Source organism: Nomascus leucogenys, chromosome 15 (assembly GCF_006542625.1).
Source record: "Nomascus leucogenys isolate Asia chromosome 15, Asia_NLE_v1, whole genome shotgun sequence".
Taxonomy (NCBI): Eukaryota; Metazoa; Chordata; class Mammalia; order Primates; family Hylobatidae; genus Nomascus; species Nomascus leucogenys.
Genome location: NC_044395.1, coordinates 4,947,344 through 5,235,701, shown reverse-complemented (window position 1 = coordinate 5,235,701; position 288,358 = coordinate 4,947,344). Strand labels below are relative to the sequence as shown.

Genomic DNA, 288,358 nt, shown 5'->3' with positions numbered 1-288,358 from the left:
GGCCCTCTGACACAACACCCCTCCTGGTCTCCAGTTCTCTGAGTGCCTCTGGGCCACCTCTGGCCGGAAGCAACAAAACCAGTTCTCCTATGGGAGAAGAACACTCACCTCCTCCCAATTCAAGGATCTGAGTGGCAAACTTGCTCTGCCACTATTTTGAGTGGAAACAGCTGGGCTGCAAAAAATCAACAGATCACAGAAGAAAGTGTATCTTAAATGGAGTTAGAGACTTCCACCACCATTCCCTGGTAATAGACACCATCACATTACTCCAGGTCCCTGGTTACAGCCAACTGGATTTCATCTTTCTTCAATGAGGCTGAAAGTGCCAGAGGATTTTAGTCGTGAAGCACACAGGACCCCTGAGGAGGGGCGGTCGGTCTGTAGGTTACCTATCCACACAGGTACAGCAGTCGGATTCGGTGGAGGAGGAAGTTCCAGTGGAAACAAGTATCTCTCCACATTATCTGTATTGCTTGAGGGGAACACATTATTCATTTTGCTCATTTCTCAGGGAAGTCACAGGTTTGCAAACCCAGAGTCTGACTGGCACCCAATCATCTCTCAGTTCCCTCCGACTGTCTCCACACCATTTCAGTCCATTTCAGTCCACATCGTCTCGCACCTGGAAGATTACGACCACCCCTAACAGCTGTCCCAGCCTACAGTCACGTTCCCTCGCAATCCATTCACCACTCCAGCTGAAAGAGCTTCTCCAGGTCCCTTCCCTAAAACCTTTCAGGGGTTTCTATGGAGACTGAACTTCCATGAGGAGTTCCATCTCCTTAAGATGATCCAACCCCTCCCAACCACTTTAGCCTTGTTTCTTACCTCCATCTCTCACTCAACAAAAGAGCCAGACTCAACTTCTCCCCATCTCCCAAGATGCCACGCCTCCATCCCCTCCAGGTCCCCCAGCACAGCGACACCCCACTCATGCCTCCTCCTCTTTCCCTCCCTGCTGCCTTCAACTCTCTTCACTAACCTCTATGCACCCTTCTAGGCGGCTGCCTTCAGAGGGCATCTCTGGCTGCTAGACTACATATACTCATCTGTCTGAAAGTAGCTGGCCATGCCCCTCATCCCACCCTATGGCAACATCCTTGGCCATGGCTGGTTTCGCGTGTGGCTGAGGACCCACCGCGGTCTGTCTTGTTTGTTTCACCAACACCCAACACATTCCTAGATCAATAAATGTTTGCTGAACGAAAACATAAACTCATTTTCGGGACAGCTATGAATCTCCACCTTTCCACCCTCTCCCCAAAACTCTTCCCTAAGATTAGCCTTAGAACTAAAGACTACGTGAGCCTAGAACTAAGGGTCTCACTAGATTAGTTTAGCTATTCTACTCTTTCCCCTGTGGAATGTCTGCTGTGGCCACTTTTCCTGATCTCTGCATTAGCTCCACCTCTGACTGGTTCCCTAGACAGAAAATTCCATTCCCATTCTGGGAACTCAGATTCCCAGAAACATTGGAAATGCTGAAGAATGGGCTACATAACTTTTCAGGACTGCGGGGAGGCCTCGCACACCCCCTAAAGGTGGCATTTAATACCTTCATAAAATCATCTGGGCCTCTTCCTGGTGCCAGCCCTCAATCGCCAGACTTCCTGGAATTCAGTGCCAGTGCATCTGGAAGAAGTGTTAGGCATCCCCTAGCCCGGGGGCCTGCATTTACAGATGAAAAACTGAGACCCAAAGATGTCATGTGACCTGACAATGGTTGCATGGAGCATGTCTGAACTCAATTCGACACTCTAGTTCTGCTGGGAAACATGAATGGCCTTTCAAAATCCCATGGGCTTTCCATAAAACCAGTATCTCCCTCATGCTTTCTGACGGAGGACCCATAGTGAGAACAGGTCTAGGGCCCTCCAATGTCCATAAGATCCCGAAGAGAAGAGGTGGTGGGAATACTAGTCTGCTGTTGTGCCCTGTCCTTCCCAGCCACCCCTGGTGTTCTAAATCCACTCCACCATAAATTCAAAGAGGGTTGGCCAGGTCACACCTCTGGGGCGTGGACCCACATCTGCTGTCTTTCTTCTCTAACAGAGGTGAAGAATTGTGATTGTCCTCGATGAGTTTGTTTTACGGCCAAGGAAACAGAGGCCTAAGGTGATCTCTGTTTTATGGCAACATTCAGGAACTCTATTCCTCAATCTCTTTCGCAGAATTATGCAAGATGAAGTAGTGTTGCAAAACGTTGTTTTTACCAGGCGTTAATCACCTACATAATAAAACACCCAGTACATTCTGCTTGCATTTAGTAATCATATGAAAAGTAGTTATTTATAGACATTTTTGTGGCATTGTACATAATAAAATGGGTGATATTTTGAGTATTTTTCAGAAATCAAACGCAGCTCTACCCCACTTCTGCTGAGTCTGAAATGAGATGAACCTATTTCATCATCAATAACCTGGAGAAATATTAGGGCTTGAGAAAGATAAAGGGAAACTGTGAATTTAATATACATTAATGTGTAGCAAAATGGTTATTCATACCATGAGAAGTGTGGAGATGATTATTCATGGGCAAGAGACTTTCCCACATGCCAAATTTGTAAGATTGTTTTCCCTAAAACAATACAACTGTTTAGTCAAGACTTAATATTTATGGATTTTGAGCACTCAGTAGTCTAAGTCAGTGTTTCTCAAAGTGTGATCCACAGACCACTAAGGAATCTCTGAAATTCTTTTAGGGATCTGCAAGGTCAACTCTGTTTTCAAAATAACGCAAAGACATTATTTGTCTTTTTCACTGTGTTCATGTTTATACTGATGAGGCAAAAGCAATGATGAGTAAAACTGCTGGCGCCTTAACACAAATCAAGGCTGTAGCACCAAACTTGATGATGGTTTGGATACTTGTCCCACTCAAATCTCATGTTGAATTATATTGCTGGAGGTGGGGACTGGTGGGAAGTGTTTTGATCATGGAGACAGATCTCTCATGGTTTGGTGCTGTCTTCATGATAGTGAGTTTTTGCAAGATCTGGTCATTTAAAAGCGTGGGGCACCTCCCCCCACACTCTCTCTCACTTGCTCCTGCTTCTGCCATGAGACATGCTTGCTCCCACTTCATGAGTATAAGCTTCCTGAGGCCTCCCCAGAAGCAGATGCCAGCACTAAGTTTCCCATACGGCCTGCAGAACCGATTAAACCTCTTTTCCTATAAATTACCCAGTCTCAGATATTTCTTTATAGCAATGCAAGAACGGCCTAAAACACTTTACTAGTAGTCATTGTGTTCTTCCTCTATATGCACTCATAACTAAAATACAAAAGTATCCGTTTCACTTAAGAATGTTCTCCACGAAACAGTAAAAAATATTAATTCTATTAAATCTCAGTCCTTGGTACATACTTTTTAAAAATGTTACACACTGCATGCAAAACACTTTGCTGTGTACTGAAGTACAACAGCTGTCTAGAGGATAAAATGATCGTGTGATTATTTGAATTGCCAGCTAAACTAGCCACTTTTTCATGGAATCCTATTATTACTTGAGGGACTGACAAGCAAACTATGTTTACTTAGATATGGATATTTAGAGACATTTTCACAAAAACAAATAAAATGAGCCTACCACTTCAATGAAAACAATTGGCAATATTTGTCACCAATGATAAAATTTGATCTTTCAAGCAAAAATTATAATCTTGGAAAACTTGTTTCCATCACTGAAAACTTGACAGCTCCCCAACCCTTAAAGACTTTCCAGTGAGATCAGTGCTGTTACCAACAAATGTGATTATTTTTCTCTTGCATAATGATATTTGTCAGCATTTGGAGGATCTGCATAATTTAGCGGGTCATTATTTTCCAAATGACCAATGCATGATGTTATAAGATCATACATGAGTAAAAGATCCATTCAAATGCAAGATTGGTCAATGGATTTTAATGTAAGTAAGTATGGAGTGCATTGATGTGGTTTCAGAATCCATACTGAAATTCATCTTTAAGAAACTACTACTTGTCAATTTTTCATGTAGAAAAATATCCACGTTTATGTACTAAGCACCTCTCCCCTTTACAACTACATCTCTGTATGAAGCCAGATTTTCTTCATATATTTTAGCTAAAATAACACATCACATTTTATCCAGAAGCAAACATGAGAATTCAACTATCTTCTTTTAAGCCAAACATTAGCAAGAGTTGCAAAAAGGTAAAGTGATGCTACTTTTCTCACTAAAACTTCTTTGCTTTGGAAAATATTTTTCATAAAAAATCGTGTTATTTATGTTAACATATAATGGGTTTATCGATGTTATTTTTAATTAATTAACAATTTCTTAAATTTCTCTCTAATTTTTAATATATAAATGAAAGTATACTTATTTCTCTGCAGCCATGGTAATATAAATCAAACTATATTGCTCTCCTGCTTAAAAATTCATCAGCGAATTCCCATTACAATTAGAATAAAATCTCAATCATTTTCTGCAGCCACCAGGGCACTAACCATGGCCGCTGCCCCTCTGCACCGTCCTGTGCTCCCAGCAAACTCCAGGGCAGCCCATGGCTGTCTACGCCTGAGCACACCCAGCCTGCCTTATTTCCGGCTTTTGCATTGCCTGCAATTCCCAGTGTGCAGAATGACTGAAGGCAAGTAATAAGATCTCAGTAAATACTTTTGAATAACTCTTTCCTGTGCTAGCAGAGACTGTGGAAAGGGAGGAAGAATGAAAAATTGAGTGAAAGGAGTTCAGACTGACACTTCAGGCAATGATCAAAAGTCAGTTGGTAACGGTGGTGGAAGCGCCTCATAAATTGTTCTGCCTTCAGTAAACAAACATCTTAAAGGGGAACTCAAGGGAAATCTCCTTTGACACACGAGCATGCAATCTCCCTTTATCATGCACAAACTCACATGCCCTCCATTCCACAAATATGCACATTCACACATAAACACACATGCACATTCGTAACGTCTCCTTTTTAAAATTCTTCCCTCTTCCGTTTTTTGAAACCTGTCATCCCTTCTTCCTGCTCCTTCCAGATTTACAAGTTTAAAAAAATTCTTTTCAATTAAGGATTTTAAAAAATCCCTTGGCTATTCCAGGTGTCAGGTTCATGACCGAATGAACTCTCAGGGTCTCAGGCAATTTTTCACTTCTCTTCTGTCAGCATTCCAGTGAAGCAACCTTGTGTCCACAAAAAGATGTCTTCCCTCCAAGAACAATAATAATTGGCCTGATTCTATAAAGCATTTTATATACCAATGCAACCTGTCACTGAATACCTTTCGAAGTTAACAAAAGGTGGAAAATTAAAGTAAAAATAACTGAAACACCAACCTGCATTCTCTGTTTCCGCCATCCTTGTATAGGAGAGGCCCCCACAATAAATTGCTGCAGTGTGTGATCATTCATTGATACTGAGGCTCGGATTTAGGAAGTCACCAAAAACTAAAGGCATTGGTCCAAAATAGATTGCAATTCTTTACCCAAAACGTTTTAAGTAATTTGCTTCTGTTCTGCTTATAACTGTAGACAAAGAGTCAGGAAGGTCACATAAACGAGAAAATCTGCACCAGGATCAGGCCAGAGACATACCTTGTATGAGTTGAGGGTCTCTACCGAGTTGGAGACCCCTCAGAGACAGCCACTACTCAGGGTCAACTGATTATTCTACGACAGAATGCCAGCTCTGTGTGTCTAGATCTGACTATTTTTCAAGAGAAGCTAGATAACCAGATTTGTATGCAAAATTCCCAATTAGTTCATTCTTTAAAAGCACTGTGTTTAAAAATATGTCTGCAGGTCACACTCAACCTGATGGTCACCAGTTTGTGACTTTTGTTCTAGACATTCGGAGAACAAAGGAAGAGTACAAAAACCACGGGCAGTAGTGGAAGAACAATATTTTTTAAAAAGAAGAAATTAAGCTTTCAGCAAAGGTTTGAAATTTCGGGAGTGCAGGGCTGCCCTGGGCTCGGGAGCCATGCGCTGTCCCTGACTTAATTCCAATCCGATCAAGCCCAACTAGGTCTTTTCCAGGTCGCATGGGAAAAAGAGACATGAAGAACTTGAGGCTAGAAAATGAGGCTTATGTGGACTCATAGGAACTTGAATTGGTCAGTCCTACACGGCAGGGGAGAAAAAAGCTGAACGATAATTTAATGATGAACTTCCCAAAGCTAGAATATAGAAAGAATAGCCATGGAACGTTGTAGAACATGGAAGGAGACACCTTGATTCCCAAGACTTTGTGGATGGTGAGGAGCAGGAGGGGGTTTGTCCAGACCATTAGAAAGCTGACTTTCCACTGTGGCTCTCACACAGCATTATCTCTGACTCTTCAGGGCAAGGGAGAGGCCAGGCATCTTTTGGCAACACCACATGCACATTGGAGCTGCTTAGAAGGCAGGGAGGCCCCTGGGATGGAATTGAGCCTCAGCAGGCTCGCCATTCCATCACACGAGGCTGGCTAAGAAGGGTGTCCCAGCCCTATCACCTGTGGCAACTGGAGATTGAATGGCAGCTGAAAATGACTAGGGTTTTGGTGGTGAGTATAGTCTCCACTATTATTTTTTCCTTCTTGTTTTTCTTCCCCAGAGGAGCCTTTCCTTACTCAGTGATCTGATAACTTTTCTATCCTTCTTGGATTTTTTTCTAGGAAAAATGAATAAGGAGTCAGGGGGAGGTGATAACTTCAAGAGCAAACACTCAGGAAGGTGAGAGCACCTGCTCCTTGCTTCTCTTAAACAATCAGCATAAGGCCCAAAGAATTGAAGACAGGTGTTCAACGAGAGCCTGGGCACGAATGTTCACAGCGGCACTATCTTGCCGAAAGGTGGACAAAATCCAAGTGTGCAGCGGGATGAGTAGATACACAAAATGTAGCAAATCCACACAATGGAATATAATCCAGCTGTTTTAAAAAAAAAGTGAGGTATTGACTCATGCTACAACATGGATGAACCTCAAAAACATCGTGCTGGGTGAAAGAAGCCAGAGCCAAAAGGTCACATATTGTGTGGCTCCATTTGTATGAAATTTCCAGAAGAGGAAAATCTATAGCATCAGTGAGTATAGTAGACATTGCCAGGGGCTGGGGGAAGGGAGAATGAGGAATGACTGCTAATGGGTATAGGATTTCCCTTGGTGATGATGAAAATGTTTTGGAACTTGATAGAAGTAATGGTTGCGCAACATTTGAATGTACTAAATGCTACTGAATTGTACATTTTAAAACAAGCAATTTCATGTTATGTGAATATTGCCTCAATTTTTTAAAAAGCCAGCATAGTGTTTTGGTGAAATATTGACTGCCTAGTTTTGAATCCCGACCTGCCATATGCCAGCTGTGTGACACTGGGCAAGTTGCTTAACCTCTCTGTGCCTCAGTTTCCCATTTTAAATTGATGATACCGAAACTAGTTTCCTCACACATTGTTATGAGAAGAAGTAAATGAGTTGATATTTGCAAAGCACTAAGCCAGTACTTCCATATTCTAAGTGCCACATAAATGTTTTCTAAATAGATCAATCAGCCCCATAGCCCACTCCAAGCAGGCTGCTCTGACCCTGGGCTATTTTTTTCAGATTTAGCTTCTTGGTCTGAAAGAACGGCCTCTGTGGGAGCCAGGACAGAATGGGGGCTGAAAACTCAGCCATGGTCACGCTCCTGACTTTGGAGCTACCTGCAGATAAAGTCCTTTTACATATTCCCATGCAATGGAAATACGCAATCACTTCTGACTGGGTCCCAAATTCTCAAATGTCCCGACTACAGGACTCTGGGGACACAGCCTCCTCCTTAAGGATTTGTGAGATGCCTGTAAAGAAAAGGAAAATTCGTGAACCTGCTCAGAAGAAGCCACACAAGAATACTTAGAGGCAAAAAATTACTCAGGCTGACATTTGAGAGGCTCTGGTTCACTGCTTCAGGCCCCCTTCCCAGGCTGACTGGGGTGAGAGGCTCTGGAAGGACGGAGTCCACGGGAGCTGTGCTCTTCTGCTAATTCCATCCAGCCATATTCCTCCCCACCTGAGAAGTGGTGGAGAATGTTCTCTGCTTCACTCCACCCACACTTGGGCATTGGAACAATGACTTCCTCATTGGGTTTTGGTAGTTTTTCCATTATGTTTTAATTTTGCCCTTTATATGAAGTGCTTTATTTTGTTTTAGAATAGGCATGACGTTGGCTCAAAAATCAATTCACACACAAAAGTATACAGTGAAGTCTTACTTCCACCCCAGTTACAATCTCCTCCACATATGTGCACAGCTAATTCATTTTACTAGTATCTAGGGTACCCTTTCCCAGAGTGTCTTTAAGATACTGCAAGCAAACATAGACTTTTTTTTTCTCATCACAGGAAGGATAGCATATTGTATACACTCTACTACACCTTGACTTTTTTTCATATAATATACCTTGGAAATCAGTTCCTAGAAACTTTCCTCATTCTTTTTTATAGCCATATAGTATTCCACCATAGGAAAGTACCATAATTTATGAAATCATTTCCCACTTGATGAATAAGTGAGTGGGATTCCAATCTTTTGCTATTAAAAAACCAGTGGTAACTAATAAATTGTGCACGTCATTATTCAGGTATGCAATATTCTATAAGGTAAATCCCCAAAGGTGTCATTGCTGGGTCAAAGGTTACATGCCTTTGTAATTTTGACAGATAATGCCAAATTGCTCTCCATTTTACCTGCCAACAACATCAGAAAGTTCCGTTTCCTCACAGATACACCAACACAGTGTGTTGTCAAACTAGGATTTTTTCCAATCTGACAGGTGAAAAATGGTATCTTGGAGTAGCTTTAACTTGCATTGCTCTTATGATGAGTGACGTTGAACATCACTTTTACATATTTAGTGGACATGTCTTTTTTTTTTTTTTTTGAGAGAAGTCTCGCTCTTATCCCCCAGGTTTGAGTGCAATGGTTCGATCTCGGCTCACTGCAACCTCCGCCTCCCAGGTTCAAACGATTCTCCTGCCTCTGCCTCCCAAGTAGCTGGGATTAAGTTGCCTGCCAGCACACCCAGCTAATTTTTGTATATTTTAGTAGAGACGGGGTTTCACCATGAAAAACCAGGCTGGTTTTGAACTCCTGACCTCAAGTGATCTGCCTTCACGGACATTTCTATTTTCTATCCTATGAGCTGTCTGTTTATATCCTTTATCCATTTTTATTTTAGGTTTTAGTCTTTCGTTGGTTGGCATCTCTGAGTTCCTTATAAAGAATGTAGCCATTTTCTCTTTTTTTTTTTTTTTTTTTTTTTGAGACGGAGTGTTGCTCTGTCACCCCGCCAGGAATGCAGTGGTGTGATCTCAGCTCACTGCAACCTCTGCCTCCCGGGTTCAAGTGATTCTTCTGCCTCAGCCTCTCAAATAGCTGGGACTACAGGCACGTGCCACCACGCCCAGCTTTTTGTTTGTTTGATTTTGTTGTTTTGTTTTTAGTAGAGATGAGGTTTCACCATATTGGCCAGGCTGGTCTCGAACTCCTGACCTCATGATCCACCCGCCTCGACCTCCCAAAGTGCTGGGATTACAGGCGTGAACCACCGCGCCCAACCAGAATTTAGACATTTTCTATGATAAGAGTTGCAAGCACTCTACCCAGTTTATGATATTTGCAAATGGTATTTTTGCCATGGAGAATATTGTTTAATTTACCAGTCTTCTCCAGCTTTTGTAATTTCTGAATTTTGAATCATAGTGAAAAACACATCACCCATCCCGAGGTTGTAAAGGTTTTAATGTGGAAATTCTTCTAAGTTTTCATCTAGTACTTACAGATTTTTTTTTTTTTATATTTAATCCTTTCATTCATTTGGAGCTTTTTCTTCTTCTTCTTTCAACTTTTTCTCACTCAGGGAAGGGAATTCCTCATGTCCTCTCTCTTTATCCAGCCACCCTCTCACCTCCTCTTTTATCCTAACCTGACCTTGGTCCTGGCCCTTCACTTAGACATTACAACAGCTGCCAGCAACGTAGACTTGAGGAAAAGGCAGCAACCCTCAGGCACCTCCCAGGGCGATCAGAATCTCTGCATGAATCTGAGCTGTCTAGGATGAAGCAAGGTTTGGAGGAATTGAAGGAGGCAACTGAAAGGAACCCAATGGCAGGGACCCCAAAGACGTTGCTTCAGCCACTTAAAATTCTTGCCAGCGCTGCACCGAGTCGCTTGGAAAGGGAGAGAAACGAACTTAAAAAGCAATTCCAGGGCTCCAACATGTGTTGTTCGTTGGTAGGATTGGGGATGAGGATTTGGAGGACCCTGTGGGAGTATTCTTTCACTACTCTCCCCTAATCCTCTCCAAATCGCCTGGGCTCTACAGCTGTTGGTTAGCCAGATAAACTATTTGTTCAATTACTCTTGGCCTGGATGGGGCGGCTGGCCTCAAAGGCTTCAGGCTTCATAATTCGGGCTACTTCAATCAGCCAAGGCCCTCCCAGGGCTGCCTCCAGGAGACGGGGCCTGTTTGAAGACAGCAGCACCCTAGCAAGTCTTGCCTTTCCACTCGCTTTTCATCTCCACCCAGACAGGGCTGCGGCGGCCGACACCTCCCCACGGACCCCGTGTCGGGGAGCAGAGTTAGCTGCGGCGAACGATGCCAAGGCGGAGAACCAAGGCGATAAAATAATTACAAATGAAAGGGAGATTAGCAGGCACTGTCGGGACAAATGCTTCCAAAATGGTTCCTGAAATCTCGGGCGGCGCGGTCTCAAAGGAGACGTCTTTGCAGCTGGGGTCTCCATGGCAATGGGGCAACAGACGCCCAGCTGGGGGCACTCTCTGCACATGTCAGCGCCAACAAAACACCAGCCACGGCGAGGAGATGACAGACCGGATCACCTTCGCTTCATGGAAATGGACTGGTCATTAACACAATTCTATTTTCCCCATTTGTCTGCTCTCCTTCGCCATTCCCTTGGCTTCAGTGGAGTCTTACTAATAAATGGTCGACAGCTGTTGAGAGATGGGTCCAGGCTACCAGTTGCTCTGAGAAATACACTGTTTGGGGTTGGATGCCCTAGGCTGCCAGGAAGCCCTGAGCAGCCTTGTGATGTTCTCTCTTCAGCTGCGTTCTCATCCTGGCTCCTCTGCCCCAGCCACTTCCACTGGTTGCCTTTTCCCAAAATTTTACTTCAGTTTCTCATGAGATCCTGAGGCACCTCTAAGAGGTGGCTTGATGCCAGGTGTGGTGGCTCACGCCTGTAATCCCAGCACTTTGGGAGGCCGGGGTGGGAGGATCACTTGAGGTCAGGAGTTCAAGACCATCCTGGCCAACATGGTGAAACCGTCTCTACTAATAATACAAAAACTAGCCGGGCACAGTGGCTCACACCTGTAATCCCGCACTTTGGGAGGCCAGGGTGAGGGGATCACCGGAGGTCAGGAGTTCAAGACCAGCCTGGCCAACATGGTGAAACCCCGTCTCTAATAACACAAAAACTAGCTGGGCATGGTGGCACACGCCTGTAATCCCAGCTACTAAGGAGGCTGAGGCAAGAGAATCGCTTGAACCCAGGAAGTGGAGGTTGCAGTGAGCTGAGATCGTGCCATTGCACTCCAGCCTGGGTGACAGAGGGAGACTCCATCTCAAAAAGAAAGAAAGAAAGAAAGAAATGTACCCCATTTCTACCCCATAGTCTCCATCATGTCCCTAAGACCACAGCAAATCAACAAAATCTAAGTAATCGTGGTGGGTTGCTGTGCAAGAGTGCATTCAACCTCAGTCTCAAGCTTTGTCCTTCTAATGAAAGTGCCGCTCTTAAGCAGCTTCTGTGTAAGAATTCCAGAACTACTGCTACTAGCGTCTCTACCGAAGGATGGTAAGATCAGTGACCCTGTCTTCACATTTCATACCAAGTGGGAGCATATTCTATGGGATGGTTTTCCCAGAGGCAGTGGCTTCCTAAATATGCAACACAGGACCCACCTTGGAAGAATTAACTCATCATCTAGTTACCGACTTGGAGTCAAAAAAGCCAGACTCAAATCTCAGCTCCTCCACTCAAAACAAAACACCTACTATGTGCAAGATTAAACTGTAAGTTCCCTGAGAGTAGAAACTACATCTTTTTTTTATATCTTCAATACCTGGCAAAATGCCCAGCGTGAGTGTCAAATTCTGTAAAGCAGAGTACTCCAAGCTTTCTGAATCATGTTATCCTCATCAGTGAGTTTTTAACATGGCACTTTCAAAATATGTATGTTTATTTAAATAATATGAACTATTCAGCCCTGGCGCAGTGGCTCATGCCTATAATCCCAACACTTTGGGAGGCCGAGGCAGGCGGATCACGTGGTCATGAGATCGAGACCATCCTGGCCAACATGGTGAAACCCTGTCTCTACTAAAAATACAAAAATTAGCCGGGCGTGCTGGCGCATGCCTGTAATCCCAGCCACTCGGGAGGCTGAGGCAGGAGAATCACTTGAACCCGGGAGGCGGAGGTTGCAGTGAGCCAAGATGGCACCACAGCGCTCCAGCCTGACAACAGAGACCCTGTCTCAAAATAAGAAGGAGGAGGAAGAGGAGGAGAAGGAAAAGATGAAGGACTATTCTAATACAAGGAGCATTCTAGAAATATAGAAAAACAGAAACTGAAAAGGGATAAGATTAAAAACAAGTAGAAGTTCCAAAACTTCCTTCTTATGCTGCAACGGATCATCTTGTCCTCCCCGTGTTAGAGCGCCATTGTAGAGGACACAGTTTCTACGCTCAAGAGGCTTGCAGTCTAGTCTAGTTGAGGCTCGAAGCAAAGAATAACCGTGGTACCGCATTAAATAAACAGATAACAATTGAGAGAGGGGTGTGATCACCAAGGGTACAGATGGGCTTCACAGAGCCCATAACCCCCACCAAAATCGAATGCCAATGTGTATAGGTGTGTGCCTAGGTGCATCTTCCTCAGGAAAGGTCCAAAGCTGTCATAGGATTCTCAAATGGATCTAGATCACAGAAAAATTACAGAAGAACTGGCTAAAAGGGAGAAAATAACACGAGGAACAAAAGGGCCTGTGCACAAGCATTCTGTCCAGTCGTCCTGCTCTTGCAGACAAAACAATCTAGACCTACTAGAACAGCACTCCGCCAGTCACCCAAGGAGATGAAGGTATTTCCAAAGACTGAGACACTGCTTCTAGGTTAATGATTTCTTTTTAACTTCTTTTAGCAGTGGCCAGTTTTCAAATGACATCCTACATGGAACCCATGTATATAAAAATAGATCAAAGTGAAGGTGTTCTGGGTGAAGAAGGTTGGTCCCAGGTCACCACCCTTCGTGGTCTCCAGCCTCAGCTTCCCTGTGTTGATGGCTCCAAGGCTGAGTTCTTCTTCAAATGGGGCTGTAAATCCCTGCTCCGGGCCTTCTTGAGACTATGATGTAATAAATGATTTGCCTTAATTTGTGTCCTCGTCATTCAGTTCATAAACCATTGAAAATCACTCCCCCTGCTTCAGCTTCCACCTTTTTTCCTTCCTTTGCCTCCTTTGACAAAGTCGCCAATAGCTCCAGCTAACTGTTCTCCACCACGTCTGGTCCAAGATCACCCTCGCCAGAATCCCCTGGCTCGCGTGTTAAAGACACAGTTCCCTGGGCATCATCCCAGACCGACGGACTCAGAACCGCTGAGCACGGACCCCACCATCTGCAACTTCCACGGGCTCCTCAGATGATTCTCATGAGCCCTTAACTACACACGGCTCTGCACAAAGCCCCGCTCCGCCAGCCAGCTTCCCATGTGTGGGGTCTTAACCTACAGAGTGTCATCAAAATTGCCTCCACTTTCTTGAGCCCACCCAAAAGCTAAAGATAGAGCCAGGAGGGGATGAACATTCCAGGCCTGTGTGTCCATGGCTTCAAGGTGAACAATGACCGTGTTTGCGGAGGTGACAATCCTCTTTCTCCGGTCTGGACGCTCAGAGGCAGGCATTTTTCTTTTAGGCTGGAGTTAAATATAGTGCTTAATGCTTTGCAGACTTCTGGAGGGAAACAGGAGCAGCTCAGAGGAGTGGAATGTACTGGGCTGGAAGTCAGTCATCTACAGCCACAGTGCAGGCAAACATCGAAGCCTGGGGGAAGCTCAACCCCAGAGTCGGGCCACTTGCTTCAGGGGTATTTATTCAGAGGAATGGGGCAGCCCTTGAACGTTTTGCATTTTTCCTACAGTTTCAAAGGCAGCAGTGGCCTAAGCCTGTGTATAACCTGCCAGGTAAACTGGCATCATGAGAATTTCCCTGAGCTGAGCGGTGACAATTGTTTTTGCCATCTTGATTTAGAAGCCAGAACAATTCAGAGAGCTGTAGATAGTGGGGTGGAAAGTCATAAAATCCGTTCTCCATATTCTGCCCCCTTTCGGGCCAAAATCCAGCTTGGCTTCTTTCATGAAGCCACTCACATCCCACTGTCTCCCTCTTTTCAACTCCTATGACACTTATATATTAGTGGCATATATTTTAACAAAGTTGCTTTTTTTTTTTTTTGAGACAGAGTCTCGCTCTGTCACCCAGGCTGGAGTGCAGTGGCACGGTCTTGGCTCACTGCAAGCTCCACCTCCCAGGTTCACGGCATTCTCCTGCCTCAGCCTCCGGAGTAGCTGGGACTACAGGCATCCGCCACCTCGCCCAGCTAATTTTTTGTATTTTTAGTAGAAATGGGGTTTCACCACGTTAGCCAGGATGGTCTCGATCTCCTGACCTCGTGATCCGCCCACCTCGGCCTCCCAAAGTGCTGGGATTACAGGCATGAGCCATCGCGCCCGGCTGCTCTTTTTCTTTTTTATATTTTTTATTATTTTTGAGATACAGTCTTGCTCTGTCACCCAGGCTGGAGTGCAGTGGTGTGATCTTGGCTGACTGCAACCTGCACCTCCCTAGTTCAAGTGATTCTTGTGCCTCAGCCTCCTGAGCAGCTGGGATTACAGGCGTGCGCCACCACATGTAAATTTAGTATTTTTAGTAGAGACAGGGTTCCACCATGTTGGCCAGGCTGGTCTCAAACTCCTGGCCTCAAGTGATCTACCCACCCTTGCCTCCCAAAGTGCTAGGATTAGAGGTGGGAGCCACTGCACCCAGCCTCTATTTTTATTTTAGGTTCAAGAGGTACATGTGTGGGTTTGTTCCATGAGTATATTCATGATACTGAAGTTTGGACTTCTAACGATCCTTTCACCCAAGTAGTGAACACAGTACCCAATAGGAAATTTTTCAATACTTTCCCCACTCCCTCCCCACTGTTTTTTATTTTTATTACTTTGCTTTTGTCTCCATGTCCCCATATCATAAGCCTCTTGAGAATGGAAACCACATCTAAGCTTCCTTGTATCCCCCTCAGTGCCTGTCATGGTGTTGGGTACAGGGGCACCAATGAGTACCTGTTGAGATGAACAGGGACCACCTTGAAGGGAGAGGGCTGGGGAAAGGAGAAGGCAGGCGCAGTAAGAGCTGATGTTCTCTGCAAACTGCTTACATTGATGCTATTGTCAGCATTTAACAGGTGCTCATCTGCTTAATTTTCACAGCTGCCTTATGAGGTGAACCCACCTTACAGAACAGGTGATTTAGGTACAGAGATGTTACCTGAATGGCTCCAAGTCACACAGCTACTAAGAGGCAAAGCCAGGATCTGAACCCAGAGAGTCCAGCTCCAGAGTCCATGCTCTTCTGTGTCTCCCACTACTGCAGGACAGCTATCCCCTGGGGGCACGTGGGCAGTAATCAGGCCAGAGAAACGGAGGAAGTATATACTTTCCAGAAAAAAATAAACCAGACCTAGAATCCTTACCCCAACTCAACTTGCAATGACCACTAAAAAAGGGTCTCTTCAGCATAAAGACAAGGGGTCTGTCCCCAGGGCCTCAGCTCTGCTTCTAGCTGTCGACATGTCCAGAGGACACTGACTGTGGCCTCTGCTCTCTCCTACCTCCCAGAGTTCCTTCCTACCTCTCCATAAATGAGGGGAGAGATGATGGGAGGCAGAGGGTGGCATTTGCCAATGGAGAGTAGTCCCAGGTCAGAGAGCCTGGGCTGGCACTTAGGAGTTGCCTGCTGGGAGCGACCCCCAGCCGAGCTGCATGCACCGAACTGCACCCAGCAAGAGAATTCTCACTGCCCTAGAAAACAACTCCCCAAATTTAAACAATCCTGACCCCACCTTCTGCCTCCTGCACATACTTTCTTTGACATCTTCCAATGCTGAGTAATGGAAAGATTATTTGATGTCTCTGAGTCTCACCTCTACAATGCCAATCCTGGATGGCCACGTCCAAAGCTACCAGAGGTAACCCCAGTTCTGCTCCAGGGGAGGGGATAAGGCAGCATTGACTGCCTTGCAAGGAAGCACCTTGCAACACGCAGCCCGAGAAGAACATTTCAAGGAGGACAGGGGAAGTCTTAAAGTAGTGACTGTTTGAAGGATCTACCTTATGAAGTGAAAGTGAACTCCTTGCTCCAGTAAGTAATTTTAAAGGACAAACACGTTCACAGACATACACAGCAACAATGAAGAAATCATCACACCAGTTGTCCAAGGCATCAACTGTCAGTGTGGTTCCAAGAGGCACTGGCTTGGTTTGGTTTTGATGGAAATCTCTGTATTATCTATTTTTTTCCTAAATGCAGAGTGAAGAGTGTTTTTATTCCTTCCTTCATTCACTCAATGAACACCTACTAAGTGCGAGCTCCAGTCCTCAGGCTGCATGCTGGAGATTCAAAGGTGAATATGAACTCAATGAGATGACAGCCCAGAAGACAGAGACGGATAAGTAAATAATCAAGTGCAGTGAAAATTTTGGATTTCTGGGATGGGAGCTATTGATTCTATAAAGGGGATAAACCATGAAGGAGTCAAGGAGGGAAGTTAGACCAACCCAAAGGCCATCACAGAGGAGGCAGTGCTTCTGCAAAATTGCGAGGAACTGCAAGTAGTACAAAAAAGCAAAAGCAGGCGTTGGGGAAAATAGTGAGAATGAACACTGGACATGGATGTGGTGGCACACTTGTGGTCCCAGCCACTCAGGAGGCTGAGGTGGGAGGATTGCTTGAGCGCAGGTCAAGGCTGCAGTGAGCAGCGATTGTGCCACTGCACTCCAGCCTGGGCGATGGAGAGAGACTCTGACTCTAAAACAAATTAATAAAATAAAATATTGAAGACTTAGGAGTCAGATCATGGAGTTAAAGAATTATTCCATTAATTCAGCTCTTGTAAGCACTTCCATCTGACGTAGCCGAGGACTTGATTCAAAATCCTTTCTTTGACCTGAATTGCCTAGAATTCTCCAAGAGAAAACAAGCTTTGCAGACTCTCAAAGGGAATGTCTGGCCATGGTGGAACGCGGGCCCTTGGAGGACTGGCCGGGGCTATGACTCAGGAAGCAGCAAGGGAGACAAGTGCCCAAGCCTCACCGAAAGGGAAGACCAGGCTGCTCCACACACCGGCGTGGGCCTAAAGTTCAAGGAGCTTCTTTCTCCATTTCTCCCCACAGTGCTTCACGTCTCAGGCCACGGGCTGCCAGCACTCACCTTCTGCCGAGGCCGCCCTGCAGCCTCCCTGCTCTGAGGCCCCTGCCTGTCCCTGATGAAACTTCCTCTGTGCTAACTTGGCAAGAAACAGGCAAACGCCGCTGTGCTTCCCTTTGCCCTTGAAAAGAATGGGGTTTGGGGGAGGCTCTGCACAGTCCTGTGCTGTCCTAGATAGCTGAGCAGAAGCTGTTGAAGCCGGCCTCCTGGACTGGGCTTGGTCCAGCAGCCTATCCACGTGAGAGCCCTGGCTGTCTGGAGGCACAGGGAGCGGCTGGGCCTGCAGCGTCCCACCTGGAGGGAAAGAACGCACCGCGACGGAGGCGTGGGCCCCTGCAGCCGGCGCGGGGCAGGCGGCGGCCGCGATCCCGGTAGCCACGCTTCTCCGGCGGAACGCGGCGCCCCCTGGCGGCAGAACGCTTGTGGCCGCCGTTACACTCGTGTGGAAACAGCGCCATCTGCCGAACGCTCTGTCACATTGCTGATTGGCCCACACAGATTTTGTAAGGATTTTTCCTTCTGCTTGCTTAAATCAGGCCGGACTGAGCCTATTCAAAGTGTACTTCTGAGATGAAAAAAGAAAGTGACTGTACAAGATGTTTTGCTCGCTGGAAAAACGAGGATGAAAGGAAAATGGGTAGCGATTATCTGAATAATATGTGCTTCCTGTCTGTAGTGAGGTGTGAACATGGTGGGGCCGCACATTGCAGAGGAAAATGCATGCATTTTGGAGTCAGGCAACTGCGATCAAATTCTCACTAGCTTTGTGAGCTCGGAAAGTTACTTAGCATTTCTGAGCCTCATTTGTTCTTATCTGTAAAGTAGAAGTATATTCACCTTGCAGCATTTTAGCAAAAGTTAAATAAAACAATGTGCATAAAATGAAAATTAAATGTGTATGAGGTAAATCAGGTAATATGTATAATAGGTAGGCTTTAAAGTATAACATAAAAATATCACACAGCCATTTTTTTCTAATTGTTAGAATTGTGAGATATTCCTGAAATGGATTTATCAAAAGAGAAGATGGAATCTCTCTGGGGTATTTTTAAATTTTCTCTACAACGGTTGATTCTGACCTTTCTGCAAAAGACGATCTATTTCTGGGCACGGATCCTAGAAACAGAATTCTGCCCAAGTGAGACTCCACTAACATTTACTGAACGTCTGCCACATGCTAGACACTTTCAAAGATGCTCTTTCATTATCGCCAGTAAAATCTGAAGCTTCGGGATCTATTTCCTCTTCCCAGCAGAAACTTTTGCCAGGAATATTAGAACCTCTTTTTTATAGCCTCTCAAGTACTTTCAAGATTACTCAGAAAATCCCAAAACTTTGAACAACCCAAATGCCAATTAACAGGAGAATCAACGATAGTACATCCATACAATGAAATATTACTGGGCAATGAAAAAGACAAACAACCAGATAAACACTGTAGGAGGGACTCTCAAATCTGAGGCAAAAACAAAAAGTCAGGCCAAAAATATACTGTATTTGCATGAAGTTCTAGAATATGAAAACCTAATTGATGACGGTAGAAATCAGAATCGTTGTCCGCACAGGATAGGGGTGGGGACTGACTGCGGAGGGGCACTAGGGAACTTGTGGGGTGATGGGCATGCCCTGAATGGTGATCTGGGTGCTGGTTGCACAGTTATGTACAGGCAATGGTGTGCTGAAGCCTGCTGGCACCATCAAGAGAGTGGACTGTTAATTTTTTAGGATGTTTGCAAGCCAGTCAACATCACATTGATAGCTTGGAATCCACCGTGGTGGAAATGTTTATACTCCAGAAATTGGCAAACACTACAAAGCAGGGCTTTTTTATCCCACCAGAGAGCCAGTTGTAAAACATGTATGAACACACCACTGTATACATTTGCCAAAGCTCATTGAATTATGTATTTCGGATCTATGCATTATACTGTATGGAAATTATATTTCAAAAATGGGGGGTGAATAAAAGCTCTCTGCTATCAGAGTGTGCAGAGCACAGCTGGAGGCCCATGCTGAGCAGCTGGGGAGAAAGTCATTTCTGGGATGGAAAAGCAAAATTTAAGAAGCCTTTTTCAGTCATAATGGATCTAAATCAAGAAAGCAGATCAAAATACATAAGCCTCAGGATAGAGGTGCAAGACTGGGTCAGCATTTTGATAATGGCTGCACAGATGAGAGATCATCAGCCTCACCTTAGCAAGGAGGAACTGGAGGCCCCTATCAGAATCCAATGTTCATCATCTATAATTTTATTAATTTTATTCTTTAAATCATCAGACATGCCAGGCACAGTGGCTCACGCACTTTGGAGGCCAAGACAGGTGGATCGCTTGAGCCCACGAGTTTGAGACCAGCTTAGGCAACATGGCGAAACCCCATCTCTACAAAATACAAAAAATTAGCCAGGTGTGGTGGCACATGCCTGTAGTCCCAGTTACTCAGGAGGCTGAGGTGGGAGAATCACCTGAGCCCAAGAGTTCGAGGCTGCAGGGAGCCATGATTGTGCCACTGCACTCCAGCTTGGATAACAGAATGATAGGGATCTTAAAAAAAAAATATATATATATATACACAAAAAGATTTTTTTTGGTGTACAGTTCTATAATTTTAACATACGTATAGATTCACATAAGCACTGCCACAATCAGGATTCAAAATAGTGCCATCACACCCCCAAAAACTCCCTCATGTTTTCCCTTTATAATCACAGCCTCTCCCATTCGTAACTCCTGGCAACCACAGATCTATCCTCCATCAGTATTTTATCTTCTCAAAAATGAGAAATACAGTACGTAAACTTCTGAGACTACTTCCTTCCCCTATCCCCCAGCATCATGCCTTGGAAAGTGCTCAGTTGCTGCATGTGTAAACAGTTCATTCCTTTCTACTGCTGAGTAGTATTTCATTGTATGGATATACCACAACTTCTTTATGCGTTAACCTGTTCATTCACCTGTTGAAGGACATTTGCTTGGAGCAATTATGAATAGAACATCAGATAATCACAGAATTATCAATAGAACATTTATATACAGGTTTTTATGTAAGCATAAGTTTTCATTTCTCTAGGAAGTGGGGCTTCTGGGTTACAAGACAAATACATGTTAACTTTATAAGAAACTGCCAAACTTTTCCAGACTGGTTATACGATTTTTTATTCCCACCCACAATGTATAAGAATTGAAACAGAGCTTTGGGAGGCCGAGGCGGGTGGATCACGAGATCAGGAGATTGAGACCATCCTGGCTAACATGATGAAACCCCGTCTCTACTAAAAATACAAAAAATTGGCCAGGCACGGTGGTGGGCACCTGTAGTCCCAACTACTCAGGAGGCTGAGGCAGGAGAATGGCATGAACCTGGGAGGCGGAGCTTGCAGTGAGCCAAGGTCACACCACTGCACTCCAGCCTGGGGAACAGAGCGAGACTCAGTCTCAAAAAGAAAAAAAAAAAAAAAAAAAAAAAAAAAGAATTGCAATAGAGAGAAGAATCAAATAGATGGAATAAAAAATGATATAGGGTTGGCTGGGTGCAGTGGCTCAAGCCTGTAATCCCAGCACTTTGGGAGGCCGAGGCAGGTGGATCACAAGGTCAAGAGATCGAGACTACCCTGGCTAACATGGTGAAACCCCATCTCTACTAAAAATACAAAAAATTAGCCAGGCGTGGTGGCGGGCGCCGGTAGTCCCAGCTACTCGGGAGGCTAAGGCAGGAGAATGGCATGAACCCAGAGGCAGAGCTTGCAGTGAGCTGAGACTGCGCCACTGCACTCCAGGCTGGGCAACAGAGCGAGACTCCGTCTCAAAAAAAAAAAAGATATAGGGGATATCACCACTGATCCCACAGAAATACAAACTACCAACAGAGAATACTATAAACACTTCTATGCAAATAAACTCGGAAATCTAGAAGAAATGGATAAATTCCTGGACACATACACCCTCCCAAGTCTAAACCAGGAAGAAGCCGAATCCCTGAATAGACCAATAACAAGTTCTGAAATTGAGGCAGTAATTAATAGCTCACCAACCAAAAAGAGTCCAGGACCACACGGATTCACAGCTGAATTCTACCAGAGGTACAAAGAGGAGCTGGTACCATTCTTTCTGAAACTCTTCCAAACAACAGAAAAAGAGAGAATCCTCCCTAACTCATTTTATGAGGCCAGCGTCATCCCAATGCCAAAACCCGGCAGGGACACAACAAAAAAAGAAAATTTCAGGCCAATATCCCTGATGAACATCCATGAGAAAATCCTCAACAAAATACTGGCAAACTGAAACCAGCAGCATCAAAAACCTTATCACCATGATCAAGTTGGCTTCATCCCTGGGATGCAAGGCTGGTTCAACATATGCAAATCAACAAACGTAATCCATCACATAAACAGAACCAATGACAAAACCACATGATTATCTCAATAGATGCAGAAAAGGCCTTCGACAAAATTCAACACCCCTTCAGGCTAAAAACTCTCAATAAACTAGGTATTGATGGAATGTGTCTCAAAATAATAAGAGCTATTTATGACAAACCCATAGCCACTATTATACTGAATTGGCAAAAACTGGAAGCATTCCCTTTGAAAATCAGCACAAGACATGGATGCCCTCTCTCACCACTCCTATTCAACATAGTGTTGGAAGTTCTGGCCAGGGCAATCATGCAAGAGAAAGAAATAAAGGATATTCAAATAAGAACAGAGGAAATCAAATCGTCTGTATTTGCAGATGACATGATTTTATATTTAGAAAACCCCTTCATCTCAGCCTAAAATCTCCTTAATCTGATAAGCAACTTCAGCAAAGTATCAGGATACAAAATCAATGTGCAAAAATCACAAGCATTCCTATACACCAATAATAGACAAACAGAGAGCCAAATCATGAGTGAACTCCCATTCACAATTACTACAAATAAAATAAAATACCTAGGAATACAACTTACAAGGGATGTGAAGGACCTTTTCAAGGAGAACTACAAACCACTGCTCAAGGAAATAAGAGAGGACACTAGCAAATGGAAAAACATTCCATGCTCATGGATAGGAAGAATCAATATTGTGAAAGTGGCCATACTGCCCAAAGTAATTTATAGATTCAATCTATCCCCATCAAGCTACCACTGACTTTCTTCACAGAATTGGAAAAAACTACTTTAAACTTCATATGGAACCAAAAGACAGCCTGCATAGCCAAGACAATCCTGGGCAAGAAGAACAAAGCTGGAGGCATCATGCTGCTTGACTTCAGACTATATTACAAGGCTACAGTAACCAAAACAACATGGTACTGGTACCAAAACAGATATATGGACCAATGGAACAGAACCGAGGCCTCAGAAATAACACCACACATCTACAACCATCTGATCTTTGACAAACCTGACACAAACAAGCAATGGGGAAAAGATTCCTTATTTAATAAATGGTGTTGAGAAAACTGGGTAGCCATATGCAGAAAACTGAAACTGGACCCCTTCCTTATACAAAAAACAACTCAAGATGGATCAAAGACTTAAACATAAGACCTACGACCATAAAAATCCTAGAAGAAAAACCTGGGCAATACCATTCAGGACATAGGCATGGGCAAAGACTTCATGACTAAAACACCAAAAGCAATGGCAACAAAAGCCAAAATTGACAAATGGGACAAATGACAAAATTGACAAATTAAACTAAATAGCTTCTGCACAGCAAAAGAAACTATCATCAGAGTGAACAGGCAACCTATAGAATGGGAGAAAATTTTTGTAATCTATCCATCTGACAAAGGAGTAATATCCAGAATCTACAAAGAACTTAAACAAATTTACAAGAAAAAAAACCTCATCAAAAAGTGGGCAAAGGATATGAACAGGCACTTCTCAAAAGAAGACATTTATACAGCCAACAGACATATGGAAAAATGCTCATCATCACTGGTCATTAGAGAGATGCAAATCAAAACCACAATGAGACACCATCTCACGCCAGTTAGAAGGGCAATCATTAAAAAGCCAGGAAACAACAAATGCTAAAGAGGATGTGGAGAAACAGGAATGTTTTTACACTGTTGGTGGGAGTGTAAATTAGTTCAACCATTGTGGAAGACAGTGTGGCAATTCCTCAAGGATCTAGAACTAGAATTACCATTTGACCCAGCAATCCCATTTCTGGGTATATACCCAAAGGATTAAACATCATTCTACTATAAAGACACATGTACACATGTTTATTGTGGCACTATTCACAAGAGCAAAGACTTGGAACCAACTCAAATGTCCATCAATAACAGACTGGATAAAGAAAATGTGGCACATATACACCATGGAATACTATGCAGCCATAAAAAAGGATGAGTTCATGTCCTTTGCAGGGACATGGATGAAGCTGGAAACCATCATTCTCAGCAAACTATCACAAGGACAGAAAATCAAACACCGCATGTTCTCACTCATAAGTGGGAGTTGAGCAATGAGAACACATGGACATAGGAAGGGGTACATCACACACCAGGGCCTGTCAGGGGGTGGGGGGCTAGGGGAGGGATAACATCAGGATAAATACCTAATGTAAGTGATGGGTTGATTGGTGCAGTAAACCACCATGGCACATGTATCCCTATGTAACAAAACTGCACGTTCTGCACTTGTACGCCAAAACTTAAAGTACAATAATAATTTTAAAAAAAGAATTGCAATTGCTCTCAACAGCTCTTGGTATTACCAAAGGTTTTCCTTTTTTCAGCAATTCTAATAGGTGTGTTTGGTTTTAGTTTAAAGTCTCCAATGCTTAATGATATTGAACATCTTTGTTTTATTTGTCATTTATATATTCTGCAAAGTCTTGTGACAGATGTGACTTGCAAATTTTTTCTCCCGGGCTATAGTGTTTTCATTCTCTTAATAGCATCTTAAGTCTTTTTAATTTCGATAAGGACCAATTTATCAACTTTTTCTTTTATGGATCATGCTTATGGTACCATGTCTAAGAATTCTCTTCCTTAATCCCAGGAAGAGATTTTCTACTATGTTCTTCTCTAAACTTTTTAGAGCTTCACTTTTACATTTACATCTCTTATCGAGTTCATTTGTATACAAGCTGTAAGGTTTCAGTTTTCTTTTGTCTGTTTTGTTTATATGAATGTTCAGCTGTTCTAACATCATTTGTTGAAAATATGATCCTTTATTGAATTACCTTTGCACCCTTGTCAAAAATCACATGGCCATATTTAAGCAGCTATCTTTCTGGACTCGATTCTGTTTCATTGATCTCTATGTTCCCATGCAATACCATACTGTCCTGATTACTGTAACTTTGTAGTATGTCTTAAAACTGGGTAGCATGTTTCCTACACCATTATTCTTATTTTTCAAAGTTGTTTTAGCTATTCTAGTCCTTGGCCTTTCCATGTAAACATTAGAATCAGCTTGTCTATAACAACAAAATGTCCTGGTGAGATTTTGACTGGAATTGTTTTAAATCTCTGTATCAGTTTTGGCAGAACTGGCAACTTTCTGAAGTCTTCCAATCTTCAAATATGGTGTTTCTTGTTATTTGTTTATATCTTCTTTGAGTATTTTCACTGGTATTTTGTAGCTTTCAGTAAGATGTTTATCTATTTCATTTTTTGGTGTTCTATGTGGTACTGGTTTTCAATTTTCCTATCCAATTACGCATTTCTGGTTGTGATGGTTAATTTTTTTTTTTTTTTTGAGACAGAGTCTCGCTCTGTCGCCCAGGCTGGAGTGCAGTGGTGCGATCTCACTCACTGCAAGCTCCGCTTCACGGGTCCACACCATTCTCCTGCCTCAGCCTCCTGAGTAGCTGGGACTACAGGCACCCGCCACCACTCCTGGCTAATTTTTTTTGTATTTTTAGTAGAGATGGGGTTTCACCATCTTAGCCAGGATGGTCTCAATCTGACCTCGTGATCCGCCCGCCTCAGCCTCCCAAAGTGCTGGGATTACAGGCGTGAGCCACCACGCCTGGACTTGATGGTTAATTTTATGTGTCAACTTGGCCAAGCCATGGTAGACAGTTTGGGTTCAAACACCAGTCTAGATGATGCTGTGAAGAAACGTTTTAGGTGTGATTAACACTTAAATCAATCAACTTTGAGTAAAGCAGATGACCCTCCATAATGTAAGTGGGCCTCATCCAATCAGTTGTAGGCCTTGAGAAAAGAGACTGAGGTTCCTTGGAAAAGAGGGAATTCTACCAGCAGACGGCCTCCAGACAAGAGCTGCAACATCAGCTCTTCCCTGGGTCTCCAGCCTGACAGCCTGTTCTGCAGAATTCAAATTTGCCAGCCCCTACAATCACACAAGCAAATTCCTTAAAATTAACCAATCTCTCTCTGTCTCGCTCTCCCTTTTTAAACACATGAACACACACACACGTGTGTGTATCTCTCACATATATACGTGTATAAATGTGTGTGTATATATACATGTGTGTGTGTATCCTATTGGTTCTGTTTCCCTAGAGAACCCTAATATGCTGCTGTATAGAAATACAATTGATTTGTTTGTATATGTGTGTTAACCTTATATCCTGCAAACTTGTTAAACTCACTTATTAGTTCTAAGAGGTTTTTGCAATCTCCTTGGGTCTTTGACATAGACAATCGTGTACCCTATGAACAAGAACTGTCCTCTCCAGGGTGGGGTGGGCACCAGGTTAAGAGTTGGGCACCTCCTTGAGATGTCCTTATTTGCTTAGGTCCTGCATGAAAGCACATAGTGCCCTGGCTCTTTTGAAAAGCAGGAAAATCCTGAGAGAAAGCAACACAGCTTTCTCCGTTGTGAGGTGATGAGGAGGGGATTAGGACACTAGATGAGAAAGGACAGGCCTAGACAATGCAGCAAGGGACCAGTGGGCAGACGGGTAAAACCATCTGCTCCTCAAAATGGCCAGGCTCTGAGATGAAGCAGGAATCTTCACTTAAACCGAGACTGGATCCATCCCAGGAATTTAAGTGAGTCTGGCATATTAACAGGAATCCCAGTGGAAGTCTTTTTGTGGAGTGAAGGGCGGGGGTGAGTTGCAAAATTTTCTGGACCAGAACTTATTGTAGGAAAAGAAGAATTGAAGCTGGGCATGGGCTCCTGCTTATGGTCCCAGCTACTCAGTAGGCTGAAGCAGGGGGATTGCTTGAGCCCAGGAGGCTGCAGTGTGCTATGATCACACCTGTGAATAGCTGCTACACTCCAGCCTGGGTGAGAGAGCAAGACCCCGTGTCTAAGAAAAGAAAGGAAAGAATTCAGGCACTGTGAGGTGACCTAGGAACAAAGCTTCAAAATATTCTGAGTACAACAGAAAAAAAAGTTTTACTTAAAGTCCATAAAATCCTGGGACATTAGCATCCTTTTTGGGAGACCCCTCTCTTAAACTGTAACTCTAGGGAGACAGAGGTTCCCGTAGACCAACAGAGCACATGGCCCCAGTGCCCAGCAGAGCGACGTGGAGCTGCAGAGTCCTGTGGGGGCTAATTTGTACACAAGCACATGAAACACCCCTACATGAGCCCAGACTTTTCCTCTGTCTTGCTGCAGACTTTGAAAGAGCTAGAGACCCTGTCAAATCATGGGGGTGCAAAAACCGATGCAACTGAGGGGTTTTAACTCATGGTATGCTGTTTCTGCAGGCCTGTGATGTCAAGAGAAAACAGAAAAGAGAAGGGAATTCCACCTTTGCCCACTGAGAACACATCTACCCAACTCCCCTGTCACAACCCCTGTGAGATGGTTCTGCCATCTCCCAGCCCTGAAGACTGTAAGGTCATCTGACCACCTATTCCATTGCTAAATATGGCAGGATGTCACCTGACTCAACATTAGGCTGCCTGTCAATCATCACACCCCCTTTCTCCCACTTACTTTTCTATCACTCCGTAGAAAGTTCCCAACAGCTGTCCTTAAGTCCTCCAGGCTATAGAAACCACTCTTGAAACAATATGTCAGCGTACCATTAGTGTCCTTCAACTCACACCCTCACTTCCCAGCCCCTCCTCTGTGAACCAGGTCTCTCCTTACCTCTTCCGCCAGCACTAATCAACCTAATGTTCCTTCACTCTTTTCTGCCCTCCCTGCTTCCCTCCAACCTGCACCCGATCCCCGCCCCCATCCTTTCTCCTCTTTCTTTCCAATTCTCCACACCAAGACTGAACACTTGTCAGGAACGGTGCTCCCCCCTGGGCCCCTCTGCACCTCCTGAAGCCCAATCCCTGTCACTTCTTACCACCCCCAGCTCCCTGATGGCCCTGGGCCTCCCTCCCGACAGCTGAGGCCCTTCCTGGATCTCTACACATCACCAAGCTAAGCCAGTGTTCCAAAATAGTCTCCTGAACAATGATGACAACTGCACAGTTATTTTGGAAGGTAAGTGTGGCCAGAGTCCCACAACAATGCAGGAAAGACAATGGGATGGCGGGCAGCAGGTAGCCTGGCCAGCTCTGTTTGTGCAGATGAATTCAGGAGCCTGGTATTTCTTTGAAGGATGACCAGAGAATGGATGAGCTCTCAGGATCACACTGAGACCAGGTCCCTAATGCTCCTAATCCCTTAGGACACAAGGACCTGAAAGACATAGAAACTGCTTCTCTGAAAATTGGCTTGATTATTCTCTCAAAGTTGACCAGAATCCACAGCTTAGATTGCAGGAGGTCAGGGCATATGCTGAGGCCTAGCTGTCTTCAAGCTGCAGTTTCCAAGATAGCCCAAAATAGAGTCCAATCAATATATGGCAATATACTTCTTCTTTGTTTTCTGTAAGTTTTATAAAAACACACATACAGAAATGTACATAGGTCATAAGTTTACAGCTCAGTGTATTTTCACAAAGTGAACACACCCTCAAAACCAGCACCCAGGTAAAGAGAATACAACAAAAACAGCAGAGGGCCTCCTCATCCCTGCTTCCAGCCAATACTCCATCCCCTACCCCAGGATAAATGCAATCCCAGCTTCTAACATTGTGCATTGGTTTTGCCTGTTCTTTGAACTTTCTGTAGCAGAGTTATAGAATATGTACACTTCTGCGATTGGCTCATTTCAGCCAGCATAATGCCTGTGAGATTCATCCTTCTTGGATATAGTTCCAGTTAATTCATTATCATTATTGTATCGTATTCAATAAGTATTACTACAATTCATTCATCCATTCTACTCTCTGGTATTTGGGTAGTTTCCAGTTTGAGGGCATAAGTAGTAGAAGTATTGTGAATATTCTAGGACATGTTTTCGTTAAACATACATGCAGCTCTGTGGGGTACGGTATAGGCCTTGGAGTGGAATTACAGTTCTCAGAAACAAAAGAAAATAAATTCAAGTTTGATAAAGACTTGATTGTTGCAAGACATAGATTCCCTGGTTGTAGTGAACCCAAGTTGGCCATGAGCAGTGGAAGGAGTGTGCTTGTTAAAAGGACAAATGTGATGCTGGGAGACATGTACAAATCTCAAGAGATTATGCAGGGAAGCACCAGATTAATTTTAAACGATGGGAAGAGGTGTCAAATAAAAGTTATAAAAACATTCCAGTAAATAAGGCCAATGGTGGGTTGATAGTATCTTCAGAGAACATGTTTAGGATCATACGGTTCTTCTTCATTCTTCTCTGCAGAACTTCCTGGCAGTGATGGCAGTGGAACATTGGAAACGGAGATGAACAGGAGGTGGGAAGAGGAGGCTAAGTACTTGTGGGCCTAAAAGTCCCTGCTTTGGGAGTTTTTTAACAGTCCTGGATGGAGGTAAGGAGGCAGGCGTGATTCTAAGATCTCAAGGAAAGGAGATTCTATGTCACTCTTCTCTTCCCTTGGCCCTTAGACTGTTCACAAATGAAATAATTTCATCAATGCTAGCAGATCCCCTCACTGAGACTTCCAAAGATTTTTATCAACAATTTTATGTCACTCCCACTAACTCTTTGAAGGTAAATGGCAGAATTAATTTTCCCGTTTGAAAAACAGAAACACAAAGACCCAGTGGAGTCTGCATTTTCTAGTTTTAGTCAGCCATTCTGGAAGCTATGTCCTGGTAACCACAGTGTCCCAGCTGTGAACCACAGGCAAGTGTACAGCATCATCTTCCATTCACCAAGTGGTTACTGCACTTCTCACACAAACTACCTGCGTTACTCAGTTATCCAATATCAAGGACTACACCACACTCCGTAGAGCAGATGCAGGGCACTTAGAGATTAACAAAACAGGTCGGGCACAGTAGCTCAGGCCTGTAACCTCAGCACTTTGGGAGGCTGAGATAGAAGAACTGCCTGAGCCCAGGAGTTCAAGACCAGCCTCGGCAACACAGTGAGAGCCCCATCTCTACTAAAAAATAAAAAATTAGCCTGGCGTGGTGGCACCTTCCTGTGGTCCGAGCTACTTGGGAGGCTGAGATGGGAGGATCCCTTGAGCTCAGGAGGTAGAGGCTGCAGTGAGTTGTGACTGCACCACTGCACACCAGCCTGGGCAACACAGCAAGACCCTGTCTCAAAAAAGTAAGTTAATTAAATAGCATTAAAAATAAAACCCTTTTAGAGTTCAAGTCTTAATCGCCATATGGCTTTGGGCAACTTATTTTATCTCACTGTACCTCTATTTCCTAGACCTGGAAACAAAAACAAGAGAATGAAATTTATACAGCTTCTCAGAAGAGTGTGTAAGTTAAGCCACATAAAGTATATAAATATCTGTCACTTAGCAGCCACTCAGCACATGGTAATTACAAAGCATGGTGCCATAAGAAGTTGCTGGGGAGGCAGACATGTAAATGAATGCAGAAAATATATGAGGAATACTAAAATAGAAATTAAAGGGTCCTGTGGCTTTTTCGTCCACATAGACGAGTGTCAAAGCTAATATCTCTGTGGAAGGATCATGGCAGACAGGAGGCAGGCCTAGATTGCAGCTCCCACTCAGATGGACAGAGCAGCATGTGGAGTATTGCATCATGAACTTTTGCTCCAGAATGACTGCAGGAAGAAATCAGGAAAGCCAAGAGAACCCACAGACCCTCTGACGGAAGTGAATTGCTCCTGCAGGACCTGGGAGACACCCCAAATACCATGAGTGCCCAAACTATGGAAGTGGGAAAGGGGCATCATTCACTCCCAAACACACAACCTCACTGGGGAACCTCAAGATCTAGATCACTGGAGAAGATTCTGACATTACCTGGTGCTGAGTCAATTTAGAGAGCCGAGTGAAATGCAGTGGTACAGGAAGCAGTGGGAAATCCCTGTGGGCTCTCTGGGTGCCCTAGCAAGCCATTTCTGCCTTGCCTCCCAGGGGTCACTGGAGAGGGCTACCAGAGGCACTGGGAAAAGACCACAGGGAGAAGGAAGCCTCCAGCTGAACTTTGTAACAATTCCAACTGAACAAGAAGTCTCCTGGCCAGAACTACAGGGAGGGCGTGAATCCTGTGTGCAGACCACAGGCGGGGAAGCATGAAGGGTTCACAGCTTTCACAGCTGGGAGGCTGGTAGCCTGGGGCAAGCTCTCAGCCCCACTTGCCCACTGCTTGGACACAGACTTGGTGCTGTTGAGCGGGGAATGGTGAGAGTGAGACTGGCCCTTTGGGTTGTGTGGGAGCTGGGTGAGGCCTGTGATTGCCGGCTTTCCCTCACTTCCCCGACAACTGCATGACACAGCAGAGGCAGCATAATCCTCCTAGGACCATAACTCCATTGACCTGGGAACCACACCTCCATCCCCCACAAGCAAGATCTGCTCAAGGAGAGGCTGAACTCAGACATGCCTAGCGCTGCCCCCACTTAATGATCCTTCCCTACCCACCCTGGTAGCTGAAGACAAACAGCATATACTCTTGGGAATTCTAGGGCCCCACCCACCGCCTGATCCCTCCCATACTACCACAGCTGATGCTCTCTGGAAAGTGCCACGTCCCACCAGGAAGCCAACCAGCTCAAAAATAGTGCATTAAACCACCAAAACGAAGGACCCTCACAGAGTCCATTTCACCCCCCACCACCTCCACCAGAGCAGGCGTTGGTATCCACAGCTGAGAGACTCACAGATGGTTCATATCACAAGACTCTGTTCAGACAACTCCTGGGGCCAGCCCCGAGCCTGGTAGACCTGTTGGGTGACTAAATTCAGAAGAGAGATAATAATCACTACAGCTCAGATCTCACGAAGCCACATCCTAGGAAAAGGGGGAGAGTACTACATCAAGGGAACACCCTGTGGGACAAAAGAATCTGAACAACAGCCTTGAGCCCTAGACCTTCCCTCCGACAGAGCCTATCCAAATGTGAAGGAACTAGGAAACCAACTCTGGTAATGACAAAACAAGGCTCTTTAATACCCTCCAAAAAATCACACTAGCTCACCAGCAATGGATCCAACCAAAAAAAAATCCCTGATTTACCTGAAAAAGAATTCATAAGGTCAGTTATTAAGCCAGTCAAAGAGGTGCCAGAAAAAGGCAAAGCCCAATTTAAGGAAATAAAAAAAAAAATACAAAAAGTAAGGGGAGAAATTTTCAGTGAAATAGGTAGCATATAATAAAAAGCAATCAAAACTTCAGGAACCAATGGATGCAGTTATAGAAATTCAAAATGCTCTGGAAAGTCTCAGCAACAGAAGCGAATGAGCAGGAGAAAGAACCTCAGAGCTCACAGACAAGGTTTTCAAAATAATCCAACAAAGACAAAGAATAAAAAAATATGAACAAAGCCTCCAAGAAGTCTGGGATTATGTTAAATGACCAAACCAAAGAAAAATCGGCATTCCTAAGAAGAGAAATCTAAAAGTTTGGAAAACATATTAGGGTATCCACTACTGGGTATCTACCCAGAGGAAAAGAAGTCATTACACGAAAAGGATACTTGCACACATATGTTTATAGTGCACAATTCTCAGTTGTAAAAATGTGGAACCAACCCATATGCCCATCAGTCAGTGAGTGGATAAAGAAACTGCTGTATACATATACGATGGAATACTACTCAGCCATAAACAGGAATGAATTAATGGCATTCACAGCAACCTGGATGAGACTGGAGACTATTATTCTAAGTGAAGTAACTCAGGAATGGAAAACCAAACATTGTATGTTCTCAATCATATGTGGGAGCTAAGCTATGGATACAGAGACATAAGAATGACACAGTGGACTTTGGGGACTCAGGGAGAAAGGGTAGGAAGGGAGTGATGGATAAAAGACTACAATTTGGGTGCAGTGTATACTGCTCGGGCAATGTGTCCACCAAAATCTCACAAATCACCACTAAAGATCTTATGTGGCCGAATGCAGTGGCTCACGCCTGTAATCCCAACACTTTGGGAGGCCGAGGCAGGTGGATCACAAGGTCAGGAGATCAAGACCATCCTGGCTAATATGGTGAAACCCCGTCTCTACAAAAAATACAAAAAATTAGCCGGGCGTGGTGGTGGGCCCCTGTAGTCCCAACTACTCAGAAGGCTGAGGCAGGAGAGTGGCTGAACCCAGGAGGCAGAGCTTGCAGTGAGTCGAGATAGCGCCACTGCACTCCAGCCTGGGCGACAGAGCGAGACTCCGTCTCAAAAAAAAAAAAAAGAAAAGAAAAGAAAAAGAAACCAATAGGGAAAAAAAGCCAGTATCACTCTTACATGAGATCTTTAGGCATTATACAGTAAGACTGTCTCAATCTCAGTAAGAACTAAGTAAATAAATAAAATGACAATAAAGGACTTTTGTGCATCCAAAACTTTCAGGCAAAGATTGTAAGTTCTCTAGCATCATTACATGCCCAGGTTATATTTCTCAAGCCTTACTTATTCCTTCCCACACATTAACATTTCAGAATTATATTTCATTTATAACAGGTATTCTCTAGGCTCACTAACCTGACAGGGTTAATATCAAAAAATAAAAACAAAAATAATGGCATTTAAATAAAAATAGCCTCGGGCTTGAGCCCATCCTAGCAACCACAGTGAAATTCCGGCTTCCCCCCAATCTTCTCAGAGTTCTTGGATGGCCTGAGAATGATCCCCACAGCCTCTAGATGCTACCAGCAACGTTCTTTGCAAGGAGCTCCCCTCCTCCTTTCAACTGGTTCCACCTCTGTCTGCAAAGGCTGCTTTCCTTTCTCTCTTATGGCTCACTTTACTGATACTGAACTCCTCGCTTCCCAATACTGAGATCTGCTGTGTCCTGGGGCTGGGGCTGTACCTCTCCCGTATCACTCCCCTGCTCTTGTCACCATCACTGCTCCTGTCCTGAGTTACAAGCCCTCAGCTAAGCCACAGCAATGCAAGTGCGTGTTTCAGTCCACAGGCAGAGTCGGAGGCCGCTTCTCTCCCAGAAGAGAACATCCACTTTACTTTCTTACCTTGCTGCATCCACAAGAGGGAACCTGGTGCCGCTTCTCCAGCCAGAATGGTAGCCCTCAAGGCTCTTCCTCTTCCATCCACCTTTAGGTGCAGCATCCAACAAGGTCAAAATCACAATGTCTTGCATCTAATAAAAAATTACCAGGCATGCAAAAAAAAACAGGAAAATATGACCCTTAATATAGAGAAAACAAACATGAAAAACAACCCAGAAATGACACAGACTATAGAATTAGTGGAAATAGTTATTATAATTGTATCCTATATGCTCAAAAATTTAGAAGACTGAACATGTTGGTAGATATATAGAAGATATTTTTTAAACACCCAAATTGAACTTGTGAAGTTAAAACTACAATGTCTAACATGAAAATACATTGGATGAGATTAACAGCAGATTAGACACTAAGAAGATTTCCTTCCTTCCTTCCTTCCTTCTTTCCTTTTCTTTCCTTTTCTTTTCTTTCTTTTATTCCCTCTGTGGCCCAGGCTGGAATCTAGTCGGCGCGCTGCACACTCCCTGCCTCCGGTTCCCGTGATTCTCCTGCCCCGGCCTGCGGGCTGCCTGGGATTGCCGGCGCGCATCACCACCGCTGCCTGCTTTTCTCCTTTGGCTGGAGGCGCGGTTTCGCCATGTTGGCCAGGCTGGTCTCCAGCTCCTGACCCCGAGTGCTCTGCCCGCCTCAGCCTCCTGAGGTGCTGGGACTGCAGACGGAGTCTCGCTCACTCGGTGCTCGGTGTTGCCCGGGCTGGAGTGCGGTGGCATGGTCTTGGCTCGCTGCAGCCTCCGCCTCCCAGCCGCCTGCCTTGGCCTCCCAGGGTGCTGGGATTGCAGCCCCTGCCCGGCTGCCGCCCCGTCTGGGACGTGAGGAGCGCCTCTGCCCAGCCCCCCCGTCTGGGAAGTGAGGAGCGCTTCTGCCCAGCCACCCATCGTCTGGGAAGTGAGGAGCGCCTCTGCCTGGGCACCCATCGTCTAGGAAATGAGGAGCGCCTCTGCCCGGCCACCCATCGTCTGGGAAATGAGGAGCGCCTCTGCCCGGCCGTCCCATCTGGGAAGTGAGGAGCACTTCTGCCCAGCCACCCATCGTCTGGGAAGTGAGGAGCGCCTCTGCCCGGGCACCCATCGTCTAGGAAATGAGGAGCGCCTCTGCCCGGCCACCCATCGTCTGGGAAATGAGGAGCGCCTCTGCCCGGCCGTCCCATCTGGGAAGTGAGGAGCGCCTCTGCCCGGCCGCCCCATCTGAGAAGTGAGGAGCGAGTCTGCCCGACTGCCCCGTCTGGGAGGTCTACCACGGAGGCCAGAAGCAATGTGGGGGCTGGACATGGTGGCTCACACCTGTAGTCCCAGCCCTCTGGGAGGCCGAGGCGGGTTGATCACTTCAGGCTAGGAGTTTGAAACCAGCCTGGCCAACAGGGCGAAACATATGAAAAATACAACAGACAAACCAACCAACCAACCCAGCGACAACAAAACAGGTCTACCCTGGAATCATACTCTAATTTTTTCTATTTTCCTCCCTTTCTGATCCTTTATCCCACTTTCTTTTTCTTCCTCTTCCTTCTCCTTCTTCTTTGTCAAATAGAGGATTGAGTTATTATCATTGATCCATACAAAGTCCCTCTCTCATTTATTTTCTTTAATTCCCACTCCCCATTTCTTTTTTTTTTTTTTTTTTTTTTTTTGAGACGGAGTCTTGCTCTGTCACCCAGGCTGGAGTGCAGTGGCGCGATCTCGGCTCACTGCAAGCTCCGCCTCCCAGGTTCACGCCATTCTCCTGCCTCAGCCTCTCCGAGTAGCTGGGACTACAGGCGCCCGCCACCATGCCCGGCTAATTTTTTTTTTTGTATTTTTAGTAGAGACGGGGTTTCACCATGGTCTTGATCTCCTGACCTCGTGATCCGCCCGCCTCGGCCTCCGAAAGTGCTGGGATTACAAGCGGGAGCCACCGCGCCCGGCCCCCGCTCCCCATTTCTATTCCCCGTCTTCCCATGTGCAACCTTCCTAATATGTTTGATATGCATCTTTTTGTTTGTATGTAATTTTAGAAAATGTTTGTTTTGTGTGCAAAAAAAATTAATAAAAAAAAGAGATCAAAAAAAGATTTGTGAACTTGAAGACAATAAAAGCCATCCAAATTGAAATACAAAGAGAAAAAAAACAATGAAAAGAAATGAGAAGAGCATCAGGGCATTGTGGGACATTCAATCAGTCTAAAAAATGAAAAGATGCTTCCAAATGTAAAAAAGAATCTTATAAATTGTCAAAGAGCCCATCAGAATTTTTAATAGTTCTATTAGAAAAAAAATTCGTTTTGCTGCTTAAGTTCCAGCAGGCCAATCTTTGTGATGAATCCCTTGGGATGTTGCCAATCCAGACAGGCAGCTCTTAAGGTGACACACCAGTCATCCAGGGACTTACCATCACGTCAGTCATTTTGTTACTGTTTTTAATAATGTAAAATACTTGACCAATGAGGATTCCTTCCAGAAATGCAAAACTTATTCAACAATAGGAATCCTATCTACATAAATTAAGAAGAAAGCCCACATGATTTTATGAATTAATGTAAAAAGGTGTTTCTCTAGTATTTAACAGCATTCTAATAAAAACATTAACTAACATAGGAATAGAGAGAAGCTACCTAAACAAGATGAAAACTGTTTACCAAAACAGAATTCTATTTTTAATCATGATGGAATAACAGAGACTAGATGTACCTTCCCTCCTTGCACAACTAAAAGCTGAACAAAATATATGAAGCGAAAGTTTTCAGACACTGGACGACAGGCAGTGCATGACTGTGATCCCTGAGAGAAAGACAAGTGAGATCAGCCCTGCAAGTCCCCCCAGCTCACTGCCAGGAGAATTTCCAGGCTGATCCCAGAAAAAAGAAACCAAAACAGAGTCCAACAGTCTCACTGATTAAGGAGACAAAGTTCAGAGTTCCAGCAGGGCAAAACGAGAAAAATTTGTGAGGCAAAGTGTCAAAGAAAAAGAACTGCAGAGAGTGAGGGTTCCAGAGATCTGCAGAGCAGTCCCTCAAGACTTTGGCGGAGTACTGCTATGCGCTTGTGTAAGGAGACTACTAGGCTGGGGAAAGAATCGCAGAGAGGAGTATGCAGAACAATTCCAGGAGTTCACACAGGACCAGAAACAGTGCTTTCCCTAGCCAGTTTGGGACGATCTCCCAATACGGTGGGGCATTGGGTACAGTTCTCAAAAGCATATTGCCTCGCTGGGGCCAAATTAGCCCCCAGTGTAAAAGTAAAGTATCTAAAGGAATGTTTAGAAATCCAGCACCCAGTAACATAAAGTGTACAATGTCTGGCATTCAATAAAATATTACCTAGTATGCAAATAAGCAGAAGCATAAGACCCAGGACCAGAAAAAAAAATCATTCTATAAACATAGACCTATATATGACTCAGATGTTAGAATTTGTAGGCAAGGACATCAAAACAAGAATTACAAATTCACTCCATGTGTTCAAGAAGTACAAGAAAGCATGAGTATAGTCAGGAGAAAAATGAAATGCCTAACTAAACTTCTAGAAATGAAAAATAAAATTAACTAAACTGAAAAATATATTGGCAGGATTAACAGCAGATTAAATGCTATAGGAGAAAAGATTTGTGAATTTGAAGATATAGCAATAGGAACTATCCAAATTAAACACTGAGAGAAAATATAAGCCAGAAGAAAACTAAACAAAGCATCAATAAGTTGTGGGACAATATGAAGTGTGTATATATATATATATATATATATATATAGTATTTATATTAGTATTATACTATATATATTTTATATATATAAAATATATTGCAGGTGTGAGCCACCATACCCAGTATATGTATTATTTATATATGTAAATATGTAGTATTTTACTAATATAAATATATTGATAACATATAACTATATTTACATATATAAACATATTAAAGGGAGAGAGATTTATATGAAGAATTGGCTCACACAGTTATGAAGGTCAAGAAGTGCCATGATCTGCTATCTGCAAGTCAGAGACCCAGGAAGGCCTGTGCTGTAATTCAGCCAGTGGTTGAGTCCATCCAGAAGCACTCTCATGGACACACCAAAAATTATGTTTAACCTGCACACCCCATGGCCCAGTCATGTTGACACATAAAATTTATTACCACAAGTCTACCCTTTGTCAACTTGGCACCCATACACATCTTCTCGAACCAAACTTATTCTCCAAATAAAAATAATAGGTCATAATTCCACCTACCTTAATACTACCCTGGATACAATAAAAAACACACAGTAACTTATTTCCCAGATGAGGAAGTAAAATCCTTAAAAGATGTTTACTCTTTGCTATCCTATAAACACTTGGCTGGGTGCAGTGGCTCACACCTGCAATCCCGCACTTTGGGAGGCCAAGGCAGGGAGATCGCTTGAGCTCAGGAGTTCAAGACCAGCCTGGGCAACATGGTGAAACATCAACTCTACAAAAAAATACAAAAATTAGCCAGGCATGGTGGTGTGTGCCTGTAGTCCCAGCTACTTGGAATGCTGAGGTGGGAGGATGGCTTGAGCCCAGGAAGCGGAGGTTGCAGTGAGCCAAGATCGTGCCACTGCACTACAGCCTGGGTAACAGAGCCTGACCCTGTCTCAAAAAAAAATAAATTAAATTAACAATACTTAAATAGTATGATATAAAATATTATAAATACACCTTATGTTACATGATAAGGGAATAAGAGCAGAAGGATAACAAAGATACACACACAAATGTGTTTATAGCAAAGTAAGGAGAAAATAGACATGGCAATTACCATCTTGTTTCTATAATTGTCCACATGGTCATGGCTGGTATTTACAACTACCTTTTCCCACTACCCATTCTGTATTCCCGTTGCCTTCAGCAAGCACCTCAGCTTTATCTGGTAGGGCGACTTCAACTTTTATTCCTGAAGGGTTTGAGCCATTTGTAGCCCTGCCTGGTCGGGTTGTAGTTTTCTATTGACATAAAACCCAGGGCATGGTAATACTAAAAGATACCCTAAGGAATCTCCTGTATTCTGGATATACTTACTCCTCCTTAACTCCATTGTGGAATAGTAGTCCAATTTCCCCCTTGGTAGTCAGGACCAATCATCCCAGCCAACACTGTAACTCCCTTCTTTACCTATTGAGAAATATGAGGACCCCAAATTGGCCAGGTGGAAGTCTTAACTTCCAGTTCTCAGGATCACTATTGTGTCTCCTGGTGGAAATATCCCTTCCTCTAGAACTAAGACCTCTAGGTCAGCAAAGCATAAAGTCAGGAACAGGAAGCAAAAATTTTGCTAGTGGGTCACTCGGGGTAATAGGGAGTGGTGCCACTCCCACTTTTGTCCTTTGATCTCTTGACCTGTGAATGCTACTTGCTATAAGAGAAACAAGATCTTATATTGGACACTGATTCACAGCATATACAGCCTTCTGGGGAATTTCACTCCACCCCTGCAAGAAATTGCCACCTAGCTGTGTCATAACTGAGACTTCAAAATGCTCTTCCACTGTTTTATCAAGCCAATTGCTTCAGCATGATGGGGAACATAATCAGACCAGCAAATTCCACGAGCATGGGTCCATTGCTCCATTTCTTTTGCTGTAAAGTGAGTTCCTTGATCAGAAACAATGCAACGTGGAATACTACAATGATGAATAAAGCATTCTATAAGCCTACAGATGGTAGTTTTGGCAGAAGCATTGTGTGCAGGGAAGACAATATCCAGAGTATTACATTAAGAACAAACACTGTCCCTTCTATGATGAAAATGTCCCCATATAATCAACTTACCACCAGGTGGCTGTGTGATCACCCTAGGGACTCGATGTTGGTCTCTGCTCAATGTTGGCCATATCAGGGACTCAATGTTGCTCTCTGCTGTTGGCAAATTGGACCTTCAGTAGTGGCTGTAAGCCAGATTGGCCTTGTTGAGTGGAAGTCTATGTTACTTCACCAAGCATAACCTCCATCACTGCCATCATGGTCACTTTGTTCATGAGACCATTAGGCAATGACAGAGGTAGTTGGGAGAAAAGGGTGACCAGTATCCACAGAATGGGTCATCTTGTCCACTTGATTATTAAAATTCCCTTTGGTGAGTATTCACATAGGACACAAACATCACCATGTGTTTTGCGCACTCAGAGAAGTCTGTCCATATACCTCTTCCTTAAATTTGTCACCAATTTTCCAGTCATGTTCTTCTCAATTCCCTGAACATCCAGCCAAACCACTGGCCACAGCCTGAACTGATATATATAATCACAGGTCTGGCCATTTCTCCTTCCAAGAAAAGTGCACAATCAGATGCACTGCTCAAAGTTCTGGCCAGTAAGAGGATTTCCCTTCGCAGCTGTCTTTCAGGGATATTCCAGTAAGAGGTTCTAGTACTGCAGCTGTCCACTTTTGGGTGGCGTCTGCATATTGTGCAGAACCATCTGCAAACCAGGCCTGAGTTTTCTCCTATCGATTGATCATAGGGAACTCCTGGTAACACCATAGGTGCAGGCAGTGGGAGAGAAAACAGTGTTGCAAGAGTAGATACCATGAGCATTTGGGTCACTTTTTCATGTAACTTACATGTGCCTTCAGGGCCTATTCCAACCAGATCATGTATGCACTACTTCCATTTGATGATGGAGTGCTGTGTATGCCAAATTTTATGACTTGGTGGATCAGATAACAGCCAGTTCATGATGGGCAGCTCAGGTTGCATGGTAACTTGGCAGCCCACGGTCAAACATTCAGTCTCTGCTAAGGCCCAGAAGCAGACAAAGAATTGTCTTCCAAAAGAAAAGTAGTCATCTTTGGAAGATGGTAGGCTTTTTTCCAAAATTCTAAATGCTTGCACTGTGATTCTTCCATTCATCCCTATCTGCCACTGACATCTCAAGCAGCACGGATCCACTGGATCACATAACTCAAGCAGCGGGGCAGCTTGCACAGCAGCCTGGGCCCGTTGCGGAGCCTTCTCTTGTGGGCCCCACTCAAATCCAGCAACTTCTTGGGTCACTGGGTAAATGGGCCAGAGTAACACTGCCAAATGAGGAATGTTGACTCTAAAATCTTAAGAAGCCCACTTTCTTGACTGTAGGAGGGGCCAGACCCAACAATATACCCTTCACTTTAAAAGGGTTGTCTAGCCATGCCCCACACCACTTGACGAATAGAAATTTTGCTGAGGTACAAGCAAAATTTGCCTGAATTTTAGGCAAGTCACAAAAATGTCTTACCAATAAGTCTAGAGTAGTTGTTATTTCTTACTCACCAGGTCTAATCAGCATTTAAAATGCTGGGGGGAAAAATCTAAAAAAAGCATCACTAAGATTAGGACATCATCGAGTTGCCTAACACACGTATAACTGAAGTTCCCAGGAAAAAGGAGGAAAAAAAAACTTGAAAAAAGTGGCCATTTTTTCCAAATTTAATGAAAATTGTTAATCTAAATATTCGAAAATAGGATGGGCATAGCGGCTCATGCCTATAATCCCAGCACTTTGGGAGGCCAAGTCGGGCAGATTACCTGAGGTCGGGAGTTTCAAGACCAGACTGCCATCATAATGAAACCCTGTCTCTACTAAAAATACAAAAATTAGCCAGGCATGGTGGTGGGTGCCTGAAATCCCAGCTACTCAGGAGGCTGAGGCAGGAGAATCGCTTGAACCCAGGAGGCAGAGGTTGCAGTGAGCTGAGATTGCACCATTGCACTCCAGCCTGGGCAACAAGAGTGAAACTCTGTCCCCCGCAAACAAACAAAAAAAGAAAAGACATACCAAAGGCAAAAAACACAACTTGAAAAAATGGAGCAAACATCAGAATGAGACTCAGACATGTCAGGGATGTTGGAATTATCAGACCAGTAATTTAAAACAACCATGATACATGTGTGAAGGGCTCTAGCAAATAGCATGCAAGAACTAATGGACGGGCCAGGTGCGGTGGCTCATGACTGTAATCCCAGCACTTTGGGAAGCCGAGGTGGGTGGATCTCCTGAGATCAGGCGCTCCAGCCTGACTAACATGGTGAAAACCCGTCTCTACTAAAAATACAAAAATTAGCCAGGCGGAGTTGCAGGCACATGTAATCCGAGCTACTCTGAGACTGAGGCAGGAGAATCGCTTGAACCCGGGAGGTGGAGGTTGCAGTGAGCCGAAATCATGCCATTGCACTCCAGCCTGGGCAACAGAGCGAGACTCCACCTCAAAAAAAAAAAAGGGGGGTGGGGGGCGGGGGCCAGGCGTTCTGGCTCATGCTTGTAATCCCAGCACTTCGGGAGGCTGAGGCAGGCAGATCATGAGATCAAGAGATGGAGACCATCCTGGCTAACACAGTGAAACCGTCTCTACTAAAAATACAAAAATTAGCTGGGCGTGGTGGCCTGTGCCTGTAATCCCAACTACTCGGGAGGCTGAGGCAGAAGAATCACTTGAACCCAGGAGGCAGAAGTTGCGGTGAGCTGAGATCATGGCGCCATTGCACTCCAGCCTGGCGACAGAGCGAGACTCCGTCTCAAACAAACAAACAAACAAAAAACTGATGGACGATAGAAGCAGAGAGATGGAAATCCTAGGAAAGAACCAGAAAGAAATGCTAGAGGTCAAAAACGCGGTAATGGAAGTAAAGGACGGTTCTGATAGGCTGATTGGACATGACTTAGGAAAGAATCTCTGAGCCTGAAAATATCTCAGTAAAAATCTCTATAACTGAATGGCAAACAGAAAAAAATGGGGGACAAAAAAGAACAAAATATCCAAGAACTGCAGGACAACTACAAAAGGCATACATATTTGTGCTAGAAATACCAGGAAAAAGAAAAAAAAGAAAGAAAGGAACAGAAAATATATTTGAAATAATTATGACAGAGACTCCAAATTAATGTCAGACATCAACCCATAGATTCAGGAATCTAAGAGAACACCAAACAGGATAAATGCCCCCAAAAACAATACCTAGGCATAAAATTTGTAAACTAAAGAAGTCAAAGACAAACAAAAACATCCTTACATATTTTGGATATTAATCCCTTAAAGATACATGGTTTGAAAATATTTTCTCCCATTCCACAGGATTGCCTTTTCACTCTGTTGATGGTTTCCTTTGCCATGCCAAAGCATTTTAGTTTAATGCAATCCCAATTTTCTATTTTTGCTTTTTTGCTTGCATTTTTGGTGTCATGGTCAAAACATAATTGCCCAGACGACTGTCAAGAAGATTTTCCTGTTTTTTTTTCTTTTTTTTTTTTTTTTTTTTTTTTTCAGATGGAAACTTGCGCTATCACCCAGGCTGGAGTGGAGTGGAGTGGAGTGGCACGATCTCGGCTTACTGCAACCTCCGCCTCCTGGGTTCAAGTGATCTCCTGCCTCAGTCTCACGAGTAGCTGGGATTACAGGCGCACATCACCACGCCCGGCTAATTTTTGTATTTTTAGTAGAGACAGGGTTTCTCCACGTTGGCCAGGCCGATCTTGAACTCCTGACCTCAGGCGATCCACCTGCCTTGGTCTCCAAAGTGCTGAGATTACAGTCATTAGCCACCACACCCAGTCCTCTGTCTTCTTCTAGTAGTGTTATGGCTTAAGGCCTTACAGTTAAGTCTTTTGAATTTAATCCGTTTTGAATTGCTTCTTGTATACAGTAAGAGGGTCTAATTTCAATTCTTCTGCATGTGAATATCCAGTTTTTTCATCACTATTTACAGAAGAGATTATCAGTAATTAAATAGTAAGGGATAGCCTCCCAAAACAAAAAGCACCAGGCCAGATTGGTTCACGGGCGAATTCTACCTAACATTTAAGAAACAAATTATACTCATTTCAGAAGATAGACACAGAAGGAACAACTACTAGCTCGTTCTACAAGGCCCGCATCATCCTAACACCAAAATCAGACAAAGACTTTACAAGAAAACTGTCTACCAATATCTCTGATGAACATAGATGCAAAAATCTCCCCCAAAATATCAGCAAATCAAACTCAACAATGTATAAAAACAATTATCCACCAAAACAACATATTTATCCTCACTATGCAAGCCTGGTTCAACATACAAAATCAATTAGATAATCACCACAACAAAGGGCTGAGGAACAAATATCACGTGATCGTTTCAATAGGTGCAGAAAAAGCATTTGACAAAATCCTACACCCATTCATTTTTAAAAAAACTCTCAGTAAACAAGGAATAGAGGGGATCTTCCTCTACTTCACAAAGAATATCTATTAAAAACCTACAGCTAACATCATACTTAATGGTGAGAATCATGAAGTTTTCCCACTAAGATCAGGAACAAGGCAAGGCTGTTCTCTCTCATCACTGTCTTTCAACATTGTAATGGGAATCCTAATAAAATAAAAACAAAAGGAAATAAAATATATACAGACTGAGAAGGGAAAAAATAAAACCATGTTTGTTTGCAGATGTCATGATTACCTATGCAGACAATATAAAATAACCAAAAAATAACTTCTAGAATAAGTGATTATAGCAAGGGTGCAGGATTCAAGTTTAACATACAAAAGTCGGTCATTTTTCCTTTGTTTTTTTTTTGAGATGGAGTCTCACTCTGTTGCCCAGGCTGCAGTGAAGTGGTGCAATCTCAGCTCACTGCAACCTCCACCTCCTGGGTTCAAGCAATTCTGCTTCAGCCTCCTGAGTAGCTGGGACTACAGGTGCACCACCACACCTGGCTAATTTTTGTATTTTTAGTAGAGACGGGGTTTCACCATATTGGCCAGGCTGGTCTCGAACTCCTGACCTTGTGATCTGCCCGCCTTGGCCTCCCAAAGTGCTGGGATTACAGGCATGGGCCACTGCGCCCAGCCAATCACTTTTCGTTATCTCATCAATGAACAAGTGAAAACTGAAAAACGTAATACCATTTATGTGCTCACTTTGGCAGCATGTATTCTAAAACACATAGTATCATTTACATTAGCACCTGGTAAAATAAAATACTTAGTTATGAATTTAACAAAATATGCACAAGACCTATGTAAGGCAAACTATAAAACCCTGATGAAAGAAATCAAAGAAAAACTAAATAAATGGATAGACAGTTGATGTTCATGAATAGGAGGACTCAATATTTTTAGGATGTCTGTTCTTCCCAACTTGATCTATAGATTCCAATGCAATCCCTGTCAAAATCCCAGCAAGTTTATTTCACAGATAACAGAGTATTCTAAATTTTATACGCAGAGCCAAAGCACACTTAATAGCCAATTCAATACTGAAAAAGAAGAACAAAGTTGGAGGACTGACATACCTGACTCCAAGACTTACTGTAAATCTATGATAATTAAGCCAGAGTGGTATTTGCAAAAGAATAAATCAATAGATCAATGGAACAGAGTAGAGAGTCCAGAAATTGACCCACATAAATATAGTCAACTGATCTTTGTCAAAGAACAAAGGCAATACATTGAAGAAAAACAGAATGTTGTTGTAACAAATAGACATCCACATTTAAAAAAAAAGAATCCAGACACAGACCTTACACCCTTCACAAAATTAACTCAAAATGAATCGCAGACCTAAATATAAAATACAGACCTATAACGCTCCTAGAAGGTAACAGGACAAAATCTAGGTGAGCTTGGGTTTAGCAATAACTTTTTAGTTTTAACACCAAAGTCATGATCTATGAAAGAAAGAATTGATAAGTTGGACTTCATTAAAAGTAACAACTTCTGCTCTGCAAAGGACACTGTCAAGAGAATGAGAAGACAAGCCTTTGGGAGAAAATATTTGCAAAAGACACAACTGATAAAGGACTGTTATCCCCAATATACAAAGAATTCTTTAAAACTCAAAAATAAGGTAACAAGAAACCCAATTTTTTAAATGGGCCAGCGAGCTTAACAGAACCTCACCAAAGAACATACACAGATAGCAAACAAACATATGAAAAGATATTCTACATCCTGTGTTACCATGGAAATGCAAATTAAAACGATGATGAGACACTATTAACACCAATTAGAATGTCCAAAATTCAGAATACTGTCAACACCAAACACTGGTGAGGATCTGTAGCAACAAGAACTCTCATTGCTGGTGGGAATGCAAAATGGTACAGCTACTTTGGAAGACACTTTGGAGGCTTCTTACAAAATTAAACATACCCTTACCAAACAATCCAACCAGCACACTCCTTGGTATTTACCCAAAGGACTTGAAAACTTATGTCCACACAATTACCTACACATGGATACTTACAGAACCTAACTTTATTCCTAACTGGGAAATATTAGAAGAAACCAAGATGACCTCTAGTAGTTAAATGCATAAATAAACCATGATACATTCAGACAAAAGGGTATCATTCAGCACTAAAATGAAATGAACTATCAAGCCATGAAGCGACATGAAAGAAATTTAAATGCAAATTACTAAGTGAAAGAAGTCAGTCTGAAAAGGCTACATACTGTATGATTCCAACTATATGACATTCCGTAAAGGCAAAACTATTAAGACAGGAAAAAGATCAATGGTTGCCAATGATTGGAGTGGAGGGAAGGATGAAGGTGGAACACAGGATTTTTAGGGCAGTGAAACTACTCTGTATGACACTGAAACAGGGGACGCATGTCATTATATATGTGTTCAACCCCATAGAATGTACAGCACCAACAGTGAACCCTAATGTCAACTATGTCAATGTAGGTTCATCAGTTGCAACAAATAGGCCATTTTGGTAGGGGATGCTGGTCGTGGGGAGGCCATGCATGTGTGGGTGCAGGGGAATATAGGAAATCACTGTGCTTTCTGCTAAGGGGATTTTGTTTAGAAGAGAACGGAACCCAACCTAGTATGTTCCATTAATAACAATTATTCTCATGGGGGCTGAAGACATTAAAAACAGGTGGGTGGGGTCAGAAGCTTACCTGAGAGAAAATGGAAAGGAGATAAAAACAAAAAGGACCAAGGGACAAATGCAATGAATAGAAAACAAATATCATGATGATGCATTGTAACCAAAGCATACTGGTAATCTTGATATTAGTTATAAATGTACTAAACAATTATATGCTATACACAAGAAACCCATTTTTGCTCATATTTAGTTTTTATTTTTTTTTAATGCTGCACAAGACCATATCTATTTTATTATTTCTTTTATTTATAGGCTGCTATTTACTGAAAGTGAGAGGGAACTTATGTGGCCTTTTTCTTTTTCTGTAGGCCGCCTAGAGCTTTCTAAATTTGGAATACTTGATCAAGCTAAAAGAAAAAGGGAGTTTCACAAAATCACTGGGGGTGGGGAGGGGAAGTTTGCTTCATTGATTATGCCCTGTGGTGGTTGATTAACTGCTTGTACAATTATGTTTCACTTTTAATAAATTACGCTTAGAGTGCTCCTGCTGATGAAGGCACCTGAGCTGAATACAGTTACATCCAGGGCACAGGTGAAGGGACAGTGGCATTAGTGGCAGTTATGTCCACTAGCAGGGCCGATTCTCAGAAAAGTCGCAGCCATGTGGGCCCTCTGAGGCTTGGGAGTAGCATCCTCAGGAGTAGGCGATGAGCAAATTCTGGAAAGTGGTCCCAGAAGTCAGGCCTTGGCAGCAGAGCAGGTCTCAGCTGCTTGGCATGCAGTCAGTCTGCTGGCTGACATGATCTTGCCTGGGAAGCACGGGACACAGTTCATGGGCTGGTACTGGTGGGAGCCAGGGTAATGGGGTGCACACCCACCCTCCTGAAACAGGTCAGGGTCACTGGTCTCATTGTCTAAGATATTGTCCGAGCTTGTGGTCTCAAAACCAATAAAATTAAAGAGCATGGACACAAAGGGTGAGGTTGGAGCAAAAATTTAATAAGTGAAAGAAGAAAGCTCTCCACAGAGGAGAGGGGTCCCAGACGGTGGCCAGGTTACAGTTGAATTCAAAAGCTTTTGTAAGAAACTGCTCTCATCTCTGTAACCATTTGAGTAACTTTTCTCATCGATAAAACTGTCTGCATAACTCCCCTTATCTATATAGTTATGGGTATGTCTCTAGGTAAGCACAAAGTACAGCTTTTTGTCTGTATAAGTGTGGGTTTAAGTAAGCCCCCTTCCTCCCTGGGCAAGTTCCCTTGGAGCCCCCCATGTACATGTCTGAAAAGGGGAGAAACTTTTTCCTGGGAGCTTGCTAATCATACAAAGAACAAACAGCTCTGTGCTGGACTTTGCCTGCCTTACCTGTTTATCTGTGGCTTATCTGTACAGCTGCAGTCTGAATTTTTTCCAGGCTGCTCTATTTTTGCCTGTAGCTGTGATTTGTCAGGCAGGCAGCTTCTCCAAGGACTAGTCTGTTAGTTGTTTACCCAACTAATTTTTCCATTCCTTCTCCCTCATCCCCACCTTGAGGAGTGGAAACCTTAACTGCTGCTAGGGAGACTGGGTGTTGATTTTTCTAGCTACTTCCCACTGGAGAGGGGCATTGTGTGGCTAACAGCAGCTAGGGTTTTCCCAGGGCTGGTTTAAGGGTCCTCAGAAGAAAGATGCATTTATGCATGGCTCCATTTGCATTACCATTTGGAGCTTGATAGCCTCTAGGCAAAAAGAAAAAATTTGGGTTATTAGAGGACATATATTAAAACAAGACAAGGTGGGTAAGGACAGCTTTAAAAAATCCCGAGGCTGCTGACATGCTGTGATAACTGGTGGCTACAGTTATGCCTGTTAAGATCTGGGTGCTTGAGCTTGGCTTTGGTTACCTTTCTTGGTCATACTCTCCCAAAAAGGAAACCTCTGGGTTACAGGTACTCTATTTATTCTTATTACCTGGCATGTTTGTAGTATAATTGCCCAGAACTGGAATATTGTTCCAGATTTTTACATTGCCCATCCCTTTCTGTCTCCTCTGAGCTGCAGCTGGAGATTGCTCATTGGTTTACAGGAATAAGCAAAGTTAGTTTAAAATATAGGCAAGAACTTAAAAACAACTAATGAGACTAGAAATTAATGACAGCTGTGTGATAAGTTTTGAAACATAATTTCTCTCTCTCCAGTCCTCATTTTTATTAAAACAGATTGTGATAGGACTGAGTTGTTGGCAAAATAAACTTCATCGTCTTATACCTAGTCTGATTTTTTACATAAAATACAGCAAGAATAATTATTTTTACTTAGGCCTTTCAGATTGGCTCTGAATGTGTGTTAATATTATTCCTAAAATATAACTTGAAGAAGATTAGACTTCGTTTTGGCAATTCCATGTACCTAAACATGTCAAATAATGTTCTTTACCTCTCTTCTGGGTGCTCCAGGGGCCCTCTGTAGCACCAAAAAGCTAGGGGTCAGGAAAGAAAACCTTGAGACTGAAGTTTGATTTGGGGAGGCCTGTTAAATATGTTAGCATTTCAAAGCACTTAATATTATGAGATAGAATTTTAGATTATCATAAGTTATTTGTTTTGCCAAAATGATGGGGCAAAGTTTTGAAAAAGCAAAAAACATTCATTAGCTTTTACTATTACATGAAAATCCTATTCAAGAGAGAAAGTTCAATTTTACCCTTGCATTAGTCTACTATTAATGTTAACCCCAATTTTTATTTTTATTTTTTTTGAGATGGAGTCTTGCTCTGTCACCCAGGCGAGAGTGCAATGGCACAATCTTGTCTCACTGCAACCGCCACCTCCTGGGTTCAAGCAATTCTCTTGCCTCAGCCTCCCAAGTAGCTGGGATTACAGGCACAAGGCATCACACCCAGCTAACTTTTGTATTTTTAGTAGACGGGGTTTCATCATGTTGGCCAGGCTGGTCTCGAACTCCTGACCTCAGATGATCTACCCGCCTCGGCCTCCCAAAGTGAGCCACTGCGCCTGGCCTAACCCCAATTTTTAATGAAACCTTATAGATGATTCTATCCAACCTTAACCAGTTTGACCATGAGGTGACATTTTCACAAACCTTTTATAACCATTTACAAATTTTGCTAAAGAACAGATTAGTGTCTTAAAAAACCTTGTTGTACTTTTACTTCAATGCTCAATTTACAGAAAAATCGGTTTTACAATTTTTCCCCAATTTGCTTAAACCTTCAGCTTTATTTTATCTAATTTAAGACAGTTCTTTATCCCTAGGCAAAATGTACACTTCCGTGCCTTCTTATAATCTTTTACTAAAAACACATTTTACTGTTTTTACACACCTTGCATGTAAATATATTCTCAGTAGTTTCAATTACATGTCATAATGGTGATGCTTAGCAATTTTTAACTTGAATGTAAAACCTGGTAAGTTGTTTCAATTATGTGCTAGGTGCAGACTAAGTTTGACTCCTCCCAACACAGTTAGGGGCATAATGACTTCCATATGTTCCCAGGCCTTACGAATTGTGAAGCAAGCAAGTTGACAGCTTTTAAAGGCCACAGAAACAGTTCACAACCTTAAAACATTTAGCAAACCTAGTATTTGACCTACATAATTTAGACTACGTCTTTACACCTTGAAGACATTTGTATTTTACCAACAATCCCTAAGTCTGTTCTTATTTTTAAAGATTAAAGTTATGTGAAATAAGAGTCATTACAGCTCTTACTTTTCCTTTAAAAGTATCTTATCCAAGAGCTTATCCTTTTTTAAGTTAATTAGAGCTCTTTTTATAGACATCACATACACATCACACATATGACTACGCAGACAGAAGGAGATCCAGCAGCTCAGGTTGGAGGCCTTTAAGAATAGGGCCAGGAATCAGAGAAATGCAAATCAAAACCACAATGAGACACCATCTCACACCAGTTAGAATGGCCATCATTAAAAAGTCAGGAAACAACAGGTGCTGGAGAGGATGTGGAGAAATAGGAACACTTTTACACTGTTGGTGAGACTACAAACTAGTTCAACCATTGTGGAAGACAGTGTGGCGATTCCTCAAGGATCTAGAACTAGAAATGCCATTTGACCCAGCCATGACATTACTGGGTATATAACCAAAGCATTATAAATCATGCTGCTATAAAGACACATGCACACGTACATTTATTGTGGCACTATTCACAATAGCAAAGATTTGGAACCAACCCAAATGTCCAACAATGATAGATTGGATTAAGAAAATGTGCCACATACACACCATGGAATACTATGCAGCCATAAAAAAGGATGAGTTCATGTCCTTTGTAGGACATAGATGAAGCTGGAAAGCATCATTCTCAGCAAACTATCACAAGGACAGAAAACCAAACACCACATGTTCTCACTCATAGGTGGGAATTGAACAGTGACAACACTTGCACACAGGAAGGGGAACATCACACACCAGGGCCTGTCATGGGGTGGGGGGAGGGGGGAGGGATAGCATTAGGAGATATGCCTAATGTAAATGATGAGTTAATGGGTGCAGCACACCAACATGGCACATGTATACATATGTAACAAACCTGCACGCTGTGCACATGTACCCTAGAACTTAAAGTATAATAATAATTTTAAAAAAAGAAAATGTAAAAAAAAAAAAAAAAAAAGAATAGGGCCAGGAAAGCATGTAGTTTCTAGAAGCTAACAGACAGGCATGAATGTAAGACAAAAACAGATTTTGAGAGGGATTTATTCACCTTTAATTCCAGGGGTTCCATGATGAAAACAGAGATTTCTCCCAAAATGGGATCTGTGGTGCCTTTTCTGTTTTCCCAAGGAGTTCTATGCCACCAGAACTCATCTTAGGGCCTTTCATGCATGTGCCAAGAGTGTTGAAACAGTAAAGAAAAGTAATTCAGTCAACTGAGAAAAACCTTTTCCAGAAAAAACAAGATATAAGAGGGGGAAAAAAAGGCCTTTTAATATACCTATAACTTGGATATCCACTTTTAATTAAGCTGAGCACTCTTTAAGAAAATGCTTTTTATTAATTAAAACTTTACAGAGAATGTAAACAGTGATCCTTATTATTCCTTTTACCGGTTTGCACCACTACCCATTCACAATCAGGTTCAGGTTCTCCAGTTTCTTCTGGGAGAAAGCGGCTGGGTTCAGGGAAGGGAAGGTTCTCAACTGGACTGTAGATCCCTCTAGCAGCAAAGCTTGATATTTGAGGGGGCGATCGTCTGTTAGCCAGAGACTCCCTTAGAGGACAGCAGTTCTGCTATACTGTGTGGAGTGCAAACAGTTAAAGTTATTCCCCATAGTTAACCTGGTAGCCTCTGGCACCAGCAAAGCCACCACTGCAACTGCTCAAAGGCAAGCTGGCCATCCTCTAGCCACCAAGTTAAGTTCCTTACTTAAGTAACCCACTGGCTGTTTAGCTGACCTTGAGCCTTAGTTAAAACTCCCAGGGCCATTTCATTCCTTTCTAACACAGACACTGAATGCTTTCCCTGTGGGAAGATTGAGGGTGGATGCTTGAAGCAAGGCTTGTGGCTGAAATCAAGGCTGGTTAAAGGCTTTTGAGTTTTGGGTTCCCAAGTTAGGGAGCAAGTTTCAGTGCCTGTGTTTATGAGGTGGCATAAAGAGCGAGCTATTTCACTGTACCCAGGTACCCACAGTCTGCAAAACCCTGCAATGCATAAGAATCCCAACTGTTAAAGGAAATGGGCTTAATCCTTTCCTCACCTGGTGCTCTGGTCCCTTTTGATAAGACTAGGCCTAGATACTTTACTGAAGTCTGACAGAACTGAGTTTTAGATTTTGAGACCCTATATCCCCTTTTTAGCTAAGAAATTGAGGAGAGCCTCAGTGCCTCCCTGAGACTTCCTCAGCTGGGACACAGAGGAGAGTGTCATTTACATACTGTAAAGTTTCAACTTGAGGGTGAGAAAAAATTAGAACTTGGACAGGGCCTGTTTCAGCAACTTCCTTTCAGTATCAGGAGCTGCCTGAGTAATAAACCTGTTCTTTATTGAATAAAAAGGTTGAGGCCAGGCACGGTGGCTCATGTCTGTAATCCCAACACTTTGGGAGGCTGAGGCAGGTGGATCACTTGAGGTCAGGAGTTCAAGACCATCCTGGCCAGCATGGTGAAACCCCATCTCTACTAAAAATACAAACATTAGCCGGGCATGGTGTCAAGTGCCTGTAATCTCAGCTACTTGGAAGGCTGAGGCAGGATAATCACTTGAACCCAGGAGGCAGAAGTTGCAGTGAGCCAAGATCACACCATTGCACTCCAGCCTGGGTGACAGAGGAAGACCCCATCTCAAAAAAAAAAAAAAAAATGGTTGAGGGATTTTCATCTAGTTTTTCATGTATCATGGAAAGCTTGGAATAGTTAATAGGTTTGGCTTTAGCCCTTTCAAGCCCTCCAATATACGCATCTGAAAGGGTTTCCTTCTCCATTTTCTGATGCTATCATCATAGTCCTATTTAGGGTCCTCCAAGGGCACTGCTACTTTCCTCACTGGATTCCCTTTCCCTGGTACATTCTTCCAGGACAGTTTAAATACTTGGGTTAAATCCTGGAAGGCCTCTGTGAGTGAAGTTGAGGCTTGCCCAGAGCAAACTTCAGGGCCTGAGGGTTAAAGGAGATCCAGGTTGTACCCAAGGGGAATGCAGGCTTTAAGATGGGATGTTACCATCTAGAAAAAAGGGAAGAGGCGACCCAGGGTGGAGGGAAAGGCCAAAAGGGCATCCCCCTTCACCCATTTTCTCCCATCATCTGGGTCCCAGTGACCATCATAGCCACTGCCCCACGGATGCAAGCACGACCTTCATCCGTGGATATAGAGGAGCTAGTCAGCAGGATTAGTCATGTTGGCCTGCACGAGGCCCCAACACTTTGCCCTGCTGGTTTCCTAGACCCACTTGGCCCATAAGGCTCCCAGGGTACCCTAGGTGTCCAGGGGAGGTTGTATTTGGGTGAAACCCTTTAAAGGAGGAGGTATTTCAATACTGTCTCTGGCTTCCCTTTCTATGCCCCTAGCAAAACATTGAAATCCCAGAGAATGGGACCAATTGACTTCCAAACATAAAATCGCCGAATTGAATAGCTGTCCTCTCAACTGTTAAAGGTGGAGCTTTGCTGTTTACAGATGGGGCATGGAGCCTGGTCCCTAATAGAGAGACATAGGAAAGAGATCAATTGGGGAACTAGAGGTTTTGGATGAAGGGCCCATAGGGCCCCCATGGAGGAAAAAAAAAAAAAATCCCATCCCAATAGGTGGCACTGTAGGATCTGAAATATTAGGTAAGGCCTCTGACTCCAAATTCTTCCCAGGCAGAAGTTAGAAAAAGAGGTTTGAGGCTTAATAGGCTGTCCCCATGGTATGCCTTCCAGCAGAAGAAAATTAACTTGTCTCATAAAGGAACTGTTTAAATACGTTGGGCAGTGCTGAGCTTTTACACTGAGGGAAGAAACAACCCAGATGGAGAGGCAAGATACTCACTTGGTGTATTAATCTGTTCTCATGCTGCTAATAAAGACATACATGAGAATTTATAAAGGAAAGAGGCTTAATGGACTCACAGTTCCACACAGCTGGGGAGGCCTCATAATCGCGGTGGACAGGAGAGCATGTGCAGGGGAACTCCCCTTCTAAAACCATCAGATCTTGTGAGACTTATTCACTATCACGAGAACATCATGGCGAAAAACCCACCCTCATGGTTCAATTAACCCCCACTGGGTCCCTCCCATAACACGTGGGAAGCATGGGAGCTACAATTCAAAATGAGATTTGGCTGAGGACACAGTCCAAAATCTCATCTGAGACAAGGCAAGTACCTTCCACCTATGAGCCTGTAAAATCAAAAGCAAGTTAGTTACTTCCTAAATACAATAGAGGTACAGGCATTGGGTAAATACATCCATTCCAAATGGGAGAAATTGGTCAAAACGAAGGGGCTACAGGCCCCATGCAAGTCTGAAATCCAGCAAGGCAGTCAAATCTTCAAGCTCCAAAATGATGACCTTTGGCTCCATGTTTCACAACCAGGGTGTGCTGATGCAAGAGGTGGGGTCCCAGTGCCTTGGGCAGCTCCACCCCTGTGGCTTTGCAGGGTACAGCTTCCCTCCTTTCTGCTTTCACAGGCTGTGATAAACATGTAAGTGCTTTTCTGTATTTGTTTTTGACATCACTGTATTGTTTAACACACACACACATACCAAGGATTGACTGAAATTGCATCAATTCTATAGATCAATTTGGAAAGGATTAACATTATTACTATAGTGAGTCTTTCAAGACATGATCATAATATATGCCTTCTTTACATAGGTCTTCTTTAAGTTCTCTCAATATTTTTTTACAGATTTCAGTGTAGACGTCTTGCACATCTTTTGTTAGATTTATTTAATAATCATTGCCTGTATCAATTGTTTTATTAGGAGTTGCCAAATGGTGATTTTCTAATTCTATCATTTATTATGCATTCATTAGTTAGAATTATCCTATAAATAGAAACTATTTAATTTTCCTGATACAACATTCATACCAAAAAGGTAAGGCAAATGCTTATTTCCTTTTAATTACTATTTTTTTAACAAATAATTTGGTGCCTTAGCAATCTCCAAAACTGTCTAGTTTTATCTTTCTCTTTTGAATTACAAATTAATGATTTTCATATATTCAATGTTTTTATAAGTTGTTGGCATTATGTTGGGTTTTCAAATTATCCCATCGTTAGACAGAATGTCCCTTCAAGCTAGCTCCTGTTTTCTCTTGACAAACTCCTTTTTTTTTAACCTAGGTTTTCCCAAGTTAGAGCCCAAGAAAAGCACTTCTGTGTGAGCCAAGATGGCCGAATAGGAACAGCTCTGGTCTACAGCTCCCAGCGTGAGCCACGCAGAAGACGGGTGATTTCTGCATTTCCATCTGAGGTACCGGGTTCATCTCACTAGGGAGTGCCAAACAGCGGGTACAGGACAGTCGGTGCAGTGCACCATGCATGAGCCAAAGCAGGGCAAGGCATTGCCTCACTCAGGAAGCGCAAGGGGTCAGGGAGTTCCCTTTCCTAGTCAAAGAAAGGGGTGACAGACAGCACCTAGAAAATCAGGTCACTCTCACCCTAACAATGTGCTTTTCCAATGGGCTTGGAAAACGGCACACCAGGAGTTTGTGTCCCGCACCTGGCTCGGAGGGTCCTATGCCCACGGAGTCTCCCTGATTGCTAGCACAGCAGTCTGAGACCAAACTGCAAGGGGGCAGCAAGGCTGGGGGAGGGGTGCCCGCCATTACCCAGGCTTGCTTAAGTAAACAAAGCAGCCAGGAGGCTGGAACTGGGTGGAGCCCACCACAGCTCAAGGAGGCCTGCCTGCCTCTGTAGACTCCACCTCCGGGGGCAGGGCACTGACAAACAAAAAGTCAGCAGTAACCTCTGCAGACTTAAATGTCCCTATCTGACAGCTTTGAAGAGAGTAGTGGTTCTCCCAGTACGCAGCTGGAGATCTGAGAACAGGCAGGCTGACTCCTAAAGTGGGACCCTGACCCCCGAGAAGCCTAACTGGGAGGCATCCCCCACTAGGGACAGACTGACACCTCACTCGGCCGGGTACTCCTCTGAGACAAAACTTCCAGAGGAACGATCAGACAGCTGAATTTGCGGTTCACGAAAATCCGCTGTTCTGCTGATACTCAGCCAAACAGGGTCTGGAGTGGACCTCTAGCAAACTCCAACAGACCTGCAGCTGAGGCTCCTGTCTGTTAGAAGGAAAACTAACAGAAAGGACACTCACACCAAAAACCCATCTGTACATCACAATCATCAAAGACCAAAAGTAGAAAAAATTACAAAGATGGGGAGAAAACAGAGCAGAAAAACTGGAAACTCTAAAAAGCGGAGCACCTCTCCTCCTCCAAAGGAACACAGTTCCTCACCAGCAACGGAACAAAGCTGGATGGAGAATGACTTTGATGAGTTGAGAGAAGAAGGCTTCAGACGATCAAACTACTCCTAGCTACGGGAGGAAATTCAAAACAATGGCAAAGAAGTTAAAAACTTTGAAAAAAAATTAGATGAATGTTTAACTAAAATAACCAAGGCAGAGAAGTGCTTAAAGGAGCTGATGGAGCTGAAAGCCAAGTTTCAAGAACTATGTGAAGACTGCAGAAGCCTCAGGAACTGATGTGATCAACTGGAAGAAAGGGTATCAGTGATGGAAAATGAAATGAAGCGAGAAGGGAAGTTTAGAGAAAAAAGAATAAAAAGAAACGAACAAAGCCTCCAAGAAATATGGGACTATGTGAAAAGACCAAACCTACGTCTGATTGGTGTACCTGAAAGTGACGGGGAGAATGGAACCAAGTTGGAAAACACTCTGCAAGATATTATCCAGGAGAACTTCCCCAATCTAGCAAGGCAGGCCAACATTCAGATTCAGGAAATACAGAGAATGCCACAAAGATACTCCTCGAGAAGAGAAACTCCAAGACACATTATTGTCAGATTCACCAAAGTTGAAATGAAGGAAAAAATGTTAAGGGCGGCCAGAGAGAAAGGTCGGGTTACCCACAAAGGGAAGCCCATCAGACTAACAGCTGATCTCTCGGCAGAAACTCTACAAGCCAGAAGAGAGTGGGGGCCGATATTCAACATTCTTAAAGAAAAGAATTTTCAACCCAGAATTTCATATCCAGCCAAACTAAGCTTCATAAGTGAAGGAGAAATAAAATACTTTACAGACAAGCAAATGCTGAGTGATTTTGTCACCACCAGGCCTGCCCTAAAAGAGCTCCTGAAGGAAGCACTAAACATGGAAAGGAACAACCGGTACCAGCCACTGCAAAAACATACCAAATTGTAAAGACCACTGAGGCTAGGAAGAAACTGCATCAACTAACGAGCAAAATAACCAACTAACATCATAATGACAGGATCAAATTCACACATAACAATATTAACTTTAAATGTAAATGGGCTAAATGCTCCAATTAAAAGACACAGACTGGCAAATCGGATAAGGAGTCAAGACTCATCAGTGTGCTGTATTCAGGAAACCCATCTCACGTGCAGAGACACACATAGACTCAAAATAAAGGGATGGAGGAAGATCTACCAAGCAAATGGAAAACAAAAAAAGGCAGGGGTTGCAATCCTAGTCTCTGATAAAATAGACTTTAAGCCAACAAAGATCAAAAGAGACAAAGAAGGCCATTACATAATGGTAAAGGGATCAATTCAACAAGAAGAGCTAACTATCCTAAATATATATGCACCCAATACAGGAGCACCCAGATTCATAAAGCAAGTCCTGAGTGACCTACAAAGAGACTTAGACTCCCACACAATAATAATGGGAGATTTTAACACCCCACTGTCAACATTAGACAGATCAACGAGACAGAAAGTTAACAAGGATATCCAGGAATTGAACTCAGCTCTGCACCAAACAGACCTAATAGACATCTACAGAACTCTCCACCCCAAATCAACAGAATATACATTTTGTTCAGCACCACACCACACCTATTCCAAAATTGACCACATAGTTGGAAGTAAAGCTCTCCTCAGCAAATGTAAAAGAACAGAAATTATAACAAACTGTCTCTCAGACCACAGTGCAATCAAACTAGAACTCAGGATTAAGAAAATCACTCAAAACCGCTCAACTACATGGAAACTGAACACGCTGCTCCTGAATGACTACTGGGTACATAACGAAATGAAGGCAGAAATAAAGATGTGCTTTGAAACCAACGAGAACAAAGACACAACATACCACAATCTCTGGGACACATTCAAAGCAGTGTGTAGAGGGAAATTTATAGCACTCAATGCCCACAAGAGAAAGCAGGAAAGATCCAAAATTGACACCCTAACATCACAATTAAAAGAACTAGAAAAGCAAGAGCAAACACATTCAAAAGCTAGCAGAAGGCAAGAAATAACTAAAATCAGAGCAGAACTGAAGGAAATAGAGACACAAAAAACCCTTCAAAAAATTAATGAATCCAGGAGCTGGTTTTTTGAAAAGATCAACAAAATTGATAGACCTCTAGCAAGACTAATAAAGAAGAAAAGAGAGAAGAATCAAATAGATGCAATAAAAAATGATAAAGGGGATATCACCACCAATCCCACAGAAATACAATCTACCATCAGAGAATACTATAAACACCTCTATGCAAATAAACTAGAAAATCTAGAAGAAATGGATAAATTCCTCGACAAATACACCCTCCCAAGACTAAACCAGGAAGAAGTTGAATCTCTGAATAGACCAATAACAGGCTCTGAAATTGTGGCAATAATCAATAGCTTACCAACCAAAAAGAGTCCAGGACCTGATGGATTCACAGCCGAATTCTACCAAAGGTACAAGGAGGAACTGGTACCATTCCTTCTGAAACTATTCCAATCAATAGAAAAAGAGGGAATCCTCCCTAACACATTTTATGAGGCCAGCATCATCCTGATACCAAAGCCTGGCAGAGACACAACCAAAAAAGAGAGTTTCAGACCAATATCCTTGATGAACATTGATGCAAAAATCCTCAATAAAATACTGGCAAACCGAATCCAGCAGCACATCAAAAAGTTTATCCACCATGATCAAGTAGGCTTCATCCCTGGGATGCAAGGCTGGTTCAACATACACAAATCAATAAATATAATCCAACATATAAACAGAACCAAAGACAAAAAGCACATGATTATCTCAATAGATGCAGAAAAGGCCTTTGACAAAATTCAACAACTCTTCAAGCTAAAAACTCTCAATAAATTAGGTATTGATGGGACGTATCTCAAAATAATAACAGCTATCTATGACAAACCCACAGCCAATATCATACTGAATGGGCAAAAACTGGAAGCATTCCCTTTGAAAACTGGCACAAGACAGGGATGCTCTCTCTCACCACTCCTATTCAACATAGTGTTGGAAGTTCTGGCCAGGGCAATCAGGCAGGAGAAGGAAATAAAAGGTATTCAATTAGGAAAAGAGGAAGTCAAACTGTCCCTGTTTGCAGATGACATGATTGTATACCTAGAAAACCCCACTGTCTCAGCCCAAAATCTCCTCAAGCTGGTAAGCAACTTCAGCAAAGTCTCAGGATACAAAATCAATGTACAAAAATCACAAGCATTCTTATACACCAATCACAGACAAACAGAGAGCCAAATCATGAGTGAACTCCCATTCACAATTGCTTCAAAGAGAATAAAATACCTAGGAATCCAACTTACAAGGGACATGAAGGACCTCTTCAAGGAGAACTACAAACCACTGCTCAATGAAATAAAAGAGGATACAAACAAATGGAAGAAAGTTCCATGCTCATGGGTTGGAAGAATCAATATCGTGAAAATGACCATACTGCCCAAGGTAATTTATAGATTCAATGCCATCCCCATCAAGCTACCAATGACTTTCTTCACAGAATTGGAAAAAACTACTTTAAAGTTCATATGGAACCAAAAAAGAGCCCGCATCGCCAAGTCAATCCTAAGCCAAAAGAACAAAGCTGGAAGCATCACGCTACCTGACTTCCAACTATACTACAAGGCTACAGTAACCAAAACAGCATGGTACTGGTACCAAAACAGAGACATAGATCAATGGAACAGAACAGAGCCCTCAGAAATAATGCCACATATCTACAACTATCTGATCTTTGACAAACCTGACAAAAACAAGCAATGGGGAAAGGATTCCCTATTTAATAAATGGTGCTAGGAAAACTGGCTAGCCATACGTAGAAAGCTGAAACTGGATCCCTTTCTTACACCTTATACAAAAATTAATTCAAGATGGATTAAAGACTTACATGTTAGACCTACAACCATAAAAACCCTAGAAGAGAACCTGGGCATTACTATTCAGGACATAGGCATGGGCAAGGACTTCATGTCTAAAACACCAAAAGCAATGGCAACAAAAGCCAAAATTGACAAATGGGATCTAATTAAACTAAAGAGCTTCTGCACAGCAAAAGAAACTATCATCAGAGTGAACAGGCAACTTACAAAATGGGAGAAAATTTTTGCAACCTACTCATCTGACAAAGGGCTAATATCAAGAATCTACAATGAACTCAAACAAATTTACAAGAAAAAAACAAGCAACCCTATCAAAAAGTGGGCGAAGGACATGAACAGACACTTCTCAAAAGAAGACATTTATGCAGCCAAAAAACACATGAAAAAATGCTCATCATCACTGGCCATCAGAGAAATGCAAATCAAAACCACCGTGAGATACCATCTCACACCAGTTAGAATGGTCATCATTAAAAAGTCAGGAAACAACAGGTGCTGGAGAGGATGTGGAGAAATAGGAACACTTTTACACTGTTGGTGGGACTGTAAACTAGTTCAACCATTGTGGAAGTCAGTGTGGCGATTCCTCAGGGATCTAGAACTAGAAATACCATTTGACCCAGCCATCCCATTACTGGGTATATACCCAAAGGACTATAAATCATGCTGCTATAAAGACACATGCACATGTATGTTTATTGCGGCACTATTCACAATAGCAAAGACTTGGAACCAACCGAAAAGTCCAACAATTATAGACTGGATTAAGAAAATGTGGCACATATACACCATGGAATACTATGCAGCCATAAAAAATGATGAGTTCATGTCCTTTGTAGGGACATGGATGAAACTGGAAACCAACATTCTCAGTAAACTATCGCAAGGACAAAAAACCAAACACCGCATCTTCTCACTCATAGGTGGGAACTGAACAGTGAGAACACATGGACACAGGAAGGGGAACATCACACTCTGGGGACTGTTGTGGGGTGGAGGGAGGGGAGAGGGATAGCATTAGGAGATATACCTAATGTAAATGACGAGTTAATGGGTGCAGCACACCAACATGGCACATGGATACATATGTAACAAACCTGCACATTGTGCACATGTACCCTAAAACTTAAAGTATAATAATAATAAAAATAAAAATAAAAAATGAAAGAAAAAAAGAAAAGGACTTCTGTGTAAGTAGTGCATTTGGGAAGGTGATTCCACAGAGCAGGAGTGAATGCCATGGGGAATGCTAGGAAGCAGGGACATGTTGGCCACTGGGAACCTCTTTTTCTCTAACTAGTACTTTTTGAGGAGCATTTAAAACATGTCTCAGAATTGTCCACCTAATGGCAAAGAGGTGAAGCATTTATATGCTGGCTATTACTCCTCACTGATCAAGAGTAGCCTCCTGGGTACTTATTCCACCCAAATTCCCAGTTGCACATGCATGACCATTAGGTGGGTTCCTACTAAGTTTCTACACCTTACACAGAGTCAGATACGCCCAGGGTGGAAAACAAGTGATCAGTAGCACAACCAGACAGGAAGCATTATCTGTTTATCCCTATACAAAACCTGTCAAAGCTTGCATGAACAACTGACCACAGCAATGACCGAAATAAGAGGTGAGGCTGGGAGGACATTGAATGTCGCACAAGAGGTGTCCGGTGTTGTTCACTCTGAGCTATTCATGTAAGTGGATAAGTTGAACAAATTACAGTTCCCACTGCTCAGCAGGTCCAAAGGCCATGATTGGGATAGTCATCACATGCCACCTTCATCCTCACTTCAGCCTGCAGCATACTTCTGAAAAGAAGTTAATCTCTTCTGAGGTTTTTTTTTTTTTTTAACCTTTGAGTATACGTGTGATTGCTATACTGTAAATGCAGGTTCCTGAAAGACTGTTTCTGTAAGCAGAATGATGCCGCACAAAGTGAAAAGGTTTTCCTCTTATTCCAGCAGTATCTTGTCTTCAAAGAGTAGTCCATTACATCTTGCTTTGAGTTTTACGGTTGTGTTCTTGGATGGAAAGCTTAACTGGGTAGTAATTTCCAAGTGTTCTTTATAACCACTCTGTATATTATAAGCAAAATTGTTTCATATTTTGTTGTATCTTTTTCTGTTTAGCACTTTATGCTTTTTAGTCTATTGCATTTGAGAATGTAGTTTAGAAATTCTTTCACTGTTAAAGCCATGTGAAAACTAATAGAGGATAATGAAAGTGATTGTACATTATTTTGTATTTAACTTACTGTTTTGTGGTGTGTGTAAACAAAACATTAGAAATATATTGTCTTTTTATAATAATACTCTTTGACCTCATTTAAAGTGATCTGCCATGAGGTCTCAATGATCAAGCTTATGTTTATTCTAGTGTGTTTTATTCTAATACCTATGGAATTCAACCAACTTTGTTTCTATCATCGGATAGTCTCAGAAAATAATGTGCTTTATCTATATTACTGCCTCTTTTCAATATTTAAGAGAATAATTGTCTTCTAGTTTCTACTGAGCCTGGTAATAATCACTAAAGACCTAAAAAAAAATGAGTAATTTTTTCCTTCCATTAGAGTATAGCCCATTCAAGATAATGGTGGTGTGAAAATGAATCATCCAAGCTTTTCTGCCATATCTAAATTTTGATTAATACCCACTTCCAAAAAGTTCAAATGTTGTCTTAAAGCAGTCACTACTATTTGCATTAATCCTGTATATTCAGTGGATGTGAAGTCATAACTTGGTATTGTATCAGAAGTAGTGTTAGTCACTGGTCTTGCTCTTTGAACATTATTTTCATTTGTAAAATGAGGGAATTGGTTTGTTATGATAGGAAATAAGTTAATTTTAAGGGTCCTGAGAAAGTTGTTTCATTTATGGCAGTGTTTGAGATAACTAAAGTAACTTTTTTTCAGGTATTTGGTGTCATGTTTTGGAGTTAATGTTTAGTGCTTACATAATTTTTAATTATCAGATAATTTTTATTGGTATATGTTTTAGGTACTCTCACCAAACCAGTAGAATGATATTCTCTCTTAATATGTTATTGCCTGTAATGGCCAAGTAGATATGCCTTAAAGTAATATGAAAGGTTTTATATGTATATTAAAATGTGTGTGTGTACTTTTAAATCTGTAAATGTTGTCTGGAATTTTTATTGTGTTAATTCCAGAAGTATATGGGCATTATGACTTTTTCAGTGTACAAAAAACATTATTATATTCATAAACATTGGAATACAGATGTTTCTTGACTTACAATAGGGCTACGTTCCAATAGACCCATTGTAAACTGAAAACACCGTAAGTTGAAAATGCATTTAATACACCAAACCTACTGAACATCCTAGCTTAGCTTAGCCTACCTTAAATGTGATCAGAACACTTAATGTTGGCCTGTAGCTGGGCAAAATCATCTAATACAAAACTTTTTTGTAATAAAGTGTTTAATGTCTCAAAAAAAAAGAAGTTAATCTCTTCCCCTGCCTTGCTCCTGACCAGTGATGTTCCTATGAAAACTAAGGGGCTGGGCATAGTTGTTCACACCTGTTAATCCCAGCACTTTGGGAGGCTGTGGCGGGTGGATCACTTGAGGCCAGCAGTTCCACATCAGCCTGGCCAACATGGTAAAATCCTTTCTCTAAAAATACAAAAGTTCGCCAGACGTGGTGGTGCACACCTGTAATCCCAGCTACTTGGGAAGCTGAGGCATAAGAATTGCATGAACCCAGGAGGTGGAGGTTGCAGTGAGCTGAGATCATGGCTACTGCACTCCAGCCTGGGTGGCAAAGTGAGACTCTGTCTTAAAAAAATAGTAATAAAATAAGTAACCAAGGTAGCTTTCCATATCTTCCTGTTATGCTCATACATGTAACACACACGTAAACATTTTTTTAAACAACAATGTATATGTGTGTAATATAATCTCATTAATGTGAATCAAATGAACAAAAAGAAAAAACTACCAACTCGATCTAACATACATATCCAGAACACTCTATCCAACAATAACAGAACACATATGCTTCTCAAGTGCACATGGAACATTCTTCAGGAAGACCATACGTTAAGCCACAAATGAAATTTCAGTAGATGTTAAGAAATAAAAGTCACACAAAGTATCCTCTCTAACCACAGAAACATGAAGTTAGAGACCAGTAACAGAAGGAAAACTTGAAAAATTACAAATTTGTGGATATTAAGCAACACATTCTTAAGAAAACAATAGGTCAAAGAAGAAATCACAAAGGAAATTAGAAAATACTTAGAGATGAATAAAATGAGAACACAACATACCAAAACTTGTGGAATACAACAAAAGCAGTGCTGGGGGAGAAAATTATGGCTGAAAATGCTTACATTTTAAAAAGAGTGATGATCTCAAATCAACAGCTTTACAACTCAAGGAATTAGAAAAATGAGAACAAACTAAACCAAAATCTAGCCAAGGGAAGGGAGTAATAATGATTAGAGGAGAAATACATAAAATAAAGAGCAGAAAAACAACAGAGGAAATTAACAAAACTCAAAATTCGTTCTTTGAAAAAAAATTAATTAAACTGACAAACCTTTAGCTAGACTGACTAGGAAAAAAAGAGAGAAGTCTCAAATTACTAAAACCAGAAATGAAAGTGAGGATATTACTACTAATTCTGCAGAAATAAAAAAGATTATAAGAGAGTATTATAGACAGTTGGATTCCAACAAATTGGATAACTGGTATAGTTTGAATGTTTCTGTTCCCTCTAAAATTCATGCTGAAATTTAATCCAAATGCAACAGTATTAAGAGGTGTGACTCTTGGGAAGCAGAGCCCTCATGAATGGAATTAGGGGCCCAAGGGGTTTAACTGAGGGAGTTCACCCCTTTTCCCCTTCCATGCCTTCCACCAAGTAAGGACATAGAATTCTTCTTTTCCAAAGGATGCAGCAAACAAAGTTTCACTTCAGAAGAGGAAGCTGGCTTCTCACCAGATCCTGCTGGCACCTTGATTGTGAACTCCCCAGCCTCCAAAACTGTGAGAAATATATTTCTGGTCCTTATAAATTACTCAGTATTAGATACTTTGTTATAGCAGCACAAACAGACTAAGACAATAATGAAGATAATTCATAGAACCCACACAACCCATTAAAACTGAGTCATGGCAAGCCAAATCCAACAGCACATCAAAAAGGTAATTCACAATACCTAAAATATGAAAACAATCTGAATGTCCATCATGTGAATAGATAAACAAAATATATATGTACACACACACAATGGAATATTATTCTGCCTTCAAAAGGAATGAAATTCTGATACATAACACAACATGGATGAACTTGAAGGCATTATGCTAAGTAAAATAAGTCAGACACAAAAAGACAAATATTGGATGATTCCATTTACATGAGGTACCTATAGTAGTCAAATTCATAGAGACAGAAAGAACAGTGGTTACCAAGGCTAGGGGGAGGGAGGAATGTGGAGTTACTGTTTAATGGGTGCAGAGTTTCAGTGTGAGGCGATGAAAAAGTTCTGGAGATGGATAGTGATGACAATTGCACAACCTGTGTAAATATACTTAATGTCACTGAACTTTGCAATTAAAAATAGATAAAATGGTAAAGTTTATATTTATTTTAACACATTTTAGAAAGAAAGAAAGGCACTCTATAGTTCAGTGTGGACCCTGCTCAGCCACCCTCAACTTGTCCTTGTTACCTGCCTGGGTCTGTATTGAATTTTTTTTTTTTTTTTTTGAGACAGGGTCTCACTCTGTCTCCTAGACTGGAGCGCAGTGGCACCATCATAGCTCACTGCAGCCTCAAACTCCTTGGCTCAAAAGATCCTCCTGCCTCAGCCTCTCAAGTAGCTAGGATTACAAGTGTGTGCCACAATGCCTCGCTAATTTTTAAAATTTTTATAGAGATGGGGTCTGCCGTGTTGTCCAGGCTGGTCTCAAACTCCTGGCCTCAAGCAGTCCTCCCACCTTGACCTCCCAAAATGCTAGGATTACAGGTGTGAGCCACTGTATGGCCTATATCTTGAATTTTCACCTCCTACATGCTTGCCCCTGTATCTTCAATTTTCAGTCATTTCTGGATAGTCTCAGGTTCTGATGGAGGATAAACCACCAGCCCCACAACAGTAACTGCCATGTACTGCTGAGACCCTAGAAGCTGAGACTCAAAAGAGATTAACTGACTTATCCCAGGTCACATAATCAAGCAGAAACAGGATCAAACATCTGCACCTGCCAGGACCCAGTGTGCACCCCCAAACCCTGATGCAACCATCAGAACTTCATCACAAAAATCCCTTTGTACCAACCTGCCAAGCTCCTGCTGCTGGAGACACTGGACTCTGAAACCACACAGAGAGAGAGATTGGGCTTAAAGTGTCATCCTTACAGGACAAAGCTAGCACTTTCCCATCATTTCATCAAGATTGGGCAAAAGGCCTGGTCTCTCTGAAACTGAGACTCAGGGTGTGACGATAGACCTTCTGCCTCTAGAAGAATAGACTTAGTAGAAGATGGGCTTTCCCAAGAGACTTAGAGTTTTGGAAGACTGTTATGGAATAGAAAGAAGGGAGGAACTGTTCTAGATCAGCAAGAAAGATTTACCAAACAAAGGTTGGCACGAAGGACAGCTTGGGAAAAAAGTAATCTGGTGTGACAGGAAAGGTGAGAATGGAAGGAGAGAGGCAGAGATGGCTCAGTTTGATGAGTGAGAACAGGATCCAGTGAGAAGAGCAGAGAGAAAGTCAAGGAGGATATGGGCTTCCGGAGGAGACTTGCATTTAGGAAAGAGTGGAGGGCATGAAGGTAGGAGGGGGCCCAGTGAAGGGTAGGAGTCTCAGAGCAGGTAGGAAGGAGGCTCTGAAATAGGAGTCAGGGATGCCCCATAAATGACCTAGTTACCATTTACTCAGATGGGCCCAAATACCATCTAGCTTCTGCAGTGCTCCAGGCCCTCTCATCCTTGGATCTCCCAGTCATGACCCCTCCCCAAGCAGGTTCTTCTAACTACAGGTCTGTGGGCAATGCAAGCACAAAGGTAGCAAGGCCAGCCAGCTGCAACTTTTTAACTTTAGCAATGCATCATAACTATTTTCCTGGTCAATAAATATAAATCTAATTCATCGTTTTTCAATGTAACACATCACAGAAATACAATAAAAGGCATGCTGTATTTAACTACTCCCATGTTGACAGACATTTGCTATCTTGCACAATCCTGCAATAAGGATCTTTAAGATTATTCTTTTTTTTTTTTTTTTTTTTGCTTAAAATAGATGCAGTTTATTGTAGGTAAGTTATACACAAATGAAGGTTATAAGACAAAAGCATTTCTATTCATTTACACTCTGGGTTTTGGAATTTGTTGTGAAATCCTTTCAAAAGAGCTCCAGAGTACAGTGGAGTTCCTAAACTGATTATTGGGCAAATTGAATGGTATATTGAGATTTTTATTTAACCCATCTTTAATGTTTAATGTTTGTTTGTTTATCATGTAACGCAGAAGGGCAGATGTTCTGCTTTGGTTAGGATATGGAATTAGCTATATATAACAAAAACCTCAAGTAACTGTGACTTACATGGATATAATTTTATTTATCTTTCACCTAACAGTCTGGAGGTGGTCATTCCAGGTGGGCACTAGTGGACACTAGTTTAGTAGTCTACACTAGTAGGAGACCACTGTGTGAAACTATCCAAGAATCTAGCTTCCTCTTGCCCTAACATTGGTCTAAGATGACCCGTTAGCATCTTCCAGGCAGCAGGAGAGGGGAAAGGGAGAAGATGCACACACTCTCTTCTTTTCAGGACACCCCTCCGGAAGTTGCCTATATCACTTCCACTCACAACCCATTGGCTTGAACTTAGTCATATAATTCCACCTACCTAAAAGCAAGGCTGGTGTGTTAGTCCATTCTCAAACTGCTATAAAAAACTACCTGAGGCTGGGTGATTTATAAAGAAAAGAGGTTTAATCAACTCACAGTTCCACAGACTATATGGGAGGCATGACTGGGGAGGCCTCATGAAACTTACAATAATGGAGGAAGGGCAAGAGGGAAGCAACCACATCTTCACATGATGGCAGGTGAGAGAGAGCAAAGCGGGAAGTGCTACACACTTTTAAACAACCAAGCCTCATGAGAGCTCATTCACTGTCACAAGAACAGCAAGGGAGAAATTTGCCACCATGATCCAATCACCCCCCACCAGGCCCCTCCTGCAACACTGGGGATTACAATTCAACATGAGATTTGGGTGGGAACACAGAGCCAAACCATATTTTTCCACCCTAACCCCTCCCAAATCTCATGACCTCGTCACATTTCAAAATCAATCATGCCTTCCCATCAGTCCCCACAAGTCCAAAGTCTTATCTGAGACAAGGCAAGTCCCTTCCACCTATGAGCCTGTAAAATCGAGTTAGTTACTTCCAAGATACAATGGGGATACACAGACATTGGGTAAGTGCTCCTGCTCCAAAAGATAGAAATTGGCCAAAACAAAGGAGCTACAGGTCCCACGTGAGCCCAAAACCCAGCAGAGAAGTCATTAAATCTTAGAGCTCCAAAATAATCACCTTTGACTCCATGTCTCACATCCAGGGCACACTAACGCAAGGGGTGGGCTCCCAAGGCCTTAGGCAGCTATGCTCATTTAACTCGGCAGGGCTCAGCTCCCATAGCTGCTCTCAAGAGCTGGCATTGAGTAGGCCTGTGGCTGTTCCAGGCACACAGTGTAAGCTGTTGGTGGATCTACCATTCTGGGATCTGGAGGACGGTGGCTGTCTTCTCACAGCTCCACTAAGCAGTGCCCCAGTGGGGACACAGTGTGGGAGCTCCAACTCCACATTTTCCCTCTGCACTGCCCTAGTAGAGGTTCTCCATGAAGACTCTGCCCCTGCAGCAGACTTCTGCCTAGACATCCAGGCATTTCTATACATCCTCTGAAATCTAGGCAGAGGCTCTCAAACCTCAACTCTTGCCTTCTGTGCACCTGGAAGCCCAATGCCACCTGGAAGCCACCAAGGCTTGGGGGCTTGCACCCTATGAAGCAATGGCCCAAGCTATACTTTGGCCCCTTTAGCCAAGGCTGGAGCTGGAGCTAGAGTGGCTGGGACACAGGGCATCATGTCCCAAGGCTGCACAGAGCAGTGGAACCCTGGGCCTGGTGCGCAAAACCATTTTTCTCTCCTAGGCCTCCAGGCCTGTGATGGGAGGGGCTGCCATGAAGGTCTCTGAAGTGCCCTGGAGGCACTTTCCCTGTTGTCTTGGCTGTTAACATTTGGCTCCTCTTTACTTATGGACATTTCTGCAGCAGGCTTGAATTTCTCCCAAGAAAATGGGTTTTTCTTTCCTACAACATGGTCAGGCTGAAAATTTTCCAAACTTTTATGCTCTGCTTCTCTTTTAAATATAAGTTCTCTTTGCTTATGCAAATGAACACAGGCTTTTAGAAGCAGCCAGACCACCTCTTGAATGCTTTGATGCTTAGAAATTTCTTTCACCAGATACCCTAAATCATCTCAAGTTCACAGTTCCACAGATCCTTAAAGCAAGGGCACAATGCTGCCAGTCTCTTTCTAAAGCACAGCAACAGTGACCTTTGCTTCAGTTCCCAATAAGTCCCTCATCTCCATCTGAGACAACCTCAGCCTGGACTTCATTGTCCATATAACTATCAGGATTTTGGTCAAAACCAATCAACAAGTCTCTTAAGATGTTCCAGACTTTCCCTCATCTTCCTGTCTTCTATCTGAGCCCTCCAAAGTGTTCCAACCTCTGTCACCCACTTTCAAAGTTGCTTCCACATTTTCAGGTATCTTTATAACAATGCCCCACTTCTCCTGGTATGAGTTTTCCATGTTAGTCAGTTCTCACACAGCTATAAAGAACTACCTCAGACTAGGTAATTTATAAAGAAAAGAGTTTTAATAGACTCACAGTTCCACAGGCTGTATAGAAGGCATGGTTGGGGAGGCCTCAGGAAGCTTACAATCATGGCAGAAGGGTGGAGGGTAAATGAGCACGCCTTCACATGGTGGCAGGAGAGAGAGCAAAGGGAGAAGTGCTGCACACTTTTAAACAACCAGATTTCGTGGGAACTCACTCATGATCATGAGAACAGCAGTGGGAAATCTGCCTCATGTGCCAATCACCTCCCACCAGGTCCCTCCCCCAACACTGAGGATTACAGTTCAACATGAGATTTGGCTGGGGACACAGAGCCAAACCATATTAGCTGGAAAAAATAGTAATACTTATTCTGGATGGTTAGCACCAGGATGGCCAAGGGGAGATTAGATAATGAGAAACTCTATGATAAGATCTTCCAAAATAATAGTCAATTATACTAGCAACACATAAACTACTTCCCATTGAATTAAAATGCCATCCTTGCCTTTGCTAAGTTCCACATATAACTGCATTCATTTAAGAACACTAATTTTTCTTGCAATATTGGTCATTGCAAGGAAAATTTGTGTGTTTTTGCTTTGTAAGATTTGTGTGTTTTTGCTTTGCAAGCCCAGCACTAGGTTTTGGGAAATGACTGTATTGTGAAAGGAAATCAGAATTCTTTCTGAGCCTCTGTCATTGTCCCTAATATAATAACTTCCAGAAAATTGTGTATCTGGAATCAAAGAGATTTAACAGCAAGACTCCAGGTTTTTAAAATATAATCGTTTTTTAAATGCTCGTGTTTGTAAAGCACCTTCAGTTCTTTGGATGAAAGGTGCTATATTCCCTTGGTGTAAATGAATAAAAAGATTATAAAAAGAAACCCACTAATTTGTCCCACTATTATATTAAAATAGCTTGGTAATAATTAACTGGTATTATTGTATTATTCTATAATTGATTATTAGTAATTTACCTTTTAACTACTTGATTGAAGTTGTTTGATTAGGTTCGTTTACAGGTCAAGTTAAACAGTCAGACTTACTTTTTAAAAACTGGTTTGTCACCCAGGTGCAGTGGCTCACACCTATAATGCCAGCACTTAAGGAGGCCAAGGCAGAAGGATCAATTCAGTTCAGGAGTTTGAGACCATCCTGGGCAACATAGGGAGACCTCATCTCTATTTAAAAAAAAAAAATTAAAATCAGGGAAAATGGCAGACAGGAGACAGAGCTAATGTGCAACTCCCACAGCATATGGAGACTCACACCATGATCTTTTGCTCTAAGAACATACCAGGAAAAGCAAAAGAATTCACAGAGCCTTTGAAAGAAGCAGCACGCCAATGCAAATTTCATGAAGCAGGCAAAAAAAACTGTGAGTTCCCAAAGTGTGAGAAAGGGAAAACTTACCTCTGAATACACATCCCCACTGGGGAATCTGAAAATCCAGATCATAGGAGAAGAATTTAACCTTACCTAGAGATTAAAAGGATTTAGGGATTCCCACGAAGTATAAAAGTAGAAGTAGCATTGGGAAGTGCCTTGAATGCACTCCCAGTCTCCAGCTCAAGCCCAGGGAAGCCATCCCTGAGTATATCTTACAGAGGACTTCATGGAAGGCAGCCAGTGGAATTGGGGAAGGGCCACAGGGTGAAGAAACCTCCCAACTGAAATTGGTAGGGGTTTCAACTGGGCACAAATTTTCTTGAGCAGAGTCCAGGGGATGAGTGGGAGCTGTTGTGGATACAAGCTGCTGCCGATGAAGTAGGCAGATGGAGAGAGGTGAGGTCTGAAAGCCGTGCTTGCTTTCTCAGTGAGGTAGCTCACAGCCTGGGGCAAGATCTGAATGGTCCACTGCGGAAGAGAATCTGGCCTGACCAATGGTGTGGGAGCTGGGTCAGGCCTCTTGCTACCAGCTATCTCCTACTACCCTGGAAAACTATATGATACAGTGGAGGTAGCCAAAATCCCCTCGGGAACATAACCCCATTGGCCTGAGAACTATCCTCCATCTCTCACAGTGGCTGCAGCAAGCCCTACCCAAGGAGAATCTGAGCCTAGACCCTCTTAACTCTGCCCCAACCTGATAGTATTTTCTACTTGCCCTGGTAGCCGAACACAAAACTCAAACTCTTGGGAGCTTTATGGCCCTGCTGATCACCTGAGTATCCAAAATACTTACCCTGACCATCTTAGGGCAAGCTTAGAGCCCCCTACAACTACTGCAGCTTGTGCTCTCTTGAAAGCACCATCTCCTGGCTAGAGGCCAACCAACTCAGGCCACTACAGTAACTCATGACCGAATAACCCTGATCCCAGGAAGGAAAAGACAACACCTAATTCCACTTCCTGCAACATCCTGGCTAACCAAAGGTCCTGTGTGTGTTCATGTGACAACTTTACTGCTAGCGTAACCAGCATTACAGAAAGCCAGCACACTAAACATATCTACAACCAAGGACTTTCAGAGTCTACCTCACTCCCCTGCCACCTCCACCAGAGAAGGTGCTGGGATCCAAGGCTGGGAGACCTGAAGAAAGATCACATCACAGAACTCTTTGCAGACATTCCCCAGCACCAGCCCATAGCCTGGTAGCTCCACTGGGTGGCTAGGCCTAGAAGAGCAATAAGAATCACTACAGTCCAGCTCTTAGGAAGCCCCAGCCCTAGGGGAAAGGGAAGAGCACCACATCTAGGGATCACGCCATGGGATAAGAGAATCTGAACAGCAGGCCTTGAGTTTCAGATTTCTTCACTGAAATAGTCTATCCAAATGAGAAAAAACCAGAAAAGCAACTCTGGTAATATGATAAAACAGGGCTCTACAATACCCCTCAATGATCACACCAGCTCCCCAGCAATGGATGCAAGCCAAGAAGAAATCTCTGAATTGCCAGATAAAGAACTCAGAAGGGTGATTATTAAGCTACTCAATGAAATGCCGGAGAAAAGTGAAAACCAACTTAAAGAAATTTAAAAAGCAATACAGGATATGAATGAAAAATTCTCCAGAGAAATGATGTCACAGTGAAAAACATCACTTCTGGAAATGAAAGATACACTTAGAGAAACACAAAATGCATTGGAAAGGTCAACAACAGACTAGAATAAGTAGAAGAAAGAACTTCAGACCTCAAACACAAGGTTTCTGAATTAACCCAATCGGACAAAGACAAAGAAAAAAAGACTTTAAAAATGAACAAACCCTCCAAACAGCTAAACCTAAGAATAATTGATGTTCCTGAGGAAGAAGTGAAATCTAAACATCTGGAAAACTTATTTGAGGGAATAATTGAGGAAAACTTCCCTGGTCTTGCTAGAGATCTAGGCATCCAAATACAAGAAGCTCAAAGAACACCTGGGAAATTCATCACAAAAAGATCATCACCTAAGCACATCATCATCAGGTTGTCTAAAGTCAAGAATCTTAAGGAAAGGATCTTAAGAGCTGTGAGGCAAAAGTATTAGGTAACCTATATAGGAAAACTTTTCAGACTTCTCAGCAGAAACCTGATAAGCCAGAAGGTATTGGGGACCCATCTTTAGCCTCCTGAAACAAAATAATTTTCAGCCAAGAATTTTGTATTCAGCAAAACTAAACTTCATAAATGAAGGAAGGATAAAGTCTTTTTTCAGACAAACAAATGCTGACAGAATTTGTCACCACTAAACCAGCACTACAAGAAATGCTTAAATGAGTTCTAAATCTTGAAACAAAAGCTCAAAATACACCAAAATATTAATAGAACCTCCTTAAATCATAAATCTCACAGGGCCTATAAAACAATACAGTGGGGGAAAAAACAAGGTACTAAGGCAACAACTAATACGATGAATAGAACATCAGTACCTCACATCTCAATACCAACATTGAATGCAAATGGCCCAATGCTCCACTTAAAAGATACAGAATGGCAGAATGGATAAAAATACACCAACCATCTGCTGCCTTCAAGAGACTCACCTAACACATAAGAACTCACATAAACTTAAGGTAAAGGGATGGAAAAAGACGTTTTACATCAATGGAACCCAAAAGGGAGCAGGAGTAGCTATCCTTATATCAGACAAAGCAGACTTTAAAGTAACAACAGTTTAAAAAGACAAAGAAGGACATTATATAATGATAAAAGGCCTTGTCCAACAGGAAAATATCACAATTCTAACTATATATGCACCTAACACTGGAGCTCCCAAATTTATAAAGCAATTACTACTAGACCTAAAAAACAAGACAGACAACAACACAATAATAGTGGGGGACTTCAGTACTCCACGGACAACACTAGACAGGTCATCAAGACAGAAAGTCAACAAAGAAACAATGGACTTAAGTCCATTTGTACCAGGGTATAGTTTAACAGATGTTTACAGACCATTCTATCCAACGACTGCAGAATATACATTCTTTTCTTCAGCACATGGAACATTCTCCAAGATATACCATGTAATAGGTCACAAAACAAGTCTCAGTAAATTTAAAAAAATCAAAATTATACCAAGTATCCTCTCAGACCACAGTGGAATAAAACTGAAAACTCCAAAAAGAACCCTCAAAAGTATAAAAAATACACGGAAATTAAATAATCTGCTCTTGAATTATCTTTGGGTCAACAGTAAAATCAAGATGGAAATTTAAAAATTATTTGAGCTGAATAATAGTGAGACAACTTTTCAAAACCTCTGGGATACAGCAAAAGTGTTGCTAAGAGAAAAGTTTAGAGCATTAAACACCTACATCAAAAATGAAAGAATGCAAACAGACAATCTAAGGTCACACTTCAGGGAACTAGAGAAACAAGAACAAACAAACAAACAAAAAACCCAGCAGAAGAAAAGAAATAACAAAGATCAGAAAAGAACTAAATGAAATTTAAACTAGAAAAAAAATGGAACAAAAACCTGGTTCTTTGAAAAGTGAAACAAAACTGCTAGAACATTAGCAAGATTAACCAAGAACAGAAGAGAGAAAATCCAAACAAGCTCAATTAGAAATGAAATGAGAGATATTACAACTGATACCACAGAAATATGAAAGATCATTTAAGGCTACTACGAACACCTTTACACACACAAACTAGAAAATGTAGTGGAGATGGATAAACTCCTGGAAATATACCACCCTCCTAGGTTAAATCAGGAAGAAATAGAAACTCTGAACAGGCCAATTACAAGTAGCAAGATTGAAACAGTAATTTTAAAATTGCCAACCAGGCATGGTGGCTCACAAGTGTAATCTCAGCACTTTGGGAGGCCAAGGCAGGTGGATCACCTGAGGTCAGGAGTTCGAGACCAGCCTGACCAAAATGGTGAAACCCCATCTCTACTAAAAATACAAAAAATTAGCCTCGTATGGTGGCAAGCACCTGTAATCCCAGTTACTCAGTAGGCTGTGGCAGGAGAATCCCTTGAACCCAGGAGGCAGACACTGCAGTGAGCCAAGATCACACCATCGCACTCCAGCCTAGGCAACAAGAGCAAAACTCCGTCTCAAAAAAAAAAAAAAAAATTGCCAACAAAGTCAGGTGTGGTGGCTCACAGTAGTCCCAACACTTTGGGAGGCTGAGGTGGGCGGATCACTAGGTCAAGAGTTTGAGACCAGCCTGGCCAACATGATGAAACACCGTCTCTACTAAAAATACAAAAAAATTAGCTGGGTGTGGTGGCACGCACCTATAATCCCAAGTACTTGGGAGGCCGAGGCAGGAGAATTGCTTGAATCCAGGAGGCAGAGATTGCAGTGAGCCAAGATCGTGCCACATTGTGTCCAGAATTGGTTCTTTCCAGTGGGTTCTTGGTCTCGCTGACTTCAAGAATGAAGCCGCGGACCCTCATGGTGAGTGTTACAGTTCTTAAAGATGGTGTGTCCGGAGTTTGTTCCTTCAGATGTTCAGATGTGTCTGGAGTTTCTTCCTTCCAGTGGGTTAGTGGTCTTGCCAACTTCAGGAGTGAAGCCGCAGACCTTCGCACTGAGTGTTACAGCTCTTAAAGGTGGTGCATCTGGAGTTGTTTGTTCCTCCCGGTGGGTTCATGGTCTCGCTGACTTCAGGAGTGAAGCCGCAGACTTTCACAGTGAGTGTTACAGCTCATAAAGGTGGCGCATCCGGAGTTATTTGTTCCTCCCGGTGGGTTCATGGTCTTGCTGATTTCAGGAGTGAAGCACAGACCTTCGCAGTGAGTGTTACAGCTCGTAAAGGTAGTGTGGCCCCAAACAGTGAGCAGCAGCAAGATTTATTGTGAAGAGCGAAAGAACAAAGCTTCCACAGCATGGAAGGGGACCTGAGTGGGTTGCTGCTGCTGGCATGGGTGGCCAGCTTTTATTCCCTTATTTGGCCCCACTCACGTCCTGCTGATTGCTCCATTTTACAGAGCACTGATTGGTCCGTTTTACAGAGCGCTGATTGGTGCGTTTACAAACCTTTAGCTAGACACAGAGCACTGATTGGTGCATTTACAAATCTTTAGCTAGGCAGAAAAGTTCTCCAAGTCCCCACCCAACCCAGAAGCCCAGACGGCTTCACCACTCAACAGCACTCCAGCCTGGGTGACAGAGCAAGACTCCATCTCAAAAAAAAAAAATTGCCAATGAAAAAAGTCCAGGATCAGATGGATTCACAGTTGAATTCTATCAGACATTCAAAGCAGAATTGGTATCAATCTTACTACAAATATTCCAAAAGATAGAGAAAGAGGGAATGCTCCATAAATCATTCTATGAAGTCAGTATCACCCTAATTCCAAAACCAGTTAAGGATGTAACAAACAAAAAAAAAAAGAAAAGAAAACTACAAACCAATATCCCTGATGAACATAGATGCAAAAATCCTCAACAAAATAGTAGCTAACCGAATCCAACAGCATATCAAAAAGATAATACAGGGGGATTTGGGGATCATGGCGGATGGGAGGCAGGACTAGATTGCAGCTCCAAACAAGGCAGCATGCAGAGGTTTGCATTGTGAATATTAGCCCTGATTGACTGCAAGAAAAAACCAGCAATCCTGAGAGGACCCAAAGACCCTCTGAAGGAAGCAGACTGCTCCTGCAGGACCCAGGAGACACCCTAAATACTGAGTACCCCAACTGCAGAAGTGGGAAGGGAGATTCTCCTTTCCCAAACACACACCCCCACTAGAGAAGATGAAGGTCTGTTTGCAGGAGAAGTTTCCAACTTTACCTGGAGCTGAGTCAAGTTAGAGAGCTGAGCGAAATACAGGGGTACAGGAAGCACCAGAAAGGCGCTAGCTCACTGGGTCCCCAGGCAGCCCATTCCTGCCTGACACCACAGGGATCCATCGGGAGGGTGGCCAGAGGTGCAGGGGGTAAAACTCCACAGGGAGAAGGAATTCTCTAGCTGAACTTTGTAACAATTTGAAAGGGGAGAGAAGCCTCCTGGCCGGAACTTGGGGGAGGGCATGAATCTGGTGCACAGACTTCACAGGCAAGGGGAAGAACTAAAGCCCTTTTCTTTCACAGCTGGGAAACAGAAAGCCTCCAGTAAGTTTTCTTTTTTTTTTTTTTTTTTGAGATGGAGTCTCGCTCTGTCGCCCAGGCTGGAGTGCAGTGGCACAATCTCGGCTCACTGCAAGCTCCGCCTCCCGGGTTCACGCCATTCTCCTGCCTCAGCCTCTCCGAGTAGCTGGGACTACAGGCGCCCGCCACCACGCCCGGCTAATTTTTTGTATTTTTAGTAGAGACGGGGTTTCACCGTGGTCTCAATCTCCTGACCTCGTGATCCGCCCGCCTCAGCCTCCCAAAGTGCTGGGATTACAAGCGTGAGCCACTGCGCCCGGCCACCTCCAGTAAGTTTTCAAGTCGATCTCACCCTCTGCCTAGAAACAGACTCAGAGCTGTTGTGGGAGGCACAGTAGGAATGAGAGTGGCCCTTCAGTTTATATGGGAGCTAGGTGAGACCTGTGACTGCTGGCTTTCGCCCACTTCCCTGACAACCTGCATGACTCAGCAGAGGCAGCCATAATCCTCCTAGGTACACAGCTCCAATGACCTGGGAATCTCACTCCCATCCCCCACAGCAGCCACAGCAAGACCCGCCCAAGGAGAGTCTCAGCTCATCACACCAAGCAGGTCCTTCCCAATCCGCCCTAGCAGCAGAAGACAAAGGGAATTTAATCTTGGGACTTCTAGGGTCCCGCCCACCACCAGTCCCTCTCCACACTACCACAGCTGATGCTTTCTGGAAAATGCCACCTCCTGGCCGGAGGCCAACCAGGACAAAAATAGAACATTAAACCATCAAAGCTAAGCACGCTAACAGAGTCCACTGCATCCTCCACCACCTCCACCGGAACAGGCGCTGGTATCTGCAGCTGAGAGACCTACAGACGGTTCACATCACAGGACTGTGTGCAGACAACACCCAGTACCAGCCTGGAACCGGGCAGACTCGCTGGGTGGCTAGACCCAGAAGAGAGACAACAATTACTGCAGTTTGGCTCACAGGAAGCCACATCCACAGGAAAAGAGGGTGAGCACTACATCAAGGGAACACCCCATGGGACAAAAAAATCTGAACAACAGCCTTCAGCCCTAGACCTTCCCTCTGACAGAGCCTACCCAAATGAGAAGGAACCAGAAAACCAACCCTGGTAATATGACAAAACAAGGTGCTTTGACACCCCCCAAATATCACACTAGTTCACCAGTAATGGATCCAAACCAAGAAGAAACCCCTGATTACCTGAAAAAGAACTCAGGAGGTTAGTTATTAAGCTAATCAGAGAGGGACCAGAGAAAGGCAAATCCCAGTACAAGGATATCCAAAATATGACACAAGAAGTGAAGGGGGAAATATTCAAGGAAATAGATAAAGAAAAAACAGTCAAAAATTCAGGAAATTTTGGACACTTTTAGAAATGTGAAATGCTCTGGAAAGTCTCAGCAATAGAATTGAACAAGTAGAAGAAAGAAATTCAGAGCTCAAAGGCAGGTCTTTGAATTAACCCAATCCATCAAAGTCAAAGAAAAAAGAATAAGAAAATATAAACAAAGCCTCCAAGAAAATATAAACAAAGCCTCCAAGAAGTCTGAGATTATGTTAAACAACCAAACCTAAGAATAATCGGTGCTCCTGAGGAAGAAGACAATTCTAAAAGCTTGGAAAACTTATTCAGGGGAATAATCAAGGAAAACTTCCCCAGCCTTGCTAAAGACCTAGACGTGCAAATAGAAGCAGCACAAAAAACACCAGGGAAATTCATTGCAAAAACATCTTTATCTAGGCATACTGTCATCAGGTTATCCAAAGTTAAGACAAAGGAAAGAATCTTAAGAGCTGTGAGACAGATGCACCAGGTAACCTATTAAGGAAAACCTATCAGATTAACAGCAGATTTCTCAGAAGAAACCCTACAAGCTAGAAGGGATTGGGACCCTATCTTTGGCCTCCTCAAACAAAATGATTACCAAGAATTTCGTAGCCAGCAAAACTAATCATCATATATGAAGAAAAGATACAGTCATTTTCAAACAAACAAATGCTGAGAGAATTCGCCATTACCAAACCACCACTACATGAACTGCTAAAAGAAGCTCTAAATCTCTAAACAAATCCTGGAAACACATCAAAACAGAACCTCTTTAAAGCATAAATCATGCAGGACCTAAAAAACAAAAATACAAACTAAAAAGCAAAAACAAACAAAAAAAGTACTATGGCAACAAAGAGCATGATGAATGCAATGGTACCTCACATTTCAATACTAACATTGAATATAAATAGCCTATGTACTCCACTTAAAAAATGCAGAACCACAGAATGGATAAGAACTGACCAACCATCTGCTGCCTTCAGGAGACTCACCTAAAGGTTAAACATAAGGACTCACATAAACTTAAAATAAAGGGGTGGGAAAAGGCATTTCACGCAAAGTAAATGGACACCAAAAACAAGCAAAACAAACTTTAAAGCAACAGCAGTTAAGAAAGACATTATATAATGGTAAAAGGCCTTGTCCAACAGAAAAATATCACAATCTTAAACATATATGCACCTAACACTGGAGCTCCCAAATTTATAAAACAATTACTACTAGACCTAAGAAATGAGATAGACAGCAACACAATAATAGTGGGGGACTTCAGTACTCCACTGACAGCACTAAACAGGTCATCAAGACAGAAAATCAACAAACAATGGATTGAAACTATACCTTGGAACAAATGGACTTAACAGATATATACAGAACATTTCATCCAACAACCGTAGAATACACATTCTGTTCAACAACACATGGAACTTTCTCCAAAACAAACCATGTGATAGGCCATAAAACAAACCTCAATAAATTTAAGAAAACTGAAATTACATCAAGCACTCTCTCAGACCACAGTGGAATAAAACTGGAAATCAACTCCAAAAGGAACATTCAAAACCAAGCAAATACATGGAAATTAAATAACCTGCTCCTGAATGAGAATTGGGTCAAAAACAAAATCAAGATGGAAACTAAAAAATTCTTTGAACTGAATGACAATAATGACACAACCTATCAAAACCTCTAGGATACAGCTAAGGTGGTGCTAAGAGGAAAGTTCACAGCCCTGAACGCCTACATCAAAAAGTCTGAAAGAGCACAAACGGACAACCTAAGGTCATACCTCAAGGAACTAGTGAAACAAGAACAAACCAAACTGGGCCGGGCGTGGTGGCTCACACCTGTAATCCCAGCACTTTGGGAGGCCAAGGTGGGCGGATCACGAGGTCAGGAGATCGAGACCATCCTGGCTAACACAGTGAAACCCCATCTCTACTAAAAATACAAAAAATTAGCCGGGAAAGGTGGCAGGCGCCTGTAGTCCCAGCTGCTCGGGAGGCTGAGGCAGGAGAATGGCGTGAACCCTGGGGGGGCGGAGCCTGCAGTGAGCTGAGATCACGCCATTGCACTCCAGCCTGGGCGACTCTGTCTCAAAAAAAAAAAAAAAAAAAAAAAACCAAACTGAAATCCAGCAGAAAAAAGGAAATAACCAAGATCAGAGCAGAACTAAATGAAATTTCAACAAAAAAATACAAAAGATAAAAGAAACAAGAAGCTGGTTTGTTGAAAAGATAAATAAAATTGATAGACCATTAGCAAGATTAACCAAGAAAAGAAGAAAGAAAATCCAAATAACCTCACTAAGAAACAAAACAGGATATACTACAACTGAAATACAACAACCACTGAAATACAAAAGATCATTCAAGGCCACTATCAACACCTCTACACACATAAACTAGAAAACCTGGAAGAAATGGATAAATTCTGGAAAAATACAACTCTCCTAGCTTAAATCAGGAAGAATTATATACCCTGAACAGACCAATGCACACAGTGAGATTAAAATGGTAATTTTAAAATTATCAAGAAAAAAAAGTCCAGGACCAGGTGGATTCACAGCAGAATTCTACCAGATATTCAAAGAATTGGTACCAATCCTTTTGACACAATTCCACAAGATAGAGAAAAAAGGAACCCTCCCTAATTCATTTTGTGAAGCCAGCATTACCCTAATGCCAAAACCAGGAAATGACACAACCAAAAAAGAAAAGTACAGATCGATAGCCTTGATGAACATAGATGCTAAAATCCTTAACAAAATACTAGCTAACTGAATCCAACAACATATCAAAAAGATAACCCACAATAATCAAGTGGGTTTCATACCAGGGATGCAGGGACCATTTAACATATACAGGTCAATAAATGTGATACACTACATAAACAGAATTAAAAACAAAAATCACACAATCATCTCAATAAATGCAGAAAAAAGTGATTCAACAAAATCCAGCATCCCTTTATGACTAAAACTCTCAGCAACATCAGCATACAAGGGACATACCTCAAAGTAATAAAAGCCATCTATGACAAACCCACAGCCAATATAATACTGAATGGGGAAAAGTTGAAAGCATTCACTCTGAGAATGGGAACAAGACAAGGATGTCCACTCTCACCACTCCTCTTCAACATAGTATTGAAGTCCTAGCCAGAGCAATCAGAGAGAATGAAATAAAGGGTATCCAAATTAGTAAAGAGGAAGTCAAACTGTCACTGTTTGCTGACATTATGACTGTTCACATTGAAAACCCTAAAGACTCCTCCAGAAAGCTCCTAGAACTGACAAAAGAATTGAACGAAGTTTTTGGATACAAGATTAATGTACATAAATCAGTAGCTCTTCTATACACCAATAGTGACCAAGCAGAGAATCAAATCAAGAACTCAACCCCTTTTACAACAGCTGCAAAAAAAAAAAAAAAAAAAAAAAAAAAAAAAAAAAAAACACTTAGGAATATACCTAACAAAGGAGTCAAAAAACCTCTACAAGGAAAACTACAAAACACTGCTGAAAAAAAATCATAGGTGACACCAACAAATGGAAACACATCCCACGCTCATGAATGGGTAGGATCAATATTGTGAAAATGACTATACTACCAAAAGTAATTACAAATTCAGTGTAATCCCCATCAAAATACCACCATCATTCTTCACAGCCCTAGAAAAAAATTCTAAAATTCATATGGAACCAAAAGAGAGCCCACATAACCAAAGCAAGACTAAGCAAAAACAACAAATCTGGAGGCATCACACTACCTGATTTCAAACTATACTCTAAGGCCATAGTGCCCAAAACAGCATGGTACTGGCATAAAAATAGGCACATAGACCAACTGAACAGAATAGAAAACCCAGGAATAAACCAAAATACTTAGGGCCAACTGATCTTTGACAAAGCAAGCAAAAACACAAAGTAGGAAAAGGACACCCTATTCAACAAATGATGCTAGGATAATTGGCAAGCCACATATAGGAGAATTAAACTGGATCCTCATCTCGCACCTTAAACAAAAATCACTCAAGATGGATCATGGACTTTAAGACTTGAAATTATAAAAATTATAGAAGATAACATTGGAAAAACCCTTCTAGACATTGGCTTAAGCAAGGACTTCATGACCAAGAACCCAAAAGCAAATGCAATAAAAACAAAGATAAATAGCTGGGACCTAATTAAACCAAAGAGCTTTTGCACAGCAAAAGGAACAGTCAGCAGAGTAAACAAAAAACCCAGAGTGGTAGAAAATCTTCACAATCTATATAATCTGACAAAGGGCTAATATCCAGAATCTACAACAAACTCAAATCAATAAGAAAAAAACAGCCGGGTGCAGTCGCTCACACCTGTAATCCCAACACTTTAGGAGGCTGAGGTGGGCAGATCACCTGAGGTCAGGAGTTCGAGACTAGCCTGACCAACATGGTGAAACCTTGTTTCTACTAAAAACATAAAATTAGCCAGGCGTGGTGGCAGGTGCCTGTAATCCCACCTACTTGGGAGGCTGAGGCAGGATAATTGCTTAAACCTGGGAGGTGGAGGTTGCAGTGAGCCGAGAGCTCACCATTGCACTCCAGCCTGGGCAACAGGAATGAGAGACTGTCTCAAAAAACAAACAAACAAACATTCCCATCAAAAAGTGGACTAAGGACATGAATAGACAATTCTCAAAAGAAGATATACAAATGTCCAACAAACATATTTAAAAATGCCCAACACCACTAATGATTAGGGAAATGCAAATCAAAACCACAATGAGATACCACCTCACTCCTGAAAGAATGGCCATAATCAAAAAAACAGTAGATGTTGGCGTGGATGCAGTGAACCAGGAACACTTCCACACTGCTGGTGGGAATGTATACTAATACAACCACTATGGAAAATAGTGCGGAGATTCCTTAAAGAACTAAAAGTAGAATTATCATTTTATCTGGCAATCCCACTACTAGGCATCTACCCAGAGGAAAAGAAGTCATTATTTGAAAAAGATTCTTCCACATGCATGTGTATAGCAGCAGAATTTACAACTGCAAAATTGTGGAACCAACTCAAATGCTGTTCAATGAGTGGATAAAAAAAACTGTGGTGTATATATATATTATATATCATATATATTATATATGTATCATTTATCAAATTATAAATTATCATTTATCAAATTATCAATTATATATATCAAATAATAATTCTACTCCTGACCATATGTATATATATGCATGTGTACATATATATGTATATATATGCATGTGTACATATATATGTATATATATATGTGATGGAATACTACACAGCCATGAAAAGGAATGAATTAACAGCATTTGCAGTGACCTGAATGAGACTGGAGATTATTATTCTAAGTGAAGTAACTCAGGACTGGAAAACCAAACATCTTATGTTCTCATTGATATGTGGGAGTTAGCTATGAGGACGCAAAGGCATAGAATGATAACAATGGGCTTTTGGGACTTGGGGAGAAAAGTAGGAGGGGGGCATAAAAGACTACAAATATGGTGCAGTGTATACTGCTCGGGTGATGAGTGCACCAAAATCTCACAAATCACCACTAAATAACTTACTCATGTAACCAAATACCACCAGTACCCCAGTAACTTATGAAAAAAAATTTTTAAAAAGATAATACAGCAATAGCCAAGTGGGTTTCATACCAGGGATGCAGGGATATACAAGTCAATAAGTGTGATATATCCATAAACAGAATTAAAAACAAAAATCATATTATTATCCCAATCAATGTACAAAAAGCATTTGACAAAATTCAGCATTGCTTTATGATCAAAACCCTCAGAAAAACTGGCATGGAAGGGACATACCTCAAGGTAATAAAAGCTATCTATGACAAACTGACAGCCAACACTATACTGAACAAGGAAAAGTTGAAAGCATTCCCCCTGAGAACTGGAACAAGCCAAGGACGCTCACTTTCACCACTTCTATTCAACATAGTACTGGAAGTCCTAGCCAGAGCAATCAGACATAAGAAAGAAAGGGCATCCAAATCAGTAAAGAGGAAGTCAAACTGTTGCAGTTGACTGACGATAAGATTGTATACCTAGAAAACTCTGAAGACTCATCCAAAAGGCTCCTAGGTTGGATAAATGAATTCAGTAAAGTTTCAGGATACAAAAACCAATGTTCACAAATCAGTAACACCACTATATACCAACAATGACCAAGCTGCGAAACAAATCAAGAACTCGATCCCTTTTACAACAGCTGCTATATATATACATTATATATATTTTATAATATATAATTATATATTATATATATTCAGCATCGCTTTATGATTAAAACCTTCAGAAAAATTGGCATGGAAGGGACATACCTCAAGGCAATACAAACTATGACATATATACATATATATATAAAACCAAGGAAGTGAAAGACCTCTACAAAGAAAACTACAAAACACTGCTGAAAGAAATCACTGATGACACAAACAAATGGAAATACATCCCATGCTCATGGATGGGTAGAATCAATATTGTGAAAATGACCATACTGTCAAAAGCAATCTACAGGCCGGGCGCGGTGGCTCACGCTTGTAATCCCAGCACTTTGGGAGGCCGAGGCGGGCGGATCGCGAGGTCAGGAGATCGAGACCACAGTGAAACCCCGTCTCTACTAAAAATACAAAAAAATTAGCCGGGCGTGGTGGCGGGCGCCTGTAGTCCCAGCTACTCGGAGAGGCTGAGGCAGGAGAATGGCATGAACCTGGGAGGCGGAGATTGCAGTGAGCCGAGATTGCGCCACTGCACTCCAGCCTGGGCGACAGATCGAGACTCTGTCTCAAAAAAAAAAAAAAAAAACACACAAAAAAAAAAAAAAAAAAGCAATCTACATATTCAGTGCGAATCCTATCAAAGTACCATCATCATTCTTCACAGAATTAGAAAAAAAATTCTAAAATTCATATGGAACCAAAAAGGACCCCACATAGCCAAAGCAAGACTAAGCAAAAAAAAATCTGGAGGCATCGCATTAACTGACTTCAAACTATCCTACAAGATTTATACCAGTACCGGCCGAGTGCGGTGGCTCATGCCTGTAATCCCAGCACTTTGGGAGGCTGAGGTGGGCAGATCACGAGGTCAGGAGATCGAGACCATCCTGGCTAACACGGTGAAACCCCATCTCTACTAAAAATACAAAAAATTAGCCGGGCGTGGTGGTGGGCACCTGTAGTCCCAGCTACTCGGGAGGCTGAGGCAGGAGAATGGTGTGAACCCAGGAGGTGGAGCTTGCAGTGAACCAAGATTGCGCCACTGCACTCCAGCCTGGGCGACAGAGCGAGACTCTGTCTCAAAAAAAAAAAAAAAAAAAAAAGATTTATACCAGTACCAAAACAGCATGGTACCAATAAAAAATAGGCACATAGACCAATGGAACAGAATAGAGAACCCAGAAATAAAGCCAAATGCTTACAACCAACTGATCTTCAACAAAGAAAGCAAAAACACAAATTGGGAAGGGGCACCCTATTCAACAAATGGTGCTGGGATAACTGGCTAGCCACATATAGAAGAATGAAACTGGATCCTCATCTCTCACCTTATACAGACATCAACTCAAGATGGATCAAAAACTTAAATGTAAGACCTGAAACCATAAACACTTTAGAAGATAACACTGGAAAAACTCTTCCAGACATTGGCTTAGGCAAAGATTTCAAGACCAAAAACCCAAAAGAAAATCTAACAATAACAAAAATAAATAGATATTACCTAATTAAATTAAAACACTTCAGCACAGCAAAATAATCAGCAGTGTAAACAGACACCTCACCGAATGGGAGAAAATATTCACAAACTATGCGTCCTACAAAGAACTAATATCGAGAATCTACAAGGAACTCAAATCAGCAAGAAAAAAAGAAATAATCCCATCAAAAAGTGGGCAAAGAACATGAATAGACAGTTCTCAAAAGAAGATATACAAATGACTAACACAGGAAAAAAAAATGCTGAACATCACTAATTATCAGGGAAATGCAAATTAAAACCACAATGAAATACCACCTTACTTCTGTAAGACTGGCCATAATTTAAAAAGTCAAAAAATAGTAGATGTTTGCATGGATGTGATGAAAAGGGCAGTGTTTCACTGATGGTGGGAATATAAACTAGTACATCCACTGTGGAAAACTTTATGGAGATTCCTTAAAGAACTAAAAGTAAAACTACCATTTGATCCAGCAGTCCCACTATTGGGTATCTACCCAGAAGAAAAGAAGTCATTACATGAAAAAGCCACTTGCATCTGCATGTTTATAGGAGCAGAATTCACAATTCCAAAAATATGGAACCAGCCTAAATACCCCTCGACCGACAAGTGGATAAAGAAAATGTGATATATTTACACCATGGAATACTACTTGGCCATAAAAAGGAATGAAGTAATGGTATTTGCAGCAATTTGTATGGGAGTTGGAGACCGTTATTCCAAGTGAAGTAAATCAGGAATGGGAAACCAAATATCGTATGTTCTCACTTATAAGGGTTTGCTAAGCTATGAGGACGCAAAGGCATAAGAATGATATAATGGGCCGGGAGCAGTGGCTCACACCTGTAATCCCAGCACTTTGGGAGGCCAAGGCAGGCGGATCATGAAGTCAGGAGACTGAGACCATCCTGGCTAACATGGGGAAACCCTGTCTCTACTAAAAATACAAAAAATTAGTCGTTGTGGCACGCGCCTGTAGTCCCAGCTACTCGGAAGGCTGAGGCAGGAGAATCGCCTCAACTTGGAAGGCAGAGGTTGTGCAGTGAGCCGAGATTGCGCCACTGCACTCCAGCCAGGGCGACAGAGCAAGACTCTGTCTCAAAAATATATATATATATATACATATATAATGGACTTTGAGGACTCAGGGGAAGTGGGAGGAGAGTGACGGATAAAAGATTATACATTGGGTACAGTGTACACTGCTCAGGTGATGAGTACGCAAAAATCTCAGAAATCACCACTAAAGAACTTATCCATGTTAACAAAAAATGACCCATTCCCCAAAAACTATTGAAATTTTTTAAAATGTAAACATTAGCCATGCGTGTTGATGCACACCTGTAGTCCCAGCTACTTAGGAAGCTGTGGCAGGAGAATCTCTTGAGCATCGGAGGTCAAGGCTATACAGTGAGCTATGATTGCACCACTGAACTTCATCCTGGGCAACAAAGTGGGCCCCTGTCTCAAACACACACACACACACAAAACAAAAAACTGGTTTTGTCCTGGTACCTGGTTATTATAATTTGAAGCAGAAATTATTTTGTTTAAATTTTTTAATATTAAGCAGCATCTCGGCCGGGCGAGGTGGCTCACACCTGTAATCCCAGCACTTTAGGAGGCCGAGGTGGGCAGATCACCTGAGGTCAGGAGTTCAAGACCAGTCTGACCAACATGGAGAAACCCCCACTCTACTAAAAATACAAAATTAGCCGGGCATTGCGGCGCATGCCTGTAATCCCAGCTACTCAGTAGTGTGAGACAGGAGAGTCACTTGAACCCAGGATGCCAAGGTTGTGGTAAGCCAAGATCGCGCCATTGCACTCCAGCCTGGGCAACAAGAGCAAAACTCCGTCTCAAAAAAAAGAAAAAAAAAAAAAAAAAAGCATCTCTACTCACCATTAACTATACAATTAAGAGGTCACACCTGTTTCATCATCGTAGGCAAGGTAAATATTACTAAAGAAAACGCCTGTCCATAAAAGGGATCTGGTGACAGAGGACAGCCTCTCCCAGAGTAACAGGCATCCAGGACTCCACTCTATCAACGATTTCTAAAACAATGGGTGTGAGCAAGGGCTAGGATGAGATGTGTGATTAAGTTCCTGAGCTGACAGCAAATTTAAAATACGCCCTCCCAGCTCCTGGCTGCGGCCCATCCTCCATCTAAGGTGCACGACTCCATTATGCTTTTAACTGATGGCACTACCTCTTGGCCATTACCACCTCCTACCAGATCCCATTCACTCTGTTCTACCAGGGAAAGATCTGCTCCAGTTAATGCCTTGTCCTTCACAGTGATTTTCTTTGACTTTACAGAATGGGAGAGCCATTTGGTCAAGAGGCTGCCCATTGGATCCTGTGACCTTCCGCACTGCTAATATCTATCTGTGGCCCTGCTTTAAAACCCAAATACAAACATCTCTTCCATGAAGCCCTTCGTGATTGCCAGTGCCCTCAGCAGTGGAATAAGCTGCCAGGCATTTTAGAGATCTAGACCCGTGGTTCTCAATCCCGACTTCCCCAGGCCTCCTGAGAAGCTTTTAATAGGTGCATCAGCCCTGGATTCTTACCGGCAGATCTGAAAGGGAGCCTTAACGCTTGTGTTCTTTTAATATTGTGCACAGGGTTGACGGGAAACACACACACACACAGTGCAGAACCATTCCACGAGGCTGTGTGTCAGGAACTGGTTCCCTCCGATGGGTTCCTGGTCCTGGTCCTGATGACTTCAATAATCAAGCCGCAGACCCTCATGGTGTTACAGTTCTTAAAGATGGTGTGTCGGGAGTTTCTTCCTTCTAGTGGGTTCGTGGTCTATGCACGACTTCATGAGTGAAGCCACAGACCTTCGCAGGGAGTGTTACAGCTCTTAAAGGTGCTGCGTCCGGAGCTGCTTGCTCCTGCCGGTGGGTTCGTGGTCTTGCTGACTTCAGGAGTGAAGCTGCAGACCTTCACAGTGAGTGTCATGGCTCTTAAAGGTGGCGGCTCCAGAGTTGTTTCTTATGGTGTTCCTGGTCTCGCTGGTTTACAGGAGTAAAGCTGCAGACCTTCACTGTGAGTGTTACAGCTCATAAAGGTAGTGTGGACCTAAAACGTGAGCAGCAGCAAGATTTGTCACAAAGAGCAAAAGAACAAAGCTCCCCTACCCTGGAAGGGAACCCAAACATGGCTGCCGCCGGCTCGGATGGCCAGCTTTTATTCCCTTATTGGCCCCGCCCACATCCTGCTGATTGGTCCATTTTACAGAGTGCTAATTGGTCCATTTTACAGAGTGTTGATTGGTCTGTTTTTACAGAGTGCTGATTGGTGTGTTACAAACCTTTAGCTAGACACAGAGCACTGATTGGTGCATTTACAATCCTTTAGCTAGACAGAAAAGTTCTCCAAGTCAACAAAAGTTCCCATCCCACCAATTAGCTGGACACAGAGCACTGATTGGTGCGTTTTTACAGAGTGCTGATTGGTGTGTTTACAAATATTTAGCTAGACACAGAGCACTGATTGATGCTTTTACAATCCTTTAGCTAGACAGAAAAGTTCTCCAAGTCCCCATCCGACCCAGAAGCCCAGCGGGCTTCACCTTTCAGTAGCTTACAGAAGAGGACCCTGCTGCCACAGCACAATACCACAAAGAAAGTCATGCGCTCCTCAGCAGGAAGCCCCCTTCTCCCGGACAGGGACTTTGTTTTCTTCTTAGCTCTATCCCCAGCACCTAGAACCGGGCCCACCTGTCAGATCTGTTATCAGATGGGAACATGGCAGATTTGTTGAATGAACGAACTATGTGACACTCAAACTTAGCCACCAAACGTAAACTAGAAAAACTGGGTTGTGGTCCCTGATGGACCGTTGGCAGCTTCTTCCTTTGCTGGACGGTGATCCGTGGCTGTTTCTCTGGTGTGTTCGCACTGGTTGCCTGGCTTGGTAACACACACTCTTCGGAGCCACAGTCTGTGCTCAGGGTCCTCGCCGCCTCCCAGGCCCTGCGATCTCTTTGCATCCCAGGAGGTCCCGGTTGGTTGCAGTCCTCTTGGGCGACTCAGGAAGCAGCCTCTCCTGAAGCACACAGCTTAGGGAGTTCCCGGGGCCAGAGACATCTCCACGGGAAAGTCAAGGGCCCGGAGGAAGTGCGGACCTGACGACAGATGCCCCGCACGCTGGCCGGGACCGGGAAGGGCGGTCAAGGGTGGAAAGGGGCTGGCGGCTGCCAGGCCTGGCGGAGTGGAGCGGGGCGGGGCGGGGCGGGGCGCAGCAGGGCGGGGCGGGGCGGGCCTGGAGCTGCACCTGCTTCTGGGCGGACGCACTTGGCGCGCGGCGCGGACTGCAGACGGCTGCGAGGCGCTGGGCACAGGTCAGACGTCCGTACCAGCAGGGGGCTCGAACCTGGAGGAGGGCTCGAAGGGAGAGGGGGCCCCGCCAAGGAGCGGGGCTGTGATGGAGAGGGGGTTCCGACTCGCAGGGGACCTGCGGGCCAGGGGACGCGGACAGGGAGGGGATACGAACTGGGAGGGGCTCTGGGACGGGGATAGAGGCTCCGCTAGGGGAGGACGGGAGGGAATGGAGCGCCCTGGTGTCGCGGAAGCCCAGCTGTGGCCCCCTCCGGGCTGCGGAACCGGTGCGCACACTACTCCCACCGCCCCCGAGTGCCTCTGTCCGGCTGGCCGCGGCCCTGGAACGAATATTGCTCAGTCCCCCGCGAGTCAGGTCTGCCGCGTTGCCGGGTGAGGGGAAGGTGTGAAACCCCGAGCCTCCGTCTGCCCCGTGAGTCCGCGGACGCGCGCCCCCGGGGATGCCATCTGGCCCCTGGGCTGTGTCCAGTCACGGCTCACATAGCTCTGGGCACTGGTACCCCGACTGCCTTTCCTTGTTAGCTGCGATACACAAATACACGAGCCAGATCCTTTCCTGAGGCCAGGAAGCCTGGAATCTAGTAACACTGGGCGGTGGATAAAGTCCCCCGAGCCAGTGCTTAGCTTCCGTTAATGGAGCCATGGATGGAAGCGGATGTCAGGCGCAGTGGGGGAGAAATTTGTGGGGGTGGCCCTGTCTAGGGCCAGAGAAACAACCTCTGAAGCTTTGATCCAGCCCTAGAGGGAAGAAAGATGTGAGTTTCAGCCAGGGAAACCTAGCACTTTAAGAAATAGAAACTCTTTCAAAATTTGAGGGCAAGTAGTTCTCCTAAACGTTGCAGAAATGGCCACTTCTTTTTTTCTTTTTTTTTTTTTTTGAGACAGTCTCGCTCTGTCGCCCAGGCTGGAGTGCAGTGGCGCGATCTCAGCTCACTGCAAGCTCCACCTCCCGGGTTCACACACCATTCTCCTGCCTCAGGCTCCCGAGTAGCTGGGACTACAGGCGCCCGCCACCACGCCCGGCTAATTTTTTGTATTTTTTTAGTAGAGACGGAGTTTCACCGTGTTAGCCAGGATGGTCTCGATCTCCTGACCTCGTGATCCACCCGCCTCGGCCTCCCAAAGTGCCGGGATTACAGTCGTGAGCCACTGCGCCCAGCCAGAAATGGCCACTTCTTTCACATTCTCTTCGACCGCTTTCTGCAGTGACTGCCGTTTTCCTCCTCCCACACCTTTTTGTCTCCTAGGGTCGCATAGCCTTCCAAACAGACCTGCCTACAGCATTTTACCTGCAATTTTACACTCGTTTTAATAGAAAGGATGGCTTATTGTTCATGAGAAACGTGTACTGTTTTTAACCAGATGTGTAATATCTTCAGTATAACCTGGGTGTTGTGCAGTGGGAAGTTATGGAAAAAATCAGGACACATGGTTAGGTAGGGGCCCAGTGGCGTCAGACTTAGCTCTTCGTGACTGCCAGCTTCTTGGTTTAATAAGGATATTGGCTCCCTCTGTTCCTGGGGTTTCTGGGAAAAGATATGGAACTGATAGGAAGGTTTTATTGAACATGGCCCACTGATTTTACAAGCGGAGGTGCCTGAGATAAGCAGAAGGTGAGGCATGACCTCTGGCTGTGCATTATTTGTTCTGATATTACAGGGGCCAAGCATTCCATTTCCTTCTTTTTAAAGAGCTCTGATTTCCTCCCACATCTTCATGAAGATGGAAACAGTGCCCCCACTTACTTATCCTCAGGCCACACCTGTTCCCATTTATTCCATGAGTTCCTCCCGCACCCTTCTGGTTGATGTTGGTTGTGATGGTCGAGGTAATTGAATCTCACATTTGGCACCAGTTATTTCTGTTTCTCATCTCCCCCCTACCTTCAGTTAAACATCAGCTGCTATACTTAACTGTTCAAAGTACAGATGTTACCTGTGTTGGGTGTAATCAAAAGATTATCTCTTTTCCTCAAATGTAAAATGGGTGAGGACAGTTTCACCACACGTAGAGTCACTCCCCTAGCCAAAGTCCTTGCTATTGCAAAACTTTTTATTGTAAGAGAATTAAAGTCACTAGTGTGTCATCAACTAATGGTACTTACAGACACATTCCATATTTGTTTCTATAGACAGATCATAAGACAAACACTAGATTATTCCCAGTATGAGACCGTATTGAAAACGAGCAATTAGAGGCCACAGGTGAGTGCTGTCCTCCTCACACCTTCTTTGAACTCTTAAGCTTCTACCCTTTTAACCAGCCAGCCCTCTCCCCGAAACCTTCACTGAGGCTAGAAACAAACACAAAGAGACTATTTGAATTTTAGCGAATTTTATCTCTCTTTTCTGTTCTCTTGTGTAAAAATTAAATGGCCACAAACTACACCACTGGAGGAAAAAGGAAAGCTAAAAGGTCTATCAGCCTTCTGTATGTGATGCAGAGTTCAACTGAATGTAGCAAGGTACACACCCGCATTCTCCATGCCAGGACTTAGATATCATAAGCCATTATCTTGCTGGTTGTTGAAATGATAATGGGGCTTTATAGAGCACAAGGCAGTGTTTGTAAACAGCACTGTCCAGGTGAGATTAGAATCCGTATTTCAAAAATGAGGAGATGGAAACAGAGATATTGTGTATGTGGTCCAGGGTTAGCCAGTAATTAAATGGCAGAGCCAGAACTCACACCAGCGTTCCTTCCAGAATACCACAGCTGCCTCTGGAGCGGTTTTTGTTGTTCTTGTTGAATTTTGTGATGGAAGATTGTGATTTGTTTTTCCTGAACGCTTAATATGTTTTCTGCCTTGAACTGTCAGAATCTAAATTTAGAAACTCTCTCGTTTGGTATATTTCATGCCCATCTTTGTTCCATATAATTACAAAGATATCTTAGAGCTGGGTATAACCTTAAAGATTGTCAAGTCCAATCTTGTGGTTTTTCAAAGAAGAAAACCGGATTTAACAAAAATAAAGCAAGTACCTCATGTTGCTTCCCCAAATCTACTTCATTGGAGAATTACAGCTAAAAACGATGTTTAGATTATTGCTCCTTCTGTCATGTGGTCCCTTGAGAATTTGCCAAATGTATAAATCCAGTGACTTATTTTGATGTACTCTTTTGGTTTGAGGTCTGTGACAGCAAACATAACCTCCCTCAATCCCGGCCTCAAATACCTATGGACCTTCTGTTCTAACTGTAGCCGTTATTATAACTGTAGCCGTTATTATAGTGGCTAAAGTTCTAACTTCTGTTCTAACTGTGCTCCTGGTTCCATGACAAACAGAGCTTTACTTGTCTTATTCCTAACACAGTGCCCATAGCAGGCATACACAAAATGTGGTCAATATGTCAGATAAACATCGGAAAAAATGTGAGATGTCATTAGAAGTTCATTCAGCTACAAGAACAGAAAACCCTACTACGGCGGCTTAAACAAGTAAGGAGTTTGTTTTTCTGAGAACGAGAAGTCTGGAGGTGAGAAGGCTGGGGCTGGGAAAGGGGTTCCGATATGAACATCATCTGAGACAGGTGCCTTGTGTCTTCCCGCACCACCCTCCTTAGCATGGAGCTTTCATCCTCACTTCCCCAAGTTGCAGCAGAAAGACCAGCAGAGCATGCGCCAGAAGAGGCTTGTCTTGTCTTTTTTCTTTTTTCTTTTCTTTTCATTTCTTTTCTTTTCTCTCTTTTCTTTTCTCTCTCTGTCTCTCTCTCGTCTCTTTCTTTCTTTCGATACGGAGTCTCGCTCAGTGGCATGATCTCGGCTCACTGCAACCTCTGCTTCCCGGGTTCAAGTGATTCTCCTGCCTCAGCCTCCGAGTAGCTGGGATTACAAGCGTGCACCACCACGCCCAGCTAATTTTTGTATTTTTAGTAGAGACAGGATTTCACCATGTTGGTCAGGCTGGTCTTGAACTCCTGACCTTGTGATCTGCCCCCCCCCCCCCTTGGCCTCCCAAAGTGCTGGGATTACAGATGTGATCCACCACGCCTGGCCTGTCCTTCTTTATAATAAATAATAATAATAATAGCTTTTCTGGTAGCCCACCCCAAAAGACTTCTTACATGTCATTGGCCAGAACCATATCACATACACACTGCTAACGGTGAGGGAACCTGAGAGAATCTAGTGTTTTAGACGGACACGTTGCCAATACATCAAAATAAGAATTTTGGGCCAGGCACAGTGGCTCATGCCTGTAATTCCAGCACTTTGGGAGGTCAAGGCGAGTGGATCACCTGAGGTCAGGAGTTCAAGACCAGCCTGGCCAACATGGTGAAACCCCATCTCTACTAAAAACACAAAAAATCAGCCGGGTGTGCTAGCAGGCACCTACAGTCCCAGCTACTCAGGAGGCTGAGGCAGGAGAATCGCTTGAACCCAGGAGGCAAAGGTTGCAGTGAGCAGAGATCATGCCACTTGTACTCCAGCCCAGACAACAAGAGCGAAACTCCATCTCAAAAAATAATAATAATAACAAAATAGGAATTTTGTTAATAAGGCAGGGGGGAGAATGAACACTGGGTATGCAGCTAGCAGCATCTGCCATAGCGTGTTTTATGAGTCATAGATCCTGTCTCTAAAAAGGTTGTTATTTGTTTTGGTTTTTTGTTTGTTTTATAAAAAGCAATGGGTAATGCAGTGGGTCTAGGGGAACTTTTTTAAATGGTAGAGTGCAAGGACCACTCTGAGAACTGCTGATTATGTAGGTCTGGGCTGGGTCTATAAATCTCCATTATGGACTGGCACGCCAGGTCATCTGAGGGCAGGTGGTTGCGGGAATACATTTTGAGAAACACTGAATGTCAGGTAGTTTGGCAGAAGCGCCTTTATTTTATTTCCTTTAGCTTTTTGCCTCACTCCTCTTGAGGGTATTACTTTATTTTTTAATTTTCTACTTTGGTCAACATAAATCAATGTATAGTCTTAGAAGTCATTCATTGTAGAAGGTTTTTATTGAGTTTATACTGAGTATAGAACCCTAGCAGCAATTACTTTCAATGCTTTGGGTTGTGTTTTTCTGATATTACCATATCCTAAATAGCATGCAAATATGGGCCATTTCTTCTTCTCTTTTCCAGTTCTGGAGACATCTATTAACATCCTACCAAGAAGGATGAGAGTTTCACTCCTTTGCAACCCCACCCTCCCTCTCACCTTCACATCCCTTTAAGTTCCCAATATGGTTATATCTTAAATTTTTGATATGTCAGTGTTTGGTGTATATTATTATTCCCAACTAAGGCACATGATACACCATGATCTTCACATGTCCCTTCTTGACCAGTCTTTCCCCCCACCCCATGGAATGGGGTGTAGGGATTGCTACATTGTCTTTAGTTGTTTGTTTGAGAACTCATCACCAAGAAGTCATTTCCTGGAGCCAAGGAAACTCATGGGGGCCCTCTGAGTGCTGCTAATTGCATGGAGCTGTTGAGTGGGGAGGAAACGCCAGGCCGCCATCAAGAAGCATTTGGGGTAAACTTTCTAAGCACATCTGAAACGAGAGAGTCTAGAACCTCCATGGTCCCTGTCTGTTGTGATTTATTTTCTCATTTTAAATACATACGCACTTTTTTTTCTGTCTAGGCCATCTCTTGTGGAATACATGTGTACTTTCATACCCAATTATGTACAGTTTTTGTAATTTTACGCCTTTTTCTTAAAGAAGGTCCCAAAAGTGTCTAAGATTCAGGCCCCATGAGACGCGGTTGCTTTTTGAGCTTGTGCCCATTTAAGATGTCACTTTTCTTCCTTCACACTTGATTGCTGGTTTGGCTGGGTATGGGATATTAATCAGAAATCATTTCCTGTCCGAATTTTGAAAACATTGCTCTATTTTATTCTACTTTCTTATGGTGCTGTTGAGAAGCTGATGCCATTCTAATTCCTGATCCCTTGTATTTTGTTTTAATCTCTGGGCATTTGTAGGGTTTTCTTTATTGTCCATATTCTGATATTTCATGATGTTGTTATTTAATGTTGGGGTGGGATTTTTTGGCGGGGGGGATACAGGGAGGGATCTGTCACTGTCCTAGGTATTTTATAGGCTTTTTCAATCCAAAAATTACATCTTCAGTTCTGAGTGGTTTTCTTCTGTTATATAGTTTTCTCGTTCTTTCTTTCTGAAACTTACTTAGACTGAATCTGAAAATGGGATCTCTTGGATGTGTCCTGTAATTTTATCTTTTTTATTTTAAAGAAGTCCCATTTTTTTTAGTTCTAATAAATCTTCCAACACTACTATTAAATGTTTACATTCTACCATTATATTTTTAATTCTCAGGAGCTTTTATTGGCGAGAGGTGTGGTCTTCTAAATGGTTTTTACAGTATCCTGTTCTCATTTCATGAATGCAGTATCTTTTATTTCTCTGAGAATATTAACTCAGTACTTTTTTCACATTTTAAAGTTTCTTCTCTTATTTCTCTGAGAATATTAACTCAGTACTTTTTCTACATTTTAAGAGTTTTCTTCAGCTACCTACAATGTATGTCTATTTTCAAAGTGACTTTTCATGTTGCTTTTGGCCTGCCTTTCACGTTGGAAGCTTTAGTCACATGTACATGTTTAGGAATGGTGTGTGTCATCTGTGAGCATGGCTTGTAGGTTGGCTGGCTTCATTGTAGGGTGGTTAGGCAGAGAAGGCCTTTTTGATGGCTTATCATCGTCTGTCTCTAGTGCTTTCTAGTACATATAATGGGTGTCTCTGTAGAAAGATCTCACTTCTAGCCATTTATTCCTGTTTGAGAAAAGTCACTTAATAACTTAGATGTATTTATTATGTCATCTGCTTAACAGCAGAGGTTCTTGTTGTAAGGTGGACAAGTGAAAGTCTAGGATTCAAAATGGGAAATGTGTCCTTGACTCTGCCTCCACTTTGAAGTTGCTGATGTTCTCCATGTTTTCTTTTCTACTGAAAAAGCTCTGAGAGACTAGGGAATGAAAATTCTTTGAATACATGTACAACTAATTTACTTTTTGATAACCATTTGCAAAATATGGATTATATTGGGAAAACTTTTTTTTTTTTTTTTTTGAGACAGAGTCTCGCTCTGTCGCACGATCTTGGCTCACTGCAAGCTCCGCCCCCCGGGTTCAAGCAATTCTCCTGCCTCAGCCTCCTGAGTAGCTGGGATTACAGGCACCTGCCACCACACCCAGCTAATTTTTGTATTTTTAGTAGAAACAGGGTTTCACCATGTTGGTCAGGCTGGTCTCGAACCCCTGACCTTGTGATCCACACACCTCAGCCTCCCAAAGTGCTGGGATTACAGGCATGAGCCACCGCACCCAGCCTGGGAAAATATTTTTCTAATACCTCTAGAATTTGGGACAGAATTTCTGCCCTTGAAGGTCACCCTCCAAATCCATGCAATTTTTCCCTTGTGCAGCCCCACAGTGATCATCAAAACTTGGAGCAGATTCATCTTTTTTATTTTTTTCCTGGGAAAGGTTTAGATCACGTGAAGGGCACAGATACTATGTTTGATAGGAATAGTTCCTGCTTTAGCTTCCTAAGGCCTCTCACTTGGAAAGCCTGCCCATTAGACCCTGATTTTTTGCTGTTAGCTTTTCCTTCTTAGGCGACTTCCAAAAAGACTGCAAACTCCCTGACACCACGGGTCCACGCTTGTCACCTCTGCAACTCCATCGCCCAGAACAGTGCCTTATGCATAATAGGCACTTGATAAATGTTAGTTGACTTAAATTGACCCTATTATCTGTTTTAAACTAGCCCTTCCTACCTGTCCCTTTGCTATTTCCTGTTTCTCTTACATCTTTTTATGTCACCACCTCTTGGATGATGCTACCTCATTCTCAAATCTGATGGTATGGAATAGCTATAAGAAAACAAACTTGAAAGATCTCTAACTACTAGGACTCTAAGCAGAATTTCCAGGATTGAAAACTCCCCATATCACCTTACTAAATATCTAATTATTTCTTAGGTTATCACCAACCACCCTGCATGGAGTCCCTCCTGAGCCACAGTTCAGTTTGGATTATTTTTTTCCTCATGTTCCATCCCTTGACTGTAGTGCCCTTCCCTTCCTTCCAGTGTCTTTGATCAGCCTCCACTTTGATCCAGAGCTTCTCTTTGATCTGTTCTAATGGTCGTTTTTCTGCCTCCTCCCCTACATTGATCTACAATCTGGCATATTTTATACATTATACACAGCACATTGTTGCGCTAATTTCAGAATACCTACCTGTCAATCAGACGTCTTTTCAAACCTCACTCAGACCCACGATGAAAGTCCCTCTCTTCTGGCCACTACTGAGATAGCTCCTGCTTTGGTCTCACTGGGGCTGTTCATTTCTCTATAGGAGGCTCTAGAACAGTAACTAAACTACAGTGCAAAACAGTGATCTATAGATTACTGTTTCTCAATCGTCAGCACTAACAATAGAATCTAAACTCCCAGGGACCTGGAGACTTGGCTGAGAACAGCCTGACATAAGTGCAGTCTCTCTTAATACTAAAAAATATATGCTACCCCAAAATATGTCTGTATCTGTTTTAAAATGAAAATCATTTTTCCAGAATCTTTAGGTGAAATTGATACTCCAGGATTATGTTCGTCTTGTGATTTCAGATATCATCTGGGGGGAGGGGATTCGCACATACGCCAGTCTGTGAGACACAGTAGTAGAAATCAAAGGACTTACCTAGCTCTAAGAATTGGATGAAAATAGTGACGGTACCAACAATTTTACCAATGGCTAGATTTAGGAGATGGTCTTCTCTTGATTCAAGATTAAGGCTAAGCTGCATCAGTTCAGTTCAGTTTAAGAACTATTATTATATATCAAGCTTGTGCTAGTTTTTGATGGAGATGATAAGGTCTCTGCTCTTGAAGATTCTGTAGGCTAATGGGCAAGACATACGTCACTATATAATTTTAATATAACATGGTAAGTGATAAAAAATCACGGTATGTATGAGGTCCTTTGAAACAGAGGTGGGGCACTTAGCCCAGCCTAGAGATTCGCAGAGGCTTCCTGGAGGAGATAAGGCCTAAATATGGAAACCAAGTAAGAGGAATGAAAAGGATGTGCAATTTAGAGGGGACAACATGAGCAAAGGGGACACTGTCAGGTTCACAGTGGGGAGAATTGGGAGGTGACAACATGAGCAAAGGGGACACTGTCAGGTTCACAGTGGGGAGAATTGGGAGGTGACGCTGGAGAGGAGCCACATTCAGGTATACCCAATGCAAAGGGATGTGGACCCCTCCACAGGCTGCTGGTTAGCCAGTGGAACATTTTCCATCTTCCAGTAGTGTAGTCAGATGTACACAGAAGGTGGATGACTGGCTGCGGGGTGGAAGAAGAATTCATGGACAGCAGGACTACAGGCCTCGCAGTGTTTAGGAAAAAGACAATGAGAGACCAAATGAGATCAATGCTACAGGCACAGAAGGGAAAGAGAAAATACCAGGATACTTGGGGAAGCGAATTTAGCAGACTTTTGATGTCTTTGGGGGCAATGGTGAGGGGAGAAGAGAGTCCAGAATGACTCCCAGGATTCTGGCTTTCTGGGTGACTGGACATTCAGCCATTACCCAAGTTTGGGATATGAGAAGAGAAGCCGATTTGGTGGGGAAAGAAGATGGTGAATTCAGTCTTGGAAATACTGACTTGAGGTGTCTAAGAAACATCTGCATGCTTATGTGCATGTCTGTCTACTCAGCAGGTTGTTGGATCTATGAGTCTGAGCCTTAGAGACAAGGTCAGAGCTGGAGATGAAGTTGTGGGAGTCACCAGTGTGCACGCGGTGATTAATCCACGGGTGTGCGTGAGAGTTCCTGCAAGGGGTAGAGGAAATGGAAGTAAGGGCTTATGCAAGGAGGACTGTTGAGTAAAGTGGGAGGCCCAGCCTCTGCCTGTTCACTAATGTCAGTGCTGAACAAGCTCACTGGCAGTGGATGCTGAGGGAAGGAAGGAAGGAGTCTGTAAGCTTGAGCACTTTTTCTAAGAGGTGGAGAAGGCAGAGAGCCCAAGCCTTGAAGAAATGTTCCTTAGTGGCCTGGCATCTCGGAAATTTGACTCCATGACTTTGGAGAGATCTTTCCATTATTTTCCTTGAGCACCCAGAAAGAGAATTCTGAACGAAATGTATTCTTTCACATGGCTGAGTTAAGGATAGTGTTGGCTGGGCACGGTGGCTCACACTTGTAATCCCAGCACTTTGGGAGGCCAAGGCGGGCGGATCACGACGTCAGGAGATCAAGACCACGGTGAAACCCCGTCTCTACTAAAAACACAAAAAAATTAGCCGGGTGTGGTGGCGGGCGCCTGTAGTCCCAGCTACTCGGAGAGGCTGAGGCAGGAGAATGGCGTGAACCCAGGAGGCGGAGCTTGCAGTGAGCCGAGATTGCGCCACTGCACTCCAGCCTGGGCGACAGACAGAACGAGACTCCGCCTCAAAAAAAAAAAAAAAATGGATAGTGTTAATTACTGAAATATATGTAAGTTTTTTTTTTTTCTGGTTGTTTGAAAACTAAGCCCACCTTTGAAGTCAAGCGATGTCCTTTCACTCTCATGTGTGCTGAGGGGCAACTGGTAACTGCTTCTTTGTAGGTCATGCCATAGCCTTAGTTTCACCCTCCCTTCGCCATGACTAAAACTTGCTCCAACTTCTGCATTTCGTTTTTGTGATGTATTAATGAGGAGCAAAGACGTAAAGGGATTTCAGAATTTGGAGGAGCCATGGAGAGTCCCTCTTCCAAACTCCCTATTTAACAAATAAAGAGACCGGGTGCAGTGGCTCACACCTGTAATCTCAGCACTTTGGGAGGCTGAGGCGGGTGGATCACGAGGTCAGGAGATCGAGACCATCCTGGCTAACATGGTGAAACCCTGTGCCTACTAAAAATACAAAAAATCAGCTGGGTGTGGTGGGGGCACCTGTAGTCCCAGCTACTCACGAGGCTGAGGCAGGAGGATCACTTGAACCCCGGGGGGCGGAGGTTGCAGTGAGTTGAGATCACGCCACTGCACTCCAGCCTGGGTGACAGAGTGAGACCTTGTCTCAAAAAAAAAGAAAAGGTATTATAATCTTATGGGGCCACCATCATACATGCCGTCTGTCATTAACCAAAATGTCATTATGCGGCACCTGACCGTATACAGCTCTCTACTAGATTATAAACTCCTTGCAGATAAAACTATTCATTTTATCATTATCCATTATATGATTTCCTTAGCACCCAGAAGAATCCTGTATTTAATTGGCTCGTATGGAAATTTTAGAAAGAGAGAGACAGCAGGGCTGAGACTATCTTCTGCTCAGGAACCAAAATGAGGTGGGAGGTAACAGAGTTCTTTTTCATAGTAATTGTATTCCATATCATGGTGAAATCATGCCAGAACAAGCTTCAGACTCTTTCTGGTCTTACTCCTTCTGACCGTGCTGTTCCAAAGAACCTCCCACACAGGAAATAACAATGATGGCAGTCGCTGTCAAATTCTAAAGACGGGGATAGACTCTGGACCTCCTCAGGACCCTGAGCCCACTGTAGAGCAGGGATGTGACTTAACTGAAGTTCAGGACTGTGGCCACAGTCACATCCACCTGTGAGCAATGGAGGACTTTCAACACGGAACCCTTTGCTTCCCCTGCATTGTGTTACTAAGCAGCTCATAGAACGCCAAGAGGTATTAACCTTGTTATTTGCAGAGTTACAAAAAGCTGAGTCAGGTAGGTTTGGCTGTATTCCAAAGCAAACCCAGACCAGAAGCCACCTGAGAGTTCCTGCTGGCAAGGACAGATTCAGAATTTATAAAAACAATGAAAATAATATTCTATGATCACCCTATAACCTACTTCCTTACTGACCAAACACACGTCTCATTCCCATTAAAAAGTTATGCTCAGCCACTGCCCTCTCTAGGATTATGTGATGTTAAACAGTAATTCTGCCCATTTAGGGTCAGCTACTCAAAAGCAAAGAACGGCAATTTTAGGTCAAAATATATTCTAGGAGAGAAGCCCAAGTCTCTCCCCTATTATTGCAGGAATAGTGTACCAGCACCAGACTAGAGAGGAAGCTAACACTTATTAAACATGTATTCTAGTCAGCTGCTAGACATTTTCAGGTAAGCCTCACAGGATCCCTCCAAGGTGGTATTAATGTCCCTGTTTTAGAAGGAGGAGTACTGAGATTCAGTGACATTAGAGGACTTGTCCAAGGTCTTACCAGTAAAAGTGGCAAAACCAGGATTGAACTTAGGTCTGACACTACATAGCTCATATTCGATTATGTGACTATATTCCTCCTTAAAGGAAAATTTAGGAATTCGGTTTCCTTTAGGAAGATGTAGGAAATAGAATGTACTGAAACTAAGATAACAGTTGACTTAAGTCTTTTCTAACTCAGCCTTCCGCAGGCGCATGTGTGAGTTAGTTTCTGTCCTTTCCCTGAGACTCTTGGGCACATAAGACCATAATGTCTGTTTGATTTTACTTTTAAGTATATTCTTTTGGTCAGTCCCAGTCTAACAAAATTTTAAGATTTAATGCATTCTATCCATGCAAGAGAATTACATGTGGTTTTGCTTGTTAAAGAAAGTGGAAATGATATAGGGTAAAGAGAGTAAGTGACATTATCTAGTTCACTCCCACCATATGGACGATTAGCTGCAACTGCCTGTCTGCCTTTGCATGTGTTATTTGCTCTGACTAGAACTCTGCCCACACTACCTGACTAATGCCTGTGTGTTTTTCCAGGAAGTTTCATGACACTACCCTCTATAATCTTTCTCCTATTTCCTCCAGGCTGAATAGGAATCCTCCCTTTGTTTTCATTATTATGAGTGTTCTCTGTATACTCTAGTAAATTATTTTTATACGAATCATAATAGTTTAATTAATCAGTCTTCTGATTCACAGTTTGAGCTGGTTATAGACAAGGTCCCCTTCTGTAAAGAGTTGATGAAATCTGCTTTTAAGAGTAGAAGGATAGACAAGATGCCAAGACAATTCAACAGGGAAAAAGAACAGTCTTATTAACAAATGGCTGGGACACTTGGATATTCACACGTGAAAGAATAAAGTTGGATCCCTACCTCACACCGTATACAAAAGTTAAGTCAAAATAGATCAGAGGTTAGGTGCAGTGGTTCACACCTGTAATCCCAGCACTTTGGGAAGCCAAGGCTGAATCACCTGAGGTTAGCAGTTCTAGACCAGCCTGGCCAACATGGTGAAACCTTGTCTCTATTTAAAATACAAAATTAGCCAGGTGTAGTGGTGCATGCCTGTAATCCCAGCTACTCAGGAGGCTGAGGCAGGAGAATCGCTTGAACCTGGGAGGCGAAGGTTGCAGTGAGCCAAGATTGCGCCATTGCACTCCAGCCTGCGAGACAAGAGCAAAATTCAGTCTCAAAAAATAAATAAATAAATAGACACATAAATATAAGAGCTAAAACTATACAATTCTTAGAAGAAAACATAGAAGCGAGTTTTCTGACCTTTGGTTAAGCAGTGGTTTCTTGGATATAACATCAAAAGCACAAACAAAAGAAAAAAAAACAGATAAATTGGACTTCATCAAAATTACAAGCTTCTGTATTTCAAGGACAGCATCAAGAAAAGACAACTCACAGGCCAGGCGCGGTGGCTCACACTTGTAATCCCAGCACTTTGGGAGGCCGAGGCAGGCGGATCACGAGGTCAGGAGGTCGAGACCATGGTGAAACCCCGTCTCTACTAAAAATACAAAAAATTAGCCAGGCGTGGTAGCGAGCACCTGTAGTCCCAGCTACTCGGAGAGGCTGAGACAGGAGAATGGCGTGAACCCGGGAGGCAGAGCTTGCAGTGGGCCAAGATTGCGCCACTGCACTCTAGCCTGGGTGACAGAGCGAGACTCTGTCTCAAGAAAAAGAAAAGACAACTCACAGAATGGGAGAAAATATTTGCAAATAATATATCTGATAAGAAACCTGTATCTAGAATAAAGAACTAGTACAACTCAATAATAGACAAGTAATCCAATTAAAATGGGCAATGTATTTGAGTAGGCATTTCTCCATGTGCCCAATAAGCACATGAAAAGATGCTCAACATCACTAATCATTAGGGAAACAAAACAACAAAATACCACGTCATACCCACTAGAATGGCTAAATGAAAAAAGACATAACAAGTGTTGACAAAGATGTGAAGAAACTGGAACTCTCATACATTGCTGGTGGGATTGTGAAAGGGTCTAGCCACTTTTGAAAAGTCTGACAGTTTCTCAAAATGTTAAACATAGAGTTACCATCTGACCAAGTATTCCACTCCTAGGTATACAGTCATCACCCTTTATGTGCAGGGGATATGTTCCAAGACCCCCAGTGGATTGCTAAAACCATGGATAGTTAGTTCCAACCTTATATACGCTGTGTTTTTTCCTAGATGTATATACCTATGATAAAGTTTATATAAATTAGGTATAGTAAGAGATTAACAATAATAGTAGGACTATATTAGAACTATATGTGTACTAGAACAGTTACAACAATATACTGCTCACAATTTCATGGATGAAGATTCATTTTTACTGTAGATCTTAGCAACCTCAGCATACTATTTTTTTCTTTCCTTATTAAGAACTTTCATGTTTCCACTTAAAACACTTGACAACTTCTCTTTGACATATTCAAACTGCCAGCATCACTACTTTTTCATTTTGGAGCCATTAGGTAAAATAAGGGTTAGGTGAACACAAGCACTATGATACCATGACAGTCAACCTGATAATCCAGACAGCTTACTAAGTGACTAATGGTTATGCTGGAGAAAGCAATGATTCATATCCAGGGTGGGATGGCATGAAATTTCCTTATGCTACTCAGAATGGTGTGCAATTTAAATTTTCTAAATTATTTGTTTCTTGAAGTTTCGATTTAATGGTCTTGGACCACAGTTGACTGAAGGTAACTGAAACTGCAGAAAGCAAATCCATGGATAAGGGGAGACTACTGCATATCCAAGACAAATGAAAACATCTGTACACACAAAAACATGCAATTATTCACAGCATCATTATTCATAACAATTCAAACGTCCATCTACTAACAAGTGAATAAACAAAATGTGACACATCCATACAATGGAATATTATTTGGCCATAAAAAGGAATCAAGTGGCTGGGCATGGTGGGCCACACCTGTAATCCCAGCACTTTGGGAGTCCAAGGCAGGCAGATCACGAGGTCACCAGTTGGAGATCAGCCTGGCCAATATAGTGAAACCCCATCTCTACTATAAATATAAAAATTAGCCAGGCATACTGGCGGGAGCCTGTAATCCCAGCTACTCGGGAGGCTGAGGCAGGATAATCTCTTGAACCCGAGAGGTAGAGGCTGCAGTGAGCCGAGAGCACACCATCGCACTCCAGCCTGGGTGACAGAGCCAGATTCTGTCTCAAAAACAAAAACAAAAAGCCCGGCGCCATGGCTCACGCCTGTAATCCCAGCACTTTGGGAGGCCGAGGCGGGTGGATCACGAGGTCAGGAAATCAAGACCATCCTGGCTAACACGGTGAAAGCCCGTCTCTACTAAAAATACAAAAAATTAGCCAGGCATGGTGGCAGGCACCTGTAGTCCCAGCTACTCGGGAGGCTGAGGCAGGAGAATGACATGAACCCGGGAGGTGGAGCTTGCAGTGAGCCAAGATCACACCACTGCACTCCAGCCTGGGCAACAGACCGAGACTCTGTCTCAAATAAATAAACAAATAAAGGAATGAAGTGCTGATACATGCTATACCATGGATGAATCTTGAAAACATTATGCTGAGGGAAAGAGGCTGCATCTTGTATGATTTAATTTATATAAACTGTCCAAATTAGGCAAATCCACAGAGACGGAAAGCATATTAGTGATTGCCAGGGGCTTAGGGGGGCTGGCGGGAAAAGGGAATGACCATCAATGTGTATGGGATTTCTTTGGGGGTTGGTAAAAGCATTTTAAAATTGAATGGTTGTAATGTTATATAAAATTAGTTAGCAATAATGGTTGCACAACTGTTAGTAAACCAAAAAATACCAAATTAAACACCTTAAAAGGGTAAATTTTATGATATGTAAATTATATGTCAATAAGAGTGGGGTTTTTTTAAGTAGAAGAGTAATGGCAAGAAAGTACGGAGAACCATCTTAGGGTGACTTTCAGAGCCATCAGGAAAAACTGTCACAGAAATAAAAAGTAAAAAAACTTAGTAAGGTTGCTGAAATCTTTGTAGCTTTTTATACACCTGGGAGTTATTTTTTGTAGTGATTTAGTAATTAAATCTATAAAAGGAAATGTAAGTGTTAATTGGCCCGGCCTGGTGGCTCACACCTGTAATCCCAGCACTTTGGGAGGCCGAGGCAGGTGGATCACCTGAGGGTCAGGAGTTTGAGACCAGCCTGGCCAACATGGTGAAACCCCATACCTACTAAAAATACAAAAATTACCCGGGTGTGGTGGCGCACTTGTAGTCCCAGCTACTTGGGAGGCTGAGGCCAGAGAGTTGCTGGAACCCGAGAGGCGGAGGCTGCAGTGAGTTGAGGTTGTGCCACTGCACCCCAGCCTGGGCGACAGAGGGAGACTCTGTCTCAAAAAATAAACAGAAAAATTAAAAAATAAAAGGAAATGTAAGTGTGAATTGATGAATGGATAAATAACATATGGTGTTATGGGCAGAATTTTGTCCCCCCCACCTCCAAGTGTATATGTTGAAGTCCTCACCTCCAGTGCCTCAGAATATGCCTGTGTTTGGAGACAGGGTCTTTAAAGAAGTAATCGAGTTAAAATGAGGTCATTAGGACAGTAATCCAGTATGACTGGTATCCTTATAAGAGGAACTTTAGGGCCAGGCACAGTGACTCACACCCGTAATCCCAGCACTTTGGGAGGCCGAGGCGGGTGTATCACCTGAGCTCAGGAGTTCCAGACCAGCCTGGCCAACATGGTGAAACCCCGTCTCTACTAAAAATACAAAAAAAATTAGCCGGGCGTGGTGGCGGACACCTGTAATCCCAGCTACTCAGGAGGCTGAGGCAGGAGAATCACTTGAAACCAGGAGGCGGAGGTTGCAGTGAGCCAAAATTGTGCCACTGCACTCCAGCCTGGGCAACAAGAGCGAACCTCTGTCTGAAAAAAAAAAAAAGGAACTTTAGACACAGACACACACAGAAAGAAGACCATGTGAAGACACAGGGCAAAGGCGGTCATCTGCAAGCCCAGGAGAGAGGCCTCAGAAGAAACCCATTCTGCCAACGCATTGGTCTCAGACTTCTAGCTTCCAGAACTGTTAGAAGATAAATGGCTGTTGTTTAAGTCCCCCAGTCTGTGGGACTTTGTTACAGCAGCCCTGGCAACCAGTACAGATTTGGGTACCAAGAAATATCGTGCTGTGAGCAGACGTGGCTTTGGAACTAAACAGTGAGTAAGGGCTGGAAGAGTTTGGAGGTGCATGTTGGAAAAGGTCTAAATTGCTTTAAAGAGACTGTTGATAGAAATGTAGACGTTAGCCGGGCACGGTGGCTCACGCCTGTAATCTCAGCACTTTGGGAGGCCGAGGCGGGTGGATCACTTGAGGTCAGGAGTTCGAGACCAGCCTGGCAAACATGGTGAAACCCCGTCTCTACTAAAAATACAAAAATTAGCTGGGCGTGGTGGCGTGCGCCTGTAATCCCAGCTACTCGGGAGGCTGAGGCAGAAGAATTGCTTGAACCTGGGAGACGGAGGTTGCAGTGAGCTGAGATCATGCCACCACAATCCAGCCTGGGCAATAGAGCGAGACTCAGTCTCAAAGGAAAAAAAAACAACAGAAATGTGGACATTGAAGGTGATTCCAGTGAGGACTGAGAAAGAAAAGAACAGAGCTGTAGAGAAAGCATCTATCAGCCAGGCACCGTGGCTCATGCCTGTAATCCCAGCACTTTGGGAGGCCAAGACAGGTGGATCACCTGAGGTCAGGAGTTCAAGACCAGCCTGGCCAACATGGTGAAACCCCATCTCTACTAAAATACAAAAATTAGCCAGGTGTGGTGGCATGTACCTGTAGTCCCGGCTACTCGGGGAGCTGAGGCAAGATAATTGCTTGAGCCCGGGAGGCAGAGGTTGCAGTGAGCCAAGATCATGCCACTGCACTCCAGCCTGGGTGACAGAGAGAGACTCCGTCTCCACAAAAAAAAAAAAAAAAAAAAAGGGAGAGAGAGAGAGAAAGCGAAGCGTCTGTCATCTTAGAGAATACATGTATCATCATGAACAGCATGTTGGTTGAAATATGAACGTTAAAGGTACTTCTGGTGAGATCTTGGACAGAAATGAGGAACACGGTATTAGAAACTAGAAGAAAGATGGACCTTGTTATAAAGTGGCAAAGAAATTTGTTGAATTGGATTCTCATGTTTCATGGAAAGCAGAACTTATAAATGATGAACTTGGATATTTAGCTGAAGAGATTTCTAAGCAAAGTACTGAAGGTGGCCTGATTTCTTCTTGCTGCTCATAGTAAAATATGAGAGGAGAGAGATAAGCTAAAAAAGGAATTTTTAAGAAAAAAAGGAACCAAAACTTGAAGATTTGGAAAATTCTCAGTCTATCCATTCTACAAAAAATGAGAAAACACATTCTGGAGAAAAGACCAAGGGTGTGGCTGAACCCCCATCTGAAAAGATGGCCAATGTGATGCATGGATACAGTCAACCAACTCAGCAAGTCGGGAACAGAGATGTGGTTTGCCCAGGAACATCTGTGGAGGGCTCTCTTGTCAAGTGGCCTCGCCCCGTATGGATTGCACAGGAGGCCAACAAGGTTTTTGAGAATTTATACCAGCAGACATTGCCAGTTTGGACCAAAGGAGACAGAAATAGGAAGAAATGAAGGAAGATTGTCAGACTTCTGGAATTCTGCAGGATCAGCCAGTACAGCGATACGGCTGTGATCATGAGTTATCCTTAAAGGAAACGGAAGAATGACCCTGAAACCAGTTCAGCGATCTGCCAGGCTGCTACTGCCACCTTGGGCCCAGGGCACACAAATTCAGGGGCAGGACTGGTGCCATTTCCTTGGTTTCAGCAGGCCACGATGCCCCAGCGCAGGACCAAGGGGTGGGGCCACCTTTTAGGGTAGAGGAATCAGGGTGATGGCCCTGGAAGGCAGGGCCACCCTATGGACCCAGACAACAGAACACTGAGCCAAAGAGGATTATTCTCAAGCCCTGGAATTGGGCTGGGTGCGGTAGCTCACGCCTGTAATCCCAACACTTTGGGAAGTTGAGGCAGGTGGATGACCTGAGTGAGATCAGGAGCTGGAGACCAGCCTGGGCAACGTGGTGAAATCCCGTCTCTACTAAAAATACAAAAAATAGCCTTGCATGGTGGCTCATGCCTGTAATCCCAGCTACTTGGAAGGCTAAGGCAGGAGAATCACTTGAACCCAGGAGGCAGAGGCTGGAGTGAGCTGAGATCGTGCCATTGCACTCCAGCCTGGGTGACAAGGGTGAAACTCCGTCTCAAAAAAAAAACGGAATTTGCCCTACCAGGTTCCAGGACAGGAGATCCATGACCACTTTCTTCTTTCCAATGTCCTGCTTTTAAACTAGAAATGTCTATGCTCTGCCTGTCCTGTTTGGGAAGCAGATAATTTCTTGTCTGGTCATAAAGGTTCACAGCTGGAGAAGAATTTTGCCTCAGGATGAACCATACCTCAAATCTCACCCACACCTGGTTTAGACGATACTTACATGAGATTTTGGACTTAACAGTTGATGCTGGTCCGGGTTAAGACTTTTGGCACTGTTGGGATGGGGATGAGTGTATTTCGCATATGAGAAGGACATGGATTTTCAGGGAGCAGAGGTCAGGGTGTTATGGGTTGAGCTGCGCTCTCTCCAAATTCAAATGTTGAAGTATCTCCCAGTACCTCAGGATGTGACTCTTTCAAGATAAGATCTTTAAAGAATTAAATTAAAATGAGATCATTAGGGTGGGGCCCAAATACAGTATGAGTAATGTCCTCATAAGAACACAGATACGGCCAGGCGCAGTGGCTCACGCTTGTAATCCCAGCACTTTGGGAGGCTGAGGCGGGCGGATCACGAGGTCAGGAGATCGAGACCATGGTGAAACCCCGTCTCTACTAAAAATACAAAGAAAATTGGCCGGGCGTGGTGGCGGGCGCCTGTAGTCCCAGCTACTCGGAGGCTGAGGCAGGAGAATGGCGTGAACCCGGGAGGCGGAGCTTACAGTGAGCCGAGATTGCGCCACTGCCCTCCAGCCTGGGCGACAGAGCAAGACTCCGTCTCAAAAAAAAAGAAAAAAAAAAAGAACACAGATACACACAAGAGGACAACCATGTGAGGACACTGAGAGAAGATGGCCATCTCCAAGCCAAGGAGAGAGGCCTCCAGAACTGAGAATATAAATGATTGTTTAATCTGCCCAGTCTGTGGTACTGTGTTACCAGCCCTAGCAACCAGTATATGTGGTTTACCCACACAATGAAATACTATTCAGCCATCAAAAGGACTCAGTGGTGATTCATGCTTACAACATGGAGAAACCTGGGAAACACCGTGCCAACAGAAAGGGCCAGTCACAAAAGGCCACATATAATTCAATTTATGAATTGAAAGGCAAACTTGTAGAAATGTAAAATTGACTGGTGGCTGCCTGCTGGACACCCTGCAATGCACAGGACAGCCCCACAATGAAGACCCCTGTGGCCCAGAGTATCAGCAATGCCGAGGCTGTGAGATCCTGCTCTCGCCCAGGCCTGCTTCCCAAAGCCCTTTAGTCCTGAAGGGAGAAGAGAACAGGCTGCCTTCTTTCTTTGTTATTGAAATCTCACTTACTCCCTCTTAGAGCATGCTCTTCTCCCTTTAAGACCAACCCAGGCTGGTCTCTACCACGTGTAGATAGGGCTGGGGAAGGAGAAGACTGGTGAGAGTGAGGGGTTTCTTTTTCTTTTCTTTTTTTTCTTTCCTTTTTTTTTGTTTTTTTTTTTGTTGTTTTGAGACGGAGTCTTGCTCTGTCTCCCAGGCTGGAGTGCAGTGGTGCGATCTCAGATCACTGCAACCTCTGCTTCCCGGGTTCAAGAGATTCTCCTGCCTCAGCCTCCTGAGTAGCTGGGATTACAGGTGCCCACCACCATGCCCGGCTAATTGTTATATTTTTAGTAAGAGACAGGGTTTCACTATGTTGGCCAGGCTGGTCTTGAACTCTTGGCCTCAGGCAATCTGCCCGCCTTGGCCTCCCAAAGTGCTGGGATTACAGGCATGAGCCACCGCGCTGGGCTTTTTTTTGAGACAGGGTCTCCTCTGTTGCCCAGGCTGGAGCGCAGTGGCATAATCATGGCTCACTGCAGCCTCAGCCTCCCGAGTAGCTGGGACTACAGGTGCCCGCCATCATGCCCAGCTAATTTTTGCATTTTTAGTAGAGATGGGGTTTCACCATATTGGCCAGCCTGGTCTCGAATTCCTGACCTCAGATGATCCGCCCACCTCAGCCTCCCAAAGTGCTGGGATTACAGGCGTGAGCCACCGTGTGCAGCCCCCAGGCTAGTCTTAAAGGGAGAAGAACATAATCTAAGAGGGAGTTAAGTGGGATTTAAATAACAGAAAGAAGGCAGCCTGCTGTGTTCTCCCTTCAGGACTTAAAGGGCCTTGGGAAGCAGGCCTGGGTGAGAGCAGGATCTCACAGCCTCGGCATTGCTGATACTCTGGGCCACAAGAGTCTTGGTTGTGGGGCCGTCCTGTGCTTTGGAAGATGTTCAGCAGTGTCCCTGGTCTCCACCCAGAGAAGCCAGATCGCCACCACCAGTCCCCGTTGTGAGCCATTGGACTCGAGAATGACCTAATGGCTTAACCTTGTACTGTGACAGAGCCTGAGTTGCCTGAATTTTAATGATACAAAGAATTTTAATTATACTAATTTTAATTTTTTTGTGAGACAGAGTTTCACTCTTGTCACTCTTCTTGTCTCAGCCAACATCTCATGAAAAACCTTCTAGGACAGCTGGCATACCTCCAATTCATTCTTTTTAATGGTTATATAATATAGTAAAGATAAAATATAATTTATTCAGTCAAACACGTGGTTGGAACTGCGTAGAGGCCCAAGCTCTCTGGGATATTTGGGGATCTATATATTTTGTGTCTGCCACCACACACTGGGAGACATTTGCTTTAACTCTCCAGCTGTGGGAGCAACGTAATGTTAGAGAGTGCTGGTTGCCAAGCCTAGGCACTTGAGGAGAAAAAGAAAATTCACTTTCCCCCTTTTTCTGATTCTTCCATTCATCTGGACATTTCTTCCTTCACCATTCCTGCTTTCCCCCTCTAAAATAAGGGAAAATTCCTGCTTTATTTTTTTAAAGCGCCATATCGAGTTTTACTTTTAACTACAGCCAAATGGCATCAACCATCATTTCTCCTTTCTTTGGCACCGTTTCCTCTCTTCTGTGCCTCTGCTTCCCTCTGGTTTCCTTGCTCCTCATTCTCCCTTACTCTTGCCTCCATTTTCTCTTTCTGACTCCTTCTACCTTATCTTCTATTTCACTTATCTCAAATGGGAGAGAGAAGGAAGGAGAGAGGGAGGGAGGGTAGGATCCAATGATCTCCCTAGATATGAAATAAAAAGGAACAGTTGCCCAAACCTCCAGTCTTCTTGGTTGCCAGCTTGGTTGCTATTTTTAATACTAGGCCATAGCAGCAGATCAGCCAGGGATTTAATAGGGAGATTCTGGAAATAAGAGTCATGGAAGTGTTGAGATGAGGTCTTCACACATCCCTGGCCGACTGAAAAAGCTATGCATCTATGGGGAAGACCTGAGATAGCCCAGCAGAAAGTGAAAGGCAAAGTTACTATCTGTCCAAAACATTCAATCCTCCCCTCACACTCCCATCGTATCTCATGTGAAATTAAAAAAAGAGGAAATATATTGAAATAAGAAAGTTGGGGAATTTGCCTTTGTGAAAGCACTTATTTTTTTCCTTTGGAGACAGGGTCTCACTCTGTCACCCAGCGGTGGAGTGACACGAAGTGTCAGCAGCGCGATCGTGGCTCACTGCAGCCTCAACCTCACAGGGTCAAGCAATCCTCCCATCTCAGCCTCCCGAGTAGCTTGGACTACAGGCGTGCCCTTCCATGCCCAGCTAATTTATTTTTAGTAGAGACAGGGGTCTCACTATGTTGCCCAGGCTGATCTTGAACTCCTGGGCTCAAGCAATCTTCCCGCCCCAGCCTTCCAAAGTGCTGGGATTACAGGTGTGAGCCACTGCACCTGACCTAAAAGCACTATCGGATTATTTGTTTTCCTGTTTGTAAGTTTGTCCTTAGATTGAAAGGTTTTATTGTATATTGCCCACACCAGTTGTGTATATTAGGAAACACATTCCTTAAGTATTTTTTTATTTAACATTTATTTTATTTAAATGTTTTTAATGCTAAACCACAGCAGGGGCTTAGCCTATATTTGGAAAATGGGTTATCCAAATTATTTAGAAGTCCAAATTTTTATTGTTCTACTTGAAGTTATTTATTACCTTGTTCCTCCTGTAACTAAAACTGACTCATCCTCCAACTCCTCCACATGTTCCATAATGTAGCTAATCTAATGAACTAATCCATTAATTTGTTAATGGAAGAAATATAGCCCATCCCCATCAAATCAAAGTACTCAGTCTTCTATGAATCATACATAAATTTAAATAAATTTCTACAGACATGCTGCAGGCCCTGCTGTCCACTGGTGTGAATTTTAGATGAGGTAAAAGGGAAGGGTGGGTCTTGACAAGCCAGTATCAAGTACATAGAGGCAGACAAGAACTCTGCCTTTATTTCAGGTACTGCTTTTGAGAAAAATGAGGAAGCGTTAGGGAGGAGGGAAGCAGGTTAGTCACTGTGCAGTTTTGACATACATTTGCAAAGCTGGTTTTTCTGCACCTTTGCCTAGGAAAATGAAGTGTAACAAGCTTGATATTGAAAGGGACCTGTGTTAAACATTAAACAAAAATGTAAATTTTTTATGTTCAAAGGAGGGTTTAAAAAGAAAGCAGCCTGGGCACAGTGGCTCACGCCTGTAATCCCAGCACTTTGGGAGGCTGAGGCAGGTGGATCACTTGAGGTCAGGAGTTCGAGATCAGCCTGACCAACATGGTGAAACCCTGTCTCTACTAAAAATACAAAAAAATTAGCTGGGCGTGGTGGCGCACGCCTGTAATCCCAGCTACTTGGGAGACTGAGGCAGGAGAATCGCTTGAATTTGGGAGGCAGAGGTTGCGGTGAGCCAAGATTGCACCATTGCACTCTAGCCTGGGCAACAAGAGCGAAACGCTATCTCAAAAAATAATAATAACGAGGAGAAAGCCTTCCAGTTATGGCAGCACAAAGAGACAGGCAATTTCTTTCTGTTAAAAAAAAAAAAAAAAAAAAAAAAAAGCAACAACCAACCAAAAAATATATAAAACTAGACAAAATTGTTTATCAAAACCAACCACTTCAGGGAACTGGAAATTGACAAAATGCAGGCAAAAAATTGAGCAGCATTTATTCTTGAAGAACTACTAGATCTTCAGGCAAGTAGGAGATTGTGGCTTTTTTTGCCTGTGGCTGCTCCCATCACCCCCCAGCTCAGCCAATGACTTTTAAGTAAGATGGGGCTGGCCATGAAAACTGCCACACAAACAGATTCAATTCAGAGCAGTGGCTGCGGGGTTGAAAAATCCTTGGCTTTGCTGGCTTAACATCGGAATGAACACTTGGAAATGAGCAGGGCAAATCCACAGCTTTGCTAGCTTGAGGTTGCAGCCCCACTTGGGGCAAGCAGCAGGCCAACCAGGAATTTAACAGGGGGATTCTGGAAATGAGAATCATAGAAGTATTGAAGTGAGCTCTGCACGCATCCCTGGCTGACTGAAAAAACTATGCATCTATGGAGAAGACCTGAGAGAGCCCAGCAAAAAGTGAAAGACAAGGGAGACTTGAAAACTGGCCTTCTCCAACCCCCACACACATCGACTGACGGGCTGGAAATGTAACGGGCTTGAAGTTTTTGGGTTTTTTTTGGAGATGGAGTCTCGCTCTGTTGCCCAGGCTGGAGTGCAGTGGCGCGATCTCGGCTCACTGCAACTTCTGCCTCCTGGGTTCAAGTGATTCTCCTGCCTCAGCCTCCCAAGTTGCTGAGATTACAGGCGCCCACTACCACGCCCAGCTAATTTTTTGTATTTTTAGTAGAGATGGGGTTTCACCATGTTTGCCAGGCTAGTCTTGAACTCCTGACCTCAAGTGATCCACCCGCCTCGGCCTCCCAAAGTGCTGGGATTACAGGCATGAGCCACTACACCCAGCCTCAGAGAATTAAAGAAAACTGTTCAAGGAATTAAAAGAAAATATGATTTAAATGACTCGACAAATAGGGAATCTAAATAGAAAAATACAAATGATAAAAAGAATTAAATGGAAATTCTGGAGTTGAAAGGTACAATTACGAATTCACTAGATGGGCTCAGTAGCAGATTTTGAGATAGTGGAAGAACCAGTGAACATGAAAATAGACCAACAGAAATGATCCAATTCAAAAAACAGAGAGAAAAAAATGAAGACAAATGAACAGACCTTCAGACACACATGGGATGATGCTAAATGTCCCCACATACATGTAATGGGAGCCCCAAAAAGGGAGAGAGAAAAAAATAAAGATTGACAAAAAATAGTGAATTGCAGATTTTTTTTAAAAAAGCTCAACCAACACTGAATTTTAAAAAACGCAAAGAGAACCACACAGGAAGGACAAAGCCAGAAGCATCACACTTCCTGTGTTCAAATTCTATTATAAAGCTATAGCAATGAAAACAATATAATATTGGCATAAAAACACACATAGAGCAATGGAACAGAATTGAAAGCACAGAAATAAACCCACTCATATAAGGTTAACTAATCTTCTACAAAGGTGTCAAGAACAAGAATGAGGAAAGAATAGTATCTTCAATAAATGGTGCTGGAGAAACTGGATATCCATATGCAAAAAATAAAAAAGAAATTGGATCTTTATCTTCCACCATATACAAAAATCAACTAAAAGTGGATGAAAGATTTAAATGTAAGACCTAAAATGGTAAAACTCCTAGAAGAAAACATGCAGGGAAAGGTACATGACATTGGTCTTAGCATTGATTTCTTTTTTGATATGACAACAAAAACACAGGCAACAAAAGCAAAAATAAAGGAGTAGGATTGCATCAAACTAAAAAGCTTTTGCATAGCAAAGAAAACCATGAAGAGAGTAAAGATACCCAGAGAATGGGAGAAAATATTTGCAAACCATATATGTGATAAGGAGTTAATATCCAAAAGATACAAGAAACTCTTACTACTCAATAGTAAAAAAACAAATAACCCTATTAAAAACTAGGCAACAGGCTGAGTGCAGTGGTGCAATCTCGGCTCACTGTAACCTCCACCTCTCAGGTTCAAGCGATTCTTCTGCCTCAGCCTCCCGAGTGGCTGGGACTACAGGCATGCGCCACCACGCCTGGCTAACTTTTTGTATTTTTAGTAGAGACAGGGTTTTGCCATGTTGGCCAGGCTGGTCTTGAATTCCTCACCTCAGGTGATCCGCCTGCCTCGGCCTCCCAAAGTGCTGGGATTACAGGCATGAGCCACTGTGCCCAGCCCATTTTAGACTTTTTGATTGCCCTATGATCTCAGTTCTCAAATGAGTTTAGGAAGTTATGATTTTGTAGTTTATCTGCTATCGTTGCCGTTAGGGTGTAATACTCATTCCAGCTTTCCACATCCTGGATTCTTTGTGTTTTAATAATTTTTTACTATAATCTATTTCATATGTTCTACTGTATACAATGCCAATTGGTTTGCTTTTATTTATGTGCAGTTTTGATTTCTTCTTTGACCCAAAGTTATTTAGTGACTTAAACAATTTTTAAGGTGATTGAGATTTTTGTAAAAGAAAATATTTCTGTTGTCATAGCATTGTAGTCAAAGAATGTAGACAATAAAATTTCTGCTTTGAGAAAGAAAAAAAAAAAGTGGGCAAAGGACCTGCATAGACATTTCTCTAAAGAAGACATACAATGGGCAACTGGTTTATGAAAAGATGCTCAACATCACTAATCATCAGGGAAATGTAAATCAAAGTCACAGTAAGATATTACCTTATACCTGTTGGGATGGCTATTGCCAAAAAATCAAAACAAAAAACAAAACAAGATTGGTGTGGATGTGGAAAAAGGGAACCTTTACATACTGTTGGTGGGAATGTGAATTGGTACATCTATTATGGAAAACAGTGTGGAGGTTTCTCAAAAAATTAAAAATAGAGCTACCCTATGATCCAGCAATTTCACTTCTGTGTATACATCAAAAGGAAATAAACTCCCTATCTTGAAAAGATATCTGCCCTCCCATGGTCATTGCAGCTTTGTTCGCAATAGCCAAGATATGGAAACAATCTAAGTGTTCATTGATTGATGAATGGACAAAAAAAATGTGGTGTATATATATGTATATATATAGAATGGGATATTATTCAGCCTTAAAAAAGAAGGAAATCCTGCTATTTGCAACAACATGGATGAACCTTGAAGACCTTATACTAAGTGAAATAAGCCAGACACAGAAAGACAAATGCTGTGTGATCTCACTTATATGTGGAATCTAGAATAACCAAACTGGATATAAACAGAATAGAATGCCTGTTAACAGGGGCTGGAGCAGTGGGGGAAATGGGGAGATGTTGGTCAAAGGGTACAAACTTGCAGTTATGAGTAAATTTTGGAGACCTAATGTACAGGAGGGTGACTATCATTAATAATAATATACTGGCCAGGCACAGTGGCTTATGTCTGTAATCGCAGCACCTTGGGAGGTTGAGGCGAGAGAATAGCCTGAGCCCAAAAATTCAAGACCAGCCTGGGCAACATAGCGAGACCTTGCCTCTACAAAAAATTTTTTAAATTGGCCAGGCGTAGTGGCCCACACCTGTAGTCCTAACTACTTAGGAGGCTGAAGCGGAGGATCACTTGAGCCCAAGAAGTTCAGGGCTGCAGTGAACTATGATTATGCCACTGCACTCCACCCTTGGTGACAGGGCGAGACCCTATCTCTAAAAATAATAGTAATAATAATAAACGGTATACTTGACATTTGCTAAGAGAGTAGATCTTAAGGATTCTCATTACAAAGGAAAGGACAGGGTAACCAGGTAAGGTGATAACTCTGTGAATTAGCTTGATCATACCGATCATTTCACAATGTATACATATATCAAATCATCATGTTATATACCCTGAGTATATACAATTTTTATTTGTCAATTATACCGCAATAAAGCTGAAAAAATATTAAAGGACATCCTTCATGTTGAAAGAAAATGAGATTTCAGTTATTAAAATGGACAGAAAGAAATGAAGAACACTGGAAATGGTAAATATGTGATTAAATATCAAAGAATATATATATTCATTCTTTGAAAAATGTAAAATTGCTTCAAGAAATAATTGCCACACCATTAGTTTATAACCTAGACTTTATATATTCTTAAATCTTAAAAACTTTATAACAAGCCCAAACATAAATATGATATGTACGTATATGTATACACACACACACACACACACACACACACACGTGTCTCTGCCTGTTTATTGGAGTGGCTTTAGTCCATTCATATATATTAATGGCTTATTTAGTGTGTGTGTGTGTGTGTGTGTGTGTGTATACATATGCATGAAGGAAGGGGTAGGAAATAGAGCTATTATATATTGGAACAAAGTCACTATATTTTATCAGAATTAAATTACTATTAAAATAGACCATGGTAACTTAAAGATGCATACTATAATCCCTAGACTAGAGCATGCAGTAGGAAAAAATATATATAGCTTAAAATATGAAAAAATTAAAATGGTATACTAAAATTACTTGTTAGACATAAATGACAGCAGGAAATGAGGCACAGAGGAACAAAAAATGCATGAGTGACAGAAAACAAATAGCAAAATGACAACTATACATATAACCATACCAATAATTACATTAATATGAATAAACTAAATAAACCGTCCCAATAAAAAGGCAGAGATTGTCAACCATGCAAATTCTCAAGGAATCTCCCTTCTCTGCGTAGTTTTGGGAATGCTAGACTTATATTAATGGGGAAGTAAGCCAAGAAAGAAAAATAAATGGCAAATCCAAAACAAGGAAAAGGCTCTTCTGGAAGCTGCAGCAAAAGGCAGGTGGGCAGAAAACAAGAAAAAGGCAAAGGGAATTTGTAAGATGGTGCAGAATGCTCCAGGAGGACAGCCAGTTCAGTTTTGAAGAGAATATTCTCAAAACAGGTCTCTAGGAATAAAACAGAAATAAGTTATCTGAGGTTAAAATGTCTAGAATTTAATTTGGTCAACATTTGACAGATCTTTTAGCTCTCTGGAGGAAAAACATAGTGATCGGTATTTGGGAAGATAAACAAGTAAAAAAACAAGGCAATTATTAACCCCAGAATAAAACAAAAGTGTTAAGCCAGGTGCAGTGGCTCACGCCTGTAATCCCAGCATGCTGGGAGGTCGAGGCAGGTGGATCACCTGAGGTCAAGAGTTCAAGACCAGCCTGGCCAACATGGTGAAACCCTGTCTCTACTAAAAATACAAAAATTAGCCAGGCGTGGTGGCACCATCCTTAATCCCAGCTACTCAGGAGGCTGAGGCAGGATGATCGCTTGAACGCAGGAGGTGGAAGTTGCAGTGAGCAGAGATCATGCCACTGCACTCCAGCCTGGGTGACAGAGCAAGACTCTGTCTCAAAAAAATAAAAATAAAGTGTTAGAGAAAACATAACCCATAATACGCTACTTGGATCCGCATTCATTCATTCCACAGGTATTCACTGAGTGCTCACTCTGTGTCTGGCCCTGCGGTAAGCTGTGGACTAACCACAATAAGCAAATAGATCAAATCTCTGCTTTCCAGAGGCCCACATTTTAGTGGATGAAGACAGATGCTTAAAAGAAAAATCAGTCTGCAATATCAGATGGTGATTCATACTTTACAGACAAGTTACAAGTCTACATAGATTGAAAAGTGGGGCAGGCCTCTATTTTACATGCAGTAGTCACGGAATAAAGTGGCATTTGAACAGAGACCTGAGTAAAGTGAAGGAGACAACTGTTGGCTCCCTGTGGGAACACTGTTCTAGAAGCCAAAGACAGTGCAATGTCCTGAAGCAGGAATGGAGTGTTCTCAGCTGTTTAAGGGAATGGAAAGGATCTAGTGTGGCAGGGGATGAGTGCTGGGAGAAATCAGAGATGGCCCAGGATCATATATGGCCTTATTGGCCCTGGTAAGGACTTTGGATTTACAAAGCCATGATAATGAAACTAATGATTTCAACAAACGAGTATAATGCAACTGCTATGAAAATAGCAGGGTGGGGAGGAGGGAGAGGCTGTGAGTGAGCTCCAGGAAGTCAGTAGGTGATGCCTGACAATGATGAATTAACAAATGGCCGCATGCACAAAGCATTAGGTTGGTGCAAAAGTAATTGTGGTTTTTGCCATTACGTTTGCACTCACCCATTAACTACAATGGTGCAGGTAAATACTGGAGGAAACAGCTGAAAGGGTTGAAAGTGGCTTTGCTGAGGGCGAGGAGGGATAGAACATGAGGCTGTTGCTTTTCACTATAAGCCTTTCATATGAGTTGATTTTCTCAAAACTGTAAGCATTTTTTTAAAAGCTTGTGAAAGTTTTTAATGATGGGTGTGACCCTCATCTGTCAGTGTGTAAGATGTGAAACAGCCCTGACAATGTAGCTGGTGCTAGAGGGACGGGCCTGTGTCCAGGGTTGGAATACGCTGTGCAGACCAAGAATGCTTTACATTCCGGGGTGGTCTTTTCTAGATCACTGTCTTAGTCTGCTTGTGCTGCTATAACAAAATACCACAGACTGGGTAATTTATAAAGAACAAATTTATTCTTTGGGAGGCCAAGGTGGGCGGATTACGAGGTCAAGAGTTCGAGACCATCCTGGCCAACATGGTGAAACCCCATCTCTACTAAAAATACAAAAAAAATTAGCCGGGCATAGTGGTGGGCGCCTGTAGTCCCAGCTACTCAGGAGGCTGAGGCAGAAGAATGGCGTGAACCCAGGAGGCGGAGCTTGCAGTGAGCCGAGATGGTGCTACTACACTCCAGCCTGGGGGACAGAGCCAAACTCTGTCTCAAAAAAAAAAAAAAAAAAAAGAACAAATTTACTTCTCACAGTTCTGAAGATTTGGAAGTCCAAGATCAAGGCACTGGCATGTGGTGTCTGTTGAAGGCTGTAGCCTCACATGGCAGAAAGGGCAAAAAAGGGAACCAACTCCCTCCCTTCAGCCCTTTATAAGGGTGCTTAATCCCATCCACAAGGGAGGAACCTTTATGACTTAATCATCTCTTAAAGGCCCCACATCTAATATTATCACACTGGCAACACCTGAATTTTGGAGGGGACTCATTCACACCATAGCATTCCAATCCTGGCCCCCCAAAATTCACGTACTTCTCACAAACAAAATACATTCATTCCATCACAATTGTCCTCAAAAGCCTTAAATCATCCTAACATGAACTATAATTTATAATCTAAGTCCAAAATCTTATCTAAATCAGGTATGAGAGAGACTCATTCACTTTGAGATAAATTTCATCCTGAGGCAAATTTCTCTCCAGCTGTGAGCCTGTGAATTCAAATGAGTTGCATACTTTGATTCAAATACAATGGCGTGACAGGCACAGGACAGACGTTTCTAGTCCAAAAGGGAAAAACAGGAAGGAAGAAAGGAGTAACAACAGGTCTCAAGTGAGTCCAAAACTCAACATTAGATCTTAGGCTTGAGAATAATATTATCTGAACACACTGGGGTGGGTGTTGGGCCCCCAAGGCTCCAGGTGATACCACCTCCAAGGCTTCCCTAAGTATTGGCCTACTGGGGACTCTCTGCAGTGGCTCTACCCTGGTGACAAATCTCTGCTTGGGCCCTGAGGTCAAAGAAATCCTTTCCATCTAGGTGGAGGCGGCCATGCTCCCGCAGCTCATACAGTATGCATACCTACAGAGTTAGCACCACGTGGATGCCACCAAGGTTTATAACTTGTGCCCTCTGGAGCAGTGGCCCAACCTGCACCTCGTCCTGCTTGAGCCACAGCTAGGGTGACTGAGGAACGCTCTGCTGGAAATGTGGGGAGCACAGACCCAAGGTGGCCCTGGGCAGTGATCTCTGAGACCCCACAGGCACCTGGGCCCTTCCCCTGAAACTGTTCTGCCCCAAGGCTCTAACCCTCTGGGCCTATAATGAGCAAGGCAGCCCCAAATGCCTTTGGGGTCGTTCTCCGAAATGCCTTTGGGGTCATTTTCCCGTTGTCTTGATAACTAGCACCTGGCTTCCTTCTACACCTACTAATCTCCTTATCAGTCATGTGGCCATACCCGTGGCTTTCTCTCCTACACACACGTTTTTATCTTTTACATGGCTAGGCTGAGAATTTTTCAAATATTGACCTTTAGCTTTCCTTTTGGTGATAAATTCTGCCTTCAAATCATTTCTCTTTTCTCACATTTTTCTCTTTTTTTTGAGATGGAGTTTTGCTTTGGTCACCCAGGCTGGAGTGCAATGGCGCGATCTCGGCTCACTGCAACCTCCCCCTCCCGGGTTCAAGCGATTCTCCTGCCTCAGCCTCCCGAGTAGCTGGGATTACAGGCTCTTGCCACCACACCTGGCTAATTTTTGTATGTTTAGTAGAGATGGGGTTTCACCATGTTTGTCAGGCTTATCTCGAACTCCTGACCTCAGGTGATCTGCCTGCCTCGCCCTCCCAAAATGCTGGGATTACAGGTGTCAGCCACGGCGCCCAGCCTCTCATGTTTTTCTATAAGCAGTTAAGAGAAGCCACACAGCATCCTGAACACTTTGCTGCTTTCTATCTCTTCTGCCAAATATCCTAGGTCATCATTCTTAAGTTCTGCCCTCCATGAAGTCCTAGAACACAATATAATTCAGCTAAGTTCTTTACCACTTTCTAACAAGGATAACCTTTCTTGCAGTTTCCGATACCTTGTTCTTTATTTCTGTCTGAGACCTCATCAGAATTGCGTTCACCATCAGTATCTCTATCAACATTCTGTTCATGACCACTTAGGCAATCTCTAAGAACGAGGCTTTCCCCATAGCTCATATCCCACACCTACAGCTCTCCTCTTCTGAGCCCTCACCGGAATCATCCTTAATGTTCCGTTCATGGCAATCCAGGCTTTTTTCAGCACTCACTTCAAAGCTGTTCCAGCTTCTATTCATTATCCAGTTCCAAAGCCACTCCCACGTTTTTACGTATTTGTTATAACACCTGGTTATAAATGTTATAAACTTCTCTGGTCCCAGTTTCTGTCTTAGTCCCTGTTGTGTTGATATCACAGAATACGTAGACTGGGTAATTTATAAAGAACAAAAATTTATTTCTCACTGTTCTGAAAGCTGGAAGTCCAAGATCAAGGCACCAGCATCTGGTGTCTGCTGAGGGCTGCCTCCTCACATGCAGGAGGACAAAGAGGGGGCCAGCTCCCTCCAGCCAGCCCCTGTATGAGGGAGGGCATCTGCTCCTAGTTCAGGAGGGAGGGGCCCTCATGGCCTAGTCCCTTCTTAAAAGTCCTCTTCTTGGCCGGGTGTGGTGGCTCACACCTGTAATCCCAGCACTTTGGGAGGCCGAGGCGGGCGGATCACCTAAGGTCAGGAGTTCGAGAAAAGCCTGGCCAACATGGTGAAACCCCATCTCTACAAAAAATATAAAAATTAGCCAGGTGTGGTGGCGGGTGCCTGTAATTCCAGCTACTCGGGAGGCTGAGGCAGGAGAATCCCTTGAACCTGGGAGGCGGAGGTTGTAGTGAGCCGAGATCGCGCCACTGCACTCCAGCCTGGGCAACAGAGTGAAAAAAAAAAAAAAAAAAAAAGTCCCCTTCTCTTAATGCTATCACCTTGGCAACACCTGGATTTTGGAGGGGACACATTCAAACCATAGCAATCACCAACAACTGGTATTTTTCTCCTACCCTACATATTCTTTAGGTAACCACCCAGGTCAGTGGGGAAAATAATCTACTTCTGAATAAATCCTAGCTATAGTTTCATGCTACTGTAAATGGGATAAAAGCAAATCATGCCTGAAAATTTTGGGAATAAGGTGATGTTTATATCGTTACGCTGATTTTTACAAAATGTGAATCATATTGACCAGGTTCATTTGTACTAGACCACCACACCAAAACTTTTAAAAATTATTTTCCAGTTAGGTGAAAAATGATGTTGTGCTTTCGTTTGTACATCTCTAATTTCCGGAAGATTTATAATTTGTTTGTATTATTTTGTGAATCATCTGTTCATGTCTTCTGCCTATTCTCCTACAGTCTTTTTCTTATTAATTTGTAAAGACTCTAATGTAATAGCCAACTGCTACAAGAATGTTTCTGATTTGTTGTTTACCTTTTGATGTTCTTGATATTAAAAGATGTTTATATAGCTGAACATTTTTCTTTTCTAGTCCCCCCCCCTTTATGTTTATGCCTTGGAAGATTTCTCTACCTCAGATCAATAAATATTCACCTATCCTCCTCTTTCCCCACCCTCATCCTTTTATTTTATCCACATTTAAAGCATTACAGACAGTGGAGTCCAGTTGGTCAAGTAACTCACTTTACAGATGAGACTTCAGTGATGTAACAGAAAGTCTTGTTTTATGAGAATGTGTTAATCCATCTTAATGTGGCTTATGATTTGCAATCTCAGGCAAGTATTGTGTTTCCTGACAAAATATACATTTGTTTGCCTTCTTCATTAGCCACCTAACAGCCTTCTCCTAATTTTTCAGGTGTCCTGATGGCAAATTTCAAGGGCCACGCACTGCCAGGGAGTTTCTTCCTGATCATCGGGCTGTGTTGGTCAGTGAAGTACCCACTGAAGTACTTCAGCCACACGCGAAAGCACAGCCCACTGCATTACTATCAGCGTGTCGAGATCGTCGAAGCCACAGTTAGGACTTTGTTTTCCGTCATTGGTAAGAGCAGGGGTCATTTGGTCCAGGGAATCTCCTCATCATACCCAGAACCATTTTTTTTTTTTTTTTTTTTTTGAGACGGAGTCTCGCTCTGTCACCCAGGCTGGAGTGCAGTGGTGCGATCTGGGCTCACTGCAGGCTCCGCCTCCCGGGTTCACGCCATTCTCCTGCCTCAGCCTCCCGAGTAGCTGGGACTACAGGCGCCCGCCACCACACCTAGATAATTTTTTTTGTATTTTTAGTAGAGACGAGGTTTCACCGTGTTACCCAGGATGGTCTCTATCTCCTGACCTCGTGATCTGCCTGCCTCAGCCTCCCAAAGTGCTGGGATTACAGGCGTGAGCCACCGCACCCAGCCAACCCAGAACCTTTAATTCATTTTCTGAGCCCTGTGAAATAGATGTTTCCACTGGCAGAGATAATAGGGCAACAATTTCCTGATGGCCACTAGACTATTTTATCATAACATCCATTGTGTACAGAGCTTTATAATACTAACGGTTGACAGCGCTCAAATCATGGGACACTGTGAAAAACTATCAGATCAACAAGGACACAGGTATGGAAAGTTGTAGGAGCAAAACACCCACTGTATGAAAAAGATATGACACAAATAAAAAGAGAAAAAAACAAAATAGATTAGGCTTACGTACCTGGGTTGTGACAAAGTAGAAAAATCACCTTTTTTCCTCAATTGTCTCTCCCTCCAGATCCTTACAGTAGTTAACACCCAATCCATTGGCTTATCCTCATCCTCAAGTCTCAAGCGCTTATAGAGAGAGAGTTTATGTAGATTAGTACATTAGCCAGTGGGAGAGAAAAAGCAGCAGAGGGCTGTTGGAGAGGGATTTTCCTTCACTCTGCCCCATTCCAACAAGATCCACCCACTCCCACTGTTTCCTTTGCATCCACTCCGCTCCACTGGGGCCCTCCAGGGACAAGCAGTGAGGACAGTAACAAGTGTTCTTCCTCAGGACCAGCCCCACCTGGCGGGGAATGAGGGGTCTTAATCTGCAACTGACAATTACCACTTGTCATCAGTGGCCTATGGTTTCTCGGAGAGAGTGAAGTAACATTGGTAGCTTCTCTTGAAGGAAGCAAAGCTTTATAGGGCTTTGCTGGCCTCATCCTGCTGAATTTCCCCACTCACCATTCAGGCATCACAGAGGCTTCCCGTGAGAAGTGACAGGGACCTGTGGCTTAAAGGATCAGGACAGCATCAACCTTGCCTTTATAAAGCTAGGACAATTACAGTATTTGGCCCCTTGACTGGGTGAAAATGGTAGTCATTCAACAGCTGTCTGGCACTCCTACCACAAGCCAGGAAGTCACTGTTCCAGGCACAGGAGATACACTGGGGAACCACGCAGCCCCTGCTGTCACAGGGCTTCCATTCTAGTGTCACTGGGACTTTTCCTGGGTCATTTCCACAACTTCCTGACTCTGTGTGTGGGAATTCAAAAAGGGTCTGGCTTGAGAAACTAGTATCTGGGAAACAGAGTCCAAAATGTCATCATGGAGGATTTCTTCTAGGCTTCCCCGAGAACATTTTGGGTACCAGGCATAAAGACAAATCTTTTGCCTTCCAAATTAGGTGATAAAAGTAGAAGGGATAAGAACTAAGAGCTATCCTGTGGCGCAGCTTTGTCATTTTCTGGCCCACATCATGGGGCCTCTGCCTTGTTTACCTGGTGTTTTAAAACACAGAGCTGGGAGGGGCGCAGGGCTTGCAGAGCTGGCTCTGTGCCCAGGAAGGGCACGTACCTGGGAGCCACTTCCCTCCCTTGGCACATACAGGTATCTTCATTACCAGTGCATCTCTGCTCGGATTCTGCTTTCAACCTAATTGTTTCTGTCTAGGATTTCTTTTACTGCTCACTTGGCAGGGAAGCCCAGAGATTATTCTATCAGCCACACTCCGACTTAAGTGATGATGTCTTGCTCATCTCCGCTCCTGGACAAACCTCCTGGGGATCTGTGTGTGGTTGTGTTCGTTGATTCTTCTACCTTCAACCCCAAACCCCTAAAAGGAACAACAATGGCAAGATGTCTACACAGGTTACTCAGCACACACCCTACTTTATACTGAAGCAGCTGCACCTGAGGCAGCAAAGTAGCTCTGCTGACCCGCGGGCCACCCTCACCTCACCCCATCTCCGCTTCATTCATGCCTTTGGGTTATTTCTTGCTATTTGTCTCAGAGCTACTCTTCCCTCTAAAACATTCATCCTCATTTCCCTGCAGGGATCCTGGCAGAGCAGTTTGTTCCGGACGGGCCCCACCTGCACCTCTACCATGAGAACCACTGGATAAAGTTAATGAATTGGCAGCACAGCACCATGTACCTATTCTTTGCAGTCTCAGGAATTGTTGACATGCTCACCTATCTGGTCAGCCACGTTCCCTTGGGGGTGGACAGACTGGTTATGGCTGTGGCAGTATTCATGGAAGGTAATTTTGTGGAACGGATGGAGAGGAAGGAGAGCCTGACAAGCCATATTTATGAAGGATCAGAGTACAAAATATCAGAAATGTTGCAAATACAATAACCTTCCCCAGAAAATCCACATCTCTGGACTGCCAAAACCTGAATAGGACCTAGTGCTCTGCTCTGGATGGGCCAGGTGACATATTCCCTAAAGTAGCCCATGAAAGCTTTGAGGCTTGCAGGCAGCTCCCAAAGCCCCTGGATGACACTACAGGAATCCTCCTTGCCTTCCCACTGCCGCCAGCAGCCCTGCTCACGCACGTGCACACTCCTCAGTGTGGGTGTATGTGCGCACATACACGTGTGTACACACAATGCCCCAGCTGGTTGAATGCCACCATGCCAGGGATACACCCCTTTGGTTAAGTGAAACCACACTCTACCTTTCACCCAGGGAGGTACCGTCTTGCCTCCATCACAAGTCTCAGGAGACCCAGCCCGCTGCTAGGGGAGCGCTCCCAGTATGACTCACACTGACCGGGGTACGAAAATACATTTTGTCATCTAACAACCTCACTTCTGTACCTCAGCAAGAGTCGAAAAAGGTTGAGGGCAAAACTGAATTTCAAATATACACACACACAGTCTGTTACAAATCAGCAACATGCTTTGGCTGGCCCATCCTATACTGATCCCACCATGGGTTCCGTAGAGATTTTAAGATACAATCCCTTGCTGCTTTATACTCCTAACATACTCATGAAATACACTTACTCGCATCTGTTTGCTGCCTGTAATGTTATGTAAACTAACTTCCTAAATGCTGAAGAACCTAGCTGAGACAGGTGTAGGAGGAAACTTCGGTGATGGTGAAAGCCAAGTGTAGCCCTGACAGCTGCCATCTGGTTTGTGGCAGGTTTCCTCTTCTACTACCACGTCCACAACCGGCCTCCGCTGGACCAGCACATCCACTCACTCCTGCTGTATGCTCTGTTCGGAGGGTGTGTTAGTATCTCCCTAGAGGTGATCTTCCGGGACCACATTGTGCTGGAACTTTTCCGAACCAGTCTCATCATTCTTCAGGGAACCTGGTTCTGGCAGGTGATTTTCCACACCCAGGCCCCCCGCTGGTCTGGATGGAGAAGCCCCACCGAGCACATCCAAGAGAAATCCCTGATGAGAATATGGGGTCTGAAAATGCGCATTAAAATGCCATGCAAAGGAGTTTAGATGACCGTTTTCCCCCCATGCCCACCTTTGACTTCTAGTTTTATCCATTAACATCCAGAGGATGCATTAGCAATCCAAAATTTAGAGCATGCACAGTGAGGTTCAGCTGCCGTCCCCAGAGAATGGGCTGATGCCTTTCACAGGCTCTGCTTGCTAAACTATCCACTGGAAATGTGGGCCCTGAAGTTCTGTTTTGTCGTTTTGAGAGAGACTCGCCCTGTCACCCAGGCTAGAGTGCAGTGGCGCAATCTCGGCTCACTGCAACCTCCATCTCCCAGGTTCAAGCGATTCTCATGCCTCAGCCTCCTGGGGAGCTCAGGTTACAGGTGCCCGCCACCACGCCTGGCTAATTTTTTTGTATTTTTAGTAGAGACAGGGTTTCACCATGTTGGCCAGGCTGGTCTCAAACTCCTGACCTCAAGTGATCCACCTGCCTCGGCCTCCCAAAGAGCTGGGATTATAGGTGTGAGCCACTGCACCTGGACTTGTGTTTTTAAGTAAGCCTATACAACCAAAATTAACCTGAAGCCTTTTTTTTTTTTTTTTTTTGAGACAGTCTCACTCTGTCGCCCAGGCTAGAGTGTAGTGGTGTGATCTCGGCTCACTGCAAGCTCCACCTCCCAGGTTCACGCCATTCTCCTGCCTCAGCCTCCCAAGTAGCTGGGACTACAGGTGCCCGCCACCACACCTGGCTAATTTTTTGTGTTTTTAGTAGAGAAGGGGTTTCACTGAGTTAGCCAGGATGGTTTCGATCTCCTGACCTCATGAGCCACCCGCCTCAGCCTCCCAAAGTGCTGGGATTACAGGCATGAGCCACCATGACCCTCTTTTTTTTTTTTTTTTTTTTTGAGACAGAGTCTCACACTGTGGCCCGGGCTGGTGTGCAGTGTCATGATCTCGGCTCACTGCAACCTTCGCCTCCCAGGTTCAAGCAATTCTCCTGCCTCAGCCTCCCAGTTAGCTAGGATTACAGGTGCCCACCACCATGCCCAGCTCATTTTTTGTATTTTCAGTAGAGACAGGGTTTCACTATGTTGGTCAGGCTGGTCTTGAACGCCTAACCTTGTAATCCGCCTGCCTCAGCCTCCCAAAGTGCTGGTATTACAGGCGTAAGCCACCACACCCGGCCAGAGCCATTTTTCTACGTGAAAAGTCCTTTCTATGCTAACGAAGTGTGGGAACTATGAGGCGTTGGTAACATATGGGCCACTTCGGTGGCCACAGGAGGACGGCTAGATTGCTTCCCAGGACCATCAACCGCAAGACCAACTTCTCTGTGTAATCTCCTAGATTGGGTTTGTGCTGTTCCCACCTTTTGGAACACCTGAATGGGACCAGAAGGATGAGGCCAACCTCATGTTCATCACCATGTGCTTCTGCTGGCACTACCTGGCTGCCCTCAGCATCGTGGCCATCAACTATTCTCTTGTTTACTGGTATGTCTGAGACTTTTGTGAAGCTTTTCCTCCTAACTCTAAGCAGGATTGATGTGATTAAATTGCACCGTCTAATGAGTGCCGACTACATGCCAAATTCTGTGCAAGGTACTCTCATGCAGGGAAGGTATCACTACCCTTATTTGCAAACAAGGGGAATGAGGCTTTTCAAAGTTTAATGATGTGTCTGGGTCATAGTAACCTGAGGGACCCAGGTTTCAAATGCAGGTCTCACAGGTTTTAAGCCTGTGGTGTGGTGGGGAAAACTGAAATGGGAATCAGTACTGGATGGCAGTCCCCACGTAAAGGGTTCATTCTGGACCCATCATCTTATTTCCAGACCTGCCCTCCCTGCTTCCCAGAGATGATGTGACAATCAAGAAATAAACCAGAGCAGAATGTTAAGACAAACTGCACTCCACCCCTCACTGAAGGCTCCTTAGAGGTATATAGATAACAGCTATGGACTCCTATGCACTTGCTGTGCCCCAGGCCCAGTGGAAAGCAGCTAAACTGTATTATCCCATTTAATCTTCATTGCTTTATGAAGTATGCACTGTTATTTTTTACAGGTGGAGAAAACAAGGCTTCAAAAAGCTGAGTAACTTGACCAAGGTCACCCCACTAATAAATGGCAGAGCCTCTCAATGCAAGGGTGACTTTTAGCAAATGGTATTACCAGTTCTATTTGCTGTTCAGCTGCCTCTACCTTTTCTTCTAGGTCATTTCTCTAGATCCCAAGCAGAATATTAGGTTGATGCAAAAGTAACTTGTTTTTGCCATTATTTCATCCAGAAAGAGTTCCACACGGACCAAAGAGAAGGGAGCTCAAGTCAGTTTCTGTAGTTCTCCTGCCCAGCCACTGAAACAGTACACCAAGACAGGCAGGAGACCTTGGCCTCATTATGACATTCAGTAGTTTCCACCATCGCCCCTTTATCTACTGATATTTCCTAAGAAGTCTAGTTTAAAGACATGTAATCACAGTATTTGATAGAAATATAAAGAAAATAGTTTAAGAACCAGTAGATGCCTTCACATCCTTGGTAATGGATTAAGGGAATCTCTGGCTAATTGGCTCTTACTCTCTCTATTAAAGCCTTTTGACTCGGATGAAGACACACGGAAGGGGAGAAATCATTGGAATTCAGAAGCTGAATTCAGATGACACTTACCAGACCGCCCTCTTGAGTGGCTCAGATGAGGAATGAGCCGAGATGTGGAGGGCGTAGATATCCCACTGCACAGCTGGAATGAATGGAGTCCATCCCCTCCACCTGAATGCCTGCTGTGGTCTGATCTTAAGGGTCTATATATTTGCACCTCCTCATTCAACACAAGGCTGGAGGTTCTAAAACAGGAAATCAGGCCTACAGCATCCTGTGTATCTTGCAGTTGAGATTTTTAAACATAATATAAAGTCTGTGTTGGTATAGTACCCTTCATAAGGAAAAATGAAGTAATGCCTCTAAGCAGCAGGCCTTTGTGCCTCAGTGTAAAGAGAAATCAAGAGATGCTAAAAGCTTTACAATGGAAGTGGCCTCATTTATGAATCCAGGATATGAACCCAGCAGAAGAACTTGCTGCTTTTGGTAACTTATCCCTTTTTCTCTTAAGAAAGCAGGTACTTTCTTATTAGAAGTATGTTAGAATGTGTAAGCAAATGGCAGTGCCTTTAGAGTTACAATTCTAACTTACATTATTCACAAGCCTTGGTATTTTAAAACTATTGTTAAACATATCATAACCAATCATACCAGGGTACTGCAATACCACTGTTTATAAGTGACAAAATTAGGCCAAAGGTGATTTTTTTTTAAATCAGGAAGCTAGTTACCGGCTCTACTGAGAGTTGGAGCCCTGATGTTCTGATTCTTCAAAGTCACCCTAAAAGAAGATCCGATAGAAAAGCTGTATACACGAGATAGAAAAATGTCAGGTATGGAAGGCTTTCAATTTTAATATAGCTGAAAGCAAAGGATAACGAATTCAGAATTAGTAATGTAAAATCTTGATACCCTAATCTTGCTTCTGGATCTGTTCTTTTTCTTTTTTAAAAACTTCCTTCACTGCGCCTGTAATCCTAGCACTTTGGGAGGCCAAGGCAGGTGGATCACGGGGTCAGAAGATCAAGACCATCCTGGCTAACATGGTGAAACCCCATCTCTACTGAAAATACAAAAAATTAGCCGGGTGTGGTGGTGGGCACCTGTAGTCCCAGCTACTCGGGAGGCTGAGGCAAGAGGATGGCATGAACCCGGTAGGGTAGCTTGCAGTGAGCCGAGATCATGCCACTGTACTCCAGCCTGGGTGACAGAGCAAGACTCTGTATCAAAAACAAACAAACTTCCTTCAACAAATATTTATTAAATATCCACTTTGCAACAGCACTGAAATGGCTGTAAGGACTCCTGAGATATGTGTCCAGCAAGGAGTTTATAGTCAAACAGGAGAAACATGCCAGTAGTTACATCCAGTGTGATGGGTGCTGAGAGGCAAGTACAAACCACGATGAGAAAAAGGAGAGGAGGGGAAATGCAGAGCTCACCCTGTAGAAAAAGCATATCCCAGGTAGAGAGTGTAGCACATTAAAAAATGAAAGCATAAAAAAATACGGAGAACTTAAAAAGTTCTACAAACTGATAAAATTGAGTTAGGACCAAGCTGACGGGCCTTAGAGACCAAATAATACTTTCCACGTGCGTAGTATTTTTCAGATTCTGAAATGCACCCTATCTCATTTGGTTCTCACAACCGCTTGTAATGTGTAAGAGCATGAGGTCTTTCAGAAAAGCTGGCTGGCCTAGCCAGGCACAGTGGCTCATGCCTGTAATCCCAGCACTTTTGGAGGCCAAGGCGGGTGGATCATGAGGTCAAGAGATCGAGACCACCCTGGCCAACATGGTGAAACCCCATCTCTACTAACAACATAAAAATTAGCTTGGTGTGGTGGCGAGCACCTGTAGTCCCAGCTACTTGGGAGGCTGAGGCAGGAGAATCACTTGAACCCGGGAGGCGGAGGTTGCAGTGAGCCGAGATTGTGTCACTGCACTCCAGCCTGGCGACAGAGCAAGACTCCATCTCAAAAACAAAAACAAAACACTCACCCATAGCTGTGCCATTCATCTATCAGAAACCTGAAGCCAGCATATGAAGGAAGCAAGTGTGGCACAAATCCTGGGCTGTCACCGTAAACAGCTCTAGTAGGGAGTTTCCATTCTACGCTATTGCTATTCCACCCACAGGCTGGATAGTGCCGAAGTTACACTTCCTGAGGTGTCAGCATCCTGAAGCAACCTGAACTTTACACTCACTCCCTGCTCTCCAGAATGCACACGTCTGCCATGTGCAAAAACGACAAGCAGAATCAGGTGACCTCAGCTAACAGGAATGTGGGCAGGGCTGCGGCTGAATGCCAGACCTACTTTTATGAAATTCCTTGTTAAGTAAATTCAGAAGGGGTTTGTTTGTAGCTGGCAGTAAATACCTAAGACAAGATCTCTGGAATTTCTACCTTTTTTTTTTTTTTTTTTTTTTTTTTTTTCATTTAAAAACTGTCACATGGCTTTCTATGTGAAATGTGATTCTTGAAAATAACAGATACACAAATATCAACGGATTATCAAACGCAGACACACTCACCTTTCTCAGGTGGAAAGGCCCATTTCCCCGCACTGCACCCTACCTCTCCCCACTGCCAACCTCATCCCGTGCCAGTCTACTTGCCCATCACAAGCTCAACCTGGGAGGCCCATTCACCTCTGCTCTCTGCAATGCAGGCCTCCCACCTCCTAAGACTGGATTGCCCCAGGCTCGCCAGGATACATCACAGCCCTCCTGCCTGGAGGAAGGCAACAGAGAGACTTGACTTAGAATCAGAAGCTTCTCTTTAACTTCAACTCAGACTCGTGTCTTCCAACGGTTAAAGAGGAATGATGACACTGATTTTACAAAATTGCTCTAAGAATTAAACAAAATGTCTGTGAAACAGCTGCAGAGCCAACCAGCCTCCCAGACCCTCCTCCGCTTCTCCGCAACCCCCTAACCACCCAACAACTAAGCCAGGCTGCCTCCATCCCACATCCTCCTGCTCCACCTCTTCAACGCACAAGAGCTTCAATACACTCCAAAAATTAAAGATACGTTTTTAATAACTTGGGCACTTTCAAGAGAAACAGGGAAGCACCAGCAACTCAGAAAGCCTTTACCACTCACTGCTGCCCCAAAACAAGAGATGCATATATTGTTGACAACCAGTGCTTGAATTAATTACATTTTAAAATATTGTCCTGAGCTCTGCCTGTAGCTGAGGCTGAGAAGCGTGAAATAGCCAGGATTAAATGACCTGCAAATCTAGACTGGCTTCTTTGGGGGCTGGTACTGCCAGGCAGATAGATCCCTGTTCCTTGCACCCCCACTGTCCTCCACCATCTCTACTCGAGCAAGGGTCAAAAAACTTTTTTTTGAGATGGAGTCTTGCAGGCTGGAGTGCAGTGGCATGATCTCGGCTCACTGCAACCTCCACCTCCCGGCTTCAAGCAATTCCCCTGCCTCAGCCTCCCAAGTAGCTGCGACTACAGGTGCACACCACCACGCCCGGCTAATTTTTTGTAGTTTAGTAGAGACAGGATTTCACCATGTTGTTCAGGATGGTCTCGATCTCCTGACCTCGTGATCTGCCCGCCTTGGCCTCCTAAAGTGCTGGGATTTACAGGTGTGAGCCACTGCGCCCGGCTGCAAAAAAAAAAAAAAAAAAAAAAAAAAAAAACTTTTACTTAAAAGGCCATATAGGAAATACTTTAGGCTTCAAGGCCATCCAGTCTCTATGTCAACTACTCAATTCTGCCTTCGAATCTGAAAGCAGCCACAGATAATACAAACACAAATGGGTCTGGGCTGTGTTCCAGTAAAACTTTATTTACAAAAACAAATGGCCAGCCCCAAGGGCCTGGTTTGCAACTCTTGCTCTGGAGCAGAGCCGAATGTATACTCTCTGAACTGCAACAAAGTTTGTGCTGCAAAAGCAGCACCTCTGCTGTCAGTCCCCTCCTCTCTGTCCACTGGCTCTGGACATCCATGTGAACAGGCTTGCCAAGAAGGACGAAGTGGGCAGGTAAAGCTGGGGGGGGGGGGGGCCCACAATCAAGATCCCAACACCCCTATCTTTAACAGGCGGTGCCAAGTGAATCCCATTTCAGGGGACCCACTCTACCTCGCTGCCTACGATGTCTTCCCATCTTACAGCCTCTCGATTACTATGCAGTTACCAAGTTGGCTACCACCTTACTAAGATTCTTGCCATTTTCTCATTCTAGTCAAAAGAATAAGTCATCAGTTTGGTGGGGGGGGCGGCTAAAGCCCAAGTTTATATTTGATACAGATGTATAACAGGTTCTTTAAAAAAATAAATTACATAAAATTTTCTGGACACAAAAATCCTATCCAGACCACTAGTCACGGAGAAGACCAGAAGCCAAAAAATACAATCCTCATGGAGAACCAGCTTATTTGCTGTGTGCACTCTGCAACTGGTAAGCCTTCCCTGGGGGTCTTACTCTCAGAACTCTGGCTTATAGGACATAACTGGTAATTCCTGCAGTTTCAACAGAATATTCTCCTAGATTGGTAGAGAGCAGAACCTTGGAACCCTGGAGTGAACCTTTCTCAGGGTGCTCCACTATGGCACATGGCAGCAGAATCCAGGCCACTGTTGCCATCATCCCCCGCCTGGCTGCCTTGAACAGGCAAGCTTAAAAGAATGACACAACCTCCCTGCTCCCTTCTCAGCCAGGACAGACCAGGCATGGTCTTTCATGGAAGCCATCCTCTCTCATAATCATTGTTGCTCAGGTGCCTGTTTAGGAGATGGAGCTGTAGTCACAACAACAGTGGAGACTGCTTTGGAGGAGCCAGAAGCTGTTCCCTGTTGGAGATGGGATGCAGGGACAGTCTGGATGCGCACCTGTTTGCAAAGACAGAAGGTCAGGTCAATGGATTGCAAGTAGGCTCACCAGTTAAGAACAGCAGTGAAATCAGAGAGGAGCCCAATATGGCCAAGAATTTGCCCTGGGCCTTACCTGTGTGGCTTGACCTTGCTGCTGAAGCTGCTGCAACTGCTGAGCAGTAAGGAAACTAACAGGCTTATTGCCAGCAATGAGCTTAGTGCCCGCTGGCATAGTTGTGAGGATGATGTTGCGGCCCAACCCACTGAGGCTGTGGAGGGAAAGCAGGGGTGAGGTATAACGATATCGGTGGATATTCTCTGGCCCAGATTTAGGCCATGTATTGAAGGACAACAGGGAGGTCTGTGCCAATGAAAACCCCAGCATTTCAGATTGAAATGGAAACCAATTGCTGAGACCACCTTTCTTCCAGCTTCTCCCTTCCCATGGCAGAAGACAGTAATCCCAGAAGCCCCCAGTGCTTTGGATAAAATGGCCCTTGACTCCCGGCCCTGACCAGCAGGAATAGTGGACAGGGCCCCAGGGAGGTGTGCACTTCTGCAAGAAACCCTCCCCCTAATAGCCACATCTCACAAGCTGCCCTGAGACTGCGGACTGATTTCATCGTGCCCTTTATCCCTGGTTCAATCAAGGCCACAGGTGGCCCTCATTCCTTGAACTGCTTAGGTTTAGAGCTCAAATGTCAAAGGGAGGCTTCCCTCACACCTAGCTGAGCCCCATCCTAGCACTTCCCACACCCTTTTCTCTCCAGTATGTATCACCATGCATGTTGCTTTTTTATTGTTTCTCTACTTTACAATGTATGCTTGGAGAACAGCAGGGATTTTCATCTGTTTTAATCACTGCACCTAAAACAATACTAGATGCTCAATAAATACCGTTGATGAGCACAATAAAGGAGAGGTGTCAAAGGAGGGCCCCAGAAAAACCAGCCACTTTGCCACTCGGTGACAAGGACTGGTAAGCCCTGCCTGCCACCTCCACCCACGAATTGGTTCCTTTACCATGACATAGTACTTACTTGGCTCCAAGGTTGCCTTTGATGATGGGGGCTGTGACCACGCTCTTGCCCTTCATTGGCTGGCTGATCACAGAGAGGGGAACTGTGATCCGTGTAGGCAACTTCCCCTAGAAAAAAAAAGCAGGTTTTGTAAGACAGGACGTAAGGAAAACCAGCAAGTGTCACCTCCAGGGCATCAGGAACTGAGGAGCAAGCACTACAGATGCTGTCAGCCCCCAGTACCCACCAGGGTCTCAAGGCTCCTGAGGTTTGGGCCCAGAAAACCCTAATGAAACTACTTATATACTATAATCAGGTGAAATCTGATCTTTTATCATCCTCTTTCATGCCAGCAGAAGCAGCAGCAACCCGATCTATCTGCTTTCACCAGGATAAAACCTGTATCTAAATCACAAAGGCAGGTGTGTCCTCGCTTTAGCACAGTCCAAGATTCTGAGTTCCTTGGAGGACAGAGGCTTATCTCTGTATCCCTCAGTACATGGCACAGTGCTGGGCACACAATCACTATTTGGTGAAATAAATTCGAGGAAGGACAGAGGAGCTCAAGAGTTAATATTTCAAGCACACAACTACTCACTGGAATGCAGGGCCACTGGTGAGGAACAAACAGCAGGGCATGCTAGATTAAAGAGAGGCCATGCTCTCCGGTGCTTTCCATTTCTCCCGGAGATAAGAGAGGTTAGCTAGGGGACACTAATAATAAACTCAATCAAGTGAAAAGTCCAACCCCCAAGCTAATAAAGCCTAAGAAAAAATTTTTTTAGAAACTGAGAAGGCCTAGAGTCTTTGGGACTTCAGGATGGTTAAGATAGGTCACTGCATTACCTGTTTTCAGATGGCCTTGGTTTTAATGCTTGACTGGTAATAAAATTTCTATGCAGTAAAATCTTATGTAAATTAAATCTGAGTTTTAAAAAATTCAAGAGGGCTGGCTGACAGGATGCTGGGAGAGGGCATCAGCATTCCACAGAGGCAGGCTAACACAAAGGAGACGGGCATTCAGCTGCAAAACTGCACCGCAGGTCACCGCACCTATCTCCATGGGGTTCACCCACAGCCTGGAGCCTGTTAAAAAAGCATGCAAAGAGGGCAACAGGCAACAGAATACCTTGAGATGGTACCTTCAGATACATTTACTTATGGTTTTGTTTTCTTCCTCAAAATGCCTTTGTTGCTTAAAACATCTCAGACCAGTACACTGCCTAGAATGATCCCTTCAGGAACTACCTAAAAAGCTGACTAGACGGGGAAATAAGCACCATCAATACTTCCTGCCCCACCAAATGCTCTCCAGTTGCACCTACCCAGGTTGATTATAACAGGACAGATGACACTCGATACAACATTTCTGTTAGAGGTATTCAACAGAAACAAAAGTGGATTAAGTGAGTGCAGTTTCCCCGCTTCCTTATTTCAACTTCCATGATGTAGAAACCTAAGTAACTCTTTTTTTTTTTTTTTTTTTGAGACAGAGTCTCGCTCTGCCATCCAGACTGGAGTGCAATGGTGCGATCTTGGCTCACTGCAACTTCCGCCTCCTGGGTTCAAACGATTCTCCTGCCTTAGCCTCCTAAGTAGCTGGAATTACTGGTGCCCGCCACCACGCCCGGCTAATTTTTGTATTTCTGGTAGAGACACGGTTTCACCATGTTGGCCAGGCTGGTCTCGAACTCCTGTCCTCAGGTGATCCGCCCACCTCGGCCTCCCAAAGTGCTGGGAATTACAGGCGTGAGACACTGCACTTGACCAATTATTTCTTTTTTAACCACACTATGTGAAGATTTTCTGTTTTGGGTATTCATTTGACTTATGTTTATATCCTTCTTCATTGCTCTGGCTTTTATCCCAATTTATGAAAGTTTCCCTACATAGCTTGCTCAGTAAAGCGAAACTGTATTTTATATTGTCCATACACACCCCCACACACACCCCTCTTCTGAACAATGCTCCTTACCTAGAGGCTGAAGAGTAAACACACATGCATCCACAGACACCTGTGTGGGGATATGGGGATTTGGTTTATGATAAATGTAGCCTTTCAAGCTAGTGGGGGAAGGAATAGCTGATTATTTTGGCAAATTTGAAAACTAGGAAGTGAGATTTCTACTTCATCCTATTCACAAAAATGCATTTCAAATGCATTAACAATTATACTTTTTAAAAAAACTCAAGGTATTTTATGAAAATAAAGGTTAACCAAAACAGCATGGTACTGGTAACACAACAGAGACATAGATCAATGGAACAGAACAGAGCCCTCAGAAATGATGCCGCATATCTACAACTATCTGATCTTTGACAAACCTGACAAAAACAAGAAATGGGGAAAGGATGCCCTATTTAATAAATGGTGCTGGGAAAACTGGCTAGCCATATGTAGAAAGCTGAAACTGGATCCCTTCCTTACACCTTACACAAAAATTAATTCAAGATGGATTAAAGACTTAAATGTTAGACCTAAAACCATTAAAATCCTACAAGAAAACCTAGGCAATACCATTCAGGACATAGGCGTGGGCAAGGACCTCATGTCTAAAACACCAAAAGCAATGGCAACAAAAGCCAAAATTGACAAATGGGATCTCATTAAACTATAGAGCTTCTGCACAGCAAAAGAAACTACCATCAGAGTGAACAGGCAACCTACAGAATGGGAGAAAATTTTTGCAACCTACTCATCTGACAAAGGGCTAATATCCAGAATCTACAATGAACTCAAACAAATTTACAAGAAAAAAACAAACAACCCCATCAAAAAGTGGGCAAAGGACATAACAGACACTTCTCAAAAGAAGACATTTATGCAGCCAAAAAACACATGAAGAAATGCTCATCATCACTGGCCATCAGAGAAATGCAAGTCAAAACCACAGTGAGATACCATCTCACACCAGTTAGAATGGCCATCATTAAAACATCAGGAAACAACAGGTGCTGGAGAGGATGTGGAGAAATAGGAACACTTTTACACTGTTGGTGGGACTGTAAACTAGTTCAACCATTGTGGAAGTCAGTGTGGCGATTCCTCGGGGATCTAGAACTAGAAATACCATTTGACCCAGCAATCCCATTACTGGGTATATACCCAAAGGACTATAAAACATGCTGCTATAAAGACACATGCACACGTATGTTTATTGTGGCACTATTCACAATAGCAAAGAGTTGGAACCAACCCAAATGTCCAACAACGATAGACTGGATTAAGAAAATGTGGCACATATACACCATGGAATACTATGCAGCCATAAAAAAGATGAGTTCATGTCCTTTGTAGGGACATGGATGAAGCTGGAAAACATCATTCTCAGTAAACTATCACAAGGACAAAAAACCAAACACCGCATGTTCTCACTCATAGGTGGGAAGTGAACAATGAGAACACGTGGACACAGGAAGGGGAACATCACACTCCGGGGACTGTTGTGGGGTTGGGGGAGGGGGGAGGGACAGCATTAGGAGATATACCTAATGCTAAATGACGAGTTAATGGGTGCAGGAAATCAACATGGCACATGGATACATATGCAACAAACCTGCACATTGTGCACATGTACCCTAAAACCTAAAGTATAATAAAAAAAAAAAAAAAAAAAAAGAAAAGAAAAGTTAACATTTTATAATCCTGGGGTAAGGAAGACATAGACACGAAACCCAGAAACCATTAAAGGAAATGCTGACAGATCTAATTAGATACAATTATAAAGACCTGTAGAGCAAAAGACTCCATATAATAAGGTTAAAAGATGACTGGAAAAAAATATTTTCTATGTATATAAAGAATTCACATCCACAGATTCCGTATCTTCTGGATGCTATAAAAAGCCACCTCAAACAATATGAAAATGCCAAATACCTCAAAAGAAAAGTGGCAAAGATTTACTCACCAGGGAGCACATGCCAATCTCCAAATGAATGGATACTCAACTTCACTCATATCAGTGAAATGAAATCAAAAAAGAATCCCCTTTTCACCAGTAAGACACGTATGCGAGGTTAAAAAGACGTAGTATCAGCACTGGTTAAGGTCTAGGGGAAACAGGAGGCTTGCTGATAGCGGCACATGTGGATGTGGCCTTTCAGGCGGCGCCGCTGGAGTATCTCAACTCTCCACGTGTGCACCCCCAAGGCTCGCGCTAGCACTCTCCGCTTCAGAAATGTTCACACATAAGCCCAGAAACACTCGCCACTGCCTGACAGTAGAAATGCATCCTTTAGCAGAGCCCCTTCTACCGGTTACTATACCATTGAAAAGACGCCAGTCAATATCTGTGTATGGCCTAGAACGATCATCAAGACATTTCTAAAAAATAAATAAAGCAGCCGGGGGCGGTGACTCACGCCTGTAATCCCAGCACTTTGGCAGGCCGAGGCGGGTGGATCGCCTGAGGTCAGGATTATTGCGATCAGCATGGAGAAACCCTGTATCTACTAAAAATACAAAATAAGCCGGGTGTGATGACACATGCCTGTTAATCCCAGCTACTCAGGAGGCTGAGGCAGGAGAATCGCTTGAACCCAGGAGGCGGAGTTGCAGTGAGCCGAGATCGTGCCATCGCACTCCAGCCTGGGCAACAAGAGCAAAACTCCATCTCAAAAACAAACAAACAAATAAAGCAAATCACAGAATATATAAAGTCTCTCATGGGTGTTTTTTAAACTACGTGTACATGTATGAAAATGCTCAAGAAAAGGACTAGAAGGATAAATGCCGAACTACCCACAGCAATTAGTCTTCATGAAAGGAGAACTGGAACATGGTCAGGTTTTATTTTGTCTGCACTGTTCTTTACCATTTGAAAACAATGTATGCATGTACTACACTTTGATAAATTGTGTTTCAAAGGAAAACACAAGTCAGTAAATAAATCTATTTCAGGCACATGAGGTGATATTTAGGGCCTCTAATTTCCACTCCTAAAAAGAAGTTTCCTAGTTTTTAGAGAGTTTCTCACGTAATGGGCAGTTGGGGCTTGAGTAAATTTTCTAAAAAGAAGGCCTAAGCTTTACCACTAGTTACTCACAGCCTGGGACGTAGACACAACCGTGGTGCTGACAGGGACCTGCCGCACGGTGGGGGCTCCTGTGCCGATGCTGATGGGGGTGCTTGCAGCCCCAGAAGCCACAGCTACAGTCTTGGACACAGCAGCATTCATACTGGGCAAGGACACCGCTGAAGTATGGACAGTTCCAGACCCGCTGGCTACCGAGGCCCCTTGCTTGGCGTGGGTTGCAACGGTGATGGTCTGGCCTGCTTTGGGAGGTATCACTCCCAGTCCCTGCACAATGCGGATCGTGGCAGCTGGTTTTGCTTCTGAAGAGGCCACTGTGCTTTTTCCCTTCTGGTCAGCCACACTCACGCCAAGAGCTGGCATCAAGCGAAAAGCCGAACTTGAGGCTTCTGTTGGCTTGAGGTCAGGAGTCACTTTGACCACAGTGGTACCTGGAGTGGATGAAGGGGCACTGGCTGAACTGGCCTTGGCAGGGCTATCAGCTGCATGGACTGGATTGGAAGTGACGTGTAAGGTGGCAGAGATGCCTTTGCCTGTAGTGTTGCCTCCTGTCCCGAAGAGGTCCTGGGTCAATTTGACTGTGGTAACCTGGGACTTGGCCAATGTGGCCATCATGTCCGGAGTGATTCGCAGAACCGTCTGGCCCTTGGCATCTGTGGTGATGGAAGAGGGTGGCAGACGCAATACATCCTTACCCTGGATGCGGAAGTTAGTGGCTGTGAGTGGAATGCTGTTGCCTGTTTGGGGCTTCACACCAAGCTGCCCAGTGATTGCCACCTGGATGGGGAGAAGCAGCACTGATGAGGGATTCACAATAGTAAACCGGTTACAAAATACAACTAGACAAACTTCTGTTTCATGGGTAGATGTTTTGTATTTTCTTTTTTTTATTTTGCAAACATTCACAGAAGTAGAGAACAGTATAACAAACCCTTATATCTTTTCACCCAGCTTCAAAAATTAATACTTTGTTTTAGCTATCCCTCCCCACTGTGGTGGGGGAGGGAGGAATTAGAATATATTAAAGTAAATCCAAGATCTATTATTTTACTGATCAATATCTCTGTACACATCTATAACCTAGAAAAGGACTTTTTGAGACGGGGTCTTGCTATGTCACTAGGCTGGAATGCAGTGGTACAATCAGAGCTCACTGCAGCCTGGAACTCCTGGGCTTAAATGTTCCTCCTGCCTCAGTCTCCTGAGTAGCTGGGACTACAGGTGTACAACTGAGCCTCGCTTCCCACCTCCTAAGGCCAGTTCCCTCATGTGTAACAGATGCAAGCCTATTAGCCTTACTCAGGGACTTCCTCTCTCTGTGGCGTGATCTATCTTCTCCCTTCTACTGGACTACGGCCATCAGAATGCAAACATGCTGTAATACTTCCCATCCTAAAAAACAACCAATCCTGGCTAACTCTACACCTCCCTCCACCTACTCCACTCCACATTCAACTCCAGTTCTCTGCTCTCTTCAGAAGCAAAATTCCTCTAAAAACTACCTGTATAATCACCCCTTGGTATGTGCGAGAGACTGGTTCCAGGATGCCCCCAGGTAGATACTAACATCCACAGATGCTCAAGTCCCTTACACAAAATGCGCTATCTCCATAAAACCAACAAACATCCTCCCGTGTAGTTAAAATCATCTCTAGATTACCTATAATATCTAATACATTGTAAATCCTGTGTAAACAGCTTCTATACTGTATTGGTTTTTTAATCTGTATTATTTTTTATTGTATTGTTATTTTTTACTGGGGTTTTTTGCAAATAATCCATGGTTAGCTGAATCTGAGGATGTACAACCCACGAGTACAGAGGCCGATCATACTCACTGTCTCCACTTCCTCACCTTACCTTCTCTTTTGAACCCATTCCCCAAAAGCCACCAATCCACTGGCCCAGTGAAGCCCATGCGTTATCCTGATCCACCGAGTCTCATCTCACACCTTCCCTACCACACTCTGTCTTGCAGTCTCCACACCTCAATTTTCTTCTACCTCAATAAATGATGCCACCATCTATCCAAGCACCCAAGCCAAAGCCATGGATGGGGTAATTCTCACCTTCCTCCTCTCAGACCCCCACACAAGCCACCAGCAAACTGCACTAGCTCCCCCTTCAACCACATCCAGACCCCACTACTCCCCTCCACCTCTGATGAACGGTCACTCCAATCTACAGCAGCCTTGCCTCTCACCTGGACGACTGCCACTGCCTCCTACAGGGGTTCCCCATTTCCATTCTTGTCCCCCACTGTTCATTCTACCCAGCAGCTGGATGTTTCTTTAAATGTAAACCAGATCAAGTCACCCTTGCTCACCATCTTCCAGGGGCTCCCCTCACATTTAAATTAACTTCAAAGTCCCACATAATCTAACTACTGGCAACCTCTCCCATCCTCGTCCTCTAACACCCTCACACTTGCTCCCTACACTCCAGCCACAATGATTTTCCTCTCGTTCTTCAATCATATTCCTGACACGAAACATCTGCACTTGCCATTCCTGGGCCTCAAATGTTTTATCTCCCAATCATCACTTCATGGCGCGCTCTTTCTTTCATCTCTTTCAAATGTCACCTCCCCAGAGAGGCCTTCTCCAATCACTGCAGCTAAAATAACACACTACTGCTCTCCACCCCTGAGCCTGTCTACCGATTAGCATAGCATTTATTACTCACACTGAGGTACTTGTCTCTTAGCTCTATGAGAATACAAGTTCCGCGAGGGGAAGGACTTAAGTCTGTTTAATGTACCATTAAATCTCCAATACTTAGGACAGTGTCTAGCTTAATGTTTGTTGAACAACAACAAAAAAAACATTACTTTATCGTTATGTGGTTCCATTTCTCCATCTGTAAATAATAAGAGTGCCTACCCCACAGAGCTAAGAAGATTAGACTATTTAACAAGCAAAAAATGCTTAATGCAGTGCAGGCACACAGGAGGCACTCCTATCAGTATTAGTTGCTATACTGCTTACAGTTCTTTGAAGTTCGTTGATTATTCTTTTATATTCACAACCAAGAAAGTAAAAGCAAATTCTACTTTTACGAGAGGTAAACTGAGAAGCCAATAAAATATGGCCATGGGAATTTAACTAAATTCATGAACGGTCTATTCTAAATCCAGAAACTCGACTACTAAATGCTGAATTAAATGGAATGAAACAGAAGAAATCTCCTCAGCATCTATAAAGGCTGCACTGCCTTTGGTGGGAACTCACGCCTAAGTATAAGCTGAGAGTCGAAGATGACCAATCTTCTTCCCATGGGCATGCAGTCTGGCCAAGAACCTCCAGCTCCAGTGGTCCCTGCTCCAGGATGAAGGATTGAGATCCACCTGGAAAGAGCCCCACCTACCTGCTTGATGATGTTCTGTCCTGTGATGTTTTGAATGACGGCAGCCGTGGAGGCACTGGGAGCAGAGGTCCCAGGAGAACTCGTGGCTGGCTTACTCACAGGGCTGGCTGTGGCAGGGAGACTTGTCACCGTGAGCCCTGTCTGCCCAGGTCCAGGCCGCTGCACAGTGGCTGCCGTAGTCTGCGCTTTGACTGGCACAGTGGCCATTACTGTCTAGTTCAGGGCATGAGGCCGAGAGCTTAATTAGACTCTAAGATGCAGACCAGCACTCTAACCAAGAGTCTCCCTCATCACCCCAGGAAGCATTCCTCTCAAAGAGCTTCTAATCCCACAGTACTTAAGGCACACCACTCTCTAAAATGGACACTGTAAATGTCTCATTAGTGTGTATCTTCATTTTCAGAATTTTACAATTAACATCTCATTTTATTCCTACACACTGAGGACAAATACTATCTTACCCCTTTTATAGCAAAGGAAACTGAGATAAAGAGGATACAAATCTTCTCTAAACTCACACAACTAGTTCACGGCGTAGCTAAGACTAGAGGCTGAGATGTAGACTGACAAGGTCCGAATTTACAACCCGCCTCTACAGAGATCCTGATGTCAGGGTCCTGGGGAAACCACTCGACTGCTCTGAAGATCTGATTCCCAACACATACACACTATCTAAAAATGCTTACACAGCTCTGAACATTAAGTGGCTTATTCTGATGAATGTCATCACCAGTAGCAACAATGTATGGCTCCCAGTTCCTTACCCAGACACTGCCCATCTGACTCATCAGCCCACCTCTGGGTCTGCATCCCTGCTTCCCAGTGACCCAGCTTCCCTGTTTACCTGCGGCACTACTTTGGTCTGTGTGGCAGTGGCTGGAACCCGGATCTGCGGTCCTGCTGGCATCTGTGGCAGTGTCTGTGCTGGGCCTGCCGACTGCTGGGGAACAGCAGGAAGGCTAGGCTGGGCCACCACTCGCACCTGAGACAGTCCAGCAGAGCCAGAGTGGCTCACCACCCGGGCAGCAGCCTGAGAACTGGGTGTAGTCTGGCTGGAAGCTGGAGAAAGCACTGTTCCCAGATGTGGCATTGTTGGTGAAGACACCAGAAGAACACTATGAGGAACATTGAGGAAAGACAAAAAAACAAAAACTTAGGACATGCATACAAAAGGACTCTAGAATGAAAAAGCTGAAGAAAAGGAAGAACTTACCCTGAGCTAGACTTAGCTGGTTCTGAGACTGTGGAAGGGCCGCTTTTGTTCACCGCCGATACAGGTGGAGGGGAGATGGGAATGGCGGGCAATGCTGGTGTGGTGGGGGTTACAGGTGTGACTGGGGTGGGTGGCATACTGGAGTCACTGAGGCTCATCTGACTCTGCTCAGAAGGGCCACTGCTAAGGACCTTTATGGAGCTCTCCTTGCTACTGGACTTCTAGAACGGAAGACAAAGAAACTCACCTGGTGTCGTGAAGATCCCCCTAAAGGAAGGGACACCCCTACAGCTCCTGATGCCCCACACTAAGTGAAAGCCGAGCAGCTACTCTTAGTTGCCTCCATCCCAGAATCCCTAAGGCAGACACTCTCCTGAGGTCACTTACCACCTTGGATGTGGGCTTGGGTTTTTGCTGAAGGGCTTTTCTGGCTTTAGCTGCAGCTGCTTGTGCTTGGTGAATCCGCTCTGTGAACAAGAGGGGCAAGCTTCAGCCAGAGTTTAACCTTAGCAAACTAAAAAGAGGGGTTGTTGTTAAAAACCAACACCTTGCCGGTGGACTGAATCCTGCCTGTACCATCTTGTCCTACCTATATGCCAATGAAAAGAATAATGGAATTGGGGTAGAAAGTCAGAAAGTATCCCCAGTTTGGTCGGACACAGTGCCCAGAGGCCTCACACACCAAACTCTTCTTCACTCCGGTCACGATGCAGGTAGATCCACAGCTTTCGTCCAATGTCGTATTTCACACAAGGATCTTTTTCATAATGTAGCCGATCCAGTGCACCACTCACTACTGTATTTACCTACAAATCAGACAAAGGGAAATAAGAAACAAGTCAAGCTCAGATAACAGAAGTTATTTGGACTCTAGGAAAAAAAATGTCATTGTATCTAAATCACAGCTGGTACAGATTCTATCTCAGCCTAGCTGTGTATTCCCAATAGTTCACCAAATCATTTCACAAGACAATAAATGCTGTAAGACTACTGAGATACTGATCGATTTTTACTGTAAGGATACTGTGAAGTAAGTGACCAGCCTGCCCTTTACCATAAGCTAAAAGAAAGCCTAGAGCAAAATTTGTGTTTCACTAACAGCAAGAGTTTTGATCACTATGCATTTTTCAAGGTATATTTTTCACTTCATTCAGTTTTTTAAAAATGTGTTATATTTTTATATTTCCTAGTAAGTTTTCTTAAATCCATTCTGGAACAGAGCAAAAGTAATCTCTTCTCCATCCTACCTGAGTGCTGGTGACATCTGGTGCAAGAAACTGGGAGTCCTTAAGCAGTTCACAGATCTCCGCCCGAGTGCCTTCTCCATTAGGCAGTCGAGCCGCAGCATCCCGAACTGATGACATGAGAAAGCACACAGTCCACAAGTCAGGCGGGGTTCCCACGGGGGTACAACCCCCTCTACCTGCTGGTGGGCAAAGCTCCCTGGGGTTCCTGCTCCTCCACCTTCCCTGATGCCACCAGATTAGGTGCACTCTGCCCTCCAGCAGCTGGCAGCTCAGCCACTGGAATTCCCTATACACTTTTCTTTTTTTTTGAGACACAGTTTTGCTCTTGTTGCCCAGGCTGAGGTGCAATGGTGTGATCTCAGCTCACCGCAACCTCCACCTCCCAGGTTCAAGCAATTCTCCTGCCTCAGCCTCCCGAGTAGCTGGGATTACAGCCGTGTACCACCATGTCCAGCTAATTTTTGCATTTTTAGTAGAGACAGGGTTTCACCACGTTGACCAGGCTGGTCTTGAACTCCTGAGCTCAGGTGATCCGCCTGCCTTGGCCTCCCAAAGTGCTGGGATTACACACATGAGCCATCGCACCTAGCCCTTATACACTTTTAAGAGTCACTTTTAGGTAACACCTTAAGAATTCAGAGGGCCCGTGAACTCAGGTGGGAAGCAAAATTATATCTTAAACTGAAATTAAGCATTTCCTTCAATTATGAACAAAGGGAACAAACCATATACTGGCAGTGCTGTGATGGTGTAATAGAAATCAGACATTTTCATATATTACAGCTATTGCAGATAGCTAAGAATATCATTTATACTCATCACTACTTGGAAATTTCAAGAAATGTCAGATCTCCTGCTAGATCTTGTCATATAACATCATAGTAACAACACATATTTCTGCACCATAAACTTGTTTTAACATTTTGATAACTATTTCAAAACAACTGGTCTCTTTTGTAACTGTATTTTATTTTATGCATTTAAAAGTGTAATTCTGAGAAGGGGTCCACAAGTTCCACTAGCCTGGAGGAAGCCAATTCCTGTATTTAACCTATTTAGCTGGTCTGGGAGCAACTCCGAAATGAACGTAAATGTAAGCCCAGACTTAAGGAAGAAGACTGGGAGCTGAAGCCAGCTGGGAGCTCCCAAACTCCAATGCTTCGAAAAATTATCCCTTGTTCTCAAAGCCTACCCTGGGTGGAGGGGTAAGGCGAGGACAGACTTCAGAGTTGATAACCGAAAAGCTGCCGGGTGAAGAAAGGGATCTGTGATAATCAACACGTGCCACCTACCAAGAGACAGAATGGTGACGTAGGCAGGCCGGTCGGAGCGCAGCAGGGAGTGCTCCCGAGCCTTGTTGAGTGAGGTCTCCTTGTCAAACACGCCCTTCACTGGCCCCACCACAGACTCAAAGCCGTGCATGCGAAAGGTGAACGCCTTATGGGGTTGGCTATACCTGTAACGCTCCTACCAAGAGACAAGGGACAAGGCTTCTAGGTCAGAATTAGTGGGGTTCTCTCTCGGGCTTCCTTACAATATAAGCAGCTTCCTTACAATATAAGCATGGAACAATTAAAACAGGAAGGAACAGCTGATTCTAGTAGGAATGCTCAGCCAACCACAGTGGGAAAAGGATGATTCTCAGAGCCAGTCACTGAGCAGAGGGACAAGGTCATATGAAGGCACTTTGCTACCTGGAAGACAAGATCATCCAAGCATTTCTTACTCCCCTTCCCCACACCGTTTCCACCCCCAACAAGTAATCCCAGCCAACAGAAGGTCTAAGGGGAAAGGTCTGAGTTTCCTGCAAGAAGGTAGATGCAGGAGAGTCAGGCTCAGAGCTTCTCTCTGCATGGTTCACAGAGGCAGAGACTCACACTGGCTTTTAGGTATTTCTTACCTGCTCCTGAAAAACCCGTTTCTCCTCCCCCGTGCTGGGCCGTACCACATAGTCAGTTCTTCTGGAATATAAAGAATTCTGTATCAACCCTGAGAGCTGGCATGTGTGTCAGACCCATTGCCCCCGCTTCAGAACCATTCCCACTGTGACATGGAAAGATGTCCCTCAAGAAGCACTCAATTCTTACAAAAGTGAAGAGCCCACTTTCCAGCTCCTACGAAGTAACTCCTGTTGGTATTTCCAAAATCACTTGATTCTTAGAAATCCAGAAAGGTACTGGGTGGATAGATGGGCAAGAGGCTGACATCTTTACCTACTGCTTTCAATATTGCTGCTAAGTAGATCCATTGTAATGGCAACAAACAATTCGGCCTTAGAGGAACAAAGGTCTTCAGGTGTGTTCGATAAGAGTTGTTTTTCTACCTCCGGGAAAGTACCCAGGAGCTTGAGATCTACACCTCTATTACATGAAGCAAAAGTTCTGCCGCACTTAAGACTGGGCCTCTGTCCTGGTGTCAGAAAACTACCAAACCATGCCAGGACAGAAACAGAAACACGGGACAATGTGATATAAACAGCCTAAGACTAACAGTCAAGAGATCTAAGTTCTAGCTGGGGTCCTGCTGCTAACCTTCAGCAAGTCACTCAACTTCATGCTTCCATTTATTGGACTAAGGTGGCCTGGATGAATAATTCTCAAGTAGGAGCCCAGGGAGGAGTACACATTAAAAAAGTACGTCCACATACAAAGCAGGTCATATGCCCCTTAGAGGCTCTCCTGCCGGCCCCTCTCTCCACCAAAGCCCCTTCCACAAGGAGTCCTGTTCACTCGGGGGTGCGGCCTGCCACAGTATGCCAAGTCAGAAAGAACCAGGGGACTCCTCAGAGCTCTGAAGCCCACTACAGCTCTAGCATACCAAGAAGTATCAACAAAACCAAGGCAGTATCTGAACTACAGTTTCCTGGGACACCACCCACCACTAGAGTATTGTACTCACACCCGAGGGACAGGTGTCGTGGCATCTGAACTGTCTTCATTTTCTTGCTGGAGAAAAAGAAAAACATTGACAGGTAAATGGGCTAAAGAATTTGGACAAACTTAAGAGCTCTGGAAATCTAGTGAGAAGGATCTGGTATTTCTTAAAAAAAACATACCTTACAGAAGGCCTGATCTTTGGTCTCTAGCCATAGCTGGAAGAGGGCAGCTAATTCCTTTTCATTATCTTGGGATTGGCCTATGAGAGGAATAAAGAGATAAAAAAATAAGAAGGACTAAGGTATTATTGAGAATCTTACTTTCTCTTTACTAGCTGTATCTACAACACAGACAGATTCTATCAGGAGCTGTAGTAACAAAATGACCACCACTCTTGGATGCCACCTAATCAAATCATTCACTCCATAGGCATTCGCTGAGTACCCACTGTGCCATGCATTGCATGTGAAGCTAAGGTTACTCAGTGAATTCAGTCTCCACCCTCATGGGAGTTTACAGTCAAGTGAGGAAAGAGAACATATTTTAAAATCAATTCAAAAAGTGGTAGGCATCACAAAGGATGTAATGATAGCTTATACCAAGGTAATTATTCTATTTTTGTAGGTAAGAAAGGCTTCTGGCTAGTGGGGCACAGAAAAAATTCTATTCACTAGCATAGCAGTTAAGACCCTAGGGCAGGAAAAAGCTTGACTTCCCACGACCTGCCTACAAAGAGGTAAGTCCTGTCTCCTGTGCCCTCTTCTCAGGTCACTCTGTTCAGACTGTCTGAGACCCTGATGGCACCTGTGTCTCCTGCCCAGGCTAGAAGCCAGAGGACCATCATCGGCCAGGTCTGCTTATGTGATGAATGCAGCTACCCTTCTCAAAGGGGCTGTTTATCTTTCTTTTCATAGTCAATATACAATATCACTATTTGTAGAAAGCTCTCAACAATGGCAGAGTAGCTTCAACTAAAGCATCTGGCCGACAGGCTTCAAACGCTTATTATCTGGCCCTACAAGAAACACTCTGCCAGGCCTAGGTATACGTGCTCCCTCCATGGCTACTGCAGCCTGACAGAGGGCGGAGTGCTTGCAGTCAGCTACCATCATCACCTTCAGCTCACAGTGGCTTCACCTCCACCATTCCACTAGGGAATCGTGCTCACTGAAAAATTCACAACTTCCTCCATGTTCACAAATCTTTAGTCTTTATCTTACTGATTCTTTTAGGAACTATGGAGGCAAATGACCACTCCCCACTTCTCAGGTGCTCCTGTCTCCTGGCTTCCAAGACTCAGGAAAACCCTGTTCCAGGCTTTCCCCATCTCTACAGTCACCCCTCGCCCCTGCACTCTCATGCTCTCACTCAGCCCCTCTGTCGTGAAGAGCCCTTCTCGGCCCTCTCTCCTCACTCTGTGCTTCCTCCTCAGGTAACAGCATCATCTGTGCCCTGCACCACACACATGCCAACACTCTCCCCCTTAAACTCTCTGGTCTGAATTCTAAACCCACACATCCTACTGTCTACTCAACAACTCCACTGAAATACCTCAAACGCAGCTCTAAAACTAAAGTCAGGCTGGGTGCGGTGGCTCACACCTGTAATCCAGCACTTTGGGAGGCCGAGGCAGGTGGATCACCTGGGCTCAGGAGTTCAAGACCAGCCTGGGCAACATGGGGAAACCTTGTCTCTACTAAAAATACAAAAAACAGCCAGGCATGGTTGTGCACGCCTGTGGCCCCAGCTACTCAGCAGTAGGAGGAGGCAGGAGAATTGCTTGAGCCCGGGAGGCAGAGCTTGCAGTGAGCCAAGATCGTGCCACTGCACTCCAGCCTGGGGACAGAGCAAGACTCTGTCTCAAAAAATAAATGAATAAATAAATTTAAAAAACTAAACTCGGATCTCCACCCTCCAAGTCCAGTCCTCCACATCTGCTACCTGCACGAACACCACCTTCCTCCACCAGCTGCAAATCTAGCGGGAGCCATGCCTCACACCATTCTCCTTCGTTCCCCACAGCCAAGCCATAACCAAGCCCACCTAAATCTTTCTCAAACGTATCCATCCTCTCTCCGTTTATCTAAATTACCGTCAGCTCTCATAGCCCGTGGGTTGCGTGACTGTTTTAGATCAAGTCTTCCCCATGGAAAGGTTCTACCTCCTCCACCTCGAATGCTGCTGCCTCCCCTCTGCCTGCCTGGCTCAGTCCTATTCATCACATACCTCTGCTCAGATGCTGCTTCCTCAAGAGGGTCCTCCCAACTCTGCAAACTCCATCAATTCCTATTATAATAAACCCCCATCCTCTCTGGCACTTTTCCTTTACAGAAAGGATCAGTTTGTCATTAAATCTAAATAAGTATTTGTTCTCCAAACAGACCTTAGGCCCTATGAGAGGAGCACACTGTCTCAGAAGCCATTGTATCCCCCAGCACCTAACAACAGTGCCTGACACCTAGAAGCCGAATAAATGTAGTAAGTAACGAATGAATGAGTCTACTGTTTTCATAACCTGCTCTCCATACACTTCTCCACAGACCACTTAGCACAGAGAAGTGCCTGTGAATTTCAACAGGAAACCAACACTGGATTTCTCTCTTTTCACCGTAACCAGGTAACAGCCTCCAAGTGACTTCAGATGCATGTTATGATAACTTACACACTAAGTGGGCTTTATAAACTTAAAAATAAGAACCCTGTTCTTTAGAAACCACTTATTCAGGGCTGCTGCACATTCTCCTCAATAGCAAAGCCCATTTTTAGGAAAGAAAAAATTTATATTACAAATTAATCCAAAGTCATTTGTATGATTAATATAAATGTTGATGCTCTTGCAAAATACCCTTGCAGACTTAAATTTAGCCATCACCAGACTACATCATACAGAAAGGCTATCCCTTCCATCTCAGCTTTGGTCCAACCAGAGGAGTTAGTTAACCCATCTTGAGAGTACAAAAAGGGTCTTGAAGGACTCCTTCACAGAGCAAAATAAGATATGATATTGCTTTTTTAAACCAATCTGCAGAACTATATTGACTGGAAGGCAAATAAACTTACGGGAAGAAATGGGAGAACGAAAACCTGTTGGGGTAGGTAAACTGGATTACTTACCAAGCAACTTCCACTGTTGCGTTTTCTCTTTGAATTCAACAAATGGAGAGAAACTGGAAGGAACAGCTGCAAGAAATGGACCACATAAACAAGCCATACAGGTGCGTCCCTGAGCTGTGAAACAGCTTTTGAGTGTTCCACAGTGTATTAGAAAAGCAGGAACCTTCAAGGCACAGCACTATGCAAAGGCATAATGGATGACACGAGCAAAACTGCAGTTTATTCTAATAATTAATTAGACAAAAGGGGGAAAAAATACTGACCCTACAAAAAAGAGCATCTTACCTCGACTTTCTCCAGCAAGATACTGCAGGGCTGGTAGTACCAACTCAGCCCAGTTGGGGGCCGCAGAGAACCAGCTGTTGAGGGAGCTGGCTGGCGATGACTGCCAATCCAAAACTCGCTCCTCTAGCTGAGGGAAAGCAAAGGCAGAACCCAGTTAGACTTCTCTTCTATAGCAGCAATTCCACACAAGTGCCACCACAAGCTGCGGTATATGCATCCGGAGTTTGTCCGAATCACACAGCAAGTTAACTACAGAGCTTTGAGAGGAACTCAGAGTTCCACTTCTCAAGCTACAGACCATTCAGGATTTGAACACTTTGAAAACTCTAGTGTACCTCCAACTTTTCCAAAACGCTTACCATAGGAAGGCTAGCCTGACTCTCCAGCAGCAAGATCTCTAATAGAAGAGAGAAAAAGCTGGAAGATATTTCATTGATTCCAAGGCAAGGCTTGAGGTCTTCAAGGGGCCTAATGAGGGAAGAAAAATATAAGAACCAAAAAGACCAAGAACACATCCCTAGATTGATTCAGGTGCCCAAGCCTCCTAGCAGTCATAAAGGAGTTCAAGAAAGGAGCAAACAATACATTTTCCCAGCAGCATCCCTGGGACTCCAGGTCTACAAGTCCAACACACTTAGAGCTACGACAAGCCCTAGGGGCCAGGGCACAGCCTATGGCTTACTCGTTCACTCTGAGAATTACAGAATCTCTGTTGCTCACTTACTCTTCCTTGATAGCAGGAATTGCCAGTGGAGAGGGGGCCTGTGAGAGAGGTGCAACTCCTTCAGTACTGCTTAGCGGCTCAGCCAGGTCCTCTGCCTCTGATTTGATCATTTTTATTTTCTTCTTCTTCTTTTCCTCTTTTTCCTTAACCTTTCTTTTAAGGACAGCCAAGTCATATAAGGCTGGAAAGGCAAAGTAACACCAGTCACAGAAATGTATCTCCTACACAGGGAAGTGAAGGGTCTTATCTGCACATTCTCTTCCCAAGGCCCACCAAAGATAGAAAAGTCTCAGCAATGAAACACTCAATGAAACCAATTCATTGAGTGATTTACAGCTTTTTTTTTTTTTTGAGACAGGATCTCACTCTGTCGCCCAGGCTGGAGTACAGTGGTGCGATCATAGCTCACTGCAGCCTCAATATCCCTGGCTCAAGCGATCCTCCCACCTCAGCCTCCCAAGTATACGGCTTAATTTTAATATTTATTAAAGAGCTGATGCTCTGTTGTACTGCTTTTACATTCATTTCCCACCTGTTAGCCCATAAGAGGTAATAATAAAGGTTACCAGCATGAAGGAGGCCATGGTTTCATTTATTTTTGCCATGTTAGAGGCTCATGCAACTTAACACCATAGTCAGATGAAGGCTCCTAGAGAGGCCCAGTCATTTACCTGCCAGAGAGCCCTTCCTGCCAGCATTTACTCGAGTCATGATGTCATTGAGAGTCAGGTCCCCTGTCAAAAGGTCCGGGTGATCCTAGATGTGATATCCAGAATTTGGTCATGGAGGCCCAAAAAGGAGCAAAAACTGAGGTGACTTTGCCAATTTATGTAACAATTAGATGTTAGGTACACTTGGGGAAAACACATTGAGTGAAAAATATAGAGAGAGAAAACTATCCATTTTTTCCCTATCATATCCCCATTTAATTAAAAATAACTTCATACTGCTGCATAGAACCCAGTTCAATCTTTCTACTGTACAGCATTTAATTATAAAGCTCTTCTGCATTCCTTGTCTCATGTGCTTTGCAAACAGTCTTGTTAAGTATTACTATGTTTTACAGAGTCTGGAAATGGGGTTTGGAGAAGTATCACAGTAACTAGAAAAGAGAGAGAACTCAGTACTGACTTGCAATGTGGGGTTCTTCCCATCTCACCTCCTAGTCTTAGAAGGACTGTCTTTTCTTCCCCAAAAGGTATCATCTTTTCTCCACTCAACTCTCTGGCTTGGTGCTAGCTACCTCAACTTGGTAGCATGGAATAATGGAAACAGTAAAAAGTGGGACAAACCCAGGGCCCAACTCCTGGCTCTGCTGCTTACTGGCTATAGGACCAAGGACAAGCTCCCGAACCTCTTGAGCACTGCTGAGGTGGAGACGACGATTCCTATACTCGACAGTGTCATTGTAACGATTAAGGCAGACACTACATTCAGCAGGCCCTGCGAAGTCAAAGCCACCGCGCCTCACATCGTTGATGCTAGCTAGCCTCGCCGGCTGCTCCTGTGCCCACAGTGGTAGGGAGGACATACAGACGAGGCAGTGATGCCCCGTGTCTTCCTCAGGACAGCCAATCCTGAGACATCAGGCTGAAAACCATGCGGCCACACGCCCTTCCCATCTTACTGGCTGATGCTTCCGCTTCTCCTGGTGCTTCTTTAACATTATCTTCAGGTCACTGTCCCCCAGTTCTATTTTATCTGAGAAAACAAACCACATTCACTACCATGATTCTCCAATTTACATCTTTTTGGTCATTTGTCAAAAGTAAAATATTTCTGAGTTCCCCTTCTGACACCTGTGAACTACAAGTACCAAAAATCTTTAAAGTCACAGGATCGACACTTCCACCTTTCCATACATTGGTAATAAATGACTTCAGTGACTCAGCTGGTCCTAAAACACACTTAAAGTTCTTAACATCCTTCTTTGCTTCCTGTTTCAAATAAAAACTCTTCTCCAAACTCACAGACACTCTGGAGAATTGCTTGGCTCTGGTTATTCCTTTGTCCTCTTACTGAACTGCCCCTTCGTACTGCTGTTTCAAGTTTTGCTTTCTTTAGCCCAAAATATCAGCTTCTGAGAAAAAATTTTAAAATAAAGGAAAAAAAGCAGGCCTATCTCCAGATGTAAAAAAAAGTAAAATGGTACAAAAACTTTACCAAACAAATCACCTAGTTCTAGGGAGCTTTGTTTTCCTGGTAGGTAGGAATCTGCCCACACCCACCTCCCTCTAAAGGAGTTTTCAGGTCTCCACCGCAATGTCCCAGAGTGGTGACGGCGGCAGCTCGGTTCTCACCTGCGGTTTTCATATCCGTGGTTGAAAGTGTGGGCACCACCCTCAGGGGCACCGCAGGACTAGGAGAACGTGCTGGAGAGCTCGGAAGCCATGAGCTGAGATCTTCAAAAGAAAATTGTTCTTGTAAATCCAACGTGGCTGTGGACTCCAATAGGGGAGATTGGGTAAGTGGCCATTTGGGTTCAACAAGGCTAAGCCAACAACATGGAGGCCAGGGTTCCACACTCCTTTCTGACCCTTCCCCAGAGCAGCTGGAGCACACTTAGGTCATCTAACGGCTCTTCCAGGAAGAGAGACTTCAACAGAGTGCTGGGGTTGCATTGCAGCAGGCCAACAGCCACTACTACTCTCCTGTAAGGGGAAAACAGTTCTCTCAAGTGGCAAATGGGACCGGTCAGGCCCACTGTGGAGAACCCTGGCGTGCAGGGAGTCGTCTGGCGGGCTCTCATCTAAGCTCAAATGCCACATGGCCACAAGGGTGAAAAAGGCCATGTAGTCACTCCCCATCTGACGGCAATGTCTCAGCAACCCAAAGACCAAGGCCTTCTGAGTCCCGCTATGCACCCCAGACCAGACAACTCAAGAGGGTTTCTTTGCTGGGGAGATAAATGGCTACCACTGGCTCCAACCGGACAAGTGGCCGGTATCAATCCAATACCCCAGCTACCCCAAGTGCCCGAGGACACTCACCCTCTTCATCAGATGACAGGGCTGTGTCACCACACTCCTCTTTCACTTCCCTCAAGACCTTCAAGTAGCGCTGCTGGGTCCGCCACTCCCGCTCCTCAGGTGTGCGGGATGGTGAAGGGCGTTTCTGCCGGAAGGGAAGGGCGGGGCCACTCCGCCGGGCCGTCTCCAGCAGATCCTAGGTAGAGATCAGGTAGGGTACACGTCATCTTCCAAGACCTGTTCTGGACCAATGAACACTCTACAAGTCTACATTTTCTTCTCTTCAGTGTTAAGCCCAACTCCCTCCCTCCAGATCACAAAGAAAGATGCACATATACATTAACATATCCAAATAAAAAGAATCTATATTGATTACATGAAAAATCCCAAATCTGGCTGTTGAAGTGCTCTACTAGGAATGAATACTTTTTTATACTAGACATTCAAGTATTTCTATACCAAAGCTTAAAGGATGACTTAAAATTCAAACAACTTTGCCTCTAAGAATTTCCAGGCTGGTCCAGACCCAGGGGCCATTGGGCCTGTTATGCTACCATCCATCACAGCATTCAGAGGCCCATGCACACCATATCCATTCCAAGGAATCCTCGTTTCCCTTAATAACCCACAACAGATCCAAAATCCATCTGTTTATCTTGGTAAACACTGAAGCTACTATAATTTCATCAATTTTAAAAAGCACCTTTTTTTTATGTTTTAACATCTCTGAAATCAGGACACATTTGAAGTTTATCATAAGAAAGGATGACATAGCTTAACTGTGTCACAGATTAATCGGTAGCATTTTTTTCTTAGTGGCAATTTTTGCGTTTTGCACCTGAATTGCTTCTTGAAGTCATGATTCCTGTGACTGCCCACATTTTATATCCAGTTCCCAGCACTACTTACACTCCGGGAAGCAAGAATTTGCTTCAGCAGCCGATGGAAATACTGCTGCTGGGAGTTGAGGTAGCGCTTGTACTGTGACTTGAAGCATAGCTGCCGGTACTTGACCACCTCGGGGTTAAAGTGTCCATCTTAAAGAAATAAAGGTATACATATTTACATCAGTCAACAAATATACATCATCAGTCAACAAATACATTGAATGAGTGCTTAACATGGTAAACTCTGTACCACAAAACTTAAGGGAAAAGTGAACATTTAAGAGAATCAGGAAAGAGAACCAAAAGTAAAAGCGTGCTGAGAAGCAATGACAACTCATTTAAGGCTGATGACCATCACAGCCACAGTAATGCAACTGTCTTCAGCAGCACTAGAACTGACACATGGCATGGGTCAGAGTGGAATATGCAGGAAGTCCTGCCTTGACATTCCTCGCTTGTATCCTTACCAGACTACCATACTGTTTCGGGGGAAACATGCCAGCACAAGAGACAGTGCTACAATTATGGAAGGTCCCTTACAGAGCACCTCTAAAGCCAAGCAGGTCTCCCTGACTTCTGCTCTATCAGAGGAGACAGTGCACCCTCAGCTGTAGTGAAACAGATCTCTGCCAACCATAGAGGGGAATTCCTTTTTACACTAGTAACCCCCCAAAGGAGGGAATGTTCATTTTAAACCCTTAATATAATGAGATTTCAGATGATAAGGCTGCTCTCTCTGGTCATTAGCAGCTGTCAAGTTGTTGAGTTTAACAGAATTCAAGATGTGCTGCCCATTCAGGGCCTTGTGCCAGAACAAAGTCACCCTGGAAGGGAAGGGGAAGGAGGTTTCCTTGGCTCCTCTCTATGGTACAGAAAGCAAACTGTAACTTAAAGAGTGGTCCAAACCATTTTGCAACCCCCAATATAGTAACTGATGCAGTTGAGAATCACTCATGGAAGCAAAAACCACTGGGTAAAACAAAGGCTTTTGAAAAATGAGACTATCACATTATCCATGATCCGAAAGTATCATCCCACACTGCTTCTTAATGATAAAGGAAAAAAAGTACCCTTACAAGCAAGAGTTATGGCAGACACCCCTTAACCGAATGATCAAATGTGGCTTTACCAAAATGGAAAAACTGACACCATGTGCCTCCTGAGGTGATACAATGGGAAAGACCATATTTCCAGTATCATATTCTTGCCGAAAGCCTTTAACCCAATCTAACCATGAGAAAACAAAATGACAAATTCCCAGGAAGCAGGACATTTTATAATTCAAGTGTCCTGGCTCTTCAAAAATGTCAGTATACTGAAAGACAAAAACAAAAGGGGCAAAGAGACCTATCTAGATTCAAAAAGCTAAAGAGATGTAAGGCCCAAGCACAATGCTTGAACCCTGAACAGATCCTGGATTGACACAGATACTCTAAAGGATATTGCAGAAACAATTAAGAAAATTTGAACATGAAGGCCGGGCGCGGTGGCTCACGCCTGTGATCCCAGCATTTTGGGATGCCGAGGCAGGCGGATCATGAGGTCAGAAGATTGAGACCATCCTGGCTAACACAGTGAAACCCCGTCTCTACTAAAAACACAAAAAATTAGCCAGGCGTGGTGGCAGGCACCTGTAGTCCCAGCTACTAGGGAGGCTGAGGTAGGAGAATGGCGTGAACCCGGGAGGCGGAGTTTGCAGTGAGCTGAGATCGCGCCACTGCACTCCAGCCTGGGCGACAGAGCAAGACTCTGTTCCAAAAAAAAAAAGAAAAGAAAACCTGAACATGAAATAGCCTATGATATTATCTGCTCAACGTAAAATTCCTTGAGTGTGGTAACAGGGCGGTGATGATATGGGAGAGTGCTGTTAAGAGACATGGACATGCTGAAGTGCTTGACAGTGAAGTGTCATCTTTTCTGCAGCAAAAAGTATGTGTGTACCTAAACACACACACACATACAAACCTTGATACATGCAATAAAGCAAATGGCAAGCTCTTTTTAAAATTTTTTAAAGACCAGGCATGAAGGGCACCTCTAGTATGCTGGAAATGTTTTATTTTTTTATGTAGATGCTGGTTACACAGCTGAATTCATATTATATATTTTCTATATGTCAATAAATTTTTATTTTTTAAAACACAGCCTAGACAGCAAAGTGTTATACAAAACCGCTCTCTGCTGCCTCAGTATCTGTACATGAAGACAAAAAGAAGAAAAGGAAGAAAGGAATACCCACCCACATAAGTGAACGTGTGCCCATCTACCACCCCCCTCAAAGAAAGAATACTGAGCTACAAACCTCGGAAAAGCTTCTGGGCAATGTGCAGAGGGTTTCCAAAGCGGAAGTTCTCCCCACCGAACAAGGCTAAGATGAGTTCATTCTGCTGCTCAGCACTGTCTTCAGGAAACTGAGGCAGAAACTGCTGGAGGTGTTCACGTTGACACTCACTTAACACTTCCTGCCATGTTGAGAGGCTGACAACATCAAAGAAGATCTCAGGCTAGGAGAAATAGGAAAAGTAAACAAAAGCAAAATAAATTTTTAAGTTTTTTGTATGTATGTGTATACAAAACATTACATAATATACATAAGATTTACCAATTTAACCATTGTTAAGTGTAGACTTCAGTGGCTTTAAGTGCATTCACATTTGCTGTGCAACTATCACTATCAACTTTTTACATTTTTTTTTTTTTTTTCTTTTTGAGACCGAATTTTGCTCGTTGCCCAGGCTGGAGTGCAATGGCACGATCTCGGCTCGCTGCAACCTCTGCCTCCCAGGCTCAAGCGATTCTCCTACCTCAGCCTCCCAAGTAGCTGGGATTACAGGTGCGCACCACCACGCCTGGCTATTTTTTGTATTTTTAGTAGAGATAGGGTTTCACCATGTTGACCAGGCTGGTCTCAAACTCCTGACCTGAGGTGATCTGCCTGCTTCGGCCTCCCAAAGTGCTGGGATTACAGGCGTGAACCACCGTGCCTGGCCTACGTTTTTTAAAATAAACTAAAATTCCAATGATCTTGAGATTAAAGACTACATATGAGCCACAGTCTTGTATCCAACGGTAAATAATTATCCAGAGGAAAATGATTTTAGTAGACAATTCCACTTGGAAGCCACCTCTGCCAACGAGGGTATGAGGGTGGACATCTGAATTCCACCTCAACTGAGTGGCAGGAAAAGGTTAACATAGAAGGAATGAACTTGAGGGACTGAAGTCACCAGCTAAGAGTGAGAAGAAACAGGACGGGGTTCATTTTTAACTCACGAGTTACATACCGGATACCTTCCACCAGCAAAATACTAACTTGGCCTGGCATATATATGGTCTGAGGTGGGGAACAATTAAACATGCAGTTACAATGTAGTTAAAGAAGTGCTGATGTGTATAGAAGCAAACATCCCACATTTACAATGTCAGAGAATTCTCACCAAAAAACGGTTAAGACAGGAGAGGTACGAGGAAAGAGAAAAAGGATGGTGGGGGAGAAGGTTAGAAATCCACAGAGCAACACCAGAAAAACAAAAAAAGAATTAACACAAAAGAAAGGATAGCAGTTACCTGTGGGGGAATAGAGAGGGATAAGACAGGGTACGTGGTGGTGGGCTTCAGTGGTCTTGGTAGTGTCCCTACCCTAACTGAAGGCTACATGCATGTTTTATTAGTGTTGTACGTCTGTGTGTGTGTGTGTGTGTGTGTGTGTGTGTGTGTGTGTGTATGCATTTTATAGACTCTTCTGTGTGATACTTTTTTTTTTTAAGAGTTCAGGCAATATTTGGCTAGAGCAAGGACAGGGAGGGAGGTGGAGGCAGCAGACAGCAGAAAGATGCAAAGGACGGCAAGCATTTTAGGTAGTTGTGACTTTATCCCTAAGGACAACGGAGACCCACTAAAGGGTTTCAGCAGGAAATAATCCAGAAATCCAACCACCAACTCCAGGCATCTTTGCATAAACATATCAAAAACACCTCAGTCCCAATGCCCAGGATCTTCCCCTGCAAGCCTATTTTTGCCTACATTTTATTCCTAGCATCTAACTCAGTGTCCGGCATAGAGGTGCCTAATGGAACAAGTGTTTGCTGACTACATGAGTAACATAAAGGGACTCCCCTGAAAGAGTATGCCAAGAAAACATGGATGGGAAGTATATACACCAACTGCTGTACAGTTGTTACTGTAGCTGGGAGGGAGGATCAGAGGACAGCACACTGGTGGCTTTCATTTTATCCATAATGTTTGACGTATTACCAAAGAAGAATGTGAAACAAACTAAATTATCTCTTAAAACTGGGTGATGCATAGATGACTGTTTGCTATATCATGTTCCACACCTGTATATTCAAAATATGGCAAAACAAAAGAAATATATAATTAAATGAATGTTTTCACATACATAGTGGCTTGCAAATAATAAGCACTTAATAAACGGTAGCCACCTTAATGATGATGATGACGCATCTTGCCTGTGAAAGTGGGCAAAAACAAGCTGGCATCCCATCCCATGGCATGTACCATTATTGAGTAGAGGGTTACCTTATGGATACAGAAAATACGTGTAGGTTTTGTTTAATGTTCCACAACATGGTAACCATTTTAAACACATATATAATTCTGCTTTTAAAATATACCTTTTAAAAATGTTTATTTATTTTCCATTAGTAAGTGGTCTTATTGACATAACTGAACATAACAATGTATAACATTTATTCGTTTCCCACTGAAAGACTTCCCAGTGGAACTGTCTTCGGTAGAACATAGATCCAGGCATTAAGCATTTCCAGTGATGTTCTACGGTTGAAAAGGTAGTGGTGACCAGAACCGGAGGCCTTGTCCATGCTTGCAATGGGACTTAATATTATCCTGCTGGGCAAAAGAAACAGCTAAGACATACAATCGTGCCATGACTGAAAAAAGCCAGGAGCACAAAAGATGCCAGATAGCCCACTGGTTGAAAATCAGAGCAAACGACACTACCTCTCCCATGCATCAATATGCTCTGAATCTAAAATAAGCCCTGGCAGCAAACTAAGAATGACAGTCTATTTCCCATGGTTTATTAAGTTTGGGCCCTGCAGATAAAGACCGCCAGAAAAGCAGCTATAGTTTAAGTGGTCTGGACATTTACTCATCTGAACATAAACAACGATCAGCTCATTCCAGTTCCTGGGTCCCCACTCAGTTGTTGGGATGAGGGGAAGCATGGGGCAATCTAGGCCAAACAGAAAAGGAGTGAACCGGGGTGAACGACCCCAGGCTGTGATGGATTCCCTGAGCCACCAGGACTTAAGGCCCTACACAGAAATTCCACCGCCAGCCTTAGCACCATTAGCACCACTGCAGTGGCCTCCATGGTACTCCACTGCCAATCAATCCGCAACCACAGTGTACGCCCTCTTAGTGACTGCATTTTTAGACCACACATCAAATTATTAATGTAAACCAAACTACATTTAGTGATAAACATGTACTTCATAAATATCAGGCAATGAAAGTGTCTCAAACAGTTGAAAAGAACCAAACAAATAAAGGAGCCTACCCCTAAGTTTACACCAAAAACATTTAAAAGAAATACTGCAACTATTAACTAACAGATTTACTAACACAGTAAGACACTGAGTCAGGGAGGGATTAACTGCCAAATACTTCACAGTGAAGATTAAGTACTCATAACAATCTTCTGGTTTTAGTAGAAAAGATACCCACTGATGTATTTTTTCATATTTGCTTTCCATAATTTCTTCCTATTTTTTTTTCTATTTTTAATTATTATTTCAATAGTATTGGGGGAACAGGTGGTGTCTGATTACATGGGTAAGTTCTTTAGTGGTTATTTCTGAGATTTTGGTGCGCCTATCACCCAAGCAGTGTACACTGCACCCAATGTGTAGTCTTTTACCCCTCACACCACTCCCATCCTTCCCCCCAAGTCCCCAGAGTCCATTATCATTCTTATGCCTTTGTGTCCTCAAAGCTTAGCTGCCACTTATAAGTGAGAAAGATGTTTGGTTTTCCATTCCCAAGTTACTTCGCTTAGAATAATGACCTCCAATTCCATCCAGTTTGCTGCAAATGCCATTATTTCATTCCTTTTTATGGCTGAGTAGTATTCCATGGTTAAAATACACAACCTTTTTTAATGGATGAAAATTATCTTGTTAAAAATAGGGCTTAAATCATGTTATCAAGTTATTTTGGCATGTTATTAAACATGCAGAACGTAGCTTGTTTTCTTCCTTAATCAAGATATTAAATAGACTCTAAACATAAAAAAAAGATAAGAGATCAGGCTGCCTGCAATGTAGAAAATGAACAAAAGGGAGCACAAAAGACTGGAAATGTAGAGTGGAAAAGGTTTCCCATAACTGTTACAAGGAAGCTGACAGAGAGGAAAAGGTCACAGCCATGTTACTACTCACATCCTCCAGAAGGTCCTCGGGCAGACTAACTCGGGTGCCTCCCAGGAGGCAATCCTCCATTATGCGCGTGCCATGGCCATCTCCACATGGACCAAGTTCCAGAGGATCTGTCAGCATATGGTCTAAGGAATCCATTGTTTCTTCTCCACAGGTACTCTGGACAAAGACATGCATCTTGAGACAGAAAGGCAGAAATTCCAGCGATCTAGTTGATGCTAACACTCCTCCAGGAAAACATTCAACCTCCAGCCGGTTCTTACACCTTATCCTTGCACCCTAATTACAGCTAAACAGCTCTCCTCCCTCCCTTTCACCACAGCATTCCCATTGGAATTTTCAAGTCTTATCTGGAAGAGCTCTTTTCTCAGAATGCTCCTGCAGTAACTCCTAAATTCATAAATTTCATATGCCTTCATTTTACAGATGAGTAAAACGAGACTGAGATTAAATGATTAACAGATCACAATCTATAATTTACACTTCCCAGACCAATAATCACTCTCCCACAATGTAATTTCTGTAACAACTGTTTTTTAGCAATTAACTCTTTGTTGTTGGCTGGGTGCAGTAACTCACACCTACAATCTCAGTACTGTGGGAGGTCGAGGCGGGCAGTCCCCTTGAATCCAGGAGTTTGAGACCAGCCTAGGAAACATGGCAAAACCCCTTCTCTCTGAAAAAAAAAAAAAAAAAAAAATCAGCCAGGCGTGGTGGTGCACGCCTGTAGTCCCAGCTACTCAGGAGGTTGAGATGGGAGGATCGCTTGAACACGAGAGGCAGAGGGTGCAATGAGCCATGATCACGCTACTGCACTCCAGCCTGGGCAACAGAGACCCTGTCTCCAAAAAAAAAAAAAAAAAAAAAAAAAAAAAAGAAAGAAAAAGAGAAAGAATATTCTTTGTTGTTCTTTCACACAAAAGAAAATTTGCTGAAAATCAACATACACTAGTAAAATGCAAATGCTAACAGTCACTTTATGAGGGCCTATTAAAAGCCAGGCCTTTCACATATCTCATTTAATTCCTACAACTGTGCAAAGTAAGGTCATGGGTTATTACATCGGAATTAAAATTGAAAATCAGAGTAGGTCAGTAACTTGCCCAACCCGAGGCAGTACTGAAACTCAGGTCTACCTGCCTGCAAAAACCCATGTGCTTAATGCTACACACAATACCTCTTGTATAACCTCGCAACATTTAAATAATGAAAATGAAACTTACTGATACGACTTTATTAGTCCACATAAATTCCTGAGGTTCCACACACCTGACCATAACCACCAGTAAAGTCAATGGCCAATCTGCCTTTAATTGGTCCTTCTGATCCGTATAGTCATGTAAATTAATGCTACTTTTCTCCTTCCTGTAATAACTGAACACTGCTGATAACTGTTAGAAAACTACATACCACAACATTTTCAGACTGATGGCTAGGATTAGGTGTCAAGTTGACAGCACAGGACTGCACAATGCTAACAGGACCACAGGGAGCTTAAACTCAATCACTCTACTAACATTTACTAAATCCATCCTTTCCAGCTCCTATTCCTACGAAGTGGGCTAAAAAGCACACTAAAATGAAAAGAAAAAAGGATGTTAACAGTCAAAACACCAGAATTCCAGCCAAGGCCTGCCACTAATTCCCAATAACATTCCACAAATCTTACCACGCCAGGTATCAATTTCCTTATTTGATGAAGGGAAGCTGGACCAGGTCCTCCCTCCCGTTATTTCCAATTCTGGAATCCTGCAATGAATAATCTCTAGATGAGTGACAGTGTGAATTATGTAATGCAGGTACTTTTCTTTTCCAAAATTCTCCAGTGATAAAGAACAGATCTATAATAACTACATGTAAAATGAAGCATGTTCCACTAAATTATTTCAAGCTCCCCTGAAGAGATTTCAGATCCATGTAAAGATACAGCAGAAACTTTAGTGTTGAGTCAAATCAGGTGGGTGGTCCCCAAGCAACTGTGCCCCCTCATCACCCTTCAGCACCTGGTGAAATGACATCCTGATGATGCCTATGCCTAAATAAGTGAAGCGGGTGAGACAGCACGTAGCATATGAGTTTAACAAAACTTCAAAATAGCAAAACAAAAATTGCAGAAGCAACCTGATGCTCAGAATAAAACCTTCTTAACAGAACTGGCACGGAACAGACTATCAACTGCAAAGTCAGCGTCCCACCTGCCTCTTAGGAGGTCTCTATACAACTTGCTCACAGGTTTCTTCAGTGACGGTGCATGTCTAGCTAAATTTAATCCAGTCCAGTGACAACCTTTGCACTGCCACTATTCTCAACAGAATCTCAAAATACCAAAACCAGGCAGCTGCCAGGGAGTCGGACCCCGGAAGCCACGGATTTCCAGATCTTGAGGCGTTCTGAACCTCTTCACTAGACCACGAAGGCCTCTCATCACTGGCTTTTCCTCAGCACCTGGTCTAACTTGCCCCGCTGGACCCTCCCCAACGCAGAAGCTAAACCTTCGGGTCCTTCCGGAGCAACCGCCGGCTCCAAACCCGTCAACTACGCAGCAAATCCCCCTCCGGTGCCAGCCCGGCTGGCCCAAGGCCCGGGTCCAAGCCTCAGAACTGCACGGCTCGGCCCCGCCCCTCCCCCACGCCGTGCCTAACCCTAACCCCCAGCCTCACGCGTCGCACCGCTCCCCACGCCCCGCTCCCGCTCCCCACGCCCACAGGGGCAGCGACCTCGCGGACCCAGCCGCCCGCTCCCGCTCCCTCCACACCCACCAGACACTTTAACCCTTTCGCCACCCCTTGCCCGCCCTCACCTGAACCGCGGGCGCCGGCCCCCTGACCCGCAGCCCTTCTCCGGCCGCGGGCTCCCGGACGGGCTCGCTCCCGCAAGGAGTCTGGGTGCGCGCACGCTCTGGGCCTGAGCGGCGGAAGGGGCGGGGCAGCGCGGGGCGGGGCCTGGGGGGTGCCGGGGCGGGGCCACAGCGGGCGGGTCCTGGAGCGGCGCGGGCGAGCATAAGGGTCGGCGAGGGTGCCTGCGCGCGGCTGGGCCTGGGAATGCAGGTTCCAGCCCGCTTGCGCGTCTCACCTGATTTGGGAGCTTCCAGAGGCCCCAGACGGTGCCTGTCTTTGCCTGACCGCGAATCAAAGTTCCATAGCCCATGAGCGAAGGCACGTCTATTAGCTGACGTTTGCAGAGAGCATACCCTGCCCCAGGCCCTATGCTAAGCATTTCCTACCCACCGTCTTTGTGCTGCAGGCCTGTGAGCTATGCGCTATTAGTGCCCATTTTACAGTTGAGGACATGAGTAGAACGCGACCTCAGCCTGTGCCTCCGAGTTCCTTCATTCCTCCTTCCCGTCCCTGGGCCCTCGATGTCCAGAAAGAAAGTAAACATGTCGAAGGATCACATCTTAAGTTAAACTCCATCATTTTCCTCTTGTTAGATATCAAGACCGCTTTCCTCTTATTCACTGGGTTTTGCTTAGTACGGCTTCACACTACTTATTCCAGGTACTCCCAGCAGTGGCGCAGAGACCATCCTCAGTTCTGTGTGTGGATGGAACCAGACAAGCCGGCCGGCCCGAGCTAATGTTCTTCCCTTCCTGGAAAAAAGTGGTTTCCAAACAACCCGATCTCTGTTCCTCTACTGGTTCCACAAATGCCCTAAGTTCCTGTTACACTGTTGAGAGGCTCCTGAATTAGAAACGATCGAGTATAAATGGCAGTGGACTATCACTCCATAGTTGTCACCGATATTTCCCTTACCTTGAGATTGTGACAAGACCAGAAAGAGAAAAAGAGTAAAAACAATGTAAACTATAATTTTTGATAGACTTTGTTTTTTTAAAGCAGTTTAAAGTTAACAACAACATTGAGCAGAAAGATAGAGATTTTCCAAATACTCCCCGCCCCACCTCCCCACATGCATCGCCTTCCCTTTAGCAACATCCCCTACCAGAGTGGTACATTTCTTAGAACTGATGAACCCGCCCCGGCCTGGTGGCTCACGCCTGTAATCCCAACACTATGGGAGGCCGAGGCGGGAGGATCCCGAGGTCAGCAGATCGAGACCATCCTGGCCAACATGGTGAAACCCCGTCTCTACTAAAAATACAAAAATTAGCCGGGCGTGGTGGCGGGCACCTGTAGTCCCAGCTACTCGGGAGGCTGAGGCAGGAGAATTGCTTCAACCGGGGAGGTGGAGGTTGCAGTGAGCCGAGATTGAGCCATTGCACTGCAGCCTGTCGACAGAGCGAGACTCCATCTCAAACAAACAAACAAAATAGCTGATCAAACTACATTGATACATCATTACCCACCATCACAGTATAATGCAGAGTAATTTCACTGTCTTAAAAATCATCTGTGCTCTGCATATTCATCTCTCCCTCTCCTCTATCCCTGGCAACCGCTGATCTTTTTGTCTGCATAGTTTTGCCCTTTTCCAGAGTGTCACCTAGTTGGAATGACGTACTATGCAGCCGTTTCGGATTGGCTTCTTTCACGTAGTAACAGGCATTGAAGTTTCCTCCAAGTCTTTTCATGGCTTGATAGCTCCTATTTCTTTTTAGTGCTGAATAATATTCCATTGTGTTGATATATCACAGTTTTATCTATTCGCTTACTGAAGGAGATCTTCATTGTTTCCAGGTTTTGGCAATTATGAATCAAGCCAATTGCCAAATTACCTTCCAAAGCAGCTATACCCATTTTGCACTCACACCAGCAATGAACGAGAATTCCTGTTGCTTCTCATCCTCACTAGCACTTAGTATTGTCAGTATTCTGAATTTTGGCCATTCCAATAGTTCCATTGGCGTATCTCGTATTGTTTTTTGTTTTTAATTTTTATTTTTTGTAGAGATGGAGTTTCGCTATGTTGCCCAGGCTGGTCCCCAACTCCTGGGCTCAAGCAATCCACCCACCCCACCCTCCCAAAGTGCTGGAATTACAGACATGAGCCACTGCACCTGGTCTCATATTGTTTTAATTTGCATTTCCCTGATGATGTAAGATGTAGAGCCTCTTTCACATGCTTATTTACCATCTTTATATATTTTTTACTGAAGTGTCTCTTAAGGACTTTGGCCCATTTTTTAGTTTTCATATTGTTGAGTTTTCATTGTTCTTTGTATATTTTAGATAACAGTCCTTTATCAGGTATGTCTTATCCAAATATTTTCTCCCAGTCTGTGGCTTATCTTTTCATTCTCCAAACAGTCTCTCTCTCTCTCTCAGGGCAGAAATTCTAAATTTTAATAAATTCCAGGCTACCAATTATTTCTTCGTGCCTTTGGTGTTACATCTAAAAAGTCATCACAAAACCCAAAGTCATCTAGGTTGTCTCCCGTGTTATCTTCTAGTTTTATAGTTTTGCATTTTACATTTAGGTCTATAATCCGTTTTGAGTTACTTTTTGTGAAGGGTGTAAGGTCTGTGTCTAGATTCATTTTTTGCATGTGGATCCCCATATGTTCCAGCATCCTTTTTTTTTTTTTTTTTTTTTTGAGACAGGGTCTCACTCTGTTACCAGGGCTGCAGTGCAGTGGTGCGATCTCAGCTCACTGCACCCTCCACCTCCCAGGCTCAAGCAATCCTCCTGCCTCCACCTCCCAGGTAGCTGGGATTATAGGCATGCGCCACCACACGCAGCTAATTTTGAGGTGTTTTTTTGTTTGTTTTGTAGAGATGGGATTTTGCCATGTTGCCCAAGCTGATCTCAAACTCCTGGACTCAAGTAATCCACCCACCTTGACCTCCAAAAGTGCTGGGATTACAGGCATGAGCCACTATGCCTGGCCTCCAGCACCATTTCTTCTTCTTGAAAAGACTATCACTTCTACATTGCCTTTGCTCCTTTGTCAAAGATCTCTTGACTCTATTTATCTGGGTCTACTTCTGGGCTCTCTATACTGTTACATTGTTCTACTTGTCTTCCACCAGTACCACATTGTCTTGAATACTGTAGCTGTATATTAAGTCTTCAAGTCTGGTACTGCCAGTCTTCCAATTTTGTTGTTCTCCTTTAATAATGTGCTGGCTATTCAGGGTCTTTTGCCTCTCCATATAAACTCTCGAGTCAGTCTGTTGATATCCACTCAGTAACCTTCTGGGATTTTGAATGGGATGACATTGAATCTGTAGATAAAATTGGGAAAACCTGACATCTTGACAATATTAAGTAATCTTATCCATGAATACTTTCATTTATTTAGTTCTTCATTGATTTCTTTCATCAGATTTGTAGTTTTCACCATATAGATATTGTGCATATTTTGTTCGATGTGTACCTAAGTATCTCATTTTTGGGTGTGCTAATGTGAATGGTATTGTGTTTTTCATTTCAATTTCCACTTGTCCATTGCTGGTATATAGGAATGTGATTGGCTTTTTAAAATTAACGTTATACCCTGCAACCTTGCTATAATTGCTTATTAGTTCCAGGATTTTTTTTTTATTCTTGGCCGGACATGGTGGCTCACACCTGTAATCTCAGCACTTTGGGAGGCCAAGGCAGGTGGATCACTGCAGGTCAGGAGTTCAAGACCAGCCTGGCTGACATGGTGAAACCCTGTCTCTACTAAAAATACAAAAATTAGTAGGGCATGGTGGCGGGTGCCTGTAATCCCAGCTACTTGGGAGGCTGAGGCAGGAGAATTACTAGAATCCAGGAGGCAGAGCTTTCTGTGAGCCGAGACTGCACCATTGCATTCCAGCCTAGGCGACAGAACAAGACTCTGTCTCAAAAAATTAAATTAACCTTACACCCTGCAGCCTTGCTATAATTCCTTATTAGTTCAGTATTTTTTTTATCTTTTGGATTTTTGTCATCTGTGAACAGAGACAGTTTTATTTTTTCTTGCCAATCTGTATGCCTATTTGTTTGTTTTTTTCCTGTCTCGTTGCATTAGCTAGGACTACCAGTACAATGGTAAAAAGCAGTGGTGAGAAGGAACATCCTTGCCTGGTTCCTGATATTAGCAGGAAAGCTTTGAGTTTCTCACCATTAAGTATGATGTTTGTTGTAGGGTTTTTGTGGATCTTCTTTATCAAGCAGAAAAAGTGCCCTTCTATTCCTAGTTTGAGAGTTTTTATTATAGGTAGTTTTCAGAGTTTTGTCAAATGTTTTTCTGTGTCCATTGATATGATCATGTGGTATTTCTTCTTAACCTGTTGATATGATGTTTTACATTAAATTGTTCTCAAATGTTGAACCAGGCTTGCATATCTGGGATAAATCCCACATGGTTGTGGTGTATAATTGTTTTATACACTATTGAGGACTTTTGCATCAATGTTCTTGAGCTATATAGGTCTGTACTTTTTCTTGTAATGTCTTTGTCTGACAATCTCTTTTAACTGGTGCATTTGAACATTGAGGTTCAAAGTAATTATTGATATATTTGGATTAATACTGACTATATTTGTTCCTGTTTTCCATGTGTTCCCTCGTTCTTTGCTCCTATATTTGTCTTCTACTCCTTTTCTGCCTTTTGTGTTTTCGAGATGGGGTCTCACTCTGTCACCCAGGCGGGAGTGCAGTGGCACAATATAGCTCACTGCAGTCTCAAACTCTGGCGCTCAAGTGATCTTCTTGCCTCAGCCTCCTAAGTAGCTAGGATTATAGGCACATGTCACCACGCCCTGCTAATATATATTTTTATTTTCTTTAAAGACAGTCTCACTATGTTGCTTGGGCTGGTGTTGAACTCCTGGCTCTAAGTGATCCTCCCACCTCAACCTTCCAAAGTGCTAGGATTACAGGTGTGAGGCACCACACCCGGACTCTTTTGTGGTTCCAATTGAACATTTTATATGATTCTATTTTCTCATTTTCCTTACTTTCTTAGAATATCAGCAATACTTTTTTTTTTTTAACTTTGTAGTGGTTGCTCTAGAGTTTGCAATATACATTTGCAATTAATCCAAGTACATTTTCACATAACACTATCCCACTTCATTGATAGTGTGCATATCTTTTTTTTTTTTTTTTTTTTTTTTTTTGAGATGGAGTTTTGCTCTTGTTGCCCAGGCTGGAGTGCCATGGCGTGATCTCGGCTCACCACAACCTCTGCCTCCCGGGTTCAAGAGATTCTCCTGCCTCAGCCTCCCAAGTAGCTGGGGTTACAGGCATGCACCACCACGCCCTGCTAATTTTGTATTTTTAGAGACGGGTTTCTCCATGTTTGTCAGGCTGGTCTCGAACTCCCGACCTCAGGTGATCTACCCGCCTTGGCCTCCCAAAGTGCTGGGATTACAGGTGTGAGCCACCGCACCCGGCCATAGTGTGCATATCTTATAACAAAATAATCCTAATTCCTCCCTCCCATCCCTTATATCATTGCCATCATTCGTTTCACTTACATGTGAACATATATACAGATATATTAGTATATATCATTGCTATTATTTTGAACAAACTGTCATGTTTTAGATCAATGAAGAGGCGAGGCACAATGGCTCATGCCTCTTGAGAGGCTGAGATGGGTGGATCGCTTGAGCCCAATAATTCGAGACCAGCCTTGGCAATATGGTGAAACCCCATCTCTACTAAAATAAATACAAAAAATGAGCCAGGTGTGGTGGCAGGTGCCTGTAGTCCCAGCTACTCAGGAGACTGAGGTGGGAGAATCGCTTGAGCCAGGGGGATTGAGGCTGCCATGAGCTGTGATTGCACCACTGCACTCCAGCCTGGGCGACAGAGTGAAACCCTGTCTCAAAAAAGTAAAAAGAAAAATAAATCAATGAAGAATAAGAAAAAGCAAGACTTTTCTTTTACCTTCAGTTATTAAAAGTAATAATGATGTTCTTTCTTTATGTAGATCTGAGGTTCTGACTTTTATCATTTTTCTTCTCTCTGAAAAACTTAACATTCTTTCCAAGGCAGATCTACTGGCAACAAATCCCCTTCACTTTTGGGGGATATTTCCATGAGCTACAGCATTCTAGGTGAGACATTGCTTTTTTCTCTCAACACCTTAAACATTTCATTCCACTCTCTCCTTGTGTGCACAGTTTCTGAAGAAAAGTCATTTTTTGTTCGTTTTTTGGTTTTGAAGGATTTTTTGTCCTGTGTGTCCTCTGAGCTTCCTGGATCTGTGGTTTCATGTTCCATATTGATTTGGGGAAATAATCAATCATTATTGCTTCAGATATTTCTTCTGTTCCTTTCTCTGTCTTTTTCTAGTATTCCCATGAGGCATAGTAATACCTTTTTTTCATCATCTCACAGTTTTTGGATATTGTTTGTCTTTCAGTTATAAAGGTTTCTATTGAGATATCCTCAAGCTCAGCAATTCTTTCCTAAGATGTGTCTAGTCTACCATTTAGCCTCTCAGAGCTACTCTTCATGTGTGTTTTTTTTTTTTTTTTTTTTTTTGAGGTGGAGTCTTGCTCTGTGACCCAGGCTGGAGTGCAGAGGCGCAATCTCGGCTCTCTGCAACCTCCACCTCCTGGGTTCAAGCGATTCTCCCAATTCAGCCTCCCGAGTAGCTGGGATTACAGGCACCCACCACCATGCCTGGCAATTTTTGTATTTTTACTAGAAGCAGGGTTACACCATGTTGGTCAGGCTGGTCTTGAACTCCTCACCTCAAATGATCCAGCCACTTCAGCCTCCCAAAGTGCTGGGTTTACAGGCATGAGCTGCCGTGCCCAGCCTACTCTTCATTTTTTATCTCTAGCATTTTAGCTCATTCTTAGGGTTTCCATCTCTCTCCTTACATTGTTTGTTATTGCTTGTTGTCTACTTTCTCTAGTAGAGCCCTTTTCATATTAATCACAGTTGTTTTAAATTCCCAGTCTGCGAATTCCAACGTCTCAGCCATATCTAATTCTGGGTCTGATGTTTGCTCTCTTTCTTCAAACTTGTGTCTTTTGCCTCTTAGTATGCCTTGTAATGTTTTTCTTGATAGTTGGTCATGATGTGCCAGGTAAAGAGAATTTCTGCAAGTAGGCCTTTAGCAATGTGGTGGAAAGGTGTTGGGGTTGGGGAAGCATTCTGTATTCCTAAAGGAGGCCTCAGTCTTCTGGTGAGCCTGTGCCTCTGGACTGTGAACTTCACGAGTGCTACGCGGTTATCCCCTCTTAGATGAGGGACGATGGCTAGAATGGGCTGGGGCTGGCTATTTGCCTTCCTCCAGGTGACTGAGGTTCTGCTACAACTTCAGCAGGTTAGGTGCTTGTTATAATAGAAAGATCAGAAAGCTCTGGAGTATTTCAAAATGGTTCCTTCTCCCCTTCCTCTGCTGGAAGCATGAGGGGATTTTTCTCTAAATTTCACTGTGAGAACCTAGTCAAGCTCCTGGGGATAAAACTCACAAAAGTGTGGGTCTCCCTTGACCCCCCCCTCCAGTGACTGAGTTCCCTGGAGTTTTTAACCTCTCAGATTTCTCCACGCTGAGCCTGCAGCAATTCATCAAATATAGTTCAAGTTTTCCTACCCTGGCGCTAGTTCTCACAGAGGTTATTGCTCGTGGATTTTTTTCTCACAGGTTTCTGTTCTATAAGCTATGATTCTCTGTATTTGCCTGTTTGTCTTTCCAATTTTGGGGACAGCAGTTTGTCCTGTGAGCTCAACTTTCCGACGGATCTAAGGAGAGACGTTGATCTTTCCATTTGCTCAGCTTCTTACTTATTGCTAGGATGGAGAGACAACTTCCAAGCTTCCTGCAAGCCACGCTGGAAACCAAAAGTTGCAATTCTTAAAAGAAAAAAAACAGCTCTTGTAGCTTCACACATACAAACAAACATGTTTATTAAAAAATATATTTATTAATTTTTACACCTGCTGCATAGCACAAGACTATTAACACTATAACTCACTGAATGTACAATAAATGTTCACATTTAAATAACAGGATAGGGTCAACATTTTCAACCAGTGGGTCAGCTTTAGCATCTCATGAAGTGCTTTTTAGACCTAGATATCTTAAGAGTTTTTTTGAAAGGATGCTTCCAAATCAGAAAACAAGAAGATCAAAACAATAGGTTTTTCCAGAATAACAGGAATTTTACATGATGAAATGTCTATTTCTGTTGGTACAAATCAACAATAAAAACAAAATCTACATCCAACCTACTCCAAAATACTCACCCTGCACTGAATGAAGTCTACAGTGTCGATGTGTCTTGAGAGAGACCACAGTATCCACACTGGCTACATACATGTTTTCCAAATTAAGTTTCCTGATGGCTCATCATCTGCCATCTCTTCAAATCCAGGTCCTTTAAAAAATCTATGACCTTGGAATGAATGTGCAGAACACCTCATTTGAAAGCCATGTGACTTGGCTCGACTGCCATCCGCATCTCTGGCTGATAATATACAAATTAGTTTTAGAGTCTTTATTTCACTTAAGGACCAAAGAAGAAGAAGAAGACGAAGAAGAAAACTTAGAAGAGAAAGCAATGAAGAGGTCCTTCCACAACATTTTCCTCTGTGTATTTTAAAACTTAAAACAACTGCCATAAAATGAACATTCCATTCAGTGATTCTTTTCAGTTTTCCAGTAAGTTATTCCTGAGGGGAGGGGAGATACCTTACGGCTCAAATTAAAAAGAACGTAACAGGGCCAAATTTAAGTTATAAAAGCTAAAACTGAACCTTTAGAAAATTCTACTAGTCTTCCCCTAGAAAGTCTTTCTAGACCAGACACTAGGATATTCGTAATCATTACACTGTGGGACTTAGGGAACCCGAGCCTGTATTTTGTAATGCAGGGTCAATATTTTCTGTTGAATACCTTTGTCACAAAGAGAGTCCATTTTCAGTTTCCATATATTTATGAAGTAACTTTCTCAAGTTCTCTTAGTACTCAAACATTGGGGAACAACTACATGAATGCAGTCTCAGAAATAAAGTGCGAAATCTACGTATCAATAAAGTTCTTTTAACAGAATTGTTCACTTTTCAGAAAAGTGTCTTTATCATAAAGAAGCTACTCTACTTAATTTATAGAACCAGTTTTTACCCAGAAATGTAAATTAGTTAACTTCATTTGAAATGAAGTAAGGTCTTTCTGTTCTGGAGTAATAAATTCTACTATGCAATAATTATTCTGAAAATGTGTTAGCATGTCACAAAAAGTTAAAATATATACTGATTTTTTAATGCCCAACTAATAGTATATTCATAAAGACTAGATTTCTTCCAGATCCCTTATAATTACCTTAATTATTATAAATGGCCCCCACCTTTTAATTTTTTCCCTAAGTGTGAAGTTGATCATCTTATTAAAAGGTCTAGATGAGTCACAATATGTTTAAAGTTAAAAACGTTAAGAAATAAGAAATGCCACCTTCCCATCCAACTTTAAAAAATGTTCATTTTAAGACAGTATTAAAAGTAATAAAACACACTGAACATGTCAGCAAGAGTTAAATGTACACTTGGTAAGAACAAGGAATATATCCTTTACCAATGAATGATAAATGGATCCTGCAAGGCAGAACAAAATTTCAATACTTTCTCTCTCTCTCTCAATAGGTTTGGTAATTTTTCTTGGTACCAATATCTCCTTCTTACCACCACCACAACCAGAGAATGGGAGGAAAAGCTTTAATGTAGGGGTTTAGATTCTGCTGACATCAAGCAGCCTTTTCTCTTTCAGGTAGTCCACCTTTGTGAAATAATGAAGAACTATCAGAACATGAGCTTCTGACCTAATCCACTGAGGACCAGCATCTGTGGAAAACACTACCAACAGCCCAACAATCGTTTTCTAAAATAGGGAAGTTAAAAAAGATCAGCAAGAAAAATTTAGATGACAGTTTTTGCTTCAGAACATCACTGTCAAACTTTTGTTTCATCATTTTAATTTTGTTATTCAGCAGGCTCCCTTTGTTAAATTACTGAAAACTATAACAAGATAAAGCAGTTCAGACCTAATACACACCCACAAAATGCCCCTTCTCCTTCAGTGCCATGGCTTGGAATAAGAAGTCCAGTAACCATGGACTTGGGACATCCTGTCTCCACCTTTGGTATGAACACAATACGCCACTTAATATTTCCACAAAGGAAAAGTAAGGCTCGTCAGTATGTTAAAAGACCAACTCAAGAGCAAGGCAAATTCTCTCCATCTCAAAATCTACTTTCCCCTGAAAGATCTCTGTTCCATGGCAAAAACCGAGGGTTTGAAGAGTCAGTTATGATAAAGACGACCTTGGCAAAATAAACCCCAGTGTATGGATGAGAGACAAAACTGTGGTTTCCAAACTCTTGAGTGAATAATAAATCTTACAAAAGAGCCCTAAGTGTCAGAGCTTTCAGACTTATGAGAACAGACATGAGGTGGGTGCTGGATTTGAGCTCCAGGGTGGAAGTCATGGTTTGGTGATGTGCACTTCGCTGCTTCCGTTCCCATTGGTGGTGGTGGTGATGATGTACTGTGTGGTCTGCTGTTGGCTGGTGGTCTGGGGGTCCAAGGAGTCACTGTGTGCAGATGGCTGGACCTGGACTCCACCAGAGAGGGCAGAATTTTGCTTTTCTTCCAATTCTGGTTGACTTTCTGATAACACATAATGACTCTAGAGGAAGAAGAAAAGGATCTTTAAAATCTGGGGCCTTAAAGGGAGGGTGAAGCTACTGGGGAAAGAGAGAGATGCAAAGAAATGTCACAAGCGACCCAAAATAGGCATCTATGAGAGATGCTTTGCCTAGGTCCTTTAGAGAGGGCAGATCAGTCACAATAATTGACCACAAAGGTAAGCTCCTTAAAGGAGCACCTTAGCAGTTTCACCAAATGATAGAATGAACAACTTCAGGTACAGTAATTTGCATCATGGTGATAACATACATGGCAAAGAAAATGTGGTGTTGTAATGCTCCTAATAATTTACAAATTCAGAAAAGATAGTTAACTGTCCATTCGATCCTAAGATTAATACAGAATGGATCCAAGAAGAGATATTTAAAGGCCCCTTGAAGAGGCAGAATGACCCTGAAGACAGGTAGTCAAGTCAACGGTTCTCAGACTTCAGAATTTCAAAAGAACAGCAAAATTAAAAAAAATAATAAATGGAGGCCAGGCATGGTGGCTCACGCCTGTAATCCCAGCACTTTGGGAGGCCAAGGTGGGCGGATCACCTGAGGTCAGGAGTTCGAGACCAGCCTGACCAACATGAAGAAACCCTGTCTCTACTAAACATACAAAAAAATTAGCCAGGTGTGGTGGTGCATGCCTGTAATCCAGCTACTTGGGAGGCTGAGACAGGAGAATTGCTTGAACCCGGGAGGCAGAGGTAGTGGTGAGCTGAGATCGTGCCATTGCACTCAAGCCTGGGCAACAAGAGCAAAACTCTGTCTCAAAATAATAATAATAATAATAATAATAATAATAATAATAATAATAAATGGTTCCCAAATTTTATTTTGTCAAGTAAGGTCATTTAAAATATGCTACCATCAAATAGACATTTTAACACTCAAGAGCACAGGAACAACAGGATCTCAGAATGAAATCCCTTACACTGAATAAATTTAGCTTTATGAAAACTTACATACTGTCTTTGTTTTCTTATTTTTCCCCTCATCATGAAAACATCTTCATAGACCTGTAGCTGGCTATTCTGTTACATTAACATTTTTAAAGAAATGCGTCTGTCAGTCAGAAGGAGGGTTGGTCAGCTACAGAACATAGGAAAAGAGACGTCACAGAGAGACTGTCAGGCAGCAGCCTGTCTGCACTGCCCAGAAAAGAGCCATCGCCAAATACCCATCTGATCCACTAGGGCCAGATGTTCTGAGTTCACCCCCACCAGGCAACGTTCTGATTATGATTGGTTTTTGCATGTGGAGAGGGGGCTGTTTCTCAACCTAGGGTCCATTGACTCCTAGGAGGTCCATAGGTCGGCTGCAAAAAATGCATGAACCCCCAAGAATGTACATTCAATTAGTGTGCACATACACTGTGGCAAGGGGAGAGAAACAACCTTGGCTAAAACCATTCTCAAATGAGTTCCAGGCCAGAAAAAGGTCAAGGTCAATGGGTCCTACAGGGAACAAAAAATGTCCTGATCATGCCAACATGGTTATCCCATTTTACATTCATTACTGTTTTCACTGACAATTAATAGTGTTACTCTGCATTTACATATCTCTCCTAAGTCTAGTTAATGTGACCTTGTGTGCCGAGAAGCAGGGGAGCTCTCAGTATACAAAAAAAAAAAAAAAAAAAAAAAAGAAGAAAAAAAAAAATCAGGTTTTTGAGGCCACAAGACTAGCTAGCTACCCTCCGAAGCCTCTTAAGAAAATCTTCCCTTGGTAATATCTCAATATTCCTAGCCATTGAAGAGCATTTTTCCTTTTTTCTTCTAGCTTTATTAAGATATAATTAAACAAATCAACGTGATTAACATATCCATCAACTCATGCACTTACCATTTTATTTTGTGGCAAAAACATTATCTATAATATGTTAACAGTTTTCAAGTATACGATACACTATGAACACAGCCAGCATGCTGTACACAAGATCTCCAGAACTTATCCACCCAGGAGTATTTTTCTTTTTTTTCTTTTCTGAGACAGGGTCTCACTCTGTTGCCCAGGCTGGAGTGCAGTGGCATGATCTCGGCTCACTGCAACCTCCGCCTCCCAGGTTCAAGCAATTCTCATGCTTCAGCCTTCTGAGTAGCTGGGATTATAGGAGTGCACCACCACACCCAGCTCATTTTTGTATTTTTAATAGAGGCAGGGTTTTGCCATGTTGGCCAAGTTGGTCTTGAACTCCTGACCTCAAGTGATCTGCCTGCCTTGGCCTCCCAAAGTGTTGGGATTATAGGTGAGAGCCACTGAGCCCAGCCAAGAGTATTTTTCTAAATTCACATGTATGTACTCTGTCTTCTAATAAGAGGCAGGCCAGAACAAACCAGTGAAGATAAAAACGGAAGAAGGAGATACAATCGACATTGTACCTGCCCAACTTAGATCATTTATGGCAAGGTTTTTCACTTTCGGGGTGGTGAAATGTTTAATACAGCTCCATAATTCATTCATTATATTATTCTCTCCCAACCCAGTTGAGGGCCAATTGTCTTGAGGACTCAATCTTTCCAAGAAGCATATAAAAACGCTCATAAGGGCCAGGCGTGGTGGCTCACGCCTATAATCCCAGCACTTTGGGAGGCTGAGGTGGGCGGATGAGGTCAGGAGATCAAGATCATCCTGGCCAACATGCTGAAACCCCATCTCTACTAAAAATACAAAAATTAGTTGGGTGTGGTGGCGCGTGCCTGTTAATCCCAGCTACTTGGGAGGCTGAGGCAGGAGAATCACTTGAACCCAGGAGACGGAGGTTGCAGGTGAGCCGAGATTGCACCACTGCACTCCAGCCTGGCGACACAGCAAGACTCTGTCTCAAAAAAAAAGGAAAAAAAAAAAAAAAGGCTCAAAGGGATGGAGCTAGGACCATTACAGTTATTAATTGAACAGACATTTATTGAGCATTTGCTATATCCTAGCCTCCTGGACAGGGCACTGAGGATAAAGTGATAAAGCCCAAGACCTAGCTTTCAAAGAATTCATCATCTACTGTGAGAAAAGAGGAAGCCAATCATTAAGAGATAAGTGGTGATAAGAGTTACTATACAGCACTACAGGTTGGACAGGAAAAACCCGACCGAGTAGCGCAGCTTACCGAAGTAACCGCCTTCACCTGGCCAGTAGTAACAGGAGTTGCCACACCACTGTCTGTAATCACAAACTGACCCGGGGGAAGCGTCATCATTTGAATCTCAGATGCTAAAAAACAGGAAATATTCATAGTTCACTGGTCTCAGATTTTAACACAAGTCTTAGAAACAAAAACATAACCAGTAGCCACAGTCCCCACCGATTTGCTTGCCATGAGAGTCTTACAATGATGTGAAAGCATCTCTGCTACAAATGAGAAGAGGCTGGTATGCAGCTACCCAGTGTCAGAGACAATCAGTACATTCCCCTTCAAATGTGGCTTCTCAATATCCACAAAGACAAATACTCAACAATTTTTAAAACCTTGAAATAAGTCACAAAGAGTTACCTTTTAAATCAATATTTTTATCTTTTATATTCAGAGTTGAATCTGTGACACAAATGTATCCACACTTGGCTATTATAATTTAATCCAACTTGAATTTTATTTCACCACCAGTGTTATTAGAGCAAATCAAAAATGAAACCCACCCTAGCATCTTGTTGATAGTCTCTAAATAATATTTCTACTAAAAGGAACGAGAGTTTCTCGGGAAAATGGCTGATTCCAGACCTGGGCAGAAAGCTTGTGAGACAGCTGTGGGGCAGTGTCTTCCCAGCACACAAGATGTGATGAAAGGCTATCGGATCATGTGAGAATAATGCAGGAGCCAGTTAGAAGAGGCTCCTACAAGCCAGAGAGGGGATCACTCGAGCATCGGTAAGGATCACACCTGCAATCGGCTGAAACACACCAGGCGTTGAAATCCATGGGTACATAACCACACTAAGACGTGCACACACACCCCTATCACCTTGGATAGCATAAGGAATCAATTCATTTTGTGAAAACTGGTAAACAAAGGAAATGAATCAGGTATTTAAAGTGTTTATCCTGCCTTTCTTGTACAAACTGTACCTAAGAGTAACTTGGTAGTTAAGGTAAAATTTTTTTCTTTATAAAAGTTTTCTAGCTAATTAATGAATAAGGCGCTAGAATCATGGCCAGACACATGGATTCATGCCTGTAATCCCAGCACTTTGGGAGGCCAAGGCAGGCGGATCACTTGAGGTCAGGAGTTCGAGACCAGCCTGGCCAACGTGGTGAAACCCCATCCCTACTAAAAATACAAAAATTAGCCAGGCATGGTGGCAGGTGCCTATAGTCCCAGCTACTCAGGAGGCTGAGGCAGGAGAATCACTTGAACCTGGGAGGCAGAGTTGCCATGAACTAAGATCGCACCACTGCACTCTCGGCCTGAGTGACAAAGTGAGACTCCATCTCAAAAAAAAAAGAAAAAAAAAAGAATATCACAACTTTGCAAGCCCTAATGAAATAATGGAGCTAAAGAATAAACATCGATGGCTCCTAACATCACAAAAAGAGAGACACCTGAACACTATGTGCTCTTGCTAGAAGTACACACACCAGCTGTGAAGCATCAGGAGGAAAAAAACAAACTGCACCTGAGTGAGCCTGTATGCAGCTCAAACTGCCAGTCTATAGGAAATGAAAGGAACAGAAGAGCACATATTCACTGCATGGTAACATGAGAATCCCACCAGCAAAATCCAGAATGTGGAAAACAGCACAAGTGACCCGGTTTCCTCAACACAGAAATTATAACTTAAAAGAGTGAACACATATATCAAAAGAAACTCAAAAGTCATCATCAATTGCAATGTATGACCCTTATTTGGAACCCAATATGAGCAAACCAACTTTTTTTGTTTGAGATGGAGTCTCGCTCTGATGCCCAAGCTGGAGTGCCGTGCCCCGATCTCGGCTCACCACAACCTTCGCCTCCTGGGTTCAAGCGATTCTCCTGCCTCAGCCTCCTGAGTAACTGGGACTACAGGTGCGCACTACCATGCCCGGCTAATTTTTGTATTTTCAGTACAGGCAGGGTTTCACTATGTTGGCCAGGCTGGTCTCGACCTCCTGACCTCGTGATCCGCCTGCCTCAGCCTCCCAAAGTGCTGGGATTACAGACGTGAGCCACTGTGCCCAGCCAAGGAAACCAACTATTTTTAAAAAAATTTCTGAGACAATCATAGAAATATAAAAACCCTGACTAGGTATTTTAAATATATTTGTGGGTATTAAAGAATTACTGTTGGCTGAGCACAGGGGCTCACGCCTGTCATCCTAGCACTTTGGGAGGCCAAGATGGGAAGATCACTTGAGCCCAGAAGTTTCAAAACCAGCCTGGGCAACACAGCAAGATCTCATCTCTACAAAAAATTCAAAGGAAAAAAAAATTAGCCAAACATGGTGGTATGTGCCTGTAGTCCTAGCTACTGGGAGGCTGGGGCAGGAGGACGGCTTGAGCCCAGGAGTTGGAGGCTGCAGTGAGCTATGATCACACCACTGTACTCCAGACTGGGTGACAGATGAGACCCTCTCTCTTAAAAAATAAATACAGAGAAAATTACTGTCATTTCTTCTTAGGTGTGATAATGTTGTATGGAGTTGTGTTTTTAAAAAACAGTTTTTTTCAGCTGAGCATGGTGGTTTATGCCTGTAATACCAGCACTTTGGGAGCCCAAGGCGGGAGGATCACTTGAGCCCAGGAGTTTGAGATCAACTTAGCCAACACAGTGAGATCTTAGCTCTAAAAAAAATTTCAACACGGTGAAACCCCGTCTCCACTAAAAAAAAATACAAAAAATTAGCCGGGCGAGGTGGCGGGCACCTGTAGTCCCAGCTACGCGGGAGGCTGAGGCAGGAGAATGGTGTGAACCCCGGGGGGCGGAGCCTGCAGTAAGCCGAGATAGCGCCACTGCACTCCAGCCTGGGTGAAAGAGCGAGACTCCGTCTCAAAAAAAAAATTTTCAAAAATTAGACTACATGTGGTGGCTCACATCTGTAAACCCAGCACTTGGGGAAGCCAAAGTGGGTGGATCACTTGAGTCCAGGTCAAGGCGGCAGTGAGCCATGATCATGCCACTGCATTCTCCAGCCTGGATGACAGGGCAAAACCCTGTCTCAAATAGTCTTTTTCTTTTAGAGATATGTACCAAAATATTTATGGATGAGGTGATATGATGGATCATTATCCAGGTGGAGGATAGGAGATCATGATGGGAGCATATATGAGACAAGGTTGGGTGTAAGTTGGCAACTGCTGAGGCTGGACAATGGGTACAGGATGGTTCATTACACTCCTCTCTCTACTTTTGTATATTTTTACACTTTTCCCTAATAAATTTCAGTCCCAGAATCTTTTCTACAGGTTAGAATGCTAGTTTATCCTATCATTACCATGAATATCTTCATCACTCCACTTTTTTATTCTTTTTTGAGATGGAGTCTCGCTCTGTCACCCAGGCTGGAGTGCAGTGGCGTGATCTTTCTGCCTCAGCCTCCTGAGTAGCTGAGATTACAGGCGTCCGCCACCACACCTGGCTAATTTTTTTTTTTGTATTTTTAATAGAGATGGGATTTCACCATGTTGGCCAGGCTGGTCTCAAACTCCTGACCTCAAGTGATCCGCCCACCTCGGCCTCCCAAAGTGCTAGGATTGCAGGCATGAGCCACCACGCCCGGCCCACTTCACTTTCTTTCACAGGAATTACACTGAGTACAGAGGTCAGTCTATTCACTAGATTCTAGTGGTAAGAGAGTCCTTCCCTGACTGGAAATTAGACCCAGCCCTCATTGTGACATCCAATGTTTAAGAGTATAGATTGTGGCTGGGCACAGTGGCTCACGCCTGTAATTCCAGCACTTTGGGAGGCTGAAGTGGCTGGATCACCTGAGGTCTGGAGTTCGAGACCAGCCTGGCAAACATGGTGAAACCCCGTCTCTACTAAAAATACAAAACTTAGCTGGGCATGGTGGTGGGCGCCTGTAATCCCAGCTACTCGAGAGGCTAAGGCAGGAGAATTGCTGGAACCCGGGAGGCGGAGGTTGCAGTGAGCCGAGATTGCGCCACTGCACTCCAGCCTGGGCGACAGAGCGAGACCCCATTTCAAAAAAAATAATAATAATATTGATTGTAAAAATAACTAGATGGTAGAGTTTGAGCCTGACTCCATAGCAAATCTATGTAACATAGCCAAGGATCAATCATGACAAAGATGGGCCCCCAAAAATAAATCAACAGTAGAAGAAAGATCAATACTGACCCTTTCTTTCCCTTCTCAGCACCTCTTCCTCCTAGTTTCTACTACTGAGGTCTGTTAACGTCTACTCCTATTCCTTCCACACCTTCCATGATAAAGGTCTCATACTTCCTGGCCTGCACCCAAAGCTGTTTCCCCACCAAGGCGTTTACCTACTCTGACCTCTGTCAGCCAGCCTGCTACTGTTTCCATAGCATGAATCTCAGTGTTTTGGAATCAACTACTCTTCTATCTCTCTCCTTTACTAGATGATCGTTAGCAGCACAGTGCGGTGGTTTAGAGTGTACACTCTGAGGCCAAACTGCCTGGGTTCCAATCCTCTGTTTACTAGCGCTTGGAAAAGTGAGTGTGTGGAAATTGCCTTATCTGTAAAATGCAAATAACAACTGTACTTATCTCATAGGTTGTTGTGAATACTGACTATGATATATAAGGTTCGGAATCATTCCTGGCAATATAGTAAGAGCTTAAGGAAAATTGGTTAACATTATTATTGTGTGGTGTTACTGATACTAATGAGAGTATTAATCTTGGTATAGCCAGGGTCTAGTACAGTGATTGATATACAGGCATCCTACAAATATTGGTGGAAGGGATGACTCAACATAGCCTGTATCCATCTATCTTACTGTTTAATTACATAGCTACGTTTCCTCCAGCAACATACCTGACGTTTCGAAAATGTCCTATCAGGGTAGCTCTGTGAAATCAGAATGCTGCACCTTGAGTTTTGCCATGAAACTCATTGAAGTACATAGAGGGTGTAAAAAGTGGCCAAGAGATACTTTAAAAATCTATCATAAGCTGAAGAAATTATGACACATGGCTGGAGATCCCCCACCCCTGACCGACACGGCATCGTCCCTTCTTACTTACAATAGCCACGGAAGGAATTCCAAGCACTGGGCAGGTACGTGTGCTGCACAGAGGAATTCTGCTGCTGCTGCTGCTGCAGAGCCTGCCCCTGTGTGGAAGAACTGCCCTGGATGTGGGAGGGGCTGAGCCCCTGTTGAGGCTGCTGGGCTGAGGGACTCAACGGCTGCCCAGATACCTGGGGAGAAAGAGAAAGCAATGGCAGGGAATTATGAGCTTCTAATACAGTGAAGACTCACAAATAACCGAAGGAAGTCAATCAGACTCATATGAATTATAATACTGAAACTATCATCGCTATTTTTTTTTCTTTTGAGACAGAGTTTCACTCTTGTTGCCCAGGCTGGAGTGCAACGGCACGATCTCGGCTCACCACAACCTCCGCCTCCCGAGTTCAAGTGATTCTCCTGCCTCAGCCTCCCGAGTAGCTGGGATTACAGACATGCGCCACCACGCTCAGCTAATTTTGTATTTTTAGTAGAGACGGGGTTTCTCCATGTTGGTCAGGCTGGTCTCGGACTCCTGACCTCAGGTGATCTGCCCACCTCGGCCTCCCAAAGTGCTGGGATTACAGGCATGAGCCACCACACCCGGCTTATCATTTCTGTTATTAAAAGTAATATTTTAAATAAGAATAAAATCAATGAAAACCAAGCATAACTATGAAATTCTAATTTGCTTTCAAAGGATTCTCTACCAGAGTATGCAAAAAAATGAATTTCAATCAATTGTTGGAAAGATAAATGAAAGAAAATATAATTACCTATATTCTATAAGGTTAAAAATAATGGGAGGTGAAGTAACTTGCCTGTGTCACAAAGCTAATCTGGAACACAAAATGAAACAGAACCCAAAGTTCATCATTTCCATTCACCAGCGCTGGCGAATCCCACCTGGCTGGTGGAGTTCAGCACAGGTGGGTGAAGAGGCCCACTCCTGGTAACAGGATGAGGCCAGTGCTCTCCAGCCTGCCACACTGCAAGCCCGCTCCAAACTACCCTCCCAACTTCCTTTCCAAACATCATTTCCTGTTAGTAATCTAAACAGAATAACCCCGCTTTCTATAAATGTACATTTTCCATCGCAGCACGAGCTTCTTCAGATCAGGCTGCCTTCCCCCACGACTATGTCAGAACTGTACCCTTCCTTCAAGACCTCAAAGACCACTTCTTCTAAAAAATGCCCGGGATTCCCTCCTAAACCTAATCTCTCCCTCTCTGAACTCCGAGAACGTATCTATGTATCTCAATTCCAGACTCAAGCATACAAACACAGTAACATACAACATACCATAATACTCCACAAAGCCACTGTTCCAAACCACAGAAGCCACTTAGCCATTGCATTTAGAATGGAAAGCAAAGACCACTGTTGTTTCTAGGATGTCATACCACAGGACTCTATGAGGGCAGAAGCAGCTAATAGCTTAAGGTGTGTCTACAACACCAATATAAAAATTGGAGGCAAAGGTAGGATCCTTTAATAAAAATCCAAAAATAACAGTAGCTGAGGAGACTAGGTCTGAAGAGAATGTCCTCCCTCTCATTAACTCTGATAGTCCCTGAGGCCATGCTAACACCTCCAAATTGTCTGTGGAGCAGGGTACCTGGGTGGAGGACGGGGCCGAGGCGGTAGGCTCGCTGACCTGGATGTGCTGCACCTGGATGGCGTGCTGGGGGTAGGGCTGAGGATCGTGGAGCTGGCCAACATCCACAGTGGACTGCTGTGACTGGTGAGGGGAAGTGGCCTGGAAGGAGAAAAAACAGGCCCAGAAACCAGACATACATTGATTGAAGTTAAGGGAAATCCTTCCAGAGAACAGGTTCAGTTAAAAACAATATCCTGGTTGGGTACAGTGGCTCATGCCTAGAATCCCAGCACTTTGGGAGGCCAAAGCGGGTGGATCACTCAAGCCCAGGAGTTCGAGATCAGCCTGGGCAATGTGGCAAAACCCCGTCTCTACAAAAAATACAAAAATTAGTCAGGCGGCCGGGTGCAGTGGCTCACCCCTGTAATCTCAGCACTTTGGGAGGCTGAGGTGGGGGGATCACTTGAGGTCAGGAGTTTAAGACAAGCCTGACCAATATGGTGAAACCCTGTCTCCACTAAAAATACAAAAATTAGCTGGCTGTGGTGGCGAGCACGTGTAATCCCAGCTACTCAGGAGGTTAAGGCAGGAGAATCACTTGAACCTGGGAGGCAGAGGTTGCAGTGAGCTGAAATTGTGCCACTGGACTCTAGCCTGGGCAACAGAGCGAGACTCCATCTCAAAACAAACAACAAAAAATTAGCCAGGCATGGTGGCATGCCTGTAATCCCAGCTACTGATGAGGCTGAGGTGGGAGGAATATCTGAGCCTGGAAGGCAGAGGTTGCAGTGAGCCATGATTGTGCCACTGCACTCCAGCCTGGGTGACAAGAGTGAGACCCTGTCTCAAAAAAAAAAAAAGCAAAAACAATATCCCAGTATATGCCAACAGAAATAGAAGAAAGGAAGGGATTTCAGCTCCAATGCTGCACTCGCAGATAGCCCACACCTAGACCAAGCCAGACAACAGGATAGAAAAAGATCGTTTAAAGAAATATGCTTCTAACACATAAGCCACTATTAGATCCTGGAAGCGAAGGAGAGAGAGGGAAGATAGTTCCTGACAATAAGCTGAAAAAGAAGTTGTCAGGAATCAAAAATTTCAGTTACATTTAATGATCTATGCTTTATCAATTAAAAGAGATCAAAGAAGAGAATTTGCTTTTAGTTTGTCACCATTAACCCACTACAACACTGGTTCTTAACCTTTTATGAATCATAAACATCTTTGAAAAAGTAGCTAAAGTACAGGCCCTTTTTCTAGAACAATGTACCTATACATCATAGTTTACAGGCAACTTCAGGGACTCATATAGGTTCCTCCAAAGCCTGAAGTTAAAAACCCTCCATAAGAAAAACAAGACAAAGAACAGTCAACGACAGTGGCAACTTCCAATTTCCTGTCCCCGTGTTAGTTTTAAATTTTCAGAGACCAAATGATTTCAAAGCAACAAGTTTGTTCATTTGTGCCTTGGGGACACTTCTCCTCAGCATAATTAAATGAAACAATAGTTCTGGGAGAATCACTTTCATTTACTCCCTCAGTCAGTAAGAATGAGTTATTCATTATCTGATAGAAGGAACACAGTTATACCTCTATACTACAAAGGCACTGACTGATATGCAAAGATTGAATCAATTTTTTTTTTTTTTTTGGGACAGAGTCTCGTTCTGTCACCCAGGCTGGAGTGCAATGGTGTGATCTCGGCTCACTGCAACCTCCACCTCCCAGGTTCAAGCAATTCTCCTGCCCCAGCCTCCTGAGTAGCTGGGATTACAGGCATCCGCCACCACGCCCAGCTAATTTTTGTATTTTTAGTAGAGATGGGATTTTGCCATGTTGGCCAGGCTAGTCTCTAACTTCTGACCTCAAGTGATCTGCCTGCCTTGGCCTCCCAAAAGTGCTGGGATTACAGGCGTGAGCCACTGTGCCCAGCCATCAATATCATGCTTTACAACCTTTAATATAAGACATTTGATATACAGGTTGTGATTTATCAAACTGGCTCATTACCAAGCAGCCAACCAGGATGGTTAAAGATAAGGATTCAGAAGAAGGTCAGAAACAGGTGCTGTGGCTACTGTCCTGCCACAGCACAGGAGGCTTGTATATGCCGGAACCTAAAATTTCCTGACTATATAGACAGAAATCCCTTACACTGCTAAGGCCAGAGGCCTCATCAGCCTGAAAGGGGAAGGGGCATTTGCAAAATGCCCAAGGCTCAGAACTTCCACACAGAAGGACATGACATAGATCCCAGCCCCAGCTCTGAGAATGAGGTGCTGGTGGAAACATAAGGCAAAGTGAAACTGAGGCACGCAGTACCGGGGCCACTTGCACCACTTGAAGCTGTATGTGCTGAGGCTGCTGGAGGCCAGATGCCGACTGTGACACAGGGATGTACTGAATTCTCTGGTAATCCCCTTGTGGCGTTCGGTAGTCTGTCGTTAAGGTCTGGGACAGTTCTGTCATTGCTTGGGTGAGCAGGTCCGTTGTCACCACAGTCTCTCCAGTGGCGCTGTCCGTAGTCAAAACTGCTGGGGTGGCACTGATCACAGCTGTCGTCAGTGGTGTGTGTATGGTGTTGGAGAGCTGGGCGAACTCTGGATGTTTCTTTCGAATGTGCTGGACCATCTTGGTCTGAAAGAGCAAGGCAAAAAACAAGATTACTAGAATTTGTGATTTTCCATTTTTCTCATATGTAAATCCTCCAAAGATTCCTAAAGTCTTTTAGTTCTTAAAAAAAGAAAAATCAGAGCAACACCGACTCTGTGCCTGTACTTCCTGGGGTAACATAATGCTGTGAAAGCAGGGAAGAGGGTGGGGAAGAAGTAAAACCTCACCCGACTTCACACCACCAGCAAGGTCTCAATATCCCCCCCAACTAGTACCTGCAGCGATCAATCACAATCCCCCAGCCAAAATGACCTGCTTTGTAAAGCCACCACTTCACCTTCTATGTGATGCTCCCATAAGCCTGAACTCACCAACTACGAGCACAGAACCTTCAAACGTGAGGCCCTCCCTCCGCAGGCCAAGGGAAAAGGGAAAGAGCCAGCTGCTCGGGTTGCTGTACGGCGCTAATTCTGGGGGAGGTCCACAGTACTCTCTTTCCATTCTCTGCTGTGGTCCCTGTTTACAGTGACTGGGACAAAATCTCTCTCAGTCCCCCGTCAACTTAGAAGGAGCCATCCAGGCCATGTGGATGAGAAACCATCTTTCCTCAAGAGACTCCCCACATGGCGGTTTTGACCTCAGCTTTAGTCAGAAACTCCCCGTACCTTGCTGCTGTACTGCTTGGAGCAGTGGGGACAGCAGACGGGAGGGGTGGCGATGGTGCCCGTCAGCTGGGTGTGTGTGCTCAGCATGGGGTCCGGCTCTCCAGGGCCAGCGGGCCGGAGCTTCCGAATGCTCGGTGGGAGCTCTGCTCCCGGGTGGTTCTTCAGAATGTGGGCTTTGCGCTTGCTGGCACTCTTGTAAACCTGCAAATGGAAGCGCCTTGCCATGAAAGCAGTATACAGTTCCACCTTCTTGCTGAAAGCAAACTCACAATTTCATTATAAGAAAATGAGGAGAAGTATTCATGTAGCCCCAAATAAAATATATTAATATGTATATTAACAGATCTATTGAAGGACAACAGGGATATACTATAAATTAGAATAAAATAAGAACATAGATATGATAGGTTTCTTTCTTTAATCTATAAATCTAAGGTAATAACTGTGAAAATACCCTTTATCCTAAAGTTTAAAATTTGGATATGATACACAGACAGAGGAAGATAATTGTTTTTAAGGCCCATCCACCTCATATGAGAGCTGCCTGTGAAAGCTCTCATATGATGCACGCAGCTGAAGACCAGGAGCCAGAGAATGTTCCAAATGGCAACGTCAATAGCAACTGCTATCTATAGTGGGGAATCTATGTTAAAAAATGTTTCTCACTTTTAAGCTGATATAGCTACATTATATAAGGAAAGGATGGCCGGGTGTGGTGGCTCATGCCTATAATCCCAGCACTTTGGGAGGCCGAGGCGGGCGGATCACCTGAGGGCGGATCATCCTGGCCAACATGGTGAAACCTGTCTCTACTAAAAATACAAAAATTCGCTGGGCATGGGGGCGGGTGCCTGTAATCCCAGCTACTCGGGAGGCTGAGGCAGGAGAATCGCTTGAACCCAGGAGGCGGAGGTTGCAGGGAGCTGAGATCATGCCACCGCACTCCAGCCTGGGTAACAGAGCAAGACTCCATCTCAAAAAGAAAGAAAGGATATTACAGTGGAATAATAAATATATATTCTGTGTCTTTTTTGTGACTACACGAAAATACTGGAATAGTAGAAGTAGAGTACTCCACCACGAAGCTTTCCCAATCCCCTCCACCTTATAGAAACCCCAAATCTACCATATATGTTATAGGTCATATGATAAATGCTCTCATTTTAGAGCCTAGGAATTTGAAATTAATTCATACACTAGGCATTCAGTAATAAGCCTCTTCTTGTGTAACAAAAATCACAGAGAGAAGGGACAGTAAGAAAAATGAAGTCAACTATTTCTTAAGAAAAAAATTGGCTTAAAATAAGGCTGTATTTCTAGTCCTTTCTTGTCTGAATGGAGACTACTGAGAGACAGGGAACCATCTGGTAAGAGTAACAAAAAAATCATAGTATATATTTATAAATGCGGACAAGTCAGCTCTAAGCAGGGAACCCCAGTGGCATACCAATATGAATATTTCCCTTTTACCTTATCGCAATACTGACAAAAGTAATCACGATTGGGTTTTATGATGGGTAGAGTTAACTCTGGCACCTCTTCTATCTTCATGTCTGGGTGTCTCTTTGATAAGTGATTTACCTAAAGGGAAAACAAAGAACAAATGAGAAAAAGAGGCCCCATTAACCAAACAGAAGCTACACGAATGCCTCTGATAATGACCGCAGAAGCTGAAATTCTCTGAAGCAATGCCCCCAAATAATAAGGCATTTGGCCAGAACCAGCATCACCAGACCCCATCTGACACCAAAGCACTCACAGTCATGGTTAACAGGAGTTAACACTAATTCACCAAACAATTGAAGGTGATTCACTGTGGTGAATTCAGCCATCAACAGTCTTTGGCTGAAAGAACTACTATTGGAAAAAGGAAAATTACACTGGTAGGAATTTCTTTGGTGAGTTCTCCTCATGCAAACCTGTCTTTCATTATTTAAAGCCCTAGGCTTACTAAGAACATGGAATGAGACACAGACTAAGGTTCTGAATTTTAAATATTGCTCTATGACCTTCCAGCTCCTGGCAGAAATATATTCTGCACCTGTAACAAGGTCAAAATGAGTTGAGGGCAGAGCACTGGCTGTCTGATGCTTCAGCTAACCTGGATGCACATACCCTGCTTTGACGGAAAGCTTCCTTCTACTGCTGTTTGATATCTGGAAAAGAGAAGCATTAAAAGGAAACAGCTGGGGGCCGGGTGCAGTGGCTCACGCCTGTAATCCCAGCATTCTGGGAGGCTGAGGCAGGTGGATCACCTGAGGTCAGGAGTTTCAGAACAGCCTGGCCAACATGGTGAAACCCCGTGTCTACTAAAAATACAAAAATTAGCCAGGTATGGTGGTGGGCACCTATAATCCCAGCTACTCAGGAGGCTGAAGCAAGAGAATCGCTTGAACCTGGGAGGGGGAGGTTGCAGTGAGCCGAGATCACGCCATTTCACTCCAGTCTGGGCAACAAGAGCGAAATTCCATCTCAAAAATAAATAAGTAAAAGGGAACAGCTGGGGAGAAGGCAAATACCCCATAAAAAAATACATTCAGGGACACAAAAGAGGGAACTAAAATAAGGTGAGAGCAGAGACTGAGATGGGTAAAGAAAAACAAAACTAGTAATGAAAAGTGATTAAAAAAAAAAAGAAAAAGAAAAAGACCTCTTGCAAGAATTGACCCAAAAAGCAGCAAGAGAGGGCAAAGCGAGACCAGAGAAGACAGAACTCCAAACTGGGAATTGTTTGCCTCTGTTTCTTCCCCTGGACATTGACAAAACCATTGATCAATATAACTTAGGACGGAATACAACACAAAAGTCACCATCATCGACAGAAATGAGGTCTGCTGGGAAGACAGAGGAGCCCGCAGCCACTTGGCACTGACCAGCATGCCGCGCCGCCGGAAGCCCATCATGCACAGGCGGCACTTGAACGTGAAGCTGTCGTAGTCTGTGGACGTGATGCGGGGCTTGAACGTCTTGGAGCGGCTGATGCGGTCGGCTTTCTTGGCCTCCCTCTCAGGATTATGCATCCTCTGCATGTGTTCCCGTAGTTTGTCTTTTCGCTATTTAGAGAGAATTTTTGAAAACGGGGTAGACATGGGGGTAGAAAATTTTTAATTGAAGGGATAATTTTAAAAATCAATACAAATGAGCAGTCACCACAAGCCTCCAAGAGACATTTGAGTTGCTGGAACACTAGGACACAGACATGTTAAAAGTGGTGGGAGTTACTCCGTTCACTAGCAAATATGTGCATTCCAATGAACCTTGGTTTAAAATGACCATTAAATAGGAAAGATACATATCGACTTCTGAGAATAAAGACTGTGCATTTATGTACAGGAGATTAAAGAGAACATGGAATAAGCCTGGTATAAAAGAACTTAAGACAAATTGATAATAGGTAATATTAGATTTTAGAAGCCACGTGTAGGCCGGGTGTGGTGGCTCATGCCTGTAATCCTAGCACTTTGGGAGGCCGATGCAGGCGGATGACCTGAGGTCAGGAGTTTGAGACCAGCCTGGTCAAAATGGTGAAACCCTGTCTCTATGAAAAATACAAAAACTAGCTGGGTGTGGTAGCACACGTAATCCCAGCTACTCAGGAGGCTGAGGCAGGAAAATCACTTGAACCTGGGAGGCGGAGGTTGCACTGAGCTGATATCGCACCAGCCTGGGCAACAGAGCAAGGCTCTGTCAAAAAAAAAAATGCCGTGTATACTCAATTCCCACACCTTTCAGCAAACATTATATTTTTCTAAATCCCAAAAGAATTTAAGTAAGAATCTCTATCTTATGGATTTAGAACTTCTCACCTTACAGAATTAGAAGTTCAAGTAAACAAATCCATTGTTCACTATGATGGAGCATGGGGCCCAGGGCTCAGCTCCTGGTTTCACTATTTAGTGACACATGCTGATGTGAGTCCATGGAGAGAATCAGGCAGAGCCCATCCCGAATAAAAACAAAGTGCCAGCTCCCTGATCCAGTGAGGCTTTCTGCTCTGGGACACACGAATAAATTGTTATTAGTCCCGTAAAAACTCTGAGCCTTTCTACAAACCCAGTTCTTCCCACCCTTCGGTACAGGGACTTTTTTAAGGACTTCATTTTTCAGCGTATTTACTCAACAAATATTCCTTGAGTGCCTACCAAGTATCAGGGAGCAGGATGAGGGCTGAGCTCTGATGCTGGGCCTCCCTCACCCACCTGCCTCTTCTGCTACAATGCATACGACCTAACTGCTCTTTCTTCCTATCCCACCCGCCTTCATTTCTGGAAAGCCCAGGAGGGAACGTTCAGAGCTTTGTAGGCTACAGTAGGATTTGGATTAAGGACACTGCCCTAAATGACAGTATCTTTCTTTACTGTAGATACAATGGCCAAAGCACTGTTGCATTGCCACTTTTTTTCTTTTCCTTTTTCTCCAACTCCTCTCGCATTCCCACTTTTTTCTAAGCATCAACATTCACTAGTTCCCCTGTCTATTCCCTTTAAACAACCAATTGACCTTAACCAAATCATCACGTAAATTCCAAAGCCTAACACAAATACCACACCATGCTACGCACATCGTGACGGGCACACATTTGTTGGATGCCAAATCTCCACGAGGCCTTTCCATCCTAGCATCCCCCAAACCAAATGCGCCACCTGCCCCCACTCCGTCTGCCTAAGTCGTGCTTTTTGGTGTCAGTGGTGTTCCCAAACATCTAGCCTCTCAAGCTGCAAATCTCCACTCCTTGTTGTCCACCCTTCCCCCTTTCATCCAAGTGCAAGGTCTTGTCAGCCTCCCATGACGCCTGTCTTGAACACGGCCCCTCTTCTCCACACCCACTGCCTCGGCCTGAATTAGCCCAGCTCTGAAACACTGGTAAGTCTAATTACTTAGTACAGCGCGCTAGCTTAACCTGCTTCCCTGGCTTCCTCTTGCCACGCCCTCCATCACTCCCCTTCTACCCATCTCCCTGCTGCTCCCTCTGCTTGAGGTGCCGATATCCCTCCCTCACTCCTCACCTCTCCCATTCCCTAGCTGGCAAACTCTTCCCCATCCATGAGTGGATTCAAAAGTGTCACCGTGTCTATGAGGTCTCCCCTATACTCCAAATCAGTGAATCCCTCTCACAGCATTTTTGAGATGGAGTCTCACTCTGTCGCCCAGGCTGGAGTGCAATGGCACGATCTCGCCTCACTGCAACCTCCGCCTCCCGGGTTCAAGTGATTCTCCTGCGGCAGCCTCCTGAGTAGCTGGGATAACAGCCATGTGCCACCACGCCCGGCTACTTTTATCTTTTTAGTAGAGACGGGGTTTCACCATGTTGGTCAGGCTGGTCTCGAACTCCCAACCTCAAGTTGAGAGGTGAAGCAAAATGACCTCCATTGCTGGTTCAAACCCAGATGCCACACGGGGTTGCAGAAGTGTGCTTGGTTCCAATATTTTGTCCATCTTGGGTTTTTTGGGGGGCCGCGGGGATCCCTTCCACTGCCAGTATTGTTGTTGACGGTGCTTTAGGGACCGAGCGGAGCCACTCCGGGGCCACATTCCTGAGCTGCCCAGCGCTTCGCAGGGGGCTGAGGCAGCGGCAGCGGCAGCGGCGCCATGGCCAGGCGGCAGCCCCGCTCCATCCCCACCACCAGCAGCTGCCTCCCTGCGGGGCAAGGCTCGGTCCTGCGGCCTGCCATGCCCAAGCCCCAGGAGGTCTCCCGTGCAGGCGCAGCACCTCCTGCTCTACCGCGCCCCGTCCCATCAACCGCCTGAGGGCCTAGGAGTGTGGGCAGGCAGCAGGGGACTGGCTGGCAGCGGGGGACTGGCCAGCAGATCCACCTGCGGACCCGGCACAGGATCCGCTAGGTGAAGCCAGCTGGGCTTCTGAATTGGGTGGAGACTTGGAGAACTTTTCTGTCTAGCTAAAGGATTGTAAATGCACCAATCAGCACTTTCTGTCTAGCTCAAGGTTCCTAAACGCACCAATCAGTGCTCTGTGTCTAGCTAATCTAGTGGGGACTTGGAGAAGTTTTGTGTCTAGCTAAAGAATTGTAAACACACCAATCAACACTCTGTGTCTAGCTAGAGGTTTGTAAATATACAATCAGTGCTCTGTGTCTAGCTAATCTGGTGGGGACTTGGAGAACTTTTGTGTCTAGCTAAAGGACTGTAAATGCACCAATCAGCTCTCTGTAAAATGGGCCAATCAGCTCTCTGTAAAACCAATCAGTAGGATGTGGGTGGGGCTAGATAAGAGAATAAAAGCAGGCCACCAGCACCACCAGCAGCAACACATTTGGGTCTCCTTCCACACTGTGGAAGCTTTGTTCTTTCACTCTTTGCAATAAATCTTGCTGCTGCTCACTCTTTGGGTCCACGCCGCCTTTATGAGCTGTAACACTCACTGCGAAGGTCTGCAGCTTCACTCCTGAAGCCAGCAAGACCATGAACCCACCGGGAGAGACGAACAACTGGGGATGGAAGGAACGAACAACTCCAGACATGCCACCTTTAAGAGCTGTAACACTCACGGCGAAGGTCTGCAGCTTCACTCCAGAAGCCAGCGAGACCGCGAACCCACCAGAAGGAAGAAACTCTGAACACATCCGAACATCAGAAGGAACAAACTCCAGACACACCATCTTTAAGAACTGTAAGGGTCCACGGCTTCATTCTTGAAGTCAGACCAAGAACCCACCAATTCTGGATACAAGGTGATCTGCCTCCCTCGGCCTCCCAAAGTGCTGGGATTATAGGCGTAAGCCACTGCACCCAGCCCCTTTATTCTTTTCTCTATTCTAGTGTGAGCTCCCTAAAGTCAGAAGGTCCCACCTTGACTTCAATGCTGCCCTCATGGAGCTTACACTTAGCAGGACAGGCAAATGCAATACACAAATGCTATGACACGGCCACCAGCAAAAGGCCCTGTGGGAATTCGTGGGAGAAGCAGCACTTAATCCAGGGATCAGGAAATGCCCCATATGAAGTGACATTAGCCAGGTGAAGGAATATGACAGTTTGAAAGCGCATTTCAAGTCAGGAGGAGGAGGGAGAGCAACTGCAAAGGCCCAAGGAGAGAGAGTATGCCACACCTGGGTAAAGCTATGGAGTTCAGGTCACCCTGAGTACACAGGGAGGCGGGAACCAGAGAGGTTGGCAGGAGCCAGATCTTGTAGCATCTTAGAAGTAACAAGAACTAAGGGATTTATCTGTGTGAAGAGCTATTAAAGAGTTTTTCCGGGTGTGGTGGCTCATTCCTGTAATCCCAGCACTTAGGGAGGCCGAGGCGGGCGGATCATGAGGTCAGGAGATTGAGACCATCGTGGCTAACATGGTGAAACCCCATCTCTACTAAAAATACAAAAAATTAGCCGGGCGTGGTGGCGGGCGCCTATAGTCCCAGCTACTTGGGCAGGAGAATGGCGTGAACCCGAGAGGCAGAGCTTGCAGCGAGCCGAGATCATGCCACTGCACTCTAGCCTGGGCGACAGAGCAAGACTCCATCTCAAAAAAAAAAGTTTTTCAGAAAGGATGTGACATCAGAGCTGTTCTCTAGAAAAATTAATCTGATACTCGTTTGAAAATATGCCAAGAAGGTAGGTGGTAGTGGTTTTGTGCTGGGTCAACTTGGCTAACGGGAACTACATTTGAAGGGAATCTCCTTCCCAACATGGTTCTGAGTTGGGGTTAGCCAAAGAGAAACTCACACCAGCCTGGAAGGTGGAAAGGAAGCAGCTCCGTGCTGCTCTAGACAGTGTCATGTAGAGGTACCTGTGGGTCCCTACTTATCCTCTCTTTCCCACCCAGCCACCAGCTGTCTTCCTGCCAGTCCTGCTGGCCAGCTCCACATCCGCCACCAGATGCAGTGACACAGTCTTCCACAGACCGCACCAGCTCTCCTTCCTGGGCCCCCCTGCAGGTGGAGGTGCCTGGTTCCCAGATTCCCAGGTAAGTTCCATTTGACCACCCAGACCAGTGCTTCTGTGGGCATACTGCTGACTTCCGACCTCCCAGCTTCTCCCTTTGACCCTCACTTCTCCATCTTCTCCTATAATTAAGCTCTTAGTCCTAAGAAAATCTTCTTCTATAACACTCACAGTGGCTTTGCTTCCGTAATGGAACTGTGTTGAATATACTGGGTGAAAGTAAAAGAGAATATGAAAGCAAGCAGAGAAATTTAAAAGAAATATTCCAAGGTGTTAAAATATGGCATCTGGCACAAAATGAAAAATCAAAAAACACTGGCTGGATGGGATGGATGGATGGCCAAACAGTTATCACAAAACAGGAATACTTTTAGATATGATTTTTTTTTTAAGAACATAAAAATATCCCAGACCTATTTACACTTTTCACATTGGAGTTCTCTACAGAATTCTAAATTGTGCTACTATATATTAAAAGCCATTAGATTATATTCTATAACACCCTTACCATAAAACCAGCTTTGAAAATTCTATTTCTCTTTAATTTCTTTGTATCTGTTACAAATATACCCTTAGTTTTCCTCTCCTGAATCCATTTCTGATTCTTATCCAGTTTCTGAGAGTGTGACCTACAATCACTTTCAGCAGGATGTCTTCCAATGACATTTTTGCAGAATTACCTGATCTCCCAATGAAGCATATTTCATTGTTTTTACATTTATTTATTTAACTTTTATTTCTGGGTCCCCTGCAGGGTTTTGCCTGGCTTCTTCTAAGTTCCAGGTGGGTTATGGATACTTATAATGTTTTAATCTTTGAGGTCATTAACATTCTCCAAAGTAGTCTAAGCCTTCTCAGCATTCTTCAGTTTTCCCACCTGAATTAGATGAGAGTCCTGCTGGCTACGAGGCTCAGTTACTGGCTCTTACACTTAATCAGTGCTCAACAAACACGTCTTGATCTGAATGTTAAGGTATTGGTCTGTTAGGAAATCTCAATAGCGATTTAGTATACTCGTCATTATACATTTGGATTCTTTTAGGAGATGATGCATTTTTACTCTACTTGTTTGGGGATTTGAATTAACTATTTTGAGGAATTGAGTAAGTTTTCCCCCTTAATTTTATAACTAAGTCAAACACAAGGCCCAAATTGCATCTCAGGTCCAGTTCATCAGAGGTGGGTGATACCGATGAAATAAACAGGCATTTATCCTCAGCTTGCTATAATTCCAGTGGCCACGAGAACCACCTTGGGCTGTGTCTTGGTGTCATACCTTAAATTGCTTCCCACAGGTAGAACACAGGAAGTCTTTGCGGTCCGAATGCCGGAGCATGTGGAGTCGCAGTTTATCGGGGCGACAGAAGGCCTTGTCACACTCTGTGCACTGGTAGATCTTTTCTGAGTGGAAGCTGCGCACGTGTTTTTTCACCTGGCGGTAAAAACCACAGGAAAATTCAGGGGACGCAGGCACCAAAGGAAATGACCAAAGGCAGCTTGTCAACGCTAGAGGGAGCCAAATGCATTACCATGGGTTTTCATCAACCCCGCCGAGGAATCCAATCAGATGTGATAATTGGCCTCAATAACACATACTGTCCCTGTCACAAAGAAATAAAACAAGTAGCCAGAAAGCCTTAGAAATCCTAACCTCCCTGATGACTTGAAACGTGAGAGAGAGAGAGAGAGACAGAGAGAGAAAGAGAGCTTGCTTGGTCAAAGCCCTGATCACTTGGAGCCCATTTTTTAAAGATAAAAAGCAAAAGTTCCTTTGGGTTTAAATGAAATCTTGCTAAAAAGGATCTATAGGAAGACAAAAACCAATTCTTCCTTACTTTTCTCCGTCTTTAATCTGCACAGAAGCAATTTAGCCCCTTTTGATCCTTTTACATCTTCTTATAAAATCAAGTTCTAAAGAATTAAAGACATGAATGAGTGGATACAGAAAACATTACCGGTTTATGAGAGCAATATGACGCTGGCGTCATTTCTCAACTGGGACTTACTTCCCTTACTTTTAGATAAATAAAGGAATAGGGCTTCTGAACTCTCTTAGCCACACATATCCAATGAAGAAGAGCTGAGGATGGAAGCTAAGTAGTGAGTCTTACCGAACTATTCCTATAAGACAGTTTGCTTCATTATTTTTGGAGTTTCTTTTGCCATTAAATTATGCCTTAAAGCAACCTTTCTACTAGTTCGTGTGAAGTGAGAAAATTTCCAAGACTCTCAACACTAGCAGAACTAAAATTAAATCCTAGTCTTCTTTTCCTTTGGTAATTGAAAAAGTGTATTTTTACAAAATGTTTCGTTATTCACTGACATAGGAAAATCTTATCACTTAAAGTCCAAATGAAATCATGAGTATTCTGAAATTTATCTTCACCCATTTTGCTACAACAAAGAATACACTACAGGGGAGGAGGCAGTCAGTTCCTGATATGAAAGTATATTATATACCAACTTTCTCTGTTTCCTTCCAAAATGTATGGCCTTGGTTAAAGCAAGCAGGAAACCACAGTAGTGGTAGGGAGATGTTCCCAGCCTCTCAGAAACGGCAGTGTGTCTTCTACAGGCTCTGTATATTTGATAAGCAATAGATATCGACATGGATTATGAAAGACTTTTTAAAAATTATAATAGATCTGGGTGTTTATTACTTGTAATATAATTTAAACACTTTAATGTCAATGTCTGATCTGGACAATTAAGGGTCATAATAATCTTTTGTGTATAAAAGTAGTTTGATTGAAGAAATATTGTTCTCAATTGTAAAGCTGTTTAAAGAAGGGATGAAAATGCAGGTGCTAGGCAGTCTCGGTTTTCCAAAAATCGAAGTTTCTTTTACCAAAAGAAGGAAGCAGACAGGAATCTCAGTAGTAGACACTCACCTGGATAAAATCTGGGAACCGTTTCTTACAAGTTGGGCAGGTGAAGTAGCCATCATTGATATGAATGGCCACATGATCTTTCAACAAATCAAGGCGGTCAAAGGATTCTGGGCAAAAAATGCAAGAGTAAGTCTTCTGGTCTGAGTGGAGCTTCATGTGGCTCTCCAAGGATGCGCTGCTGATGAAGCCCTTGTTACAGAGATCACAGGTCAGTGGGCAGTTCCCCTCCCGCCCATGGAAGCGTAAGTGCTGGTCCAGTTTGTCCTTTTCCCGGAAGGCCTTCCCACACTGCAAGCATTTAAAAGGCCGGAAGGACTTCCGAATAAACAGATGCTGAAGAGCTGCATTCTGAAAGACATACACAAATGTGATCGTTTAGTGATGAAATTAAGAATGCAACTGGATCACACTTTTACAGAGAAAGAGAGGATGATCTCTGCAATCACAGACTTCCCATAGAAGTTCAACTCTAGGACACACACAGTTGAAAGGAGATTTTTCTGGTGAAGACATTGAAAATGAGGCCATCCTCAAAGTTCATCTTGAAGAGACGAAATTTTTTTGTGTTTTGTTTTACATCTATGTATGTGGGTTTTCTTTTGAAAGGGTTTAAGTAACACAAAAAAGTGTTCCCAATAGAAGACTTGTGTAATAAAACAAATCCCACAGTGGAACAGGATAAAAATGGAAAATTTGGAGGAAAAGACTTAGGGTCTAAGTCACACATGCAGGAATCAGGCTGGAGCAAGTCAGCCAAATGTTACTTGTTGAAATCCATGAGAAAAAGTATTTGAAGCTTGATTAAAACGTTTAGCAAAAAAAAAAAAGACAATAAAAAGAACTGAAGGGTAGTCCTTGCCAGTGGCAGGGTGGAGAAGGAAATGGATACCAGGTTTCTTTTGGGGGTGATGGATACCAGGTTTCTTTTCGGGGTGATGAAAGTGTTCTGGCATTAGAGAGTGGTGAAGATTGCACAACTTCAGAATGTTCTAAAAACCACTTTAAAGGGTAGTAAATTTTTTGCCATGAGAATTTCTTGAAAGGATTCAGATTTATGTGAATGAGACATGAGCACACGTCGTAAATGGAATATATGCATTTCATCACTGTCTACTTAGAAAACAGAAGATAAGGTCCCAGCATAGCTAGTTAGTTCTACTGGTTAGAATGCCTTGCTAACAACGTTAAGCTTATCACACTGTTCCTGCCTGGACCAGGCAATTCTGCTCTTTGTTTTCAGGCACAGATTGCACTTGTAATGTTGATTAGCCATCTTGTAAATTCATGCAATTGTTATAGGGAATCCAAGTGGGAGAGTATGGGCACTCAGTGCAAACCCATCACCACTACTGGAAAAACTACTCATGCTCTACTGAGAGCAGATCGACAAAATCATCTCACACAGAGAATGCAGAATCAATCTTTCAGTTATGCTTACAATGAAGACTCATTCATAAGTTCCTCAAAACACTGAGGGAAAGCTCTAGATTGCTACAAGGGGGGGAATCTTTCAAGTATGTCTGTGAATGGCTGTGCCTATGTAGCTATAAATGAACAGCAATTGAAGGATTAATGGAGATCTTAGTGCGATTTGTGTAATGAAGAAAGTGCAGTGATAACAATGCTTACACTCTTAACTTCAAATTACTTGTAAGCATCAACTTTTAAACTACATTTAATGTGAAATCATCATGTGAGGAAAACAAAATAATTATTTTTGGTTTAGTGAAATTTCTAGACATGATTACTATTTAACAGGAGATTTCCCTCTCAGGGCTTCTCTAATAGGGCTAGGAGAAAGATTTTTAAGCTGCTACCTACTCACTTATCTTGAGTAGATAAACAGCAATTCTGTTGTCTTCTTCAGCTGATGGGGCTGCTTCAGGGGATGAATCATACTTTATTCTCCTTTGTATCCAGATCCCTTAATAAGTTGCTTAGCTTATAGGAAGTCTTCAAGAGTAGTTTGAGAATCAGTGAAATATATTTCATATGAAACTCAAAAAAATGATTTCAAGGATTTTTCTACAGCATCTGCAGAGATTTTTAAGAATAGGTCTTTCTCAGCTGGGCACTGTGGCCCACACTTATAATCCCAGCATTTTGGGAGGCCAAGGCAGACAGATCACCTGAGGTCAGGAGTTTGAGACCAGCCTGGCCAACATAGTAAAACCCTGTCTCCACCAAAAATACAAAAATTAGCTAGGCGTGGTAGCAGGCACCTGTAAGCCCAGGGCTGTAATTCCAGCTACTTGGGAGGCTGAGGCAGGAGAATCGCTTGAACCTGGGAGGTGGAGATTGCAGTGAGACTCTGTCTCAAAAAAAAAAAAAAAAAAAAAAAAAAAAAGCATAGTTTTTTCTCAAATCAGCCACGGGGCTTGCTTTCACTTCTGTGCACAGTTCAGCTGCCACCTCATCTTTTTAACTGTCTGGATACTGATTTTACACAAAAGCTTTGCTATTTTGTCTACTTTCAAAACTTTACGGAAATATTGCCGATGAACCGATACTATTCTGAGGTTCAAAGATGCAAGATTCAGAGCACTTTTGCCATGTAGGAATCTTTTCCTTTATCCAAGTTCATTGAAGTGTCCAAGAACAGACACAATGCACATTGACTGTGGTCCTGCTGAGGATGCCATTTCTCCTTGGGTGCCAAATCCAGAACTCAGTTTTGTTTTGGTCCATTATGCTAATCAGTCTTCTGTCATTTCTGATTAGCGTGAGTACCTTCAGACACTTGATTTAAACTGAGCCACCACCTGGCTCCACTTTCTTGGCTCTATTGACAAACCTTATCATCTTTTCAATTTCCACGGAGCCCTGAACATTGTCTGTACTCAAGAACTAGATTGTATTTCTCTGATCTAATGATACTAATGGGATCATCATATTACAAGGTCGTAAAAATGCTGAAACTGTTCCCACCCCTTGACCCACTTGCAGGCCATTTCTGTTCTAAGGTGTCTTCTGTAGCTCAGAGCCACAACCCGTACATATTTCTAGAAGAAATCATGAAAAATGTCGGAGAGAGCACACAGATCCACTCTAGTTCTTCTGCTTCCTGAGTTCGTCAGGCAATCCACCACACTATACACATATATCAGCTACTCTAGGGATACCAAAATTGTATTGTTGGTAAATTCTGTGATTTGGGATTCAACTCACATTGCAATGAATTCTGAGACAACAGATTATTTGTAGAGAGAGATCATAAAATGTTTCTAAAGTTTAGGGGTTTTTTTTGTTTGTTTTTTAGAGATGGGGTCTTGCTCCATTGCCCAGGCTGGAGTGCAGTGGCATGATAATAGCTAACTGCAGCCTCGACCTCCTGGACTCAAGCAATCCTCCCACCTCAGCCTCCAGGGTAGCTGGGACTTATAAGTACATGCCACCACGCCTGACTAAAATGTTTCTAAAGGTTGATATTAATAGCTAAAAGAACCTAAATTATTGATCAATTTTCATATTATTTTAATCCTGACACAAAAAGGAAATCAAACAGTCATGTACACAAAAAGGAAATCAAACAATCATGTTTGTTGATTTGGGGTTTTGGGGGCTTTTTTTTTGAGACAGGGTCTCACTCCATCACCCAGGCTGGAGTGCAGTGGCACAATCACAGCTCACTGCAGCCTCGACTTCCCAGACTCAGAGGATTCTCTCATTTCAGCCTCCCAAGTAGCTGAGACTACAGGTGCACGCCACCATGTCCAGCTATTTTTTGTATTTTTTTTTAGTAGAGACAGGGTTTCACCACATTGCCCAGGTTGGTCTCGAACTCCTGGACTCAAGCAATCCACCTGCCTCAGCCTCCCAAAGTGCCAAGATTATAGGCGTGAGCCACCGTGCCTGGCAGTTTTGGGGTCTTTTAAACAACTTTCCTTTGGACAATTTTCTGCCCACTTTGAAAGCCTTTGGTTGGCCAGCCCTGCCCAACTCAGCTCACTCTGCACCATCCTTCCTCTGCACCCCTGCTAGGGCCAGTCTCATGTCTGCACTGTCCAAACCACAGCAAGAACCTCCTGTGTCTGGGCCTCTGATCCTATGGCTATCATTCTCTGAAACAGTCTACCTTCCTCCTCCCTTTCAAGGGCTAGTCTAAGTCTCACCTTATCCAAGAATTATCCTGACTCCTCTATTTTACTTCGACCTTTCACTCCTCCAAGTTATACTTTTACATTTAACACCTAACTGTAAACTCCCCTACATTAGTATCGATTTCCTACTTAGACTGCAAGCTCAAGTGAAAATTCTATTGTGTACCTAGCATAGTGCCAAATAGACAGTTAGAACTCAACACTATCGCATAAGTCATTCCAATGGTTTTAGCGCTGGAAGGGACCTTGGAGATCACTTAGTCCTACCCTTCATTTTGCATATGAGGAACCTGCGGCCCACAATTTATTCCTTGATCTATTTACAAATAAATTATCGTTATTCATTAATTTGCATTTACTGTAGCAACCAAACTGTGGTTTCCACCAGGATTTAGTAAGTACAGGTTGCAAAGAATAGCAGGTCAGGCAAACACTTAAGTAACATTCTGTTATGTGAAACACAGGAAACAAACCTACCTGCAGCTCCAACTGAGCAGGCAGCATTAGAGGAGAGAAAAATAGTTACATTACCAATTGGATTGGAAGACTTCCCTTCAGTTGGTCATTACCAATCTGGATAGAAAAGATGAAAAAATACATAGCCCTACTTTTTAGAATGTGTGAGAGAAAAAAAAAAAAAATAGCTCAACTAAGACTGACCTCCAAAAGCCAGATATATATGGCTTTTGCTTTGACACAAGGAACCTTGTACCAAAACCAGTAACCCTGCTCGTTCAAAAATGCAAGTACAGTTACGGCTGGAGTGTGTTTGTGCATCCACAACTTCACTGCATGTGTGGGCTTCGGGTTTTTTTTCCTTCCAAAAAAAAAAAAATCTAGCAAGGATTTCTCTGGACTTAGTAAAAAAAAATCAGAATCGCCAAAGCAGAAAATATAGTAATTGAGCAAGAGAAAGAAGTGCAGATTCGGAACTAAAGGAGAATGATGGATGGGATGATATTGATTCATAGTTTTTTTTCCTTGCTGGCCTATATTTCTGTATGTTGATATACTCTTGTGAAATAATATACAGTGAGCTGAGAGTTTTATATGTTTCGATTACAGGGCCCTCATAAACGCTGTTTAGCCTCAGAGTTCTTAGAGCCCTTCAAAGCTATTATATGACTACAAATGTTTAAATGTGTTTTTACATGAAGGCATGGACTAGACTATTTTTCAAGGTCCCTTCTAGCCTATAGGCAAATAAAAAGACCAAAAGAAACATACGCTGAACGATCATGCATGCAGAAATTGTAAAGCCTGGGAAGTTATACAAAATGTCTCTTTCATCTACTGGAAAGTACCAGTAAGTCTTTATGCACTCAGCTGCCACAAACATGGGTTTTAAGTCATTGGTTTTTATCAGCACAGACACTTATCCCACAAAGCCATATTGTTTTCCCCACGAATCCCCTGCAGTTCCTAACTCAGAGTCAAATGCTATTTGTGAAATAATAAGAGAAAATACATCTGAACTGCAAGTCAGGAAAGCCCTGCAGCCGCATGGTCTGAGGCCAAGACACAGGTCACGTGACTCAGACACTGACTAACTCTCGAACTGACAGCTTTGGCTCAAGCTATCCCCAGGTGTGTGAACTGTACCTGCCATATCAACTTGGACACAGGTCTCTTTACACTGATGAGTAATGACATTTGCCCTTCTCCCCTGGGAAGCTGTAGATAAGCACATTTAGTTACCCAAAATCAACTTGAGAGCTATGATTAGGCACAAATTAGCCTGGTTTAAAATATAAATGATTATTATAACTAGATGTACTTATTTCTCCACTTCCAATCTGTGAATTGAGGGATGCAGAGAGCTAGTCCAGGAGCTGCCAACCTCTAGGCCTCTGTGTCATCACTAAATTGGTCGAATCTAGGACCAGCCATGCCAGCCTGCCATGGGACACAGAGACACTGAGAAATAGTGAATATTTTCTTTCAAAATAAGGGGATCGAGCATGTGACAGGCTAGATGCAAGATTTCAGAGTGGAAGGTGAATAGGCTGGAAAACCACCAGAGAGCTGGTGGTGGGAGGAAGGTGACCGGCTGGTGCGAGGAGCCGCCGGCTTTCCCCACTTACTCGGATGCGCTTGGCTCTGCGCATGTCGTCGGCTGTCAGCGTGCTCTGGGTGGGCACCACGCTCTCTTCATGATGCGGCTGCAGATGCAGGGTGTGAGTTTCTGGTTCATGTTCCAGGGAAGACTGGGTTTCTTGTGGCAGCTGAGGGATTGGGATAGTGGTCTGTTCTGGTTGATCCAGCCCATTCAGAGTGGCTGGTTCAGCCTCATCAAATTGCTCCTTTGTGGGAAAATGTAGCAAGTCCTGAAATTTGCAATAATCAGGAATAGAGATCAGTGCCGGAGGGACTGTCGGCTCAGATTTAGAATTGCTGCTTATTTCGGAATGACTAGATTCATAATACTCAGAAAAAATATTCTCCCTCTGGGAAAGTTAATTAGGTAACTATGCACAGAAGGCAAAAGCAGGAGAGGTTCCAGACCACTTAACAAGGAAAAGACTGTGATCTGACTTTTCTGGAATATCAATAATTTTAATTGTTTAAACTAATTAAACAAAGTCCACCTCTACTAACTCTGGTCAATTTTATTTATTTATTTTTATTTTTATTTTTTTTGAGATGGAGTCTCGCTCTGTCCCCAGGCTGGAGTGCAGCGGTGCGATCTGGACTCACTGCAAGCTCCGCCTCCCGGGTTCACGCCGTTCTCCTGCCTCAGCCTCCCGAGTAGCTGGGACTACAGGTGCCCACCACCACGCCCAGCTAATTTTTTTTTTTTATTTTTAGTAGAGACGGGGGTTTCACCGTGTTAGCCAGGCTGGTCTCGATCTCCTGACCTCGTGATTTGCCCACCTCGGCCTCCCAAAGTGCTGGGATTACAGGCATGAGCCACTGCGCTTGGCCAACTCTGGTCAATTTTAAATCTTTAGAGCAGCAAAGTTGGGTTTTTGTTGTAGGTAACACTTGAAAATACATTCTTTTCTGGCATTCTCCAATCATGCTTTAATTAACAGGCAGCAAGGTCTGATAGGAAAGGTCTACAAACATTGGGGAGGTCTTTGTATTTAGGTCTCGTCAGGGATCTGGCGAGTCCTCCACACAAGCATCTAAGGAGGGCTCCTTCCCTTCCCCCCATACCTGTGTCCCATCGTCACTCTTTTCCCCATTTTCGCTGGTGATTTCCAGGCGGATAAATTTTGGAGGACGCCCTGGCCGTCGACCTGGACCGAATCGCCTCTTGCCTCGTCCCCTTCCTCTGCCTCTTGTTCTGGGGACAAGAGATTGGGTTACAAGTCGTCATGGTTACATAATACTCCATAACAAGTAGCGACCTAAATGATCCTTACGAACCCCAGAGTTTGATTCCTCTCACCTTATTACTTTCCCAGATTTTCTCCAATGGAAACAACTGTTTTACTAATATACACTTTCTGAATGTCTCATCCTTCCCCTCTATTACAGCTTAAAGGTATGTCTTCAATTATTCTGAAGAAAAGAGCTATAAAAATTCAAAGCACTGACAATATTTTGCTTCTGAAATGATGTGAGGAAGGCAGACAGGACAGAACATGCTAAGCCTTTGAGTGTGTTCCCAGGAGATGTCATCTGAGACAAGATTCCCATTATTTCTCTCTTTTTCCCCTGGCCTCGCCTCATATTCCTTCCAAGAAATGTGGCCAAATTCAAACAACTTTCTTGTTTTACTACAAGCTTCTGGAAGGTCAGAACAAATTTCTAATTCAATTGTTTCATAACATGCCTAGTACACATCAATTAAATTTTGCATCCCCTTTAATGGATTTTTTTTTTTTTTTTTTTTGAGGCTAGATCTTGCTCTGCTACCCAGGCTGGAGTGCAGTGATGTAATCATGGCTCACTGCAGCCTCAACCACCTGGGCTTGGGCTCAAACGATCTTCCCACCTCAGCGTCCCAAGTAGCTGGGACTACAGGCATGTAGCACCATGCCCAGCTAATTTTATTTAATTTTTTGTAGAGACGGGGTTTCACCATGTTGCCTGGGCTGGTCTGGAACTCAAGCAATCCTCCCTCTTGGGCCTCCCACAGTGCTGGGATTACAGGCATGAGCCACCACACCTGGCATGAATTGCCAACAAACACAAATTCCTTAATAAAAGAGGCTTTAAAAAGTAGGTTATGAAAGCTTCTTTTAGAAGATATGTATGTGGGAAGTGTACGATGTCAATCAGATCAAATTTTCTTCTTCCACTCATTTATTTAATAATTTAACAAATACTACATATTTTTTCCAAGAACTTTTAAAAGACCCTTCACGTTGGAAAATTCTGAACCTAGGTAAATGCAGAGAATAGCATGATGAGCCCAATGTACCCATAACCCAGTTCCAACATTTTTCAACCCATGGCCAACATTTTCCATCTATATCCCCACCACTTGCCCCCACACACACCCAGTAGATGATTTGGAAGCAAATCCCAGGTATCTTTTCATCTCTAGATATCTTGGCATGTCTCTGAATCATAAGGACTCTGTATATATATATGACCACAATACCATTATCACACCTAAGAAATATCTGAGAGTTGCTGAGTATTATTACATCTAGTCAAAGTTCAAATCTTCCTAGTTGTCCCAGGTTTCTCTTAACAGTTGGCTAACAAACGTATTACCTACTGTGTATCACATGCTGTGCTAGGCACTAAGGACATCAGATTACAGGCAACAGATTTTACCCTCAGGAGTCTAGAAGAGGGAGCTGGCATATAAACCAAAAATCACAATATAATATAAAAAAATGCTACAATAGAGCCACAAACAGAGTTTTGGAGATTCCCAGGAGTGACTCAAATCTCACTGTGTCCACTCCCCCTTAGACATTTACCCCTGTGGTCACATTCTAGACCCTGTCATCCTTGTAAGCCTCTTCGTGCCAATCCCATGCACTGCCCACTCGGACACTACCCTGGCTCTGTAGTTTACTCCCTCTAGTACCCGGCGCTCAACAACCCTTCAGCCATGCGAGCATCTCCAATCCAATCCTTCTGGTGCTTTTGTGCAGCTCTGCATCACTGCCTTGATGTTCTCTCCCCTTCTTCCCCAGCATACACTCCATGGTCATCCACCGGAACCACTCCCTTGTGCGTGCTCTCAGTTCCCATCCCACGGCTGCTCTGTTTTCTCAATGTGTGTTATGAGCACTTGGCAAAGCCACAACTCTGTGTAATTCAATTCCCTGCCTGCTCTGCACCAGCATCCCTGCAGCTGAATGAAGCTGGAGAACAACGCACAGCCATGCTAGTGGGCTCACTTCCATTTCATAACCATGAACCCCAACTGGGCATTTAATGTAGTGGGCAATTGTATGGTATTTCCCTAGAACATTCGCTTTCCCACTTACCCAACTACCATCTCACACATCTCCTCTCTTTCCAAACCCTGGAAGAGCTGGCAACCCTACCTCTGTCCCCCTGGCACGACCCTACTCCAAACCACCCTCACTCCTCCCCCAAACTGTTGTGACAGATGCTAACAGCACTCCTTGTCTTCACTCTTTCTCCAATATAATCTAGTGATTATTTTTTTCCAGGTGTTATTTTTATCCAAAATGGTTTTCAAAAAAAAAAAAATAATACAATCAACATCACAATACTCCCCGACCAAAACCCTCTAAAGACTTCTCATCACACTTGGAATAAAATCTAAATTTCTTACCATTTCCCATAAGGCCCTACCTGATCTGGCCCCTGCCCACTTCATCCTATATGATTCTCCCCTCATCTGTCTTTTTTATATAGTGGAATTAAACATATGACTTGGTTTAATTAAGTAATTGTACTGCTGAAAAAAGTTGGAAAATCAGAGATGCAGATGAATTTAAAGGTATGTGCTATCTCAAAAATTCCTATTTCGGAATCTCCAATTAAGGGAGCTTTACCTAAGGTGAAAGGATCTCCCATTGCTGGGTACTGGTTATGCTGGAAAAGATGGATAATTGTAAATGAGGAGCAGAGGGAAAAGGAGATGACAGGTAACACGCACGGTTCCCTCAGGAGCCCACCTGGTTACCTATCCATACATGACACTCGGAGACACTCATTAGCTAGTGGACAATATAGAAATGATTCTGAACCTTTATAAACTCAGTCTGTGAGCCTTTCTCCCTCATACATACCTGCTAAACACATCTAGCTTCTCATCATGAGAATTAAGATGCTGCTGCAACTGCTCCGAGCTTATAAACCGGCGGTTACATTCATAGCAGGGCCAATTCTTCTCTTGCTCTCGAAGAACTAGTCACAGGAGAGAAATCATAAAGGCTGATGATCAATAGACACCAATAAAACTCAAATGCCTGCGATCCCCACCATTCTTATCTTGCTGCAGCCCAAAGAGTTCATCACTATACAGTATCTGCTATTTGCATTACTGTTTTATCAAAGCAAAAGCTAAAATTTGGCAGAGAGTTGCTTTTTAGGATCTTATTTTCTAATGCATCCATGCAAGACATCAAAGGAACAAATACCCTCACATCACCCTCTCACAGCCCTGAAAACACACACACAACTTCACCACACCGAAAACACATAAGATGTTACAGAGATCCGTATTCAGATAACCTAGCGGTTCAGACCCAAGTTTCATAATCTGAGGGTGTATTTTAGCACAAATAACTTAAAAGTCAATGCGCAGTATAATTACTTTAGCAAAATGTTCAGAAGCATCCCCTAAGTTGAATATAGACATACTCCATGACCCAGCGACTCCACTCCCAGATACATACCCAACAGAAATGTGCACATATGTTCACTAAAAGACATATAAGAATGCTCACAGCAGCACTCTTCAAAATAGCCAAAAACTAGAAACAATCTTATCATGTAATAAAGAATCTGCCTGGTCTTTGTCCCTAGTTGGTAACCTTTAAGTCACTGGAATTTCCTGAGTAATAGGAGTGTCTTTGTTATTCATGGTGTCCCACCCCACAAACATACCCAAATTTATTCTAAGGAGATGCTTCAGAGCAGGGACAGGCCATGCAGGAAAGCTCAACCATGTAATTAGAAATGTGGGGCTTTGAGCCAGGGGTTATCAGCCTGACCTCATGGAAGGAGGGGGAGAAGGCGGAGTTGGCAGTCAAGCTTGATCACTTGGCCAGTGATTGAATTAGTCATGCCTATGTAATGACGTCTCAATAAAAATGCTGGATGAGCTCGGGTGAGCTTCTATGGCTGGGAATCATACATCAATGCACCAGGAGGGTGGCATGCCCTGAGGACATTTTGGGGCCTCCCAGACCTGACCATATGCACCTCTTCATTTGGCTGGCCCTAATATATAAAAATCATACATTTTTATATATTAGATATATAGATCTACATATTATAACAAATATAAAGGATTATAACAAAATGGCCATTGTTAAGAATAGTGCTTTTTCGGCTGGGCATGGTGGCTCAGGCCTATAATCTCAGCACTTTGGGAGGCCAAGGCGGGCAGATCATGAAGTCAGGAGATCGAGACCATCCTGGCTAACACGGTGAAACCCCGTCTCTACTAAAAATACAAAAAATTAGCCGGGCGTGGTGGCGGGCGCCTGTAGTCCCAGCTACTCGGGAAGCTGAGGCAGGAGAATGGTGTGAACCCGGGAGGCAGAGCTTGCAGTGAGCGGAGATCACGCCACTGCACTCCAGCCTGGGCAACAGAGCAAGAATCCGTTTCCAAAAAAAAAAAAATAGTGCTTTTCCGAGTTCTGTGTGTCACTCTTGTGAATTATCAAACCTGAGGAGCTCCTGGGAACCTCCTAACCTGTAGCTAGTTGGTCTGGGGCTTGGGAGCTCCAGAGCCTCCAGCTGGTGTCTGAAGTCAGGGGTGTCTTGACTGCCCTGAGCCTGTGAAACTTGACCTAACTCTGGATAGTTAGTGTCAGAATTGCATTTCACAACGAAATCTACAGTAAAATGGATAAATCAATTGTTTTACATTCATACACTAGAATACCAAATAACAATAAGAATAAATACATTAGAATTATATACACGAGTGTGGATGAATCTCACAAATACCATGTTCAGCAGAAGATGCCCAGGCATCAAAAGTGTGCATATCATGTAATTCTATTATGCACAATTCGATAACAAGCGTATCTTATGTGTGGTACTGGAAGTCAGGAGAGAGTTACACTTGGGAGTGAGTAGGAATTAGAAGGCAGCACAGTGAAACTTCTGGGGCACACTAATGCTCTGTTTCTTGATCTGGGTGCAGGTTACATGGGTGTGTTCACTTTGTGAAAATTTAAGCCGTATACTTATGATGTGCGCAGCTTTCTGTATGTAGATTATACTTCAGTGACATTTGCATTAAAAACAAAGCCAATACCTGCCTTGGCATATCCTCAGAGATGATAAAATCTGGATAGGAATCATCCTCTGATCTAGGTTCTAATTTGGTATTTGGAAGTTTTCATTATATTAAATATTATTTTCCAGCACACAGGAAAGAAATGTAAATGTCATTGTAATTTGACACTGAATTAGATGGAGACGTGTGTCTCTAAAAAACCTACTGGAATAGCTTCTGAAATATACTGAGACAAAAAAAGAGAGGTTTCATAAAGATGTGATATATACAATTTGGAATTCATATAGAAAATGTAAAACATAAACGTCTAACCACCTTTCCTTTCTTCCTCAGAAATGTCATGAATTTTCTGGTTCACGAACTCAGCATAGGATGCGGCATACCACACCTGCAAGAAGCAAGTATATCATCAAGAACTAGGGACATCACCAGACGTTTTTTGCATGCTTAAATGATTTCTCCTGCTCACAGGACACAATTCAGGCTTTTCCACAGCCCATTAACAAAGGAAAAAAAGATCATGCTGTGGGCTCCCCTTGCAATACCTTTCCAGCAGATCAGTCAGGAGGTTCATTTGCCAAGACGCACTGCCTGTTTTCTTTTTCAGAAAATAGTTTCTGTTACTAGAATAACTTCACAAGAATTATAATCATAGTCTCTTCAACGAAATAAAACAGCCTCCTCTGATTTCTTATCTGTATTTAAACACCGGTTTTTACAGCGTTGTAGTCACAGTGGTTGCCACCAAACAGCCCTTACTGGGGTCACCAATGACAACTTCAAAGGCAACCACCTTCTCCCACCCACCCACTGGCTACTTCTGCTCACTCTGTTTGCCTCTTTTTTTTCTCCCTAACTTCTAAATATTGGTGTGGCTCGAAGCTTAGTCAGAGTGTAGGGCCTTCTTGTTTTGACCTCAGGAGGCCATATTCATTTCCAACCAACTCTATGCTAATGAATCCCAAATTAATATATCCATCCCAGACCCTCTTTCTCTGTTCCCTGAGTGTGTCTGACTGGATGTTTTGGATGTCTCATAAACAGATCAAACTTAGCATGTCCAGAATGGAATTCTCAATGCTTTCCAACTCACACCTCCACCCATCTTCCCCATCTTGATGAATACCTTCCAACCAGTTGCTCAGACTTGAAACCTGAAAGGTGTCTTTGATTTCTCTGCTTGCTTCTATATGCCTTTAGCAAGGACTACCCCTCCCTCAATTGTTCTCCATCCCTGCTTTTGCACCCTGATGCATGCCAAGACCATTTCTTGCCTGGATGACCACTTGGCCTTCTGACTGGCCTCTCCTTTTCTCTGCAGGCTACACAGTAGCCAGAGTGGTCTCCTCAAATCCCAGTTACCCCAGTTGGATCATTACACACCATATACAGGCATCAAAATATCACATGTATCCCAAAAATATGTACAACTAATATATATCAATAAAAAGAACACACAATCAGATCTTGTCATGCAGGCAACGGCTTCTCGTCTCATAGTAAACCTGAAATGCTTGATGATAATCTCCAAAGGGCTCCACAATCTCCCCAACCTGGAAAAGCAACCTCAGCCCTTGTCAATCTCCCTGACCCACACTTCAGTCAACAGGGCCTGCTTTCAGCTGCTCAAACATGCCAGGTGCTTCACCACCCCAAGCCTTCAGCCCTGCTGTTTCACCCCCACGAGTGCTGGGCTCTCTGCCCTCACCCATGCCCTAACCCTCTGTAGTGCTGGCCCCATTCCATAGTTCTCAGCCTCAGTAGTGCCTCGTCAGCAGGGCCTTCGCTAACCATCACATCAAAATCGGTCCCTTTCTTGTTACCTGCTCTTTCTGCACCATCTGTTTCCTTCATGGAACTTACCCCATGAGTTATTTGCTTGTTTACATCTTTCTGTCCATTTCTGCTCTAGAATAGAGGTTCCCTGAACATAGGGAGCTGGTCTATGTTTTCTAGGGTCTCAAACACAGTAAGGGTTCAATATATCAATTACTAAAGGAATTAATCATATATAATTTTTATGGATTATTTTAAGTATATGGAAATATTTATAAAGACACTTTATTTTTTACTGTGGAATAACAGTCATATAGTCTGTATTCTATAATTTAATTAATTATGCCCCTGTAGTTGTACTTTTAGATGGATTATCATTTTACTATCATAAATCCTACCCTAATAAATTCCAAGGTATATTTTTAAATATTTTCACAGGTCAGAAGTCAGGATGTGTTTCACACTCTAGGGCCTTCTACAGTCATGGCCACGATGGAGCTCTTGCTACCTGCTCACTCCTCCTGCACAAACCTGGTCAAGCTCTTTGTACTGTTCTCACCTCATTCAGCTATAAGCCCACTGACACCCCATGAGTGAACACTTGCCAAGCAATGCAAATCAAGGCCAAAAAGATCTGCCATTTCCCTCAGAACAAACACAAGAAATCTGAAAGCCATGCAAGGCTGGCGTGCGTCCTGCAGGGCTTCTCAGTAAGGCATCAGCTGTCAGAAACTTCCTACAGGCTTGATCCAAAGCCTCCCCACTTCGAGGATACGTGATTCAAGTGAGGAAAAAGACACAGATGAGTTCAATCAAATGGGAAAGCACAGTGTCAAAACTTGCAGGAAGGTGATCAGTGGCTTGAGGGAACATCCCAGGGGCAACAGCAGAACACTTATTTTTAAAATATTGCAGCTGCATCAACACTCTCAATGGCACAGAAGATGACAGCATACAGAAAGGCACAAACATCCACAATGAAGCCAAACAGTGATGCAGGAAAAAGAATTCAGGCTCTGCACACAAAGTGGTTTATACCTCAACCAATTTATTTTGCTTCAGTGTGTCTTTTTATGAATGCACAAGTATGATGTAATTTTAAAATTATGTCAAAATAAGTCTAAAATAGCTCCTTCTAACCATTTTTTATTTTTAAAAAGCACTATAATAGTAGCTTTTTTTCTTAATGGTGCATAAAATAATAGTGCATCCTAAAGTCATTGGTATCTTTTTTTTTTTTTTTTTTTTTGAGACAGAGTCTCGCTGTCGCCCAGGCTGGAGTGCAGTGGCGCGATCTCTGCTCACTGCAGGCTCCGCCCCCCGGGGTTCACGCCATTCTCCTGCCTCAGCCTCCCGAGTAGCTGGGACTACAGGCGCCTGCCACCTCGCCCGGCTAATTTTTTGTATTTTTAGCAGAGACGGGGTTTCACTGTGTTAGCCAGGATGGTCTCGATCTCCTGACCTCGTGATCCGCCCGCCTCAGCCTCCCAAAGTGCTGGGATTACAGGCGTGAGCCACCGGGCCCGGCCGAGTCATTGGTATCTTAGGGTCAGTGAAATACAGTAGAGTCTAGTACTGTCTTCTTTTTATAACTATTTCCTCTGATTAACGTTCGATGATTAGATTTACTCAGCCAAGAACATTTTTGCTATATACTTCCAGAAATGTTTTATGAAATCCAATTCTACAATCAACATTCTTATTTTTTAAACATTCACATTCATTGTACTGTATCCATTTATTTTTGCTAATTTAAATATAAATAGTAGCTCACAGTTATTTTGAGGGTTTTTAAAATTATTAATGTTGAAAATTTTTTTTAACTTTTTAAAGTTCCAGGGTATATGTGCAGGATGTGCAGATTTGTTACATAGGTAAACGTGCCATGATGATTTGCTGGACCTGTCAACCCATCATGTAGGTATTAAGCCCAGAATGCACTCGCTATTTTTTGTTTTAAAACTTTTTTTTTTACTATTTCTTTCCTCCTCCAGATAAAGTCAATTCCTGACATTTGTTCATTTGTCCATCTGGGTGTAGTGAGGTCTGTCAGTTTTCAAAGTTGAACCTTTTGATGTGTATTACAAATATTTCCCTCGTTCTGTTGTCTTTTGATTTGTTTTATGGTTGTTCATTAGACTGAACTATTATATTCTTATTTGTTTCTCTCCAACTTTATAGTTCTACCTACTGGTTTAAAAGAGAAAATCTGCCCTTCACAGTTAAAAAATATTCACCTCAGCTTTTTTTCTAATCAGGAATTTATTGGGATACATGGTATGAGATACGAATCTCCTTTTACATGTTTTATTTGGGGTTTATGGATTCTCTAGCTGATGGTTTCAAAAACAGAGGTTCTGCATACCTTTTGAACAAAATCCAGGATTCTTTCTCCCTCAGAAGAGGTATCCATTTCTAATTTGTACCATATGGAGGCACTGTGCAGTTCAGTGTTTGTGTACTTATATGATCATTTCTTGCCTATTTTTCATTTATATCAGGAAGCTAAAGAGTATTTTCATCCCCTCTTTTGGCATGTTTTTAATATAATCTTTATTTTAAAAGAGGAATTTTCATTTAGAATCATAGCAAAATTTTATTATGTCATCAAGAATTATTATTTAGATAAATTTCAAGTTATTACCCCAAAATATATTTCTGAAATCAGAAGTCAGTACATAGGATTCTTTGAGTAAAACATTCATACAAAGAAAAAAATCTTGCTCATACATCTAAACATCTTGCCCATACATCTAAACATCTGTTTCCCAACTATGGAGTGTGTAAATGAAGTTAACCGACATCTTTAATCACTCCGTCACAGATATAGATGCGTTCCTATCGATGGTTTGACTTACAATTTTTTGACATTACGACGGTGCGAAAGTGAGACACGTTCAGTAGAAATCGTCTGAGTGCCCATACAGCCATTCTGCTTCTCACTTTCAGTACAGTATCCAATACATTACATGAGACAGTCAATACTTTATTGTAAAATAGGCACCGTGTTAGAACATTTTGCCCAACCGTAGGTTAACGCAAGTGTTCTGATCACATTTAAGGCAGGCCAGGCTGAGGTACGACATTCGTAGGTTGAGTGTATTAAGTACATTTTCAGTTTACAATATTTTCAATTAAATGGGGCTTATCGGGATCTAACTCCATCATAGGTAGAGGAGCATCTGTACTGGTCTACTCCCCAGAACTACCACCTCCTTACCCCTGGACCTCAGGCTTTCATGTTGGCTCTGCGCAATCTCCTGGTTCAAGCGATTCTCCTGCCTCAGCCTCACAAGTAGCTGGCATTAGAGGTACCCGCCACCACGCTCGGCTAATTTTTGTATTTTTAGTAGAGACAGGGTTTTGCCATGTTGACCAGGCTGGTCTTGAACTCCAGACCTGAAGTGATCCAACCATCTCAGCCTCCTAAAGTGCTGGGATTACAAGCGTGAGCCACCAGGCCTGGCCTCACATAGGCCCTTTGATAAGCATAAAAGCCATATACTTTTCATTCTATTTACAGGATTATGACAGTGTATACTACATGGTAGCTACTCAATAAGTATGTGAATAACCAGAAAATGACCTCCCTCCTCCTTTTTTTTTAAACAAACCCACTTTAGGAAAATAAAATTGCAAAAAGTCCTAAACAATCACTCTTGCTAGCAAATAGCAGCACGGGTCTGGCAGCACTGTACCTTCAGTTCCTGCTTGGGCTCCACGTTTTTTATGGTTGTATAATACACATGGTGGCCATACTGGTAAGCCACCAGGTTCTGTTCCAGGTGATTCTGGGCTGGCCGTACAAACATCATCCAGTTACAAAGCGTCTCATCAGACAACTCAAACCACAGGTCTTCATGTAAATCCCTGTCTTTTCTGTCCCCTTTATCAAGAGAAACCTGCACAAAAAAAAAGCCACACCAAAAGCAAAACAAAACCTTCAATATGAGACACATTTTATAATGTCACAATATGCAAAATATTGCTCCTAAAATTAACCATACATCCTGGCTCTTTCCTTTGTATCTGCAAAAATCCTAGACCTATGACTTGCCAAATGTCAAAGGGAAAAGGTACTTTCTGAAGCCTCAACTGTAGGAAAATTGGCTGGCAAAATCTAAAAGTTAACCTAATTGGGTAGCTTTAGTTAATATTTCACAAAACATGATAAAAATGCTATAAATATGCCAGAAAATGCAAGCAAAATACTCTCTAGCTCATTACAATTTGCCTGCTTTTGGGGTTTCATTGTATTCGTTTATAATAGGCAGCCCAGGGATAGGCATTTCTCTTTACAAAGTAATATTCTTGCTTGGAGATTTTGAGAACGCAAAGCAAACCTCCCCATGACAGCAGATGACTTGTCAAAAAACACATCCCAAATATTCACCCCTTCCTGCTGCCCTTTCCTAGTTCTCTGGAGTGGTTATCCACAAAGCAAGGAGCAGAGAGGGCTGGACAGAAACAAAAGGGTCAGCTGTAAAGAGATGACTATAGACACACTTCACCATACAGGGAGCTATTCTTTAACCAGAGTCTACAGGTCAGATCTGTTTCAAAACTGGAAAGTGGTTTTCTTGCAAACATTACTGGCACACAGCAGATTACATTAAGCCTACATAATTCTCTTTGCATTCCAGTCAAAATTATTTTAAATAAAGAAAGCAAGCCCTGTTATGGGCTGAACTGTGTCTTCCTCAAAATCCATGTTGAAGCCCTAACACCCAGTACCTCAGACTGTGACTGCATTTGGAGACAGGACTTTTAAAGGGGTAATTTAGTTAAAATGAGGTCATTAGGGTGGGTCCTAATCCAACAGGACTGGTTCTTATAAGAAGGAAAGATGGACCAGGAGAGGTGGCTCATGCCTGTAATCCTAGCACTTTGAGAGCCCAAGGCAGGAAGATCACTTGAGCTCAGGAGTTCAAGACCAACCTGGGCAACATGGCGAGACCCTGTATCCATAAAAAATATAAAAATTAGCCAGATGCGGTGGCTCATGCCTGTAATTCCAGCACTTTGGAAGGCTGAGGTGGGTGGATCACGAGGTCAAGAGATCAAGACCACCCTGGCTAACATGGTGAAACCCTGTCTCTACTAAAAATACAAAAATTAGCTGGGAGTGATGGCAGGCACCTGTAGTCCCAGCTACTCAGGAGGCTGAGGCAGGAGAATCGCTTGAATCTGGGAGGCAGAGGTTGCAGTGAGCTGAGATCGCACCACTGCACTCCAGCCTGGCGACAGAGCGAGACTGCATCTCAAAAAATAAATAAAATACAAACATTATAAATAAATAAGAAGGGGCGATTAGGACGTGGACACATGCAAGCACCGAGGAAAGACCCTGTGAGGACAGTGAGAAGGTGGCTTTCTGCAAGCCAAGGAGAGAGGCCTCAGAGGAAACCAACCCTGCCAATGCCATGACCTCAAACTTCCAGCTTCCGGAACAGTGAGAAACTAAATGTCTGTTTGAGCCTCCCAGTCTGTGGTATTTTACTACGGCAACCCTAGAAAACCACTGTAGCCCCTCAGAATAATTCCTATAACGCCTTCAGGGACTAAAATTGCAACCTCCATCTTACTAGTGAGTTTCCACTTAACCAAGTTAAGATAGAAAGAAGAATACTAGCAAACAGCTGCTAAGAAACGGGAATAAGAGGCTCAGTAGACAACACGGTGCTCCTTGAAACACTGGTCAACAACAGGAGTGAAGTGTGATAAAGCATAAATTACCTTGAGGTGAATGTAACAGTCTTTCAGCTCCGAGCCCCTGACGAGAGGCCCCTCCACGGGGCCAAACTGGGTGCGTTTGGGGATGCGCCGCTTGGAGAACACCCCGCCCAGAAACCTGTCTATGTAGAGCACCAGGGGCAGGCTCGCCCTTGCCCGGGTGAGCACCGGCCGGTTGGGGATCGGGTGCAAGGGGCCGTGCTTTGGGCACACTGAAGAATGCGCGTTATTGCATTCCTCACACCCTGCAAAAGAGAGACAGTCTTGAAGAAAAGTCCAGTTCCTCAGAAGGACTTGATGTGAGGTAAAAAAATTCTGACCTGAAAAAACCCCATCTGCATTTTCAAGCCAAAATTCACTGAACTCCTAATGGCGCTACCCATTCAACAGTAGTACATTCTCTCTGGTAAACCAGTAAAACTCCTGTAATTCTCCTCTAAAATCAGACAGAATTTGCTTATGCCTGCCAAAAACAACTAGCAGGCCATGACTGACTTCTTTGCTGGAGAGAACTTTGAATAGTGGCCACTAAATTTACAAATCAATTACAACATGTCTGAAGAGTAAAAAGGGCTTATCAGGCTAAATTGCACTATCTGATGAGACAAAATAGGTGAATTTTATAGTATGCCAATTATCTCAATAAAACTATTCCGGGGCCAGGGAGGAACCCTGACAATACTACTTCATCAATTTTCTCAAAGGGAGTTACGGAAGTCTTATATCTCAGCCTAACTCAAACGGAAAAAGGGTTGTGCAGTCTGAGAGTTCAGTGCATACTGTCTGATTAGATAATGCTAAAATGAACAAATTTAGAATCCCTTCATTCACTGGGATGACACGACATTTTCTGCCCATTCCAAGAGCACTCAGTTTGCACCAGCCCGGCCACACACACTGTCTCTTTGCCAGGAGCACCCACCTGTAAGCTAACTGCCAGAACGAGACAGGTACAGCCCCAAAACGGAGGAGAGCAAATGGACCACACAGGCCATGCCCACAACCCTTAACACACTTAACATGCTTTACCTTACTCTGGCTGCATGGTGACCTGGTTTAGGAAATAGTTATTTTTAATTTCTACAATTCTCCAATAACAGAGCTACTTTGTATTAGTATTTTAAAGTGATTTTCTGTGCATTTGACTTAGGAGTTGCCTCAAAAATGTATGAATTTTTCCCAGGTGCAGTGGCTCAGCCTGTAATCCCAGCAGTTTGGGAGGCTGAGGTGGGCGGATCACTTGAGGTCAGGAGTTCGAGACCAGTCTCGCCAACATGGTGAAACTCCATCTCTACTAAAAATACAAAAAAAAAAAATTAGCTGGGCGTGGTAGTGCACACCTGTAGTCCCAACTACTCTACTCCAGAGGCTGAGGCTTGAGAATTGCTTGAACCTGGGAGGCAGACGGCTGCAGTGAACCGAGCTTGCACCACTGCACTCCAGCTTGGGAGACAGAGCAAGACCCTGTCTCAAAACAAAACAAGACAAAAAAAAAAAAAAAAAAAACCAACAAAAAAAAAAAGAAAGAAAGAAAAGAAAACGTATGAATTCAAGGAAAACCAAAACGAGCAAATTCTCTGTTGAACTGAGATTAGATGTGGAGCTTGATCACTGGGCCCAAGCAGACAGATTTTACCGCCACCATACAGAAGGACCAGGAGAAACAGGATGAAACCACAAAGCTCTGAAGGCCTCAGTAATGCAAATCAATGAGTAAGCACTTTGCCACATAAGCAAGAAAATCCACAGAAAGAAACTGATGGTTTCTTGGTGGTGGAATCTGAACCCCCAGCAAGCAGTAGGGTGGGGTGGCTGACCAAGGGTGCTGCCGAGGGGCTAGACTGCCTGAGCTGGAGTCCTGACCCTCAAATTATTGGCACAGCCCTGGGAAAGCTACCCACCTCATGGTAGGGCCATGGAGGGCATAAAGGAGGTAGTAGACGCAGGGCACTCACGCCTGGGATAGAACAGCATTCTTAAAAGGCTATCATGGAAGAGGCAAAGCAGCAAGGCAAACTTGTTAAAGCTGAAGTGGCTGAAGGGTGCAGGATCGGGCAAATCTGCCATGGTGGTTTGGTAGCTGAAGCTCTGGTGTGAGACACCTGGGCTCGGCTGCCTGATGCCCCTTTGTCCCTATGTGACCCCGAGCGAGCTTCCCAATCTTCTGAGCTTGTTTACTCGTCAGTAAAATCAGAAAACGAAGGAGAGTGTCCCTCAAAGGGCTGCAGTGAAGGCCAGGTGGGATGAAGCAAGCAGAGAATGTAGCACAGTTGGCTGCACACGGAAGGACCTGATGCATGGGAGCTATGTTCACACACACATGCACACACACACACACACATGCACACACACACACACACACGCACAAGACGGACACAGCTTCCCTGGGGGAGTCCAGTGCCCACACTTACATAAGTCGTGTGGGTCGAAGGGCCGGGGCGGGTCTGGCTCCCAGTCATCCAGATCTGTGTCCTCGCCGTCTTCTTCCTCATCTTCCTCAGTGTCCTCGTCCTCATCCTCATCCTCTTCCTCTTTGGCCTCCAGTCTGCCTAGAGGGGTCTGCAGAGTTGCCAAAGGGTCGGACCCATCCACACTCTCGATGGAAGGCAGCACCTGGTTATGAACTGGCAATGAGGCCTGGGCAAAAGTTGAAGGCACAGAGTAAGCAGACACGGATACCTGCTTTCGGTTCGCTGGTGCCCGCTGGCACAAACAGGGCCCAAGGGCTGGGTGAAATCTAGTCTTCATACCAACTCCTTCCAGGCCCTGGAAAAATGACTTCCATCTACCGGCTGTGAGGAAGAGCTGGCTTCATTTTTGATCTGACTGCTCACAGCCTTTAAGCCTCTGCCTTCCCTCTGCCCCTTCTGTCCCACACCTGGGCGGGCTGCTAAGAAGGCTCAGGTGCTCCCTCCTTTGGCAGCAGTGGGAGATTCAAAACTGGCAAGGCCCTGACCACCTGCGTCCTGACCCCACCCCTTAAACTTAATAAAACCTGGTCTCTTCCTGGCTCATTCAGCCGTTTCACACTGCTTGAGAGGCCTGCCCTGTCTCCCAGAGACTTCAAATAGGTAAGCAACAGACCATTTCGATGTGTGCACATGTCAGGTATCATCAGTTTCCACATCCGAACTCAACCTGGGGTGGGGGTCCCTCTCGCCTTTCCAGAGTGGCCATACCACACTGGAGGGGGTAAATGAGTTGACCTATCCTCAACCACTTGTCTTTTAAAACTAAACACGTCATGCAGCACATGGTTAACAAAGTTTAACAGCTCACAGCTCTCCTTTTAAACAGCTCAGGCAGGCTGAGGTTTTTAAGTAAGAATGAAAGAGATGAGATGCCTGCTTGTTTCATTATGCTGAAGTCAATCTCCTGCAAATAAGACACAGTTTGGGTCATGTATTAGGTTAATGCTATCTTATCAAATATCCTGGCAGAAAATAAAAATGGTACCTTAAAAAGTTCTCCTGCCTCCAATCTAAGTGTTACGGGATTGTACACTGGCCTAGAATCCCTTTACTCAATCTTGCTCCTCCTGCCCAATTAGCACAAGGTCATACTCAAGCCATGTCCTATTCAATAAATAAAGCAAGTTTTTAAAAATGCCACTCCCTTTATCTTCTCATATGTTGTTTTCCTCACCTAAAATACTCTTTCCTCAGCAACCTTCTAAATCCTACCACATTCCGGTTTCCCAATGAACCTCCTTTGATGCCTCCAGCCCTCCCTGAGTCTCCTCTGCTCTGAACTCCTGCAGCCCTTGGAGCCATAGAATCCCACTCCACAACAGCACTCAGCATCTGCTTCCACATTTCACGACCTCACCAGGCAGCCTGAATCATTCTGGAATAGTTCTATGACAATTTCTGTGGAGCCCAGATCTTCCACGCTTTTGTTAGGGCCCAGGACTTTCCTCTGGAGGTAGGCAGAATAAGTGTAACCCTTCCGCCACAAGAATCAAATATTTGAAGCCCCAGAAATCCTAATTCATTCAGTCATTTCTCACATGACCAAACTCCCAGCTCCCTGATCATCTTGTTGTCTTCGTTTATTTCGCAGTGGATTCCATATTTTTATTAATACAACATCAGGGCGCATTAGTGTTTACGTTGGCCGCCTTGTTCTACTCCAGGCCCATCTTGAACTTGCAGATAACTAAAATCTCTAAGTCCTCTTTTCCCCTCATAGAGTGCTATTAAACCATTTTTCCCCGCATCAGGACTTCAAGAGCTGATTTTTACTTAAATGGGGGATTTTGCATTTATCTCCAGTAAATTTCATTTCGCTACTTTTATCTGTTCTTCCCGTCTGCCAAGATCCTTAGACTCTAGATCCAGACATCTCACACATTAACTATCCCTACAGCTTTGCAGCCATTGCCAAACACCATCTATTTTGGTGATGAGTATGCGTTTTCACATGAGTCCATCTTGCCTCTCCAGCTGCACCTCAGGGAAATAGACTATGGGCTTTGGAGTCAGGCATTTAGAGTAAAATCCTTGCCCCGCCACTTAGCAAGTTACTACACTTCTCTGAACCTCAGTTTCTTTGTCTGTAAAATGGACAAAGTAATACACGCCTCAGGTTGTTGTATTAAGTGAAACAATATGTATATAAGGCCAGTAGCAGAGTGTATAGCATTTAGTAAGTGCTTAGTATTAATCATTATTATCCTAAGTTCTTTAAGGACCATGAAGATATCATGTACTTCCTTCTCAAATTTAAAAGATCGCTGAGCATAAAGTAGGTGTTCAATGAAGATTAATTTGTTGAAATATATTTGGCCTTTTGGGAAATAACACCAATCCCTTCAGGCTTATAGAGGAAGTCTTTGCAGTACTCACAGAAACATCCTTTTTCTGCTGTGCATCTTTATCGAAGAACTTATCAAACTCTAAAAAGAGGCCGGGTGTGGCTGGGCGTGGTGGCTCATGCCTGTAATCCCAGCACTTTGGGAGGCCAAGGTGGGCAGATCACCTGAGGTCAGGAGTTAGAGACCAGCCTGGCCAACATGGTCAAACCCTGTCTACTAAAAATACAAAAAAAAGTAGCTGGGCATGGTAGCGGGTGCCTGTAATCCCAGCTACTCGGGAGGCTGAGGCAGAAGAATCGCTTGAACCCAGGAGGCGGAGGTTGCAGTGAGCCGAGATCACGCTATTGCACTCCAGCCTAGGCGACAAGAGAGAAACTCCACCCACACCCCACCCCCCCACCAAAAAAAGAGGCCAGGCGTGATGGCTCATGCCTGTAATCCCAGCACTCTGCAAGGCTGAGGCAGGAGGATTGCTTGAGCCCAGGATTTCAAGACCAGCCTGGGCAACATAGTGAAACGCTGTCTCTACAAAAAATACAAAATTAAGCTGGGCAGTGGTGGCACGTGCCTGTGGTCCCAGCTACTCAGGAGACTGACATGGGATAATCATTTGAGCCCATGAGGTTGAGGCTGCAGTGAGCTGTGATGGTGCCACTGCACTCCAGCCTGGGTGACAGAGCAAGGCCCTGTCTCAAATAATAATTTAAAAAAGAACCCTAAAGAAACGGTACTGAGTGTGTTTATTGAGGGCCTGACCTGCAACGGCAGTGTAAGAGCATTGCCCAACATTTGAAACACTCGGTCTCCAGAAAGCAGATCAAACCGGTTATCTCAAACTGCATCCGCACACTTAACACATGCTCATTTAACTTTTGCCTGACATTCCACTTCTGCAACTCAGGGTCTTTTAGAAAGTTTTACGTGGGAGGCCAAAATTCTGGAAGACGCTTTTGCCTCAGCTTCAATAAAAACAGCATAAAATGCCCTGTGAGGGTGAGAACTCCACAGGGAACTTCTAGCAGTGCAGCTGCTGTGGCCACCTCCCCCTCAACCTCCTCATCAGAACCTGCGAGGATGTGACTGTATTCCTGCTCCCCATCTCAGAGCACAGCTTACAATACTGCCCCTTGTCCTAAGCGCTTAAGCATTACGCCAGGGTTAGTGATAAATGTTAGCACATATTGAACAAACCAAAGCATGTGTATACCTCTACTCCTCATAAACTTGCTTTGCAGAGCCAACCTGAAAGAATGAATTCAGCAATTCAGTTATTCTAGTAAAACCGCGATGTATTTTTTTTCCCAACAGATGCTGTCAGAAAGACACTGGTTTGGCAACGTGACTGGCTTCTTACCACTGCTGGGAAAGCTGACATCAAGATAAAACCAGCCTTCACTTCCCCATGCTGGACCTCTCTCCTAACAGACTGTGGCAAAAGGAAATGCTTAAACACTCCAGCATCACCTTTAAGGGCTGACGCTAAAAGCGGAGTTTGGATATTTACCAGAAACATGCAAACTACTGTTGAAAAGGAACAGAAAGGCCGGGCGCGGTGGCTCACACCTGTAATCCCAGCACTTTGGGAGGCCGAGGTGGGTGGATCACTTGAGGTCAGGAGTTTAAGACCAGGTTGGCCAACATGGTGAAACCCCATCTGTACCAAAAATCCAAAATATTAGCTGGGCGTGGTGGCAAGCATCTGTAATCCCAGCTACTCGGGAGGCTGAGGCAGGAGAATCGCTTGAACCAGGGAGGCGGAGGTTGCAGTGAGCCAAGATCATACCACTGCACTCCAGAGCCTGGGTGACAGAGCAAGACTCCGTCTTAAAAACAAAACAAAAAAAAAAAGAAGAAAAGGAATGGAAAGAGCTGGTGATCATCATTTCTAGATAAGAACTGTACACTTCTAGACAACACAAACCTTAACACACAACAGGCATGCATTACAAATTTAATGAACCACAAATTCAAATTCAGCTGGTGTTGACTGAGTGCTAGGCACGTATTTGAATTCTTTTGAGGCCAGGTGATGTTACAACGCTCCTAAGTGGCAGAGATGAAGTCTAAATTCTGACTCTGCACTGCCTTTTCCACTACATCACAATGGCCCTATGGAATTCGGTCTATTCAAGGAGGGCAGCAGAAGCGGTAAACGTCACCCACGCTTTGAATACCTGGGCAACAAGGTAACTACACATGTTCCCGAGGTCATAGCCAGGCAGTAGGTTGGCAAGCAGTGTGTGTCTGTTTCACTTAGAGGAAAAGAGTACGAAGCAAAACCATTTTAATCCTGTGCATTTTGTCATGTACCATAAAATACAGTAAAAGCAAAAAGAATCTATAAACTTATGGTATTCTTTCTCCTTCCCACTTAATACCACTCTCTGTAATTATTTCTGAAAGGACATAATGCATTTCAGGATACAATTTATCTGAGAAGTGAAACATGAAACGACGACGCTGGACAGCAGCACACACAACAGAATGCTTCTTGATTCCTACTGAGACCAATTATCAGGGCAGCATATTTTCCTCTCAGTGTGTGGGGAGTCACACATGTTCATTTTCAAAAACAAAGGGAGACTATGCCTGGAGACCACTGATGCCTTTCTTAAGGACGAGGGAATGCATACACGAAAAAGGCTTCAAGCACATTCTGCCCCCACTAAAAACAACTGAAAATATAATAGGAACATTTTGGTTAAGAAAAAAAAACAAAAACCAAAAAAATACCATCATCTGTGTTAAACCCTCAATCTAACTTTCTATCCAGAATTTATCCAGGTCACCAGATAAACTGACAACCACTGAGGTGTTATAACCAGAAATAAAAACTGTGCTGGTTGAAAGGAAACTACAACAAAGAAAGATGCTAAGCCAATAGTTACACTGTCTTGTAATGTCAGGGTTTGTGGAGCTGAGTACAACTTTCCTTTTGAGCAAAACATGAAACAAGCAGATTGTTTCTGGAGATTGGAAAAGATGAAGGGCCCTTTGAAGTGCAAATGGCAACGAAGCCTTTAATTAAAACTATCCCTTAATATTAAAACAACAAAAATTTGCCTATCGGATTGGCCAAATTTGAAAAGAATGCAAATACTCAGTGTGGCAAGAGTGTGTGGAAATGGGGCACCCTTGTATGCTATATTGTTGGTGGGAATACAAATATTTTCAGTGTCTGAAAAGCAATTTAGAAAATCAATTATCAAAATAATTTCACACAAATATCAAATAGAATAGTATAATAAACCTCATGTATCCATAACTCAGCTCAGCAATTATCAATTCATGGCCAATCAACATCTTTTTTTTTAAGAGACAAAATGTCTGTCTACAGTGCAGAGTGGCTTAATCACAGCTCACTGCAGCCTCAACCTCCCAGGCTCAAGTGATCTTCCCACCTCAGCCTCCCGAGTAGCTGACATTACGTGCCACCATGGCTGGCTAATTTTTTTAGTTTTTGTAGAGACAGGGGTCTTCACTATGTGGCCTAGGCTGGTCTTTAACTCCTGGGCTCAAGTGGTCCTCCTGTCTCGGCGATCCCAAAGTGCTGGGATTATAGATGTGATTCACCACGCCTGGCCAATTCATGGCCAATCTTATTTCAACTAATCTCCTACCTTCTTCCTCCCTCACTGGGAGAAGCAAAACCAAGACATTATACGTTTTCATCTGTAAATAGTTGAGTACAATGAAATGACTTTTAGATTGCATATCTTATCATACCTAAAAAATTTAAATTAGTCTTTTTTTTTTTTTTTTTTGAGATGGAGTCCCACTCTTATCGCCCAGGCTGGAGTGTAATGGCACGATCTCAGCTCACTGCAACCTCCGCCTCCCAGGTTCAAGCGATTCTCCTGCCTCATCCTCCTGAGTAGCTAGGATTACAGGTGCCCACCACCACACCCAACTAATTTTTGTATTTTTTGTTGCGATGGAGTTTCACTGTGTTGGCCAGGCTGGTCTCAAACTCCTGACCTCAGGTGAACCACCCACCTTGGCTTCCCAAAGTGCTAGGATTACAGGCATGATCCACTGCACCCGGCCGTCATTTCCGTGTTTTTTATTTTTTTTTTTAGACAGAGTCTTGCTCTGTTGCCAGGATGGTGTACAGTGGTGTGATCTCGGCTCACTGAAACCTCCAACTCCCTGGTTCAAGCGATTCTCCTGCCTCAGCCTCCCGAGTGGCTGGGATTACAGGCATGCGCCACCACACCCAGCTAATTTTTATATTTTTAGTAGAGAGAGGGTTTCACCATGTTGGCCAGGATGGTCTCGATCTCCTGACCTTGTGATCCGCCCGCCTCGGCCTCCCAAAATGTTGGGATTACAGGTGTGAGCCACCGCACCCGGCCCCGGCCGTCATTTCTTGACACTATAAAATATCAACTTAGTGTTATGATTTCCCCAATTGCCTCATATATTTTTTTACAGTTGGCTTGTTCAAATCAGGATCCAAACAAGGTCCACATATTGCATCTGACTGATACGCCTCTGAAGTCTCCTTTAATAGGTACGTTCCCCTTCCTCTTCTTTTCCCTTGCAATTTATTTGGAAAAGAAACTAAACCATTTGTCCTAGGGAATCTCCCACAGGCTGGGTTTTGCTGACTGCATTCATGTGTATCTTTTAATTTGTTCCATTTTGTCTACCATGCTTGAATCTAGACACTCAATCTGGTACTTGAATCTAGACACTCAATCAGATTCCAGTTTGATTTTTGGGGAAGAATAGTTCATATGTGATATAATGCAATAGGAGGTATACAATACCAGGAGGCATATCATGAACGGCTGTCTCTCTGTTGGTGATAGTATCACTCGGATCTATCCATTATACCATTCCTCATCAGCTTTTTCCTGATGGTTTCAGGCTACCATTGATAATCATTGCCTAGGTCCGTATGTCATTAGCGGCTGCAAAATGGTGATATTCTAAGTCAATCATCCCCTCTTTATTTATTAGTAGCAATGCTTCTATAAAGAAATTTCCCTCATCAAGTAATTGGTTACCTGAGTACCTTCAAGGAGAAACACAAGATTCTTTTCCTCCATTTGCCAGTTTTTACAATAATATGGTAAATTCTAGCATCCTCAAAAAGTGACCGATCCAGTAAGTTATTTCTTTTAGTATCACTATGAACTTGTGGACTTTACGCATATTTAGGTACTTTAATCTATTGTAGATGTTATCCTTTTTTAGAGGTCAATTTGACCCATTTTGGCCCCTTCAAGTTCTTGCCATAGGAAACCAGAAGTTTTTAATAGCAACCCTGCAGTCTAAGAAGACAAGATGCTCCAAGTTCATAGGTACATTCTCTGCCCCAGAGCTAGAATCTGTCATTTCTCCAAAAAGCCCTAATTCCTTTTGCTGGTGAATCGTATTTAAGAGACCACATCGCAGCATTTAGGATACTCACTGCTGCTGGGTTGATCATCATGTCTAAACTACTTCAATGGCCAGAACTAGAAAACACGTTTTTGTGGTTTTTTTTGCTTTTTTTGTTTTTTGTTTTGTTTTGTTTTTGAGACAGTCTCTCTCTGTCACCCAGGCTGAATTACAGTGGTGTGATGTCAGCTCACTGCAACCTCTACCTCCTGGGTTCAAGCGATTCTCCTGCCTCAGCCTCCCAAGTAGCTGGGACTACAGGCATGAGCCACAATGCCTAGCTAATTTTTGTATTTTTAGTAGAGACGGGGTTTCGCCATATTAGCCAGGGTGGTCTCGAACTCCTAACCTCAGGTGATTCACCTGCCTCGGCTTCCCAACATGCTGGGATTATGGGCATAAGCCACCACGCCCAGATTGTTTTTTATTTTTTTGAGACAGAGTCTTGCTCTGTCACCCAGGCTGGAGTACAGTAGCACAACCTCAGCTCAATGCAACCTCCACCTCCCAGGTTCAAGTGATTCTACAGAGTCGGCCTCCAGAGTAGCTGGGATTACAGGCATGAGCCACTACACCCAGGTAATTTTTGTATTTCTTGTAGAGACAGGGTTTTGCCATGTTGCCCAGGCTGGTCTCGAACTCCTGGCCTCAAGTGATCTGCCTGCCTCAGCCTCCCAAAGTGTTGGGATTACAGGCGCCTGGCCAGAAAACACGTTTTTTAAGAGAAAACATCTTACAAGTCCATATTCATATTCCAATTCAAATTTAGAATTCTGGGTTTTTATTTCATTGGTTTGGTTTTTATATTTGTATCTTCTTCCACTTTTACAAAAAGCTTGGTTCTTAACTTAAAATACAAATATCTTCTGTCTCTACCTTTTCTCTTTGGGGTATTTATCCTAAGGAAATAATCTGATATGATATCCATGACAGCATTCTTTATAGTAGCAAAAAAAATAAAAAATAAAAAAAATCTACATGTAAAATAATAAATGAAGTATATAATAGTATATCCATATATGTATATAAAATCCATTGCTTGCTTGATGGAATCAATAAGTATTTACAGAAATGAGGTTGGTTTGGGTCAAGAATATACCTAGTTATTACAAAAAAATTATTAAAATAAATAACAATTCTCATTTAAGTTCAAAGACCCCACTACATCGCCGTTCACTGCCAATCATGAATGAATTTAACCCCAACTTATATAACAAAGGCTCCTAACAACCCTCTCTATATTTCAGATGATATTAATACAACTAGTGTTCATTTTTCTAAATTTTAAAATAGAAGCATACAAATCTTCTACCAAGAAATAAAAAAGCAGAAAGTGCTTCTCTTTTAAATTTTAATTTAATTTTTTTTTTTTTTTGAGATGGAGTCTTGCTCTGTCACCCAGGCTGGAGTGTAGTGACACAATCTTGGCTCACTGCAACCTCCACTTCCCAGGTTGAAGTGATTCTTGTGCCTCAGCCTTCCAAGTAAGTGGGATTACAGGCACCCACCACCACGCCTGGCTAAGTTTTTTGTATTTTTAGTAGAAACGGGGTTTCACCATGTTGGCCAGGCTGGTCTTGAACTCCTGACCTCAAGTGATCCGCCCACCTCAGCCTCCGAAAGTGCTGGGATTACACGTGTGAGCCACCACGCCTGGCCAGAAAGTGCTTCTTAATGAGAATAATTTAATTATTAATCAGTCGTGGCACTCAGTAATACAAACAAATTACAGGCACACTAACTGACATGGAAGTAAACCTGTTCGGTTTTTGTTTATTTATTTCTTGAGACAGGGTCTTACTCTGCCACCCAGGCTGGAGTGCAGTAGTGCAATCAAAGCTCACTGTAGCCTTGAACTTCTGGGTTTAAGGGATCCTTCCACCTTAGCCTCCCAAGTAGCTGGAACCACAGGTGTGCACCACCACACCTGGCTAATTTTTAAATTTTTTGCAGAGATCGGGTCTCGCTATATTGCCCAGTCTGGTCTCAAACGATTCTCCCACCTCAGCCTCCCAAAGTGCTGGGATTATAGGCATGAGCCTCTGTGCCCAGCTGCTCCCACACCTTCTTTATCACTTTCACATTCTTGCAGAAAATAAGGAGGAAGTCATCAAAGCCAAGTAGGATATATCAGGAATGAAGGTAATGGGAAAGAAATGTTTTAAAAGAAAACCAAGAAGAACTCAACTTTTTAGAAGCTGGCACGAGGAAAATTGGAACCAAATTTATATGTAATTTAAGCAAGAATTTTTTTTCAGTATTTAAAAATAGAGCAAGTACAAAAGCTATATCAATTTCCAAAAAAAAGAGACACTTTTAAACCTCATGATTATTCTTTGGTACTTGAACAAATACTCTGTTTATATGCTTATTTTAAAAAATTTATCTGACAAATCACTTTCTATTACCAGATTATTCCAGTATATACTTACTGAAATATGTTAATATTATGTTACGTTTTGCTTTGTTTTCATTAAAGGAGCTGGAGAACATTCTCAGTATGTAAGAAACAAACATCCAGAGATGGTGCAGTGCAAAGGGATGGGGGCATTCCAGGCACAGTGGCATTCACAGTGTTATCCCCAAACAAGAAAAAGGCAATTGGTTACCTGCTGAGCTGTAGCATCCTGTTGGACATAAGCTACCTGGCCGGGGTCTGTAAACAGAGTCTAAACAAACAAACAAACAAAAAATTATCAGTAGCTCTTTGGATAGCCTGCCTACACAGAAAAATTATCCTACGGCTAAGCACTAATTTTTAGAAAAGTTAACTCCCATTTCAGCTAGTAATAATCTTTCATTAATACAGAAAATAAAGATAGTAATCTTAAATTTAGCTAAAGCCTTTCATTCACATGGCTCCAAAGAGATTGTATAAGCTAACCATCCCAATGGCTAACATACTTCACAATTTTACTGCTAAGCAAAGCCTCTCTTGGGACTGAATGTCACAGTTAATTAAAAAGGCATCTCATGAAAACAAAAGAGACAGGACATGAACAAGGGTTCACAGGTTCACACATAACACTGCTCACAGGAGTAGACTTGTGATTAAATGAAAATGGATGGAGATAGACAGGCATCCAGAAGAGGATTACATACCCAAGGATTACAGCTATTTCAAATGTAAGTGCATGTTTATTATCAGAAGAGAAGTAGAAGGAAAATAAATTGAACTTAATGTTCCATGAGTTCTTTTCTGGACAGTCAGTAAAGTCATAATTAAAAAAAAATTAATCATCATAAACTAAGTTGGCTCATAATGCAGCAAAGCTAACTAGAGAAAATTCTTCGAAACTATTGTAGCCAGGGCACCACAGTTAATATCTCTAATCCAGAAAAATGTCAAAATGTCCTTTCTTCTAAAGTTTTTAAAAATCTGGCTGGGCGTGGTGACTCACACCTGTAATCACAGCACTTTGGGAGGACAAGGCAGGCGGATCACCTGAGGTCAGGAGTTCGAGACCAGCCTGGCCAACATGGCAAAACCCCATCTCTACTAAAAATACAAAAATTAGCTGGTTGTGGTGGTGGGTGCCTGTAATCCCAGTTGCTCGGGAGGCTGAGACAGGAAAATCACTTGAACCCAAGAGGTAGAGGTTGCAGTGAGCTGAGATTGCGCCACTGCACACCAGCCTAGGAGACAGAGCAAGACTCTGTCTCAAAAAAAATAAAAAATAAGTAAGTAAAATAAAAATTATCCAAATTCAGACATTTAGTGACATTGTAATAAACTAAAAGTTGGTCACAGGACATTCTTACATAAACTAATCTTATTTTAATATAGGCAGGGGTATTCCAAAAGTACCACTAAGTCTTCAGTGATTTCATACTTACGTAGATTTGAAAGGCACTGATTAGGCAGGCCTCATTTCTTTTTGGGAGTGGTCTGAGCCTCTTTATTAAATATCAAACGAGGGCAAATTTTTATTACCAAGATGCTACTAAAACAGTATGCAATTTAGATGTTAAAGATATACATTTCAAAGTACTTTATACATTGTAAAGTGCTAACAATGTAAATTAACATTTATATGTTGGGGGATATTGGTGTCACTCATTTGGAAGCTATACTGCAAGTTACTGGCAAAAAAATAAAATAAAAGCAGCTATAATTGTACAGATTTTACCAGTAAACATCTTTGCTTCTAGTACAGCCTTGCAAATCAGTAAGTTATTAAGAAGTGGTAGCTAATAAGCTTAGCAGGACACTTTCTTACACATTGAGCTGACATAATCTGTATGTTTTCACAGAGCCATTTTTGGCCTGGTTCTTGATACTTAGGAATAATAACAAATTCATAACCTAGTCAACTGGAGAGAAGAGCTATATACGAACCCATACTCTAACTCCTTATTGCATTTAGTGTCGAGAAATAAATCACATCTTCCTCTGCCAAGTTGGTTACAAGCTCCTTGAGAGCACAGATCGTTTTTTTTTTTGAGACAGAGTTTTGCTCTGTCACCCAGGCTGGAGTGCAGTGGCGCGATCTCGGCTCACTGCAACCTCTGCCTCCCAGGTTCAAGCAATTCTCTGCCTCAGCCTCCTGAGTAGCTGGGATTACAGGTGCCCACCACCACGCCCGGCTACTTTTTTATATTTTTAGTAGAGACAGGGTTTCACCATCTTGGCCAGGCTGGTCTTGAACTCCTGACCTCGTGATCCACCTGCCTCGGCCTCCCAAAGTGCTGGGATTACAGGCGTGAGCCACCGCGCCTGGCTGAGAGCACAAATCTTATCTGAATACGTTCTGCATCACCAGTACCTAGCACAATGACTGACAGAAAGTAAACACAAGTAATTGGTTAATTAGTTAATTAACAAATTATAAACAGATAATCCTTCACATGCCTGTGCGGCTTCCACCGGGTGGATGTACACCAGCGTGTGCTCTGGACCATCCACTGATGTGTAGGAGGCACCATCTGCCGTGTACACCACCTGCTGGGGTGGGCGAACCTGGTCATCGGTATAGACGATCTGAGCCACTGTTCCGGTGTCTGGAACAAAGTGCACCTGGCATAAAAAGGAGACAAGGACAAAGAACAAAATCAGTCTCAGGAAGGTAAGTGATCAACAAGCACACCTGGGTTTCTCAAATATCCCCAAAGACAGGAGAATGGGGATGGATACACCTTCGTCTACACCGAGGTGGTGACTAGGGAAGGATCCAAGGACCTTGTCATTGATTTACTGCTAAATGTTAGGCAACCGACTTAAATTCCCCTTTGCCTCAAATGTCCAATGCCGATAACTCTTTTGGGGGGTAATAAGGGCGTGGTTAATTGATCCTGGAAACGACACTGAAGATTCCTGCTTGACAACACTACCAGAATAAAACATACAAATTACTCTGTGGTGTGAAAAAATGAGTCAAGACTCAAAAGCCAATTGCTGTCAACACATCATAAGAATTCTATTTTATAACTAATAGTGTCTTTCAGCAGACACATTAAAATAAGGTCACTTTTGGCCAGGCGTGGTGGCTTGCACCTGTAATCCCAGCACTTTGGGAAGCCGAGGCGGGTGGATTACCTGAGGTCAGGAGTTCAGGACCAGCCTGGCCAACATGGTGAAACCCCGTCTCTACTAAAAAAATACAAAAATTAGCCAGGCATGGTGGGGGGGCGCCTGTAATCCCAGCTACTCAGGAGGCTGAGAAAGGAGAATTGCTTGAACCTGGGAGGCAGAGGTTGCAATGAGCCAAGATCGTGCCATTGCACTCCAGCCTGGGCAAGAAGAGTGAAACTCCATCTCAAAAATAACATAACATAACATAACATAACATAACATAACATAACATAAGGTCACTTTCTTTCCTGCAAGTTGTTTCATACACAAAGGACATACTGGAGGCATATCAGTAAATGCTTGCTGAATCAATGAATGGAATAGAACTCTTCCTTGCCAGGTAGGTGAAGACACAGAAAATTCTAATGAAGTACTTTTAAGGGGTTCTGGACAACTATTTCAGCTGTCACCAGGGTAAATAATTTTCTCCCAAGGCCTAAAGAACTAAAGCAGAAATCGAGTTTTGTAAAACATTTTCTGAGTGGTCAGCTTTAGAGGACTGAATTCTTGAAGGCCTGAGCTTGGCACATGGCCTGATGCGTGATATTGAAGGTCTGGAAGCAGATGGCCCAAGCACACATTTGGGAGAGAAATAATGTATGTGTTGCTGTCGAAGTCAGGCACTCTTAGGGTGGAAGCCTTGCTCTTATGCTGCCTTGGCTTTGGACCTAACTTTTTTATGTCAGTTTTCTCTAGTGAAGGATAGTAGATCCCAAAGATAATATAAACTAATTTAATCCCCAGAAGGAAACCTAAGAGACAAAATGTAATCAAACACCACAGAAATACAACAAACTTCCACCTCTACACTAAATGATTAGTCTGGCTTCTACATAAATTTGATTTGTCTGGGAAGATAAAGTTTGTCTATTGGAAAAATTAGGCTCATATCTGAGCAGCCTTAATTGCTATAAGACAATTTTGTGACTTTAGATTTGTTCATTAACATCAAAGCCTTGAACTAGTTTCAGTGCTTAAGAAGGGAAAACATGTTTCCTCCAGACAAGCTATCCAAGCTTTTCTGCTTGGTCTTCATCACTCATTAAATCAGAATTCCCAGCTGACGGAACAAACAGTTGGGAGGAAGGAGTGGCACAGGGACCCTGACCTTGGCTATCTACTATCTGGTTACCCACAGACAGGGCCCTGGTCATGCAGTGTCACAACCAGATTTTCTTTTGTTTTGCTTTTTAATGAACTACAATTTTGTTTATAAATAAAATATACCAAAATACATAGCTGCATGGAAGTGACCTCAAAATGATTTCCAGGAGAAACAAAACAGAATTCTCATATACTCTGCTGAAAACATCGGTGGAACTTTTTTAAGCAATCAGACTAAGACTTTATTTATTTTTATTTTTAGAGACAGGGTCTCATTCTGTCACCCAGGCTAGAGTGTATTGGTGCAGTCATGGTTCACTGCAGCCTCTACCTCCTGGAGACATGACTGCGCCACTACAGACAGGCATGCACCACCAAGTCCAGCTAATTTTATTTTTTTTTTTGTAGAGTCAGGGCCTCACTTTGTTGCCCAGGCTGGTCTTAAACTCCTGGACTGGATCGATCCTCCTGCCTTGGCCTCCCAAACTGCTGGGAAAGGCATGAACCACCATATCTGGCCCATACTGAGACTTTTTAATCATACCAGATGACCAATTTTATTTATTGTATATTTATTATATTGCTTAAATTAAATAGAATCTGCAGACTTAAATATTTCAGTGTAACTTCTTGATTTTGATACTAGTACTATGGTTATGTTAATTCAATGAAACATTACATGTGTATGTTTACCACAATGTTTAAAAATTAAGTTTTACACTTTGGTCACATACAAAACATGGCTCCATATGACTGATAATCATCCCAAAATTCAATTCCATATCAAAAATGCAGAGATTTGCCTTCGCTAAGAGCAGTCAAAATAACATGTGGTTGGTTCTAGCAGCAATCTGAAAGGCAAAGATCATTGATGACAGCAGCATTTGATCAAGTGACTAACCTCTACAGTGGCGGACTCATAATGGAACAACTTTCACTTAGAGGTTTACGTTCTGAATTTAAAAAGAAAAGAAAAGGCCACTCACTTTATAGACATACCTGCACTCATTACACACAAAGGACCAAACTCCTATGGATAACATAAAAGAAAAACTATAGTTTAAGGTTTTCAGCACCAACAGCATAAAAAAAGCAGGGTAGTAAAACAGATTATGACAGTAAATTGCAGACAAGGCGGAGAAGCCTATAGGTGGTGGTCTAGCTCTCCTAACTCATAGTGAGCCACATCGATGGAGCATTCAAGGTGCCAAAACAGTCCCTATTCTTTGTGTACGAGTTCTGCATGTCGGCTCCTAACAGCTAGTCACTACTAGATAGCAGCTGTATTTCTTTGCTGTCAGCAAACTGTGTGCAGCTGAAAACCTCTCAGTACCAAGCTGGAAAAGACCAGTCTTCACCTGTGCAGCATTCTCTTCATGCTCTGCAGATGTCGGCCACACATGCGAGCTTTCATCTTTGGAATCCATCTTCTCCCAACTGGACAGCTCCACGTCTAGCACACCTAGAGCAGCACAGGGCACACAACAGTCATCTGTCTACCACACGTGTGTTCATGAAGGACAGAAAGGTCCGTCTGCAGCGTGCCTGAGAAAACACAGAAAAGGAACCAAGACTTTCAGTAGATAAATACATTTTAATAGATTACAATTTCAACCACAAATAATAAAAGAAAGCTTGTCAAAAAGCAACACACCTGGGCAAAAAAACGTAAAAATGAAGATATTATTTGTAATAATAGTATAGGCCAGGTACAGTGACTCACACCTGTAATCGCAGCTCTTTAGGGTTTTTTTTGGGGGGGTGGGGGGAGTTGTTTTTGTTTTTGAGATGGAGTCTCACTCTGTTGCCCAGGCTGGAGTGCAGTGGCACGATCTAGGCTCACTGCAACCTCCATCTCCTAGGTTTAAGCGATTCTCCTGCCTCATCCTCCTGAGTAGCTGGGACTACAGGCACGAGCAACCATGCCCAGCTAATTTTTTGTATTTTTAGTAGAGATGTGTTTTCACCATGTTGGCCAGGCTGGTCTCAAACTCCTGAGCTCAAGTGATCCACCTGCCTTGGTCTCCCAAAGCGCTGGGATTACAGGCATGAGCCACCACACCCGGCCAATCCCAGCTCTTGGGAGGCCAAGATGGGAGGATCACTTGAGGCCAGGAGTTTGAGACCAGCCTGGTCAACATGGCGAGACCCCATCTCTATTTAAGAAAAAGAAATTAAAAAAAAAATAATATAATGTATTGCATGCTTTCTATGTTCTAAACACTAATTGGGTGTGTGTGGGTGTGTGTGTGTGTAATATCTTATAAAATTATATATTTTGCATATATGTGTATACATAAATGTGTGCATGTTGGTATAACGCGATCCTCATTAAAAATACTGAAGATAATCTTAGTTCTTGTGAGGAGAATGAGTTTCTCAGATGCCAAATGCAGGCTCTTTCCTTGTAGACACTAACTTCCCATACCACCTTTACTCAAAATGAACAGCAGAATATTAAGTCTCAAGATGAGGGGAAAGTGGCACGCGGAGGGAGCTACATTTTCTGCGTAAAAAATTTGGTGAATGCAAATACAAACTTTTTTTCTCACATGGTCAGTGTTGGAGTGATTAGTGGCCAAATAAAAAGCCTTACTAAACTTCATCATGCACAATATCTGCATCTCAAAGTCTTATTCCTTCCCAAAATAGGCTTTCTAAGGTAGTCAGTCTTCCCTTTTGATGATGATAAAATGTTGGTATTTTAAAAGTCCACTTGACATTTGCTGTGTGAACAGGGCAGCAGCCACAACGCCAGAATAAAGACCAAAGAAGAAAGAAAGAGAAGGTACGCGAACTTTAAAAGTCTGTGCCCAACTCTGGAAAAGAGGGAATGCCATGTCCATCTTCTGAGCCCTCCAGGTGCCTGTTCCTGCTTCACCTCAACATTATCATTCTCATCCCCACCCTGCAGCGCCCCCCACCACACTTATTCACCCTGCATGCACCCTGCTCTTCCAATCCCCACTGGGGGGGACTTGAAAGAATGCCACGTCCACCAACAGGTGAATGTAAGAAAGGAACACAAGGGAACTTCATGAAGAAATGGGAATATCCTGTATCTTGTATCTGAATTGGGGTGGTGGTTACATAAGGAATATGTGTGTCAAAAGCCATCAACCTATTAAGATATGTGAATTTTATTACATTTAAATTATACCCTAATAAAGTTGATGTTCTTAAAAGCATACCTTCCTTATATAGCAGTACTATTTAAAAATATATACAAAGATATTCAGGGTGAGTTTCATATGGTATATAAATTATATCTCAACAAAGCCATTATTTAAAGAAACAAAAAGTATTAAGAAAGGAATAGGCTGGGTGCAGTGGTTCACACCTGTAATCCCAGCACTTTGGGAGGCCAAGGACGACAGATCACTTGAGGCCAGGAGTGCAAGACCAGCCTGGGCAACATGGTGAAACCCCATCTCTACGAAAAATACAAAAATTAGCCAGGTGTGGTGGTGTGCACCTGTGGTCCCAGCTTCTTGGGAGTCTGAGGTGGAAGGATCGCTTGAGTCTGGGAGGTGGAGGTTACAGTGAGCCCAGATCATGCCACTGTACTCCTGCATGGGTGACAGAGTGAGACTCTACCTCAAAAAAAAAAAAAAAAAAAAAGGAAAGGAATAAATGTCACCAATCATCTGAAGATCTATAAGAAGAAAACTACAAAATTGTACAAAAGGACATAAAAGGCTCAGTAATTACAAAATCAGAGCCAGGCATGGTGGCGCATGCCTGTGGTCCCAGCTACTCAAGAGGCTGAGGGGGAGGATCCCTTGAGCCCAGTTCAAGGTTAGCCAGGGCAACACAGAGAGACCCTGCTGAAAGAAAAGAGAAAAGAGGAGAAGAGAAGAGAAGAGAAGAGAAGAGAAGAGAAGAGAAGAGAAGAGAAGAGAAGAAAGAAGTCATAACATGTTCCATGTAGGAAACTTTTTTTTAAAGTTGTTTATTTTGAAATAACTTCAGACATAAAAGTTGTCAAAATAGTACAAAGAATTCCTGTGTTTCTTCACTCCAATTCCCTGAATGTTAACACTGTACCATGTTTACTTTACTATTTCCCCTCTTTCTCTTTCTTTCTCTCCGTTTTTTCACCTGAACCATCTGAGAGTAAGTTGCCAACACAATGCCCCTTTCCCCCTAAATTCCTAAGTGCCTAATTCTTAAAAACAAGATTTTCTTATAACCACAGTACTATTATCAAAATGAGGCTGTTAACACGGAAACAGTACTATTACCTAATTCACAGACCTTATTCAAGTTTTGTCAACTCTAATGAATGTCCTTTAAAAAGAATACAACATTTTTTCTCCTGGCCTGGGATGCAATCCGGTATTGCACACAGCACGCTCAGCTGTCCTGCCCTTCAGTCTCCTTCAATCCCAAATGGTTCCCTGCTCTTTCTTGGTCTGCCGTGACCTTGACATTTGTGAAATGCACAGGTCATTTATTTTTCAGAATGCTCCTCAATTTAAGTTTGTCTGATGTTTCTTCATGGTTAGATTCAGGATATGTATTTTTAGCAGAGACACCACAGAAGAGATGTGGTGTCCTTCCGAAAGAGCAATTTGAGTGGCTTGTTTCCTTCAGCTTGGCTCACTGAGTGCACAAATGCTCAGGTGTGTGCTATGCTAGGCACTGGGGTGCTGTGGGGATTGGCAGGTACAGCCCATGCCCTCACAAAATGCACGCAGCCCAGAGCGTCTTTTTGTCTTTGTTTTCATTTCTAGAAAGGTATACTTTATTTCTTCTATTTTAATTTTATTTGTATCTCTTCTAATAGGTAGTAAATGCAGCTGGCTCAAAATTCAAAAGGCACAAAAAGGTATACAGTGGACAATCTCCCTACCTGGAATGCCCTAGCTATTCCTCAGAAGCAACCTATATTATCAATTTATTGTATTTTCTTCCAAAAATTATTTTGTGTACATACACACAAGCATATATATACTCTCTCCCTCTCCAATCACAAATAGATGCACACTACTGATTCCATACAAGGTAGCATTTCTTCTAGATCTTGTTTGTCCCGTGTAATATCATACCTTTCATATTGTTCCACATATATACAGACATTCCTCATTCTTCATTACAGCTGCATATTTTTAATCTTGCATTCATAAATGCTTAAGTTATTTCTAATATTTTGCTAGTACATGTGACACTATGATGAGAACTTTGGACATACATTCTTTACAATGCATCTTGCATTTTATGTGTTAGTATCCCACATTTTTTGGAATCTCTGAGGGAAGATACTAGCGCAGTTAAAGTGATTATCATATGTAAAATGGAGATAATTTTGTTGTGAGGGTTAAATGATGTATGTAACTCTAGGCACAAGGTCTAGTACATAGTAGGTGATTAAATAGATCAATTTTCATATTTCACAAACGAGCCATACAGAGCTTCAGAACTTTCAAAACATTGTATACTCTTTAAAAATCTAACAATTCGGCTGGGCAAGGTGGCTCACGCCTGTAATCCCAGCACTTGGAGAGGCCGAGGCAGGCAGATCAGCCTGAGGTCAGCCTGAGGATTTGTCAGCAAGTCAGGAGGCTGAGGATTTTATCAGCAAGACAGGAATTGCTTGAGCCCAAAAGGAAGAGGTTGCAGAGAGCCCAGATCGTGCCACTGCACTACAGCCTGGGTGACAGAGCAAGACCCCGTCTCAAAGAAAAAAAAAAAAAAAAGGACATAAAGAAAAGAAATCTAACAATATATTCCCTGTACATGAATATCTTTGATAGCAAGGCTTGTCATTGATTTTCCTTTATTATTTTTATTTTTAACTCTACAACGTTTACAGCCCTGTTGATTTTGATTTACAGGAGACAGTAGAAGAATCCCAGGAGCAGAAGCCATGTTACCGCTGTCCGGCTGGCAGGTGCTGACAGCTCTGGTAACCAGGGATAGACTCTCACCCCTCACCTTCTTGCGTCTCCTACAGACCTGAGGGAACGGACAGCCACAACTATACCTTGTCTAGAAAACAGCAGCCATCTTCTGTCCTTTTCCCTTGTCCCAAAAGAGTTAGAGATTTCATTTCTAGGAAGCGAATGATATGGTTGCATTTCTATTTTCTCTCTAATGATTGACTTTATTCCACAAGTATTTATTAGTACTTGGTATGTGCCAGGCACTGTTCTAGGTCCTTAAGAAACATGTTTATCAAAAAAAAAAAAAAAAAAAAGGTCCCTGACTTCTTGCAGCTTCTAGTCTAGTTGTTTTTTTCCTGAACAGTGTTGTACAGTGTCTAAAGTATGAACTTTACCATCAGACAAATCTGGGTTCTGAGCTCCCAAATCTTCCATGTACTTAGTTGGGGCATTAGTAAGCCAAACACTCTGATCCTCAGTATCCTCACTTAAAAATCCAAATTACCAGCCAGGCGCAGTGGCTCATACCTGTAATCCCAGCACTTTGAGAGGCCGAGGCGGGCAGATCACCTCAGGTCAGGAGTTCGAGACCAGCCTGGGCAACATGGTGAAACCCTATCTCTATTAAAAATACAAAAATTAGCCAGGCTTGGTGGCGTGTGCCTGTAGTCTCAGCTGCTCAGGAGGCTGAGGCAGGAGAATCGCCTGAACCTGGGAGGCAGATGTTGCAGTGAGCCAAGATCGAGACACTGCACTCCAGCCTAGGCAACAAGAGGGAGACTCCATTTCAAAAAAACAAACAAACAAAAAAATCCAATTACCTGCCCTGCATGGTTGCTGTAAAAATTAACTACGTGTTATGTATTTCATCGAGTCTATAAAGCACTTTCCCCCCATGTTTTAACATTTCCGAAATAGGGATCTATTTCACAATCAGTGGCGTCTTGCAGTTACTGTCATCCAGGTGGCAGTCAGGACACAGGGTCACTGCCCACTCATGTGTGATCTCACTTCGACTGAATCATGTGCACTGTTGACACACTGAGCCTAACTGCCACTTTAAATGTCTTCAAAAAGATTACACGATAACTTGGTATTAAAACCGAAAGACACGGAAACAGTAGCAGGGCATAAATTTTATTAGAGAAGCAAATATCTACCATTGGAAAAATGACCTTAACCAGCGAGGCCCTTACAGAACCTGGGTATAAAAGACAGCCCATGTGGATGAAGCTGCATGATGTGTGGTTATTACTGAGATTCACAGGGAAAAAAAAATGGCCTGAGGTTGAGTGAGAAAACAGCAAGATTAAAACCTGCAGAACAGGTAATAGATGCTTAGAGGAGATTCCTGGAGACAGTGGTGTGCCCTCTTTTAAGAAACGCCACATCAACAACGCTCTTGGTGGCACAGAGAATGATACTGTGTGGAAAACCACCCACATCAAGAACTCTGAGTCAAAAAAGATTCTGAAGAATCAGACTCTTGGAGAAATTTTAGGAATATCTTAGTCAATCTGCTTCTCTTTATATTTTCACTCTTTTGTATGCCGAAGAGTGATATGATAAAAATCAACATCTAAACAAATCTAGAAGAGCTCTTTCAATAAGTATATAATTAAAATACTAAATGACAGAAAGCACTTGTGAAGCCAGGCGCAGTGGCTCATGCCTGTAACCCCAGCACTTTGGGAGGCCGAGGCAGGTGGATCATGAGGTCAGGAGTTCGAGACCAGCCTGGCCAACATGGTGAAACCCCATCTCTACTAAAAAAAAAAAAAATACAAAAATTAGCTGGCTTGGTGGCATGTGCCTGTAATCCCAGCTACTCGGGAGGCTGAGGCAGGAGAACTGCTTGAACCAGGGAGGCGGAGGTTGCAGTGAGCCAAGGTCGTGCCACTGCACTCCAGCCTGGGTGACAGAGTGAGACTCCATCTCAGAAAACAAAAAACAAAAAAAACAAACAAAACACTTGTGTCAGAAGTACAATTGGTAAGATTTTTTTCTTTCTTACTAATGTGTAAAATCACAGTGTATCTTACCATCAACATCTTAGACTCAATAAAATATGGCAATATTTGTGATCACATAACAATGATGAACATTCAAGAAAGGGTAGCAATTTTTTTCATGCTTGGCGAACATCAAACACATTTTTTAGTACATGGCAAGCACTGGGGTGAAAAAGGTGAGCAAAAAATTCTGCTCCCAGAGAACTCACAATCTAGTTGGAGAGATGACACCCCACTTTGCAGCTCACCTCATGGCGACACTTGCAGGGTGAGAGTGACAGTGATGAAGAGTCAGGGGAAGTAGGAAGGAAGGATAAACCCCTACTTTTCCAGCTAGTTCAGCGATAAGGCTGGGCAGGCGCCAGATAATGGAGTATCCTAGTGTGCCAGCCTCCACCATCACCTGCCCTCCTAGGAGCCCTGAGTTCCCATTGTGCCATTCACCCCACAGCCCTACCCACTCACCATCCACCAGCCTCCCCCGCAACATCACTAAGCCCTTCTCAGCTAAACCCGACATCCAGAACTCCCAGCGACTTAGGATGCAGGAGCTCCTGCCTTCATCAGCTGCACCCAGAGGTGGAGGAAGAGGCCCAGATTCACCTTCAAAGGTAGATGAGTACCTGGAATCCCAGGCTGAACTACAAATACAATTTCACTTAAAATGTTGTGACACACAGTGGTTAAGTTCCACAGCACTGTTGGTACATTATTAACCTCAGACACATTAAGAAGCAACAAAGGTTTCTGTACTGGCCTTGCACCTTAAATGCCAGACACGTCATTATTGATAAGGAAAGAAGTGTACCACATTCCAGGCAATGCACTTACAAATAAACTTTTCCGGCTCATTATGAACTAACTAGCACAAACTGTGGGCTCTCTCCCTGAAATCCAACTCTAGACATGCTACGGAAAGAAGTCATAGAGAGATTGATGAGCCTGCAAGATGAACATAAAAACTGTGAGGACAAAAACGGAGGAGGGTGAGTGCCAGTCTGGGGAGGGAGTTGTGGATGGGCCCAGGAAACAGCCCAGACAGACGGGGACCAGGTTCCACAGAAGAGATTGCAGGGTGGAGGCAGAATTTTTCTGTTGTTCTCTCTCTGATATTACCCTGAGCTCCCGCCGCCCACCCCGCAATCCTACCCCCTCACTATCCACCAGCCTCATTTCTAACATCACTAAGCCCTTCTCAGCTAAAACCAACATCCAGAAACCCCCAGGACGTAGGAATCAGGAGCCCAAATTAGCAACCTGCTGGGGTAAAATGTGGCAAAAATTAAGCAATATCTGCTGATGCACCCATCAACACTGCAATATAGAAACATAGCAAAAGATGAGTGCAAAAAATCCAATCATAATGAAAAAAAATTAACACAGCAGCCAGCGCTGTGCTGCTTGGCAGTGGGAAAACCTCAAGGCAGCAAAAAAGGCTGGGTAGGGTGTAAATAGCAGGTGCCAGCAGGCTGGCAAGGTGCTGGGCACTCTCCTGCCACACACTCCCCTGCTGCAGAGCTAGCAAAAGCATATGTTCAGACAGGAAGGTTCCTCTAGGGGAGAAGGAGTGGCTGACCCAGAGACTCTGGCCTGATATACAAGCAATTGCTCATTTTTAAAAATTTAATATTCCACCTTTCTTTCCACGAATATGCACTAGCTATATGGTGATTTTTGCTGACCCAAGCATAAAAACAGCATATTCTTCGGGAATATTTATATAGCAATTAGTCTCCATTTAAAGAAATGATACTTGGTTTAAGTGAGTTACCATAAATACTACAGGCCTTGGGCTGGATTTGCACATATTTGTATTAGAGTCGTCTTTGGACTCAGCCTAGCTTCAAAGCTTAGATTTGCCACTTGTAGCTTTTGGTAATTTGCTTTATCTCTGTGAGCTCCACCTTCTTCATATACAAAGATAAAGAACTAAGAATATTAGATATTTAACAAATAGGAAGGCCTGGCACAGTGGCTTATGCCTGTAATCCCAGCACTTTGGGAGGCCAAGGTGGGTGGATCACTTGAGGTCAGGAGTTCAAGACCAGCCTGGCCAACATAGTGAAACCCCATCTCTACTAAAAATACAAAAAAAAAAAATTAGCCGGGTGTGGTGGTGCGTGCCTGTAATCCCAGCTACCTAGGAGGCTGAGACACAAGAATCACTTGAACCCGGAAGGCAGAGGTTGCAGTGAGCTGAGATTGTGCCACCACACTCCAGCCTGGGTGACAGAGTGAGACCCTGTCTCAAAAAACAAAAACAAAAACAAAAAACAAATAGAAAACAATGGTAAATTGTGCGTAACACAAAACACCTGTATGTCAAGAAACAGAAAACACACCTTCTAAACTCATACTTAAGATTAGATTTTACCTGGTAACTAAAAAAATAAGTGATTTTACTCTGTGTATAGAGAAAACACATCTTCTTTAAGATACTCAGTTATAAAAACGGGGAAGAAAGATAATAGGAAATCAAATTCTATGGCATAGAATAACGGAACTAATTTCAGAATCAGAAGAGAAATTCTAGGCCCACAGTTCTGAAATATGTTCAGATGACAGGGACCCTGAAGACATAGCACCATGAAATATTAATAGCTGACATGTACAGCATTTGTTATGAACCAAGCATGTTCCCTAAAAAGGAAGGGAATTCTGGCACATGCTTCAACAGGGAGGAATCTTGAGGACATTACACTAACCACACATACTGGTTCATTTAATCCTCACAATAACTTCCAAAGTAGGTACATTATATCTCTACTTTACAGGTGATGGATGGAGACAGAAAGAGGCAAAGCGACTCCCCCAGGGTAACAGAGCTAGGAAGCAGAGGAGCTACAATGCAACCTGGGCACAAGGCTGCCTCACCCACATGCTCAGCCACAACTCTACACTGCTTCTCTTCCCACAAACTAAGAACACTGGGCCTGCATGATGATTCCAGTATAAATGACTCCACTAATGAGCCATGTAACAATCACATCCAACCTCACTTTAGTTTTTTTCTTTTTTTTCGAGATGGAGTTTCGCTCTTGCTGCCCAGGCTGGAGTGCAGTGGCGCGATCTCAGCTCACTGCAACCTCCGCCTCTTGGGTTCAAGCGACTCTCCTGCCTCAGCCTCCTGAGTAGCTGGGATTACAGGCACTCACCACCACGCCTGGCTAATTTTTTGTATTTTTAGTAGAGACGGGGTTTCACCATGTTGGCCAGGCTAGTCTCGAACTCCTGACCTCAGGTGATCCACCCACCTTGGCCTCCCAAAGTGCTGGGATTACAGGTATGAATCACTGCACCCAGCCCACTTATTTTTTTTTTTAAAGCGTTAAATGAAGGAAGATTAGGTATTCCCAAGTTTTCCACCAACTTTTTTGCCACTTGTTCACTTGTCACATCCTAATGCTGGCTAAAATGACTGGCAACAATAGCAACAAAGAGTTAACACAATTTTGTGAGACTGAAAATTCAAAATTAAAAAAATTCTATCCTTGATTTCTATTAAATGAAAGGCACCTCTGTCCAGCTCTAGAACACTAGTGTTTTAGGGAGGATAGTTTGAGGACAGATCATCTAGAACAAATTCTTTTTTTTTTTTTTTTTTTTTGAGACGGAGTCTCGCTCTTTCACCCAGGCTGGAGTGCAGTGGCGCAATCTCGGCTCACTACAGGCTCCGCCCCCCGGGGTTCACGCCATTCTCCTGCCTCAACCTCCCACGTAGCTGGGACTACAGGCGCCTGCCACCTCGCCCGGCTAATTTTTTGTATTTTTAGTAGAGACGGGGTTTCACCGTGTTAGCCAGGATGGTCTCGATCTCCTGACCTCGTGATCCGCCCGCCTCGGCCTCCCAAAGTGCTGGGATTACAGGCGTGAGCCACCGTGCCCGGCCTTAGAACAACTTCTATTTTATAGAATCACATCAAGTCCACAGCAAGCAAAAGGCAACACCAGAATCAGAGGCTGAGACTTCTAACACTCTTACCCCGGGTCACAGTGTGGCCACAGGACTGATCATGGAAAGGATTTACAGGAGTCTTCAACAAGAGCTTCCTGATTCTGCATAACACTGTTTGTCTTAGCTTTGTCTTTCTTTCTTTAAGCTTGTGGCCCTTGACTGCCCGCTTAGAGAAACAGTCTTGCACTCTGTAGCCCAAGTCAAGGAAAAGTGCTTTACCAGCCATCACAGTAGTCCAGCAAAGTCAGCAACCTCTGTTTAAGAGCTAATGAGATTCGAGAGGGCAGTGATCTGGACATAAAACTCGTGCGAGGCCTTTGAAGGGTGGTCCCCTGGCAAGAGACGAGCCCTCCCTCCTTGTTACAAAAATGTTTTTCACTTTTTTAGCACCTTTCTCTTTCTTGCTTTATTTCTATTTTCTCTTTCTTTCTTTTTGTCTAAGATAAAAGTTCTAGGATACAAATTAGCTCATTACAAAATAAGCACTTTGAAAATTTTAGAGTAATCCTATGAGATTATAAAAGCTCCGAATAATAACCACACATCAAAGAAAAGCTTGATGCAGAGTAATGAAGGAGAAAAGCAGTGTCACAGGAAGGCCCAAATTAGCAACATGCTAGGGTAAAAAGTGGTGAAAATTAAGTAATGTCTGTTAACAGTTCTATGCAAATGTTCAAGGTCTGTGAACCAAAAACAGTGAATCAAGTTAAGCTAGTTGGCAATGAATGAGGACCTGCATAACTGAGCTAAGGAAACCAATGAGGTAACAGGCACCAAGCTAGAACCTTCCCAGCAAGAACTGGCACAAGACAAAAGACAACTTAGATATGAATTAAATTCCAAATGCAGATTTTAATTTATTTGATGACATTTTGAATGTATACACCCTTTAAAACTATGTTACACACCATCTTTTGATTCCCAGAAAAATAGAAAAGCATATTTACTCATAATTAAATTGAAATAAATTATGCTGAAATAAAAATTTAAGCAACCATCTGTTACAATGTCGGTGATTTAAAAAAGCAAGGAAACAAAACTAAATGCATTTAGACAAACCAGTTGCCCCTTTGTGAAATAAGCTCATCAAAGTACCTTTTCAGCTCTATAATTGAGATGAAACGATTTTTTTTAAAAATCATGGTACTTGAAGAAACAGAAGACTAAACGGTGTAAGATAAAACATTGATGAAGACGCTTATGTAGATATAAAGATGAGACTTGCATCCAGAAGACTTGCATTCAAAATTCTAAACGTTTTGGAGCTAGGTAGGACAAGAACTCACTAGGTTTGATTTGACTTTGAACTACAACATTCCTCTGCCTTGAGCCCAGTGCAAGGCATTCCGGCATCCTGCATTCCCAGTGCGCTCAGCAGTGTAGAGTGGAGGGGCCGGGCACCCACTGGAGCCACCCAGCCCGGCTTCCAGCCCCGCCTCCAGCTCACCAGCAGCTGACCTGGTACGAATTGCCCAGCCTCTCTGTGACTCAACTCTATCACCTGTAATGTGGAGACAAGAACAGTATCTCCTTCATAGAGGTGTAAACAGGACTAAATGATATATTTGCAAAGTGCTGAGAACAGAGGCTAGACTATGGTAAGCACTTATATATGTTACATGAAAGAAATAATCACCAGGGTCATTTCTGAGACACAAATTTTAAATGGTAGAGCAAGAAGAAACTAACCAGGAGAAAGAAAGGAATACAAAAGGAAAGAGAAGAAAAGAGAGGAAAGCAATGGAAAAACAGAAGGCAAAGAGAGTATTCCAGAAGAGAGCAGTAACATTTAGAGCAAATGACATGCAAGGACAAGAGGAATCAATGGAGTGGGAGTGGGAGGAGTCTAAGAAAGAAAGAATTGGATGAACAGTAAACAGAATAAGTAGAAGGTGAGGGGGAGGGAGAGAAAGAAAAACTAAAGAGAAAACATGAATTGTATTGTTCTGAGCTAACTAGATAGGAATTAGAAGTGACAGTGGAACAGTCTAAAAGATCATTCCCATGAGAAAGACCTCGAGTTGAATCCACTCCACAGTTACATCTGAGGACCAGGATATGGGGACACTTGCTGGGCGCCCACCATTCTCAGATGCCTGAAGACACGAATGGCACATCAGTAAAGTGCCCGATATGCTGCTCTTAAAAATGCCAATGGTGCCCATCCATTGAGGAATGGGTCAACAAAATGTGGTCTGTACATACAGCGGAATATTATTCAGCCTTAAAAAGGAAGGGAATTCTGGCACATGCTTCAACAGGGAGGAACCTTGAGGACATTATGCAAAGTGAAATAAGCCAGACATAAAAGGGCAAGCATTGGATGCCTCCACTTAGATGAGGTAACTGGAATAGGCAACTCCAGAGACAGAATATAGAACAGTGGTTACCAGGGGCCAGGGCAGGGGAACAGGGAGTTATTGTTCAATGGGGATGGAGTTTCCTTGGGGTGAAAGACTTTGGAAAATGGGTGATGGTGATGGGTGCACAACAATGTGAATGTACTTAATGCCACTAAATTTTACACGTAGGCCGGGCACAGTGGCTCACGCCTGTAATCCCAGCACTTTGGGAGGCCGAGGAGGGTGAATCACCTGAGGTCAGGAGTTCGAGACCAGCCTGGCCAACATAGTGAAACCCCATCTCTACTAAAAATACAAAAATTAGCCAGATGTGGTGGCGGGTGCCTGTAGTCCCAACTACTCGGGAGGCTGAGGCAGGAGAATCGCTTGAACCTGGGGAGGCGGAGGTTGCAGTGAGCTAAGATCACCCCATTGCACTCCAGCCTGGATAACAGGCGCAAATCTCCATCTCAAAAAAACAAAAAACAAAAAAGAATTTTACATCTAAAAATAGTTAAACGGTAAATTTCACTTTCTGTATATATTTTACTGCTATAAAAAATGTAAATAAAAACTGCTGGAGATGGCCCTGGTAGTAATGACCATCCCACTCCCCCATGGTGGGAATGGGACTTCACTGGCACCTTTCCCATCATGACAGTGAATAAACCCGTGCCACCCCAGGGCCACTACTGCCCACATTCAAGGCAAACCCTGCCTCCCACTGGCCCTTCCCCTGCCCAGCCACACTGACACCATTCCCTTCCTGCCACCACTGCACTCTCTCCCAGCTCAGGTCAGCAGAACTGGTCTCCAACCCACCCCCCTCTGGAATTGCTGGGAGCCAGTCACTGCTCCTGGAACAGGGTGGCTACACCAAGTGCCTTCCAAGGTGCCTGGTACATAGGAGGTGAACAATCAATAGCAGCGACTGCTGTTATTGCCAATGTGCTATCAAACCCCAGTCTCACGAGTCCACTTCCTAAGCTGGTGTATTTAGTTGTACCAGAGGTGGGGTCATGGGGAAGAGGCAATGATATTTGGTCTCCTACAGTACCTCATCCACGCATGATATCTCTAAGGTTTCTCAGGGTGAAGGGAAGCAGAGCAACTAGAGGGTGACATGGAAGGTCCTGTCCAGTTCAGCGATGGGTCCCTTCCTGTTAAAGGCCTGATCAGCACAGGCCATCCTGTGGACCTATTCCAGCTGCTCCTCTTTTTCCCCACCCCCTGGTTTCCTGAGCCATAAACTCTGAGGCTCTGATTCTAGGTTTACTTCTTGGATCTCTGACCCGATTCACCTTGGGTGTCGCTCCATGCTCTTTATACAAGATTTGTGAAACTCCGTACCCCACTGGCCAACTGGAACCCACCATCAAGCACAGGCTGTCGCTCTGGCACTGTGCCCCCAAGCATAGCCAAGGGGAACAGAGTGGGTACACGACCCATCAGAGGGACGGGATGTGAGGACAGCCAACATGAACTGAGCGCTTACTGCGTGCTAGGCCCTGGTCTAAGCAGCTAACATTCATCAGTTCAGTCCATTTAATGGTCATGACAACTCAATGAAGTTGTTTAAAACTTGTGTTCAGAAAAGAAATGATAGTACAGAACAATAAGCTAGTGCCCTACTCCGAGCAGCTGCTGACGACCACATGACTGAGAGGTGTCACATTAAATCACAGAGCTGCAAAATCAGACCAAGAAGAATGAAAATAAAGAGCTTCTATTATGTTCATTCACTTGGAAGGAACATAACAGAAGGAGAGAGTTTCCATTTAACTGATTTCTGGAACAAATAATTTTAGAACTCAGCAAAGAAAAATAATGGACTTAGTTCTAAATGGTGAATAGAAACTGGCAGCAGAATTAGTGATGAACAAATAACAAAATAATACAAATTCCAGCACAAATTCCCATATGAGATGGGGAAGCCCAAATCCTCCATCACGTGTTTCTCAAATTTTAAAAGATTAACAACCAACCATTAGCACTTCTGAGAAAAAATAAAAATGACTGGTTATGAAAAACACAACTCCCTTCACCTTGCCTGGCAAGGTTGGTTCCAAGAGCCCTCCCAGATGCTGTTTCGCGTGCCCCTCACCCCCACCACGTGACACAGCCAAGGTGGCCTTCTTCTCTACATCTTACAGAGGAAGAAGACAGCAACGTCACTTGCTCATTCCACTGTCCAGGGTCTGGCCAGCCTGAGTCCCTCCAGCAGACAGAGCACAGTGCCCCTCTTATCATACCACTCGCACCCCAGCTAAAGAGCTACTAAAGCTTAGAAATTGGAGCAGAATAACATGACTAAAATACACCCACACCCACACCCACACACATACACACACACACACATATATTTTGAGATGCAGTCTCACTCTGTCGCCAGGCTGGAATGCAGTGGTGTGATCTCTGCTTACTGCAATCTCCGACTCTCTGGTTCAGGCGATTCTCCTCCCTCAGCCTCCCCAGTATCTGGGATTACAGGCACCCGCCACCGTGCCCAGCTGATTTTTGTGTTTTTAGTAGAGACTGGGTTTCACCATATTGGCCAGGATGGGCTCAATCTCCTGATCTCATGATCTGCCCACCTTGGCCTCCCAACTGCGCCCAGACTAAATTTTTTTTTTTTAATTCCACTAGGAAGTAAACTAAACATACCTTTAGTTAGGGGAAATATGCCTGAGGAACTGAAGTAAAGAAGCAGGGAGGCCAGGCACGGTAGCTCATGCCCATAATTCCACCACTTTGGGAGCATGAGGAGGGTGGATGACTTGAGCCCAGGAGTTCGAAACCAGCCTGGACAACATGGGGAAACCCCACTTCTACAAAAAATGCAAAACACTAGGCAGGCATGCTGGTGTGCACCTGTTGTCCCAGCTAAGTCGGGAGGCTGAAGTGGGAGGATCGTTTGAGCCCAGAAGGTTGAGGTTCCAGTGAGTGCGGTGAGATGGCACCACTGCACTCCAGCCTGGGTGACAGAGCGAGAGACCCTGTCTTTAAAAAAAAAAAAAGAAAGAAAGAAAGAAAGAAAGAAGAAGCAAGCAAGCAAGCAAGCAAGCAGGGAAACCAGGCTTTCATAAAGGATTTCAACAATTTTTTTTTAAAGAAAAGCTAATAAGCCCTTGGTTAGGTTCCAAATAAAATGGTTTTGCTTTTCGGTTAAGCCATTATGGATGTGGGATATTTCTACATAAACAGAGAGGTCTGAAGATAAAGATAAAAGAAATGAGGCTGTGATGATGCTGGGGCACTCCAGGCGTGTCTAGGGGCCACTCACATTGACCAGCTGTTTCAAGTGTGGACCGTGAGGCACACGAGGGAGCTCTGGAAGCTCCAAGGCACAGGGTTCCTCCAGATGATGTGAGTTGATGCCACTGGGAAAAAACTCCAAAAAAGCCTTCAGAAACAGATACATTTCAGGAAAAGTCATGCTTCTGATATGAGACTGAGCTATCTGTTACAATCTAAAACCTAGTGAGTAGCATGCCCTAAAGAAATGTTCCTGACTTGTCTCTGGCTGTCATCAAGGAAGATCTGTATAACCAGAAGGGAACTGAACTAAGGTTTCGAGGCTTCAAAACAAACCAACCGGGTGAGAAAACACAGGATGACAGAAACAAGCCCGGCAGTGAAGCCCGTCGGGCAGGTCTGAGACGGGTGACCTCCGCCTGCTTCTCCCTCTCCATGAGGTGTCCCTTTGCCCTGCCACTTCCCATGCAGAAATCTTCACACCAGGCAGTAATGCCTCCTACTTTCCTTTGCACAAAGGGCTGCAGAGACTATCAGCTCAGGTTTCCCATCAGGGTGTGGCACACCGTCCTTCATGCCTCAAAGGAGGCACACAAGCAAATCTTTCTTCATGTTCACCTAAGAAATGTGGACTTTTCCCTAATTCAATTCAGAACTTTTCATGTACCAAAAAACAAAGACCGATCCTCCCATCCCATTTGAGAGTTTGTTAGTGATGCGTCAGGGCCCCATCAGGTGCTTCAAAGGGGCTCCTGCCATTCACTCAGACAGAAGAAATATGAGGCTGAGACACTTGTTGGGGGTCCTAGCCTGACAATCCTACACGAAAATCCTTGAGAGTTCAAAAGGAACCAACATTCAGTGTGAGTTCTAAAGAAAGATAAACCTTGATGTTTGCCTTTTTCTTTTTATAAAGAGTAGCAGCTGGTTGGCTGGTAAAATGTGAAGGCAATTTCACAAAGAAATCTGTCAGGGGTCCTCTCTTCTATCCTCACAAGATAGTAGGTGGGAACCTCAAAGCACCAGAGTGCATCACATGCCTGCAAAAAAACCGCACAAATCCTAAGCGTCCGACCTGAGAGCCGCTCTCAGCGGAAATGCCTCTGGCTTGAGGAGCAGAACTCCACTAGCACCCAGAAGCTCCTGTGCCCCCTCCCCAGGATACCCACCAGCCTCCCCAGGATCGACCCAGCCTCTGGTGGGCTGCAGAGGGCACAGCAGCGCAGTCTGGAGCTGACCTGAGGCTGGTTTGCAGTCTTTCTGACTGTAAGACTCAGTCAGCTCCAGGGTGTGACCTTCCAGGGTTGCAAGGGAGACTGTGAGGTGCATCCTAGAGGTCCCTCTACTTGGCGGGTCTTCTACTCCAGTTTCTGTCTACCCAGCAACTTGAAACTACTGAAAACCCCGCTCTTCTATCCCACTGTGTTTTGACTTGTTTTTTTTTTTTTGACCAGCACAGTCTGGTAAGCAAAGCCCTCGAGGAGAAACCAGTGCTGGACTTGAGGCTCATGTCCCCATCCCTTCCTGGCCTCGGATTCCGCCCCTCCTGTTCTAACGGCCTTCACAGCCCTTCAGGCCCCATCCCTTACCTCCTCTGCCCCAGGAGACCACCTGGAGCTCTGCAGCTTCTCTGCCTCTCAGCAGCCCCTTCGGACCTTCAGTTCCTTAGGCATATGTCCCCTAACTAAAACTGTGTTGATTTTACTTCCAAATGGAATTTAGTTGCCAGGAAAATGTAAATTAAAGCCACAATGAGATGTTACTTTACACGCACTAGGATGGCTTGAATCAAAAAGACACATAAGTGTGGCCAGGATGTGCTGAGATCAGAGCCCTCACAGGCTGCTGGTGAGAATGTAAAGGGTGCAACCACTTTGGAAAACAATCTGGCAGTTCCTGGAACAATTAAACATCATAGTTACCATATGCCCGAGCAACTCCACTGCTAGGTACAGACCCTAGAGAAAGGAAAACATGTATCCACACAAAGACTTAGACACAAAGTTTATAGCAGTGTTATGCATCATAGCCAAAAGGCGGAAACAACCTAAGTGTGCATTAATGCAGGAGTCTCCCACCCTCGGGCCGCACACAGGTACTAGTTCTGTGGCCTATTAGGACAACGGCAGCGTTGGACTCTCATAGGAGCAGGAACCCTGTTGTGAACCGTGCATGTGAGGGATCAAGATGCTCACTCCTTTTGAGAATCTAACTAATGCCTGATGATCTGAGGCATTAGTTAGATTCTCAGCTTCATGCCAAAACCATCCCTAACCCTTGTCCATGGAAAAATTGTCTCCCACAAAACAAGTCCCTGGTTGGAGACCGCTGCATTAGTGGACAAATGCATAAACAAAATGTGGTATATCCACGCAGTGGAATATTTATTATTTGACCACAACAAGGAACAAAATATTGATCCATGCTGCAACATAACTGAACTTTGAAACATTATGCTAAGTGAAAGAAGCCAGTCATAAAAGACCACATACTATAGTTTTAAAGTCCAAACCAGAGAAATCTATAAAGACAGGAAGTAGATTAGTGATTTCTTAGGGTCAGGAGAGGATGGGAAGATGGAGAGATAGCTAAAGGGTATGACATTTCTTTTTTTTTTTTTTTTTTTTTTGAAACAGAGTTTCACTCTTGTTGCCCAGGCTGAAGTGCAGTGGCACGACCTTGGCTCGCTGCAACCTCTGCCTCCCAGGTTCAATTGATTCTCCTGCCTCAGCCTCCCGAGTAGCTGGGATTACAGGCACGCACCACTAGGCCCAGCTAATTTTGTATTTTTAGCGCAGATGGGGTTTCACCATATTGGTCAGACTGGTCTCGAACTCCTGACCTCAGGTGATCCGCCTGCCTGGGCCTCCCAAAGTGCTGGAATTACAGGCATGAGCCACTGTGCCAGGGCTATGATGTTCCTTTTTCAGGTGATGAAAATGTGTCAAAATTGTTTGTGATGATGGTTGTACATATCTGTAAGTATGCTAAAAAGACAGTGAATCGGGGAAAAATTCTGACAGTACAGAATTATTTGAAATAAAAAGTAAAAGTTACCCTCTCTCCCACCCCAACCCATTCCATAGATATTGCCATTGCTGACGTTTTAGTGTCTGTCTTTCCACTGATCTATCATATATAAACACAACACACATAAACTAGCTGTCTTTATATACAAATGTACTCATGGAGAAATGTAACCATACTTTTTTTTCCATTATCTTATATATAGAAATATACTTTAACTTAACAGTACGCTGTGGACACCTTTTCAGACAAAGTCTCTGCAGTAATCTCATTGCTTTCAATGTGACAGATGTGCCAATCATTTATTTAAATATTTCCCCTGATGAGCCAGGTGCGGTGCCTCATGACTGCAATCCCAGCACTTTGGGAGGCCAAAGTGGGTAGATCACCTGAGGTCAGGAGTTCAAGACCAGCGCGGTCAACATGGCGAAACACCGTCTCTACTAAAAATACAAAAATTAGCCAGGCATGGTGGCGGGCGCCTGTAATCCCAGCTACTCAGGAGGCTGAGCCAAGAGAATTGCTTGAACCTGGGAGGCGAAGGTTGCAGTGAGCCAAGATCGCATCATTGCACTCTAGCCTAAGCAACAAAAGCTAAACTCCATCTCAAAAAAGTATAATAAATAAATAAATATTCCCCTGGTGGAAATTTTCTTTTTTATCCTCATAAAAAAATTATAAAATATGTCCAGGCGCAGTGGCTCACAGCTGTAATTCCAACACTTTTGGAGGCTGAGGCTGGTGGATCACTTGAGCTTAGGAGTTCAAAACCAGACTGGACAAGATAACGAAACCCCATCTCTACAAAAAATACAAAAATTTAGCTGGGTGTGGTGGCATGTGCCTGTGATCCCAGCTACTCCGGAGGCTGAGGTGGGAGGATTGCTTGAGCCTGGGAAGTCAAGGTTGCAGTGAGCTGTGATGGTGCCACTGCACTCACTCTGAGCAACACAGCAAGACCCTGTCAAAAAAATGTGTGTGTGTGTGTGTGTGTGTGTATACACAGACTGGAGTGCAGTGGTGCAATCTCAGCTCACTGCAACCACCACCCTCCTGGGCTCAAGCCATTCTCCTGCCTCAGCCTCCCAAGTAGCTGGGATTACAGGTGCCTACCACCTCGCCTAGCTAATTTTTTGTATTTTTAGTAGAGATGAGGTTTTGCCAATTTAATTATTTATGATGTAGACAGATACATATACATTCACACATAAAGAAACATCTTAGGGAAGAGTCACCAAAATGTTAACCATGGTTACCTTTGAAAAGTTAAATTTGAGTAACTTTACATCTTTATAACTTTTGATGCTTTCTGAATACTTTTCAATGGTATTCAAGCTGTATTTTTTTAACAATCAAAAAGCTATTTTTAGCCAGGAGCGGTGGTTCACGCCTATAATCCCAGAACTTTGGGAGGCCAAGGTGGGAGGATCCCTTGAGCTCAGGAGTTCAAGATCAGCCTGGGCAACATGGCAAGACCTCCCCCAACCATCTCTACAAGAAATACAAAAATTAGCTGGGCATGGTGGTGCACACCTGGTGGTCCGAGCTACTCAGGAGGCTGGGGTGGGAAGATCACTTGTGCCTCGTAGGCAGAAGTTGCAGTGAGCTGAGATGGCACCACTGCACTCCAGCCAGGGCGACAAGCAAGACCTTGTCTCAAAATAAAAGTCTTTAAAAAAATTTTTTTTTCTTTGAGACAGTTTCTCATTCTGTCGTCCAGGCTGCAGTGTAGTGGCGTGATCTCAGCTCACTGCAACCTCCGCACCCCGGGTTCAAGCGATTCTCCTGCATCACCCTCCCAAATAGCTGGGATTACAGGTGCGCACCACCACGCCCAGCTAATTTTTGTATTTTTAGTATGGACGAGGTTTCACCATGTTGGCCAGACTGGTCTCGAACTCCTGATCTCTGGTGATCCACCTGCCTCTGCCTCCCATGGATTACAAGCATGAGCCACCATGCCTGGTCCAAAAATCTTTTTTTTTCCTTTTTTTTTTAGACGGAGTCTGGCTCTGTCGCCCAGGGTGGAGTGCAGTGGCGTGATCTTGGCTCACTGAAAGCTCTGCCTCCCAGGTTCACGCCATTCTCCTGCCTCAGCCTCCCGAGTAGCTGGGACTACAGGCGCCTGCCACCACACCCGGCTAATTTTGTTTTTGTATTTTCAGTAGAGACGGGGTTTCACCACGTTAGCCAGGATGCTCTTGATCTGCTGACTTCGTGATCCGCCCACCTCAGCCTCCCAAAGTGCTGGGATTACAGGTGTGAGCCACCACGCCCGGCCTAAAAATCTATTTTTATTTTGACAAAATATTACACTGTAATTTTGTTCATTCCTAGTGAGGTAAACTTCCTCCTCCCTACCTCTAGCACTGTTGCATGAATTTGGTTTGCTTTGTTTTTTGTTTTTTTTGGTCTTTTTGAGACAGGGTCTCACTCTGTGGCCCAGGCTGGAATGCAGTGACACAATCTTGGCTCACTTGCAACCTATGCCTCCCAGGTTCAAGCAATTGAACCTCAGAAACACGAGTAGCTGGGACCACAGGCGTGCAGCACCACACCCGGCTAATTTTTTTGTATTTTTAGTAGAAACGGGATTTTGCCATGTTGGCCAGGCTGGTCTCGAACTCCTGGGCTCAAGCGATCCACCTGCCTAGGTCTCCCAAAGTGCGTGAGCCACCACACCAAGCCTGCTGCGTGACTTTGAGTGGAGGGCAACAGATCTCTAGGGTTGGGGGCCTGGACTGAGACTCCTCAATTGCCAGCTCCAGCTCCATGACCAGGTGAGGGAAGTTACTTTTCAAGGCATCAAGACTTCATCCATAACATGGTTCCAGCAGGACCAATAGTTCCAATCCCCTAAGGTAGAACTATGAAATCAATGAAATACACTGTGCAAATGAAAACCCACACCTGGCCCAGAGGAACACTCAACAGTGCTCATTGTTGTGGGTTTTGTATTTATTAATATATACTTATTAATTCTCCCTATCAATTCATGTTCATTCCCAGGGCTAAAAGGAATGAGAATAGCCAAATGCAAATAAGCACCTCAAGTTCTTGTCTGCTATTGTGTAGTCAAAATATACCTGAAATTCAAATCACACAGATTATAAACTCTCCACTAATAGGGAAGGCTTGTCCAGCTAAGAAAAATTACAGCATATTGTAGCTTCAGAATAATACTTTTATGGCCTCAATTTCAGCAAAATATTAATCTATATCCTTTATTGTTTGGAGAACTCCGAACAATAAAGGCAACAGCTTTCATGCCATGTCAACAAACCACACAAAACTGCCTTTATTATTGATACTCTGGTTTCTATTCTGCTTATTTTTGTAGTGCATTTTCATCTTTTCAATTTCATTCAAAATTCTGATATGGCAACAGATAATAACCAGTGTGGGTAAGGATGAGGAGAGACTGGAACCCTCACACACTACTGGAGAGAATGTAAAACACTGCTGCCAATATGGAAAACAGCCCGGCAATTCCACAGAAGGCTAAACATAGACACACCAAATGACTCAGCAATTCCTCATCAAGGTGTAATAAACCCAAGAGAAACAAAAGCATATGTTCCTAAAAGACTTGTACATGAATGCTCACAGTGGCATTATTCATAATAGCTAAAAAATGGAAATGATCCAAATACTCAACTGATAAATGAATAAAATATGGTATATCCATATAATGGAATATTATTTTACCATAAAAAGGAATGAAGACACCGGGTGCGGTGGCTCACGCCTGTAATCCCAGCACTTTGGGAGGCCGAGGCAGGCGGATCACGAGGTCAGGAGATGGAGACCATCTTGGCTAACACGGTGAAACCCCGTCTCTACTAAAAACACAAAAAAATTAGCCGGGTGTGGTAGTGGGTGCCTGTAGTCCCAGCTACTTGGGAGGCTGAGGCAAGAGAATGGCATGAACCCAGGAGGCGGAGCTTGCAGTGAGCCAAGATAGCGCCACTGCAGTCCGGCCTGAGCAAAGGAGCGAGACTCTGTCAAAAAAAAAAAAAAAAAGGAATGAAGAACTGGTACATGCTACAACATGGATGAACCCTGAAAACATTATGCTAAGTGAAAGAAGCTAGTCACAAAGAAATACACATTGAACGATTCCATTTATGTAAAACATTATATGAAATATTAATTTGCAGAATAAGCAAATTAATAGACACAAAAAATAAACAGTGGTTGCCTAGGGCTTAGGAGGAGGTAGAAGAATTAATGGTGACAGCTAAATGGTTCAGGGTTTCTTTTGGAGGTTATAAAAATGTTCTAAAATTGATTGTGGTGACAGTGACAGCTGCACAACTCTTTGAATGTATTAAAGCCATTGAATTGTACACTTTATTTTTAAATTTTTATCTATTTATTTGAGACTGGGTTATGAGACTGGCAATTTTTGTATTGTGGGTAGAGACGGGGTTTCGCCATGTTGCCCAGGCTGGTCTCAAACTCCTGGGCTCAAGCGATTCACCTTCCTCGGCCTTCCAAAGTGCTGGGATTGCAGCCGTGAATCACTGCATTTGGCTGAACCATGTACATCTTAAATAAGTGAATTGTATGGTATGTAAATTTTATTTCAATAAAGCTGTTCTTAGAAAAAAAAAAGATGAGATGTTAAGTCAATGCAAACTTTTTTTTTTTTTTTTTTTTGAGACGGAGTCTGATCTGTTGCCCAGGCTGGAGAGCAGTGGCGCGATCTCGGCTCACTGCAAGCTCTGCCTCCCAGGTTCACATCATCCTCCTGCCTCAGCCTCCCGAGTAGCTGGGACTACAGGTGCCTGCCACCACACCCGCCTAATTTTTTGTATTTTTAGTAGAGATGGGGTTTCACCATGTTAGCCAGGATGGTCTTGATCTCCTGACCTCGTGATCCACCCACCTCAGCCTCCCAAAGTGCTGGGATTACAGGCGTGAGCCACCGTGCCCAGCCAAGTCAACGCAAACTTTCTAGAAAGTTCCAGAGGCAAGAGAAATTGAGGGCATGCTTAGGGACCAGTAACTATGAGAGAGACAAGCCTCAAACAGTAGTAAGGATGGGGCTATAAAGGACCACAGAGGAAGCAGAAGAATTTAAACTTTATTCAATTGGTCTACAGTTCCCACACCTCATGAACTGGTTGTACCAGAGTAACATGGAAAGCTAGATGAAAGACAAATTCCAGGCCAGCACAGTGGCTCACATCTGTAATCCCAGCACTTTGGGAGGCTAAGGTGGGGATGATGGCTTTAAGCCCAGGAGTTCGAGGTTGCAGTGAGCCGTGATCATGCCACTGCATTCTAGCTTGGGCAACAGCAAGACCCTGACTCTGGGAGAGAAAAAAAAATCATTGAGCATGCATGTTTCTCAGCTATGAATAATGAATTTAGAAAGCTTCAAGCACACATCCTCCAGCTCCCTTCTGAACAGCAGTAGTCAGGAACAAGACAGCTGGTGGGGGTACAGATACAATGTAAGACTCTGTTTCACCCATGCACCCAACACTATTTGGCCCCCACATCTCAAGCTCTTTTGTTGAATCAGCCAGTGCAGTAATTAAGTAGGAGACTTTCAGGTGGGTCTTATGTGGCCTGAAAAGCTTTCCTTACAGATGGTTCTGGGTGGTACATATGACTCAACAAATCACAAACCCAAGTTGTTAGGATAAATTCCTGGTTAATGTATAGAGGCACAATCTTAAGTAGTAAGCTGTTTCCTCAATAAACCTATGTGCTTTAAAATGTTTTAACTAGGGAAAACTTTTTAACTTATTAAAATTGCTTAGAGGAAAATCATTCTAGAGTACAATTTTCATAATTTAACACTACAAAAACAGTGTAACTACTCGTTCACTCTACAATTCCTGAAACAGAGTCTTTAGTTCAAATAGACTGAACCATGACTCAGACACAAGATTAAGAAGAACACTCAGGCCAGGCACGGTGGCTCATGCCTGTAATCCCAGCACCTTGGAAGGCTGAGACAGGTGGATCACCTGACATCAGGAGTTCGAGACCAGCCTCAGCAATATGGCGAAACCCCATCTCTATTAAAAATTCCAAAAACTGGCCGGGCATGGAGCATGGTGGCTCACACCTGTAATCCCAGTACTTTGGGAGGCTGAGGCAGGCAGATCACAAGGTCAGGAGATCAAGACCATCCTGGCTAACATGGCGAAACTTGGTCTCTACTAAAAATATAAAAAATTAGCCGGCCGTGGTGGCGGGCGCCTGTAGTCCCAGCTACTCAGGAGGCTGAGGCAGGAGAATGGCGTGAACCCGGGAGGCGGAGCTTGCAGTGAGCTGAGATCGAGCCACTGCACTCCAGCCTGGGTGACAGAGCGAGACTCCACTACAAAAAAAAAAAAAAAAATCCAAAAATTAGTTGGCGTGGTGGCGCACGCCTGTAACCCCAGCTATTCAGGAGGGTGAGGCATAAGAATCACTTGAACCTGGGAGGTAGGAGTCACAGTGAGCAGAGATGGCGCCATTGCACTCCAGCCTGGGCAACAAAGTGAGACTTTGTCTCCAAAAAGAAAAGCAAATTGATACCGAACTGGTTTGAAGTAATTCCCTTTATATCCAATTCACACTCCCTATAAACATGTTAATGTGGTCCTCACCTGTTTTTATTATTATTATTATTTTGTAGAGACAGGGGTCTAGCTATGTTGCCTAGGCTGGTCTCTAACTCCTGGCCTCAAAGTGATCCTCCCACTTCGGCCCCCCAAAGTGCTGGGATTTATAAGCATGAGCCACTACGCCCGGGTCCTCCCTTTTTCCTCACCTTTATTTCATTTTCAATTTCTCATACCTTTAAATATGAAACACAGATGGTAGAAAAATAAGTATTTTATTAAAGACACTGAGCTCAGATACACAACATAATGACATTTTATTGCCTTTATAAAAACTCTGTCTCACTGGCATATAATTAAGACCTACAAGCTACCAAATTTCAACCTCCTCCATCTTAATAAAACCACCACCATAGGACTATGTTCACTGGTCTAGGATTCAAAGGCACCTTCCGCTAGCTGAGGCATTTCTTGAAGTGGAAAAAGGATTTGAAGGCAAGCAAATCACAGGCTCACTGCTAACATAAAGTGGGATAATGTCTGTTACAATATAGCTCAATAGTATAGAGTGTAATGCAAATGTTAATAATTATTTAAATTGTGAGGACCACAGGCTGTTTTAGATCATGAAGGTGTCTCATCCAGAAAAGACGTATTCTCAATTAAAAGACATTTTAATACATTTTCATTATTAAACAATTGTTTTGGGAATAGATCACTCTTAACTGCAGGCTTGGGTTCTCTCTTAACTAATGTATTTCACCAGAAAATATATAAAGTTCAACTTCAAATTGACAAAATTTTAAAACTATGTGATTAGCAGCTGGGCGCAGTGGCTCACACCTGTAATCCCAGCACTTTGGGAGGCCCAGGCGGGCAGATCACCTGAGGTCAGGAGTTCGAGACCAGCCTGGCCAACATGGTGAAACCCTGTCTCTACTAAAAATACAAAAATTAGCTGGACATGGTGGTGGGCACCTGTAGTCCTAGCACTTTGGGAGGCCGAGAGGGGTGGATCACCTGAGGTCAGGAGTTCGAGACCATCCTGGCCAACATGGTGAAACCCCATCTCTGCTAAAAATACAAAAATTAGCTGGGCGTGGTGGCACACGCCTGTAATCCCAGCTACTCGGGAGGCTGAGGCAGGAGAATCGCTTGAACCTGGGAGGTGGAGGTTGCAGTGATCCGATATCGCGCCACTGCACTCCAGCCTAGTGACAGAGCGAGACTCCATCTCAAAAAAAAAAAAAAAAAGTAACCGGCCTGGTGGCGGGTGCCTGTAATCTCAGCTACTAGGGGAGCTGAGACAGGAGAATCAGAGAATCACTTGAACCCAGGAGGCCGAGGTTGCGGTGAGCCAAGATCACGCCACTGCACTCCAGCCTGGGTGACAGAGTAAGACTCTGTCTCAAAAAAAATAAAAATACAAAAATAAAAACTACGTGATTAGCACTTTCTTCCACAAGAGACACAAAATAGAAGCATTCCTGTTTAGAAATCTTAGCCATAACTATTCTTTGTAAACGTTTAACCAGACCATTTCACTCAGGTGTACCTACAACATGTTAGCTTCATTTGCAAATTCCCTGAAGGAATTAAAGACCACAAAAATAGAATCCTTTAACAGATGCAGCTCTTTATTTTAAAAATCAGTATAATCATAGTCCACCTGATTCGAAATGCATTCTGTGGAAATTCAATGTTACTTAAGTAAACAGCTAGTGGAATACTAATAATTATAGCTACAGGCATTTATGGAGCACCTATCCTGTGCCAGGCACTGTCAGATGTCCTTTAAATACCTGATCTCAATTAACCCTCACCACAACCAAGAATGATTACTTCTCCAAGGTCACAGTGCTGATAAGTGGAATTTAAGCCCAGATTCCTTTTACTACAAAGCTTGACGCTCTCTCCCCTCTTTGCCACAACGGCTTTCATCCTGGGCAAAGTGGCCAGGACCCGAGCATGGTTTCCACCTGCTGCTGCAGCCTTGCTCTCCCACCAGATGACAAAATCACCAGGTTAGACTTGATCTCAAGGGAACCAGAGGAGGTTGTAATTCACCACACCCAGAAACAGATTTAACTGAGCAAATTACTCAACAGCCAGAGTTAATTACAAAGCTGTGAAGGGCTCCCATTGTAAAAATTCAAATAATTTTTTAAAACACAAGAATACTTATTAAATGCCTATTCTGTTTCCAGCATTGTTTTAGGAATTGAAGAAGACATTGGATGGACTATTTAAACATTCAGCACAGAAGGAAAATACAAATAACATTTATTCACCATTGTTCCAGAAACAAAGCTACCTGTGTTCAGAACACAACACAGCAGTCCTGAAATATTAATTGAATCAGTATAATGAAAATAAATTACTCCAAAAACTTTTTTTAGTTCTCTCAGGCATATGCATTCCTCTAATATTGGAACTGCTGGGCATTAGAGTATGCATGTTTTGGACTTTCTTGATAATACTGTTTTCCAAAGTAGTCATATGAATTTATATCTGTACCAGCCATCTATGAAAGTCCCTACAGTTCAACGTCCAACTTTAATTTAGGTATACAGTGTTCTGGCACTGCGGCTGAAATTTGCACTTCCTTCATTAACATGGTTGAATAACTTTTCATGTTTATTAGACATTTGGATTTCTCCTTTTCTGAAGTGCCTGTTCGAGACTTTTGCCCATTATTCTATTAGTGCCTGTAGCATCTTGTTTAAGAAGTGCTTCTCTATACTGAGGTCATGAGTATCTTCTCCTATATTAATTCTAAAAGTGTTATTGTTTTGCCTGCCTTTCTGCCACGCCTCCAGGTCATAAATCAAGTGTCTGGCTATGCATGATACTGTTTCTGGACTCCATATGGTATTCCACTGGTCCATCATTATTAGCCTACCCAGTGCCAATATTACACTATCTTTTTTTTTTTTTGAGACAGAATCTCGCTGTGTCACCCAGGCTGGAGTGCAGTGGTGCGATCTCGGCTCACTGCAAGCTCTGCTTCCCGGGTTCACGCCATTCTCCTGCCTCAGCCTCCCGAGTAGCTGGGACTACAGGCGCCCGCCACCAAGCCTGGCTAATTTTTTGTATTTTTAGTAGAGACGGGGTTTCACCGTGTTAGCCAGGATGGTCTTAATCTCCTGACCTCGTGATCTGCCCGCCTTGGCCTCCCAAAGTGCTGGGATTACAGGCGTGAGCCACCGCACCCGGCCCAACACTAATTATTATAACTCTTCTTGATCTCTAGCAGAGAAGGTTTCCTAACTTTTCTTTTTCAAAGTGTTTTGCCTTTTCTTGGGCCTTGGCAAATGTTTTAGAATCAGCTTGTCTAATTTTTTTAAATGTGGGGTTAATTAGATCTATAAATCAGTTTCCAGAAGATTGACACATTTACAATACCGAATCTTCCACTCCTTGAGCCACTGTGCTCTTCATTTATTTAGGTTTTATTTAAAGCCACTCAATAAAGTTTTAGAATTTTCTGTATCTGTTATAGTTTATAACCATTTAAAATCATGAATCTGAAAAAATATATTTTGTAAATGATGTATAAGTTTTTGGTGAGATACCTAGAGCTTGGGATAAGTATATATAAGTATGAAAATAAACTGAGGCTGGGTGCAGTGGCTCATACCTGTAATCCCAGCACTTTGGGAAGCCGAGGCAGGTGGTCAGGAGTTCAAGACCAGCCTGGTCTTGAGACCTGAGGTCAGGAGTTCAAGAGCAGCCTGGCCAACATGGCAAAACCCCATCTCTACTAAAAAAAATACAAAAATTAGCCAGGCATGGTGGTGGGTGCCTGTAATCCCAGCTACTCAGGAGGCTGGGGCAGGGAGAATTGCTTGAACCCAGAAGGCGGAGGTTGCAGTGAGCCGAGATCGCACCACTGCACTCCAGCCTGGGTGACACAGCGCAACTCCGCCTCAAAAAAAAAAAAAAGAAAGAAAAAAAAAAGAAAATAAACTGGTGGTGGTGGTGGTTTTCACATGTAACCCCAGCTACTTGGTTGGCTGAGACGGGAGGATGGCTTGAACCCAGGAGTTGGAGACCAGCCTGGGCAACATAGTGAGATACTGTCTCTAAAAAAAAAAAAAAAAAAAATTAAAAAGTTAACATAAACTTTCTTTTTTTTCTTTTTTTTTTTTTTTGAGACAGAACCTCGCTCTGACACCCAGGCTGGAGTGCAGTGGCACAATCTCAGCTCACTGCAATCTCCGCCTCCTGGGTTCACGCCATTCTCCTGCCTCATCCTCCTGAGTAGCTGGGACCACAGGCACCCACCACCACGCCCCGCTAATTTTTTTTTTGTATTTTTAGTAGAGACGGGGTTTCACCACATTAGCCAGGATGGTCTTGATCTCCTGACCTCGTGATCCACCCGCCTCGGCCTCCCAAAGTGCCAGGATTACAGGCATGAGCCACCGCGCCCGGCCAACATAAACTTTCTTAAGATGTATAAATGAAACAAAGTTCATCAAAGTCCAAGTACTGTGACATAATTTCATTTTAATTCTAGAATTACGGTTTTGTAGTAATGTAATATCTCACACTTCCACAGGACTAAAGTACTTGAGAAACTTGCATGTCACATGAAGTGGTGTCCAAATATTACCATTCATGGGTCCTTATATTTATCAAGTAATGAATTACTTACACAGTCCGGAATAATTTTCAATTCATCAACTTCAAGAGAAAAAGAATGAAGGAGAAGAAGAATACATGATGGAAGAGACTGAAACCTTATTAATACACACGCCCCTGCCTGGGGCTGAGGATCCAGACCCCTTTCTCCCATGCACTCTGACCCCTCTCCCACACTTGCATAATTCCCTGACCCTCTACCTACTTTCTCTCCTTTGCAAAACTGGACACAGTTCTGTCAATATTCTGTGTTAAGGACTAACCGTAAACAAGTGTCTCGGAGAGGACAGTTAAAAAGTCAAACAAAGAGCAATAATTAGTTAAAGGAGTGATAGCTAGTCCCTATTAGAAGGACATTCTATTAAGACTGCCTGTAATCATGGTTTGTGGAAAGACTGAAAATAACCCCCAATAAATTGGCCTCACAATCTTCAAGCAATTCTAAGAAAATGGCAGAATTTGCACACAAAAATAAGAATCTTGAAAAAAAAAATGGGGGGAGGGAGAGGGGGTGGGGCGGTAGCGCACACCTGTAACTGAAGCACTTTGGGAGGCCGAGGCAGGCCGATCACCTGAGGCCAGGAGTTCAAGATCAGCAGTGAAACCCCGTCTCTACTAAAAATACAAAAATTAGCTGGGTGTGGTGGCGGGCTCCTGTAATCCCAGCTACTTGGGAGGCTGAGACAGGAGAATCACTTGAACCCAGGATGCGGAGGTTGCTGTGAGCTGAGATCATACCACTGCACTCCAGCATGGGCAAAAGAGCGGCACTCTGTCTCAAAAAAAAAAAAAAAAAAAGAAACAAAGAAAAGAAAAAGAAAGAAAGAAAAGAAAAAAAAAGGGAGTAAAACTTTACAAACAACTTCAAGTATTTTAATTCACTCAGTTATCCCTCAAAATATTTTAGAATCCAGTAAGTAAAAGGCACTCATTTATACTGCATTCTATGTGAGGGGGCTAAAAATCACCTGTAGCTTCCAGAAATTTAAAATCTGTTTGGGAAGCAAGAAATAAGCACAAATAATTGGAGTGCAATACAACAACATAAGCACTGAATAAATGTTACTGTTACTATAAAGCAGTACAAAATCCTGCAGGACCTTCAGAGACAAAAAGGATTACTTTCAAGTGAGATGGTCTTGACACTTCAACAAGGGCGGTGTGGGCTCAGCTTGCTCTGGTACAGGGAATGGCCAGCCACAGCCCGCGGGCGGCAGACACCTGTTTTTGTGCAGCCTGTGATCTAAGAATGGTTGTTACATTTTAAAATACTTGAAAGGACTCAAAAGAAGAATATTTCCTGACACAGGAAAGTTATATTAATTGAAATTTCAAGGTCCAAAATAGTTTCTTGGAACACAGCCATGCTTTCACACTCCACGGCAGAGGGGAATGGTTTTGACAGAGACCATATGGCCCACAAAGCCAAAAACATTTACTACCTGGTCCTTTAAAAACAGTTTTCCAGCCACTGCTCAAGAAGGATGGATAGGATTCTGGCAGGCAGAACGAGGAGAGGAGAGGAAGGCGAGGAGAGGAGAGGAAGGCGAGCAGAGAGGAAGAAACGTTCCACTTGGGAAACGAAGGCGTGACAGCACAGAGAGAAAATCCCGAATATTTAAGAAACAGTGGGAAGACCAGTTTGACTGAAGCGGCGGTTCCAAAAGAGACAAACAATTTTTGAACCATTTAGAACTGTGTGCTTTGTTATTGAGCCATTTATACAATTGTGGTGAGTGATTAACAGGCATCCTCACTTGGAATCTATGAGGTTGATTACTGTTATTATCCCTAGTAATAATTAAGAAACTAGTTGAAAGATTTGATAAGAAAACCAAGGCTTACAGAAGTAACTTGCCCAAGATCACAGCCCGCAAGCTGAGCACAGCAGTGAACCTCTTTGCCCCTGAGGCAACGCTGTGAATACTATACCATATCAAACCTCCACACAGGGCAGGAAAAGGAAAGGCATCAACAAAGGCAGGTTAGGGCAAAACTGTCAATGTTTCCAAACACGGAAGTAAAAAACTATGGATTTTACATGTAGGTTATGTTTCTCCAACCGTGTTTAAAAGGACAGTACTCCCGACTGGGTACAGTGGCTCACACCTATAATCCCAGCACTTTGGGAGGCAGAGATGGGTGGATCACTTGAGCCACAGGAGTTCCAGACCAGCCTGGGCAATGTGGCAAGACTCTGTCTCTACAAAAAATACAAAAATTAGCCAGGCATGGTGGTGCACACCTGTACTGCCAGCTACTTGGGAGGCCGAGGTGGGCTGCAGTGAGCTATGATGGTGGGAGGTCAAGGCTGCAGTGAGCTATGATGGTGCCACCGCATTCCTGCATGGGTGACAGAATGAGGGCCTGTCTCAAAAAAACAGAAGAGAAAAAAAAAAGACAGTTCTTTCATGAGCTGGTCCAAACGGTTCCTTCCACCTTTAGAATCAAAGTATTGTGGTCTTTTTCTAAATCACAGGAGAAAAAAATGTAAGTTCAATGTTCTCAATTTCAGATTTCTCTCAAACATTTGAAAAATGGTAAATTATAAAAATCAATGTATAAGTAACAGACCAAGTTTGGGAAAATTTAGCTGATTATGCTTAGCTCAACTTTTTTTAATGGATTATGTGCTTACCGATGTCATTTTATTATTTTAAGTTCAAATGATCCATTGAATACATTAATTCAGTAACAGTTAACTCAATTATCTGGAAGTGGTTTTGAGATTAAGATATTCTTCAAAATAATAATCATGCTTTTGTGAGAGCTATCATAAGCACTAAAAAAAAACAGACATCTACATATTAGCAGTATCTTTTCATTCAAATTATAGAAACCAAAAAATAATACATTACATCTTAATGCCACCTGGAACACCCTACCCCTAGCTGACTAAGGCTGCACTGTTCAAAGAAATATGCAAGCCACATACATAATTTAAAATGTTCTAGTATATATATTTTTTAAAAGTAGAAACAGGTGAAATTAATTATAATAGTATATTGCATTTTACCCAGTCTATCCAACATATTGTCATTTCAACATTTAATCAATATTTTATAAATTGAAAGATTTTTTTTTCTACTAAATCTCAAAATCTGAGTGTATGTATTTCACACTTCACAGCACTAGCCATATTTCAAGTGCTCAAAGCCACAGGTGGCTACTGGACAGGACAGCAGAGGTCTAAGGGATCTGATTTCTAGAAATCACAGCAGGAAAGAAGCTGTGGAGTACAACTTTACCATCAGTGAAAGTGAAGGACACGGGGTTAAAAAAAAAAAGGGAGGGGGAGGAGCATTTGACTCCAATATTCTCATGTTTGCAATGAACGAGAGTTTAACTAAAAAATGAGTAGCAAACAACAGACTATGTTAGCAGACAGTAACCTTTTAGCAATCTATAAAAGGTTCTTAAACTATTGTGCACTATTGATTTTATAATTGTTTTCACCACATGTTAACTAGTCTTGCTGTAACTAAGGGTTACCCATATCTTCCCTCTTTTCACTCCACTTCCTCACCTGCTCCCCATTCCCTGAACTATTTCAAGTTACAGAAGAAGAATCTACCTTCATGTGCTTTCTACAACACAAATTTAAAATCTACACAGGGATGGTCAATGGAAAAGCAAAGAAAAATTTTGGAAGGTGGACAGTAATGTCCAGAGCGCTCCACACAAGTCTTGAAATGGTGTAATAACTTTTTTTTTTTTTTTTTTTGGAGACAGGGTCTCACTCTGGTTGCCCAGGCTGGAGTGCAGTGGCGCGATCTCAGCTCACTGCAGCCACGACTTCCCGGGCTCAGGTGATTCTCCCACCTCATCCTCCTGAGTAGCTGAGACTACAGTTGTGGACCACCACACCTGGCTAACTTTTTTGTTTTTAGTAGAGGCAGAGTTTTGCTGTGTTGGCCAGACTGTTCTCGAACTCCTGGACTCAAGCAATCTGCCTGCCTTGGCCTCCCAGAGTACTGGGATTACAGGTGTGAGCCACCACACCCAGCTGTGTTATAACATTAAGAATAAAAAAGAAAAGAGGCCAGATACTCCTAAGCGGTGATTCAACTAAACCATAAAAACAGTTTAATGCTAGAACAGGGAAGAGGTAAGTGTCACCAACGTGGGCCAAAATAAGTCACGAAAAGCTCCCCTCTCACCCTCCTGCCTCTACCCCATCCCCCAGGAGAATTTGAGTGGGATCATTCTCCAAAGATTTGGTTGTAGCAAACATTTCTTTTTGGCTCTTTCTAGACACCAGATCGAATTCTCCTTCATTGATCTATTAAAGTACCTATAATAAGTTAAAATAGTAGACAATAAATTCTGCTTATGAAAAACAAATTGCTGGACTGGGTGTGGCTACACTATCTGGGGTGGAGTGTGATGGGAGAAGGCTATGTATTTTAGTGGCAATAGGTCAAAGTACATCAGCGTTCAAGTTTAAAACAAACTGAACAACTCAAACACTGCAACAACAGGATGTTTAAGATTCTTTTTACCAGATATAATTACGCGGTTACGAGGTGTTTACCAGTGCTTAAAATGAAAAATTGAGGAAACCAAAATTATAGCTCAGTAGTTCTCAACCCTTTGATGAACTGTTTGTTATCCAGAAACCTATCCCTATCAATTAGATTACGCTTTTAAAAAGTTACAAAAAATCAAAATATTATAATTCTTTTAGTTCGGCGGACTTCATGATGCCCCCTTCAAATAATGGAAGTAACGAAAGTGCCCAATCATCAGCAAAGTCTTTAGACACCTACTTACATTTTGTTTTAAAAGCTAGATATTAAACCAAGATTATGTCGTTTGTACAAAGATTTTGTACACACACAAAACCAACTTGAAATACACCAAAGTATCAGCAAAGATTATCTCTGGGTAATTATGGGTTTTTTTTTTTCACTCTGCTTCTAAATTTTTTTTTTTTTTTTTTGAGACGGAGTTTTGCTCTTGTTGCCCAGGCTAGAGTGCAATGGCCCAATCTCAGCTCACTGCAAACTCTGCCTCCCGGGTTCAAGTGATTCTCCTGCCTCAGCCTCTCAAGTAGCTAGGATTACAGGCGTCTGCCACCATGTCCGTCTAATTTTTGTATTTTTAGTAGAGACAGGCTTTCACCATGTTGGCCAGGCTACTCTCGAACTCCTGACCTCAGGTGATCTGCCCGCCTCGCCTCCCAAAGTGCTGGGATTACAGGCATGAGCCACAGCGCCCGGCTTAAACTTTATGTTTTCTCCAATTATCACGCATTATTCTTAAAACTAGAAGGAAAAACAAAACAGGCAAGCAGAAACTTAGGTAGTGCCAATCAATTTGGGATTATATTGAGTTGTGCTACCCTTTATACCTCCATAACCTCTAAGTGAAAACAATTCAGAACCCTTAAAGACAGGAACCTTGCTTTTTCTAAAATATATACTCAATTACATTCAGATATACAATATATGATTAATATGTGGTGGAGCATGCTACAAAATATTAGAAAAACTAAAAATGAATTCTTTGAAAAGGCAAAACAATTTTGCCTTGCAAAACGAGGAATAGCATAGAAGAGTGGGAGCTTACGGGATAGAAGGCACAAGACATTTGTCTTGATCCAAAACAAACAAAAATGTAATCCTTTCACTAAACGCCCCTGTTCACTTTAAAATGGTTCATTCTGTGTCAACTTCACCTCAATTTATTATAAAAGTAAACCTAAACGCCTGCAATCCCAGCACTTAGGGATGCTGCGGCGGTAGGATTGCTTGAGCTCAGGAGTTGGAAACCACCCTGGGCAACATGATGAAACCCCGTTTCTACAAAAAGTAGAAAAAACAGCCAGTCGTGGTGGTGCACGCCTGTAGTCCCAGCTACTAGGGAGGCTGAAGCAGGAGGATCCCTTGAGCCCGGGAGGTCGAGTCGGCAGTGAGCCAAGATCGCGCCATTGCACTCCAGCCTGGGCAACCAGAGACCCTGTATCCTAAATAACTAAACCTAGCAAAGTTCCTTTCTAAATACCCCATACTGAATAAACACTGTTTAAACGCTGCTTTGCCCCCAACCAATCCTAATTTTTTTAAAAAAAAATCTTGTTTTCTCTATTCTAGAATAAGTAAGTACTGTTCATCAAAGTGGAAGCTATTGTGACGCTGGAATGGGTAGGAAGATACAAAAAAAATACAATGTAATAATACATCTTCTTGCCTTACAGCAATGGTGGAGTGATAGAAACAAAGACAACAGGTCAGAAAAAGAGGCCACAAAACAGTCATGAGTGATTCTGCTGTTTTTAATACAGGTTAAGTACTGTTGACTTTAGAGAATTTGGGATGACGAGACAGGCAAGGTTTCAACAGGCAAAGCAGCAGAATTAGGGCACAGGGCAGAGCTGGGTGGGTCTCATCACACATCTAATCCTCGATGACAGCACAAAGCCACCTCTCCTTGTGCTTAAGTGTACACGCAGATTGATTGAAAATGCACTGAAATCCAACTCATCCACCCAGCAAGGCTAAAGGCGCCCACACAAATTCAACAGCGCTGCGTTCGCGTGGCTGGAGGGCAGACGGTGAATATTCCATTTTACTTAGTGGAGTACCAACACCTAGCTGCAGGGTTAAACCTGCTTAACAAAAGCTGTCGAGGGGCTGGAGAGCTGCACACCATCAGCCCTCTGCCAAGCGCCAACCGGCCTCGCCCTGCCTCTGCGCTGCATCCCGGGTGCAGGCGGACTGGGGCAGGGCCGCGACCTCGGCCGCGACCTCGGCCTCGGCCTCCGCCCGGCCGGCCCCCACGCGGTGCCACGGGACAGACGCGCAGGGGCCACCCCACACTCCTGCGGGCGACACTCCTGCGGGCCGGTCCCCCGCCCCGGTCCCGGACGCTAGCTTGGGATGGCAGGCCGGGGACCCAGCCATCGATGGCAGGTGGGCGGCGCGGCCTCCGCAGACAAAGCTGGACGCCCCATCGAACAGGACCCTCCGCCCCACCCGCCCGCAACCGGCCAGTCCCGGAGCCCGGCCCGCGCCGCCACCCCCAGCCCGGCGCCCAGCCCTGGCCCCTGGCCCCCGGCCCCCGGCGCTCGGCTCCCGGCCGGCGGAGACCTGCCCGCCGCGCCCGGAGCGCCCGCGCAACCGCCGCCGCCGGAGCGCGCAGGCCGCCCAACCGCCGTCCCGGCCCAACCAACGCGGGCAGGGGAGGAGAGGTGGGCGCGGCCGGCAGAGCGTGCGAGCCACTCGGGGGTCGCAGGGGGAGGCTGCGCGCGGCGAAGGCAGGGGCGAGAAGGCGCCGAGGCCGGCGCTGAACGCGGCGCCAGGAGGGCCTGCTGGAGGGGGCTTTGCCCCTTTCCCCTTGGAAGGTGCAGATGGTTTGACCCCCCACCCCGAGTGAGGTGCCTCGTCCCAGCCTCGGCTGGACTGTACCATCGGGCGGTGCCGCCGGGATTTCTCCCCCCCACCACCATCAATTCCCCCCCCACCCGGGTCCGCGGTCGGTTGGCCCCGACCGGGCTCTGAGACGCGGAAAGAGCTGGGCGCCATTTTGGGTGGGACTAAGCAAAGACGAAACACCCTCCCAGTCTATGGGGTACTCTGGACCCTGGCTTATCTGGTTCCCTTAATCCTTTAGGTACTTACACGACGTTGGGTGAGGGGAGCTGGAAGATCAGCGGGTCCCCGATCCTCTCTCCCTAGGGGTGATAGAAATCAAACCCCCCCGCCACCTCCAGGTGGTTCTTCCCGCCGCAGAGTGGGAGCAGCATAAAAGGCGGGGTCTTATTAGCATAATCTGCCTGGCAACCTGATCTCGACGTTATATGATTGGTTGAACTCTGTAAGCCCCATGCCGTGCCTAGAGACGAGAAACGCTGGGGCGAACTGACAGGCCCAGATTTAGGAGTCATGACGAAGATCCTGAGACGCTTATTCAGTCTGCAGAGAAGCCAAAAGGAGATTCACACAATGGCCCAATGACTGAAGGCCTCTTTATTTCGTGCTCTGCTGTTCGTGTAAAACCCAATCGCAGAGCGGGTCTCAGGCGGCGCTCGCCTGCGTTTCTACTCTCAGCCAATCAGAAAGCCTGACTCTTCGCATTGGGGTCAAGCCCCCGCTGCGGCCCGCACGCTGACGGGGAGGAAGCTTCCAGCTGTGCCTAGGTTTCTCGTGCGCCGAGGGCAGCCTGCGCCCGTGCTGAGCTCGCCTCCCGCGCGCCCGAGGGCCCGGGGTCCCGGAAGGCGCGCGGGGCCGAGGCGGCCCTCGCATCTGCCCGCCCCGCCACAGATTGCCTCCGAAGTGGCCTGGCCGCGGAGCGCCGGCGAAAACCGAACGCCCCCGCCCCAGGCTCCTGCACTCGGGAGCCTGCCGGGGTCACGCCCTCAGGACCCCCAGGGAGCGGCCGGGCGCCGCCTATCACCCTGACCCACCGCACCTTGAGAGCGCTTTCACTGCGCCTCTTTTTTCTCTACCAATCTGGAAAGGAAGTGAGTGTCATTTCAAACATTGAGAAACATTATTCAACACTGGTTACCCAATGACTCAGCTCACTCCTTAACCGCAGGCTTCCACATCCTGCTGTCCCTTAAAATTGCCTTCACGAAGGGCAGCCAAGAGCCCAGCTTTGGAGAGATACCCAGCTCCAATTACCCACTGGCAGGCAATACGCATGGCAGCTAGATGGCAGAGAGACCTTGGACCTTCGGACCTCCAGGGAGCGATTTTCCCTTCCGTGATATCTACCTTGCTACGTTATTTTGAAGATTAAGTGAGCTCTTACTTTACCGAGTAGAGTGCTTTGCTTAGCACACTGTCTGAAACTTAAATGAGAAGTACTGACAATATAACCTACAAAAATCCTAAACTATTGCCTAACTGAGAAAAAGAGGGAGACAGGACAGCTAAGCAAAAGACGAGAATAGAAAACACCCACAGGGCCGGGCGCGGTGGCTCACGCTTGTAATCCCAGCACTTTGGGAGGCCGAGGCGGGCGGATCTTGAGGTCAGGAGATCGAGACCACGGTAAAACCCCGTCTCTATTAAAAATACAAAAAAATTAGCCGGGCGTGGTGGCGGGCGACTGTAGTCCCAGCTACTCGGAGAGGCTGAGGCAGGAGAATGGCGTGAACCCGGGAGGCGGAGCTTGCAGTGAGCCGAGATTGCGCCACTGCACTCCAGCCTGGGCGACAGAGCGAGACTCCGTCTCAAAAAAAAAAAAAAAAAAAACACCCACAGCGGGAAAAACTGTAAAATTAACTCAATAGTATTCTCTTTACTGTTTGTTTTGTTTTGTTGTTTTGTTTGTTTTTTGATACGGAGTCTCGCTCTGTCGCCCAGGCTGGAGTGCAGTGGTGAGATCTGGGCTCACTGCAACCTCTGCCTTCCGGGTTCAAGCGATTCTCCTGCCTCAGCTTCCCTAGGAGCTGAGATTACAGGCGTGCACCACCACGCCCGGCTAATTTTTGTATTTTCAGTAGAGATGGGGTTTCCCCATGTTGGCCAGGCTGGTCTCAAACTCTAACATCAAGTGACTCTCCCGCCTTGGCCTCCCAAAGTGCTGGGATTACAGTTGTGAGCCACCGCGCCTAGTCTACCATTTTGTTTCTTTAAATAGCTGGAAACAACGTGGAAAGAAGAGAGAGCTTTTTTTTTTTTTTTTTTTTTTTTAACTTCGTGGCAGGGTGCAGTGGCTCACGCCTATAATCCCAGAACTTTGGGAGGCCGAGGCGGGTGGATCGCTTGAGCACAGGAGTTCGAGACCAGCCTGGGCAACATAGTGAGACTGTCTATACAAAAAACAAAAAGATTAGCCAGGCGTGGCGGTACACACCTGTGGTTCCAGTTACCGGCAGGCTGCGCAGGAGGGTTGCTTGAGCCCAGGAAGTCAAGGCTGCGGTGAGCTGTGATCGTGCCACTGCACTACAACCTGGGTGATAGAGCAAGTCTCTGTCTTTAAAAAACAAAACAACAACAACAAGAAACTTCAGACAGTTAACTACCTTGTAAACAACTTCACGTCTAGGCCGTGTCTTGTTCTTCCTTAAACCGCTGTACAGGTAGCACTGGACTTAGATGAGGCCGACCTTAGCATAGCTAGTGAGAGACGCTAGTAGCCCTTCTCTGGGTTTACAGACATGGAAGTCTGTTGCCTAAGGAAAGATCATATTGGCTAAGAGAGTCACTTGAATGCTCCCTTTTAGTGTTGTGAGTAGATGAACCATGCCGCAGGTTGGACAGATCCTTCTGTGTCCTTGCAAAAGCTGCCACTCCGCATACCCCTGGCCTCAGTGAGAACTGCTCACTTTTAGATTTAACATCGTTACGTCCTTGCTGATGAATTCAGATGGTCCCAACTGAGGTCCACTGACGAGAAACAACACCACAGAACCCAAAAGAGAACGCACCATGGGGAATGGGGCTATTCAAACTGGAGAGCCTGAGTTACTCTCATGGCTTTAGAGAAATGTTCTAAAACTTCTAAGTACATAAATATGTGCAGGGAGATTCCTCCCCACAGAGTTTTTATTCAGAGGGTCTGGAGTGAACCTCAGGAATTTGCTTTTTATGTGGATTTTTAAATGATTTTTAAAGTTTACACTGTAAAATTCACTCACTGGGGTGTACAAGAAGTATTTCTTGAATATGTACTGTGTGCCACTCTTGTAAACAATAAAGATAGAATAGGGAACAACAGCAACCAAAAAAGGCCCTGCTCTCATGCAGCTTTATTCTAGTGTAGGTAACAAGAAGAAAATTGATAAATAATTCCAGGTCATGGTAAGTGCTATAAAGTAAACCAGGAAAATGCAAAGGTAGAGAATGCTGGCAGTTTAAATAGGGTGCCAAAGAAGTTTTCTCTAAGATACTAACATTTGAGCTGAGCCTTGAGTTATGGGGAAAAAAAAAAAGAGCCAGCCATGTTAAGATCTTGGAGAACATTCCAGTCTAAGAGAATGGCAAAAGTAAAGACCATGAGGTGAACAACAAAAAAATTAGTATGGCATGCACATATTCATTCTTCTGTTGAATAGATATTCATTGAATGCTTCCCACATGCCAGGCACTGTCTTAGATGCTCTGGGATTCGTCAATTAACACTGTAGACAAAAGGAAAAACAACACAAAAATCCATGCCTTGACTGAGCTTTCAGTCTAATACACTGAGAAACAGTAAGAAGGCCAGAGTTATTGGAACACAGGACAGAGTGATGCAAGAAAGCGTGTAGTGATACAAGGATACAGTGATACAAGAAAACTTGGGGAAATAGGGCTAGGACAGACCACATGAGGCTTTGAAGGCTATGGTATTGGAATTATTATTGAAAGTGCAACTTAATAGGAGCATTGACTAAGTGTGGTAATTAAAAAAAAGTAAAAAGTGCAACTTAAACTAAGTTGGAGGTTTTAAGTAAGGGAGTAACACAGTTTTTTCTTTCAAAATAACTCTGGCTGCTCTAGGGTGCTTATTTTGTTTGGGGAGAGGGCAAGAGACAAGGAGTCTGTGCCAATATGCTCTAAATAAGAAACGATGGCCCATCTTGACCAAAATAGAAGTAGCTTAAATGGGGAGAAGTGTATGGACACCAGATATGGTGAAGCCACAGAACTTGCAAATGCGTAAGATATGGGGCAGAGTGTAAGTTGCTCGTGGTGACAAGGGAGTAATCGAGAATGACTTCTAAGGTTGAAAACTGAGTGGCCACTGAATGTTGATGCCTTAACTGAGATTAGGAACACTGGGAGATAAATGGTTAGAAAATCAAGAGTTGTATTGTAGCCATGTTAAATTGGAAATATCTTTTGGAAAATCCAACTAGACACCCCATGTAGGCAGCTGGAATCCAAAAGAGAGATCAGGGCTGGAAATATAATTATAGGAATATAGTTCATCAGATTATACATTGTATCTAAATACATAGAATTAGGTGTGGTCATCTAATTAGGATTAGATGAGAGAGTGTGTGTATATAGAGAAGACAAGCGTATCCAGGACTAAGCTCATGGGAGCTGCTGAATTTAGAGGTGGATAATAAGAAGGCAGCCATCCAAAAGGCTGAGAAGGAAATAACACACGAGGAGAACGTGGAGAGGATGGTGCCTGAGAAGCGAAGGGAAGACAGTGTTTCAAGAAGGATGTAGCGGCCAGCTGCAGCAAATGTTGCTGAGAGCTGATGATAACGACAGTTAACCCGCGGATCTGGAAAGACAGAGGTGGAAATCTCTGGTAACTTGGACAATAGTAGCTTCAAGGGAGAGCTAGGAAGCTTACTGGGAGTTGCCTGAAGAAAGCATGGGAGGTGAAGAGTCACATCTGTTGCCAGTAGGATAGCAGATAAGATAGGCCAACGAAAACAACTAATGTGCTGCAGTGAGCTATGATCACACCACTGCCCTGCAGCCCAGATGACAAAGCGAGACCCCGTCTCAAAAAGAAAAAAAAAAAAAATGTCATGAACGGCAAAGAAAGCCTGAAAAACTGTTCCAGATTAAAGGAGAATAAAAAGACAGAACTAGGCCAGGCATGGTGGCTCATGCCTATAATCCCAACACTTTGGGAGGCTGAGGCAGGAGGATAGCTTGAGACCAGGAGTTGGAGACCAGCCTGGGCAACATGGTGAGACCCTGTCTCAACAAAAAAATTTAAAATTAGCCAGGTGTGGTGGCATGTACCTGAAGTCCTAGCTACTTGGGAGGCTGAGGTGGGAGGATCACTTGTGTCTGGGAGTTGGAGGCTGTGGTGAGCCATGTTTACACCACTTCACTCCAGCCTGGGTGACAGAGCAAGATCCTGTCTCAGAAAAAAAAAAGTCCTAAATGAAGTATATCCCCTGGATTTGATCCTAGATCAGTAAAAAGCATTTCTTATAGATATAAAGGATGTTAGTAGATCAACTAACTGGTCATGTTGGAGTAAGGTCTGTGGATTAGATGATACTATGATAATGTATAAATGTTAATTTCCTGATTATGGTCATTGTATTATGAATTTATAGAAATATGTCCTTGCTTTTAGGAAAAAAGCAAGTAAAGGGGAAATAGATCTGCAATTTACACTCAAACAGTTCAAAAAAAGAAAAAATATATATATACACACACAAATGCAAAGAGAGAAAATGAAAAACCAAACATTGTTAAAATTTTAACATATGGGGATCCTCTGTGATAGGTATATGGGAATTTTTGTATTAACTTTTGCAACTTTTCTGTGAGGTCAAAATAATAAAACAAGATAGTAGTCAAAACAAAACCAAAAAAAGTCAGCCATTTGTCTTCAGGTCTCTGCACCATGAAGAAAGGAGATGACAGAAGTGAAGGTCTGATATGAGAACTCGGTAGGCTGCAGACAAAGAATCAAGTTTGTGACCCAGCCAGAGTTACTCAGAACATCAAGCCTAGGTAAAGGTGGTTTGAGAAGAAGCCAAAGAAGGTTGTTCTGGTTTGCATGTGTCCCCCAAAAAGCATACACTGGAAACTTAATCTCCAATGCAATTGCATTGTGAGGTGGGGCCTAATGAGAGGTGTTTAGGCCGGGAGGGCTCCACCCTCATGAATGGATTAATAGCAGTTATAAAAGGGCTTGAGGTTTCAAGTTCAGTCTCTTGCTCTCTCTCATGCTTTCTTTGCCCTTCTGCCACGGGATAATGCCGCAGGAAGGCCCTCGCCAGATGCCAGCCTCATGATCTTGGACTTCCTCAGCCTCCACGAGCTGTAAATTTCTGTTTATTATAAAGTATCCAGTCTCAGATATTCTGTGATAGCAGCACAAAACAGACTAAGATAAGGGTCCAGGTGTGCCTGACCAAGAGTGTAACCGGGTGTTTGACATTTGTCTTGGGTTGAATAGTGTTCCCAACATTCATATCTAGAACCTATAAATGTGACCTCATTTGAAAATAGGGGCCGTGTATGGTGGCTCATGCCTGTAATCCCAGCACTTTGGGAGGCCAAGGCAGATGGACCACCTGAAGTCAGGAGTTCGAGCCCAGACTGGCCAAGATGGTGAAGCCCTGTCTCTACTAAAAAATACAAAAAAATTAGCCAGGTGTGGTGGTGTGCACCTATAATCCCAGCTACTTGGGAAGCCAAGGCAGGAGAATCACTTGAACCTGGGAAGCAGAGGTTGCAGTGAGCCAAGATCACACCACTGCACTCCAGCCTTGGTGACAGAGTGAGACTCCCTCTCAAAGAAAAAGAAAAGAAAATATGGCCTTTGCAGATATAATTAATTAAGATGAGGTTATACTGGATAAAGTAGGCCCTAAAAACCTATAACTGGTGTTCTTTTAAGACGAGAAAACAAAGACATGATCCGCAGGGGAGGGAATAGGAAGGCTAAAAACAGCAACAGAGACCTCCACCAGCCAAGGAATGCTGAAGGTTGCCAGAAGCTGGAAGGAGATGGGAAGGGTTCTTCCCTAGAGGCTTCAGAAGGAACAGGGCCAGCACCTTGATTTCAGAGCCAAGAGAGAATACATCTCTAAGGTTTTAAGCTACCTGTTTGTGATACTTTGTTACGACAGCCATGGGAAACTAATTTAACATTATTAAGAAATTATGTGGTACAAGATTGTTTGGGGTTCTGGGGGAGAAGGGGAGAGAGTAAGGAATTATCTGAATGTGGATAGCTGGGATGATGAGTATTTATAAGATAGCAACAGTTTGGGGTGTTTTTGTTTTTAAGACTTGAATGAAAAACTAGCTGGGGCCAGGTGGCACAGTGACTCACACCTGTTAATCCCAGCACTTTGGGAGGCCAAAGTGGATCACTTGAGCCCAGGAGTTTGAGAGCAGCCTGGGCAATATGGTGAAACCCCGTCTCTATTAAAAAAAAAGAAAGAAAGAAAGAAAAGAAAAGAAAGAGAGAGAAAGAAAAAAGTAGCCTGGCTTGGTGGCACATGCCTGTAGTACTAGATACTTGGGAGGCTGAGGTGGGAGGATCATCTGAGCCCAGAAGGTTTGAGATTGCAGTGAGCCATGATTGTGCCACTGCACTTCAGCCTGGATAACAGAGTGAGACCTCATTTCAAAAAAAGAAAAAAAGAAGGAGGAAGAGAAGAAAGGGAGAAAGAGAGAGAGAAAGAGGAAGGAAGGAAGGAAGGAAGGAAGGAAGGAAGGAAGGAAGGAAAGAAAGAAAAAGAAAAGAAAAAGAAAGGGAGAGAAAGAGAGAAAAGGAAAACCATACAGGGAGGAAATCATATAACAATGATAAATGTGGAAAAGCTGCTATTAAAATGTCAAGTCTCATTAGACACCAAAGAAGACATGCTGGAGAGACTGTCCTTCCTATGCACATAAGGAAGGTGGGAAAGCCTTCAGTCACAAATCAGATCTCACAGAGCATGAGAAAAATTCATCCGGGAAAGAAAGCCCGGAATGGAATCGATGTGGAAGTGTCTTAGCTAGAAGAAATACTTCATTAAAGATCAGAACATTCACACTGTAAAGAATGAGAATTCTGTGAACGTAAGAAATGTGGAAAATCTTCAGCCAAAAGGGAAACTTCATTATTCATCGATAATCCATATAAAAAAGAAATCTTATGAATGTAGTAGGTATGAAAAAGCTTTTATTCAGAAGTCAAACTTCATACCAGAGAGGGCATACTGGAGATAAACCCTACGCAAGTAGGGAAGGTGAGAAAGCACTCAGTGGCAAATCTAATTCCACTGGGCATGAGAAAATTCAGATTTGAGGCCAGGCGCAGTGGCTCACGCCTGTAATCCCTGCACCTTTGAGAGGCCAAGGTGGGTGGATCACTTGAGCACAGGGGTTCAAGACCAGCCTGGGCAACATGGCGAAACCCCGTCTCTACTAAAAATAAAATACAAAAACTGAGGTGGGAAGATCACCTGAGCCTGGGGAGGCAGAGACTGCAGTGAGCCGTAATCGCGCCACTGCACTCCAGCCTGGGTGACAGAGTGACACCCT

At 43.5% G+C, this 288,358-nt stretch overlaps 3 protein-coding genes and 1 long non-coding RNA gene across 11 annotated transcripts; 1 reads left to right on the top strand and 3 right to left on the bottom strand.

Annotated features, from left to right (window-relative positions):
* Nucleotides 1–28,963: 28,963 nt before the first annotated feature.
* Nucleotides 28,964–33,958, bottom strand: LOC105737583. Its single transcript, XR_001113275.2, has 2 exons — nucleotides 33,831–33,958; nucleotides 28,964–29,318 (listed from the first exon to the last, which is right to left on the bottom strand). It is a non-coding gene; the product is annotated as an uncharacterized LOC105737583 (long non-coding RNA).
* Nucleotides 33,959–125,342: 91,384 nt separating this feature from the next.
* On the top strand, nucleotides 125,343–133,519 carry TMEM45B (transmembrane protein 45B). The gene is made up of 5 exons (XM_030794580.1): nucleotides 125,343–126,402; nucleotides 128,647–128,853; nucleotides 129,747–129,931; nucleotides 131,351–131,496; nucleotides 132,596–133,519. Exons 1-5 carry the CDS (start codon nucleotides 126,225–126,227, stop codon nucleotides 132,705–132,707), a joined length of 828 nt encoding a protein of 275 aa, XP_030650440.1. The 5' UTR covers nucleotides 125,343–126,224; the 3' UTR covers nucleotides 132,708–133,519.
* Nucleotides 133,520–136,388: 2,869 nt separating this feature from the next.
* NFRKB (nuclear factor related to kappaB binding protein) lies at nucleotides 136,389–169,492 on the bottom strand. Of its 7 annotated transcripts, none has more exons than XM_030794570.1 (27): nucleotides 169,393–169,492; nucleotides 168,262–168,341; nucleotides 166,596–166,751; nucleotides 162,476–162,677; nucleotides 160,196–160,323; nucleotides 159,308–159,482; nucleotides 158,618–158,755; nucleotides 157,945–158,018; nucleotides 156,989–157,073; nucleotides 156,318–156,498; nucleotides 155,953–156,061; nucleotides 155,594–155,720; nucleotides 155,309–155,374; nucleotides 152,374–152,453; nucleotides 152,217–152,263; nucleotides 151,219–151,279; nucleotides 150,611–150,785; nucleotides 149,319–149,425; nucleotides 148,754–148,877; nucleotides 148,459–148,538; nucleotides 148,072–148,292; nucleotides 147,703–147,973; nucleotides 146,859–147,071; nucleotides 143,505–144,269; nucleotides 138,481–138,587; nucleotides 137,574–137,709; nucleotides 136,389–137,458 (listed from the first exon to the last, which is right to left on the bottom strand). In XM_030794570.1, the coding sequence occupies exons 3-27, from the start codon at nucleotides 166,728–166,730 to the stop codon at nucleotides 137,333–137,335; spliced, it is 3,933 nt and encodes a 1,310-aa protein (XP_030650430.1). In that variant the 5' UTR covers nucleotides 166,731–166,751; nucleotides 168,262–168,341; nucleotides 169,393–169,492; the 3' UTR covers nucleotides 136,389–137,332. The 7 variants fall into 7 exon arrangements, with proteins under 7 accessions (XP_030650430.1, XP_030650432.1, XP_030650431.1 ...); XM_030794572.1 differs by having other exon boundaries at nucleotides 158,618–158,719; nucleotides 169,393–169,475; XM_030794571.1 differs by lacking the exon at nucleotides 168,262–168,341 and having other exon boundaries at nucleotides 169,393–169,481.
* A 7,814-nt stretch (nucleotides 169,493–177,306) lies between these two features.
* PRDM10 (PR/SET domain 10) lies at nucleotides 177,307–280,154 on the bottom strand. 2 transcript variants are annotated; one of them, XM_030794575.1, is made up of 22 exons: nucleotides 280,076–280,154; nucleotides 242,123–242,309; nucleotides 238,941–239,105; nucleotides 236,698–236,757; nucleotides 226,296–226,521; nucleotides 223,888–224,129; nucleotides 221,850–222,053; nucleotides 216,691–216,763; nucleotides 214,190–214,307; nucleotides 211,176–211,305; nucleotides 210,101–210,343; nucleotides 208,494–208,505; nucleotides 203,917–204,264; nucleotides 202,302–202,457; nucleotides 195,998–196,177; nucleotides 194,595–194,705; nucleotides 193,125–193,325; nucleotides 192,169–192,483; nucleotides 189,862–190,002; nucleotides 188,259–188,433; nucleotides 183,220–183,323; nucleotides 177,307–180,109 (listed from the first exon to the last, which is right to left on the bottom strand). In XM_030794575.1, exons 2-22 carry the CDS (start codon nucleotides 242,189–242,191, stop codon nucleotides 179,906–179,908), a joined length of 3,477 nt encoding a protein of 1,158 aa, XP_030650435.1. In that variant the 5' UTR covers nucleotides 242,192–242,309; nucleotides 280,076–280,154; the 3' UTR covers nucleotides 177,307–179,905. The 2 variants fall into 2 exon arrangements, with proteins under 2 accessions (XP_030650435.1, XP_030650434.1); XM_030794574.1 differs by lacking the exons at nucleotides 208,494–208,505; nucleotides 238,941–239,105; nucleotides 242,123–242,309; nucleotides 280,076–280,154 and having other exon boundaries at nucleotides 189,901–190,002; nucleotides 236,698–236,832.
* Nucleotides 280,155–288,358: the final 8,204 nt, after the last annotated feature.

What these genes read in the sequence shown, in the direction of transcription:
- TMEM45B (XM_030794580.1), top strand. Translation starts at nt 126,225, where the DNA reads ATGGCAAATTTCAAGGGCCACGCACTGCCAGGGAGTTTCTTCCTGATC. An exon ending in GACTTTGTTTTCCGTCATTG is followed by an intron (nt 126,403 to 128,646) that starts GTAAGAGCAGGG and finishes ATTTCCCTGCAG; the next exon opens with GGATCCTGGCAGAGCAGTTT. An exon ending in AGGGAACCTGGTTCTGGCAG is followed by an intron (nt 129,932 to 131,350) that starts GTGATTTTCCAC and finishes GTAATCTCCTAG; the next exon opens with ATTGGGTTTGTGCTGTTCCC.
- NFRKB (XM_030794567.1), bottom strand. Translation starts at nt 166,769, where the DNA reads ATGCATGTCTTTGTCCAGAGTACCTGTGGAGAAGAAACAATGGATTCC. An exon ending in AACGGGTTTTTCAGGAGCAG is followed by an intron (nt 150,786 to 151,218) that starts GTAAGAAATACC and finishes GTCTCTTGGTAG; the next exon opens with GAGCGTTACAGGTATAGCCA. An exon ending in CAGATGTCACCAGCACTCAG is followed by an intron (nt 148,878 to 149,318) that starts GTAGGATGGAGA and finishes TCTGATTTGTAG; the next exon opens with GTAAATACAGTAGTGAGTGG.
- PRDM10 (XM_030794575.1), bottom strand. Translation starts at nt 242,191, where the DNA reads ATGGATTCCAAAGATGAAAGCTCGCATGTGTGGCCGACATCTGCAGAG. An exon ending in TTCTGAGGAAGAAAGGAAAG is followed by an intron (nt 214,308 to 216,690) that starts GTGGTTAGACGT and finishes TCCTGTGACTAG; the next exon opens with TTCTTCGAGAGCAAGAGAAG. An exon ending in AGGTGAAGGCGGTTACTTCG is followed by an intron (nt 180,110 to 183,219) that starts GTAAGCTGCGCT and finishes TTCTTCCTCTAG; the next exon opens with AGTCATTATGTGTTATCAGA.